The sequence below is a fragment of the Urocampus carinirostris genome, chromosome 20 (assembly GCF_059441175.1).
Source record: "Urocampus carinirostris isolate Australia breed hairy pipefish chromosome 20, RoL_Ucar_1.0, whole genome shotgun sequence".
NCBI lineage: Eukaryota > Metazoa > Chordata > Actinopteri > Syngnathiformes > Syngnathidae > Urocampus > Urocampus carinirostris.
In genome coordinates, this window is record NC_142368.1 from 20,878,942 (window position 1) to 21,135,622 (window position 256,681).

The following is a 256,681-nucleotide window of genomic DNA, read 5'->3' on the forward strand; positions in this document are numbered from 1 at the left end:
GTTTTATTTGAAAATCGCCATTATATTAAAATTACGCCAGCATTTCAAAAAAAAAATTAAGTCAAGTCATGTTTATTCGTATGGCGCACGGATAGGCAACCCAAAATGTTTAAAGAGCCATATTGGAACAAAAAAGAACATATTTGGAGCCGCAAAAAATTAAAAGGTTGACCCTTTGCACAAACGTGACCTAACCACGTGACGACACCATGACAGATGGCAGTAAACTGTACAGTAGTAAACTGGTTCAGGCCAGTAAAGAGTCGACAACAACCACAAAAACAGCTATATTGTTCAAAACCATTGACAATGACTCGTCAAACGAATATTGTTCAACTGTTGGATGAGGTATCTCTTCTTGTCGGAAAGCACAAAGAGCACTATTTAAAGAAATTGAGGATAGCATTAGCAGGGCTAACACACATCTAACCAAATTGTCCAGTCTGCCTTACTTCAGTCCATACGATCTGTACCACTATATTGTAAATGGAATATTCCCATTCACCAACGGTGATCTAAATGCTTATAAAAGTCTGGATGTTTACCAGTTCTTCATTGCTGGTATGCGTTGCTGTGCTCCGTTGTGCCGAAAATGCACCCCCGGCGTGAAATGTCCGCCTCGCGCATACGTTAGTAAAATAACTTTGTATCTAAATTTTGGGGGAATATAATAGAATAGTGAAGCACGGGGCATTTGCACATTTGTATAGAAATCACTTTTGAGCATGTTGAAAATATTTACTTTGGAAAAATTCCGTTTTATCTTATCTTTTATCTAACTTTCATCTCCCGTTTTATCCGTTGATAATTTGACAGTAAATTTGGTGTTGTGAGCTTTATGGTAGCGCACATAACAGTTTTCAATACTTGTGATATTCAGAAGATTACTGTTTTGAATAGTTGGTTAATCACAATAAAACTAGCCCTTTTACGTAGTAAGAAATGGCAATGGTAAGCAACTAACGTTAGCTAGGTAGCACTAGCTACCTCAACCATAACGGGCAACATGGCGGTGCCCACTGACACAGCGACTAGCAGCTCCTCAGCTAATTGTCTATTTATTGCAGCCCTTTGAGACTCTTTGTGATTATGGGCTATACAAATAAAAATGACTTGACTTGACTAGCTAAGTTAATATATTGAGTGTCTTTGACGTAAGTTGTACCTACCTAACATAAAATTGCTCAGAAATACATCAAATGTACCTTGGAAAAAAAGTTAGCTGCAAATCCTGGAATACTTCTGGGCTGCCAGTATTGTGCATTGGCACAACATTCATCCCGTCTTTTGATTGAAGATAAACATCGCGGTCTTTATCAAAACAGATGCTATAAAATTCCAACTCTTGCTTAGAACCTTTTTATTTGGCACACCAATAAATAACCATCGTACAAGTTTTGGTTTTGTTCTTCTGTCATAGTTGTTGATAATTGTTTTAACCCTAATTCTCATTTGGCAACAAGAAAAAGAGTAATAAAACCCAAATTGTCGCAAGATATATTTTTACAGTTTTGTGTGTTTGTTTAGGGTTGTGATAGCTCTGGGTAAGAATCTTTCTGTAATAATAGTCTGTAGTCTGTACAGCTCTTTGAGACTTCTTGTGATTAAGGGCTATACAAATAACATGACTTGACTTGTCTCTGAGTTTTTAGGAACCTGTAGCGCCTACCAGAGGGCAACAGGTCAAAGTGGTGGTGGCCGGGGTGCGAATTGTCTTTTATATTGTTAATGAATTTGCTACAGTATTGCAAGCCGACAATGTCTTTCAGACTGGGCAGAGAGAAGCCGATGATCTTTTGGGGTTTGATGATCCTCTCCCCTGTCATGCTCACAGCATACCAAATGTTGATACCATGTGCCACAATGCTGTTCACTGTGGCACTAGACTTCTCACTCCAGGAAAAACACGTAAGAAAGACTCAACAGAGAAAAATAGGATACAAATATTGTGATAAATAGAATAGAAAATATGTAATAAGTTAAATATTCTATAGACAGAGATTGGGGCAGTTCTGAGCCATCTACTACTAAAAACACATCTGTAAATGGAAATGGTCTGCATTTATATGTCACGGTTGCCATGGCGTCAGCTTCTGTCACGGTTGCCAGGGCGCACGATGAGATCCGGTATCCCTCGCCGCCACAATACAAGCAAGGCCGCTCGGAAATCCTTCGCCGGCGTTCCTCCGCAGATAACGACGCGCGATCCACCTCCATGGCTTCGTGGGGACTTGAACTCTTAGGCTGATTCGTCTGGAAACCACCTGGCTCTTTGGGCGAGCTGGTAGTGAGTCGTCCCGGCCGACCCCTCTCCTGTCGTCGTGCCTGGACTCGCTGGTCAATCCGAGCCGTCAGAGCGATAGCTTTGTCGAGGGTAGTTGGCGGAGCGTGGGACACCAACTCGTCCTTTAGATAATCTGCCAAACTATGGAGGTAAGCGTCGACTAGCGCCTCGGCGTTCCAGTGACTCTGACTGGCCAGGGTTCGGAAATCAATGGAGTAGTCAGCGATAGAGCGTTTTCCCTGGCGGATATTCAGGAGGGAGCGGGATGCATCGGCCGAGGAAGATCCGGTGTCAAACACCTTCACGATCTCCTGGGCCAAGAGATCGAACGAGGAAAACGCCTCTGAACCACGCTGGAACTCGGCGGTTCCCCAGAGTCAGGCTTTTCCGGTCAGGTGGTTAATTGTGTAAGCCACTTTTGCTGCTTTGGACATGAAGTTGCGAGGTTGCAAGTCGAAAAGGAGTCAACAATTCACCAGAAATGCATGAACCTGTGCCAGGTCTCCACAAAACTTTTCAGGCGCGCCCACTCACGGTTCTGCCGATCCGATAGCGTGAGAGGTAGGAAACAGCATTACCGACGTCGGCGATCGTGTGCTCGGGGACGGAACGTCGGAAGGCGGAGCCGATGACGTCAGTTGCCTCGACATCTGTTCTGACAGTCTCGCTACCTGTTGTTGTTGTTGAAGTAGGAGATGTTGTTGCTGATCTAAAAGTTGTTGTTGCTTCTGGACTTGCTGCAGAAGGGCGGCGACGTTACTCGTGGTTTGTTGGACGGCGCCCTCAGCCCATTGTAAACGCTGCAAGGCGGAAGGAGGCTCCGCATTACTTTGGTCTCCACTCGGAGAAGCGCGTGCTGAGTCCGTTTCGTGGTCAGATCGTTCTGTCACAGACCAGAACGGACACAGGACTCAATGGCGTACGTTTCTCAGTTTTTATTTGAAAAGAGATGGAGAATATAATAATAATAATAATAATAATTTCTTTGTATTGTCATTCTGTGTAACAATGTACACAGAACGAAATGTCGATTGCACCTGACCCGTTGTAGCGAGCCGATGCAGCCGCAGCCAACAGAGGGCGCCGCCGACCACTTTTTAAGTCTTAGGAATGACTCGGCCGGGGCGCGAACCACCGACCTCCCAGTCTCAAAGCGGGCGCCTTACCATCCAGGCTACTGAGATAAGGCTTACTTGCTTGATCTGAGGACTGAGGGAAAACAGGAGCAAGCGAGGCGGGAGTGACACTTCTGTGTCGGATGGAGACAGGCAGGAATAGTGAGTCATTGGCCGGGGCTAGAGATCAAAGGCGATGTCGTGTTTGTAAGCGAGGTCGTAGGCAGGAGGCAGGCAGGTAACGGGGCAAAACGGGTCAGGTAACAGGAGGCAGGCAGAACGGGCGTAATCAGGTCTAGAAACAGGTCAGTAACAAAGATCAGGCAGGAAAAAGGCTTAGCACAAACAGAGTCGGACGGGAATGCTCATCGAGCAGAATGCAACAGTTCGCAACGATCTGACAGTCATTGTGAGGAAGCTGGGGGTTTAAAAAGGGAGTGTCCACCAATCAGCTGTCCGGGCTGTTGGCGCCAAACCAGCCACCGCAGGTGCTCCAAATCAGCAATCACGACATAAGATTGCACTGTAAAAACTAAAAACATAAAGCACATCATTCTTTTTTATTTTAAGTATTATTTTCTTATTTCTTTATACTAATTATATGCTTATAAGGTAGTACAGTGAAATATTTGACATAACTGAGAGACGGGCACTGAAAAACCTGCGGTCAGTCATGGACAATTCATCACATCCACTACACAGCATCATATCCAAACGGAAGAGCAGCTTCAGCTACAGACTACTGTAACAGTCTTGTTCCACAGACAGACTGAGGAGATCATTTCTTCCTCATGCCATGAGGCTCCTTAACTCCACCCGGGGGAGTAAAAGCCCACATTAAATCACACCCCCACATTGCATATTTCCCTATTTTTATTACAGTATGTATTTTATGTAGCACTATTTAGATAGTCTATAACAACACGTTACATTGGGTATTTATGTATTATATTCCTTTTACTTTATTATTGTTTTGTTTTCAACACAAGGATACTGCTGGAAGTGTGAATTTCCCTACTAGGATGAATAAAGTATCTATCTATCTATCTATCTATCTATCTATCTATCTATCTATCTATCTATCTATCTATCTATCTATCTATCTATCTATCTATCTATCTATCTATCTATCTATCTATCTATCTATCTATCTATCTATCTATCTATCTATCTATCTATCTATCTATCTATCTATCTTTTTCCTGTGTTTTTGCTCTTGTTTTGCCAAGCCCTGCGAATCTCAGTTTTTTCCTGTGTTTTTGCTCCTGTTTTGCTTTCGCCGCGATCTGTTTGATTTTGACCACTTCCGCGTTCCGAGCGATCTACAACCGCGACCAATGATCTCCGGATTGATTGTGCGCTCCTTTCTCTTTTCCCCAATAAACTGTGAGTAACGTTAAGGGAGTGGGTTCTGCTTCCTGTTCCAGTCCTGACATTATATAGCGCTTTTCAAGGCAATAAAGACCTCCCAGAGCACTTTACAATGTGCTTCACACTTTTCCCTTTTACACACTACCTAACCGATAGCAGCGTCAGCCATACAAGGCAACTACCTGCTATCGATGGCATTGGAGATTTAGTGTCTTGCCCAAGGACACTCCGACATATAACACGGAGGAGCCGGGAATCGAACCTGCGACCTCTTGATCCCAAGACGAACGCTCTACCTCCTGAGCACAAAAAAATTGATTGAATGATTTAACACATATACTAACACCTGTTTGTCTAAATAAGTAGAGTTTTGATCGTGGCCTCTATGGGCTTTCTGCTATCAATAACAGAAAATAAATATAAACACTCTTATCTTAAATGGCGGTATGTTTACGCTTAATATGTACAAACTCTGCTTCAGTTCTTGCGGCGAAACGATAAGAAATAAAGCTCAGTGAACAAGCTATCTCCATGAAGAGTGAAAACAGATAAGAGGCTGGTTACGCTCTAAGGGAACGGAAAAAAATCATTGATAAGGACATCAAAATGTCACTGGAAGTTCGTCGGTGTAAAGAAAAAGATGAAAGCTGCAGATTGATGTGTTCATTATGCAGGAAAGAAACATAAATTGTGTTCTTTCACAGCACACACACAAGCTCAGTGAAGGGATGTGACATCAGACGGGAAGTGGTGGCGCTATCTGGTAGTGTTGGTTTCCTCTTGTGGTTTTAACTACTTCTGAAGTTTACGCTTTAAACTATTGCGGTGCATAGCAGTGGTCTTCACTCTGTTTTGCACTAGAGCAAATATTTATTCCAGATAATAAATATATTTGATTTTAAAAAATGGTTACCAGAGCATAACACTTAGTAGTGTTTGCATACTATGCTTTCAATGTACTCAGAGGGCTGTAATTAAAGCGACAGTGTGTAATGTTTGACAACTACATATCGCTGTATTGTATAGTGCAACTGAATAAGGAGCACCACATAGCACAAGGAAGATCACAAACTACAAGTGACCATTTTTATCCTCATTTTTTGTCCAGCCCTTTGTGAACAACAACGAGCAAAAAAGTGAAAAAAAGAAGAAAGTATGAAAAAGTAAAGAAAAGAGGGGAAACAAGAAAAGGAAAGAAAGAGGACAAAGGGGGGGGAAGAATTCAAGAAAAAAAACAAAAGTAAAAACATTCAAATCAAGTTAAGTCATGTTTATTTGTATAGCCCTTAATCACAAGATGTCTCAAAGGGCTGCACAGTCTACTGACTATTACAGACAACAGAATATAATCCCCTGATCTAAAACCTCCACTAGGGCTAGGAAAAACTCAAAACCTCACCATAAGGAAAATTAAGACACACTCCCCATGGTGTGCCTCATGTTATGTCAAACAAAGGCAATTTTCTCAAACTATGACTATTTAAAAATGCATATATTTATAATTGTTCATGTATTTTTACTAATTATTAATTTCAAAAGTTTTTTTAGTCAAGTCAAGTCAAGTCATTTTTATTTGTATAGCCCTAAATCACGAAGAGTCTCAAAGGGCTTCACAGATTATTACACTATATTACACAGACTATTTTTCAGCCGACGAGAAGAGTAGGTTATTCATATGCTATGGAGTAGAAGTGAGTTTTAAGTTTAGATTTAAATATTTCCACTGAGGTTGCAGATCGGATCTCAGGGGGAAGAGCATTCCACAGCACCGGTGCTCGGATGGAGAACGCTCTCGAACCAGCAGAACACTTCTTTGCTCTTGGGATCACCAGAAGACCGGCACTCTCAGATCGTAGGCTTCGGACCGGGACGTAGGGGCAAATCAGATCTGAAAGATAAGAGGGAGCAAGTCCATGTATGATTTTGTACAATACTAAGAGAACCTTGAAATCACATCTATGGCTAACTGGGAGCCAATGCAGGTTAGCCAAAATCGGTGTTATGTGATCGTACTTTTTTGTCCTAGTTAATGAAATAAGTTTTTCTTATCAATAGAAGGTACTGAATACACACTATCCCTATAAGTCAGGGGTAGGCAATTGTTTGAATTGCCTACCCCTGACGAACTGGGTTGAACGTTTGGCCAGGTAGCAGATCCTGGAGACCCATCCCATTTCTTCATTCATGAATGAATGAAATATCCATGCAGATGTCTACATGTTATATATTCTTAAATGTTTCAGATAAATTAGTTTAATCAGTGTCAGGACCAGAACGGAAACAGGACCCAATTGCGTTACGGTTCTCACAAGTTTTATTAAAGGAAAGAGGAAGGGCTGCGCCCACGATCTGTGTTCACTAGGCACAGGAGGCAAGTCGCTCTTGTACTCGGATTGTGATCCGAACACGGAAGTGGATCTTCCATGGCGAGCGATGGCAGTGTCAGGAACGGAAAACCGGGTCAGTAGCCGGGACAAGAGCGCAAAAACGTGGTCGGGGTCGTAAGCGAGTCGTAAGCCAGGAGAGGAGAGTAGATGTGGTCGGGGACAAAAAGAGGTCGAACGCCGGGACGGGAGAGTAGACGTGGTCAGGATAAAAAAATAACGGGTCGAAGCCGGGGGACAGACGGGAGCAGAAAACAGGTGGGAGTCAGGGTCGAAAAATGCCTGCCTCGTGTTAACTGAGGTTCGCAGACGGACTGACAAAAGAGGACAGATAGGAGTGGGTTTAAATAAGGAGAAGGAGCCAAGCAGAGTCTGAGGCAGTTGGCGCCAAAGGAGCGGGCACAGGTGATTCACATCAGTAATCATGAGAAACAGATTAATTACTAAATTAAAGCAAAATCATATTTTAGGTTACTGTTTGAGGCAATTCATTCAATATTTAGTTTGGTAGTATTACTGCAGTTGTATTTTTGTGATATAACTGTAGTATTCTTGAAGTATTCCTGTTGTATTTTTGTGATATTACTGTAGTATTTCTGTAGTCGTAGTTTTGTAGTATTTCCATGGTAGTAAATCTGCAGTATTTTTGTCAGATTTTTGCATTCTAGTATTACTGCATTGGTATTTTTGTAGTATTTTTGCTGTGGTATTTTTGTAGTAATTCTTCAGTAGTATTTCTGTCGTAGCATTTTTGTCTTCTAGTATTGTACTGTACTGGTATTTTGTAGTATTTCTGTAGTAGTATTTTGTAGTATTTCCATAGTAGTGTTTAGTATTTTTGTAATATAACTCTAGTTGTATTTTTGTAGTACATCTGTTGTAATATTTCTGTAGTAGTATTCTGGTATTATAGTATTACTGTAGTAATATTTTTGTTGTCTTTCCATATCAGTTTTTTTAATCATTTCCGTAGTTGTATATTTTTTTAGTATCTTTTTTGTAATCTTACTGTAGTTGTATTTTTGTAGGATTTCTGTTGTAATCTTTATTTTGTAGTATTTTTTTATTATATGGGGGCAATGTTGGTAACCAAAAACAGTATTTCGATTAGTAGTACTGTTATTTATATTGTCATTAGATTTCTTTTGGCTGGCTGAACGAAAAAGCCTGCCGGGCCGCATGTGATCTGCGGGCCGTTGTTTGCCCACCTATGCTATAAGTAATCTCACTATTGAGACACAGTATTTATGTTTATTTCTGTTTTAGTTGGTGACTCACAAGTGTTGTCAACAACACTCGAGTGATGCTTGAGTGTCTTTCAGGGAAGTAACTTCATGCGGTCTGTGTGAACAGGTGGGCGTCCACTTGACTCATGACACCAATTTTGGGAGAGTTGAGACACATGTTCATTATTCCGCCCAACCTTTTAATTTTTTTCCTCAATTCAGGCCGCGGGTCCAAATTTTTCAGAAAGCAGGCCAGATTTGGTAAGCTGGAAATGTGTGAGGGCCGACTATTCAGCCTGGCATTCTTTGACGGGTTTTAATAGTTTCACCCTCTGTGAAAGGTTGGCAGTGCTTGGTAATCAGTGTCGCGACCTCTTAGCTAGCCTTTGTAGCATAGATGGCCAACAAATAGTCACACTTTGTTAATCAAATGAATTGTCCAATGACTCTTCTGTTCTTTTGCCTATATTAATCTCTTCCTTCCAGTCTCCGATTTGGCTTTTCTTTGCCACTCTGCTTCGAATGCCAGCATCTCTGAGTCGCCTCTTCACTGTAGATGTTGACACAGGTGTTTTGCAGGTACTATTTATCCAAGCTGCTAGTTGAGGACCTGTAAGGTGTCTATTTCTCAAACAAGGGACTATTACTGTATGTACTTGTTGTCTTGCTACTTCTTCTGTTCATGGCCTGTTTGTGCTGTTCTCTGATAACAGTTTCTTCAGTTTCATGGCAATTTCTTGCATGGAAGAGCCTTCTTAGAACAAGAATGGACTGTCAAGTTTCATAAGAAAGTTTCCTTTTTCTGGCCGTTCTGAAAGTTTAATCACACCCAGAAATGTGATGCTTCAGATTCTCGACAAACTCAAAGGAAGGTCAGTTTGATATCTTCTCTAACCATCCAAACCGATGTAAGCTGTGGTTACGTAATTGCACAAGGGTTTTCTAACTACACATTAATGCAATTAGCATACTATTAGAACAGAGCTAGAAATTGGCCTGTATACACCCATGTACCATTTGCATTAAAAAACAGACATTTAGCACATTAACAACGTATGGGGTGTATTTCTGACTAGGTTTATGTTATCTACATTGTAAAAAAGTGATTTTCTTTAAAAACTAAGGACATTTCTAAGCATACCCATACTTTTGAACGGTAATATATATTTTTCAATTTTAAGTCTATGTAATTCGAAAGAAAATGGGGTAAAACACGAGAATACAGACGCTCCCCTATTTACGACCATTCGAATTACAAAAAATGGTGGATACGAAAAAAATTTTCGAGATGTTGAAAGATATCCGTACATTTCTGTAAGTTAGATGTTGTATTGGGCAACTTTTTCCGAGTACAGGACATCACTCTAGTGCTTCTTATCGCCGCTACCGGCGTGTGGTGGCGCTGTGAGAGGTCACCCAGCATCCAAGTCAAGTCAAGTCACATTCATTTATACAGCCCTTAATCACAAAAATGTCTCAAAGTACTGCACAGGATTATAATTACACAGTTACCTGATCTGAAACCAACATGCAGGCAAGGAACGACTCAAAACCTCAGCGTGAGGAAAAAGAGAAACCTTGAGAAGGGACCTCACAAGGATGACCAGGGTGAATTACATTTAGCATTACAGTACACAAACATAGTAAAAACGAGGTAAAATGTTGAAAATTTGTCCGGAAAGTGCATGACAGCAACGACGCCCCCAGCCTGTAAACTAGTCTAGAAAGTCTATGACGGCCACGATGCAGCTTCCCATCTCTGCCAGCTGGTAAATGCAGGGGTTGACATGCTTCAGGTCAGACGCTGGTCCGCTGACTCATCTCAAATCGTCCTTCTCCTTCGTATCAGCTGTGGAATAGAGGTGTGTCTTAAGCCTTGATTTAAAAACTTCCATTGAGGTTGCAGATCTTATCTTCGGAGGCAGGGCATTCCATAACACCGGGGCCCGGATGGAGAACGCTCTCAAGCCTGCAGAATTCTTAGCTCTCGGAGTCACAAGTAGACCGGCATTTTCCGAGCGCAGAGTGCGTACAGGAACATAGGGGGAAATCATATCAGAGAGATAAGAGGGTGCAAGTCCATGCAAACATTTATATGTTAAAAAGAGAACCTTAAAGTCACATCTTAAGTGGACTGGGAGCCAGTGCAAGTTGGCCAATACAGGAGTAATATGCTCAAACATTTTGGTCTTAGTCAAAAGTCTAGCTGCTGCATTCTGAACCAGCCGCAAACTTTTGATGCTAAACATCGGGAGACCAAACAGCAATACATTACAGTAATCAAGCCGAGAAGTAATAAACGCATGAATTAAAACCTCTGCAATCTTCGCAATATTACGGAGGTGGTAGAAAGCTATTCTAGTAATATTTTTCACGTGTGACTGAAACGATAGAAATATAACACCTAGATTTTTGACCGAGTCACTATGGGTGATATTACATTTGTCTAGGTTCAGGGCAGTGTTTGAAAACAACTCACGACAGTGAGCTGGACCAATAATCAACATTTTATTTTTTTCCGGGTTGAGGCGCAAACAATTAAGTGACATCCATCTTTGAATCTCAGTAAGGCAAGCCTCCAGATTTCTACAACTTAAATGTCCAGTTTTTTCCAGTGGCACATACAGTTGAGTGTCATCTGCATAGCAATGGAAACTAATATTATACTTGCGGATAATGTCACCAAGCGGAATCATATAAATCCTAAAAAGAAGGGGGCCAAGTACAGAGCCGTGTGGAACACTACAGGGGACATTCGAGTGTTTAGAGGTCAGATTGCCATAGTTAACACATTGCATCCTGTCTGACAGGTAGGACCTAAACCACGAGAGTACAGTTCCTGAGATACCAATGCATTCCAGAAGAACAAGGCAAGTAGTTTGTTTGGTCCTACTGACCATCTGTGTTTGACTATCAGGAGACAAATCATTGAAACTGGAGAATGTTTTTGAACAACCGCCGACACGGTCCTTACCTAACACCTCCACATCTTTGAGGTAGGACAAGGTTACAGAGCGTTCCACCCCGAAGAAGAAATCAGCTTCCTCTTCCTAGTTCGTGTGTAAACATTCTATACTGTATCTCCAGCGCGCTAAGAACTTTGACATTTTTATTGTTTAGTATCTCGTGCATCCGTTTGATACAGTTGGTGTAAAGTGTAAAGAAGAGGTGAGCTGTTTCATTTGAAATCAAAGTGTAATATGGAAGCTTGATGCTGTTGAGAAAATTGTCAGGTACCAGGACAGGAAACAGGAAGCAGAACCCACTCGCGTAACGTTACTCACAGTTTATTGGGGAGAAGAGAAAGGAGCGCACACTCGATCCGGAGATCGTTGTTCGCGGGGAGTAGATTGCTCGGAATGCAGAAATGGTCGAAATCAAACAGATCGTGACGAGAGCAAAACAGGAGCAAAAACACAGGAAAAAACGGAGATTCTCAGGACTTGACGTGTCAAAACAGAGTTTCGCAGGCGCTCGGACCAAGGGCGACTCACAGGACAGCGTTTAAGTAGTCACAGGGAGCAATCTGTCAACCAATTTCAGCTCGTGTTCATGGGCGGGGACAATTGGGCGCCATGGCAACCGTGACAAAAATGGTTGGATCGCTTTTCTCCGGCCAAATTCTACTACGGAGGAGTAAGTTGCCTAACTCTTGAAGCTCATCTTCCAAAAGTAGGTTAAACTTAACGTTATTTATCTTTATAGAGCATAATATTTTATGAAATTTTTATTTTTTTAGTACAAAACAATACAGGATACTTATAAAAGCATTAAACATATTTATGTAAACCTAAAACATACATTCCATACAAAATATAGCATTCAAGCAACTTACTAACAAATTCAACTTGTGAACGATCATCCGTAGGGCAGTAATTAGGGCAGCATCTGTATAGTCATTTTGGGTCGTTTTTTTGGGGTAGGGATTTTCTCCTCCACATGAAACAGATACCCCCGGTTCTACATGGTTACCAGTAGCAGGAGAAGCCTCCTGATCTGACTCAGATACAGCACCTTCATCATCTGAGTACCGCTGTTGTGAGTATAAATTGTGATCCCGCTCATCAGAGATGAGCCGGACCTCAGGCAGCTATGTGTGACAATTTCCTTCTATTTATCGTTTTTAAAACAATGAAATTCTTGAGATACTTGTGATACTGTTCTAAAAAGGGGTTAGGACATTGAAGAGGCTAAGGAGTCAGCACCTCATCTTTCGACGCACAAGCAAAGTCGTTGTTTCTATTTTTGGATTGTGGCAGATTTCGCTTTTAACCGCCGTACCGCCCGCGCAGTGCACCGTAATCCTCCTCCCACTTGAGTCACTTCGCTTACTGGAAGACTCCAGAAAAATATCCCACATTGTTTTTATCCTCTGGGAAGAGCGACAAATCTATGTAGTTAAGCATTCAATCGTTAGGATTTTGTGACTTCCCTCTGGTGGTCATAGTGAACGCAATAGAACAGTGGTCTGGTTGAGGGTGGGCCAAAACAGGTTTTACACAAAAAGCTCTGGTAAAAACATCCCACTGTTCTCAAATATATCTTTATCATTTGCTACACAGAGGATCTGAAAAAAAAAAAACCACAAGAATTAATATGAAAATAATCAATCTGTAAAAAAAAGGAATCCCAGTTTTGCGTAGACTTTACTTACACAAAAGGGACAGTATGTATTATTTAAACAATTCAAAACAAGTGCTAAAAGAAGAAAGGCTCAAAGTGACCACACTACAACCTTTTTATTATTATTCGTTTCCCAGGTTTTCACGAAGAAAAGAAGAAAGAATAAAAGAGCAAACGAAAGGAAAAGGATAAGAAAGGAAAAGAAGAAAATAAGGGAAAAATGAAAAGACGGGAAAAAAGAAAAAGAAAAAGGGGAAATTTTTGGAGGGAAAAGAGAAAAAGAAAGGAAAAAAGAAAAGGAAAGATAAAAGAAAAAATGGGAAAAGAAAAAAGGCAAAAAAATAAAAAATAGAACTAAAAGAAAGAAAAGAGAAAGGTTAAAATGAAAGGGAAAAAAGGAAGAAATGGGGAAAAATGGTTAAAAAAAGAAAAAAGTAGAACAATAAAAACAAAAAGGGGAAAGTAAAGAAACAAAAGAAAGCAAATAAAAGATAAAAAGGAAAAACATAAACAATAAAAGAAAAAAGAAAGACGATAATAAGAAAAAAAAGACAGATTTTTGTTTTTGGGGTGTAACCGCAGCAGCAAGATGGGGGACAATCATATCAGCTCCCCTAAGGTAAGGCTCACATTCTGCAAAATAATTGCAAATGTTTCAACCTGCAAGTATTTTATAAAATGCACATTGATGAGACAGTTCATGTATGTTTGCTGACTTTTGCCTTCTTCTTTTCAATCAATATTGTTTTTTTTAATGAATGAATGTATTTTCCCATTAGGGGGTACTGTATAATACACATTGTCCCTTAAAAGTTTCAAATTAAGGCGGGTGCCTCTAGCTATCATCCTGCAAGCCGCAATTGGCCTACTGTGAGTTTTCAGACCCCTGCAATAGTAGAAGCACAAATGCCATTGAACTGAAGCAAAAAAATAAACAAATTTAACGACACTGTATTATGATTTGATAAAGAACCATATATTTCTTGTCAGAAAATATAGAAAAAAATAAATGGGCAATCAAAACTGATACAAAAATCAAATAAATATCCCTCATGACATTGTATACATTTTCGATTGTTCTCGATTGTTCTCAGCTCAGGGATGCTGCTGGAAATGTGAATTTCCCTTCGGGGATGAACAAAGTATCTATCTATCTATCTATCTATCTATCTATCTATAAATATGAATCTTACATGTACTCACAGTACACACTACAGATTTAAGGTAATTATGGCCATTACATCATCAGAATGACTCGACTGAGCAATGTCTGACTTAAGCAGATATGAAGCCAATGAGTGTGTGTGATTCGTGTGTCTGCATGTGTGCGTGTATTGTGTGCATTGGTGTGTCTGTATCAGCCGCCACCACTTAGCACTAGTCCATTAAATCAGGCTTTGTCAAGCCACACTGCCACTGACGCACACTTAACGCACAACAGAACGCAGGACAAAACTCATCGAGTGTAATCTGAGGCAACACAACACACACACACAAACACCTGCACTAAATGTAGATCCTGACACTCACAACAGAATCCAATCTCATTCAATGAAAATAAATTATCAAATTTGACACATGTTCTCAGAGATGGCATTGTTGATAACTTTAATCTTAAGAACAGTGTTTCTTAACTGGTGGGCCTTTGCATATATAATATCGAGAACAAGAAAAAAAATTCCACTCCATCGGTGCTGTCCGTGTAGTGTTTGACAGGGACAACATCTCATTTTATTCTGATTTTGTTGGTTTTATTCCCTTTTTCTGAAATTAAATCGTATGGTTCATCTCGGAGTATGGTGAAGTGTCCATAATAAAGTCAGTTTATCGGGAAAAAAAGAAAAATAATTATTTTTATCAGCATTGCAGTAGAGTTATTCAAAATATGACTTTTCCATTTTTTATTTTTTTTTGTGTACTGTTGCCGTAGACAATTGTTGTCGTGCCGCATATTCAATTCAACTTCCGTGATTTTGACCGAGTATTTGGACAAAAAAACAACAGCCAAAGAGAGCAGTTCTTTTGAGTTTTATTACACAGAAACAAAATAAGAAATAAACAGAATATTCTGGGCTTGTGAACCTGACTCGGTAATCCCTAAAAAGCATAAACGAAATGGCTGACCCTTGTTTTTATAGAAAAGGAGCGTGGATTGACAAAAAATAAAATCAAATAAAATGAGATTCTCAAGTCGAGGGGAGTCCCATCTACACAAAAGACCTTTTTTAAGACTGGATCTCACGGGATTTTGCAGGTGGTATGTTAAGATTATGGCACACCTTTCAGAATACCACTTAAAACATTGTTGAGAAGGTTAACCACTGAACGGATGCATTAAACATCAAATGATTACAGAAAGTTAAAACTTAATTCAAATATCTGGATAAGCATAAGGTGCATTTATTACAACTAAATGAATAATGTGATCGTCAAAGTAATGATGTGCTGGTTAAATAATAAAAGTAATATAATTGGAAAACTTAAGCAATCGTGACTACATATTCAGTGACACGTTTAAATTATCCAATAGTAAATACTGCAAAAAAGTGTAACCTAAGCTTCAAGTTGGACTGCATCCTTTTCGTTTGTTAGCATCTTCAAGTGTTGCTAACAACTCAATGAGGCAAGACGAATCGCAGATGTTAACAAAAGAGGATGTCGATCTGCTTGTTTAACGGCGCTGAAACAGAATTGGTTGCCTTTGTCACGTCGCGGGCCATCAAGCAGTCGGGATAGTGGGATTTGGATGCTTGACACACTTTTATCGAGGTGTTGGCATATTACGTCTTTATTGTTCATGTCAAGAAAAAGGATAAAATAACAACGCCCATCCTAATAAGAAGATCTAAAGTCCAACTTTATTTCTTTCCTGCCTCCTCAAACAAATTGACCATTACAGTCGATTGTTAAAAAGGGAAATATGTTTTCAGGATGTAGCTTGCAAGACAGCCAGCTAGGTACAGTGTATTACAAAAGTATTCGTCCAACAACAACTCTTCTAGATATTGACATATTACAGGCTTTCAATTTATAAATACAAACTCCATTTTCTAAGAATCGATAACATGGAAGTCACAATTGTCAAAAGAAATCAAATTTATTCAACACTTTATATTGTGCTAACAAATTAAAAATTAATAAATAGGCTTTGCAAAAATATTGCCCCCCCCTTTAAGTTAATACTTTATACAAACTGCTTCCTGGACACAGGATTTAAAGATCTTTCCACAAATGCTGTATAGGATTGAAGTCTGAACTTTGGCTTGGCCACCCTAACACCTTTATATTGTTACCGGTAGTTTTAAACCATTCCATCATAGACTTTGTTTTATGTCTAGGGTCATCCTGTTGGTAGGTGAACTTGAGCCCCATTGTCTGGTCTCTTGCAGACTCAATTTTCTGCCAGAATCACCCCGTACTTGACTGCATCCATCTTCCCATCAACTCTAATAACCTTTCTAGTTTATCCTGAAGAAAAGAAAACCCAGACCATGAGGCTGTCACCATGTTTGACAGTGGGGATGGTGTTTTGAGGGTGATGTGCAGATATGTATATATGTATATGTATGTATGTATATATGTATGTATGTATGTATGTATGTATATATGTATATGTGCATTCAGCCCATACAGTTCAATTTTGGTCTCATCTGACCAGAGCACCTCGTTCCACATGCTTTATGTGTCTTCTATGTGGCTTTTTGCAAACGCCAAATGGGCGTTTTATGTTGTTCATTCAGAAAGGGTTTTCTTGCCACTCTTTCATTAAAAGGCAGATTTATGAAGAATATGACTAATAGTGTCTTATGCACAGATTGTCCCACCTAAGCTGTGTGTGCCTGCAGGTCATCCAATGTGATCATGGGTCTCTTGGTTGCTTTTCTGATTAGTTTTCTCCCTGTGTGTGCCGAAAGTTTACAGAGACAGCCAGGCCTTGGTAGGTTTGTAGTGGCTTTACGCTCTTTCCATTTTATATTGTTGCTCACACAGTGCTCCAAAATATGTGTAAATGTTGCGAAATGCTCTTGCTGCTTTGAACTTTTCCACACCTTTATCCCGGACCTGCCTGGTCTTCAAAATCCTGTCTGTTCTGTAGTGTCTTCATTTACAGACCTCTAAGCCCATCACAAAGCAGGTGCATTTAAACTGAGACTTAATGATACACAGGTGCACTCCATTTGCCATGATGAGTCATTTAGGTCGACATTGGATCATTCAGAAGTGTTCAAGGAACATCTGGAGTCGGTTGATTGAGCTGACAGAACAGGGGGCCGATATTCCTTCAACATTTACTTTTCAGTTTTTTTCGTTGTAAATATCTCATCTCATCTCATCAGCTGCACCGCTTATCCTCAGTAGGGTCGCGGGGGTGCTGGAGCCCATCCCAGCAATCATCGGGCAGTGGGCAGGGGACACCCTGAACTGGTTGCCGGCCAATCGCAGGGCACACGGGGACAGACAACCCATTCGCTCAGTCACACCTAGGGACAATTTGGACCGGCCAATCCACCAGAAATGCGTGTCTTTGAAATGTGGGAGGAAACCGGAGTGCCCGGAGGAAACCCACGCAAGCACGGGGAGAACATACAAACTCCGCACAGTAAGGCCGCGAGCTGGATTTGAACCCACGCAGGAGGTTCCCACGACCTCAGAACTGTGCCGCACACGCGCTGACCACTGCGCCGCCGTGCTGCCCTCGTTGTAAATATAAAATGTTGAAATAATTAAGTTCCTCTTCACGATTGTGTCTCAAATTTTGATTCTTACAAAATATTTTCAGATCTTTGGCTTTACGTTTGAAGCCTGAAATGTGGCAATCTGACAAAAAAGTTCTGGGGGGTGGGAACAATACTTTTACTAGGCACTTTAAGCTCCTGATTGTTGTGAAAAGCTCAACCTGGTAAAGGGAAAATATTGTGTTAATGCACGGATTTAACTTTTGCCCAAAAAGCTAAAGGAAAAAACGGAAAACCCTGCCAAGGTTAAAACTCGAGATCGTAGTAGAATAAAGAAAAGAACACACTCTGAGATTTCGGTTTTTGATAGACCCTTCCATTGGAAGTGCGTTTTTCCAGGATCGACTCAAGAAAGAACACGCTCCTCCTTTTTCAGGAAGCTAATTTATTGTAAAACGCAAGAAGGAAACTACACATCTTATTAGTTTATATGAACACAGGAAATGAATCTGATTGGTTTAGACAGGATCACATATTTAAATGCAGTGTGTAATGTTGGTCGCTAAATGGCGTGCGAATAATGGACCCATGTGGGGGGAGGCAGGAACAGGAATCAGGAATGCTCGAAAAGAAGGTTGTATTTAATAACTGAACTGGTACCAAAGTAGCAGACAAAGAAGTGGGCACAAAGCAAATGACAAAATGTCCAGACAAGCAACCAGAAACAAACCTGACAATGTTCAATCTAGAAACAGCGTCCAAAACTGCATATGGAAACTGCACTGAGCAAAGTAACAAAGAAAACCCAGAAACAAACAAAAACAAACACAAACAATCCCGCCTGGTGGTGCAAGTGAAAATGCCACAATGACTTGACACCAGGGAATGTTCAAAATGTCCTTTTAAAGCGTTATATAAGCGTTGGATAATTGTGCACAGGTGTGTGATAATTGGACAGCCTGTGCCCAGTTCAAACCCCAGTTGGGGCCCTCTGGTGGTAGGAGATATGTCACACCCTTGCAGGACACTGTCTTACCATTTAACTAGCGCAATAATAATAATTTTAGTGAATTAGAAGATGATACATATGTCTTGATAAATGTTCCAAAGAATTAAAATCACATATGGGGATCGCAGACGTATTTGTAGCTCTGCAAAATACATGATTCACGCCAGATTTTTTCTTTTAATGCTACTGGAAAAATTAGAAGATTAGCTTTGAAAGTCTTTAAAAATTACTTAAGTCCGGCCACGAAAAAGGTTTTCGAACCTTGTGTTTTGTTTGCACCACAAATCTGTGACAATAGAGTCTCTCTACGTGCATATCCGAACACGACAGATGTTTCCTGTAATAAATGACGACGACTTGCTGTAATCCCGTCGCGTCAAACATTTTTTTCCTTTTCCGCTGGTGCAAATGATTTGATGTACGCGACCCACCACAGTAGTTCGACTTTACAGATGCCAAGTACGGTTTGTTCTGTCGATACGGTTAATTATGCGTGCTGGATGATGCTGTTAAGCAATATTGTCGTCACTCTCCATTGATTTCATTGACATTTTACGGCTCCACGAGGCCTTTGTGGCGCTTTTAAATGTCAACAAGCGTTCTGAACCAGTGCTCACTGATGTCACCTTCCAAATTGGAACGATATCACAGTCGTAGTTCTCGTCACATTTAAAACATGAGATAGCACACTTAGCAGCACAGCGTAGAGTATTGTAGTCTCTAAAGGTCTTTGCAAAGCCGATTTACATTTAAAAGACTTTGTGTATTATTTAGCGCTTCCTAGAGGTGAAATAACTTCATTCCTTTAAAACAGTTCTTTTTTTAAATAGTTAAATTATTCACACAGTCTCTTCAGGAGATTTTTTTTCAAAAGGAAGCAACATTTTCTCCCCAAGAGGAAAAAAAACAACTCTGCATGACAATACACAGCGGTGAAGTTTAACAACTTGTAACAAACGTTTCTTTTCCAACAAGAGCACCTCACAGTCCAGTTCCTAAAATAGTTGGTTTCTGATTGGAATTTGGAGCACAGTTCTGAGGTCATGAGATCGAACCTCCTGTGTGGAGTTTGCATGTTCTCCCCGTGCTTGTTTGGGTTTCCCCCGGGAATCCGATTTACTCCCACATCCCAAAAACATGCATGTCAGGTTAATTGGCCGGGCCAAATTGTCCCTAGGTGTGAATGAGTGAGCGAATTGTCTGTTCCTGTGTCCCCTGCCCACTGACCGAAGACAGCTGAGATGGGCTTCAGCACCCCTGGGTCCCTACTAAGGATAAGCGGTGGAGATAATGGATGGATGGATGGATGATTGGAATTTATTTTAGGAAATTTGATAATGTAAACAATGAGGATGATTTATAGAAATAACATATTGAATTAATATTTTTGTTCATTTTTTATACTATCCTCTTATTTTTTACTTAATCAATTTCTTGGGTCATCGGGAGTTGATAATAACATAAATAAAATAGTAATAACCTGTCAATAACTTAACAATAACATATTGATAATACAATTGTTATTGTGATAACATAGTGATAAGTTTATTGTTTTTTTATTTTGGACACCTGCAAAGGAGATTGCATGGGATGGCAGTTTGTTATTTTGACTATTAAACCTCACTGCTATTTGCAGTTCTGACTGTCATGCGCCGTTTACATTATTGTCATTATCGGTCAATCATGTTGTTGATCTTTGAAAACCACACTCTTGGGCTGATCATTTTTTTAACCTATGATATTTAATAAAAATAAAGGGCTCAGGGGAGAACTTTTAGATCAGGTTGGAATTTCTTATCTGTGGTTTGGGCTCTCCCTTGTTCTCTTCGCAAGTTCAAAATCCATTAACGTCTTCTGTCCTTATTTTGAGTTTCTGGTTTACTTAACTATAAACTTAACAGATAGTTACCCATAGTCGCAACATTAAAAAAAATCCATGAAACAGTAATAACATGTCTATAACTTTGTTATAGCATAGTAATTACACAATGTAACATCATAAAACATAAATTTGGGCACATTAGTGAATGGCCTCTGGCCTAAAAATGAGCCAAGAAGTATCTCCTTGCTTTAAAAAGTTTGTTGATTCATGAAAATCAAACCCATATTTTTACCTTCAAAGGGACTACTGTGTAAGCGAAGGCTTCTTATTGCTACAAGTTTAGGTGACTAGCATTAGTCGAAATTGGCTTTGCACACTAGCTTTTAGGCTAGCAAGGCTGTCGGCTAAACCAGTGTAACCAGTTTGGGGATTCATTAGGGTCTGCCTAAAGGGAAGGATTGATTGTCAATAAACAAACATAAGTAGATGTGGTGGGTCCAATTGTGGTGCTTAATGCCTCCACTCTGGACTTTATGGCAGTAGTGTTACATTTTGCAGGTGGACCCAATTCAAGTGAAGGAGGAACTGAGGCAGGGGTGCTCAAATTAAAAATAGTATTTAGTAACAAAACCAGGAACGAAGTAAGAAACAAACAAGGGAGTCACAAAACAAAGTATCCAAACAATTTAAAACCTGACAATATCCAAACCTGAAACAAAGACCAAACCGGTAATAGAGATGCAATGACCCGACACAGTGTACTGTCCAAGCAGTTAATATGAACTCTTGGGATTATTAAGGAAAGGTGTTTGGAGATTGGGGTCATGTGTGTCTTGCTCTACACCCGGTTGACGCCCTCTGGGCAAAGGTGCAGTGCTAGATCCTAACATGTAGTTCAGAACATTAAATATTTAAAAATAATTGTAAGTGTCAACACAAATTAGAGTTATTATGAGCCATGACATTAGCTGGAGAGCCAAAATAAATAACATGCAATCCAAATTAGTAAAGAACATTGCTGTGATGAGTAGATGCAAACATGTATTTGACCCAAAAACTTGATATAATGTACTGTTCATTCATTTTGCCTTATTTAAGTTATTGTATAGAGATTTGGAGAAATAAATCTAAGAAACACTTGTTCCAATACAGAAAAAAGCAATTAGGATTGTGCATAATGCTGGGTTTAAAGAAAATACAAACAAACCGTTAATTAAAATTGAACACGTTAAAATGTGAATATATAATAAAACTTGAATCCCTATTATTACAAAGCAAGTAGGCACCAACTCTCAACAAATATTCAACAGGGCAGGCACTTAAAAGGAGTCTTTAAGGAGTCGAAGGCAAAAATGTACTTGTGGAGTCCCACAGGAGCCAATCTGGGGTCCTCTTCTCTTTACGCCGTTTTTTTTCTTTCTGTTTTTCTTAATTCAAGAGTTTTATATGGTATGTAGGAGTCACTAATGATACTATTTTAAGTTTGAATACAATTTCTTTGTTATCAAATGTTCCTTTGTGGGGTAAAGTTATTTTTTTCTCGTTTTGATTTGACACGGAATAGGAAGACATGGAATAGGGGTAGGCACTTACAGTAAAAGCTTCAGCTTCAACCAACTCCTTTTAGGCACATGTTTATGTATCATATTAGTATATTGTTGTAGTTTTTCTGTGCACGGTGTATGAGTGGTTAGCCTGTCTGCGGCACAGTTCTGAGGTTATGGGTTCAAATCCAGCTGCCAGCCTTGCTGTGTGGAGTTTGCATGTGCTCCACGTGCCAGCGTGGGTTTCCTCTGGGCACTCCAGTTTAGTCCCAAATTCCATTGTCAGGTAAATTAGTGACTCCCATGAGTGAGCGTACGAATGGTTATCTGTCCTGTGACTGGCTGGCAACCAGTTAAGGGTGTCCCCTGCCTAAGAATAACTGGGATGTGCTCCAGCACCCTCTCAACCCTAGTGAGAATAAGCGGTACAGATAATGGATGGATAGTTTTTTGTTTCCTTATCTTAATTAATGATTTGTTTTTTTGTGCTGTTCCGAAATAAAAAGCCGCAAACGAACAAACAAATAAGAGCCTAAAATTGTCAGCCGTTTTGGAGGGGGATTTTTTTTGTTGTGTGAAATTCCTCCCTTGAAGCAAGTATCTGTTATCAACGTGAAATCCAGTCGGCGTTTGGAACAAGGTTATACAGTTTCAAATAAGGTGCTGAAGTGGTGAGGGAAAAGACTCCTTTGCAACTCGTGAAAGAAAAGAAACACTTCAGCTCCCTACATTCTCACAGAGGATGTCATTTACCCTTTTGATTACCAGTTTACTGTGTGTGGTTTGTGTGTGTATTTCTGAGAAGCACGGCACTCAAACATAGACACAAGCAAAGAATGCAGCCTATGTGAAAAGCTGGAGATTCAAATGGGAAGCAAAAAAAATAAAAGTTGAATGATTCATCAGGTTTTTAGGGCAGTGTTTCTCAACCGGTGGGTCACAGATTGTTCTCCTTTGGGGATAAAAAATATGGAGTGGTCTTGAGCGCCCTCTACAGTTCAACATGTTAATTGTTTTGGCAGAAAAAGTGAAGCAGCAGAAACACTGAGACTGTGAAGCACTTCAGAAGCACAGTGTTACGCTTTGTGAAATTCCTCTAATTTGTTATTGCGTTGGTGTTAGCTAAAATCGGTGTTATGTGATCGTACTTTTTTGTCCTAGTTAAAAGCCTCGCTGCGGCATTTTGTACCAGCTGAAGTGACTTGATTCTAGACTTCGGGAGACCAGAGAGTAGTGCATTACAGTAATCGAGACGGGAGGTGACAAACGCATGAATTATAATTTCCGCATCAGACTGAGACAGTATTGAACGGATTTTAGCAATGTTACGAAGATGGAAGAAAGCGGTTCTAGTAGTTTTCTTTACATGCATTTCAAAGGATAGATCAGGGTCAAATATGACACCTAAATTTTTAACTGAGTCACTCTGTGTGATGTGACATTTGTCAATTGTAAGTATGAAACAGATTGTGATGACTTTCTGGATACACCGTTTTTGATTACTGTAAGATTTTGTACACATTTCCATACTTTTGTATGACTCGGTATTGGCCTGTTAGCTTAGCACAAAATATTTCTGTATAGTTAGCAAGCTAACAGCACTTTTTTCTACTTTTGTCCCAGTTTTACGGCGACCTTAAATGGGTAGTGGTTGAGGCCATTGCCTGGATAATAAGCAGTGAAAAGCTAAAAAGTTTGGTCATTCAGGATGTCTTTCGCTAGCTGTCAAGTTCGGCCAAATAGGTGAAACTTGAGAGCAATGGCAGCACACAGACTTGATTTCAGTGGTGGGTTGCCCCTTGTCTGCAAAATAATCCTGGGAAAACCAAATAAATAAATGTAATTTTTACTCATTTACTGTAGATGGCGATAATGCCAAGCAAATGCGAGTTGACACCCGCCATTTCACACCAAAGAAGAAGTTGGGTTACTAATGTTGAGCATGGCCAAACGCAGAAACAGCAGATAATACAAGAAATACGCATTTTATTATATCAAAGACAAAGCTACTGTGTCACAGACCAGAAACAGACACAGGACCCAATAGCACTCGTTTACTCAGTTCTATTAATAAAGAGGGAGAGTAGGGCTTGCTTCCACGATCCGATGGTTGACGGACAAGGGTAACAGGTGGCTGGAGACATGGAAGTGGCACTTCCGTGTCGAGCGAAGATTGTCGTAGATTTGCAGGAGTACTAGTCGTTAGCTGGGACGAGAGAGCAAGGGTGGTATCGAGTTTGGAAACAAGGTCGGCAACAGGTGTCAGGTAGGTGGTGGGGCAAAACCGGTCGGATGTCAGGAAGGCAGAACAGGGCAGAGTCAGGTCCGGAAACAGGTTGGCAATGGGTATCAAGCAGAGAAAAACAGGGCAGGAAAAGTGTCTGAAAGTGAGAGCTTGCCGAGCTGGGAACATCGGTTCGCAACGATCTGACAGGGTTCACTTGAAAGCCGGGGGTTTAAGAAGAGTCTATCAGCCAATCAGCTCCTGGGGCTGTTGGCGCCAATTGGGCAGTCTCAGGTTCTTTGAATCGGCAATCATGACATACTGAAGTGAAGCCTTTTGGATTTCATTGAAAATGCAGATAGGTTGAGCATAATGGACAAAAAAATAAACAATAATGAATAAATACTTCCAAGTGACACCCATAGGGATCTTTTCTAAACCAAATTGAAACTGGAAGTCGTCCATTTAGAGTTTAAAGGGACATTGTGTATGATTTCACCGCTGTTTTAAGTCGTGCAACCGAAAACAATGGAAGGACATGGAAGAATACAAACTAAGGAAACTCAAAGTGACCAAACCGCCACATTTTTCTTATCATTTTTGCAAAGCCTTTCGCCAGCCTTTTGTTTCTTTCAGGTTCCCATAGCAGCAAGATGGTCGACAATTACGGTGAGTCTTATGTTATGTCAACTAAATGCACATTTCTCAACCTAGGAGTTTCTTTCAATGGACGTTTGTATGTATTTGATTAGATTATTTAGTTGTTTTAAAGAAGATTGTTTAGGCTATTATTGCACACTGTTATTTGGTTGGTTGGTTGGTTGGTTGGTTGGTAATTATGCACTTTTACATCATTGGCATTATCAGCTTGTTACATTGCTGCTCTCTGAATCCATGACCTTTATGGTGAATCTGCTTTTTGTAACGTAGGATATTTAATAAGAAAAGATAGGACTCAGGGGGTGGCTTTAAGGACAGATTTGGAATTTGGCATTGAGAGGATTTCTTGTACAGTCCTCTCCTGTTTTTGTCACGGTTGCCATGGCGCCCAATAGGCCCTGCCCATGATGCACCAGCTGCAGCTCGTTTAAAGATTGGCTTCCCTTCTATTTAAGCTCAGTGCTCTCACTCACCCTTTGTCAGTCTGCCAACAAACCTGACTCTGTCTGGTTTCCTGTTGGTGTTTCCTGTCCGGTATTGTACCCGTCTATTTGGTCCTGTTTAATATCGGTCTCCAGTTTTGTTCCCGTCTAGTTTGTCCTGGTCAATTTTGATATCCAGTTTTGGTATCAATCCTGTCTGTCCCGTCTTGTCCGGTATCGACCCCGTGCGTCCGATATCTGCTCGTGCAATTGGTATCGATCTCGTCGGCCTCTGGCTTCCTGTCATGCCATGCCAGACTGCTGCCCTACGTCTTCCGCCCAACGATCGCCGAATCACTGGCGTTTCGGTTAACGTGCATGACTGCCCCACTTCCCGTAAAATAAAAGCTCGTGTGATAAACGTCACGCATTTGGGTTCTCTTTCTGTTCCGGTTCTTGACAGTTTTCCTTGCAAGTCAAGTCAAGTCACATTTATTTATATAGCCCTTAATCACAAAAATGTCTCAAAGGACTGCACAGGATTACAATGACAAAATTCCACAATTACCTGATCCTAAACCAGCACGCGGGCAAGGAACAACTCAGAAACCTCAGAGTGAGGAGAAAAGAGAAACCTTGAGAAAGGACCTCACATGTGGTAATCCCCCTTCCAGGATTGACCAGGGTGAATTACAATTAGCATTACTGTACACATAATAGTAAACATTAGGTAAGATGTTGAAAATGTCCGGAAAGTGCATGACATCAACGACGCCCCCAGCCTGCAAACCAGTCCAGAAAGTCTATGACGGCCACAACGCTGCCTCCCGTCTCTGCCAGCTGGTAAATGCAGGGGTTGACATGCTGCAGGTCAGACGCTGGTCCGCTGACCCATCCCAAATCATCCTTCTCCTTCGTATCAACCAGGCAGGCGTCGGAAAAAGACAGGACAAAACAGAATATGAGGTGGGTATCAATCATATGCTTTGGAATAGAAGTGTGTCTTAAGCCTCGATTTAAAAACTTCCGTTGAGGTTGCAGATCTTATCTCCAGAGGCAGGGCGTTCCATAACACCGGGGCCCGGATGGAGAACGCTCTCGAGCCTGCAGACTTCTTGGCTCTCGGAGTCACAAGTAGACCGGCATTTTCCGAGCGCAGACTCCGTGCAGGAACATAGGGGGAAATCAAATCGGAGAGATAAGAGGGTGCAAGCCTATGCAAACATTTATATGTTAATAAGAGAACCTTAAAGTCACATCTTAAGTGGACTGGGAGCCAGTGCAAGTTGGCCAATACAGGAGTAATATGCTCAAACATTTTGGTCTTGGCCTGCCTCATTGAGATAAAAGAGTGGATGTCACTCAATTTCTTGCGTCTTAACTCTGAAAAGACCGAAATGTTAGTCATTGGTCCATCTAAATGCCGTGATATATTCTCAAAAACTGCTGTGAACATTGACAAATGTCACATCACACAGAGTGACTCAGTTAAAAATTTAGGTGTCATATTTGACCCTGATCTATCCTTTGAAATGCATGTAAAGAAAACTACTAGAACCGCTTTCTTCCATCTTCGTAACATTGCTAAAATCCGTTCAATACTGTCTCAGTCTGATGCGGAAATTATAATTCATGCGTTTGTCACCTCCCGTCTCGATTACTGTAATGCACTACTCTCTGGTCTCCCGAAGTCTAGAATCAAGTCACTTCAGCTGGTACAAAATGCCGCAGCGAGGCTTTTAACTAGGACAAAAAAGTACGATCACATAACACCGATTTTAGCTAACCTGCATTGGCTCCCAGTTAGCCATAGATGTGATTTCAAGGTTCTCTTAGTATTGTACAAAATCATACATGGACTTGCTCCCTCTTATCTTTCAGTACGTCCCGGTCCGAAGCCTACGATCTGAGAGTGCCGGTCTTCTGGTGATCCCAAGAGCAAAGAAGTGTTCTGCTGGTTCGAGAGCGTTCTCCATCCGGGCACCGGTGCTGTGGAATGCTCTTCCCCCTGAGATCCGATCTGCAACCTCAGTGGAAATGTTTAAATCTAAACTTAAAACTCACTTCTACTCCATAGCATATGAATAACCTACTCTTCTCGTCGGCTGAAAAAATAGTCTGTGTAATATAGTGTAATAATCTGTGAATCCCTTTGAGACTCTTCGTGATTTAGGGCTATACAAATAAAAATGACTTGACTTGACTTGACTTGACTTAGTCAAAAGTCTAGCTGCTGCATTCTGAACCAGCCGCAAACTTTTAATGCTAGACATCGGGAGACCAAACAGCAATACATTACAGTAATCAAGCCGAGAAGTAATAAACGCATGAATTAAAATCTCTGCATCTGATTGGGACAGCATCGAACGAATCTTCGCAATATTACGGAGGTGGTAGAAAGCTATTCTAGTAATATTTTTCACGTGTAACTGAAACGACAGATTAGGATCAAATATAACACCTAGATTTTTGACCGAGTCACTATGGGTGATATTACATTTGTCTAGGTTCAGGGTAGTGTTTGAAAACAACTGACGACAGTGAGCTGGACCAATAATCAACATTTCAGTTTTTTCTGGGTTAAGGCGTAAAAAATTATTTGACATCCATCTTTGAATCTCAGTAAGGCAAGCCTCCAGATTTCTACAACTTAAATGTCCAGTTTTTTCCAGTGGCACATACAGTTGAGTGTCATCTGCATAGCAATAGAATCTAATATTATACTTGCGGATAATGTCACCAAGCGGGATCATATAAATACTAAAAAGAAGGGGGCCAAGTACAGAGCCTTGAGGAACACCACAGGGGACATTAGATTGTTTAGAGGTCAGATTGCCATAGTTAACACAATGCATCCTGTCTGACAGGTAGGACCTAAACTACGAGAGTACAGTTTCTGAAATACCAATGCGTTCTAGACAAACCAATAATTTGTTGTGGTCGACCGTATCAAAAGCAGCGCTGAGATCCAGCAGCAGTAACATTGATGAGGCACCGGAATCTATTGTTAAAAGGAGATCATTGGTTACTTTAGCCAGGGCTGTCTCAGTAGAGTGATTTGCCCTAAATGCTGACTGGACAGTTTCAAAAAGGTTGTTTTCTGACATGAAGTCATTTAGCTGCTGTGCAACGACCTTTTCAAGTAATTTCGCAAAAAAATGGCAGATTTGACACTGGCCTATAATTACCTAGGCTTTCTGGGTCAAGGTTAGGTCGCTTAAGCGCGGGTTTAATGACGGCAGACTTGAAGGCTACAGGAACAATACCCGAGGGTAGCGATATATTAATACTATTTAAAACTGGTGGTCCTAAGATCCCAAACAGATCCTTCCCCAGTGAAGCTGGAAACGGATCAAGCAGGCACGTAGTTTGCTTGCATGTTCAAATTTCAGTGATCTCTTCTCTTCTCATTTCGAGTGTCTCCTAAACTGTATACCTATTATACACCCTTTCTTATTTCTGGAATTTACCTGAGTAGTTTCTCCTACCTGGATGCTCTTAATCATAGGACATACTAACACCATCTTATTGTATTCATTCTTAGAAATGTCTGATTGGAATGGAGACTGAGGTGCTTGTAAGCGCCCAGGTTTATGCACTCATTGTTTGTGTCTGTAAAGTCAGAGTGTGTGTCTCAGCATCTTTGCCTGGTTTTGTCGATTGTGCTGCTGCTTTTGGTAGCACAACAGGACAGATGTACTGTGTCAGCAAACACATCACAATAGAGTCTTTCTCTTTCTAACGCACATACATACACGTTGTCCGTGCATGTGTAAAAAGTGTCAAATGTACACATTGTGAGGGATCACCTCCAGGTTTTAATGCCGAGTTTATGCATAGATGCCTGGATCTGCTGTTGTAGAGCATGTTATGATCTAACTCAGGGGTCAACAACCTGCACGTCTAGGGCCCCGTGTGTGTTTTGTGCTTTCCTAGTGGCTCCCAGGAGCTTTTTTTCAGATATATTTGGAAATGGAAATGAGGAGAGGGAAATGTACTGTATGTATGATTTTTTATAGTTTATAGTCTCACAAACATGATAAATATTAAAGTTTTCCCATGATTTAAACATGTTTAAAAATATGATTTATGAAATGACTAATGTTATGTATGAATCCCCTTATCTTTTAATTTGAAATAGTGCTTAAAGGCTTAATGCACCTCAACAGCAGTAATGACAAATTTAAATAAGAAAGGGGTAATCATTCAAAATTAAAATAAAAGATTTGTCGTTGTTGTACAATACTCTTCCCCTGCAAAGCATGGATAACCAATGTTTTATTTTGCAGCATTGAGGGCGATAATTGGTGATGGTAGAAACTATTTTTTAATTATTTTACTTTTTGACTTAACGGTCCTGTAACATCTACTTTACGTGAGTTCAATTATGGAATGTGTGCTTAAATTCTGAATCTCGCCACTTAGGGGGAAAAAGCCTTTACTACAATCTTGTTCATGTCTAAATTTCGTATGGTTAATTATCTTTTTTTCAATTAAGGGAAAGGCAACATGCAAGATTTTTTTGCAGTGTGCAAAAACAACAAAATGTATGTATTATTTTTTATAGTTTATAGTCTCACAAACATGATAAATATTAAAGTTTTCCCATGCCTTAAACATGTTTAAAAATATGATTTATGAAATCAATGACAAATGTTATGTATGAATCCCCTTTTTCTTTTAATTGGTTTTGTTAGATTATTAAAATGTGTTACTGATAAATTGTCATTTGTTTATATGATTGATTGAAGAATTGCCACAGTTGTTATGGGGACGGGTTTCCTATATGCCTTTAGCTTCAACCTGTCATCCCTTTTTTCTTTCCAGGTGATTTATTCGTTTTGTGGTGTGATGTTTGTTCCAACATGATTGAAAAGAAAAAAATAACTTTATACTTTCTCAACATTCTAAATGGTGTTCTGATGTACTTTAGATGGGGAGACCCTGATTATTCCCTAATCTTATCATGGCACCTACAAAATCCAGTTAGATCCAGTCTTGACAAAGGACTATCTGTAAAGCTTGTACTTAGTGACTTTGTTTGGAATATCACATTTTGGTAAAGTTTGTTATTGTCCTTTGCTATTAAAGCAATTGTCAGCCATTTTGTTGATGCTTGCCTGGAAAGGACTTTGTCCTGTTTGCAAGCCCAGAATATTCTGTTTATTTCGTATTTAGTTTCCTTGTAATAAAATTCTTGAACAAAAATGCTTTTTTCAGTTCTTGTTTCTTCATCCAAAAATCTTGCGGATGCTGGATGCTGATTTGAGGGTGCAGCGGGACATAAACAATCAGCTCCCGATGGTTTATTTAAGGCTTTTAATTTTTTTTTGGGGTTGCTGCTTACATTTTACATAATTTACTTATTATTTGCCTATTATGGTACTTTCACATTTCGGGCGACCCCTGTTTTAGCTATTAGATAACCACATTTAGGGAGGTAAACAATGAGGGTCCAAGGATTGACCATTGATGGATCCCATGGTCTCCAATACTTTTACTCTATACCAAGGGGCGTAGGTTTGGTCTGGGTATATTGGCAATTTTTTTTAAGTTATGACTGCTTGATATTGGTGGGGACACTGCCTCTCCTTCCATGCAAAAACTACGTCCTTGCTATTTTCAACCAAGTACATCTTCAAACCTTTACAATTTCATATAATTACTACAAACTATGAACTAATAAATAAACTGATTGAAAAGGATGAAAATCAAAACTGTTACAAAAATATAATTATGACTGACAATATAAATACTCTGGTTAAAAATAACTGGTCACTGTTTGCAATAGTCTACCGCATGAAATTCGATTCTGTTTTTTTGTTGTTGTTTTTTGGGGGGATTCAGGCCTAAAAGATTGTAATTATCTTTAGGTATGTTGATTCATTTTGTATATTTGCCATTTATATACTGTCACTAGGGCAGCATGGCGGCGCAGTGGTGTGGGTTCAAATCCAGCTACCGGACCATACTGTGCGGAGTTTGTATGTTCTCCCCGTGCTTGCGTGGGTTTCCTCCGGGCACTCTGGTTTCCTCCCACATTCCAAGACATGCATTTCAGGTGGATTGGCCGGTCCAAATTGTCCCTAGGTGTGAATGAGCGAGCGAGTTGTCTGTCCCTGTGTGCCATGCAATTGGCTGGCAACCAGTTCAGGGTGTCCCGATGATTGCTGGGATGGGCTCCAGCACCCCCGCGACCCTACTGAGGATAAGCAGTGCAGCTAATGAGATAAGATACTGTCATATTTGTTAATTGTATTTATTCAAGTCATTAATTTGATAATGAAATTTCCATATTAATTTGTATTTTTTTCAAAAAATTCTTATTTTTTCTGTGAAACTTGGTTACGCCCGGACAAGTTTTTAACACTAAATCACGCTTCTCCTCAAGACTACGTGAGTAGCCATGTAGCACGCACGTTGAAGAAGGGCGGCGGTGTCGCGCTAATTTCTAAAAAAACGCTCAAATTTACTCCTCGTACCTCTAATAATTACAAGGCTTTCGAGGCTCTTGTTATGCGGTCCTCTTTATTGTCAATTTATGTAGTAACTATTTATCATGCACCAGGGCCATACTCAGCTTTCTTGGAAGAATTTGCTGAACTTTTGTCTGAACTAGTAACCTATGCAGACAAAATTATAATTATGGGGGACTTTAACATTCATATGAACTCCCCACTCAATTCACTCACTGTTGCGTTTCGGTCTCTAATTGATACATTTGGTTTTAACCAACTCGTTGATTTGCCAACTCATAAAGATGGAAACACGCTAGATTTGGTTGTGACTCGAGGAGTTTCAACCTCAAACATGACGGTGTTACCGTGTACTACAGTTATCTCGGATCATTATTTAGTTACATTCGAGGTACTAGCTAAATGTAGTACTAAAAAGCTGAAGTGTTTAGTGGACGCAATATAAGCACTGGCACACTTTCTGAACTCTCCGATCGTCTTCCAGGAGCAGTTGCATCCTTTCCTTCATACAAAGGCTCTATCAACTCACTCATGAATGAGTTTAATGCTACCCTGGCTAGTGTCCTGGATTCAGTAGCGCCCATACGGCTTAAATCACGACCAAAAAGACGCACGCCTTGGTTTAATGATGAAACTTAAACAAGAATGCAGGAAATCTGAAAGAATTGGTGCGCTACCAAACTTGAGGTTTTCCACCAAACCTGGTGTGACAGTCTGTTGAAGTATAAAGCGGCCCTTGCCTCTGCAAAATCAGCCTACCTTTCGAAGGTGATTGCGTCACAAAAGAACAATCCCAAAGTCCTTTTCGACACTGTAGCATCGCTTACAAGGCAACAGACTATCCCGATAGTTCCACCTATTCAGCCCATGACTTAATGGTCTTCTTTACTAAGAAGATTTAATGCATAAAGGAAGAAATTGCTAAAGACAGTATTAATACAACACAAACTAAAGCGCTGAAATCTATAGATGCACGACATGGTGGCTGTCCAGGGAATTTGTCCCGTTTTAGTGAACTGTCACTCGATAATCTTAAACAGATGGTGAAGACGGCCAAACCGACGACTTGCCAGTTCGACCCACTTCCAGGTTCACTTATTAAAGGTCTTTTTGGCGTCCATGCACCTTCAGTTCTAAATATTATAAACATATCACTCTCCTCAGGTGTAGTTCCAGCGGCTTTTAAGTCCGCCGTTATTAAACCCACACTGAAACGACCCAACCTTGATCCAGAAAGCTGTAATTAAATATGTAATTATAGACCTGTGTCAAACCTACCGTTTCTTTCTAACGTATTTGAAAAGATATGGCACAGCACCTGAATGATTTCATATCCGAGAACAAACTTTTTGAATCAATGCAATCAGGATTCAGGGCTAACCACTCTACTGAGACAGCTCTGATTAAGGTAACCAATGATCTCCTACGGGCAATGGACTCTGGCGCTTCATCACTTTTGCTGCTGTTGGACCTTAGTGCTGCTTTTGACACAGTGGACCATAATATCCTACTAGAACGGTTGGAAAAATGGATTGGTCTCTTATGGTTCAGATCCTACCTCTCAGATAGGACGCACTGTGTTAAATATGGCAAAATCACATCTGAGCCCTTTAGTGTTGTGTGGTGTTCCGCAGGGTTCAGTGCTTGGCCCCCTTCTTTTCAGCATTTACATGCTTCCATTAGGTGATAATATTCGCAAGTATAATATCAGTTTCCATTGCTACGCAGATGACACTCAACTATATCTCCCGATGGAGGAATCTGCCACATTAAATTGTGCAAATTGGAGGCCTGCCTTACTGAGATAAAAGAGTGGATGTCACTCAATTTCTTGCGTCTTAACTCTGAAAAGACCGAAATGTTAGTCATTGGTCCATCTAAATGCCGTGACTTATTCTCTAAATCTGCTGTGAACATTGACAAATGTCACATCACAGAGTGACTCACTTAAAAATTTAGGTGTCACATTTGACCCCCATCTGTCCTTTCATAAACATGTGAAGAAAATTACTAGAACCGCTTTCTTCCATCTTCGTAACATTGCTAAAATTCGTCCTATACTGTCTCAGTCGGATGCGGAGATTATAATTCACGCGTTTGTTACCTCCTGTCTCGATTTCTGGTGATCCCAAGAGCCAAGAAGTGTTCCGCGGGTTCGAGAGCGTTCTCCATCAGGGCACCGTTGTTGTGGAATGCTCTTCCCCCTGAGATCCGATCTGCAACCTCAGTGGAAATGTTTAAATCTAAGCTTAAAACTCACTTCTACTCTATAGCATATGAATAACCTAAACTGCTTATGTGTAATAACCTGTGAAGCCCTTTGAGACTCTTTGTGATTAAGGGCTATACAAATAAAAATGACTTGACTTGACTTATTTTGATATTATTTCAATTAAAATTGTGTTTATTTCCACATGGGTTCATTATTTTAGTGTACTTGTAATGCTTGATTTCTGGCTTTATGTTAATTATAATAATTGTTACTTTTTATTTGGATTTTTTGTCAGTTACTTAGTTTTTGAGTCGGTTACTTATTTAGTTAGTTAGTTAGTTAGTTAGTTAGTTAGTTAGTTAGTTAGATTTTATTTTTTGAACTTTTCTCATCACTTTTTGTATATATATACACATAAACTTAAATCACGCTTTTAAAGTAAATATTGTTCCATTCATGCGCACGCAAAATAAATCAGTAACTCAGATTGGCCGCAGGAGGACGGTAGAGCTCTGCTAGTCTGTAATTCAAATTTTGAGCATGTCTGGTCTTTAAAAACCAACAGATGGCAGTAAAAGAACACAATAATAGCATATAGTTTTGATAATTCATAATGAAATAAGCAGGTTTAAGAATCCGTTCCTGCAAGGCCGCAGACCTGCATGTTTCTTTTGTGTTTTTAACATAGCTTAATCCAATCATTTTTAACCATTTTTCTGTATAATTGGTAATAAATGAGGTATACTAAAATATACAAACTACAGTAGTCATAATATAAAGGTAACATAATTTAAAAAACAATTAAAATCTGTTTGTTTATCAAAAGAAAACCTACATACAAGATTATATTGAGATAATTTTCAGGGTTACTTCATCTACCACTATAGAATAGAATAGAATAGAAAAGAATAGAATGTGTTGCCATTGAAACATTTCAAATGCACAATGGAAAAAAAGATGTACAGGATAATTACACTAAACTAAACAGTGCTTAAAGGCTTAATGCAGCTCAACAGCAGTAATGACAAATTAAAATAAGAAAGGGGCAATCATATAAAAATCAATCATTTAAAATTAAAATAAAAGATTTGTCGTTGTTGCACAATACTCTTCCTGTGCAAAGCATGGATAAGCAATGTTTTATTTTGCAGCATTGAGGGTGATAATTGGTGATGGGTAGAAACTATTTTTTAATCATTTTACTTTTTGACTTAACGGTCCTGTAACATCTACTTTACATTAGTTTAATTATGGAATGTGTGCTTAAATTCTGAATCTCATCACTTAGGGGGAAAAAGCCATTACTACAATCTTGTTCATGTCTAAATTTCGTATAGTTGATTATCTTTTTTTTAATTAAGGGAAAGGCAACGTGCAAGATTTTTTTGTAGTGTGCAAAAACAACAAAAAAATGCTATACAACTGTATAAAGATGAATAGAAACAAATAATCTAATTCAAACATATTTAGGGATGGCAATAAAGTTGAATAATTTGCTCTTTTTGGAGATTCAAAATATTACAAAATAAAATAAGAAAAATATAAATGTACCTGTATTCAAACATTCTTTGAGGTTCGTTTTCAGTTTAAAAAAAATCAAGTGGCCTGTATAAAATACATTTTACTTGTCATGTCCTGAAATTCATTCATGAAACTATAACTCAATTACTTTTCTTTTTCAATGAATTTGATTAATTTCAATCGTAAAAGTATATATTTATTGGTATCACTCTTTATCATTACAATTAACATAAATATTTTCTTATGGTTACCTAAGAACACAATGACATGCATTAAAGTAATTAACACCTTTGAATTATAATCACAATTACAGGATTGAATAAATGAAACTATATCGCAAACCTGAGGAAAAACAAAATAAAATATTGGATAATAATTTGAATATCTGATACAGTGTTGAACGGTCATGTATTTATTTAAAATAATCTATTTGAATGTGTTTTAATTGTATTTATTTATTGGAACTAAAATACTTGACCATTTTCTGATTCACAATAATTGAGTTTAGAAATGAAATTGTTCTTGAATAATTTATTTCACCATTATTATTCTCCAATTAGTCGATTTTGGATTGAATTGAACCGACAAACTGAAAAAATTTAAACCAATTTGAACTGAATTCTTGTGAATCTAAATTGGATACATTAGCAAAATAAGAAAGCCCATCATTAGCTCGATTTATTTTTATTCCATTATAACTTACCGTGTTTTAATAAAATACTCTGTTCTAAATTGTGTGCTTCAAACCCAACTTAGCCATCCTTTTATTCTGTTATTATAAAACAAAAATGTTCAACCATTTTTTACATGATTTTTTGAAAGATGGTTCACACTATACAGTAAGACCTCGGTTATCGCAGTTAATGTGGACCAAAACCACCCGCGATAAGTGAAAATCCGCGAAAAAGCGGCTCACCTTCAAAAAAAAAAAAAAAAAATATATATATATATATATATATTTTTTTTTTTTATTTTATTTTTTTTTTAATTATTATTATTTTTTTAGACCTGGTCAATGGGGAGCAAAACCACCTGCAAAAAGTGAAAATCTGCGAAGTAGCAACACCCCTTCAAAAAAATAACAAAAAAAAAAAATCATCTCATTATCTGCACTGCTTATCCTTATTAGGGTCGCGGGGGGGCTGTAGCCCATCCCAGCCATCTCCGGGCACCCTGAACTGGTTGCCGGGCGGTTTGAAGCGGAAGCCGCACCGAAACCGCGCGCTGGGAAACGAAAACGGCGCGCCGTGCAAGGGTCGTCGGCCGAGGGGGATTCCCGCAAAAAGGGAAAATCTGCAAAGTAGCGACGGCCCTTCAAAAAAAAAAAAAAAATCATAATAATTTAACCATTACAGACCGCGAAGCTCTGAAGCCGCAAACGTCGAACCGCGAAGTAGTGAGGTCCCACTGTATAACAATGCAAAATTTTATCAAATTTCAACAATCTGAGTATTATGTTTTACAGGCCCGGACACACAGCTAAGTGAGCAATTTATTGGGGGGCAAAGAGATTAACTAAAAGTGCTCTATACATGGGAGTAGGGAACTAAATGATCAACAAAAAACATGGTTTGGACTAAACACCCAGCTGGCAAGGTACATGATGTCTGAGTCGATCATGGACAGGAAACAAAAACACATGGAACATGTGCCGACAGGAACATCAACATGGAAAGCAACGATCATACAGCTTCTGCTGTCAGCACAGTCATTAAATAAGGGTCAGGTGTTGGGATCATCCAGTTCATCTGCTGGACCGTGGTATGCTAATTCATAGCACTTAGCTTTTCAATAAAAACCATAGGGCTCGTACTCAAATTCTTGGGAGCCGCCGAAATTGGGGTCTGTGTGAGGTTGGCTTTTCTACTAAGAAAAGCTCTGATAAACACATCCCACTGTTCTCAAATATTATTTTTTTCACAAAAAAAGATCCCAAAAAACATTATTAAGGCTTGTTTGAAAAATAATACATCAATCAATAATAAATTACCGGTAATCAATAATTTGGGCAGGCTTCACTTACATTAAACTTTCATATTAAGGCGGGGCCCTGAAACTATCGTCCCACTGACCTCAAAAGTTTGAGACCCCTTATATAAACCTTACAACTATGATGTGATTACACACTTTGCTTTTTATCTTTTTCCTCTGTTCATTCAAATTCAAGTTTACAATGAAACCGGCAACAGAGGTTAAACAGAGTAAGTCTCAAGATTGACTCTTGTGGAACTTGAAGAAGGATCCTGGATTATGATCGTGTTCGTTGAATTTCGGGTGAGGAGAATGTTGGTAAATTAAGAGGCTGGGGATTAACTGCTTCGTGAGAAGTCTTTATTGGCACAATATATCCTGGAGACCACCGCAATACAAGTCTTCAATTGGACAATCTTAGCAATAGTTTATGACATTTTGGAGTAAGATTTTTATACCTTTTTTTTGTGCCGCTGTACTGTATAGGTCAAGAGGAAATCAAACTTCAGATTTCTGCTTGCCATCGTTGGCACATTTCGCGTCGTATCGGTCAATAGGAAACCACAACTTCAGTTTTCTACTTGCCAGATTTTGTGTTATGAGACAATTCTCAAAGTTTCAGTTTGCACCTTATCCTGTTTTGAACAGCATTTTTCGAAAATTCCACCAACCCCTATTTGCGCCTTGGTCTCATGGTTTCTTGACATCAGACTGAACTTTGTTCTTTTGCTTCAAGTTCCTAACATTAGTTTGAACTTGTAGTTTGCATTGAAAATATCCATTGTTAATAAAAGCTGATATACTTCATGTATATACAAGCTCCAGAAGTAAATTATTTTCCTTAGTCTCCTTCCAGACTCCTTCACCGATCACTGTCTTCTCAACTCCTCACCTCCATCATATCCTCATCCCTCGCACCCTCCCCTGGCTTCTAATTTCGCTTTGTGCTTTTGTTGGTCTCGCCACCTGTGGCGTGGCAGCGGGGAGGCGCTGGCGGTCCGAGCCTCTGCGGGAAGCCGGGAAAGCAGAGCTTTTCTGTTGACAAATTGGGAGGCGGCGCCCCGATCCAAAGCGTTTGTCCTCATTAAATGCTGGCTGACATTAAGCCTGATGACTTTGGGCGTTTGGACAAACTGATCGCAAATTGAGTCATTTGTACTTAAGTTCTGTAATGAACTGGTTCCTAGACGGAACTTAACAAGAGGATGATTTGAAAGTAATATTGGTGTGTGTGTGTGTGTGTGTGTGTGTCATGAATATAGGCAACAATCAGCTTATTGAAGTAGAAAAACCATGACAACTCTTCATGTGTGTGTGCGCAGACGAGGCCATTAAAAAGTATTGAGGGGGAATAAATGGTTTAAATGCGAAGGCTGCCCAGCCTTTGTGGGCTGTGGGCTTATCGCCTGTTTGTTTGCACAGTTTGACCACCCAGCAAGATCACACACACGTAGACACGAATGCACGCTCACACAGCATACACAATTAGACGTGAGGTGTTTTACACCAAATCAAAATCAAGATGAAGGTAAGTGGTTCGGATTGCGACATAGAAAAAGAAGAATAAAAAGGATGTTTCCCTTGAAAAATGTTTGATTAGATCCTTAAATATATATGAAAAGAAAGTCAGATCCTTAAGTCACAAGTCCAGCTGCACATTACCCCAAAAGCTGTACATTTTTTGTAAACATTTCTATTTATCCAGACATGTATTTGAACATTATTTCTCTCTTTTTAGTCTTTAACTCAAGTTTATCCTGGACAGGCACATCTAAACTAGTTGGAAACCATGTTTACTACGTTGTTATGACAATAGAGCCGGTTCTAATTATAATTTTGCATTTGTTGTTTTGATTTAAAATTCTCGCAAAGAAAAACAAATGTGAGATAACTAGTCTGTAATAGTGTTAACCATTATAATGACAAAACTGATGAGTTTTGACAAGTAGGTCATGAAATGAAAATGAAATGAAATGATCTGCATTTATATAGCGCTTTTCAAGTCAATGACTTCCCAAAGCGCTTTACATTGTGCTTCACATTTCCCAATAGCGGCCGTGATCTGTGCAGCCATGTAAGGCGCTAACCTGCTTATTGGGGGTAATTGGGGGTTCAATGTCTTACCCAAGGACACTTCGACATGTAACACGGACAAGCCGGGATTCGAACTGGGATCCCTTAATCCTAAAACGATCGCTCTACCTCCTGAGCTACTGCCGCCCCAATAATAATATGCCCTGAAATCATACATATTGTGCAAGATCAATTTTAAATAAAGAATTCCTGTCAGAACCAGAACAGGAGGAGGACCCAGATGTCATGATTACCCAAGTGGAGTCACCTGGGGTAATCATGTGGCGCGCTGGAATGTGCTTCCTGATTGGTCAATGCTCCCCTTTTAAACGCGTTACGCGGAGAAGTCCTGGTCGGAGGATTCACATCTGTACCCCGTATGACGCTCCCGATTACCTGTGCCTTGTTTACCTGATTCTGCCTGCCTGCCTCCGATCCGACCTGCTTCCGTCCCAAGCTACGATCTTCTCTTCAGTCCCGGTAAACTCAACCTGCTTCCGTCCACGCTACGATTGGCTACGTCGTCCGAAGTTGTCTTCACGACGTTGCTGCTGAGTTCGACGGTCATCGTGTTTCCCGCTAACCCTACTCTTTCCCCAAATAAAAGACTTGTAACGAACGCTCTGGGGTCCCCTGCTCTGTTCTGGTAATCCTCGTGACAGAATCCTCCGACCAGAATGGACCCCGCGTTCGTACATTTGCCCCCTGACCACTATCAAAGCCTGAACCAGCAGCGCAATTCACCTTCAGAATGCGCAGTTCGGCAAGTCCTTTCCGACATGGCGAAATTGGCTGAGGCACCTCCGGCCGTATGACTGCGCAATGACTCCCATGCCTGCCTGTTCGACTCCCATGCCTGCCTGTTCGACTCCCATGCCTGCCTGTTCGACTCCCATGCCTGCCTGTTCGACTCCCATGCCTGCCTGTTCGACTCCCATGCCTGCCTGTTCGACTCCCATGCCTGCCTGTTCGACTCCCATGCCTGCCTGTTCGACTCCCAAGCCTGCCTGTTCGACTCCCAAGCCTGCCTGTTCGACTCCCAAGCCTGCCTGTTCGACTCCCAAGCCTGCCTGTTCGACTCCCATGCCTGCCTGTTCGACTCCCATGCCTGCCCTGAGTCTGCCTGTACTGATTTTGTCCCGTCTTTCCTCTCCTGTCTTGTCTGTTCCCTTTCCGCTCCCCGGAGTCCGACTCTTCTGAATCTGACCCCCCTGAGTCTGGACTCTTCTGAATCTGACCCCCCTGAGTCTGGACTCTTCTGATTCTGCCTGTCCTGATCTGCCTGTGTTTCCCTGTGACGTGTCTTGGGTTAAATTTATTTTTATTTTTTTTTCCTGGGGAACTTCTGGAGCCGTTCCTTGAGGGGGGGGTTCTGTCATGATTACCCAAGTGGAGTCACCTGGGGTAATCATGTGGCGCGCTGGAATGTGCTTCCTGATTGGTCAATGCTCCCCTTTTAAACGCGTTACGCGGAGAAGTCCTGGTCGGAGGATTCACATCTGTACCCCGTATGACGCTCCCGATTACCTGTGCCTTGTTTACCTGATTCTGCCTGCCTGCCTCCGATCCGACCTGCTTCCGTCCCAAGCTACGATCTTCTCTTCAGTCCCGGTAAACTCAACCTGCTTCCGTCCACGCTACGATTGGCTACGTCGTCCGAAGTTGTCTTCACGACGTTGCTGCTGAGTTCGACGGTCATCGTGTTTCCCGCTAACCCTACTCTTTCCCCAAATAAAAGACTTGTAACGAACGCTCTGGGGTCCCCTGCTCTGTTCTGGTAATCCTCGTGACACCAGATGCGTAACGTTTCTCACACAAGCTATATTTTACGGGAATGGGGCAGTCATGCACGTTAACACAAACGGCAGTGATTCGGCGATCGCTGGGCGGAAGGAGTAAGGCAGAAGTCTGGCGTGGAACAACAGGAAGATAGAGGACAACAAGATCTATACCAGTTACACAAGCAGATACCGGACAGATGGGGTCGATACCGGAAAGGACGGGACAGACAGGAATGATGTCAGATACAGGAGACTGGAGACAGATATCAGACTGGGCGTGACAGAACAGACGTTATTGATACCAGACACTGGAGACTGGAGTTCGTTATCAAACAGTACGAGATAGACAGGGACGATACCTGATATTGGAGATTGTAGCAAGGTATCAGACAGGGCGAGACAGACAGGATCGATACCAGACACTGGAGACTGGAGTTCAATACCAAACAGGACGAGATAGACGGGATCGATACCGGACAGGATACACAAGCAGGATACCGGACAGAGTCAAAACACACGTCTTGCGGGTGCAGAGGTTCGTTGACGGACTGACAAAGGGTTAGTGAGAGCACTGAACTTAAAAAGGAGGGAAGCCAATCAGTCAAGGAGCCGCAGCTGGCACAAAATGGGCGGGGCCAATTAGGGCAATGGGCAACTGTGACAATTTCGTCAGTTAATTGGACATTCTATTAATTAATAAACCTCCAGAGAACAAAAGAACTTCCACTAAGAGCTAATTGTTTCCTCTATTGAATAAATAACCTCACATTTTTCAAACAAATTATTTAAAAGTCATGAATAGCATCTAATTTTTCTTAAGACACTCATTGAATGCTGATTATGTATTTAACATAAGGTGGCCAAAGGCACATTCAACATGAATGATAGGATGGGGATCCTTTATCCTTTTACTTTTTCTGTTATAACCATTTTGTTTCCTATACAATATATATTCCAAGGTAAGCTGTTTCTTTCCAATCAGCTATTTTTTAAATTTATTTTCTTGATTGTGTTATAAACTTGTTGATCTTGAATACATTGTAACAATGCATTAGAATTAACAAAGGAGTGTGGTTCAATAGCTGAAAATCCTTACGCCAACTGCCGCCTCCCTAAGGTCCCTTTCCTCACATGGTTAGTCTTTGCCTTGCCGTTATCATATTTTATTATTTTATTATTTATCTTTTTTTTTATTTTAACCGCTATGTGTGTTTGTGTATTAGGTGTTTTGAGTGGTTGGATCAGGATAGAGAGAGGGATTTAATTGTTTTGTTGTTCACTGAAGAATTTTATAGCGCACTTTCGATCGTAATTTATTGCCTGAAAAGTGCTTTGAAAATAAATTTGATTTGATTTAATTGGATAGTTATTTTTCTTTTTACTTTATTTCGTTTTTATAGTTTTTTTTCTGTATTGCTGCAGCACTTTTTATTTCCTTGAAAATTGATGACTGTGTTGTCGTTTTGACCATGTAAATTGAAGTGAATCAATGTTTAACTAAAAAAAGTGTTAAAAAGGGTTTAGATTTCCGTATTTGACCTCCAACAAATGTGTTAACATTAAAGACATATTTGATTTAATATCATTGATTTGCTTTTCGAACAAGTCATGTATTTTAAAAAAAGCTCAACTAAATTTCAAATGACAGGAAAATCAGTTATATTTAAAACAACTAATCACGGTTCACGGATCCCTTCACCACCCGAGTCATTGGTGCACCACTTCCTTTGGTGTGTCTTGGGCAAATACAGCCTGGCTGCTGTTTTTTGGGCAGGGGTTTCTTCCCCCACATAAAATAGATAGTACTCGTTTCCAGAGATCACAGCTCAGATGCAGCACCTTCATCATCTGGTTGCTGTTTTTTTTTTAAATCAGTGTAAAGCATCATCCCGCTCTTCAGAGATGACCCGGAACTCGTCATTGACAGGCAGCAGCATGTTACAGTACAAATACTAGATCCTAAATCACTATAAAAAAAAATAATTTGTTCCAAAATTTGAGTTGGGGTTGTTATGTTTATATTCACATCGAACAATACACATTGCATCACTTGTGGCTTTCCTATGTTTGTCAAAAAAAAACACATGCTGGTGATAACTTTGCATCATTGCATCAAAAAGAAAGTCTTTATTTCACATGTATTTTAATGGGCCCATAGTATTGATTTATAGATGTAACTTATTTTATCTTATTTTTTTGAAGGAATTATTTCCTATCTATCCATCTAGTTTTTTATTCATTCAAATCAGGGGGTCACTAGACCACAACCTGTGGGCCATATTAGGCCCAACAATAGATTAAATCTGGCCTTCGAGATGATGCTGAGAGAAGCATTAGCCGCTTCTTGTCAAATAATGACCTGCAGTTTTTAATACATATACTGGATGTTGCCAAAACATGCAATAAAACACTTCTGAAGTATCCCTATTCCATTGAATTTTTAATGCAAATGATCAAACGGAGAGCTTAAAAAGGGGGAATATCACTATGCTATTAATCATAGAGTTATTATTTGTAAATGAAAAAGTGTATTCTGAACCGGAATAGGAGGAGAACCCAAATGCGTGACGTTTCTCACACAAGCTTTTATTTTACGGGAAGTGAGGCAGTCATGCACGTTAACCCAAACGCCAGTGATTTAGCTATCATTGGGCCGAAAACGTAAGGCAGCAGTCTGGCGTGGATTGACAGGAAGCCAGAGGCAGACGAGATCGATACCAACTGCCCGAGCAGATATTGGACAGATGGGGTCGATACCGGACAGGACGGGACAGACAGGATTGAAGTCAAAACTGCATATCGAAATTAAACATGACAAACTAAACGGGAACGAAACTGGAGATCGATATTAAACAGGACGAAACAGACGGGATCGACAGCACAGGATACACAAACAGGATACCGGAGAGAGTCAAAACACAGGTCTTGCGGGTGCAGAGGTTCGTTGACGGACTGACAAAAGGTGAGTGAGAACACTGAGCTTAACTAGAAGGAAAGCCAATCTGTCAAGGAGCCGCAGCTGGCGCCACACGGGCAGGGCCAATTGGGCGCCATGGCAACTGTGAAATATTCGAATATTTTGTGTGTTTCAAAACCAAAAGGTCCCTTTATAAACAAATAAGACAACAAAACACAGGAAATGGAGAATGAAGAAAAATTGATTTGCCTGTTATTTATTTTCCTCATGTATTGCCCAGGTATTGTATTTAAGAATTTTCATCGGCATTCACAAAAAATTAAATACATCAGATGCTCGCAACAAATTTTTTTTATTTCTATTTAAAAGGTACAGTGAATAATATTTAGTGCCTCCTAGTGGTACCCAATAACCCTTCATTTAGTTTAAAAAAAAACATTGGTTTGAATAATTGGTAAAAACTATCATACCTCATCTCATTAGCTGCACCGCTTATCCTCAGTAGGGTCGCGGGGGTTCTGGAGCCCATCCCAGCAATAATCGGGCAGTAGGCAGGGGACACCCTGAACTGGTTGCCAGCCAATTGCAGGGCACACAGGGACAGACAACTCGCTCGCTCATTCACACCTAGGGACAATTTGGACCGGCCAATCCACCTGAAATGCATGTCTTTGGAATGTGGGAGGAAACCCACGCAAGCACGGGGAGAACATACAAACTCCGTTCAGGTAGTCCGGTAGCCTTAGAACCTTAGAACTGTGCCGCACACGCGCTAACCACTGCGCCGCCGTTCTGCCCAAATATCATACCAATGTAAATTATTTCAATAAAAATGTATAGGATGAGAATTTTACTTTTTCTAATGCGCACCTGGTATCCGCCCCCCATGCTTGTCTGGCATCTTACTGCTACGCTGTGCTCACTTGGCACCAGTTTTCGTTAGAATTAGAATTAGAGAACACAATGCAATCTAGTGGTCAATGCACTAATTCCATAGTAGAATTTTGTAGTATAGTCAGTATTTTTGTGGAATTATTTTAGTTGTATTTGGGAGTATTTCGGTTGGTTACGGAGTGCAGTGGTTAGCACATCCGCCTAACATGCAAAAGGTCCCCGGTTAAAGACCAGGTGGATCATTTGCTGGCCTGGAGAGGGGTGGGTGCCCCCAGGCTGTACTTGCCCTAGACACACCACAGGAAATGGTGCTTCAAGTGCTTAAAGGATCCGCCCACCTTCAAATACATGATTTGAAGATAAAATATGAAACAAAAATACATTTTACTGGACAAAGAGCCTTTGATGTGTCACAAGAGAAAAACAAATATATTTTACTTTAAAAATAAGCTCGTTAGTTTATCATTTTGCACTCTTATGCTTTGAACTCATTACCATTGTCTGATTTGGTGAAAAAAAATAAGGGAGAGAAAAAAAGGGAAATTAAAAAAAAGTGACGACATTGACCCGCCTCCTTGTTTTCGCGCCTTTTAAAGGCCACGCGCGTGCGTGCTTGTGCCAAACGATGCAGCCTCACTTCTCAAGTAATAGTAAATTGGAAAAAATAGGGAATTAAAATTAGGAGGTTATTTGTGACTTCTTAAAACTGTTTATAAAGTTTTTTTCTTGTTTTGCGCGTTTTATTTACTGCGCACGCGCGGGGCATGTCTTTTGGGGTGAGCGGCGGTACCCGGATGGGGTTTTTGGTGCGGGACATTCTGGACCTGCCGGACTCTGCAGGGACCTATGGTTCCGGTGCTGAAGATCCAGAGGAAGATGAGACCGAGGCCGAAGCGAATAAGACAAAACCCCGCCTCAAGTTCTCACGTGAGTGGCAACACTTTCAAATCCGGGGTTCGAATCCCAGTTGAATTGACTCTTGTTTGCAGTGCACGCACGTCCAGACGCGCCAGCAGATTCTGCGCGCGTCGGCGTCGGAACCCGGAAGCGGCGTGTCCTCTTCTCCAAAGTCCAAACCTTAGAACTGGAGCGCAGGTTCCAACAACAAAGGTACCTGAGCGCACCAGAACGGGAACACCTGGCCACCTGCCTGCGCCTGACCCCGAACCAAGTCAAGATCTGGTTCCAGAACCACCGCTACAAGACCAAGCGCAAATGCGCCGAGAGCGTCCTGCAGTCGGAACGCCGGTTTGGGGTCATCCCGGCGGTTCTGGTTCCGGACGGGAAGCTTTTGGAGCGACCCCAATGTCACCGCAACTTTCAGTGGGCTTTCCCGCTTCATGTGTGCGCCTACGTGGCCCACTCGGAACAAGAACAGGCCCTCGCAAAGTTTACAGTCTGGAACAACAACTGGACCTGAAGCCAACTTCGTGCCTGTTGCATTTGGAGTTTTTTTTTTTTGTATTTCGAAAGGGGCAGTGTGTAATATTCAGTGCCTCCTAGTGGTAAGAAAAAAAATATTTAAAAGAGAAATACGTGTCCTATCATGTACATGCAATTTTTAAAGATACGTCAAGAAATTTCCATTTGTTTGATTCATGCTTGCAATACATCTTCATTTTTGGTGTTTATATTTGTATTTTATTTTCCTTATTGTGTCTTTTCATTTTCCTTAATTTCTTTACTAAACTATTTACTGTTTTCACCTTTCCTTTCTATCTTCCTTTTTTTTCCTTTTTTTCTGTATTCATTTCATTTGTTCCCCTTAAGTCTTTATTTATTTTTGTCCTGGGTTTTGTTTTGTTTTTACCTTTTTCCTCTTCCTCTTTCTCTTTTTTATTTTATTTTACGTTTTCCTTGGTTTGTTTTCTTCCTCTTTTCCCATTTTCCTATCTCATGTCCCTGTCTTAATTTTTGTTTTTATTATTATTTCCTTTGTCTTTGATTTCTTCATTTTCTTTTCCCTTACTTTTTAATAATTTCTTTGCAAAAGGCTAGGCAAAAAAATAACATTCGGTCACTTTGAGGCCCTGAAGTTTGTAGTATTCTTGTGCTTTTAGCACCTATTTTCAGTTGCACTACTTGATACAGACACCCAGTGGTTAAATATTACACACTGTCCCATCTCTCTCTCATCTCATTAGCTGCACCGCTTATCCTCAGTAGGGTCGCGGGGGTGCTGGAGCCCATCCCAGCAATCACCGGGCAGTGGGCAGGGGACACCCTGAACTGTAGGGCACACAGGGACAATTTGGACCGGCCAATCCACCTGAAATGCATGTCTTGGAATGTGGGAGGAAACTGGAGTGCCCGGATGAAACCCACGCAAGCACGGGAGAACATACAAACTCCGCACAGGTAGGCTGGTAGCTGGATTTGAACCCACACAGGAGGTCCCCAAGACCTTAGAACTGTGCCACACACGCGCTAACCACTGCGCCGCGGTGCTGCCCCACACACTGTCCCTTTCAATATAAATATCCAAACATTGTCAATTTATATTCTGATATTGTTGGTAGTTTCATACTCGTCACCCTCAACTTATAGCTCCCCTATTGCAGGGGTAGCCAACCTGGTCCTCGAGAGCCGCATGTTCTGCATGTTTTTGGAGGTTTCGCTTCTTCAACTTAAGAGATGCAAATTTTCAGCTGTGTGGGAGCTTAATAATGTAGACCTATTGTGCATGAAGTATATCAGCTTTTATTATAAATGGATATGTTCAAAGCAAACTACAAGTTCAAACTAATGTCAGGAACTTTAAGCGAAAGAACAAAGTTCAGTCTGACGTCAAGAAACTATGAGACTAGGATGCGAACAGGGGCTGGAGGAATTTTTTTAAAAGGAGGTGTTAAAAACAGGATAAAGTACAAACTGAAACTTTGAGAATTGGCTGATAACACAGAAATGTGCGAACAGTGGCTAACAGAAAACTGAAGTTGCCTTTTCCTGTTGACCAAAAACATATGAAAATCTTGCGTCAAAATGAAATAGACTACAGCTAATAATATTTTCCGATCAAAGACTTGTGTTGCGGTGGTCTCCAGAATATATTCTGCCAATAAAAACTTCCCGGGAAGCAGTTCATCTATAGCCTCTTAATTTACCAACATTCTACTTGCCTGAAATTCAACAAACATGCAAAGGACAAGATCCTTCTTCAATAATAATCCAGGTATTTAGAATACTCTGTATTTGACCAGAGAAACTCCAAAAACATGGACATTTGTCTCTCATGGACCGGGGTTGGCCACCTCTGCCTTATTTATTCCCATGTATGCAATTAACCTTACAATCATAACGTGGCCCCCATTTACTCACAAAAATACATACTATGTAGATTTTAAAAAAGGGTTGTGTAAACAAGTTTATTTACCAATCAAATATCACAGATATTTTTTTTAAATCTCTTAGTTCTTTTCCCACTTGCAGTACATTTAGTGTTGTTTATACGTAGCAGTATAATTATCATTATTTCCTGCATAAAATTATTATACGCCGTACACAATTTGAAAAAAAAGTGTAAAATACTGGTTAAACGTATAAGTTGTCAGGTATTTCTTGTCTGGTATTGGTGCTAAGTATTTCGAAAGTGAATAAGTGAATGAATTGCAGAAAAATTATCATTCGTGTTAAAATGAGGTTTGTTTAATGTAATTCACTGCTGAATTGTCAAGTTGGATTCTTGTTCTTTTGCTGTGAATGCCTTTCAATATAATTTATGATTTGGGGTTGAAGAAGAACAAATGTGTACATATTTCTTTAATCAATGCATGCTTCTTTTCACATGAAAATGATAAACATGAGTCAAATCATTGAGTATTACCCTTTTCGTTTATTTGTGACTCTTAATACACGTGTGCTGCGTTCAGTGACAGTAAGGAGACCACACGACCCCCCAGGAAGATATTTTTTATGTGAGAGGTGACAAACACACGAATAAAAAGCCATTTTTAGGACTCTCAAACGTTTGATCTTGGTGTCATTTCAACTTTTTTGCCTGACCTCTGCCTCATAATCACACAAGGGAAGATAATGGAGAATAAAAAATAAGTATTAAAAGCCTGTAGGCAAAGGTTGCCAGGATGAACTATTACCATCATTAAAATTATTGTTGCATGAGTATAGATATATAGTGAGTATTAAGTCAAAATGCAAGAATAAACATGGTCGACGTGTGATGTCATATGAAGACTTACGTCACCCCCGAAATATTTATTCTAAGGGAGCAGTGTCATGATTACCGATGTGAGTCACCTGTGCCTGCTCCTTTGGCGCCAACTGCCGCGGACTCTGATTGGCTCCTTGTCCCTATTTAAACACAGTCCTATCTGTCCCCTTTGGTCATTCCGTCTGCGAACCCCAGTTAACACTAGGCAAGCCCTTTTTGACCCTGACTCCCACCTGTTTTTTGCTCCCGTCTGTCCCCCTACTTCGACCTGTTTTTGATCCTGACTACGTCTACTCTCACATCCCGGCTTTTGACCTCTTTTTGTCCCCGACCACGTCTACTCTTCTTTCCTGGTTTATGACTCGCTTACGACAACGTTTTTGCTCTCCTGTCCCGGCTACTGACCCGTTTTTCAGTTCCCGACACCGCTATCGCTCGCCGCGGAAGATCCACTTCCGGGTTACGAGCGACCTGCTTCCCGCGCCTAGCAAACGCCGGATCTTGGGCGCAGCCCTTCCTCTTTCCTTTAATAAAACTTGTGAGAAACGTAACGCAATTGGGTCCTGTTTCCGTTCTGGTCCTGACAAGCGGGGGAGAAAGACCTAAAGAAAGATATATCATGTGTGAGTAAAATAGTGTGTACGAGACTATAGTAGTGTGATGTCATATGTAAGAGCAGGTAGGATTTACCTCTCATCGGTCGCATAATTTACCGCGCAACGGCTTGATAACGTGACAACACTGAGAGACCGTGACTGCAAACTCGGCAGTGAAAAACGACATGATTGGCCGAGCACGCCGTTTGAAAACAATAAATCGTTGGGCGATAAACGAGGCAAGATTGTACACAAATGCTGCCAGAAATCAACAACGGTGGATATAGAAAAGGACTCACAGACTTTTAATACAATGCAAGTTAGTAGCTTAAGTTCTAAGTGCATCACAAAATAGTGCAATGGAAAAAAGCGCAATGGTTTTAGTACAGGGGTGGGCAACCTTCGGACTGCGAGCAACGTATAGCCCAACAGGCTTTTTTAATCCGACATGCCAAATGTCAAACATATGGTAATATTTATCAAATGTTTGTTTTTTAAAAGTACTACTCATACATATATGTGGATTTGGTGCCACTCTTGTCCCCAGTGTGCCCAACATTTAAAAAGCTGTTTACATTTCTTGTGATTTTTAACATGTTTTTCTTTTGTTAATCAAGTTACCAAAATTTAATAGGGGAAAAAAAATCGCTGAGCTAGCTGTATTGCATTTTGACTTTTTCAGTGCATATTAAGTCAAGTCATGTTTAGTTGTATAGCTCTAATCAGATATATTAAAGATTGTACAAAAATTAATTATACAGTACAAAACAAGTTTATTTTTATATACACAACAGAATAAAATTCATAAACAATACAGAATGCATGAAAATCAATGCATATTGGCCAATCACAGCCGTCTTGGTGGGAGTCAGTTCATCAAATTTTGTGCTTTAAAAAGGCACATGATTTATTTGCTTTGATTCAGAGTCTTTTGAAAACAACATAATTAAATTGTTTATTGAATAAAAACAAAGAAAGAAATATAGCATGCTTGTTGATGGGTGCATGCGTGAGGTTTTTTGGGGGGGGTGATAAACCTAAGTGAGGGGAAGCAGGAATTGAGGCACGGCTGCTCTAAATAAGGATGGTGTTTAATTCCAAAACATGAACAAAGTAACAAACTACAAAAATGTAGCACAAAACAAATGACATGTCCAAACAAAATCCAAACCAGAAACACGCTTTTGTGTGCTTGTTCAGGTAGGCAATAGCTCCGAGAAAGAAGCTGTTTCTGAGTCTTTTCATCTTTCTTATTAATGCAATTATTCTAATTACAACTAAAAGGTCCTCAATAAATGTTTGGAATGTGGTGAATAAGGAGGCGCAGTTTATCAAACTGGCAGTAGATGGCAGCGCAAGCGCAACAAATTGTTCATTAAGTAGTCTTATTCAAATCGGAATTCGTCAGTATCACTTAAAATACTGATTTATTTATTGACTAAATTGTTATATTTCACTGTTCCAAGGTTAGTAATAATATCCATGACATATACACATACAATTTGAAGACGATTTGTGTGAGATTGAAGTAGCATATAAAAACGAAAAATGCTGAAAACCGGCACATTTGTTGCAACTGATACTATAATTATGATACTAATAAAAATAATAACAATATTAATTTATAGAACAAACGATACTTGTCAACAAAACAGGAAGTGTATACCAATAGTTTTAGGATCCAAGACGCTTTACATAAAATGTAAGCAGTATATTAAAAAGGCTAAAACCTGAAAAATTAGTTGTGATCCATACAGTAATTATGATATTGTGGAAAAAAAAGAATACAAACATTGATAATATTAAAAACAACAATAACTTGTCAACATCCAATACACAATAGGTGTATATGGCAATTGTTTTAGGATTCATTACCCGATGCTTTACGTAAAATATAAGCAGAGTTTAAAAAAATGCTAAAGGCTGGCGATATTATTGCAACTGATACAGAAAATATTATAATAATAAAAATAACAACAAAACAAATAACATAAAAAAAACGGTAACTAGTCAACTAAACTGGAAGTGTGAAGCAATAGTTTTCGGATCCACTCCAAGACGCTTTACGTAAATGTGATCAGCGTACAATTAAAAGAAAAAGAAGCTAAAAAAAAAAAAACAATTGTTGCAACTGGTAAATAAATTATAGTGTTTTTAAAAATAATAACAATAACAATATAAATAACATAAAAAAACATAAATTACCTTTCATAAAAACAGGAAGTGGCGTAGCAATTGTGCTCTATTTAACAGAGCGTTGCGGCCTTTGCCATAGTAAAACGGCCACGTCATACGGTCAATCGTGGTCTCCTTGCAAAATAGCTTTGAGGAAATGTTGTAAATAACAAATCTGACGTCACTTGTGGTAATATCACTTTCGATATTTGCCAGACATCTATGTTTTACTTTGTTTTATGTTACAGGGGGTGTGGCTAAAAAAAACGGAGCGCTAGGGGAGAAAGGACTGATTCTGCTTTTTGATTGACGGTTTATGTCAATGGACACGCCCACAAGCTAGTAAAGTTTTCAAGTTTGATTTTGGTGCTTTTTTAAAGGGGGATTGATTGTTAATTAGCCGAGATTTAAAAGTGAGTGGAGGAGTTTTAATATGGGTGGTGACTTGGCATTTACAAAGATGTGGTGGGTGTAAAAGTAACTTTTTAAGCTGGGTGTCCTCAGAAATAAATTGAGGGATGCAAGGAGCCAGGTGGTCTGGATGGAGGTCCTTAAACCACCATCCCCCATGCCCCTTAGAGTGGTCTATCTTCAAGTGCTCTCATCTGATTGGTGATGCATTTAAGTGACAACGGGAGCGAAGGGGTCTGGATGAGGGGCCCGTAAGAAGGAGGAGCTGAAAACGTAAGCATCATTAGCATATTTTCGCTGGATTTTATATTGCTGAGACTGATCTGTAAAGTTGCTGAGAAATTCCGCATCTGTCAATCACCTGGCCCCGCCCCCTTTTTGGAATAAGGACTCTGCTGGACCCCCGGCCCTCATGATGGCACAAGAAAGGGAGGGGGCCGCATCTTTGGGTCCCAGCTTGTGCAGGAGCCCCCTCGGACAATCCTCCTTTTCGGTCTCCGAAATCCTCTCGGAGAGTGCCATGGACGAACTGTACCGGATGATCGGTACCGGACCGCAAGATTCTGGACCGGGGAGCTTGCATTGGTACCATTCGGAGGCTGCCATGCAGCAGCATCAGCATCTTCATCAATATCCGGAGCAGCAGCAGCAGCAGATCGCAGCTTCTTACGCTGGGGTCCCTAACTTTCCGGGTCCGGTTGGAGGGTTCTGTGCAGGCGGCGTGGATGAGATTCCGGTCTACCAAGAGTCACTGATGGGGGTTGGACCTTATGCTCCAGTGGGGACCTGGTACACCAACCCTGAAACAATATACGCACCAAGTTAGTGCAAAGATTTATTTGAAAAAGTTTGGAATGACGCAAATCAAGGGTGTAGTTTTGTCAAGGGAGGAGGGGACGCTTACCCACGAATATTGAGAAATTCTTGTTTCGTCCCCTCTAATTTTATGAGATAAACTCAAAAGAAATGTGCCACTAATTTTCATCGTGTTATGTCCCCACCAAGACTAAACCTACGCCCTTGACGCAGATAGTAAAAACATAGTAATACATACATAAATAATATAGTAGATACTTTTAAGACTGATTTGAACTAAACACTTTTGGTACAAAAAAACTTCAATCCGGTAATTGGGTTTCATAAAGCGAATATGCAAAAAATGTGCAGGTTTATTTTAAGCTATGTATCTGGTTATTTTTTTTTAGCTTTTTTCCTGTTTAATATCGGTTTCCAGTTTCTTTCCCGTCTAGTTTGTACTGTTTCATTTCGATATCCTGTCTTGCCTAATCTGGTCTGTCCCGTCCTGTCCGGTATCGACCCCATCTGTCCGATATCTGCTCGGGCAATTCGTATCGATCTCGTCGGCCTCTTGCTCCCTGTCATTCAACGCCGGACTGCTGCTTAACGTGCATGCCTCCCCATTTCCCGTAAAATAAAGGCTTGTGTCAGACCGTCACGCGATTGGGTCCTAAACCTGTTCTGGTTCTTGACAAAAACGGGGTGAGCGATCGCACTAACAATTACTGCACACATACTTTTCCAAGTTGTCAACTCCATGTTAAAAATATTTAAGGGCAAAAATATGTTTATGATAAGAAAATGTGTTTTTCTTTAAAATGACCAAATAGAGGTGACGTGAAGCATCAATGACTAAAGTTACTGCACACATGTTTTAGTTTTACAAGTTCCCCTGGTAATTATAAAGGGAAGGATATTATAATACGGAAAGCCAATTAAGGACTTTTAAGCATTAAAAAATGGGGTGAAAAGTAGTAACTTTGGTCCCTTTTATTTAATGAGTTTATTTTATTCTCTACTTATTAAGCCATTGGTTTTATTTGAAAAGCTTATTTAACCATTTTTTTCTGGCCTATATACACAAGCTGTCCTCCATGTGGCCAATAAGTTTCTTATGTTAGACATTTTTCCCCGTTTTGATGTTTCGAAGCAATATATTCAGATAAAAAATATTTTAACTCTTATGTGTTATGAATTGGCACCACTAACTGTTGTTAAAGGGTTTATTTTAACCCGGGGTCTAACTTAGGCAGGACCACCAAAAAGAAAGGGGTTTTGCCCAATCTAGTTCATACAACATCCTAACAAACATCCATATCCATATATTCGCCTTTTAAATTGATTTTATGGACTCCATGACACATCAGTTATTGCATTATCTGACCTTGAAACAGAACACTGGAGAATGGAGACCCTAACACAGGGGAGGGCAAACTACGGCTCAGGCTCTTTTATCCAGCCCGACAAACGAAAATGGTCCAAGTTTATTGAAAATATATATAAAAGTCAAACAAAGTACTACTGATAAAAATGTTTTTTTTAGACCAAACTTTGTCCCCATTGTCATTTTTTGTGTCTACAACTACAGAAATACTTCAAAACTACAACACAATTGCTAGAAAACTAAATATCAAATTTAGTGCTTAAAAACAGGGACCGATCTTATTATTTTTCTTTTATTCTGAAAACAAAGAAATACTATAGAAATACTACAATACTATAATACAGTCCACTCATACAGAAATATTACGACAGGAATATTACAAAAATACATCTAAAGTAATACTATAAAATACTAAAGAATACCCTAAAATATTCTTATATATAAAATATACTTATAAATATAAATATGCTTAAAGTATACTTACCTAATATACTACAAATTATTATTATGGAAATATTACAAAATATTACAGAAACCCGACTAGAATGCTACTTTGGAATTACTTTAAAAATACTTTTACAGAAATACCGCTACAGTAATACTACAATGCAAATATACTACTACCGAAATTTTACAACAGACATACTACTAAAACACTAGAGAAATACTACAAAAAAACACTTCAGAGGTACTATTATACAACGACAGAAATACTGCATACAACTACAGTAACTTTACTATGAAAATACTACAGAAATCCTATACAAATACTATGACAAGAATACCACTGCTGAAACACTGTAAAAATAAAACAGCTTTAATACTACAAAATTAAATATCAAATTAAATGCTTAAAACATAGATCTAATAACTTCATTTGCTTTAAATGTAAGTGTTACAAAACCAATTTGATGAAAACAAATCTATTTTTTTTTATAAACAAGTACATGTCTGCATGTATATTTATGAATTGGTCAGGTTACCTGAATTGGCCCCTTGGCCACATTTTTTAACCCCACCACTCCAAATACTTTCCCACCCCTGCCCCAACACAATGTAAGGGTTAATTATCAAGTTTTATAGATTTCAGGATTGATTTTTTTTCCCACTGGACATCAAATACTAGGTTTTAATGCATATAAAGGGACAGTGTGTAGTATGTAAGTGAATACTAGCCAAATATACACAAAATATCACACCAATGTTAATCAGCTCCCGTGTTATTTTCGATTGTTCTCGATTGTTTGTTCTCAGCTCAGGGATGCTGCTGGAAATGTGAATTTCCCTTCGGGGATGAACAAAGTATCTATCTATCTATCTATTTGTATGAACAATCACTGGTCGAGAAATTAGTATTTCTTTAAAATGAAATGAAATGATCTGCATTTATATTGCGCTTTTCAAGTCAAGACTTCCCAAAGCGCTTTACATTGTGCTTCACATTTCCCAATAGCGGCCGTGCAGCCATGTAAGGTGCTAACCTGCTTATTGGGGGTATTAGGGGTTCAGTGTCTTACCCAAGGACACTTCGACATGTAACAAGGAGGAGCCGGGATTCGAAAATAGGTGTAAACCCAACTTAAGTCGTCGCCATTTTTGTCTGCCGTGTTTTTTTTGTGCTGCGGCACTGGTTTTCGTTCGCATTAGACAACAGTGCCATCTAATGGTCAAAAATTACACACTAGGCCTTTAAGATAAACAGCTTTTATAAACAATTTACGAAAAAAGAAATCAAAGAAAAGGGCTGAGAGGAAAAAGCCGGGGCTTATCTTGGTCCTGTCCTCTTAACAGTAGAAACACTTTTTACATTAATCATCTCATATGGCATAGGTGTAACCTGCCCATTTTCAGGGGGGCTCAGGCACCCCCTAAAAATTATTAGCTTTTTAAAACTCTCTTTTCTTTAATAAAGGACAGAATAGGGTTAAATAAGATGAAAAAACGCGAGATAGAATCAAATCAAAAGTAAAACAAAACGAACATGTGAACAGCACAGTGTCGGAAATACTGCCTTGAAATGGTTCAGTCCATTTGATTTCTGGCACCGCATTGTAGTATTTCTGCAGTAGATTTTTTGTAGTTAATCAGTAGTATTACTGGGGTTTATTTTCTTAGTATTTCTGTATTGATGATTTTGTAGTATTGCTGTGGTAATACTGTAGTTTTATTTTTGTAGTATTCTTTTGGTGTCACTTGAATTTTATTTTTGTGATATGTTTCCAGTATTTCTCTAGTCAGATTTTTGTAGTATTTTTGGAAGTATTTTTCTAGTATTACTGTACTTTTCATGTGGTACATATACAGTAGTATTTTTATATTATTTCAATAGTATATTTTTTGCAGTATATCCGTAGTATTTTTGTAGTATTACTGCAGTCGTATTTTGTAGCATCGAATATTTCTGTAAAGGTATTTTTGTCGTTATATTTATGTAGCAGCAATTTTCTTTAATAGTTTTATTGTAATTGTATTTTTACAGTATTTCTGTACTTGTATCTTTGTAGTATCTCTTAAGTATTTTTAATATTACTGTAATTGTAATTTTGTAGTATTTCTTATTTTTTTCCATTCAGAATGAAGATAAGATAATATGTTAGACTCTTCTTTAGGCATACAAATTTGATATTTAGTTTTGTAATAACTTTGAAGTATTTTATGTTGTTTTTGTTGCAGACAGATTTGGGTTTTATTTTAAGTAATATTTTTATAGCATTACTGTACTTTTATTTTGTAGTATTTTTGAGTACTTCCTCAGTAGTATTTTTCTAGTATTACCATAGTTTAATTTTCGTACTATATCTGTTGTATTTTTGTAGTATTACTGCAGTTGTATTTTGAAGTATTTCTGTTGGAGTATTTATTGATAAGTATTCTTGTAATATTTCTATAGAAGTATTTCCGTAGTATTTCTGTTGTAATATTCATGCGGCGGTAATTGTGTATTATAGTGTTACTGTAGTGGTATTTTTGTTGTATTTCTGTAGAATTATTTTAAGTATTTTAGTACTTGTATCTTTATGTATTTCTTGAATATTTTTAATATTACTGTAGTACTTCAAAATATTTTTTTCTTATCAGAATGAATACAAAATGATACAGTAGATCCCGTTTTAAAGCACTAAATTTGATATTCAGTTTGTTGTAATTTTTGGGTGTTTTTGTAATATTTTGGTTGCAGACGCACAAATGGAAAATGGGGACAGATTAGGCACATTTTTAGGACTATTACTATACTTACTATGATATATACTATGATATATACTGGATATCGACCAGTTTCGTTTGGCAGGCGCTGAACCTAAAATCGCCCTTGTCATATGCTAATCATTTCTATCGGATAGCGTTGGATAAAACTTCGATATTTTTCCTTGTTTAAAAAAAAGATATCGCTTTTTTTCGCGCGTGATGCTTTCAATGACCTCCAGTTGTTTTTCAGTTCCCCGGCGAATGGGCCCTTACGGCGGGATGCCGGGCGGCCTCACGCCCAGCGAAGGCGACGTCCAAGCGGCTTTGGCGTACGCGAGAAGGAAGCGTCGGGTTCTCTTCTCGCAGACGCAAGTCGTCGAGTTGGAGCGCCGATTTAAGCAACAAAAATATCTTTCGGCCCCCGAAAGAGAACACTTGGCCCAAGTCCTCCACCTGACCCCCAACCAAGTCAAGATCTGGTTCCAGAACCACCGTTACAAACTCAAACGGCAAGGGAAGGACAAATCGGGGCAAAATGACGACGAGGATTCGGATGAAAACTCGTCGGAACTCGGGAAAAAACAGACGGAGGAGGGGAAAAGGATGGAGCGGGATGCCCGGGAGCAGCCGGAGAGCCGGGAGAACCGCGAGAACCGCGACTCCCGCAACTCGCCCTCGGGGATCTGCGCCAATACGGACGCGGCCCTACTGGACCTGTTCGATGCGACTATGGGGTCCACTTTACTTTACGGCAGAACTTGGTAGGAACGAACCGAGACACAGACATTTTTGAATTTTGGTGGTGAGTAAGGACCCTCTCTTCAGCTTTCAAGCTTTGTAGCCTAATTGTTAATAAATATTTTCATTTCTAGAACTTCTCAATGAATATCACTCAAATACACATTTTCATACCTGTCAACAAAGAGTGGGTGCGATCGGGATTTTTGATATCAAACTGATCAAAGTATAAACAGGATAGTATCGATCTGATTTGTTACTTCTTGTCCTTTCTTTTATTTTTCCTTTATTCTTGTTACTTTATCCCCTTTTGGATTTTCTTTCTTTTTTCTTTCCTCATTTTCCTGCGCACCAATTTTAATACTATAATGATGATATGAATAAAATGGGGTCCCCAACATTCAAATAACTAGCTACATTTTTCTTTACTCGCCATTTCTTAGTCAGGTATTTATCTGATTAAATATTAATCTACTTTAATGAGCTAGCAGTATTCCATTTGGATTTTTCTATGTGTATTATAAAATTTAGTGCTTAAAAATGAGCTATAGTTTATTCATTTGCTTCGGTGTGTGAATGTACATGTGAAGCACGTTGCAGTGTGCTTTGGGAGCTCTTCAATGATTTGAAAAGCTAGAGAGAGTTCTAAAGATATACATGTAGAACATTTACCATTTCATTCTGGGTGTTTCAAAACCAATTTGAACAGTTTAAATGTATATACATATACACATGTATATACACAGACATATATATATATATATATATATATATATATATATATATATATATATATGTGCCCTGCAATTGGCTGGCAACCAGTTCAGAATGTCCCCTGCCCCCTGCCCGATGATTGCTGGGATGGGCTCCAGCACCCCCGCGACCCTACTGAGGATAAGCGGTGCAGCTAATGAGATGAGATATATTATATATACATTATATATATATATATATATATATATATATTATATATATAATATATACATTTAGATGGGTCCTACTTTACAGTTGAACTTGGTGGGAAGGAAAAGGACCGGGACACAGAAATGTTTGCATTTTTGAGAGGGAGTAAGAACTCTTCAGCTTTCAAGCTTTGTAGCTCAATTGTTAATATTTACATTTCTAGAGTTTTTCAAGCCTTCTCTAGTTGTAGCACTAAAAAAAAAATATTAGTGTTTAAATGGACTGTATTATTTGGCACTTCTTAGAGGTAAAAAATAATTTGGATTTAAATGAAAAAAAAAAACAACTATCATAAAACATTGTATGTTTTAATCTTTATTCGATTTATGTATAAGAAATTACTTGAACATATAGATACAAAATCCCTCAAAATTTGTAAGATTTTTCTAGTAAAATACAAAAAATAACATTTGCAATGTACAGGTAAAAAAATATTGGTTGAGATACTTATATATTACCTGTACACAATATTTTTTAAATTCCTAGAAAAAAGGTTTAAGAATATTTTAATTTTTACGACCTTTGTACGAATATACAATTTCAAGAAAATGTATCAGGCTAAAATTAGGGAAAAAATTGACAACAGAACAGTTTTTATTAGTTTGTGGGCCTCAAACTTAAAGGGACAGTGTGTATTATTTAGGACATTGTAGTGGTAAAAAACCCTTCAATAATTATAAACAATAATGATTTAGATAAGAAAAAAAATAAATCAACTATCATACAACCATCCTTTTTATTTTTTTGAAGAAAACTCATAGGTCAATAAATTGGTATTTATTTTACATAACATGGCTGCCGTCTTACTGCTACAGGTACCTAAGAAGCTTGAAAATGCTGGGCAAAAAAATAAGTATAATTGTGCGTTTTTTGAGGCTCAGTAAAATGAAAACATTGCTATAGTTAATCAAAATTAAAAAGCTCAAAACTTTAACACTGTACCAACTCATAACTTAAAGCAGGGGTTTCAAACTTGGTCCGTGGGCTGATTTCAGCCTGCAAGATCAGTATTATAGGTTCCTGCCTTATTGGGAAAGTTTAAAGGAACAGTGTGTATTTTTTTCTTCATCTACAAAAAAGAAACAGTAGAAAAAAGCAAAACACAGATATTAACTTGCATTTTTTTTTAAATACTTGTAGATCGAGAAATGTGCATTTATTTCACATAGCTAATCCTCTTGCTGCAACAGCTACCAAAAAACAAGACCTTTGCAATAAACTGGGAAAAAAAAGTAAAATGATGCCTTTTGATATCTTCAATGAGGCCCTTTAGTTTGTATTCTCCCTCGTGTTTTAGCACTCTTTTTCAGTTCCCCCACACAACACAGCAACATCTGGTGGTCAAATAGTACACGCTATCCCTTATATATTTCCACAAGATGAAATATTTTCTTAAAAAGTGCATAGGTTTTCACATAACTTGATTTTTAATTGTACAAGTTTGTAAAATACAACATTGGAGAAACTCTCAAAGTTACATGGACTGAATTAAAAATTAAAAAATTTCATTTTGGAACAGAATTACGTGAAAAAAAAAATTAAAAATATTTCATGTGACGATAAAAAGAGTTGTAGTTTATTTCCAGTTATATCTTCTGGACGGTGGCGGTGCCGGGTAACCGCCTCTGTTGGAGCTGTTTTGGCCCTAAAAACAAAAAGGATACATTTATTAAAGAGACGGTGTGTATTATTTAGTGCATCCTAGTAGTTAAAAAAGCCATTCATTTAAAAGAAAACATTGATTTAAATAAGCAAAAATACCTTATTATAAATGTGCATTTTTAATTAAAAAAAATTCGTATTCATTTGATTTATGCGGATAACCTACAAAAGAACCGACATATTTGTCAGCCATCTTGCTGCTGAGGGTACCCCCAACTTAAAAAGTAAATTTTTTTGTTCTTTTTTGCTTTTTTCCCTTATATTTTTTCACCTTTTTTTTCATTTTTTGTCCTTTACATTTACTTTTTCCCTCATTTATCATCTTTTTTTTATTTTTCAGCCTTTGCTTCCTGTTCCTTTTTATTTCTTTCATTTCCATTTTTGTTCCTTATTCTTAATCTTTCCGTTTTCTGTATTTCTCCCCTTTCCTCCTTTTTCCTTTTCCCTTTTCCGTTTTTCATTTTCTCTCCTTTTTAGAACCTTTTTAAATTATATTTCACTCCTTTAAGTCACAAAAGACTGGGCTAAAAAAAATAAAAACCATGTAGTTCGCACTTCTTCCTCGTGCTTTTTAGCACTCGTTTTGGGTTTCAGTACACAATACAGCCACATCCAGTGATCAAATATTACACACTCTTTCTTTAAAACAGAAAAATGCCGCAGTACACCAGTTGAAAATCAAGACTCAGTTTACAAAAAACGTAAGTACCAAATTGAAAAGCACTTGGAAAAAAATGAATACAAATCGTATTTCAAGTGGTACAAGACAAAACTGACATTTTTTAAAAATAAATTTTTCTTCACATTTGATGCAACACACTGCACGACCGTGATAGGCTGGTGTATGCTTTCAAACAGCTGACGCACAACTGGCCATCAATACAAACAATGGAGCAATGCGATAGATGCTTTAGCAGCGGCTCATTACTTAGAAAATAAATTTATCAATCAAATCGGAATCTGAAAAAATTCAGAGGAGCATAAAAAGACATGCTGATCACCAGCTGGTGCCCCGTGGACTGTTATCGGATCCAGTGAGAGACAGGCTGCATAGGGACAGAACCCAAGACAGAAGCTGCAGGTCCAGCCTACTGCAACAGCTAAGGTACATAACTATCACAAGCCGCCTCTGCGGAGCCTGTATCTCACCCATGAAACAGATGACCTGGAGCTACAACTTGTGGGAAACCACTACATTCGTGATTTATATTTTAATCTCTGGGACGTTGCTGAGGTCGCGGTTACCCGATGCTAGCGTGCAACTAGCCAACCCCTCTCTAAATCGCTTCTTACTCTGTAAAAGGAAGGCCTCCAATTTCGTTGTACTTTTCCATCATAACAATAAAGGCCATTTATTTAACTGCCATTCTGTTTTTATTCGTAGATATAGAGTTTTTATTTTGTTACGGTCTTATATTCTCAGTCAGTGATGACGTCATCTTGAAGTAAGTTTGACCCTTGTATCTACTAGGTACTCATCATTGAACGAGATTGAGAAATCAAAAAGTAAATAATGGTCAGCAGACAGCAACCCAAACAAAGTCCCCCAGAGGAGGGCGCTGTTTTTTGTTTAAGGTTAAAGAATTTCGGAGGGTTCCCCCAAGCATTTTCCATTCAAATCCAAGACTTTTGAAGACCTTTTCAAGTCCATAGCCAATGAAATTTAAGGCCGCGCCAATTCTGGCATACATTTATGAAATCATGAAAAAGAATCTGTCAGAATAACTAAGAAAACTTGCATAAAACAAGCGCAAGTAACTACTGTATATGAAACTCCTGCGTAATGCTGCATTTTTGAAAAGGCGGAAATCTTGATTTTCCAACGGCACTTTGCATTTAACGGTCAGACATTGACTAAATTCGGAGAAAATGAAAAATAATTTCACGACACAACATTCTATACTTTGTTTAGTTTACTTATTTTAAAGTTATTAGCTCTATGACACAGAAAAGACAGGGAAAAATGAAGACATTTAAGACTTGTAAATAAAATGTAAGACCTTCGCATTTGCCCTAATGTATAGTTATCAAATTCAAGACTTTTTCAATTTTTCAGACCCCGATGTCGCCGTGATTAAGCACTCACAAAAAAAGCACAGAAATTGCGATTCTGGAATTGTGTTTTTCTTCCAAAATTATGGAGGCTTAATATCCTGATGCAGTGATGGATTTGGTTTTTATATATTTGTTCTTTTGATCATTATTTAAATTGTGTTAAAATGGTATTTTAGTGTGAAAAAATGCAGGGGGAAATAAATAGAACTTTTAAGAATCCAACCAAAATACGAGAACCATGGCCATTTCTTATGATATTGGTTCCAAGTGACAAAATTGGATTTCCGATACCTGGTACTGCTGCCCTTGGTCATTCTGCCTATGGTGCCAGTCGCTCCTTTGCGACTGGAAGCGGTGCTGGTACCCACTGGGGTCGGCCCCTCCCCGGTACGTGTTCTGTTGGTATGCCCTGGGCTGAGACTGCGTGGCCCGGTCCCAACCTTGGGCGCCGCCGCCGCCTCTGCCGGCGTACCCTTGCTGCTGCCTGCAAACACAACAGAGTCCACTTTAAATAGCGTCTCCACTAATAACCAGCGAGTTTTACAACTATTTCAGCTCTGGGTAGGCAAACTACATCCCAGGCGCCACATACAGCCTTGCCAGTCGTTTTTGTGTAAACCACTCAGCCCCGATTTTTAAGTAAAAATCACTTCCTGCTCAGAACCCTCGCCTGGAAAATGCTGGTCTACTTGAGATCTCAAAAGCCAAGAAGAAATCCAAAGGTTAGAGAACATTCTCCATTCAGGCCACGGTACTGTGGAATGTACTGCCTGTTGATGTCCGATTTGCAACCTCAGTGGAAATGCTTAAATCTAGGCTTAATAAATCTAGCCTATGAATAATATCGACCTCAGGAGGCTGTCAATCTGACATTCTCTTGTAACTTATATGTCATGTTATTGATGTCATGTATTAGTCTTTGCAGCCCTTCGAGACTTCTTGTGATTACAGGCTATACAAATAAACATGACTCGACTATAAAATTCTGTTACACTTTTTCTCAGGTCAAACTAAGCATTCTTAGTGACAAACGATACTCAATATGTGGCGATGATTAAAACCATGAACAAAATACCACCATAACATTTTTGATTTATTTATTCAATGTCCATCCAAGTCCAATTCAGATAAACTAGTCAAGTCATGTTTATTTGTATAACCCTTTATCACAAGGAGACTCAAAGGGCTGCACAAACCACAGATTATTGCAAATCACAGACTATTATCACACCATCCCCTGATCTAAAACCTACAGGAGGGCAAGGAAATTGGGAGCCGAAACAGTCGGTTCCCTAATCTTGCTTTTGTGCGTTTATTTTTATCTTTCGAGACGACTTTCTGCGTTTACCATTCTGTTTCATTTGTCTCTGGTACAGTGAATAAAAATGGTTCAACAATGAGATAAGACCTAATGCCATTTAGTATGTCAACTATAGCAGTGTTGCTGCTGGAATTTGCCCAATTTCATCTTTCCAAAAAATCTGGCTATTATTCAGTATTTTTGCTATCTTCAGATGAGGAACTGTAATAGTCATCCATATCAGTAGGTGGCAGTAGATTTTTATATACTGACTATCTGATCATGTGTGCTACCTACACTACATTTAAAAACTTAATTTGTTTAACAAAGTGATTTAAGATTGTACTGTAAAAAATAAAAACAAAATAAAAAAGAATGATGTGCTTTATTTAAGTATTATTTTCTTCTTTTTATATGCTAATTATCTGCTTATGAGGTAGTAAAGTGAAATATTTGACATAACTTCAATTTCAAACATTTGATGGACGGTGTGCCTCGGAACCTTTTTATAAATAAGTGTACCTTGCTTCAAAAAGGGTTGAAAAACACTTTATAGCACTAAATATCTAGTGGTTGTCAATTTCCCTGTGGGGATGAATAAAGTATCTATTTATCTATCTTGTTAGGATTTAACACTTTCACTGCTGCGAGCTGGGTTCGAACCTTGTTCGATATATCATTGCACAAATTCAATAATACCTTGTGTATAATTCACATCCAAACTTGGAGTGTTTTGTTAAAAAAACAAAAAAAAAACAACTGCGTTATAGATTCATAAATATGGTTCTACTAATAAAAATGTGTTTTTGTTTTGTTACCTTATCCGATGTGTTATTTTGTGTGCCACCATTAAAAAACAATTTTTATTAGGCTTATGGCCAACATTCAGAACCTGGTTAAATTTTTCTGAATTGGCCATTTTTTATATAATTTGTTCATTTGAGTTATCAATATTTTTTCAATAGAATCTCATGCAGTAAAAACACTGCAAATGATCATATGTAGTGTTTAAAAAAGGTAGAAGTTATGTTACTTTGCTTCAATTACTTTTAGCTGAAGTTTTGATTTTAAATAAAATCCATTCATATTATGAAATTCCTTGTTTCAAAAACCAATTGGATGACATGGTCCCTCCAGAAAACAAATACACAATAAAATATAAATTGTGCATGTAAATACAAGCGTGAAAAATTTGATATGTTTTCTCACAAGTTGCCATGGTATCAGATTCAAGACTATGTAACGGCATATAGAGAAAATACATAAATCAACGATTTTTTTCCCTCTTGCCTCGGCCCCTATGCAAAAAAAAATTTCCCAACGCGGCCCGCGAATCTAATTTTTTGCCCACCACCGAGTTTATGTGCTGTTAGTCATGATTCGTATACCTTTTTCATGGCCAAGTTCAAAGACTTTTTGAGGGCTTTAGAAGCCAATTTACCAATTTCTTCAGTACCAGTAAAGTAAGAAATCTGGTGTGAATGAATTTTGTAGATCCACATATATATTTGCAATTTCCGTACGTGATTTTTAACCATGTGTGTGCATCAAGACATGTGATTCTATTAAATGCAATGGCAAAGCGAAGCCACCGGAGAGCCACGTCATCGTCATTTTTAAGCAAACAAAACAACAAAAATTCAAGCATTTTCAACGACTTCCAACACCCGTACAGACCCATAAATTTGTTTTTGTACTCATTGATAGCAGAATTTGGTTACTTTTTTACCAGAAATTGTTTGAAAGTAGCGAGGGACTCACATTCGATAGTTCGGCTGCTGCTGCTGGAAGGCCGGCGGCATCCCCAACAAGCTCCCTGATCTGGAATCTGCGTACAACAAAGAAACGGGTCAACACAGATTTCTAAGCCTGCCTCTGCCACAGTGAGTGATCCGAAAATCGGCATTTGCATGTTTTGCTGAGCAAAAAAATCCCCCCCCAAAAAACGCATTGAGACGGTGGAATTGTGGACTCTTCAAGTGGCTCGCTTTTATTGCGGCGCAGCCTTCACAAAGGCCCACTTGAGAGAGGGGTGGATTTAAAAGAAAAAGGCTGTTTTGCAGAGCCGCTGTTGCCGTGGTGACGAGCAGATGCACGTTTGTTTGGGGAGTCCACCTGCACGCCAGAAAATAAACACCTCCGTGCACGTTAGTTAACCTTGGGAATTGAACGCTTCCCCATCTTTTGTTTTTCCTCCATTTAGTCTGTTAATGGGTTTGGTTTATCGACATCCAAATTGGTCTTACTCAATAATAAGTTCATATTATATGAAGACTGTGGGGCAAAAAACTGAAAAAACAATTAAAAAAGGCAAACTATACACTAGAACAAAAAAAATACCGTATTCTCTGGAATATAAAGCGCACTGGATTATAAGGCACACCTTAAAATCGGAAAAATAATATATTCTGAAACTTGGAAAGCAAACTGAAAAATAAAGATTAGGTGAAAATAATTATATTTTAAATAGTATTTCTTTACTAGAATAAAGTTTTGGAAATATAACTATTTGTTTGCAATAGTCTTTGATCTGTGCAGCCCTTTGAGACTTTGTGATTGAGGGCAATACAAATTAACATGACTTGACTTTACTCGACTTTTGTTACATTTTATGAAAATCGGATATTAACACAAGGCAATAATACCTAGTATTAGGGGAAATTTTGACAACAACATGTTTTTGTTTGTTTGTGGGGCTTTAACTTGTAAAAAAAAAAGTCCTCAGGTAGACTAAAAATCTAAACAGACGACTTTTACTTTCAAGTTGGAGTTAGATAGAGATAGATTGATACTTTATTCATCCCCGAAGGGAATTTCACATTTCCAGCAGCATCCCTGAGCTGAGAACCATACAATAATAAAGCAAAAAGAATACAATATACAAGTACCCAGTGTGACGTGCAAATGCCCACTGTAGCGTGTTATATAGAATAACTAAATAGTGCTACACAGAATACATATTGCAATAAGATTCGGTAATATGCAATGTAGGTGGTGTGGTTTACTGTGGGCTTTTACTCTGCCAAGTAGAGTTAAAGAGCCTCATGGCATGGGGAAGAAATGATCTCCTCAGTCTGTCCGTAGTACAAGACAGTGACAGCAGTCTGTCGCTGAAACTGCTCTTCTGTCTGGAGATAATGCTGTGTAGTGGATGCGATGGATTGTCCATGATTGACCGCAGCTTTTCCAGTGCCCGTCTCTCAGCTACTGTTAGGCTGTCCAGCTCTTTGCCCACAACAGAGCTCGCTTTCCTAGCCAGTTTATTGAGACGAGAGGCATCCTTCTTCTTGACGCTGCCTCCCCAACACGCTGTCGCATAGAAGAGGGCGCTTGCCACTACTGTCTCATAGAATATTTTCAGGAGCTTTTTGCAGATTTTGAAGGAGGCCAGCCTTCTGAGGAAGTAAAGTCGGCTTTGCCCTTTCCTACATAGAGCTTCTGTGTTGGCAGTCCAGTCCAGTTTGTTGTCCAGCTGCACACCCAGGTATTTGTAGGTCTGGACAAATTCTACACATTCTCCTTTGATGGTTACAGGAACCGGGTGAGTTCTGGTTCTCCTGAAGTCCACCACCATCTCCCTGGTCTTGGTGGTGTTCAGGTGCAGGTGGTCATACTGGGGTCTGCCTGTCAGGTAGTCAGTAATCCATTCTATAAGGTGTGAGCTAACTCTCATCTCTGTCAGTTTCCTACTCAGTAGCAGAGGCAGTATGGTATTGAAGGCACTGGAGAAGTCCAAAAATGTAATCCTCACAGCCCCCTTAGCCCTATCCAGGTGAGAGAGGGATCGGTGTAACATGTATACTATAGCATCCTCCACTCCCACCTTCTCCTGGTAAGCAAATTGCAGTGGGTCGATGGCGTGACGGACCTGTAGCCTCAGGTGGTGCAGCAGCAGCCGCTCCATGGTATTCATCACATGTGATGTCAGGGCGACCGGCCTGAAGTCGTTGAGTTTCTCAGGTCTTGATTTCTTTGGGACTGGGATGATGCAGGATGTTTTCCACAGCTGAGGGACCCTCCCCTGTTCAAGGCTCAAGTTGAAGATGCGCTGTAGAGGGTCTCCCAGCTCAGACGCACAGGCTTTCAGCAGTCGGGGGGATACTCCATCTGGACCAGCTGCCTTGCTGGTTCGCAGCCTTCTCAGCTCTCCACACACCTGGGCTGCAGTTATTTTTAGTGGGGGGATGTCTTCAATGCTACTGTCCAGAGAGGGAGGGGGAAGGACGGCTGCAGTACTCAGGGGTGAGGATGAGGCGGAGTGGTCAAACCTGTTGAAAAAGTTGTTCAACTGGTTGACTCGCCCCACATCTATATCCACAGCCACGCCCTGCTTGGTGCTGCAGCCAGTAATTGTTTTCATCCCTTCCCACACCTCCTTCATGTTGTTGTTCTGCAGCTTTTTCTCCAACTTCCTCCTGTACTGCTCCTTCCCTTTCCGGAGCTGGACTTTGAGCTCCTTCTGTACTCGTTTTAGCTCCTGCTGATCACCATTTTTAAAGGCCCTCTTCTTTTGGTTCAGAAGGCACTTGATGTCACTCGTGATCCAGGGCTTGTTGTTGGCATAGCAGCATACAGTCTTTATAGGAACAACATTTGTCCATGCAGAAGTTAATGTAGTCAGTAGTGCAGTTTGCCATCTCCTCAATGTCCCCACTGCTGGACCCTAGCAGGACATCCCAGTCCGTACTTCCAAAGCAGTCTCTCAGAGCCTGCTCTGCCTCGGTGGGGGCGTTGTATGAGGGGGTGAGGGACAGACAGAGATGGCCGGATCCAACCAGATGTTTGATCTTACTGTACACACGGTCAAGTGTTTTTTCCCTAATTGCTCAGTCCACATATTGAGTGAATTTGGGAAGTACAGTCCGTTCGTGCCGGTGAAGCGTGCATCCTGCTAGTTGGACTGCGGCGTCAGGAAGCCAAGACTCCGTGATGACAAAAACACTCCAATTTCGGACGAAGCGGTTGGTGGCGATTCGCAGCTCAAATTCACTCATTTTGTGGACGATGGATCTGGGGTTAGTGAGGAACATGCTTGGAGGCGCTGGTCTGAGTGGTCGCCTTCTTAGCCTGGGCCCGACAGGCAGCCTTTTACTTTTGCTCAGTCGTTGTCAGCAGGCAGATCACACAGGGAGATCCGGTGGTCTCTGTATATCCCTCGGGATGTTATTGTAGTTGTGAAAAGAGTATAAGGGAAAATAGGAGGGATAAAAGAACACCAAAAAACAAGTGACGAACTAGAGCCCATGAACATCTTACCTTATGTTTACTATTATGTGTACAGTAATGCTAATTGTAATTCACCCTGGTGAATCCTGGAAGGGGGATTACCACATGTGAGGTCCTTTCTCAAGGTTTCTCTTTTCTCCTCACACTGAGGTTTTTGAGTTTTCCTTGCCCGCATGCTGGTTTAAGATCAGGTAATTGTGTAATTTTGTAACTGTAATCCTGTGCAGTCCTTTGAGACATTTTTGTGATTAAGGGCTATATAAATAAATTTGACTTGACTTGACTTGACATGAAGCCTCTCCAATCGCGCGCGCTGCCATCTTGGAATCTATGAATAGTGAATAGTGAGGCCAAGGATTCTAATTTAGCACAAACTTCAGCCCTAAACTATAAAATTAGAGATAGTCTTCGCAAGCTAACAACATGAATAGCCAACGAGTAATTGTTTTCTCGTTGAATAGACTTTTTTTAGTAGAGGATTACCCATCTCTTGATGACTTTATTCAAAAGGAGAAACGCATAAACCTCATTTATAAGTAAAAGAAGTTGCATGGAACTTTCTGCTGTTATCTTCTGGTCTAAAGTCATGATCGCAACCTCAGTCAGCTCATTCCTGATGCACCAGCAAGTATGCGCATTTTTAGACACATTAGAATAAACTCATATTTTAATCTTTCTTGGGGTATAGGTTGGTGTTTGGACTGTACTTGGGGTAGGCCTTTTCTTACTTTCACCATTTTCATGGTGCATTGACAAAAATTATTTTTTTAAAACCTGCAGGGAAGCCCATAACCTCATGTGCGGTCCCTTCATTTTACTGATGTTGAGGTTTTTTAGTTTTTCCTTGCCCTCATGTAGGTTTTATATCAGGGGATGGTGTAGTTTGCAAAAATCTGTGGTCTGTGCAGCCCTATAAGACTTCTTGTGATTTAGGGCTGTACAAATAAACATGACTTGACAAGCATAACCCATTCCTTGAACCTAATATGTTCCGCCCCAAACAGCTCTGTATAAAGCATAGGGACTTTAACACATACTTAATAGAGGAACTATTTAACTTACAACTTTTCAAGTACATCTCAAACCAAGTAACCTACCTTAGAGACAAAAAATTATTTTGTCTGTGGTCCAGTTTATATATTGCTTTCTTACTCTGCCAATCAAATGAAGATGTAGGTTCTTTTTTGTTTTAAATTGAAAATCTGATTGCCTTAACAGACAAAGCTCAGACCACATGTTACTGCATTTGTGGCATCTTCTGAGGAAAAAGACACAAAAAAAAAACCTGAACCAGAGGTCAAGTGGGGAATATCGCAAAGCGGGTCCGAAACTTTTTCCCCATTTGATAGTGTCTTGCACCGGGGCGGCTCGAGAGGACCACCCAACCGGTTTCCAATTAGAACGGTGCGAAAAAGACGAGAAGTGGACAGCTGTCAATCTTTTTAATTAGGTATGATCTTCGAGCGTCTGCGCCTCAACAAAGGCAAACAAAAGGATTACGCTTTCAAATCCCGACAGCGCGCACCGGCCACTGTATTGGGGCGGATTACGAGACGCTCGGCAACTAAACGCCTCTTTTCAATTCCCGCGCCGACTGTTTGACTCAGCTCAAACAAAAAAAAGAAGGCTTCTCTTTTTCTTGCAGCCTCTGTCCAATCTTAAATAAAAAACTCAAACACTGATTGGCAACAACTGTTTCGGGAAATGACTATTTTGACTTAGACAGTAATAAAGTCGCTTTGTTTGTCCAATGTCTATTCACTGCTCTAAACAATTACAGCTGTATTAGAAACAAATTAAACAGAAACTGAGAAAGGTATTCTTATCTTGTTCATCAACTTTATTTATTTATTTATTTTTTGCTGTTAAATGTTATTGCACTACTTTTTAAGTCCAGTCATTTTTATTAGTATAACCCTTAATCGCAAAAATTCTCAAAGGGCTGCACTTTTGTTATGATGCACTATTTCTAATTGTACCATAATTCAGTGTTCATACACCTTTTTTGATGGCCAAATTCAAGCGCTTTCAAAGGACTTTTTTTTTTTTTTACAATTTCTCCAGTACCAGTAAGAGAAGAAATCTGGTGTGAATCGTGTATTTTGCACAACTGAAATGAAATGATGTGCATTTATATAGCGCTTTTCAAGTCAATGACTTCCCAAAGCGCTTTACAATGTGCTCCACATTTCCCAATAGCGGCCTTGCAGCCATGTAAGGCACTAACCTGCTTATTGGGGGTATTAGGGGTTCAGTGTCTTACCCAAGGACACTTCGACATGTAACACGGACGAGCCGGGATTCGAACTGTGATCCCTTGATCCCAAGACGAGCGCTCCTGAGCTACTGCCGCCCCAAACAGGGTGCACAAAACACTGGACCGTGTGTACAGTAAGATCAAACATCTAGGCAACTTTTGTGTGCCACCAGCAACTTTCAGGCAATAAAATACCACTCAAAGTTCTGTATAAAAACATTCAGTGTACAATTAAGACAACAAAACAATACTATCCCCTCGTTGCAGGAGGTAAACAAAATAACAAATATTTAAGGACAAAATTTGGTCTATGTTAGTCACATTCTACAACATCTACTTCGGGACTATATGTCTAAAACGGACCATATTTAGCAAAAATCTAAAACAGAAAAGATGCCAAGTTTCTGTCCAAAACACACCTTTACTAGCTGAAAAAAAGTTGGAAAAACATGTTTTTCAAAATGTTGAAATGACCACTATTTATGGTTATTTTTGGACCGCTTTAGATAAAGCAAACAAAAACATTTTTAGAACTCTATTTGAACGCTGAGAAGACACTAATGTTCTGTTCCAAACTCTGATAAAAATGTTAAAATTGGGACGGGAAAATAATTTTATGGGGAGCATTTGGATTAAAATAGAAAAACAACAAAATTATTTTTGGGGAATTAAATTTGGACATTCAACAAATTCCGGCATCAAAACATTGTTATTTTTTTGAATTGCCAAAATATGTGATTATTTTTTGTTGTGTTTTCTACAAAAATTACTTTTAAAGAAAAAAAAACTCCAAAAGGATGTCACAGTTAAAATGAAGTGACTTGCCGTGGCGTTTGGGCGCCCTTGTTTTTTTCCACTTTGTAATAGAGAGCGGGTCAGAGGTTGGGCGGAGTTGTTAGTTTGTAGCTTTAGGTTCACAATGGCCACCAGCAGAGCCGGGGCCACAGCTGCTTAGCGCTCGCAACACGGTGAACAAAGACCCCCTGGGGCCTCTCTGCAGGGGGCCCGATTTAACCCTGCTTTTGAGTTTCAATTTACATTTAGGAAGAAATAATACAATTGCTTTTTTCTCTCTCGATAATTTAATGTAATTGAAAGCTTTTTTACTATCTTTTTTTAGTAACCCACAGCATAGACTAGGAACTATTGTATACATTTTCAAACTTTTCTCTAATCCTCTGCCACTTCAGTGAGAATAGATTGTAAACAGTAAATATTTATATATATATAAATATATTAAATATATGATCACACAAAATCTTTATTTAAAATTAACAATGTGAGCAAAAAAAAAAATATATATACATATATATATATATATATATATATATACATATATATATATATATATATATATATATATATATATATATATATATTAATAAAATCATGAAATTTATATTTCTTATCAGTCAATTCAAAACTAACCTTGTGGGAATAGTATTGAATGTTCAATGTCTTTTTTGTGTGCCCGGTAATTTATAGTAAAAAAGATCAAATAAACAAGTAAAAACCATTTTTACAAATAAATTAAAGTGGCCCTTGTATCCTAAAAGTTTTCTGTACGTGGCCCTCAGAGAAAAAAAGTTTGACAGTTTTTGGTTTTAAAGTATTTCTTTCAGGGGAATTTTATTAACTAGTGGGATCTACGACCAATATTGATGAGTATCTAAGATTATTCGTGTGGACGAAAACAAATCCCCAATGAATATGCTTCTACAAATGTTAAGTGCAACAAGCCTTTCATAAATAAGCAAATACTTTCTATTCAAATAGTTTTTCATTTCATACATTTATTTTAGTAATTCTTTTGTTGGGTAAAGTCGAAGCGCTTAAAAAGGTACAGTGGGCATTATTTGACCACCAGATGTTGCTGTGCAGACGCTCTTAAACTTGTGAACATTAGAAATACGATAAACGATAGAAACATACTCTTTTCTCGGGATGTCAAAAAATATCTGGACATTGGTGTAAGTTATATTTTGTATTGTGTGCACCTTTATCACAGTCGAGGACAGTGCTGTAATGCTTCTTTCTGTCGCATGACGCTGCGAGAGGTCACCCAGCATCCGCCCTACTTGCTAGTTTGTGTGTATACACACTGCACTGTATCTCTAGCGCGCTTTGACGGTTTTAGTGTTTAAAATCTCGTGCATCCATTTGATATGGTTGTGTATAGCTTAGAGAAGAAGCAAGCCTTTTCTTTTGAAAATAAAGTGGAATAATAAAGCTTGATGTGGTTAAAGAATGGTTGGATTGCTTTTTTTCATCCACTTTTTAGCACGGAGGAGGAAGTTGCCCAACTCTTCCAAGTTAAACTTAACATTATTCTTCTTTATAGCCAACTCATGTTTATTTGTATAGCCCTTTATCACAAGGAGTCTCAAAGGGCTGCACAGACAGATTATTTGCAAACCATTGACTATTTTTACACCACCCCCTGATCTAAGACCTACACGAGGGCAAGGGAATTGGGAGCTGAGAATTTTTTTTAATTCTTTGACATAGAACTTATTTTTTTAAGTAAAAGAAATAGTTACTTTATCTGGTAAATAATTACTTCTGCTATAGAGTAACTCAGTCACTAACTCAGTTATTTTTGGAAGGAGCAGTGAGTAACTATAACCATAACTTTTTATATGAGCGATGACTGTTTTAAAGAGTCAAGTTTATTTATATTGCCCTTAACCACAAGGATTCTCAAAGGGCTTCACAGACCACAGAATGTCCACTAATGTGTAACTTTTTTTTCAGTACTATGCTTTGTAATTCAGCCTGCTTTGTAACGTTATAGAGCATATTTTATTAAACATGTATTTTTCAAATTTAAAAATGTTAAATGGTCTGCATTTATATAGCGCTTTTCAAGTCAATGAAGACCTCCCAAAGCCTTTAACAATGTGCTTCACACTTACCAATTCAGACACACACTCACACACCAATAGCAGCCATGAAGCCATGCAAGCCGCCTACCTGCTAATTGGGGGCATTAAGGATTCAGTGTCTTGCCACAAAAATTCAAGCATTTTCAACGACTTCAAACACCCGTACATTTTTGTTTTTGTGCTCATTGATAGCAGAATTTGGTTACTTTTTACCAGAAATAGTTTGAAAGTAGCGAGGGACTCACATTCAATACAGGTTACTTATACAAGCCTTAAACATACTTATATAAACCTTAAATATACATTCCATACAACATATAGCACTGGAGCAACTTACGGACAAATTCCACTTATGAACGATCCCATTTGTAAGAAGGGCAGCGTCTGTATTGTCATGCAACCAAAAACGAGTGAGAGACTCAAAGTGGCCAAACTAGACCATCGTCTTACCGCTGATTAGCGTAATGGGTTACCAGTTTTAAATGCATTTAAAAAAATAACGTATTGTGTTATTACTATGTGATTACCATGTTGTAAGCAATAGGAGTTAAAATAGGCTGTGTGTAAGGGCACTGAATGATTAACATAAATAAAGGCCAACTTTGAAAATAATTTGGGAAGAAATCATCGTTTATCTGAAGACACTTAAATCTGTAAATTAGTTTGCATGGTAGGCTATGGTTAGCTGACTGAAAACCCTTCTTCCAGCTACCTGCTTTAGCATAAGCCTCCCTCAGGCCCGTTTTCTCTTATGGTCAGTGCCTTGGCATCATTTTATCCATTTAATACTTTTTAAATTTAATTTTAAACATTGGGTGTGCGCCTGAGTAGTTGGTGATCAGGTTGTTGGGTGTGGAAAAAGAGGTGATTTTCTTTTCTGATTTAAGGTTTTAGAACAGCACTTTGTGTTGCAAATCACTGCCTGGAAAGGCCCATACAAATACATTTGTAATGACTGATGGATTTTCATGGCATTTAGAAATCATATTTTTGAGTAAATCATAATGAACTATTCTCAGAACTGGCCCGCAGTATACTTCGGTATCATACTGGTGCCCACGGAAACCGATTTATGACCCAAGCTGTAGAAAGAGTATTGTTCAACGTACTTTGAAAGGACTGATTGTGTCCACCACGGGGCGAGCGGTAGTTTCTTTGTTGGTGGTACATGTTGGGAGGCGGTGCGTTGCTGTACTGCCCCCCTCCGCTGTTCTGCTGGTTTCGGAGGGAGTGACTGCCGAGAGCACAAGGGGGGAAAAGGTGCTCATCATGAATTCTGAACACGCCAATTTGAGGAGGGTGCCAGATGTTCAATTATTCCAGTTTCTTAATGATAATGTGGACGTGTAGCGGGGGAAGCTGAGATCATAATTAAGCATGGCTGTTTGATGTAAGGAAGAGAGGGCAAAACATCTGTAAACTCTGGAAATAGCTGCACACAATCCCATCTCACTGTCAGATTTCTACTGACTCACCCCAAAGCTCGGAAGCCGGACTGATCCAAGTGAGCCTGCTGCCTGTTGGGGTTGAAACCAAGTTGTGGACGCCAGGGCTGGTTATCACGCCGGTCCCAGTCTTCAGGTTTCAGCACGTTGTCAGGAAGCCTGAAGGAACCCCGACAATTAGAACTTGTTTCATCAGAGAAGACTAAAAGTCCAAATAGTACTAACCTGGCTCCAGGAAGGAGAACAGCCTTAAAAACAAAGCCCTCCGCAAACTGGGGATCCCTGTACTTTATTCTGGTAGAGACAAAACAAATTGGTTTCATTCTAGTGAGTGATTTTCTATTGCACATGGAGCAAAAAAGAAATGTGAAAATTCATATTAAAAGTGGTCATTGGCATTGAATTAAATCAGTTATTGACAGTGAATAACAAAAGCAATATTAATCCCTTTGACAATCCACAGTTGAAGATTGTTGGCTTGATGCTAACACATGATAAAAGCCATAAACAGGATGACGATACAAGCATCAATACACCTCAAACCCTTAAACAACAAACAGCAGCAGCACATGCAAACAGACATATTCTTTATCCTCTCCGTGACACTTCTATATATGCGTAGTAAGGCCCCTCCCCGGTGATCAGGAAAGCTCATCAGCTAATACCCATGCATTATATCCTTTAAACTGAAAATATTTTGCACTCTGTTTCAACAGTAAACAGTAAAACGGAACATATTTCCTTTTTTATTCAACAAGACAGACTATCATGGCATTAAAATAAAACATTGTATCAAAACGTTTTAGTTTTTTTTAAAGGTCTTAAGGATGCAGAGTAAATGTCAAATTGATATTCAACGGATATTTATGACATCAGTTATATAGAGAAAAGTAAGAATTAATATATACTTTTTAAAATGTTCTGCTTTTTGATACGAGGATTGAAATTATTTTTTTCGATTGACAAGCGTCAGATTAATTCAATATTTATTTACCATTTGTTGCAACTCAATTTTATTTGTGTTACCATGTGATAAAATGATTTCCTTGTTTGTTATTTTGACTATTTAGAATTGTTTTCACATATCATTATCACTCTTGGTCAATAATGTTGGTGTTCTTTGATATCCAAACCTTTTAGGGCAGATTTGTTTTTTTTAACCTAGGAGATTTCATAAAAAGACAGAGCTCAATGGAGGACCTTTAGAAGAGATTGGAATTTTCTTATCTGAGGGCTGATTGTGCAGTCCTTTGCTGTTTTTGAAAGTCCAAAATTCATTGAAGTTTCCTCTCCTTATTTTGAGTGCCTACTATAAAATTATCAAAATAGGCATATTTTTTCTCCTGATTACGTTTTAAAACCTCACCCAACAGCGCAGTTCTGTGTGATGTCACGCAGCATCGGGATAGGTGACATCACCGTCCTAAAGGGAGACAAAGGTCAAAAGGCAGGTGAGCTGGCAGGCAAGCAAGACGGGGGGACGACTCGCCTTTTGAGCAGAGAACGTGCAGGAGGGAGCATGAGCAAGTGGTCCTTACTTATTTGGTAGGATAGGGTCGTCGTCAAGAGATAATGTACCTTGGATTCCATGGCAGAGCTCTGCTGGCATCTCAGTGGGCTGAACGAAAACATTAGGGTGACCAGACCTGCTATGCACATCTTAGCCTGACACTCAGCATTACCTCTTTAGATTGTGTATTGTAAAGTTCCTGGACCAAGTCCGACAGCGGGTGCGACTTTCCAATGAACACCATGTCGCTTCCGAGACTGTTTCTTCTAACTGTAATGCAGACAAAAATTGAAGAAGGTTAAGATTTACATCTATCCATCCACCCATTATCTCCACCACTTATCCTCAGTAGGGTCGCGGGGGTGCCGGAGCCCAACCCAGCTATCTTTGGGAATTGGGCAGAGGACACCATGAACTGGTTGTCAGCCAGTCGCAGGGCACACAGAGACAGACAATTCGGTCGCTCATTTACACCTAGTGACAATTTAGACCGGCCAATCAACCGGACATGCATGTTTTTGGAACGTGGGAGGAAACCAGAGTGCCCAGAGGAAACCCACGCAAGCATGGGGAGAACATGCAAACTCCACACAGGAGGTTCGATCTCATGACCTCAGAACTGTGCCGCACACGCGCTAACCACTGCCCCGCCGTGCTGCCCTTAAGATTTACAATTTGATTTAAATTATTTAATTGAAAGATTATATCATAAATTTCCACCAAAGCTTTTCTCTAATTTTATTGTATGCAAAGGAACAAGAGGATTTGAATCATTCTGTTGAAATTTCTTTTAGGCAACCAAAAATGAGGTGGTAAATGGTTCGCATTTATATATCGCTTTTCAAGTCACTGAAGACCCAAAGCACTTGACAATGTGAGACATTGCATATGGTTGCTGGTGTTTCGCACACTTTATAAGGGAACATGTTTTTGATGCGAGGCCAGGGGTCATCGTCCTCTTCTGTGCTTCCACACTTTTGTGGACTTTGGACGAACTGTTTTCTCCATGTTCGTCATGATTTATGATTTGAATTGACCATAGCCTTTAAAAATAGCGTCTTAGTTCGCACTTCACCTAGCTCTGTTATGCTCGCTGACTCGCGCTACGTCTGACGTCATTGGCTCCGCAACATCCCGAGTGACGCATAAGTTGCGCAACACAACGAACTGATGAACTAATTTGTTATGAACGCTTTCATTCATCGATTTTATCAATTCCTTGTTGCAGCCCTAATATATATTTATAATGAATGACGCCTTTGTTCCAAAAGCACATGTCCTTTAAAACAACAAAGATGCCTTTTTTTGCACTTTATTAAAAAAAATATATATATTTTCAGGTGTATAACATACATTTATATGTATTTAGTTTTTTGTTTGACACAGATTTTTTGTTCATCAATGTGGAATATTCTGTTTTAAGCACTCTTATTTGTCCACAAAATTTAAATAAAAAAGGGCAACTTACCCAATTTTACCCAATTCATCAATTAATTGAAAAAAATAATCGCAAGATTATTTGATTACCCAGAGGGTATTCATTTTATTTTCACCCATTTCATTAAAGGAAAATATTCCAACAATTATCATGGGTAACAGGCCTGCACATAAAACAAAACTTATAAAAGTGACTTACCGTATTTTCACAGCCGTAAGGCGCACAAAAGTTTTAAATTTTCTATAAATTGTACAGCACGCACTATTTTGCAGTTTGGCCCGTGTGTAAAGCGGCGGATGTAGCATGAGGCTGCTAAAGGGTGAAGTGTGGGGGCGTGTATAAAGGGCTAGGTTTACACTGCAGAGCTTAGTGCACCTGTTCAAATATTTGGGTAAAATGCAATGTTTTGTGACTTGTATTCGATCTCCTGTAACTTCTAAAACACTAAGTTGAACAAAATGTATGTCCAAATGGAAACAAAGTAAAACTGACCTTCGTCAGTTGTGAGGTCCGGATAGACGTACTCCAGCGCAGCCCGCAGGCGCCGTTCGTCCACAAACGGCAACAAGGCCACACCTCCAGGAAGCAAACGCCAGAAATTTCTTGCCAGGGAACCCGGAAAGGGTCATGGAATCAATTCTTATAGAAGACTCACCTTGCCAGGCGTATTTCTTCCCGTTCAGGTCTATCGCAAAGTCATCAGGGTAGAAATCGATAATGGAGGAGTCCTGCGATACAGCAAAACCTTCATTTGCATGAGAATGGCACGAACCTCAGAAAATTAAAACATTAACATTTTTTTCTCCATTAATAGTGACTCAAAATTAAGCTCTGACTGACTGGACTCATCATAAGGTTGCGCCATGTCTCCGGCAGGAAGTTACCGCTGGCGGCAGGGAACACGCTCATCAGCTGCTCCAGTGGCTTAAACTGTGAACACAATTGTGAAAACTCAATTAAATTCATCCTTTCACATGGACATAGCACATTCAACAATGGCTTACCGGTTTGGTCCCTTTCTCGAAGTCTGAGAACATCCCTTCAATATCCTTGAAGTCTGAGGCGAAGGGGGCATAGTGGAAGGGGAAGTACCACTTCCAGGAAGCGCATCCCTGTCGGCAGGGAGAATTCAGGCAGTTGTCTCCATGGCAAAACCACATTTAGAAAACGACCATAGACACTAACACAAACATTTTGCCTTTTCCATTCCCTCCAGATTTCAAAACAAGCCTTGGCCACAGAGAAAAGTTATGTTCATCTCAGGAAAAACAGTGTTCAACCCTAAGCTACACCTCATAACTGACAAAGCTACATGGAACAAAACAACCCCCAGAATGACAAAATGTATTTTTAAAAAAATCTGAACACATCTGGCTGAAAAATGACCAGTGAAAATGCTGCAATTTCCAAATTGTTCGTTAGCTATCTGCAAACAGTTTAAGTTGTTGCAGGATTTTACTTCGCTCGCCCCTACTAGGTGGCGCTAGATGGTAGGCATCCAATGCTAGCAACATTAGCAGCACATCAGATGCTGTTCAATCGACACCGTAACTGTGTGACGCTAGCCCCGTTACCATAAGATGCGCTTGAGGAGTTAAAGTGCTTTATTTGCATTAGCAGAACGTGAGATACTGTGGAATGTTGCGAGCTGCTCGCCACGCACTGCTAGTAATGCAAGCCGCACTACAGATGCTGTTGAGCCATGGGGCTAGCCTTAGACACTAGCTGCACCTAGAATTCTATCAAATGCACACCCTAGCTTCTAGCCATAAGAAGCTAGCTCCGTTACCATCAGATGCGCTTGAGATATTAAAATGCTGGCAGTGAGCCATGCAAAACCAGCTGGATTAGCACAAATACAGCATGAAACACTGTTAGATGCTTTCGCTAACTTCCTAGACATGCAACATTAGCTGCATTAGCAGTGCTTGAGATGCTGTTAAATGCTGATGCCTTCCTTTAGCCATGTCATGCTAGTAGCAATGGCATCAGCAGTTCTCGAGATGCCATTAAATGCACTGTAGAAAACAATATAAGGGTATTTAGTCTTCTGGGCAAGTGAGTGTGTGTGTGACAGCTCATGCTAAACTTTGCTGTTTATATATTCTTTGTTTCAACTTTTCTCATTTGCATGCATCAACTAGTGAACCGGCAAGTAGTTAGTCAAGAAACAATTTCCAATGAAGTTAGGTAGTCTACAAATTATAGAAAATATTCATTCTTGGAGAAAAAAAATTCACAATTTATTGTGGTATCAAGATTTGTCACACCTTTATCGAGGAGGTGTGTCAATTTTTCTCTCTCAAATGGCAGTGGTCCCTTTAAGCTCCCTGGGATGAAAACCTAAAACTAACACAAGGCCCTCAGCATAGCGTGGATGGTAAAAAGTGATTTCGGGAGCAAAGTGTGAATCACGTCTCTGGTGTTTTGGGTAAAGCCCACTTCCCCTCCTTTTCCCCCTGGCGGGTCACTAAGCAATCCGTGCAAGATGCTAACGCCTTTAGCAGCGGCAGCGTGAATGTGCGGCAACACCGAACAGACACGTTCCGTTTGCCAAGGACCTTTTAATCAATTCCGAACGGCCTGCCGAGACAGAGTTGGGATTGCAGTGTGTGTGGATGCCCCCCCTTCGGGATCTTTCTTGCCAGCTCACTAAGATAGACCTAGTACAGCACTGGTAGAAAAAAGGCAAAAAAACTCCTTAAAACAATAAAATTCACAAAAGTGCTTTTTTGAAACAGGACAGAAAGGGATGAGAAGAGCCTCCTTTTCAGGCTTTCGGAACTTCCCAGAATTCTTAAAACGGTGAACGCAACTTTCTTGATTTTGGGCAATCAGATTCAGGTATAATCAGGAACAATAATGATCCCTTTTTTGTAAATATTTTTAGTTAGAATTTATTAAATACTAAAGTGGATTAGATTCCCCTCTAATTCTAGCATGTCTGCCCTCTCCAATGCATTAGCATTTAAGGGCAGGCAAGCTAACATTAGCATTTAGTTCCTTTCCTGCGGCTGCTAGCATTGGCAAATGAGTCGTCAAATGGGTTAATGTTGGCTTTAAAAATAAAATATCAACGTCAACCCATAGATTAAAGCGCTCATAACTCACATTCGTTTATTTAGGGCTGCATCAGTATAAAAGGGTAATCATATTAGAATGTGGTTTTAAAAGGGACATTATGTATTATTAAGATGTTCCTAGTATAAAGAAAACTGTTAATTAAAAAAAACACTTTTAATTTGAATAATAAACAAAAATACAAACTATCATATCAACATCCATTCTTTTAATACTTGTTAATGTAATTAACCACACCTATAGGGAACTGACATGACTATATACCATCTTGCTGCTACAGGTACCAAAAAAAAGTAAGGCTGGGCAAAAAAACAGTCAGAAAATAGTGTGGTTTGGTCACTTTAGGTCTCCATAGTTGGTATTCTTCCCTGTGCCTTGTAGGACTTGTTTTTGGTTGCACTACACAATAGAGCAACACCTAGTGTTCAAATATATAATTTTAGTTTTTTTGCGTCTTCTTTTCAATTTATTTGGATTGAACTGAAAACGACTACTACATTAAATATTTATATGTTAGGTTACCAGGTTTAAAAGAGAGACATTTGGAAATTCACATAGACTACTTACGACCATTCAATTTGCGATAAACGGTAGATACGAACATTTTTCCGGGATTTCGAAAAATATCCGGACATTGCTGCAAGTTAGATTTTGCATTGTGTACCTATTTCTGTGTACAGGGCAGTACTGTAGTGCTTTTTCCGACACTACCGGCGTGTGGCGCTGTGAAAGGTAACCCAGCATCCACCCCCGAAAAATAAATCTGCTTCCTCTTCCTACAATACAGTTCTTCCGTGTGTAAACATTGTATACTGTATCTCTAGCGCGCCAAGAACGTTGACATTTTTATTGTTTATTATCTTGTGCATCCATTTAATATGGTTGGTGTAAAGTTTAAAGAGGGGAGCAGTTTTTTTTGAAACGAAAGTGGAATAAGAAAGCTTGATGTGGTTGAGAAAATGGTCAGATCACTTTTTTCGGCCACTCTCTAACACGGAGGAGGGCCCTTGAAGCGCAAGTGAAAAATTAAGTAAAACGTCACTTTATTTAGTTTTATAGAGCATATCTTATGCACCTTTTTCATTGCCAAATTCAAGCACTCTATAAAGGACTTTCAGAGCCAATTTTTCCAGTAATATTAAAAGAAAAAAATCGATACGAATCATGTATTTTGCAGAACCAAAAATATCTACGATTCATTTATTAGGACATCTGATTTTTTGGATCTTGAATAAATCGCAAAACTATATGGGATCTGAACAATACACGAGTTAATATTTTCTAGACAAATCTCTCCCTAGACAGGTGTTGGGTTAAAAATTAAGTTATCTGTAGCTGACATTTTCAGTTGCAGGAAGTTCTCCCCTTTACAAATTATCACTGGAAAACGCTACCTTAATTTTTTGCATGCCTCATAACAAATGCCCATATTTGACACCTAATCCTTGCACTAATACACATTTCATAGTGCCCTGTTTAGGAGTAGCATGCACATGTCCTCTTGGGAGTGACCCGTGGGGGTTATGATGCTTCATAGGACAATGTCGTATAAACTAATAGCAACTAACGTTAATCACGAAGGAATAAGAAATGCAATGAAAAGCGAAGCCACCAGAGAGCAGTGTTGGTGTTATTTTTAGGCAGACTTGTTGACAAAGAGGGCAACAATTTCAAGCATTTACAAGCGCTTCACCCAAAATTCAAGCACTTCAATCCTTGAAAACAACATTAAAATGCAAGTATTTTCAACCCTGTTTGAAGCAGTCATTTGAGACATTTTGTGATTAAGAGCTATACAAATAAATGTGGCTTGACTTTTTTAAGGACTGGTGGGTACTCACCTGGTAGTAGTAGCGTAGCACCCAGCACAGGCCCTCCACGTACGACTGGACCACCTTCTTCCTGAAGTCGTCATCGGACACGTCCACATCAAACTTAGTCTTGTAGTAGCGCTGCTTCCAGCCTTCCTCCCATAACCTGCCAACAACTGACGTTTAGCGTAGAGGCCCTCCTAACTCACAACGCCAATCAAACACTTTTCATTCGGAGGTGCTTTCAATTCCTGCGTGATCGGAATTCTTTAACGGGCCTTGACATCTTGGGAAATTCAAATAATAGAGGCCGAGTGGCATCTGTGCCGCCACGGAGGCCTGGCGCGGCCTGCGGGGAGTGTCGGGCCTCCTAGAGGGGAAGTCTCCATGAATACCAAATCATTCCGGCGGATTTAGCTGATTTGTTAAGTGGCTCGCACAGGACTTGACTGCTTTCCATTTTAATGGAGTGTGTGAATGTGTGTTCGTAATTGTGTCTGCTCTTTGGTGTTTGAGAGGAACAGTCCACCTCAGGTTTAACATGGCATACCTGACGTTATCTTCGGGCTCAGGCTCGTCATCGCTGTCCGCTTTCCTTTTCACTCCTCTGTTGTTTGAGCCGTCGCTTGGTCCTGCAAATTGCTGATCACACAAAGTAACAATTGATAAAGGTCCCTTACCCCAAACACGCAATACAAGACATTATAAGATCTGTCGACAAGATTAAATCTCAAATTTTGTTTCCTTTCCTGAATTTAAAGTAGTTTATTCCCTTTGAAACAAAGTATGAGATTAAAAAAAAAACCTTCAGATTTGTTTCTATGGTTTATTTACTTACATCTGAACACTTGATGGATAACATCAAAATCTGTCGAATCAATTCCATGGATTAATTCAAATAAACTGTTTTTTTTGATAAAATGAAACAATTTTCTATCCTTTCCAGGATGACCCAATTGTTTTAGGTCGTTTTGAATAATGTAATTTTAGAGGGGGAGGATTGATTCTTATAACCCGTTTTAAGTGAAAACATTGACATTATTTTGCAGTTATTATACATTTTTGAGGGGCTTTTTTGTTAAAAAGACAAAAAGTTATTTTGGTCTTGTATAAAATACTGGATTAATAGGTTAATCCCCCAGTTGTCTTCAGGTCAAAATCATCCGCCACTGTGTTGTTAAAAAGCAAATTCATGTCCATTTTATTTCTATGCAAGATGTATGAAAAAGTACAAAAATTACCCATAAAACGAAAATAACATGAGGGTTAAATCAAGCAAATTAGTAGATCCACTTGTGACACAAAATTAGTCGTTTTTCTCCCATTTTAACTTGGGGAAGGGGGGGCGCTAAATAAGTAAATAAGAAAACAACAATGCCCTTTTGGATTTAAATTCCGATTGGCTAAGTAAAGTGCGTGTCGGTAAAAACAACAAAAACTCACATTGCCGCCACCCCCATTTCGCATCATTGATTTCAGTGATTGAGCGGCATCCTGAACAGACACACACACACACAATACTTAATTTTCTTCCCCATAACTTTATAAATGTTGAAGACGCACCCTATTGGACTGCATCCTCATGTCGTAGGCTTGGTTGCGAGCATTTTGCACGGCATCCGGCTGGTTCCCCCTGCCCAGAGCGTGTGGGGCTAACTGGCCTCCAGGGATGAAGGAGGGGCCTTGCTGGTCTCGCTGTTTACAGAAGGAAAATAGGAATCTTTTGAGGAGCTAATTCACCACAATCTCAGCATCACAAAATAATTCTTAGTAACTTACCCTCATCCTTTGTCGTTTTTCTTTCATTCGTCTCTTAAAGCTCTCCTAAAAGCGAATGGAAATAAATAACATCTAGCTTGAACTGACTTAAAATAAAAATAAAAAATAAAAAAACTTGCATCATCCTCTTTGCGTTTCTTGAAGATGTTGTCCTCAGCCACACCCACTGCCTCCATTATCATCTCCACACGGCCCAAGTTAACAAACCCGTTGTCTGTCAAGTATCCCTGTGCACACCACACAAACATTGTTGGAACCTGCAAGTCGACTCAAGTTCCCAGCATGCAAGGCAGGCCATATGTACCCATGAGCCTGGACTGTACTCACTCCGGTTCTGTGTACCACGTCCTTGTAGATTTTGACCAGTCGATCTATCGCCCCCTCTCTGCAAGAAAATGGAACGGCATCAATTATTAGATAAATATAACTTGAGGAGCTTTGTGTAGTTAAAGAAAGCTGCACAAGACCTGATCTCCAAGGACGGCAAATGAGGGAGGAAGTCATTTCCGACAAAGAAACACATGAATACCCAGTCATCCACGCTCCTCTCAAAGTCAAACTTGAAGGGGAGGCTGGCCATGGTCAACTCTCGGGCTAGGTACTAAAATGCGTAATCAATTAAATTTGTTGCAGCAAATAGTCAGAAACACATTCACACAAAAAACTAATTCAAACATAGAAAATGTACATACTCGTTACCACAAGTGCATAAGTACACAGAGGATACAAAGAAATGCATTTTATTGTAGAGCTGGGTCTTGATTAAGAGGTCTTAAATCAATACATTTTTGATTGGCAAGAGTAATTAACAGGAGTTTAAATAGATCCTTTAAAAAAATAATAATAATTAAAAAAAAAACTGTATTGTTCCTGTAAAATTCACCTAAAATCCCAATACAAGCCGTACCCCTAAGTAAAATAATGCTGTTCTCGAACCATTTGGAGAATGTGGACGGTTTTCGGTCTCTTTTGAAAAGGTAAGACATTTTTCTGCGACTAAAATAATCACTGCAAGCTATTAACATAGCGTAATCAGAGTTGGAACACACAGAAATTGAAGGTTTTTATTCTTGCCTGAATCTTTTGGAGCAATGCCTGCAATTGAATGTAGCATGGGCACCTTAGCCAAAAAACAGGTGAGACAATAGCTTGAAGCCTTACCTGGTACCTTGTCAAATGTGATCACAATCTGAAAAACTAAACATCATATTTTACACACATTTTTCTAAGGGTATGTTTTAGGTGTTTCCAAAAGTGCCCATTTGGAGACGGGCAGTTTACAACATTAAAACCTTTGCAATTGTGTATTAGACTTGGCCACTTTTTAGACATTGAGAAAGAGTTGTAGCTCAATAATCAATGTTTGTGCACACTTGCGCAGAATAGTGGTGTGTAAAAATGAATCGGATGGCCTTGCACATGTTATTTTCAATTTTGATTTGAGTACACTGCTGGAAAATGGCATAAAACTCTGTTTGGACATTCATTGGCTATACAAAGTGTCAATCATCATTCCATTTGGTTACTACTGGGTGAAGATATTCAGAAGTACAAGAGGCGAGCTCACTTTTATGAAACAAGCCAGTATAGGCCAATGCTGGCTGTGGACCGAGACAAAAAGCAGGCTATTGGCAGAGTGGCGTCAATTGAAAGGTCAAAACTAACGGAATTACCGGAAGTCATCTGACTAGTTTGTCTATTTTCAAAGGGGTATTTTGAAACCCAACAAACGATAATATAAGAAACATCGGACAAAGCAGCAAAAGCGGTTAGTTACTCTGAATAAAGCGGTTTTCCACTCCCTCGAGTTCGTCACGTCACATCGTTTGGGATCATGTCACAATTTTAAATAGCGACTACCATATAGTAAGATAGCATTTACAAAATATAGTATTGACTATTTCACCGAAAGAAAAGGCAATTGAAGGCTGGTGCAGCAAACGACATAAGTCGTTTGAGAATGAAACAGCTTTATGAGCCCTTGCTTGGAAGTGGGAGTCGGCTACCCACCAATAGAGAGCCTTTCACTCACCTTTGAGACAATATTTTTCTCTTGTGATTGGTCAAAATGCATTTTTTCAAGGATTCTCTGCTTTTGACTTTGAAGTTGTTGAGTATTAAAAAAGTAGAAATAGTTTTGTATATAGTCGTTTTCTTTGTAGATTTATAACTAATTTGTTTCCCATTTTTTGTTAGTGTTAACGATTAAGTGTTAATTAATTTCGCTTTATTTTCCCCTCTCTTAAGTCATACACAATAAATGGATTAAACAACAAAAACAACCTGAAGAAACATTTGGGACCTGGTCTCTTTTAAGTGAGCCAAGACGAAAAAAAAGCCAGTTCTTTAAAAAGGGTCAGAATTCCCATCTCTACAATGGAGCATTAGTTAGAATTGATTTATTAAACTCACTTTATATTTATTTGTGACGCCCTTTATCACAAGGAGTCTCAAAGGGCTGCACAGACCACAGATTATATAACTACCGTATTTTCCGCACTATAGGGCGCACCGGGTTATAGGGCGCACCCCCAAAAGATAGTTTTTGGTCCTATATCTTCCATAGATAAGGCGCACAGGATTATAAGGCGCTACAATGGGAACGTGGACAAAACAGTCAGATGATTCAGTCCAACTGATTAGCCCCTTAACATTCCCAAAGCTTGCAAAGAAGCAAATACGTGTCATAGACACGTGCGGATGCGGTGTCCGTACGATGTCACTTAAATGAGTCATTTCAAATATGATTTGGTCTTGGGATTCAAGAAATGCCAAACATTTCTTAGTTTTTATTTTCTTTTTCGCTCGCAACTTTACTGTGCTTATGACAATAAACACTTGGAATTGAGCTTAATTCACTGAACTCATCACAACAACTTTAAGATCGTTCTAAAACAAGATACCGGGAAAATATAAAGCCACATAACTTACCTAAGTTCTCACGTTCAATAATGATACGCAATCATGGTCTTCTTACAACCGTGAGTGAAGTAAATCCAGGAGAGTAAAATATGTACAAATACAGACTAATGAAACATGTTTCTTCGGTTGTTACTTTAGCAAGCTTGCTAAGCTTGCTACGCCATTGCTAAACTCGGCCAACTGAAGGGTTTGTTTTGGCCATCTAGCGAATCCGAGGCTCCGAATAACTTCAGCCAATAGCGATCGATTTAACTGATGATTGTCACATCTTTTTCGGCCAATTGCAGGGTTTGTTTCGGCCCTCTAGCCCAGGGGTGTCAAACTCTTTAACTCGGGGGCCACAGGATAGAACAAACATTCTGTCAGGGGCCGGACGAGTAGATTAAAGAGAAAGAAAAAAGAGATAAAGAAATAAGAGAAAGAGGGAGGGAAAAGGAGAGAGGGCGGGACAAAGAAAGAAAAAGAGAGGGAGAGAGCGTGAGAAACAAAAGATAAAAAGTCGTGAGAGAGGGGGAAAAGAAAGGGAGAGGAAGAAAGAAATCCAAAGAGAAATAGAAAGACAGAAGGAGAGAAAAGAGAAGAAAGTGCAACGGGTAGAGAGAGAAGAAGAAAAAAGAGAAAGCATAAAGGGAAGTTAGAGCAAAAGAAGTTAAAAAGACACAGAGAGAGAAAGAGACAAAGAGCAACAAAAGAAGAGAAAAAGAGAGACACAGAGAGTAAAGAGACAGAGAGTGGGAGAAAAGGGGTGGAAAAGAGGGAGAGAGAGAGAGAAAGAAATACAAGTACAGTGTCTTTGTTCAAGGCACATTTCTTTGGCAACATCAAATTGACATATTTCAACCTCCAGCTTGTTTTTCTCTTGCGCTTCTCTGAGTGTTGTCTCGCGGGCCGGATTCAATCCCTTAGCGGGCCTGATCTGGCCCGCGGGCCGCCTGTTTGACACCTGTGCTCTAGCCTATCCGAGGCTCCGAATAACTTTAGCCAATAGTGATCGATTCAAATGATGATTGACACATTGGTTAGCCAATGAAACGCCAGTAAATAAATCCCAGCATACACTGCGGACTACTTGGCGTTCGGGGGAAAATCTGGGCGGCGGCTGCAAGTTAGTTGCAAGACTGCGAAATAATTTTGTTCCATAAATAAGGCGCACTGTAAGCTTTTGAAAAAAATCAAGACTTTTAGGTGCGCCTTATAGTGCGGAAAATACGGTACTCACTATTATTATAACATCCCCTGATCTAAAACCTACAAGAGGGCAAGAAAAAACACAAAAAACAAATCATGATGAAAATGAAGAAACCTATGTACAAAATAAAATGTGTTGGGTATTGTTCTAAAGCAAGCCCTACTACAAATTGTCCACAACTTTTGGCAAAACAGAAAAAGGCATTACTTGCACGAGCAACAGACTTTCTTTTTCAATAGAAAAATATCTTCTTAGGTTTGTCAGGATGCTGAGCTAAGAAAGGTGGAGCCTATTATGATGAGCGAGTTAGCCGTATTCGTGTTGTTTTTATTCACAAAAAGACTATTGCAACCGTTGTAATTATATGAATAATCTCTACGACCCCAATCGAAAACAGACTTGATAACAGGATGCACAACTCTTACCTCTCTGAGCACACACAGCCTGATGAATATGAACTCTTGTTCGGACACTGGCATGGTGTCTGCAAATTCATCGTGCTGGAAAGCAAAATACATAGATATATTAATGTTTGTCCTTTTTTATGCTTGTGGGTCATGAGATTAAGATGAGCTCTGACCTGGCCTTGTTTTTCCCGGGCGACGCCCTGGCACTCCTTGATTTCGTGGCCAATTTGCCCGCACAGAGCGCACGGCCGGGGCTTGTTGGGTTTGAACTCCTCCCGGATGATGGTAAAGTTGGGCTCGTGCGTGGCCAAGCCAAGCATAATGAGATCCGCTGAATGAAGTATCCAATATTTTTAGCACAACCGTGCATATAATATTGATGAATGTTTTGCGCAGCGAGGACTCACCGTCAGCACCGCAGAGGCAGTGATGGGTATTGGGATCATGGTTGGGCTGACCTGCGAACAATAAACAAATTTGTTTACAAAGAGCGTTGAATACCAATTGATGAAGTTTTTAGGGCAGTATATTTTACATTCTGTGCCTTCTTGCTACAACTTTTTAACACCATCTTGTGAACTCTTTCTAAATGAAGAATCATCTTTATTGTCATTGATAACAATGTAGAGAACATAGTTGAGATAACATTCCGCAATTTCAAATAACACAATATTTGGATCCCATTGATCAAGAATAACTGAAAATTTTCAGGTAAGGGGATCATTTCAAGAACAAACACAGATTTTTGAAGAATAAAAAGTTATTTTAACCACTGCGCCAGCCAGAGCTTTAGCCATCAAAAGCAGTGAATAAGTAACAATAGCTGCATTATTTCCCTTATTATTGCTTAAACATTTCACATGTAGACAAAAAAAAATATTGATTTTATCTCTTATTCTGGACAGTAATCATTTTAATCAAACCCCACATGATACATGTTGTAAAATATATTTTTGATAAAAAGAAGCCCTTAAATGTAACAATTCGATTAAAAGAATGAAAAAACATTTCTATCCCCAAACGTATTTTGTTCATTTTACAAAATATTTTACTACTTATGCCCAATCATTAAATCAACTCAACTGTGTTAAAGTGCTAAATCAGACAATACCCCTCTGTCTCCTGATGTAGTCCATAATCTTGTGTTCACCTTCTCCCGGCACGCTAGCGTCAGACAGAAATACCTTTAAAAAAAAATTAAAAAAAAAAATGCCTGTTAGCAACATTGCCCTTTGTCAATCACCGATCTTCAGGACGGAGTGTATCGAGCTCACCGTAATGTTTTGCCATCCCGGGTCATTGCTGAGTCTGTCTGCAACGTAGAAACGGAGGCACTGTGCCAGGTTATCCATAAATTCCGTCCCCTTGAGACACAAAACAATCACAGATAATGGCAAGATCTTCATATAAATGTGCTAAAAATTCACAATAAAATAGTAATGTAAATACATTTACTCTCTTTACTCTGCACTTAAAATTCCAAATCAAACAACCTTACTGTATTTTTTTAATTAACTTACAGGTGTGATGCAATTGCTGTCAAACCTCTCCTTAATTTCCTCAGGTGGCAGGTAACCTCCTGTGTAGAAATACCGACATGTCAAATGGCACATTCGTATGATGGATTCGTCAGTGGTGCAGGGACACGACCTTTCTGGATGACTTCCTCTCGCATGCGATTTTTCTCCTCGGTGAGCTCCACACCTTCTTTGGACGCGCGGAAGCGGCGAGAGCGTTGCTGGTTCATTTTCGCTCGCGGAGCCTAGTCAGAGGATAATAAATCAGATGATTGTGAGGCATCAAGGGCAGCAGGAACAAAAGTTCAGTGGATGAAACACACTCACCACACCGTCGATGGCCATGTACAAAACTCTCCTTGGACGCACAATATTGAATAGACGGTCAATGTACTCAAAGATGGCCACCATCATCTCATCCTCGTTCTTCGGGGCTGGTCTGTGGGAACGGTCAAGTTGTTTCCATTTTAAACTTAATACAATACAAACCAACCAACAAAATCAAGACAGATATTGCTCCGTTGGACATTATTATTTTAAAGATAAAACCTCTATTGCTTATGATTGATGTTGACCATGTACTTTGGTTTTGTTGTATTTCCATGCTACCTGGGTGATGGCTGGGCAAAGGAGAAGGACCAATCTCAGATGTTGGACAATGCATGCATTCCGAATCAGCAGATAGGCACCTGGACCTAATACATGCCATATTCATCATACTGCATTGACTATTAAAATTGTTTGCAAATTGCACACATATTTATATTTATTGTTTATATTGCCTACGTTTTGTCTGTTGGTGCCCTTGCAACATCCATTGCAGCCTGGTCCTCCTGAAAGCTGGTACACAATGTGTGGCCCCTTCTCAAGGTTTCTTATTTTTCCTCATGCTGTTTTTCGGGAGGTTTTCCTTCCCTTAATATAAGTTACAGATAAGGGGATGTTTTAACAACCATAATTGTGGCATTCTGAGCCCTTTGACATTCTCTGATACACTACACAAATAAATGAGACTTGAATTGTTCTTGAGAAATTATTTTCAAATTTCTTCGTGACTCAGAAATTTTATCTGGACAAACATCGCCACACAACTTAATAAATAAACCAAGACAGTTCAACATACTTGTCCTCTGGATGTGTACAAGGGTGTATGATGCCGTTCATGTCCAAGTATAAATTGTCGAACTCCACCTCGTTGGGGTTTGGTTTTGTTGTGTCAACTGGAATACTAACTCCATTGCACTCTCTACCCTGGAAGACACAAAAATTAAACCTGTTTTAGACAACAAACATGAACATATTACAACAGATGATATACTCATTATCCTTGGGACACAATGTAATATTTGACAAAAAGATGTCGCTGTGTTGTGTCGTACAACCAAAAGGCAGTTTTTAAAAAGCACGAGGAAGAATACAAACTATGGAGACATCCTCTCATTTTATGCCTAGCCTTTTTCAAGGTTTTTTAGGGGTACCAGTAACAGTTAGATTGCTATGTAAGCTACCTCTAGTTGGGGCTCATATTATAACAAATTAAAAAAAAAAAACAAGTGCATGAAAAATTGTGATAGTTCATGAATTTTTGCTTATTGATCATATAAATCTATTTTTTTAATAAATGAAAGGGTTTATTTACCACTATGAGGTGCTAAATAATACACAACGTCCCATTAAACCCCCAAAAAAGTTACAAAACAATACAAGTCATGTTTATTAATACAACCCTTAATCACAGTCTCAAAGGGCTGCACAGATCAACGACAACTGTATTGCAAACTACAGACTATTATGATACACGTGTGCATTTATTTGTTGCACATTCCTGCTCTAAGTTAGCACAATAAAGGCAAAGTCTACGATATTTTACGTGGCATCACTTTATAATATCATATGCATACGAACATACAATTGATTTAACGTCAAGAGCTTAGTAGTCAGTGTTATTTATGGGGGCAGCAGAGTCCGTAACAAATAGACTCGAATCGGGTAGTCAAAACAACACGAATTATTATTTTTTTTAAAGCATTATTTTTAAAAAGAAAAAGTCGCCGTATAGACTTGAACTCTCGTGTGATATGCGCTGTAAAACTAAATGCTACTATGCTAACGATTTACCTTCTCCTCCACGCAGTGAACGATAATGGAGGGATATTTGCGACTCAACCAACGGAAGAATGCGGGGACTCCCATTTCGGCGACTGTTTCGCTTTCCCCGCTGTGCAATAAGAAAGAAAAAGTACAAACGCGAACGAAGTTACCTTAAAACGTCAATTACAGCACGCACAACTAAATAATAACCGAGTAAATAATTTCGCTAGCTAGTATCTGCATGCTGAAGAGGGAGCGTTCACTTTTTCCGGGTCGAACAACACGTCACTTCTGGGAAGTCTTCATCCGCGCTTTGTTACGTAGCTCTACGGTGCCACAGTGACACTACCGGTTATAAATGGTATTGCCCAGCAACGACGACTGAGAAAGGTATTCAGTGATACAGGTGTCGAGCCCACGGCCCGTGGGCCGGTTCAGGCTCGTCAAGGGTTTTAATCCGACCTGCGAGACAACAGTGAGCAAAGGGCAAGAGAAAAACAAGCTGCAGTTCTAAATATGGCCACTCAATGTTGCCAACCTCAAGTGGAGCTGCATTTCTTTCTCTGCCTTCTCTCTTTACTCCTCTCTCTCTCTTTCTTTCCCTCTTTTCTTTTTTCATTCTCTTTGTTCTGTACCTTTCAGTTTCTCTTTCTCACTCTCTCTCTCTCTCCTCTTCCTTTCTTTCACTATCCTTTCTCTTTTTCCCATTCTTTTACTTTTATCTCACACTCTCTCTCTTTCTATCGACCTTTCTATCTTATTCTCATTATTTTTTCTCTCTCTCTCTGTTTTGCTCTTTATTATTTCTCACTCTTCTCTCTTTTTCATTTTTTCCTTCTCTCTTTATCACATGCTCTTTTCTCTCTCTCTCACTCGCTCTCCCTCTTTTTTCTCGCTTTCTCTTTTTTCATTCTTTTTCTCTTTTTACCTCTCTCTTTGATTCTCTTTCTGTTCATGTCTTTATTTCTTTACTCTCTTCATCTCTCTATCTCTCTTTATTTAGTTTTCCATCTTTCTCTCATATTTTCTCCCTTTTTCTCTTTATGGAACTCTTTATTTCTCTATCTCTTTTCTTCTCTCTCCCTTAATTTGTCCTTACTCTCTCTCTCTCTCTCTCTCTCTCCCTCTCCCTCTCTCACCCTCTCTCTCCCGCTCTCTCTCTCTCTCTCTTTTCTTCTCTGTCCTATTCCCCTTGTCTGTCTTTCTTTCTCATTTTCTCTTAAATCTTCGAGTCTTGCCCCATGAGATATTATTTCTAGCATGTGACCCCCTGCTGAAAAGAGTTTGACGCCCCGGATTAGCAGATACAATTAAATTAAATTAAATTAAATTAAATTAAATCAAATTAAATTTAAAAAAAAAAAAAAAATATATATATATATATATATATATATATATATATATATATATATATATATATATATATATATATATATATATATATATATATATATATATATATATATATATATATATAATAAAATGAAAATGAATAAAATAACATAATATTTTTCAATATTTCCATCAAACATAGTTGAAGAGATTTTAAGTCAGCAAATTCTGGACACAAATGAATTACAGCACAAACCTGTTTAATTAACCAGTGCTCAGTCAAAATGGCTGACAATCTTTTATTTTTGTACCTTACTTATAAAACTCAAGGCCCTCTCCTCACCGCAAACTAAAAACACAACTTGAAACAATGTAGAGACTGAATAAAAAAACAACGGATGGATGTATGGGCAGCATGGTGGAGCAGTGGTTAGGGGGTGTTCGGTACAGTTCTGAGGTCATGAGATCGAACCTCCTGTGTGGAGTTTGCATGTTCTCCCCATGCTTGCGTGGGTTTCCTCCGGGCACTTCGGTTTCCTCCCACATTCCAAAAACATGCATGTCAGGTTGATTGGCCGGTCCAAATTGTCCCTATGTGTGAATGAGTGAGTAAGTTGTCTGTCTCTGTGTGACCTGCGACCGGCTGGCAACCAGTTCAGGGTGTCCCCTGCCCACTGCCTGAAGATAGCTGGGATGGGATCCAGCACCCCTGCGACCCTACTGAAGATAAGCGGTGCAGATAATGGATGGATGTATCAAGAAGGCAAATAATAACAGTCAGATAAATAAATAATCATTAAGAGAATTAATTGGGACTAAATAAATGAAAGGATATAAATTAAGAAATCATACAATAATGACCACATGGCAAGCCATGCATTTCTCACCTAAGCCTTCAATAAGTCAGATCATAAGGCTTTTCCTGCTACTGATAACCATGGAAACTAGTAATCTCTGTTCCATGTAGGCGAGCAAACCCCTATCTAAAAATCAGCCTGGAGAGGGATGGGCGCCACCAGGCTGTACTTGCCCAAGACACATTACAGGAAGTGATGCCCTGATGACCCTGGACCCTTGAACCTTGATACTATACATATTTGAGATAAATATAAGAGAGAAGATTACGATGTACGAGTCACTAGCTATACTGTTATAAGTCTGAAATGTCAATTATTTGATTTTTAAATGTAATTTCTGGGGTATGGTTGGTGTTTTTCCGTTTAGATTTTAAATATGTCTTCCCTGCAAGGAAGAATGTGACAGGGGGTAGGCACCCAAAAGCTTCCACTTCAGTCTACTCCTTTTGGCCACATGTTTATGTATTGCATAATTGCATTGTTCGAACCTCCTGTGTCGAGTTTGCATGTTCTCCCCGTGCTTGTGTGGGTTTCCCCCGGGCACCCAGGTTTCCTCCCACATTCCAAAAACATGTATGTTAGGTTAATTGGCCGGTCCAAATTGTCCCCAGGTGTGAATGAGCGAGTGAGTTGTCTGTCTCTGTGTGCCCTGTGACTGGCTGGCAACCGGTTCAGGGTGTCCCCTGCCAACTGCCCGAAGATAGCTGTGATGGGCTCCAGCACCCCCACGACCCTACTGAGGATAAGCGGTGCAGATAATGAATGGTGAAGGATTTTATACATTTGACAATAAGGGATTTTGTAAGATCAAATACATTTAAATAGAAAAGATTTTCATTGGGGGCAGCAGGGCGGCACAGTGGTTAGCGCGTGTGCAGGCACAGTTCTAAGGTCTTGGGAACCTCCTGTGTGGGTTCAAATCCAGCTACCGGACTTCCTGTGCGGAATTTGTATGTTCTCCCCGTGCTTGCATGGGTTTCCTCCGAGCACTCCGGTTTCCTCCCACATTCCAAAGACATGCATTTCAGGTGGATTGACCGGTCCAAATTGTCCCTAGGTGTGAATGAACGAGCGAGTTGTCTGTCCCTGTGTGCCCTGCGATTGGCTGGCAACCAATTCAGGGTGTCCCCTGCCCACTGCCCGATGATTTCTGGGATGGGCTCCAGCACCCCCGCGACCCTACTGAGGATAAGCGGTGCAGCTAATGAGATGAGATGAGATGAGATATTCACTGGCTGAGCTGTGGGGCAGGTCATTGCAATCTAGTGAAGGATGATGTTTACAGAAAACAGCAGGAACTGGGACGAAGGGCTGATATGATAATCAGCGCTTCCCGACGCAAGAGGGGCCTGCGTGACGCAGGAACACTCGGGGTCCAGACATCAAGACGCTCTTCTCCGAGATGGTGGGGCCACGTGGGGGCTTTTCCTGGCCCGTCCATGGGAGGAGCCGCCACACCAGCTTGTGGAAAAAACCGTGGGCCTGGAGAAGAACTTCAGAAGATTGAGGAGTGAAGGCTCACAGAGACTCGAGCGACACTAATTTGATGGAGTTCACTTAGTTAAATACGTTAAGAAATTAAATCTGCCCCCGTGTGAACATGTCGGCTATTCTTGACCATCTTTTCCCAAAAAGAAACAAGCCTGCATTGTTAGGTGGTGTTTGGTTAATGGAGTCAGATAACTAATTCGAACAATTTGGTAAACGGTACATTTTGATACAATGGATGGATGGACAATTGCATTGTACGGCAGTTTTTTGCAAATAATTTATTGTTTCCTTTTGTTAATTACACTAAAAGTCCCAGGAATTTTCTTACCCCTCCAGAATGACCAGCGGACAGCCAAAAGGCTGTGTTATTTAAAACTAGCAACTCAACAGCTCATCTTATCACCATTGTCCTGGAAATGTGGCTAGGTGGGGTTGTTCAAATGGAATATGGTGGGCGTGGTGTTGATAAAATGAAGGATTTTTTATACTTTATTTATTTGACTATAAGGGATTTAATATAATACAAATTACATTTGTTGAATGCAGTAGGGATTTTTCACAGAGGCTTAAGGTCGGGTCGCGCCGTTCCTAATGCGAATGTTTTGTTTAGTTCTGTTCATAACAGAGTTTTTGACACAGGTGGTAGGCGATATTTGGAGAACGGAGTCCTGATGACGTAGAAGCACGCGGGAATATTTTGACCGGTCCAGACGAGGTGGCGACTAGGTGTAGGCCTCGTGGGAAGTCTCCCCCTAGGTGGGGAGTTCCTGGCCCGCCCATGGGGGAGAAGCCGAGGCCCCGACGTGTCAAAAAGACGGAAGAGACAAGCGGGAGCAGAGACGAGAGATGGGAGGATCAACGAGACTAATTAGACTAATTCGACAATAATTCGGCTAAATTCGATGGAATTCACTCAATAAATACTTTAAGAAAATAAATCTGCCCCTGTGTGGAAAAGCCTGTCTCTTATCAATATTTTTCCCTAAAATTAAGATAAGAGCATGCATTATTAGGAGAATAAAGTTTGTGTTTGGTTGATGGAGTCAGATAACTAATTCGAACGATTTGGTAAAAGCAAAATTTGTAATATAGTTTAATTCCTAACAAAATGCACAAGGATCTTGTGTCATAATACTTTAAAATACTTCAAAAGAAATACATCAAAAATACCACTGCAGTAATTCTATAATACAACAATACTGCTACATAAATATTACGACAGAAATACTCCAAAAGTACGACTGCAGAAATACAATAAAAATAAAAGTAGGATAATACTATAAAATACTACAGAACTAGTGAAAAAATCACATCGCAGAAATACTTCAAAAATACTACGAAAAAATACAACTAGAGTCATGCTACAAAAATAGTATCACTAAATATTATTTTCTTCACATCAGCATGCGAAGGGGTCATTACTGAGTTGTTCACACCAGAGTTTGCCTCATTTGCAGATCAATGGTGGAACTAATCCAGTCAGTTGGGTGTCCTTTGGGAATACTATATAGGAAAGCCAAATGGCTCTGCTGTGGCATTTTTAGGGTTAATGATTGACGTTGATATTTTTGCGCTCTGCCTAAATGAAAAGCCACAAATTCTTTCCAAATGCGTTTTGTTACGATAACTTATTCATATCTTCTCGTGTAATAGAGGAAAGTCCGACCGGTAAAATTCCTTGAATGCGGCATAAAACCTGCGCTGACGTCATCGTCATCTGCACTCCTGAGCCTTAAGGTGCCCACCTCCGCTCTCTGTGATAACAAAGTTTACAAAGCACTATAACTGGATTCTCGTGGACGGCAAAAGGAACGTGTGACAACTGCAAGCAAATGTTTTGATGTGCGACGGATCGCCATTAGCTTCCGAATCAAAGCGTGGCACCGTCGTCTGTGCAGCCGTCTTGGTTCCCTTCTTATGTGCGCTTAGCGCTGCTGGAGCCTTTTAAGCGGCTCATTTACAAACAAGCTGGGTTGGTCTCGTTAGTGGAAAGGCGGAGAGGGGGCGGATGGACACCTCGCATGCTCATTATGTGGAAACGACGCGGCAGGGGACGGACAAGGGCATGCAAAAAATGGGGTTCCTTTTGAAGAGAAGACGCAGGAACCTACGCGCACTAACTCGACAACAGCAGAAAAGGAGAAACAAGAAGGCTAAAGGGTTGGAAACGAGCTCCCGAGTTAGCTGAGTCTCACATCTCCTCACACACTGAGGAATTCCACAAGAAATTGGTCAAAATAGAAAATTACAAATACAATGATAGTGTATACAAACAACACAGCAATGAGAAACTAATTTGTGTGCCGTGAGGGCTAGCAATGCCTTCTCTTCTGGCCTAACATGTCAGGGCATCTTCTAAAAATATTTTTGTTGCCAAAGTGGATACAATGGTTTCAATTATTCTCCATATCTTATACTTCTTACACATAATTTACCCATTTGGTTCCAGTGGTTTTAGGTCAGAGTAATTTTCCAATCAAAATTCAGCTAGCCTGCATGAAATTCACCCAAGGCCTTCAGAATCAACAGTAGTGGCGTCTGAGCACTTTTTAAAACTGGTTGTGACGTGCGTGTGTTTTTGTAATCTTATGTCTTTCTTTAAGAAAAACACTTTCACAATAAAGTCTGTATTGCTAGAGCTAACTACCGCTATGCTAGATTCATTCAATTCACATAGTTTTTGTAGTTTAGAGCGTTCCATTGCCTGAACCACACACCCTGATCTGTACTCTTCTCTAGCATCTTCTACTGTGCTTTTCACCTCTGATTCTCCCTTTTTAAGAGTGGAGAGGAAATAACATTTTTTTCTACCACTAGTCATAGGGGCGGCAGTACCTCAGGAGGTAGAGCGCTCGTCTTGGGATCAAGAGATCGCAGTTCGAATCCCGGCTCCTCCGTGTACATGTCGAAGTGTCCTTGGGTAAGACACTGGACCCCTAATGACCCAATAAGCAGGTTAGGGCCTTACATGGCTTCAGGGCTGCTATTGGGAAAATGTGAAGCACATTGTAAAGCGCTTTGGGAAGTCATTGACTTGAAAAGCGCTATATAAATGCAGATCATTTCATTTAATTTCATCCTGCTACTCCACCTGTCAACAATATTCCTGTGGTATGGAATTCGGGCCCCATCTGCAAGGCACAAGACCCGGGACTGGCAGTATAATCCTGTGGAGGTTACCACTAAGGTTGCCATAAAGGTTCAAAACTCGGGAAAGGGTTCAGCTCAGTCCACAGTGCTGAAGGTTGGCCTTCTGAACGTTAGATCGCTCGCCTCCAAAGCTTTACTTGTCAATGACCTTATTAATGAACACAATCTTAACCTTATTGGCCTATGTGAGACCTGGTTAAAACCAAATGAGTTTGTAGTGTTAAATGAGGCTTCTCCCCCTAACTTTGTGAGTTCGCACTTGGCACGACCATGCAAAAAAGGTGGAGGTGTTGCTCTTCTATCGGAAGGTAAGTTGAGAGTAAGTTACTCCAAATACCCCTACTGGTTTTAAAACGTTTGAAGCACTTGTTATGAGGTCCTTAATGTCAACACCAATTTATGTAGTTGTTGTATATCGCCCACCTAGACCATACTCAAATCTTTTGGATGAATTTTCGGAACTGTTAACAGACTTAGTAACTTATGCGGACAATGTTGTAATTATTGGTGATTTTAATGTTCACATAAACTCCCCATCAAATTTACTTGAAATTGCTTTTAAGTCACTGATTGATACATTTGGTTTCAATCAAATAGTTGATGTGCCCACTCATGAAGATTGGAACACTCTAGATCTCGTTCTGACCCGTGGCGTAGTAGCCTCAAATGTTACAGTGTTACCGTATCCTAATGCCATCTCTGATCACTATCTTGTTAAGTGTGAGGTGCTGTTTAATGTTTACTGTGATAAGGAAAATTTAGGCTTTAGCAGTCGCAATATCCGCCCTACAACGGCATTAGCTTTAAAAGAACTATTACCTACGGAAACTGCAGCCTTCGCTTCGTACACTGGGTCTGTTGACTCACTTACAAACAACTTTAATACTGCTTTGGTTAATGTTCTTGATTCTGTGGCGCCCCTAAGGCATAAATTTCAACCTAAAAAGCATAAACCTTGGTTTACTGAAGAAACCAGAGGCGTGTTCAGGAGAGTGATCAGACATGTAGTCTCTTGATAATCGCTTGCCGCGCACTGCTGAACGTTTTGTAATCGCTCACTGTGATTGCCTTACTGATCCAAAATGGCCGACGACAGTACAATGGATTTCGTTCTACAGCTTGCTTTGAGCGAGTTGGCTGATATGAGCGACAGTTCGCATATTGACACAGTTAAGGTTATCCTAAACGCAGTGGAAGGGTCATACCTGTCTTGCATTGTTCACAAACATTACCAGGCAATGTAAGACAATATATTACATCGCCAACAGCACTCGTCAGGGTGAGATCCTCCATCTTCTGCACTGTCGACGCCATGTTGGAAATCAAAGTAAGCGGTCTTTCTCCCGTGATTACTCGGGCACGCGAGCGCTCAATAATCACTGGCCGTTCAGAAGCTAGCGATAGCTCGCGATAGCAATCACTCACTCTCCTGAACACGCCTCTGGTCACTCAAACAAGGTTGCAGGAAACTTGAACGAAAATGGCGCACTACAAAGCTGGAGGTCTTCCGACTGGCCTGGTGTGACAGCTTGCTGAAATATAAAGTAGCTCTTGCCTCTGCTAAAGCATCGTTTTACTCTAAGATCATTGTCAAACATAATAATAATCCGAAATTTTTGTTTGACACAATGGCGAAACTTACCAGACAACAACCTAACCCAAATAGTTCTACTTATTCTGGTAATGACTTTATGGAATTTTTAAATAAAAAAATTCAACTAATCAGGAATGAAATTTTAAACAAGCGCTCTGTAACCTCCTCCTACCTCAAAGACGTGGGGGTGTTAATTAAGGACCGTGTTGGTGGTTGTTCAGAAATATTCTCCAGTTTCAATGATTTGTCCCTTGGTAGTCAAACACAGATGGTCAGTAGGGCCAAACAAACTACCGGTACTTGCCTGCTTGATCCGTTTCCAGCTTCACTGGTGAAGGATCTGTTTGGGATCTTAGGACCATCAGTTTTATTATTAATATATCGCTATCCTCGGGTATTGTTCCTGTAGCCTTCAAGTCTGCAGTCATTAAACCCACGCTTAAGCGACCTAACCTTGACCCAGAAAGCCTAGGTAATTATAGGCCAGTGTCAAATCTGCCATTTTTTGCAAAATTACTTGAAAAGGTCTTTGCACAGCAGCTAAATGACGTCAGAAAATAACCTCTTTGAAACTGTCCTGTCAGCATTTAGGGCAAATCACTCTACTGAGACAGCCCTGGCTAAAGTAACCAATGATCTCCTTTTAGCAATAGAGTCCGGTGCCTCATCAATGTTACTGCTGCTGGATCTCAGTGCTGCTTTTGATACTGTCGACCACAACATATTACCGTAAAATTCGGACTATAGAGCGCACCTGATTATAAGCCGCACCCACCACTTTTTTTACAGGCTGGGGGCGTCGTTGGTGTCATGCTCTTTCCGGACATCTTCAACATCTTACCTAATGTTTACTATTATGTGTACAGTAATGCTAATTGTACTTCACCCTGGTCAATTCTGGAAGGGGGATTACCACATGTGAGGTCCTTTCTCAAGGTTTCTCTTTTTTCCTCACACTGAGGTTTTTGAGTTGTTCCTTACCCGCATGCTGGTTTAAGATCAGGTAATTTTGTAATTGTAATCCTGTGCAGTCCTTTGAGACATTTTTGTGATTAAGGGCTATATAAATAAATGTGACTTGACTTTTGAAGTGATTTGCCACTTTTGTACTTACACAAGCCGCACCTCTGTACAAGCCGCGTGCGCACGCATTAAAGCTTATTGATACAATCACAAGTTTAACCCAAACCAGGCTGTAAGTGTTCAACTTTTTTTTTTGGTTTGAACAAATTTATTGACACTATTAACAGCAAACAAACAATGTGAGGTTTGAACAACCCTTCTCGACAATCTTAACAGCAATCAAGCATATTCACAATTTCGTTATGTAACATCTTTGTTAATTATTGAACAAATACACCAACAGCAGCAAAAAAACAATGTGAGGTTCGGACAACCCCTCTCGACAATCTCAACAGCAATCAAGCATATTCACAATTTTGTTATATCTGACAATATAACGTGACGGTATGACGTTTGAACATTTTTTTTCTGACGTTTTCAACATCAATTAAACAATTTCAGAGTTATTATCGACACTTTTAACATTCACAATTTCCTTATATCATGTTCTAACAATATGAGGTTTGAACAATTTTTATCTACACTTTTAACAGTTAACCAATGTGTAAAGGGCAATACTATTGTGCAAGGGCATAGTTCTGTCTTCTCAAATGGGATTCCATCCCACCCTCCCAAGCAGCATCCTCCAGTCCTCTGCCTGGGATGGGTCCTCTCCCTTCTTGCTTCTACCTTCCACAACCAGGCCGTTGCTGCTGGGACCCCCACAGTGGAGCTCCGGTTTCCCCCTCCGGGTGGGTGCAGACGATTCTTCTTTATGGCTGCGTCCTAGGCTTGCCGCTCGCAGATTGTATGGTATCTGCAGCCATTTGGAGCACAGCCACGGGGGGATCTGCCTGCACCTCCATACCAGCAGGTTTCTGGAGGTCCAGATGGCGTCTTTGATGGCGGCGAGAGTGAGCCAGTCCTTGGCAAAGTCGTTCTGTGACCTTTTCGACCGACTCACCCCGTAAAGCACGTACTGTGAGTCAGGGACCTCCCCTGCTGGTAAGTCCAGGAATTTTCCTAGGTGGTCAGCCATTGTCCACAGGTCCTCGGCAGCGCTGCACTCACAAAAAAGGTGCCTCACCAACTCCTGGGCGCCACAGCCAGGTCGAGGGCATGTCGAAATCGCTGACATTCCTCGGTGGTGCATTACGGCTCTGACTGGGAGAACCTCATGAGCCACCATCCACGACAAGTCCCGTAGTCTGTTTGGGAGGGCAGGATGATTCACGTTGCTCCAAACCGTTGTAGGTTCGCCAAACGCAAGCCCCCGCACAGGACTTACTGTTGCTCGCCTTTGCACAATAGCAATAAGGGCCCTGTGGTTTTGTAAAGTGTGACATTCTTGTGTTTCCAAATCAAACTTCTTTAAAAAATCCCGAATAAAGAGATGTGTTGGTGGCAAGTTAAAAGAAACTGGAATCAAATGATTGTTTGGTACAAGCTTTAGCTTCCGGAAGTACGAGCCCATCCAGAACCGGGTCATCGCTTGACCCCTCGGGTTGTTGGGTGGGCCCATAGCGTTTTGGAAGTGGCACTCCTTTCCCCCCTTTTTCCTTTTTCTTTTTCATTGTATCTCTTTTTATCCTTTCCCACTTTGAGCCCCAGATAAAGTGAAATATGGCTCGGTCCAGTAGTAAAAGCACGTTTCTTTTGGGCATTAAAACTAAACTGACTGATAAAAGCAGTGGGAGGATGATCGCTTTGATGATTAGGACCTTCCCCTCTATTTTCAGTTTTCTTAGTGTCCAAAAAACAAGTCTTTGCTTAACTTTCCTTGTCACATCGTCCTAGTTGGTCTCGCCTTTCTGGTCTGTCTTTAACACCGTCAGTGGGAGTCCTGCCTTTTCTGTCTCTGTCCATGGTCCATAAAACTTCACTTGTGATTTTTCTCTATTTAGCCTTGACCCAGACGCCCTCCCAAACAGGGCTCTTCTAACGGATACGAGGTCAGTACATAAAATATTAAAATTATCCATGTACAAAACACATTTGGTAATTTGTCCCCCACTTCCTGGGATATTGATCCCTTCGACAAATCTATCTTTTCTTAACATTTGTGCCAAATGTTCAATGCAAAAAACATAGGGAAGGGGAGACATAGAGCAACCTTGACGTACACCACAGTTGATCTCGATTTCTTTCGATAAATTCCCGTTAATCATGAATTTGCTGTAGACAGCAGCGACGCCCCCAGCCTGTAAACTAGCCCAGAAAGTCTATGGCGGCCACAACGCAGCTTCCCATCTCTGCCAGCTGGTCAATGCAGGCGTTCACATGCTTTAGGTCAAACGCTGGTCCGCTGACTCATCTCAAATCGTCCCTCTCCTTCGTATCACCACCAGGCAGGCAGTCGGAAAAAGACAGGACAATACAGAATATGAGGTGGGCATCAATCATAAGCTTTGGAATAGAAGTGTGTCTTAAGCCTTGATTTAAAAACTTCCATTGAGTTGCAGATCTTATCTCCGGAGGCAGGGCATTCCATTGCTATGCAGATGACACTCAACTGTATGTGCCACTGGAGACAACTGGACAGTTAAGTTGTAGAAATCTGGAGGCTTGCCTTACTGAGCTTCAAAGATGGATGTCACTTAATTTTTTGCGCCTAAACTCGGAAAAAAATGAAATGTTGATTATTGGTCCAGCTCACTGTCGTGAGTTGTTTTCAAACACTACCCTGAACCTAGACAAATGTAATATCACCCATAGTGACTCAGTCAAAAATCTAGGTGTTATATTTGATCCTAATCCGTTGTTTCAGTGACACGTGAAAAATATTACTATAATAGCTTTCTACCACCTGCGTAATATGTGAAGATTCGTTCGATGCTGTCCCAATCAGATGCAGAGGTTTTAATTCTGGTTTATTACTTTTCGGCTTGATTACGGTAATGTATTGCTTTCTGGTCTCCCAATGTCTAGCATCAAAAGTTGGCATCTGGTTTAGCATGCGGCAGCTAGACTTTTGACTAAGACCAAAAAGTTTGAGCATATTACTCCTGTATTGGCCAACTTGCACTGGCTCCCAGTCCACTTAAGATGTGACTTTAAGGTTCTTTTATGTTTGCATGGACTTGCACCCTCTTATCTCTCTGATTAGATTTCCCCCTATGTTCCTGCACGGAGTCTGCGCTCAGAAAATGCCGGTCTACTTGTGACTCCGAGAGCCAAGAAGTCTGTAGGCTTGAGAGCGTTCACCATCCGGGCCCTGGTGCTATGGAATACCCTGCCTCCGGAGATGAGATCTGCAACCTCAATGGAAGTTTTTAAGTCAAGGCTTAAGACACACTTCTATTCCAAAGCTTATGATTGATGCCCACCTCATATTCTGTATTGTCCTGTCTTTTTCCGCCTGCCTGCCTGGTGGTGATACGAAGGAGAAGGACGATTTGAGATGAGTCAGCGGACCAGCGTTTGACCTGAAGCATGTCAACGCCTGCATGGACCAGCTGGCAGAGATGGGAAGCTGCGTCGTGGCCGTCATAGACTTTCTGGACTACTTTACAGGCTGGGGGCGTTGTTGTTGTCATACACTTTCTGGACAAATATTTAACATGTTACCTAGTGTTTATTATCTTTGTGTATTGTGTTGCTAAATGTAATTCACCCAGGTCATCCTGAAAGGGGGATTACCACTTGTGAGGTCCCTACTCAAGGTTTCTCTTTTTCCTCACGCTGAGGTTTTGGGTTGTTCCTTGCCAGCATGTTGGTATAAGATCAGGTAATTGTGTAATACTGTGCAGTCCTTTGAGACATTTTTGTGATTAAGGGCTATATGAATAAATGTGACTTGACTATAAATATACAAAACTTTTAAATAAAAACACACCTACTATCCTCCACGATTGACAACAAAACTGCAGTCGTTGAGTCCATGCCGCCATGTTTGCCAGTCTGTGGCCATATTCTATCTATTCATATTTTATACTTTCAGTTCTTGTGGTTTGAACCATTACAGCTGTTATGGTCGTTGATAGCTCTGTAGTCACTTATTTGTTCTTTTGAGTTTTTCCTGACTCTGCTGAACGGTCCTCCGGAAACCATGTGCTGCTAACTGGTCGGTGATTTGTTGGTAAACTTTCAGGTTTCCGCTGGCTCTGTTCTTTGCCAATCAAACTTAGGAACAATTGCACCTCATCAATTGACCACAGGTCTGAATTGCGAGCAGTAGCCATAACTCCAAAAACACCAAAATAGTTTTTCATCGTGGTTAAATTCCGACATGTGATGCTATTTCAAAAATAATAATAATAATAATAATTTCCTTTGTATTGTCATTCTTTGTAACAATGTACACAGAACGAAATGTCGATACACCTGACCCGTTGTAGCGAGTCGATGCAGCCGCAGCCAACAGAGGGCGCCGCCATTATACCAATTAGGTATGTCTCGGCCGAGGCGCGAACCAGCGACCTCCCAGTCTCAAAGCGGGCACACTACCATCTAGGCTACTGAGCTGGTAATAATTTCCTTTGTATTGTCATTCTTTGTAACAATGTACACAGAACGAAATGTCGATACACCTGACCCGTTGTAGCGAGTCGATGCAGCCGCAGCCAGAGGGCGCCGCCATTATACCAATTAGGTATGTCTCGGTCGAGGCGCGAACCAGCGACCTCCCAGTCTCAAAGCGGGCACACTACCATCTAGGCTAAAATGGCAGGGTGGTTGAGCTGAACCCTCTTTTCTGCACCCTTTCTGACCAATATGTGGTAGGCAATGACTGACATCACATTTTAGTCCCTAGTTTTTGTGTTTTGGAGCCTCGACAGAGGTCGCGCCAAAAATAGTGGTGCCAGGTACAAAAAAAAAAAAAAAGGTACTTTTTCATAAAGACAAACCAAAAAGGCAAGGGGAGGCAGCCAGGAACATTGTAGTTGAATAGTGCCGTAAGTGAATGGCACATGTAGCTTATAGTTACATAGCCTATCAGATCCTGAGATGGAGCGATAAAGCCAGCTAGAAGGCCTCATTTTAAATGTGAAATGTACGCGCCTTGTGATATGTTAAAAATGTTAACCCACTATGGCTGAAAGAGATGACAAAAAAGTTTTGGTCACAGATATACATGTGAAGCCATTTTCAAGACCGACCTTTCAACATAAGCAAGATCTTGCGAAAAGATAAAACTTTAAGGAGAATTAAATTTGAATTCTTTTATTTTTAAATGTTTGCATTAATATGTATAGAGTTAAAATTTAATTGCTGACTCAGGTTTATTGATACTTAAATGCTATGGAAAATTGTCACGACCAGCACACAGGGTAGACCCAATAGCGTAACGTTTTCTCACAATTTTATTGAAAGAAAGTGGCAGGGCTGCGCCCACGATCCGGTGTTCGCTGGACGCGGGACGCGAGTCACTCTTGTACTCGGATTGTGATCCGAACACGGAAGTTGATCTTTTGTAGCGAGCGATGGCGGTGTCAGGGACGGAATAATTGGTCGGTAGCCAGAACTGGAGAGCAAAAATGTGGTCAGGGTCAGAAACGGGTTGTAAACCGGGACGGGAGAGCAGACGTGGTCGGGATCAAAAATGGGTCGTAAGTCGGGACAGGAGAGCAGACGTGGTCGGGATCAAAACAGGTTGTAGCTGGAGACAAACGGGAGTAAAAACGGGACAGGCGGGAGTCAGCAACAAAAAAGGATTGCCTTGTAAAAACAGAGCTTCACAGACGGACTGACAACAGGGGATTGACAGGACTGGGTTCAAATAGTGATAGGGAGCCAATCAGAACCCGCGGCGCCAAATGAGCGGGCACAGGTGAGTCACATCAGTAATCATGACAAAAATTAGCCTGTCTTGTACATGATTAAGGCAATGTAACTCCCACTTGTGTACACGCGTGCTTCTGAGTAGGATTTCTTGAACCATGATGCCATAAATGATGGTATTTGGATGGATATTTGTTTAAACCGGACTAAGTAGGATACCACTGAAGGCCTTGGTGAGAAATGCATGACCTGCCACTGAAGTAACGCAATCTGATCACAGTCTTCCATTTTGGCAGCCCCATTTAATTGTTTTGATATTCACGAAAAGCATGGGTCGCAAACTCAACTTATGTGGGGGATGCGGAAGCTAGGGTCTGGGTGACATTGGATTAAATCAGGTTTTCCACAAAAATATTTATATACATGTAACGGGTGTAATAATAACTTTTGTTTTATTGAAATTCCTGCTGAAATATGTGTATAGTTTTTGGTAAATGTCCTGCAATGATGAGTCCAACAGTGCCATCTGCTGGTATGGGGTGGGGTTTGGTTTTGGCTTCTGACATGTGACCAGGAGGCGGGGTTTGTTGGCAGTCTTACCAGAGAGAACTGCAATGGTAAGACACATTTTTTGGTGCTCCACAAAAGAAGTTAATTTTAAACATTATAACCCCAGCTGACAAATCTCTCAACATGCACAGTAATGTGATTGATATTGTCAAGCTGTTTAGGTTTATTTTCGTTTTGTTTCAGTTTTACTAAATATGAATTCCCCTTGTAGAGATCAAAGAGATCAAAGCCAGCAGAAAAGCTAATGTTGTGACTCATCCATTTGCAGAAACTGTAATAATAAAAACCTCATCATCCAGTCCAGCGTGAATGTGGATCTTTGGTGGGACACGTACACCGCGGTTACATACATATGGAAATAAATCAATAAGTAATAAATTGATCCATAATTTGCTAGGGTTGCACTTAAAGAAACAATGTGTATTTTTCAGTGTCACCAAGTGTTTAAAAATGTAATACATTAAAAATATATTTAAATAAATAGCAGATATGTATGAATTATTATAAAAAGGTACATCCTAAATACTTGGAGGGTGAGAAATTTCTATTTGTATTGAAATACAAAACAATTTAACCTTCTTTTCATACTCAACAAATTTAATGTCAACAACATTGATTCGCATAACAAAAGGCTTTCACTGAAGGCCTAGGTGCGAAATGCGAGCCCCACCATTGGTAAAAACTAAATTGTATTTAATTATTTGGCCTAAAATTAAGTAACACATCATGATTCTGAAAGAGAAGGAGGAGCGATTCTTTCTTCCTCCTAAATTTAAATCAACATCCGTGTTGCAGGACAAGACGGGTTAAAACGAGTGCTGGAGTGAGCAGTTTGAGGTTTTTATTGCAGTAAAACAAATATGATAAATAAAACAGAACATTCTGAGCTTGTGCGTACAGAACAAAGTTGTAATGGTTTAACAAGTGCTCTTTCAAAATAGCTGACAATATACCAAACAGGCGGAAATTAGTGGAACATTTCCAGGGCACCAGCTTCACACCCATCCTTCTTGCCTTGATAAGACCCAAGGCCTCCCTTCCAGTGGTAAATCAGAACACCACTTAGAACAAAGTAGAGACTGCATAATAATAACTCATTACTCATGTTGTACCAGCTCAGTAGCCTAGATGGTAAGGCGCCCGCTTTGAGACTGGGAGGTTCGGGTTCGCGCCCCGGCCGAGTCATTCCTAAGACTTAAAAAGTGGTCGGCGGCGCCCTCTCTTGGCTGCGGCTGCATCGGGTCAGATGCAATCGACATTTCGTTCTGTGTACATTGTTACACAGAATGACAATACAAGGAAATTATTATTATTATTATTGTAGTGACAAAGGAATAAAACAAACAAGAAGTAAATTCGAATATATTAATAAGTATGAGGTGTATTAATTACCACTAACAATTTACTTAATTCCCTGCGACCCTACTGAGGATAAGTGGTGCAGATAATGGATGGAAGGTACTTAATTAAAATATTTATGTGATTTTTTTTTTTTAAAGAATATTACCGGAAAACGTATACATTATATGAAGTGACACACTTTAATATTACAACAACAGCACAATAATATATTCAATATATATACACATTTTTAAACACCAATCTTTGTTAACACATGCCTCAAATGCTTTGAAGATTGAACTGCGACAATCAGAACAGTCCCAATTCTCCCCGTCATTTGAGTGCAGCATTACGAGCCTTGAACTAACGCTGCTCTCTGCTGGCGTACACCTAACATGCAGCACACAGCTTTAATAGATTTGTATTTTTTGTTTCGCCGACTTTATTTAGTTCATAGTAAGTGTGTGATTATCAAATATAATTGTGTAATATCGAAGAGAGAGAGAATGACTATTTGAAACAAAATACAGTAATTGTTTTTTTTGTCTGTCCACCATGTGTCCCCGAGCTTCCGTTGTAGTTAGCACGTAGCTTGTTAGCTTCACCGTTTGACCCCACGAAGGGTTGTCGCTCCTCCTTTACAAAACACAAGACTTACTAATACGCACATTTCCAATGTCAATTTTGGTCTCTCGTCTATAGGTGAGTTTAATTCAATTGGTACTGTAACACGGGGCGAGCTTTACAGTGAAAGTCAAACGCAGCCCAATCAATTTGACTTTAAGTCGAGTGGCGTAATTTTGTTGTAGTCGTGTATAAAACGTGGGTTCCATAATATCGTTTAGAAACCTTGTACTAAAATGTTATTTCACAAATAGAATTCATACATTTACATTATCACTTGCAAGAATATTTTAAATCCTAATGTTATTTTAATTCTTTTAGGATGTCTCCCAAATGGTTTAAACCTCTGGCCAAAAAGTTGATGAAAGGCGTCCTCATCGTTGAACTTCTTGGCGTCTTTGGCGCATATGGTCTCTTCCACAGCATGAATACTAGCCAAGGTGTGTGTATGTACAATGCATAAAATGTTCTTCCGTGATAATGAAGAACTACTTCACCAACAAACTGCTTGTTTTATTTCACATCTTTTACCAAAATTGTGTTTTAAAAGAAATTAAAATTGTTTCAGATTTCAGGAACACCATGAAGAAAAGGTTTCCATCCATTCTTGAAGGTGAGCAAAAAACATAAAAAAACAATAAACATGATACCTTTCAGAACAAAAACTAGTAAATGAAATCGTTTTTGCTGTCAACAGTTTACTACAAGTCCAACGAGCTGGCGGGAGTGCACGGCATCCGGCAAAAGGACAAACTGGATTGGGCGACGGACACCGGCAGCCCCTGACCCATTACGTCCTCTTCCTCTTGTTTCCAACAGTCTTTGACATCTTGCTGCCGCGTCCGAGTCGCTTTTTGTTGAACGCAGACTTCTTCTTGCGCATAGTTTTGGCGTCGCGGTTGTGGATCCAGTCATCCCGTTGGCTTTCCCACTTAAGCTGCTTCACGCCTGAATGGGAAGTCGGCAGAATTTTGTCAAAAACTTTCCAACAGTTTGTGCTCAGAACTACTTGGGGAAAGGACAAGGACGTTTACAAGAATAATTATTTTAAACTAAGTACTATATTTTCCGCACTACAAGGCGCACCTTAAAGTCTTTATTTTTTTTCAAAAGCTGACCATGCGCCTTATAATACAGTGCGCCTTATATATGCATCAATATTAAGTCGCAAAGTCTTGCAACTAAAGCAAGCGGCCGGCGACTAGATTTTCCCCCGGAGGCGAAGTCGTCCGCGGTGTATGCTGGGATTTATATACCGGCGTTTCATTTCCTAACCAATGTGTCAATCATCATTTGAATCGGTCACTATTGGCTAAAGTTATTCTGAGGTAAAGGGGGCGGATCCTTTTTTATCATTTACAGGCTCGCATAGGCTAAAGGGGCGAAACAAAGCCTGCAATTGGCCGAAAAAGATGAATGTGAATCACATGTTGGGTTGCAACATAGAGAAAACATGTTTTACTATTCTGTATTTGTAAATATTTTACTCGCCTGGATTTACTACACTCACGGTTGTAAGAAGACCATGGTTACGTATCATTAATGAATGTGAAGGCTGCAAGAGAACTTAGGTGAGCTATGCGGATTTATATTTTCGCGGTATCTTGTTTTAGAACGATCTTGATGTTTCTGTGATGAGTCTATTTTTAAACTACCGTAATTTCCGCACTATAAGGCGCACCGGGTTATAGGGCGCACCCCGAAAAAATAGTTTTTGGTCCTATTTTTGACATACATAAGACGCACCGGATTATAAGGCGCTACAATGGGAACGTGGACAAAACAGTCAGATAGTTCAGTCCAACTTATTACCCCCTTAACATTCCCAAAGCTTGCAAAGACGCAAATACGTGTCGAAAACACGTGCGGATGCGGTGTCCGTAAGATGTCACTCAAATGCATCGTTCCATCATTCGGAAGGTTAAAGTCTTGGGATTCAATAAATGATAACAATTCCTTCGTATCTATTTTCTTTTTCGCTCGCAACTTTACTGTGCATATGACAATAAACACTTGGAATTGAGTTGAATTTAAAAATAGACACTCCATTATCTGCACCGCTTATCACAGAAACATCGAGTTCAGTCTGAAACAAGATACAGGGATAATATAGAAAGCCGGAGTAGCTCACCGAAGTCGTTGTGTTCATAATAATGTGCAGGCAATGTCCTCTTATATCCGTGAGGGTAGTAAATCCAGGAGAATACAATATTTACAAATACAGAATAGAAAAAAATGCTTTCTCTATGCCGTCAGCCACATGCTATACGCATACGTATTTTCGGCCAATTGCAGGCTTTGTTTCGCTGTTTAGATAGATAGATAGATAGATACTTTAAATATCCCCTAAGGGAAATTCACATTTCCAGCAGCATCCCTGAGCTAAGAACAATACAATGATAAAGCCAAAAGAAAACAATATACAAATACCCAGTGTGACGTGCAAATGCCCACTTTAGCATGTTATATAGATTAACTAAATAGTGCTACACAGAACACATAATGCAGTAAGATCCAATGTAGGTGGTGTGGTTTAATGTGGGCCTTTACTCTGCCGGGTGGAGTTAAAGAGCCTCATGGCATGAGGAAGAAAAGATCTCTTCAGTCTGTCCGTAGTACAAGACAGTGACAGCAGTCTGTCACTGAAACTGCTCTTCTGTCCGGAGATAATGCTGTGAAGCGGATGCGATGGATTGTCCATGATTGACCTCAGCTTTTTCAGTGCCTGTCTCTCAGCTGCTGTTGTTAGGCTGTCCAGCTCTTTGCCCACAACAGAGCTCGCTTTCCTAGCCAGTTTATTGAGACGAGAGGCATCCTTCTTCTTGACGCTGCCTCCCCAACACGCTGCCGCATAGAAGAGGGCGCTTGCCACTACTGTCTCATAGAATATTTTCAGGAGCTTTTTGCAGATGTTGAAGGAGGCCAGCCTTCTGAGGAAGTAAAGTCGGCTTTGCCCTTTCCTACATAGAGCTTCTGTGTTGGCAGTCCAGTCCAGTTTGTTGTCCAGCTGCACACCCAGGTATTTGTAGGTCTGGACAAATTCTACACATTCTCCCTTGATGGTTACAGGAACCGGGTGAGTTCTGGTTCTCCTCATTGGTTCTTTAAGCCAATGGCAGCCTGTAAATTATAAAAAGGATCCGCCTCTTGACCTCCGAATAACTTTAGCCAATAGTGATCGTTTCAACTGATGATTGACACGTCTTTTTCGGCCAATTGCAGGCTTTGATTGCCGTTTGAGCCAATGGCAGACTGTAAATGATAAAAAGGATCCGCCTCTTGACCTCCCAATAACTTTAGCCAATAGTGATCGTTTCAACTGATGATTGACACGTCTTTTTCGGCCAATTGCAGGCTTTGATTGCCGTTTGAGCCAATGGCAGTCTGTAAATGATAAAAAGGATCCGCCTCTTGACCTCCGAATAACTTTAGCCAATAGTGATTATTTCAACTGATGATTGACACGTCTTTTTCGGCCAATTGCAGGCTTTGATTGCCGTTTGAGCCAATGGCAGTCTGTAAATGATAAAAAGGATCCGCCTCTTGACCTCCGAATAACTTTAGCCAATAGTGATCGATTCAAATGATGATTGACACGTCTTTTTCGGCCAATTGCAGGCTTTGTTTGCCGTTTGAGCCAATGGCAGTCTGTAAATGATAAAAAGGATCCGCCTCTTGACCTCCGAATAACTTTAGCCAATAAAGATCAATTCAAATGATGATTGACACATTGGTTAGCCAATGAAACGCCGGTAAATAAATCCCAGCATCCACCGCGTACTACTTGGCGTTCGGGGGAAAATCTAGTCGGCGGCTTCAAGTTAGTTGGAAAACTTAACGTTGATCCATAAATAAGGCGCACTGTATTATAAGGCGCATGGTCAGCTTTTGAAAAAAATAAAGGCTTTTAGGTGCGCCTTATAGTGCGGAAAATACGGTAAATTCAATTCAAAGTGTTTATTGTCATATGCACAGTAAAGAACCCAGTTTCCCTGCACAATAAAATTCTTACTCTGCTGTCCACACAGTTGCCAGCAAAAAAATAAAATGGAAACTAAGAAATGTTTGTTTGGTGACATCGTACGGACACCGCATCCGCACGTGTCTATGACACATATTTGCTTCTTTGCAAGCTTTGGGAATGTTAAGGGGGTAATAAGTTTGAACTATCTGACTGTTTTGTCGAAGTTCCCATTGTAGCGCCTTATAATCCGGTGCGCCTTATGTATGGAAGATAAAAGACCAAAAACTATTTTTTGGGGGTGCGCCCTATTACCCGGGGCGCTTTATAGTGCGGAAAATACGGTATATGTAATGCAAAGACACTTTACTACTTCGTACTTGGGTTATCGCTGGTTCACTGCTATGCAGATTTTGAAATAAATTGCGTTTATTGATATCAATGCATGGTGCATTGTGTTCTGCAGCACACGGCACACACCTATTGCAATCACGAGGAGCCTGTGTGTGTGTGTGTGACTGTGATAGGTTGGGGTATGATGTCAAACAGCAGAACCGGCACACAAGTCAATGGGTCCACCAAAAACAAACTGCAAAGCACAGCCAGTATTTTAGCAGCTCGTTACATTGAAAATAAATCAATCAATTAAATCAAACTGTGAGAAAAGTCAGAAGAGTGCAGCGGGTGCTCCGTGGATTCTTATCTGTTTGGGAAGAGACTGGGACGCGTCGGGAGAGAAGGCAGTACCGGCGCCGCTGGTGTGGCCTACTGCGGCTAGGCTACATAACTCTCCAAACCACCCTTGGCAAGCCTGAATCTCACCAACTGAAATGTATGATCTGGAGCCACAAACTGTGGGAAACCGCTACATCTAAGACTGTTGTATTTTAATCATTGCAGAGACCTGGCTCAACCAAAGGATCCTCAATGCTTGTGTGCAGCTAGCTAGCCGCTTTATAAATCGTTTTCCTACACTGAAATGGGGGAGCCCTGCGATTCTGTTGTACTTTTATACAATGCCAAAAAAGACCATTCTTTCTCTATAATTGTTATTTTGTTACAGTCGTACACGCTCAGCTGGTAATAACGTCATATAGAGGTAAGTCTGGGGGCTTTCATGAAGGTGCGATGCGACTTTGAAGACTTTCACTTTTAGCGAGGAGGCGGGGGGTTTCTGGTCCCCACCAACCGCGATAAACAAGGGCATACTGTACTTGAGATAGTAATTTTGAGAAGGTCCTTACCTGCTTTGTCGGTGTTGGCCATTGCATTCATTCCGACGGTGTCGAACTTGACACCCGCATTTTCATCCAGCAAGCAGCCAAACTTGATTAAAAAGTGAATAGAATATTATTGCCAAAGAATGGGAAGATTTTTATCATAATTATTTTAGGCACTTCACCTCTTCAGCTGCTGCAAACAAGGCTGTTCCTTTTTGTCCTTTCTTTTTCTTTGCTGCTTTAGAGCCTGATTGGGGGACAAAAATGAAACGGGGGAATTGGGTTGATGTTCAACTCCCAATAGATTTTAAAGTCGACAAACGACAACAAACCAAAGGTTTGAGCGAAGTCAGGCGCATCTGTTGACTTCCTTTTGGAACGCGGCTTCACGACTGAAACCTCATCTTCATCATCTTAATGCGAGGAAAGAGATAAGCGTCAACTTTTTGGGAGATATAAAGCCTTTTTAAAAATTTCATTATCCCCCCCAAAAAAACTCACCAAAGTCAACATCTTGGCCTGCATCCTCGTCGTCTTCCAGTTCGGGAACTGAAAGAACAAGTCAGGCATGAAAATGGGTCAGGACTTAAGTAAGAAGGGTTCGGAGGAAATACGATATTTGTGTATAATTCGCGCCCCTAATTTTTGATTAAATATTAGTATAAAAGTTTGTCTCTTCTCAGCTCAAACTAAGCATTGAAAGTGACAAAGGTTGGTAAATACATGTGCCCATGATTCAACTCATTTGACAATGAACCCAATATCAGTGTTTGAAACTCATGACAAAAAGTTAGCAGACACCAGGGCAGAAAACTCTGAAAAGTTGCCTGCCCCATTTTTCACAACTTGATACACAATAAGACGACTAATAGCAAAAAAAAAAACATTGTTGAAAAGTATTATGGCTTGATAATCAGAATATATAACAGAACAACACTTCAAACTTAAATTAATTATAAATTTACTTATGACATTCATTGCATGTATATGACATTGCTGTTTTCCATCTGCCATCAATATGTACCTGTATTTATTCATCTTCATTCATGAAATGTTTGCGTTGCCTCATCTGCTACAAGCCACGTGAACTCCTCTTTCCACGATGCTTTTAATGAACGTTTACGTTTTGTAGCGTCATAAATTTTGTTAGCTTCTTTCGAATATTTCTTCTGGGGCTGAGGTTTTGGCTTGATTCCTAACCACTTATCCATTTTTCTTGTGTTCTCTGTGCTTCTACTTTGAAAAATGATATGCAAATGCATGACCTTGCTAGCCGCTTTATAAATCGTTTTTCAGTGGGGATGTTTTCGACTTCTGATTGGCTGCTGAGTATGCAAATTGCCAAACGAACCGAAATTTCCAAACTGAACTAAGATTTCGAAATAGAAATAAAGCAAACGTTTGATTTGAAAAAAAAAGAAGAAATGAAAGATCTTTTTTGTTTTTCTTGAAAAAGTTGTTAGCCACTCGGGCGGAGACGTTTTGTAAATTGTACGCGTCCGGGCAGACGTTATTTCAGACACTGCAAATATCAATAGAAATTTTACAATGTATTTGTCTTATATCCTTCAAAGTCCAATTCATCATCAGATACACCATAGAGTTGTTTCCCTCGTTGTGTTTTTTTTAAGTTTATATCTTTCAGGATGGATTTCTGTTTTCTCCATTCGTTAACATACATTTCTAATAACATGAATTAAAAATAGTGTGATCGTGAGATAAAATCAAACGCCGTTACATACAAGTTATTCAAGTTCTACTATACAGCACACTGGTTCAATTTGAATCTTTTATGGCAGAAAATCAAACTCACCATCCTCATCATCTCCATCAGGATCCACGAAGGCTCCTCCTCCTTCATCCAGGTCATCCCCAAAATCTTCTTCCATGCTGCCCAGCGACACCTCTTCGTCGTCCAGGTCGTCCATATCTGAGTCGTCTGAATCGTCTTCTTCGTCCTTTTTACCACCTTTTTTTTGTTTGGCTACTGACATATTCCTGAAACATTCAAAAGTGTGCCAGATTAGCTTAGCGGCTGAACTAGTTTCGGCAAGATGTGACAACTTAACGTACTACATTTAGTATTAACCGCGAATCAACGTGAATGTAAAAAGTATATCCCAACATGTTTTGAAAAAAGGTGCTGAAAAAATTCATACCGCAATCAACAAAAGCACCTAATAAATTTATTCAGTTTTTAATATTGGAAACAATATTCGAAAAGGAGTTTGCATAAGATGCCAGTTTGCTATTTTGACTACTGTACATCAGTGATTATGATTTGGACGATTATGTTCTGTTTGCATCACAAATGTCAAACCCCTGGCCCACCACATTGCTTTATTTGGCCCACTAGACCACACAGAGAGAAGCGCAAGAGGAAAATGAGCCAAACAATAACCTGCAGTTTTAAATATGTCAAGTAGATGTCACCAAAGCCAGGTGCCAAAGCACCCACTGTAGCTGTACTTTCTGAATACAGGGGACACAGAGTTTAAGGCAACGCAAAAAAATCTAAATAAAAAAATCTAAATAGCAACTTGGCGTCATTCCAAAGTTTTAAGGGACAGTGTATAATATTTAATGCCTGTACTGGTACAAAAAAATGTCCATTCAGTAAAAAATAAAACAACAGATTGATTTGAATAATAGGCAAAAATACATGAACTATTATACTAATGTTATTTTTTTTTTTAGAAAATCATAGGTTGAGAAAGTTGTATTTCTTTTACATAGTGGAATCCCAAACTAGAAGTCGTAGCCATGTTTGTCTGGCATCTTATTGCTATGCAAATTAGATATTCCAGTGCCATCTAGTGGTCAAATATTACACACTGGGGGATTAAATAAATTGTAGCTCCTTTCTATAATAGATAGGAAATGTAACTGCGAAGTTCCTATATTTGGATAATCAGTGTTCAAAAATAAATAAATAAATAAAAAGCACAAAGACTTTTAAACCATTATATCAACAATTTAAGTTTGTTTGTGTATGCTATTTTTGTCTCATTCCAGTCAGCATGTAGTACTTCAAATTAAATGAACTGTAGTGGGAATAAATCCAATCATTGTTTTTTTATTTACAAATACACAATTGATTAAAACTACTATAGATTGAATCTTAGTGAAGGAAAAGGTATTAAAGAAAATTACCTCTCAATAATCATTTTAAAATTCAATCCTACACCCCCCAACTCATAATTTAATAGTAGGCCTCCCAAAAGACCCCCAGCCCTCCAGTTAACGCACACTTCTTATGCCATTAACACCCTGGAGAACCCACGGGGTCATCATTTTCCAAAGAAGAAAAGGGGTTCTTGGGTTCTCCTGGGGTTACAAGTCTGGCCCCAGAACAATGTTTTTCTACCATGTGGCCCTTAAGCTAAAATTTGTTTATCACCTGTGGTTTACATTTTTGTCACTATTGGCCAATCATGTTGCTGATTTTTGACGAATCTGCTTTTTGTAACCAAGGAGATTCATTAAGAAGAAAGGGCTCAAGGGAGGGCTTTTGGAACAGATTTAAAATTTGGCATTGTGAGGGTTTTATGTACAGTCCTCTCCTGTTCTCCTCGCCGGTTTATAATTTATTGATATCTTCCCTCCTTATTTTTAGTGTCTACAAACCCATAAACTGATCAACATACAAATATTGAGCTCACCCGGCAAAGTCCAAGTCTTTGTCTTTAAACTCTGTGAAATACGAGTCTCCCTCGCAGGAGTCTGACACACACACAAACCAAGTTTAGAAATGAGCACTAAAAAAACACAAGTGTCTGATGAAAGGACGTGACAGACCGAGGATATTCTCAAACTCGTCGTCGCTCACGTCATCCACGCTCTCGTTGTCGTGGTCCTTTTTGGGCCGGCGGAATTTGTTCTCCTGCTGACACTTCTTGAAGAAGCTGCGAGGTGACAAAATGTTAAGGGTACGAGATTCAGTGGAGATTGTTTGTGATTTTCGGCAGAGGTAGCGAAAAAGCGTACATGTCAAGGTTTAGTTAACAGTTACTCAAGTACAGGCTCTGCTAGAACAAAACAGAAATGTTTGTAACCCTGACAAACACAAAACAGGGTTTCACCCAACAAACTTGCTAAGCATGGTGGCCAGGGATTGTCAAAATTAGAATGTAGTTAAAACCAAACAAAATGTATGTATATATATATATATATATATATATATATATATACTGGACTGTCTCAGAAAATTAGAATATTGTGATAAAGTTCTTTATTTTCTGTAATGCAATTAAAAAAACAAAAATGTCATACATTCTGGATTCATTACACATCAACTAAACTATTTCAAGCCTTTTATTATTTTAATATTGCTGAATTTGGCCTACAGCTTAAGAAAACTCAAAAATCCTATCTCAAAATATTAGAATATCATGAAAAAGTATACAAGTAGGCTATTCAACTAATCACCTGAATCATCTAATTAACTCTAAACACCTTGCGAGGGTTTCCTGAGCCTTAAAAACACTCAGCTTGGTTCAGTAAACTAAATCACAAGTATGGGGAAGACTGCTGATCTGACTGCTGTCCAGAGGACCATCATTGATACCCTCCATCAGGAGGGTAAGACACAAAAAGAAATTCCTCAAAGAGCAGGCTGTTCACTCACAGAGTGCAGTTTCAAAGCATATCCACAAAAAGTCTGTTGGAAGGGAAAAATGTGGCCGGAAACGCTGCACAACCAAGAGAGATGACCGCAGCCTTAACAAAATTGTGAAGAAGAGCCGCTTCCAGAATTTGGGGGAGCTTCAAAGACAGTGGGCTGAAGCTGGAGTCCAGGTATCAAAAGCCACAGTTCACAGACGTGTCCGGGAAATGGGCTACAATAGCCGTATTCCCATGGTCAAGCCACTTCTGAACTCAAGACAACGGAAGAAGCGTCTGACTTGGGCTATGGAGAAGAAGCACTGGACATTTGCAGAGTGGTCCAAAGTCCTTTTTTCAGACGAAAGCAAGTTTTGCATTTCATTTGGAAGTCAAGGCGCCAGAGTCTGAAGAAAGGCTGGAGAGGAGCAAAATCCAAGTTGCTTGAAATCCAGTGTGAAGTTCCCACAGTCAGCAATGGTTTGGGGAGCCATGTCAGCTGCTGGTGTTGGTCCACTGTGTTTCATCAAGTCCAGAGTAAATGCAACTGTGTACCAAGAGATTTTAGAGCACTACATGCTTCCATCTGCTGAAAAGCTCTATGGAGATGAGGATTTCATTTTCCAGCATGATCTGGCACCTGCCCACAGTGCCAAAACCACCAGTAACTGGTGCACTGACCATGGCATCACTGTCCTTGATTGGCCTGCTAATTCCCCTGACCTGAACCCCATCGAGAATTTGTGGGGTATAGTTAAGAAGAAGATGAAAGACACCAGACCTACAAATGCAAATGAGCTGAAGGCCGCTATTGAAGCAACCTGGGCATCAATAACACCTCAGCAATGCCACAGGCTGATTGCCTCCATGCCACGCCGGATTGATGCAGTAATCCGTGCAAAAGGATTCCCAACCAAGTACTGAGTGCATCAATGGACATTTTCAAATGTTTGATTTAGTTTTGCTGTTATAAAATTATTTTTTTACTTGGTCTGAGGAAGTATTCTAATATTTTGAGATAGGATTTTTGAGTTTTTTTCAGCTGTAAGCCAAAATCAGCAATATTCAAATAATAAAAGCCTTGAAATAGTTCAGTTGATGTGTAATGAATCCAGAATGTATGACATTTTTGTTTTTTTAATTGCATTACAGAAAATAAAGAACTTTATCACAATATTCTAATTTTCTGAGACAGTCCAGTATATATATATATATATATCAGTGTCTGAAATAACGTCTGCCCGGGGTGTGCGTCTTTTACGTCGGGCGTACAACTTACAAAATGTCTCCGCCAACTTTTTCAAGAAAAAAAAAAAACAAACAAAAAAAAAAAACAAAGATTTCTTTTTTCAAATCAAATGTTTGCTTTATTCCGATTTTGAAATCTTCGTTCGGTATGGAAATTTCGGAATTTCGATTCGTTTGGCAATTTGCACACTCGGCAGCCGATCAGAAGCCCGCATCGAGTAACGTGCTTCCGGAATTTCCCGACCATTATAAGGTCACGCATTTGCGTCCCATTTTCTAAAGTAAATGCACAGAAAACACAAGAAAATGGATAAGTGGTTAGGAATCAAGCCAAAACCTCAGCCCCCCAAAAAAATTCAAAAGAAGCTTAAAAAACTTATGACACTACAAAACGTAAACGTACATTAAATCATCGTGGAAAGAGGAGTTCACTTGGCTTGTAGCAGATGAGGCAACGCAAACATTTCATGAATGAAGATGAATAAATACAGGTACATACTGATGGCAGATGGATAACAGCGATGTCATATACATGCGATGAATGCTATAGGTAGATTTATAATAAACTTAATTTTAAAGTGTTGTTCTGTTATATATTCTGATGATCCATTCCATGGAGCCCATCCCAGCTATCTTCGGGCAGTGGGCAGGGGACACCCTGAACTGGTTGCCAGCCAGTCACAGGGCACACAGGGACAGACAATTTGCAGACAAATTCGATCGGCCAATTAACCTAACATGCATGTTTTTGGAATGCAAGAGGACTAGACTAGAGTGCCTGGAGGAAACCCATACAGGCACGAGGAGAACATGCAAACTCCACACAGAAGGTTCGATCTCATGACCTCAGAACTGTGCCGTAAACGCACTGTCCACTGCGCAGCCGTCCTGCCAAAACATTCTGATTATCAATCCGTAATACTTTGCAACAATGGGTTTTTTTTTGCGTCTGATTGTGTTTCAAGTTAGGAAAAATGGGGCAGGCACCTTTTTGGCTGGGCAGGCAACTTTTCAGAGTTGCCTGTCCTGGTGTCTGCTTTTTGTCATGAGTTTCAGACATTGTGTGTGTGTGTGTGTGTGTATACATATTTTAATCTTTTCCCTTTTATTCTCTTCTATTTAATGAATGATATTTTTAACCACTGTGAGGGGCTAAATAATAAAAAATGTCCCTCTAAAATAAGGTTAACCAAGTAGTATTTTAAACTAGCCGCAATTCTTAACAAAAGTCAAGGGTAGTGTGAACCCTACCACTGTAAGAATGTGTGCCCACTTTAACTTGATGGTTCACTCCAATTGATGTCATTAAAAACAATTTCATAATAAAAAGTGTCAAACTCACCGATAGAAAAAGATTTGGTCCACTGGAATCTGACTTTCTAGTTTCGACAGAAACTCGCCACTGTTAACTGGAGGAAAGAAAACACCTTCATGTAAAGTGACATTAAGTTTGACTGATACTATGTGGTCAAGTTATTGAAGGAAGAATAGTATATCTTTCTTTAGACTTCCGAGATAACTACCTGGTAAAGATTTGCCTTGGAATCTCTGTTTGGGTTTCATCGCTGACGTATCTGAGTTTGCTATAAGAAAAAAACAAAGTGTTTTCCCACCTCATTTTGTTTTTGGGCAGGGCGAAAGAGAATATTTACCTTTATACGAGGTCTGTTTGGGATTTCTGAAAACATATCTGTCCAGGAAACGCATGAGAGTGAAGTCCTGCAGGGGGTCTCCAGAGTACTGGATAAATTCGCCCTGTTCACAATTTGCACGTCACATATTTCCATTCACTTAAGCCAGGGAGGGTATGTAGTATGAGTTCATTTCCTTACTTTCAGGAGAGTTTTGGCAAAGAGTGACACCGAAGGGTGGAAGTGCAGTGCCAGCTACAGAGGAAAACAGAAATGTTTAAAAGACTAAAAAAAAAAATTACAGTTTATTAAAAAAAACACAAACTAATATTGATTTAAATTATAAGCAAAAATGCACAAACTCTCATATAAACATGCATGTTTTTTTTAAACTCGTAGGCTGACAAAATAATAGGCATTTTACATAAAATGAGCCTCAACTAGAGGGAGCTGAAATAATTGTCCTCTATCTTGCTGCTCGCATACCCGAAAAACCCAAAACCTTGCAAAAGGTTTGAAAAAATAAATAAAAATGTGCAGTTTGGTCACTTTGATTCTCCGTAGTTTGTATTCTTCCAACTGATTTTTAGCACCCCTTTTCTGTTGCACGACACAATACAGCGACAACTATCTGTCAAATTATACTCACTGTCCCTTTAGATAAATACATTTGATAACAAAAATATATATTTAAGAAAAAGGAGGATATCAAACAAAATTATGGATTAAATAATTGAATTACCTCACTGAAATACAATTTTTGTTGGTGCAAATTAACAACATAAAAAACGATTAATGCATACGTACATTGAAAAAAAACAACAACATTTTGACCATAGTGAGATTAAAAGGACACTGTATATTATTTAGCACCTCCTTGTGGCAAACTAACAGTATTTATTAAGAAAATGTATTGATTTCATCAGGTTATAAGAAAACATTCATGAACTACATAAAAACAAGCTTTAAAAAATGCTTGTAGGTTGAGAAATTAGCATTTATTTTACGTGATATGTTTGTCATCTAAAGGGAACTGACATAACAGTAATTGTTTGCCATCTTGCTGCTGTAGATACCCAAAAAACTCAAAAAGGCCAAACAAAAATATTGATTAAAATTGTGCGTTTTGGTCACTTTGAGTCTCCGTAGTTTGTATGCTTCCCTGTGCTTTTTATTAATACTTTTTGATTTCACTATGCCGTACAGCGACATTTAGTGGTCAAATAATACTCAGTCATCTCAAACATGGAGTCTTTGCCTAACAAAAAAAAAGAACCTAGAAGTAAGTATTTCTGTTTCTCACTCTGTGAAGTTCCCACAATGTGGTGTGGCCTGCGCCGCAGAACAACGGATTCCTGTGCATCGGGTCGTACTTCCCTCTTTTCATTTCAGCTGTTGAAAAAAAGACAAACGATCAAGCGATATATTGAACGATTATTGATCAATGATTATTTGTGTGGAACGGACCTTGCAGGTTCTGATGGTGGACCCACGAAGGCGACGGATTTGAGTTCTGCGTGCTTGTCGTCCCTTCCTCCGTTTTGTCGGCGTCAGTGAAGTGCTCCTCTTCGCCGTTATCATCATCATCGTCATCATCAGGGAGGTCTTTGAATGCCTCTTCTCCATCCTAAACAAAATAAACAGGTGAAGCGTCACAAAGCGTCGTATTAAAATGTGAATTTGATTTTTGCCGGAGTTCATACATGGTCCTCCTCCATCAGCATGGTCTTGAGTTCCGGCTTGACCCGCATAACCTCGGATACGAGGAAGAGGGCCCCGCAGGCGAAGTTGGGGCCCACTTCGGCGCTGACCTGCAGAAGGCGTTTGACGAAGGCTTTCACGCGACGCGGCACCGTGTCCGCCTTCAGGGATTTGTAAAGCAAGTTGAGGAACATGTGTTGACGGGTCGATGTCGGCAAGCTTGCCTCCAGAAGCTTCCTGTGTCGGCAGAATAGAAAAACACAATTTACATGTGCGACATGTTAAGTCAAGTTCATTGTATAGCCCTTAATCACAAAGAGTCTCAACGGCTGCACAAACCAGACTATTGCAAACTACAGACTATTATTGCACGGACCCTGATCTAAAACCTACATGAGGGCAAGGGAGAACTCCTCAGCGTGAGGAAAGTACAACCATGTTTATAAAACTTTCCATCAATATAGATAGATAAATACTTTATTCATCCCTGCAGGGAAATTCACATTTCCAGCAGCATCCCTGAGCTGAAAACAATACAATAATAAAGCAAAAATAATGCAATATACAAATACCCAATGTGACGTGCAAATGCCCACTGTAGTGTGTTATATAGAGTGTCTAGATAGTGCTAAACAGAATACATATTGGAATAAAAAATACGGTAATATGCAATGTAGGGGGGTGTGGTTTAATGTGGGCCTTTACTCTGCCGGGTAGAGTTAAAGAGCCTCATGGCATGAGGAAGGAAAGATCTCTTCACTCTGTCCATAGTACAAGACAGTGACAGCAGTCTGTCGCTGAAACTGCTCTTCTGTCTGGAGATAATGCTGTGTAGTGGATGCGATGGATTGTCCATGATTGATCGCAGCTTTTCCAGTGCCCGTCTCTCTGCTACTGTTGTTAGGCTGTCCAGCTCTGTGCCCACAACAGAGCTCGCTTTCCTCGCCAGTTTATTGAAACGAGAAGCATCCTTCTTCATTACGCTGCCTCCCCAACACACTGCCGCATGGAAGAGGGCGCTTGCCACAACTGTCTTATAGAATATTTTCAGGAGCTTTTGGCAGATGTTGAAGGAGGCCAGCCTTCTGAGGAAGTAAAGTCGGCTTTGGCCTTTCCTACATAGAGCTTCTGTGTTGGCAGTCCAGGATATGACCATACAAAACTCAGAACCAATTACCACATTAATATTTTCTATGAAACGGATACAATTAACCACATTTATTTGTGTACTGTACTTTTTTTAAACCTAAAAAAAAGACCTTAGGGGCACGTTTTCACAATATCCTATGGTATATTACCCTATTTGCGCAATGACTGATCAGAAAAATATATTGCTGACCACAAATGCAAAACTTTGAAAGTAACCACATGTCTCAACCCACAAGACATCTACTGTCTATTTCCAGTAAAACTATCCCAATCACTTGAGCGGACATTCTATAATAAATACAGTAATTCTCGATGGCTCGTGTGCAGAAGCGAGGCCTTTTCAATTCTTTCACCGCCTTGTCCATTCTGAAAACATGCAGTAGGCAGTCTAGTTTTGCACATTAACCAATATATATAGTATTACTTTTATGGTATATTGCAGTGTCTTTCAACCCTTTTTGAAACAAGCTACACTGTTATTTATACAAAAGTTCTGAGGGACACAGTCCGTCGAAAATGTTTGAAAATGAAGTTATTTCAAATATTTCATTGTACTACCTCATAAGCAGATAATTCGTATATAAAAAGAAGAATATAACACTTAGTATAAAAAAGAATGATGTACTTTATGTTTTTATTTTTTACAGCACATTCTTAAACCGCTTTGTTAAACAAATGAAGTTATTAAATGTACTGTGCTACCTCATGAGGAGATAATTAGTATATAAAAATCTACTGCCACCTACTGATATGGATGACTATTACAGTTCCTCGTCTGAAGATAGCAAAAATACTAAATAATGGCCTGATTTTTTTGGAAAATTGGGCAAGTTCCAGCGGCACACTAGACAAGGTCTCACGGCACACTAGTGTGCCTCGGCACACTGGTTGAAAAACACTGGTATATTGCAACTCAGGAGACTGCAACTCAAGCTGCAAAGAGGAAATGTTCTGAATATGAAATTCATGGAAATTGAACAGCCAGCTGTATTTCTCTGCACATGAGAGGAATGTTAGAGAATAGAGAAGACTAAAAGTTGACCTGAAAGATATGAATAAAACCAGAAAAGCAGGATAAGGGAAACAATTTTAGGGTGTATATGATGAAAAATCGGACATTGAATGACATAAAATTTGATTTGAGTTTAGAATTTACATCGTAAATCATTTTTATCATGGCCACTGTGTATACACCAATGAATGTCAATTTCAATGATAAGTTTGGGCTGAGTAAAAGTGAAACAAAATCTTATACAGATTTTAATCCATATTAGGGGTAAGCTTTATAAACAGTAAATTCCGTGTTCATTTAAAGAGTGGCACGTTACCTGTACAAAGCGCTGTAGTAGCGGTCGGAGACTGACTGCTCGGCGCTCATGACTTGGAAGAGGAGCATGAGCGCCTGCACGGCTATGTTGAATTTGACCAAATGGACGACCTTGAAGATCATGTCCATCTGCTCTCTGACCTTCTCGTCCCCCTCGGTGGTGTACGGGTAAGCCCGGTTGACGCCACACAACAATCCACTTAGCATCTTGGACTCTACTTTCTTCTTATTGACGCAGGAGTGGAAGAAAGAAAAGTAGACAGATATAAGCTTGGTGGCCAGCGCGTCTTCTTCACGACTGAGGTGCACTTGGCTGAGGAAGCAGATGGCGTAGTACTGAGCTTTGGTGCTTATATTAGCACGGAACATGAGGCGCTCCACCTCACAGCAGACCACCGCCTTCATGTTGGGGTGTTTGTGCAGCAGCGTCTCCAGCAGGTGCGAGGCTTTGGCTGCCATTTTGTACTCCGGGTCGCCCAACTTGTTGACCAGCTGGATGAGCAGCGCCCGTTCCTGTTCCGGTCGCTGGCAAAGCAGCTCGTACGCGGTTGTCATCGCCTTGGTTTTGGTGGCCGCCACTGTGTCGCGAGCCACCACGTCCAGCTCTGCAACGAACTGCCCCACGTGGTGCTTTAGGCAATGCTCGAAGTACCAGAGAATGAGACGGCGGTCACGGGCATCGCGGTTGCCGCTCGCAAGCTCCTCCAGTTTATCAAACGGGTGCTGGTCGAAGGGCCGCAGCTTACGGTTCTCCGGGAGTAAATTTGAGAGAAGCAGCTCCCGCAGAGTGTCCAGCGCCATCAAGCCCATTCGCCGGTTGCCCTTCATCTTCACCATGGAGACTAAGCTCTCCACATGTTCCAGCATATGCACCGGAGCATCCTGAATCAGGACTGTCATAGCTGCCATTCTATCAGCCAGAACGCCCTCTGTGACCACAGATTTCATCCAGGTTGAGTTGGCGCCTTTCTGCAGGGTTTTCTTATTTTTATACATCTGCACATCAGCCATGTAGAGTTGCTGAGCTAGCGACCTATAGGAAGACACAGAGCCAGGATCCTGTGGGATTGTGGAGCCTTCGGCGCTGTATTCCAATTCATACCATTTGCCTCCAGGTTTGACTAGCAGGACTTTTCTCTCGTGGAACTCAAACAAGTTCTGCTTGGCTTTTTTCTCAGTCTTTGTCGCTGCTGTCCCCTTCGTCTTGTTGTTCTTCTTTTCCTCTGAAGACTTCTGCTGTGGTTTGGTAGTTTTTTCCGGGGCAGATTTCTTTGAGACGTCCTTTTTTGGAGTTTCTTTTTCCTCTGTCTTTTCTGGAATGATCTGAAATTTGTTAAAATCCCGAATGCCCAATTTAACGATGAACTTCTCCAGTTCTCCTTCCTCCAGGTCATCTATGGTGTTTTTCTTTCCTCCATCCACCAGCTCATTGGTTTCGTCCAACGCTGACAAAAGAATGTAGTCAGCCTGCATACATTTCAGAAAAGATAGGAAATCGTAAATGATTTATTTAGTGTTGTCATTATTTAGACTATTTATCCCCAAACGAGTTTGTCAGGGGTGTGAGTATTGGAACCAAAGCTGTTTACGTTTTAAATATACCGTTATTACCACGTATTCAAGGATAATATTTTTTTACATCACCTTAGTCCCACCGAGCCACAAAACGTCTTTCAAATTGAACCCCTCAACCTCCGCAGGGTCCATATTGTCAACATCTTCAGCCTCATTGTCCTCTTCAGCGTTATCGTTTTCCTCATCTTCCATTTTGTGCTTTGGTTGCTTACTGGTCAAATTTGTATCCGCGTTGGACTTTTTTCGGTGCTTGTTTTTGGCCGCCATGCTGCCAACATGAGGATGCGTAACCCGGAAGGGAAATGCCTGACGTCACAGGTTCGTGAGGGCAGCCGGTGTTATTTCCCACATCAATGCACTGAAATTATCCTATAAAATGAATTATAATCCTGAAATGTTCAATTGATGAATGTATTTTATTGCATTTACTCCAACGGAGTACGTAAATAGGGTCTCCACATCAAATTTCGGTGCTGCTATTTTTACCTGCATTCCAGACAAACGAGGGTTACATTTTATTTGAAAAAAACAAACAAAAAAAAAACACATTAATTTAGCTACGGTGAGCCAAACAATCGACTCACTGCGTGATCCACAGCTTGTCCAATAACTGCCACTGTGACGATGCACATATTTATTATGTATTCATGTTTTGACGTATTTATCCTTTTGCTATTAAAGAAAACATACATTATTATACTTAAGAAAAAAACATCACACTTCTTTATATCATATTATAATGACAGTAAAGGTCATTCATTCAGAAAAACCCGTGCTACTTTGCTTTTTTTTGTCAAGTTTTTAAATTTCAAAATAAAATTTTAAAACAGACCTTGCCAATTTTAACAAAGAACCGTATAAAGATGAGATGTTATGCGTTTTTGAAAACTAAAAAAAAGATTGAAGTTTGAAAAAACGACACTTAATCCAAACTATTTAAATAATGGCAACGTTACATTTTCTTATTGTGAAAGAACAGCGGATATTTCTGTTTGTTCAAAATCACCTGGATGGTGTTACTTGTTCTGCTGACATTGAATCTCCAAAACAAGCACAAATAATTTGAACTCTGACTTTTGTTTTAAAATCCAAATTTTCACGTCTTTTTCACCGTCATTTTTTGCACTTTTTGCACAAGCGCGCTAACGCTAACTCTCCTCGTGAATTATAATTTAAACGTGAAAATTGAAACTCACGTTTAGCACATTATGCTATACTGTAGATTGAAAATCGGACTGTAGTGCATCTGATTATTTTGCTCTGCTTTTGGGAGAAATGAGAGGACTTGTTGCCAAAGCCCAACAACTGCTCAAATCGATCAGTCCAAATCCACTTGGTAAGAATTGTTATAATGTACATAACATACACTTTGGGAATAACACCAGTGCAAATATGGAAATGAAGTGCACGCGTTTGTTTGTTTTCCAGTGCGATGGCAATATGCAACCATCAGACTTTGCAGCTCATCTTCCTCTCCGGGCGAGGATGCGAACAAATCCTCCATGCTGCGACATATGACGTCTAAAATTAAAGCCACCGGGCCAATTTCTGTGGCCGAATACATGAGAGAGGCGCTTACCAACCCCTTGATGGTTTGTCTTGGTTCCTTAACTTCTCACCACAAGACAAGCTGTACATCATACCTAATCTTATAACTTCAGGGATATTATGTCAAGAAGAACATGCTGGGAGAGGAAGGAGATTTTATCACATCGCCAGAGATTAGTCAGATCTTTGGAGAGGTTTTTATTGTTATGATAGTTTTTATGGTAAGCAGACGTGATCTTACTTTTTCACTGTTTGTGCAGCTGCTTGGAATTTGGGTGGTCAGCGAATGGATGGCAGCTGGTCAGCCCAAACATCTCCAACTGGTGGAGCTGGGACCTGGAAAAGGATCTTTGGCTAGCGACATTCTCAGAGTGCGACAAAATCACCCCACTTCATCAATTACAGAATTCACCGGGTTTCTCTTGCAGGTTTTTGTTCAGTTCCAGCCAGTCCTTAGCTCAGCTTCGGTGTCGTTGCACTTGGTGGAGGTGAGTCCGGCTCTGAGTCGTCTTCAGGCGGAGAATCTTGTCAGGAAAGGTAGTGAGGTCGAACGGGAGGAGAATGTTGTTTACCGGCACGGCAAAACCTCCACCGGTCTGCCCGTGTCCTGGTACCGGCACTTGGAGGATGTCCCCACCGGTAAGCTCAACAATATACTGTATGTATGTTGTTGAAAGAAACATATACCTTATGACTTTGTTGTTGCTAAATGTTATTGCACTTTCTATTGCACTATGCTTTTTAATTCACTAATATTATTCTAGTAATAAAACGTAGGCGTGTCTCTGAACATCACGTAAATATTTGTTGTTTTTGCCTCCTATTCTGATAGAATTTACCCCCCTCAGTCTTTATTACACGTTTATCCTGGAGTTCCATGTCTATTCTCGTTTCACAACATTGACATCAATGACAATAAATAAGATTTATGCGTATATTCATCAATTTAAAAAAAAGTGTTTTCATACCTGCGTCCTTGGTTCAAACAATGGTCCCGGGGCCATTTATGGGACCCCAATCATTAAAATTCATGCCTATTGAAATCTGCTTCAAACAGAACATTAATTTTTGTCTTAATTGGTCTCAAAAGTTTGTGTTTTGTACATTGATTTCACTGCTGCAAACGGGGGAAAAAAAATAGAAATTCTGGTAATTTTGTCACCTAGGTTTCAGCATCTTTTTGGCTCACGAGTTCTTCGACGCTCTTCCCATACACAAATTCCAGGTACAAATTGTTTTCTTTCTCTTTGTGAATGGTATTATGTGTATTTGTTGTTGGACTGTCAGTAAAATAAATTATTTTATGCTTAGAAAATATGCATGTACATTTCTTTGAGTGCACTGATTTTTGTGTTCAAACTCATGCTCCAGCGGACCAAACGAGGTTGGCGCGAAGTTCTAGTGGATGTGGATCCAGATCGGCCGGGTCAGCTGAGGTTTGTAGTGGCGCCTTCCCCCACTTTGGCCTCCACAACGCTGGTACAGGTAATTGGTAAAATTATATATATGACTAGCAGGTCGATTATTGGCACCGATATTTGGGATTTTTATGGATATCGTTATTGGCATTTCAAAGGGCTGATTATTTAGGTTCTGATGTAGCTTAGCCTCTATCATCCATTTCCCTTCCCTGACGCTACCCACCCTGCACCTCTGATTGGATAAGCGACCGGTCGGGGATCCACTGAAGCAGGAGGAATAACGTTAGCGTGGAGTAAACACTAGCAGCTCTGCTGACTTCTGAGTCCCGACCTGCCTGTGAATCAAGACCGCTGACAATATTGAGATTTAATCAAGTATATTGAGTCCATGGTAGAAAAGTGTGTAAGATATAGCGTAAAAAAGTGTAGTTAATCTGTTTAAGCGAAGCACTTTTATGACATTAGTTAGTCAATCAAGAGTGTGTGTTTATTATTGGGCATAAAAAGCACACTAAAGTGGAAGGCTGAGTGACTAGCTGTTACCATAACAGTTCATCAAGCTGGCTCTAAAACAGGAGTGCCCACACTTTAATTCCCAAGCTCCATTAAAATTTTACTGCACTTTTTATTTTATGCTGGTTGTATTGCCTTTTTTTGATTTATGGTAAAAAAAATAAAAATAAAGGAGCCATTTTTGTTTTTAATGCACCTATATACGAGTTCCTGCTAAGCCGAATTTTATTTCCTGCAAGTTTTTGGTTTAAGTGAAAGATTAGTCATGTTAGTTGTGTTGAAATTCAATTTATATACGTAAAAGGTTTCAGAGAGCTATTAAGTTTTGCGAGTTTATAAAAAATATTATTTCTTTTTGCATTATTACAAATTTCTTACACCAATTTTTAAGCTTTTACACTGCAAATTTCTATCTGCTCCAAAATTGGTTATCAGCCTCCTCTTAATACTAATAGTTGGTATCAGCCCTGAAAAACCCATATCAGTCGAGCCTTGTAAAAAAAAAAAAAAATATATATATATATATATATATATATCTTTGTTTTATAAAATATTTAGAATGTGTTTTTTATATTGTGATTCAGTCCCATTGTTTGCATGTGCATGTATACCATCAGTCTGATGAAAGTCGGGACCAAGTGGAGGTATGCGCCGAAGGGGGCGCAATCATCCAAACACTGGCGCGACGCGTGGCTGAGTTTGGAGGGGCGGCGTTGATTGCCGACTACGGTCATGACGGCACTAAGACAGATACCTTTCGGGTAGGACCACATTTTCACACTCATCTCTGATTGGCCACAACATCCCGCTTTTTCCCGCCAGGGTTTCAAAGATCACCGTCTCCATCACGTCCTGGAGTCGCCCGGTTGCGCCGACCTGACTGCCGACGTAGATTTTAGCTACATCAGACGTGTGGCGGGGACTGGCGTGACTTGCTTGGGGCCAATTACTCAGAGGTCATTCCTGAAGAACATGGGCATCGATGTACGCATGCAGGTATGAGCACTAGGAGAATCAGAATAGTGGTTCTGAACTTTTTTTTAAATTATGTAACCCTTTTAAAAGGTCTTCCAAAAATATCACCCTAAACAACAAATATTTTTGGGTTTCTGATGTTCCATAAAATGATAAGTATATATTGAATCTGATATCTTAAATGCTGGGAGTGTCAATTGGTGGCATTTTAAATTATTTGAGGACAAAAAACGTATGCCCTAAAAATGTTTTATTTTCAGTGCTACCAAATACTCCACATCTTCCGCAGTTTACTAAATCGGATTATAGCAAATTACAAAATATGCATTTTCATAAAAATTCCCAAACTAAAAAAAAAAGAAATGCTTATTCTTGTATTGACTAGGTTGATCGTTATTTTGATGATGCATCAGTGCCATCTTCTGGACACTTACAACAACGGTTTCGGTCAAAGAACCACATTCAATATAAAAATGGCACTCTCAGAGAGAGTTTAAAAATCCGAAAATTCTCTTTATCCATCCTGAAAAATGTTGTATTTGTCAGCTGTTCTTAGATATTTTGTATTCTATTATACATCTGTATTTTTAAAATAAGCAACATTTTCTGACAAAGTAGAATATTTTTCGCAATAATATTAAATCATTCTCTTTCAAATTTAAGTAAATTTAATAAGAACATTTTAAGAATCAATAATACGTCAATCATTTTGCTCTTTTTAGAATAATAATTTTGCAGTGACAATGTCAATCGTTAACAATGTAAACATGTGATTGAAAAATAAATTATTCGAAGGAAAATTGACTTCTGGATGCAGCGATTATTTTATGTATATATATATATATATATATATATATATATATATATATTATATACAGGTAGAACTATTTTAAGGTAACACTAGTACATGTGTTTTGGCTAATATAAACACATGCTATAGATCTAAAACGCTATAGATCTACTTGTAAAAAGAAATGACAAAAACAGAGGTAATAAAAAAATATTTACTAGTTCGACAAAGCTTTTGTACAATTTCTATGGCCTGCACAATTAAGCGCACAAGAGAACATTTGAGCAAATCACTTAAAGTAGTAGGCCCGTTTCTGTACTAATGGACATGCTTGGTACAAGTGCAACAAGTGAAGTGGGAGGGGGAAAACAAGTGGACTGCAATAATGTTACAAGTGCCAACACCCAGAATGTGACTAGATCGTAATGGTAGCATGCAAATTTCAACTAGAGACCTCACTAGTACCTTGTCCATGGTATATGCCATATTTGTTCTATTCAGTGCAAACAAGATGTTCTGCGAGTAAAAATGTTGATGTGGAATATCATCAACTTCTTAAAAAGTTTGTACTTTTACAGTTCAGTGCACTAGTAGCAATTTTAAAGATAAGTAAAATGACATCTCAAGTCCCACATGTCCTTGCCCAGGTCCTTTTAAAAAACAGCGATCAGTCGACAAGGGAGCAACTGATCAACAGCTACGAGTTTTTGACGGACAGCACAAAGATGGGCGACCGCTTCTTGTTTTTCAGCTTGCTGCCCCACGGTCGCCTCGCCAAGCCTAAAACGCCCACCGGCCTCAAGTTGGAGAAGAAGCCGCCGGCCAAGCCACCAGTGGCCGGATTCACTGAGCTCCAGTTTGCGTGAGAACCTCAAGGAACTGGAACAATGTTCAAAACTCAAGCAAAAAAATTTAAATAAAGAGCAAATTTCTACCTGAGGTTAAAGTCTGCAGATTCTGAGTGGCTTCTTGCAAAAATAGAAACTACATTGCACTAAATTCCAAACTTGTGAGAATCCCTTTCCTGACTAGGAGTCCTCCAGATGCAGGCGGGGTGAGGTCGTATGTTCCGTGCAGCGTCGATCTCCATCGTTACCAAATTTTTCCCAGCGCGAGTCGTCGCTCTGGTGCGTGATGTAGCGCTCGCCGTGTCGCGTCTCCAACTCCCGAAGATCCTTCCAGGTGTCAAAGTCCTAGAGGACCAAACCCTGGTTAGACCTGAGGTTGGATTTTGGAGAGTATTCTGCATCTTACCTGCAGCCACGGGTGACTGAGGGACTTGTCCACGCTATAGCGCTTCCTCATCTTCAGCTGCAAAAGGTTGTTGATCAGATCCGTCGCTATGAAGATGAAAGGTGTCAATGGACAAGTTAGAAACATAAATATCAAAAAGTGAGGGGAAAAGTTAAAGCGTAATCAACTAGAGTTTGACCGATTATTGGGCACAGATATTTGGGAAATTGACAGATATCAGTATCAGCATTTTCATGTATTCAACGGGACGATTTTTTTAGGCTCAGATACAGCCAAGCCTTTCTCGTCCCCTCTTCTGCCCTTTGTCTCACACGCTACCCACCCCGCCTCTTCTAATTGGATAAGCGACCGAGTGGTAGAGTTACCGAAGTAAGAAGAATAATTGATGAAGCGGAGTAAACAGCGGCAGTTCTTCTAACTCCCGACATTTGTGTGAATGGAGAATCCAAAAGTCTGTGGTATAAGGCGTGTGTGTGAGATTAGTAAAAAGTGTAGTTCACTTGTTTTAGGAAAGCAGGTTCAAGTAGAGACTGATATATAAGTTCCTATTATAACATTAGTCAATCAAGCGTGTGTGTGTTTGCGATTGAGAGACCATAAAAAGCATGTTAAAGTACAAGGCTGAGTGATTAGCTGTTACTATAACATTAGTTCATGAATCTGGCTCTAAAATATGAGTGCCCACACCTTTTCTTTCGCCATCTCAGTTGAAATTTCGATGTGCGTTTTGTTTCAAGTAATTTAAGTCATGTTAGTTCTACTGAAATTTTTATTTATTGTAAAAAATATACATACTTTTAATTATTTGACAGGCTGATTATTTAGGCTCAGATGCAGCCAAGCCTCGCTCTCCTTCCCTCCGGTCCCTCTTTTTTGGATATACCCACCTACTGACAGGATAAGTGACCAGAGGCAGAGCCACTGAAGCAGAAAGCATAACAAAGCTGAGTAAAAAATGGTAGCTCTGCTAACTCCTGAGTCCTGACATGCCTGTAAATCAAGACTGCTACTGAGATCTGATCGAGTATATAGAGTGTGGTAGAAAAGTGTGTGTGTGTGTGATTAACTACACTTTTTACGCTATCTTCTAATCTATTTAAGGGAAGCACGTTCAGGTGCAGACTGATATATATAAGCTTTTATCAAACATTAACTCGTCAATCAAGCGTGTGTGTGTTTGTGGTTGAGCATAAAAGCACCAAAGTGGAAGGCTGATTGCTGTTACCATAAAATTAGTTCATCAATCTGGCTCTAAAACAAGGGTGCACACACTTTTTAATTTGCAACCTCTGTTTAAATGTTACTGCACCTTGTTTTAATTTAAGTCATGTTGGTTGTATTGACATTTCTATTTATTCATGGTAAAAAATAAGGGAGTTATTAACGTTTTTTGTACTTTTGAACGTGTTGCTGCTAAGGGGCCGGTCATACAGACATTTGCGGCTGAATCACGGCCAGAAATTTCTGACTTTGAGGCGGACGCTATAGGACGAAAACATTTTGCGCTGTTCAATTCTTGAGAGCGCGTGGACACAGCCTTTCACGAGTTTATCGAGGCTGGACCGCGGCCGTAAACTTCTCGCCGTGAAGCAGATGTCGTTGGGCGCTGTTGGACGTTTTGAGACCGCCATATAGACGAGATAGAGCAGTGCTTTACTCGCGTTCGGAAATTTTCACGTGGTTGGCCGCGTTCAAAACTTTTGAGCTGCTCAAAAGTTTGAGCACGTGTTAAACCGCGTGCCGCACACGTGGTCAACACGAGGTAATGACGCGGAACGACGTGCTCTGGCCGCGGCCAGGGCGTAGTTTCACATGGGTAGGACGGGAAATTTCAGCGGGTAATCGTGGGCGGAGCATGGTAATAGCATGTTCTGCGCCTGTATCGCGGTGTTATTACGTGAAATTAGCGTGTTACGCATGTGACAGTCAAACGCCTTTCTCCGCGTATATACAGCGCGATTTGCCGAGCACACCATTGTGCTCGTGACGTCAAGGGGGTGAACATGGATCACAGTCAGCGTAGTTTCTCTTCATTTCGAATAAATCTTTCGGTGCATTATCAATGGTCGTAGCAAGGCTTAGATGCTAGGTCCTTAGCTTGGCCTTTTGGCCGAGAGTAAGAGTCCCGGCTCCTAAGCTTTGTAACGTGTTATGAACTGATCGATAATGGATAATTAGCAATATGGATAAAACAATTACCCTCAATAAACCCCTCCCCGTCAGCGTAGTGATCTCGTCTTAACCCATATTTAATTCTCGACATTTCTTCTCAAGATAATAAAATAAATATGATGCCATAGCTTGAAATCTTGATATTCACGGGAATGTGTCTAGAGCGTTTATGAATTCTACAGCCCGAGAAATACATCCCTGCCGAGATTTGCATTTCCTCGCTTCTCCAACCATTTTTACCTCGTTTTATCTCACTTATAGGGAATGTAATGGCGAACATATAACCAAATCCACTTCGTCTTGTATTTGTTGGGAATGTAATACAACATAATCCATTCCGTCTTTATTTTTGTTGTGAACGTAATCGAACGGTAAATCCCTCCCCCCTCGCGTGAACGCGCATTCTGCTGCGCTTTCATCAGAAGCGATCGTATTCTGTATTAAACGCTTATTAAAACAATAAAGCGAGCTAATTATAATAATTGGGAGATCCTAGTCTATATAACGCGTTTATTTAAACAATAAAGTGCGATCGTATTCTACAAAATGCGTTTGTTAACGCGGATGAAAAGGTCAAAAGCGATCGCAGCAGAATGCGCGTCCACGCGAGGGTGTGGGGGGGTGGGGGTGTTGCGTAAGAGTCGGATTTGGGCACAACACCGGCTCGGGAGCTTTTATACCCGTGGTCCACACGAGAAAATGACGCAGAAATGACGCGATGAGGAAGCGGAACAGTCGCCGGCGTCTTTTTTCCGGCCATACCACAGACGAACGGCGGGTTGTCAAATTTTGCGCATTTTCCATCCCGGGCAACCACGGGCAAAAAAAACCGCAAAATTTTAGCCGTGATTCAGCCGCAAATGTCTGTGTGACCGGCCCCTAAGCCTAATTTCATTTCTGAATGGGCCCATTCATTTCGGGCGGGAAAATCTTGGACAATTCGGATGGGACAAGTCTCAACACTAAAGAACAGCAGGGTAGTGGTAAACCACTGCACAAATCGACTTGTAAAAAAAAAAAATGAATGTCCATTTTGAAAACTTTCAAAAATCTCCTACCATCCTTGGAGATCTCCTTCCACAGATTGGGTGGGTACATAAAGGCGGCGTTCTGGATCTGGTCATTGATTTCCTCTTCATCATTGAAGGGGAAGGTCCCGCTCAGGCTGACGTAGATGATGACGCCCACCGACCACATGTCTAAGGAGCGGTTGTAGCCTCTGTTGCGGAGGACCTCCGGCGCCAGGTAAGCCGGCGTGCCCACCACAGAGCGCCGGAAAGACTTCTCGCCGATGATCCGAGCGAAGCCAAAGTCGCACAGCTTCACCTGAAGAGTGTTGGGACGGGCGCGTTACAAAGGAAAGCAACCGTGGAACGCAAATTTTATCAATAATGGAGACCGTAATGGGTTACTAATACAATTTAATTACTCAACTGCCGTTACTTCATGGAGCGTGACTCCATTACTCGTTTAATGCAGATTGTGAAATGAAAAGTTCTTTAACTACTGAATAATTCAGCTCATTGTCGGATAGGACCCTCCAACCGCCAGTGACAATAGGTGGGCATATTTACAGTATATTTACTCAAAAAGTACAACTTAATACAGTTATGATAGCTTCGTTTCAAGTAAAGAGTAGGAAAAAACGGAATTTCACCTTGTGTAGATATTCTCCCTACAATATATACAAACGCTCGCCGAATAACGAACATTCGAGTTACGGATTCCGGCAGATACGATCATTTTTTACGGGATGTTGAAAAATAACCGGACATTGCTGTAAGTTAGATTTTGTACTGTCTGCACCTTTTTCCGAGTCAAGGACAGTACTGTAGTGCTTCTTTCCGCCGTGTGGCGCTGTGAGAGGTCACCCAGAATCCATACCGAAGAAGAAATCCAGTTTCTACTTCCTGGTTCGTGTGTAATCATAACAACGTGTAATGCATCGCTAACGCGCTAAGAACTTTGACGTTCTCATGCATCCATTCAATATGTTTGGTGTAAAGCACAGGTGTCAAACAGGCGGCCCGCGGGCCAGATCAGGCCCGCTAAGGGATTTACACCGGCCCGCGAGACAACACTCAGAGAAGCGCAAGAGAAAAACAAGCTGCATGTTGAAATATGTCCACTTGATGTTGCCAAAGCCTGGTGCCTCGAACAAAGACACTGTACTTGTATTTATTTCTCTCTCTCTCTCTTTTCCACTCCCTTTCTCCCACTCTGTCTCTCTATTTCACTCCCTGCGTCTCTTTATCTCTTCCTTTGTTGCTCATTGTCTCTTTCTCTCTCTGTGTCTTTTAACCTCTTTTGCTCTAATTTCCTTTTTTCCTTTTCTCTCTTTTTTCTTTCTCTCTTCCGACCCTTTGCGCTTTCTTTTCCCTTTTCTCTCCTTCTGTCTTTCTATTTCTCTTTGGATTTCTTTCTTCCTCTCCCTTTCTTTTCCCCCTCTCTCACGACTTTTTATCTTTTGTTTCTCCCTCTCTCTTTCTTTGTCCCGCCTTTCTCCTTTTTCCCTCCATCTTTCTCTTATTTCTTTATCCCTCTTTTTCTTTTTAATCTACTAGTCTGGCCCCCGACAGAATGTTTGTTCTATCGTGTGGCCCCCGAGTTCAAATGAGTTAGACACCCCTGGTGTAAAGTGTAAGGAAGAGTTGAGTTGTTTATTTTGAAACGAAAGTGGAATAGGAAAGCTTGATGCGTTTGGGGAAAATGGTCGGAACGCTTTTTTTTTGGCCACTTTTTACCACGGAGGGGGACCTCTTGAAGCGCATCACCCAAAAGTAAGTTAAACTCAACTTTATTAATCTTAATAGAGCATATTATTTTATGAAATGTTTATTTTTCAGTCCAAAACAATACAGGTTACTTATACAAGCCTTAAACATAATTTTATAAACCTTAAACATACAAAATATAGCAATGAGGTAATTTATGAACAAATTCAACTTACGAACAATCGTCCGGAACCTAACTCATTCGTAGGTCGCACAGCGTCCATACACTCACATGTTAGCCACATTTACAACTGTAAAATGTAATTCTTAAATCAGGTAGGTAGCCTATATGCGCATATTTGGTTGTGTGGCAAATTATTGGCAGTGCGTGGGGAGGGCGCGTGGCTTATACAGGAACAATAAACAAACTCAATCAATGGGGCAAACGTAAGCACAGAATTTACTGTAAAAGTGTGCTAAATTTTGTTTTTTTAAATCTGTAAAATCATTTATGCAATAAACCATGCCTGGAAAAAAAGGAAACGTCTTGGACAGTACCCTGAAATGGAGAAGGAGATCTTGGAGCGGTTTTGATTGCCTTGTGTACTGTCCCTTCTCAAGGTTTCTTGATCCCCTTATGCTGGGGTTTTGAGGTTTTCCTTGCCCTCATGTAAGTTTTAGATCAGATGAGCCAATTCAGACACGTAACAAGTTCAGCCCCCTAGCTAGTCCCACTCCACCCCGGTCTAGTTATAGGTGACTCCATCACCCGTAACATAAAGCATAGCACCCCAGCCACGGTTATGTGTATTTCTGGGGCCAGAGCACCCAACATTGAGGCTAATTTGAGGGAGCTGACATGGAAATTTAGACACCAGGACAGGGCTAGCTACACCGATATAGTCATTCACGTCGGCTCTATTGATACTAAAATGAGGCAATCTGAGATTACAAAGAAAAATATTGCTAGGACCTGTAATCTCGCCAGAAAGATGAGTCGGCATCGAGTACCGTATTTTCCGCACTATAAGGCGCACCTAAAAGCCTTTATTTTTTCAAAAGCTGACCATGCGCCTTATAATACAGTGCGCCTTTTATATGGATCAATATTCAGTCGCAAAGTCTTGCAACTAAAGCAAGCAGCCACCGACTAGATTTTCCACCGAAGGTGAAGTCGTCCGCGGTGTATGCTGGGATTTATATACCGGCGTTTCATTTCCTAACCAATGTGTCAATCATTATTTGAATCAGTCACTATTGACTAAAGTTATTCTGAGGTAAAGGGGGCGGATCCTTTTTATCATTTACAGGCTCGCATAGGCTAAAGGGGCGAAACAAAGCCTGCAATTGGCCGAAAAAGATGAATGTGAATCACATGTTGGGTTGCAACATAGAGAAAACATGTTTTACTATTCTGTATTTGTAAATATTTTACTCTCCTGGGTTTACTACACTCACGGTTGTAAGAAGACCATGGTTACGTATCATTAATGAACGTGAAGGCTGCAAGAGAACTTAGGTGAGCTATGCGGATTTATATTTTCCCGGTATCTTGTTTTAGAACGATCTTGATGTTTCTGTGATGAGTCTATTTTTAAACTAAATTCAATTCAAAGTGTTTATTGTCATATGCACAGTAAAGAACCCCGTTTCCCTGCACAATAAAATTCTTACTTTGCTGTCCACACAGTTGCCAGCAAAAAATAAAATGGAAACTAAGAAATGTTTGTTTGTTGACATCGTACGGACACCGCATCCGCACGTGTCTACGACACGTATTTGCTTCTTTGCAAGCTTTCGGAATGTTAAGGGGGTAATAAGTTTGACTGAACTATCTGACTGTTTTGTCGACGTTCCCATTTTAGCGCCTTATAATCCGGTGCGCCTTATGTATGGTAAATATAGGACCAAAAACTGTTTTTTGGGGGTGCGCCCTATAACCCGGTGCGCCTTATAGTAAGGAAAATACGGTAATTGTCTCTGGCCCCTTGCCTGCGAGAGGCAATGATGAGAAGTTTAGCAGACTAGTCTCGCTAAACCGGTGGCTGGCAAGTTTTTGCAGTCAGCAGGGATTTAGGTTTGTGGATAACTGGTCTGCTTTATGGGGCCGACCTGACCTGCTGAGGAGAGACGGCCTTCACCCTAACTGGGAAGGTGCTCTCACTCTTTCTAAAAATACAGATTACTGTTTAAGCCTTCCATGACAGGGTACACTAGTGCAGGCCAGGTCACAGGTGATTAGTGAACCTGTAACCATGGGTGTGGAGTCTGTAACGCTAGAGCTAACTAGCGCTATGCTAGATTCATGCAATTCACATAGTTTTTGTGGTTTAGAGCGTTCTACTGACTGCACCATACACCCTGATTTATACTCTTCTATAGCATCTTCTTCTGTGCTTCTTACCTCTGTTTCTCCCTTGTTAGGTGAGGAGGGAGAAGAAATAACATTATTTTCTACCAATAGTCATCCTGCTACTCCACCTGTCAACAATATTGCTGTGGTATGGAATTCGGGCCGCATCTGCCGTCATGCAAGGCACAAGACCCGGGACTGGCAGTATAATCCTGTGGAGGTTACCACTAAGGTTGCCATTAAGGTCCAAAACTCGCGAAAGGTTTCAGCTCAGTCCACAGTGCTGAAGGTTGGCCTTCTGAATAGTAGATCGCTCGCCTCCAAAGATTTACTTGTCAATGACCTTATTAATGAACACAATCTTAACCTTATTGGCCTATGTGAGACCTGGTTAAAACCAAATGAGTTTGTAGTGTTAAATGAGGCTTCTCCCCCTAACTTTGTGAGTTCGCACTTGGCACGACCATGCAAAAAAGGTGGAGGTGTTGCTCTTATATCGGAAGGTAAGTTGAGAGTAAGTTACTCCTAATACCCCTACTGGTTATAAAACGTTTGAAGCACTTGTTATGAGGTCCTTAATGTTAACACCAATTCATGTAGTTGTTGTGTATCGCCCACCTGGACCATACTCAAATGTTTTGGATGAATTTTCGGAACTGTTAACAGACTTAGTAACTTATGCGGACAATGTTGTAACTATTGGTGATTTTAATGTTCACATAAACTCCCCATCAAATTCACTTGCAATTGCTTTTAAGTCCCTGATTGATACATTTGGTTTCAATCAAATAGTTGATGTGCCCACTCATGAAGATGGGAACACTCTAGATCTCGTTCTGACCCGTGGCATAGTAGCCTCAAATGTTACAGTGTTACCGTATCCTAATGCCATCTCTGATCACTATCTTGTTAAGTGTGAGGTGCTGTTTAATGTTTACTGTGATATGGAAAATTTAGGCTTTAGCAGTAGCAATATCCGGTATTAGCTTTAAAAGAACTATTACCTACGGAAACTGCAGCCTTCCCTTCGTACACTGGGTCTGTTGACTCACTTACAAACAACTTCAATACTGCTTTGGTTAATGTTCTTGATTCTGTGGCGCCCCTAAGGCATAAATTTCGACCTAAGAAGAATACACCATGGTCTACTGAAGAAACCAGGTTACTCAAACAAGGTTGCAGAAAACTTGAAAGAAAATGGCGCACTACTAAGCTGGAGGTCTTCCGACTGGCCTGGTAGAATAGACAGCTTGCTGAAATATAAAGTAGCTCTTGCCTCAGCTAAAGCATCGTTTTTCTCTAAGATTATTGTCAAACATAAGAATAATCCGAAATTTTTGTTTGACACAGTGGCGAAACTTACCAGACAACAACTTAACCCAAATAGTTGTACTTATTCTGCTAACGACATTATGGATTTTTTAAATAAAAAGATTCAACTAATCAGGAATGAAATTTTAAAAGAACGCTCTGTATCCTCCTCCTATCTCAAAGATGTGGAGGTGTTAGGTAAGGACCGTGTCGGCGGTTGTTCAGAAACATTCTACAGTTTCAATGATTTGTCCCTTGATAGTCAAACACAGATGGTCAGTAGGGCCAAACAAACTACTTGCCTGCTTGATCTGTTTCCAGCTTCACTGGTGAAGGATCTGATTGGGATCTTAGGACCATCAGTTTTATTATTAATATATCGCTATCCTCGGGTATTGTTCCTGTAGCCTTCAAGTCTGCCGTCATTAAACCCTTGCTTAAGCGACCTAAACTTGACCCAGAAAGTCTAGGTAATTATAGGCCAGTGTCAAATCTGTCATTTTTTGCAAAATTACTTGAAAAGGTCGTTGCACAGCAGCTAAATGACTTCATGTCAGAAAATAACCTCTTTGAAACTGTCCAGTCAGCATTTAGGGCAACTCACTCTACTGAGACCGCCCTGGCTAAAGTAACCAATGATCTCCTTTTAGCAATAGATTCAGGTGCCTCATCAATGTTACTGCTGCTGGATCTCAGCGCTGCTTTTGATACTGTTGACCACAACATATTACTGGTTCGTCTAGAATCCATTGGTATCTCAGAAACTGTACTCTCGTGGTTTAGGTCCTACCTGTCAGACAGGATGCAATGTGTTAACTATGGCAATCTGACCTCTAAACAATCTAATGTCCCCTGTGGTGTTTCTCAAGGCTCTGTACTTGGCCCCCTTTTCTTATTATTTATATGATCCCGCTTGGTGACATTATCCGCAAGTATAATATTAGTTTCCATTGCTATGCAGATGAAACTCAACTGTATATGCCACTGGAAAAAACTGGACATTCAAGTTGTAGAAAAGTGGAGGCTTGCCTTACTGAGATTCAAAGATGGATGTCACTTATTTTTTTACGCCTTAACCCAGAAAAAACTGAAATGTTGATTATTGGTCCAGCTCGCTGTCGTCAGTTGTTTTCAAATACTACCCTGAACCTAGACAAATGTAATATCACCCATAGTGACTCGATCAAAAATCTAGGTGTTATATTTGATCCTAATGTGTCGTTTCAGTCACACGTGAAAAATATTACTAGAATAGCTTTCTACCACCTCCGTAATATTGCGAAGATTCGTTCGATGCTGTCCCAATCAGATGCAGAGGTTTTAATTCATGCGTCTATTACTTCTCGGCTTGTATACTGTAATGTATTGCTTTCTGGTCTCCCGATGTCTAGCATTAAAAGTTTGCAGCTGGTTCAGAATGAGGCAGCTAGACCTTTGACTAAGACCAAAAAAATCGAGCATATTACTCCTGTATTGGCCAACTTGCACTGGCTCCCAGTCCACTTAAGATGTGACTTTAAGGTTCTCTTATTAACATATAAATGTTTGCATGGGCTTGCATTATCTCTCTGATTTGATTTCCCCCTATGTTCCTTCACGGTGTCTGCGCTCGGAAAATGCCGGTCTACTTGTGACTCCGAGAGCCAAGAAGTCTGCAGGATCGAGAGCGTTCTCCATCCGGGCCCCGGTGTTATGGAATGCCCTGCCTCCGGAGATAAGAGCTGCGCCCTCAACGGAAGTTTTTAAATCGAGGCTTAAGACACACTTCTATTCCAAAGCTTATGATTGATGCCCACCTCATATTCTGTATTGTCCTGTCTTTTTACGACTGCCTGCCTGGTGGTGATACGAAGGAGAAGGACGATTTGAGATGAGTCAGCGGACCAGCGTCTGACCTGAAGCATGTCAACCCCTGCATTTACCAGCCGGCAGAGATAGGAAGCTGCGTCGTGCCCGTCATAGACTTTCTGGACTAGTTTACAGGCTGGGGGCGTCGTTGGTGTCATGCTCTTTCCGGACATTTTCAACATCTTACCTAGTGTTTACCATTCTGTGTACAGTAATGCTAATTGTGATTCACCCTAGTCAATCCTGGAAGGGGGATTACCACATGTGAGGTCCTTTCTCAAGGTTTCTCTTTTTTCCTCACACTGAGGTTTTTGAGTTGTTCCTTGCCCGCATGCTGGTTTAAGATCAGGTAATTGTACAATTGTGTAATTGTAATCCTGTGCAGTCCTTTGAGACATTTTTGTGATTAAGGGCTATATAAATAAATGTGACTTGACTTGATGGTGTAATAATAGTCTGGAGTCTGTAACAGTCTGGTCTGTATAGCCTTGAGACTTTTTGTGATTAAGGGCTATACAAATAAACATTATTTGACTTTAAAGCCCATAGATAAATTAGATACAGAGCGCCTCAGCCAAGTGTTAATTTGCAAAATCTTAAACGAAGAAATACGAATGTTTTAATGCTTTAACAGCTTGGTGTAAACAATTTGTTCCATTTCTTTTATTATGTGGCTATTTTAAAGCATTGTTAAGGGGTTGGCTTCTATGCGAGTATATATGGTAATATGTAACTCAATAGCGACTTTTGGAGTACTCTTTTGTGTTAGTAATCTGGCAGGCAACAGTTACATTTTAAACTAATAACTGTAACGAATTATTGTTCTCTGGAATGTGTCCGACACACCCTGAGGAGGATGAAGGAAGAGACATTATGGATTGTGTTGTACCTGTGGTAAAGGTCCTGCTGAGGCCAGAAGGACGTTCTCAGGCTTCAAGTCACAGTGGACAATGTTTTTCAAATGCAGATGTCTGAGGGCCACTAGGATCTGCAAATAACCAAATAAAAAGTCATTTTTCTTCAAATTGAAGAAATGAATATTGGTGGTTCTCACCTGGGTCACTAAGAATTTGGTGAGACGTTCCGGCAGGCGGCTCTTCTCGCTGGACAAAATCGTCTCCAGCATGTCACCGTGGAGCTTCTCCATGACCACAAATACTTGCTCGGGCGTCTCAAACATGCAGTCAAGGGTGACAATACCAGGGTGCTGGAGCTTCTGGAGTGAAAGAGGATAAAAGAGGGGAGGGAAGAGATGAAGAGGAAGTAAGAGAGAATAACAAAGGAGGCAAAGAAAGAAAGATTGAGAAAGACTCTTGAAAGAGCTTGGCGGGCCGTGAGACTGTTGATAAACAAGGTCGTGTCGTCACAATGTCACCAGTCACTTGAATACGTCATGCCAGAAATCGTTGGAGAGCTTAAACTCTTAGGATTCAGGATACATTTCAATATACCAGAAAACTATCAAGCCAGTATAGCTCACCAATAGCGTCCCCTGGGAGTCAGCTTATGGTACGATACTCCTCATGAATAGTCTGGTTACATTCACGAAAGTCCAGTGAATCCAACCGTGTGAAATATTTACTCCAACTCACACAATAATGTTGACAAATAAAAAGATCCACCTAAGAGCATTCCTGCATTGTTTGACAATTCTTGTTGTTCTCAGTTCGGTGTGGTCCATTATTCACTTTATAAAAATAATCAGACTCAGCCATGGCTCTGCTTTTCCCTATCCCTCGGCTGAGGGATGCAGTCAAAGGGATGGAGAGTCGTTTCTGAGGAAAGGTGTGTTTCCGCCATGTGACCAGCCAGGCGAGAATAAAAACCTATTTCTGTGTGTTCCAACGTAGATTACTCAATGTGAATAACACTTGCAGTGATTATTTCAAATTAGGAAGAAAAATCAGAGAGTTACCTTTCAAAAGAGACCAAACCCGTCCATATTCTCCAAACGGTTCATGAACAGTATTCAATTTACTTTGGGTAAGTCTTGTGTTGGGATTTTAGGTGAATTTTACGGGCAATGGACTCTGGCGCTTCATCACTTTTGCTGCTGCTGGACCTTAGTGCTGCTTTTGACACAGTGGACCATAATATCTTACTAGAACGGTTGGAAAAATGGATTGGTCTCCAGGAAACGTCCTCTTATGGTTCAGATCCTACCTCTCAGATAGGGCGCACTGTGTTGAATATGGCGAAATGACATCCGAGACCTTTAGTGTTACCTGTGGTGTTCCGCAGGGTTCAGTGCTTGGCCCCCTTCTTTTCAGCATTTACATGCTTCCATTAGGTGATATTATTCGCAAGTATAATATCAGTTTCCATTGCTACGCAGATGACACTCAACTATATCTCCCGATGGAGGAATCTGACACACTAAACTGTGCAAATTTGGAGGCCTGCCTCACTGAGATAAAAGAGTGGATGTCACTCAATTTCTTGCGTCTTAACTCTGAAAAGACCGAAATGTTAGTTATTGGTCCATCTAAATGCCGCGACTTATTCTCTAAAACTGCTGTGAACATTGACAAATGTCGCATCACACAGAGTGACTCACTTAAAAATTTAGGTGTCACATTTGACCCCGATCTGTCCTTTCACACACATGTGAAGAAAATTACTAGAACCGCTTTCTTCCATCTTCGTAACATTGCTAAAATTCGTCCTATACTGTCTCAGTCGGATGCGGAGATTATAATTCACGCGTTTGTTACCTCCCGTCTCGATTACTGTAATGCACTACTCTCCAGTCTTCCGATGACCAGACTCAAGAGTCTTCAGCTGGTACAAAATGCCGCAGCGAGGCTTTTAACTTGGACAAAAAAGTCCGATCACATCACCCCAATTTTGGCTAACCTGCATTGGCTCCCTGTTAGCCTAAGATGTGATTTCAAGGTTCTCTTATTATTATACAAAATCATACATGGACTTGCTCCCTCTTATCTTTCAGATCTGATTTGCCCCTATGTCCCGGTCCGAAGCCTACGATCTGAGAGTGCCGGTCTTCTGGTGATGCCAAGAGCAAAGAAGTGTTCTGCTGGTTCGAGAGCGTTCTCCATCCGGGCACCGGTGCTGTGGAATGCTCTTCCCCCTGAGATCCGATCTGCAACCTCAGTGGAAATGTTTAAATCTAAGCTTAAAACTCACTTCTACTCTATATCATATGAATAACCTAAACTGCTCAAGTGTAATAACCTGTGAAGCCCTTTGAGACTCTTTGTGATTACGGGCTATACAGATAAAAATGACTTTACTTGACTTGACTATAAACGTCTGTCAAGTACATTCACTTAAGTTAAAGAGGCTAGATTGTAAAGCCAAAACAAATAAGCGACATAATACATACAATAACAAAACATCTGTAAACCGTGCCTTGAGATGACCTGTTCAATTGATTTTGATTGATTATTGCTCCAGCGAAGGTCGGGGGGTCCCGTCCCTGTGCGTTGAGCCGACCAGATGAACCAGGTTTTTCCAATGCTGGCGGTCTTGTGCCAGCTGTTCTGCATCCTCTACAGCAACTCCGTGTTGTTGGAGGTCGCCCGCAATGACGTCGAGCCATCGAGTGCGGGGTTTCCCTCGTGGTCGTCTCCAGCCTGCTGCCTTTGGGTCAAACTGGAGAATGGCTCGTGTCGGATGGTCTGGTGGTAGACGAAGGACATGGCCAAACCAGCGGGTGCGGCGTTGTGCGACCAAGGAAGATGCTCGGGGCTGGCACGTGCGGGCTCTGAGCTCTTTATTGGAGACTCGCTGGGGCCACCTGATGTTCTCGATGGTTCTGAGAGCCCTGCTATCAAAACCGTCGATTCTTGTGGCCAGGGTGTCGTTCAGGGGCCATGTTTCTGAGCCATAAAGCAGGATAGAGAGTACGGCGAGGTTGTAAATGCGGAGCTTCGTCTTGCGTGCGATGGTCTGGTGCCGCCAGAGTGGTTTCCAGAGAGACTGCAGAGCAGATGCTGCCAGGGCTCTTCTGCGGAGAATCTCTGGTTTTAGGTCCCCATTGTGTGTCACCATGGACCCCAGATACACAAAGCTCTTGACAGGCTCTACGATGTCGCTACCAATTTGGATGGGAGGTGGATCTGGTCCATCACCAACATACATGAACTTGGTTTTCGTCCAACTCACTTGGAGGCCAAGCCGCGCTGCCTCTTCGCTGTAAATGCCCAGAGCGTCTCTCAGCTGGCTGTAGGAAGTGCTGAGCATGATGGTGTCGTCAGCATACTCCAGGTCAGTCAGGTGGTAGTTGCCGAAAGACACTCCGGGGATGCGCTCACTAACCCTGAACATCAGATGGTCGATGATGCAATTAAAAAGGTCGGGAGCAGCCACGCAGCCTTGACGAACGCCGCTGGAGATAGTAAACCAGTCGGAGTCAATGCCGTTGATACGGACACAGCTCTCTGCGTTGCTGTAGAGTAGCTTGAACAGGGCTATGATCTTGGGTGGTGCTCCGAGAGCTTGGAGGATGTTCCACAGTGAAGAGTGGCAGACGGTGTCAAAGGCGGCCTTCAGATCAATGAATCCGATATATAGATGGCGATCTTTACGGAATTCACGGGTCTTCTCTATCAGCAAACGGACGGCAGAGATGTGGTCCGTTGTGGAGCGGTTGGGCATAAAGCCAGCCTGCTGGGGACGGCGGCAGCTTCTGATTGCTGGAAGGGCACGGCTAAGCAAGATCCTGGTAAAGACCTTGCCCGGGATGGAGAGTAAGGTTATACCTCTGTGATTTCCACAGACAAGCCTGTCACCCTTGCATTTCCAGAAGGGCATGATGACTCCTCTGGTTCAGTCGGTGGGCAGCTGCTCCGATTCCCACACCTGGTTGAATAGGCAGGTTAGCCACTCCACCATGCCATCACCGCCGGCCTTGAGCATCTCGCCGGTAATGGCACAGATGCCGGGGGCTTTCTTGGTGTTCAGCTTCTTCAGAGCAGCTCTCACTTCCTCGGGTGTTACAGGGTCTGTGCAGCAGGCGTCGCTAGGAGGTGCTGTGTTTGCAGCCACTAGGGGGGTGGGATCAGCCGGGATGGTGCTGTGCTGCAAGAGGAGGCTAAAGTGCTCCTTCCAGCGCGCGAGACAGTTGGCTTCTGTCATGATGAGGTTGCCGTCTGAGTCTTTTACCAGGGCTGTCTTTATGTGTGGGCCGCTACGGGCTTGGCGTAGTAGACTGAATACGCGGCTCATGTTGTTGTTGTTGGCCGCGGACTCAAGCTGTTGGGCTTCTGCCTGCCAAAACCTCTCCCTATCTTCATCAATGGCCACATTGCGCAGGCGGTTCAGTCTCCGATACTCCGTGAGGTCGCCTCGGAGCCGGGCCTCACGCCGCTGGTCTATGATGTTTAGTGTCCTCTCTGATATCCAGGGCTTTCTCGGGGAGGATCGCGGGCGTCCGAGGACATTGTGAGCAGACTGGAGGACACTTTCCTTGAAGGCCGCCCAGTCTGTCAGCTTGTCAGGAGCCAGGGCATCGAGAGTGCGACGGATGGAGCAACTGAAGTCTCTGGCGATGTTGGGGTCGCTGAGTCGGGAGGAGTCGGGGCGAGGCAGAGTCTTGTGCTGGTTGGCTCGGAGCTTTAGCTTGAGCTGGGCCACCAGCAGACGATGGTCTGTGTTGCAAAGCTGTGCTCCTCTGAACACCCGGCAGTTGGTTACAAACGACTTCCAGCGTCGTGATATCAGGATGTGGTCCAATGCCTTCCTGGTTCTGCCATCTGGGCTGTACCACGTCCAGTGATGGATGCATTTCCGGGGAAACCAGGTGTCAGCAACACAAAGGTTGTTTTGGTGGCAGAGGAGGAGGAGGCGGTTGCCATTGTCGTTTGTTGTGCTGTCAATGAAGGTGGTGCCGACAGGTGAGCCGGGGGACCGATCATTGCTGGATAGAGTGGCGTTGGCATCGGTGAGGATGATGGTGACGTCGTGTGGTGGGGCTTGGTCGACAGCCTGATGGAGTTGGTCAAAGAACGCGTCCTTCGCATCCTCATCAGCGACATCGGTGGGGGCGTAGGCGACGATCACTGTCATCTTGCCGTGATGGTGGAGGAAGCGAGCAGACAGTAGTCTGTCGCTTATTGGTGTCCAGCTGATGAGGGACCTCCGGAGGGCTTTTGGAATGGCGAGAGCCACACCGTAAAGGCCGGTCCGACTCTCGGGGCCACTCCAGATGTAGCAATGGTTGCCAGCTGTTGTTTCACCATTGCCTTGCCATCGTACTTCACAGAGCCCTGCCAGGGTGATGTTATAGCGACAGAGCTCTCGGGACAGCAGGGTGGCAGCTCCGGGGCGAAGGAGTGTCTGGACATTCCAGGTGGCGACACGGGTCTTACGACGAAGGTCGATCCGTACTCGTTGGTAGGGGGCAGGCTGGGGTCCGTTACCGTGTTGGTCAGTCCGGCTTCTTTCTCTGGTCAGTTTCGTAACAAAGGGGGTTTCTCCTGGGTGAGTTGTTAGCCCTCCGCAGGATAGTCGGTTGGTGGGGCTGCCACCTCACAGCGTACCGACACGCTGGGGTCTTTGTTTGTCTGGAACCTACCCCGGAGACCGGCCCGCCATGGGTGACCCTACCAGGAGCAAGCTCCCGACGGTATCGCTCTCCAGGGTCACTGGAACACGCAAGCCCCCTCGCCGCATCAAGGACCTGTTCAATGCTGCAGTATATTAACACGTCCGCCACGATGGATGAGGCAGATGAAGCAAAGTCAGAGGCTGCAAAAGTTCCAAGTTAGATTAAAGGGACACTGTGTAATATTTGACCGCTAGATGTTGCTGTATTGTGGCATGCAACTGAAAATGAGTGCTGCAAAGCACAAGTAGAATACAAACTATCCAGACTCATGGTAACCAAACGGCACCATTTTACTCATGTTTTTGCCCAGTATTTTGTGAGTTTTTTTTTTCCGGTTACCCAAAGCAGCAAGATAGGGGACAGTTATGTCAACTCCCTCTAACTCAGGCTCATTCTATGTGAAAAGCAAATATTGTGACCCACGAGTGCCGGTATGTTTTTCTGATGGTTCATGTATCTTTGCCTACTTTTTAAATCAATTTTGCTTTTTTCACAAGTTAAGTTTATTGCAAATAAGTGGAGCTAACCAGTACACAAAGTATTTGTTGATAATCTTGGTTAAGAAAAAGCGTTTTTTTAAACCAGGCAAAAAAATTGTTTCTAGTTTTAAGAATAGTTTTTTTTAGAGAAAAAAGGCCAACACACAAAAAAAAAAAAAAATCACTTAAAATGAGCAAAAATTTCTCGGTAAATAATAATTAAAAAATCTGTTTCAGCAAACATGCCATAACAACCATACACAGCAAAAGAAAATCTCCGATCCAATAGGAGAAGGAATTGCTTATTTCATGTATATGTATAGTTTGGTTAAGTTTAATTTGGTTTGGAAGCCTATTCCCATCAGTAAAATAATAAAAATGATAGATTTTTATTATCCTGCATATTTTTCAGAAGATCAATTTCAGCCAGGAGGGGAATAAGGGTTGGGTACCTGCAAGATGGCCACTTCATTCCGCAACTGATTCTCCTGTTTGGTAGGAAATCTTATCTTATCAATGATCTTGATGGCAACATCTCGACCGGTCTTTCTGTGCTGGCCTGGGAGGGACCACAAAATCATAATGATAACCACATTGGACCACCCCCAAAATAATAAAAATGCATTGCTTTTATTTCAAGTGTACCACAGGAGGGAGCAGGCGTATCAAAAGTACAGTATCTCACCTCCATACACAATGCCAAACTGTCCTGAACCGAGGACATCGTCAGAGAAGATCTGATAGACAGAGCTGATGCCCTGGATGATGAAAAGGAATATAATCAAGCTTAAGATGATGATGATGATGATGAAAATTAATCTAGTTTGAGGACTCACCACATTCTCTTGGATCTCAGAGTTACAAACGGATATGCTGATTGTCAGTTCTTCTGTAGACAAACCACAACATCACTCTGTTGATTGTTTTATAAAATTAAACCAATCCTGACTTCCCGTTTACCAAAATAAAGGAGTAACAGTTTCAGCCTGCCAGGGAATTTCCATTACAGAATCAACTATCGATTCAGGATGGGTGTTCGAGTTTACAATCCGGTCAAATATTTTAATCCACCGCTCTTATTGTGGCTCATTGCGAGGAGAACTTCCTGTTCCTGAAAAAAACGTGTTGTATAATGTGCATTAATGTGATTGCAAAGAGGAGGGGGGTAACAAGGTAAAAGGCACTAAAAGGAGTTAAAGCTTCCTGTTAATTCCGAATAAAAAGCAAGTGAGATGAAGCGTAAAATCCTCTTTAATCCTTTCAATCACTTGAGTGTGACGAGCGAGCAAGGGTCACAGACGACATTAGGATTCAGCTTCCTGTTGCATCATCGCTAATGAGGACTTGAATCTCAATGATATCAAATACACTCCTGACCAATAGTTTGTCACTCATGTCTATTAAAGTAGCACGTTACAAAGGAAAGCATTCCTGGAACACAATTTTCTGTACTGTAAATGCATAATAAAATTCTGTAATGCAACTCATTACAACATGGTGAGTAACACTGCTACCTCTTTAAAGCAGACGAATTGCAACATCCTCTGACCATAAACGTGCTGTCCGGAATTTGAAACTTTGTTACTCTCTGCCTCCATCTCCTGCTTAAGTACATGCATTTCTTAGACACGCTTGAATAAACTTCCGATCTGGATGCCTTCTGGAGGCCTCCCTCGGGAGGTGTTCCGGGCATGTCCCACTGGCAGGAGGCCCCGGGGACGACCTAGGACACGCTGGAGAGACAATGTCTCTAGGCTGGCCTGGGAATGCTAAGGGATCCTGTCGAATGAGCTGGAAGAGTTCTTGGCTTCCCTTTTGAAGCTGTTGGTCCCGCGACCAGGCCCAGATGAGCCGCAGATAGTGGATGGATGGGTGGATGGATCCAAATGATATAAAATAAGCCTCTGAAATAACCATTAGTCACTCATTTCTCACCGTGGTCATTCTGCCTTTCCCCGCCCTGGCTGGGTTCGGGCGTAAGCGGCATCATCGCCCGGCGGATGGCTTTTTCCCAGCCACGTCCCGTCTCCCGAGCTGTGCCACCATCATCCTCGCCGATGTAGTAGATGGCACCGGATGCCAGGACCAAGCAGAAGCATGGTGGGCTGCTGGTCGAGGTCGGCGCCACAGAATCTCGAGACAATTCCACGCGCAGGATTTCTGACAAGGAGAGCTCCTAAGAATACAAAAACTGAACTTGAATTGCAAAATTACGTCGTCCATGACTAAAGTTTTACTTCAGAGCACATCTAATGTATTCAAATTTATCTTATCAAACATAGTCTTAACTTGATGTAGTTTCATCAGGTTCTATGCAAGAACTATATATAATGCATTTTAAAATTAATTTCAAGTAGGTTAAATATTAGTCTGTAATTAAATTTTGATTGATGGAGATATTAAACATCTTCCAGTCAAAATCTAGTCATATTCTAACTGTAATAAAATAAAATATAGTCTGTGACTAAGTTTTTATTAATGTAGTCTCACCTGGTCCTAGTCTAGGACTAATATTTATCTAAATTGGATTTCGATCTGGTCTTAATCTAGTCGAAATACATTCTAGTGCAAATAAATTTAAATGTAGTCTGTGACTATGTTTTATTTAAAGAGAAATCACAATAAACCTCTTCTGGTCTAAAGCTAGTCCCCAGTCTAATTTAAATCAATTAAAATGTAGTCTGTCACTTTTAGATAATGTATCACCTGGTCCTAGTCGATGCGTGACGTTTCTCACACTAGCTTTTATTTTACAGGAAATGGGGACTAATGCACGTTAGGCAATGGTCTGGCGTGGAATGACAGGAAGCCAGAGACCGAAGAGATCGATACCAATTGACAGGATTAAAATTGAAACAGGATATTGAAATTAAACAGGACAAACTAGACGGGGACGGGAACGGAAACTGGAGAGAATAATAAACAGGACAAAAATAAACGGGAACAATACCAGACACAAAATACCAACAGTAATGAGGACTGAGTCAAAACCCATGTCTTGCGGGGCAGAAGTTCGTTGACGGACTGACAAAGGGAGATTAAGAGCACTGAGCTTAAATAGAAGGAAAGCCAGTCAACGAGCTGCAACTGGCGCCACACGGCAGGGGCCAATTGGGCGCCATGGCAACCGTGACATTCCGGGGTTTTAATTTCACATCTAAAAATCACATAGTCTTCATTTAAAACAAAATGCAATCTTTTTTAAATCACATTCAAATACAGTTTTAATTAAATCTGAAAAAAAAATCGTATTTAAAACATGCCGAGTTTAGGTCTAGTCTAGTACTCACCTCTTATTAATGTCTGTTAGCTTAACATTAGCAAAGTGTGTCCACAACCATTAAGGTTAATTTTAATCTAATACCAGCCACCTAGCTTCATACAAACCTTGTAGAACTTGGCTCCGCTCTGGTTCTGGAAGAAGGTGAGACTTTTACTGTCGAGACACCAATAATGTCGCTTCCTCTGCAAAGATACATCAAGGTCAAGAAGTGTAGTTACAAAAGTGTTTTTTTTTGTGTTTACACTAACCATGTTATCATAACTACTGTAGTGGACCATCCAACCTTCCTTGACCACAGTTGAGCTTCTCCTCTTGGCATGTTTGATGGACTGGACCACTCGCATCAGAGGGATGTTGCTACTGGTTGATGGGCTGCATGTGCAAACACACACACAAGCGACTTTTTTTATATCCATTGTTTTTATTTTACCCTTCTTGATTGCATTATAGTTTGTTAAAAAATACCTATAATTTGGTAAAAAAGAAAAAGAAAAAAAAAGCACCGATTCAACTTCCGTAAAATTTCAGACTATATCCTGCAACTTTTTTCCCAAGCATTCAACCCTGTGGCTAATGCAACGATGCGGTTAATATGTGCATTTTCTTTCTACCGGGTGCCTGAGTGGTAAAGGTAAAAGACGAGACAGGTGGAATATATGTGTCGAGGAAGACGCATGTTTAACGTAACTTTGCGCTTTGTGCATAAATAAAAAGTAGCATGAACAGACCCTCGTTGGCGGGGGTGGAGGGGGGTCTTGATCAAAGCCCAGCCGACTGAAAAAAAGAGCCATGTTTTTTGGGAGGATGTGCCTTTATCAAAGCCCAGCCGACTGGACAGCTAGGTGTGTGAGCGTGTGGGCCCACGAAAGAGAGCGAGGAGCGGAGCGAGAAAGACAACAAAGGCTTCGGTCTGACAAACGCTTAGCGAGATGCAGAAAGAACGCAAAAGAGCAGGTGTCCGGTCACAATATGAAAGACGCCATATGAACTGAAGAGTCTCAAATCAAGAGGTGCTGATTTTAGGAGGAAGGCCGTGTGAAATTCACATTTCTGGTTGTTGTTTTTTTTTAGTACAATATAACCTATTATCTATCAAAAAAACGATTATATGCAGTTTTCTAAACACCAATTGGGAGGAGGGATTAAACCAAACTGGCCCAAGTTCTTTTTGAATAAAGTCACACAATTTTTGGTTCTGTTTTATATCCTCCAGATGACTGTGTTTCGGGTTGTCTTTCAACAAAACAAGGCAATATTAGTTTTTTTGTAGACGAAAAAACTAGCAAGCAGTGATATGGGATCAGGGCAGGAATGGAAATATAAAATAATAAATGTTAATACTTATTCAGTGTTGAAGTTCTTTCACATTTAACTTTAAGTTTTGAATTTCTTTCTAAAAATCGCAGATTTATTTTACATTTTATATCATATATTATGAATATTATCAAAATAATTAGTATGTAACTATTGAGTGTGCTGAGCGCCTGCAGATGCAGAGCTAGGCACCCGATTCTCTTGGCTCATGGTGGAGGGCGAAAGAATTGTTATTTCGAGCACACATTGGCCCCATACAATAAAAATAGTGATCGTATTCGCAAACACCAAGTCAAGCCATCCAGTATTTTGTTTCTTGTTACATGGACTTTTCATAATGAAGGATTACCTATCCATTGATGCTTTTATTCAGAAAGAGCAGCGTTTCAACTTCATTTTATGTTTAGATGAGACAATAACACTTTTCTATGCTACCGTTTATATGAAATGATGAATAAGTTGTAGGTTCATCTATTTGTAGATTTGACTCTGCCTCACAAGACACTAACCTCAACGCACGTCACTGCTGGCAGGATAGGTCAAATAAAGCCAAGAAGTGTCCACTTGACACACATTGGGTTATGCTTCTTTTTAAATCGACCTATTTCTGACCCAACAGTTGCAAGAGTGCATTGAAAGGCCAAAAATCACCTGATAGCTGGGCTTGTCTCCTCATCCTTCTCGCCATCATCATGGTCTTGGGAAGAAACCCTTCGGTTCTGCTCGTCATCGCAATGTCCTGCGTCGCCATTCTCCCCCTCCGATGTGGGACTGGAATTCCCTTGTTGAAAACAGGGAAGTATGAACACGAGACAAACGAGGGTGCTGGTCTCGTGGTCTCACCTCCATTGATGCTGAGTTCCCCCATGCAGTCACGAGGGACTTTGTCCACGCACCTCTTGTGGCAGTTGAACTTACAATCTGGACCAAAGGCAGCACAATTCAGAAACGTCCAAATATTTTGATGGCGTGGTGGTACGAGCGAGCTGACCTTTGCACTGCAGGCCTTGTCTGAAAAGACCCTTAAGCGGACGCTTGCAATGTTGACAAACAGTGGGTCTGGCGTACGTGTGCACAGAAAACGTGTGCGGTAGATTAACACCTCCCTGAACCGGTTTGTCTGACCAAGGCGTGCGGCCGGTCAGCGTGGGGATCCCGACACCCGGCAGGGGGCGCTGCTGTACAAACATGCACAAAAACAATTGTGCACATACATTAGAGTTAAATTGTTAAGCCTGAGCCAAAATTCGGGTCAGGTCAGGCTAATCTCTTGCAGCCTTTTTTTTAATTATTCACTCATCATTGTTATTCATTTTTCTTTGTGGAGGATTCGCGCGATGGATTCCCTCCCCCTCGCACACAGCCCGCGTTCGACCACTCATTGTCGGCGAGTGCGCGGATGCAGGCTGCGTTGTGCAAGAAGGGAACCGAGTCCATGCGTGAATTGTCCAAATAAAAGAGAAACTAAGAATAACGATGGGTGGATAATTAAAGAAAAAGGCAGCAAGAGAGAAGCACTCATCCTCTCAAGTACCCACAAATGAATAATTAAATTTTGGGTTTATTTCCGGCTCAATTCCTTAAATCAAATGAATTTGTTGGGTTCGGGCTATGTCAGACTTGATTATATGTGGACCTGTATGGATTTCTTTAAGGCCTGATCCAACCTTTAACACACATACATACCAGGAAGTGCTAGAGCCCTTGCCACTGTGCTGTTTAGCGAATTTTAAAAACATTTAAAAAAAAGAGTTCATACAAGTCATATTGACAATTAAACCTTGTCAAGAATGTAAAAAACTTTTTGTTAAGATAAAAACATTGAAAACAAAACATTAGGGAGCTGAGGATATAAAAAAAAAATATTTAAAGTAAAATGTCACCGTGCTGTCTTTCCAAAATGATTGCAGCTGAGAGCAATAATACATTTATGGTCACATGGACTCCCATTGTTATTCTTCATTTTTAATACCCTGAAAACCTTGCGTAAAAATGTTGAAAAAAAATAAATTTTATAAACAAAAGTAAAAGTGCATTTAACGTGTACAAATTATTACTGCAATTCTCATTTAGTGTTTAATAGGGACCAGAAATCCCTGCAATATGTGAAAAAATCCGCGAGGTAGCCGTGCACTTTTTTAAAGATGCTCACAGAAACAGTTAACCTGGGATAATGGATTGCGGCCGCACACGTGCTGTTCATTTAGGATGGGAAAACAGATTCAAAGAGCCGCGATGCAGGACAAATTTGCTCTCTTGGCTCTCATTCTCAGCAATTGTCAACTAGGGGATAATGGATCTTGGCCAAAATAGTCCACTTTATTCTAGGTGGGTCACAATAGCATGTTTCAGTGGCCTGAACCCAAAAAATGCACACTACTTTGATCTCAGAAATTGTTGACCTAAGATAATGACTGCAAATGTGTATTTCATTTTAAGTGGGCCAAAACGGCCCGCCCCCGAATAAAAGTGTCTTATGCCAGAAAGTAGGAAGCGTAGAGTAGCGAGTGATTACAGTATATTCGTGAAATCACAATTATTAAATTGGCTTGACATGTACTAATGGGATAGGGGAGTACTGATATTGGTACTCATGACGGTGGTCAACCCCTGTGGCCGTTAAAATTATTGTCGATTTAATGCAATCTAGTTGAACTGAAGGGTACAACTATTAATTGAGACGTATTTGACAACTGATTTATCTTCAGGAACTTTTTTTTACATCATATGTGTTGAAACGTTCTACATTTCATCCACCTAATAAGAAGTCTCAGATTTCTATAAGCTGTGTTAAGTGGATTGATTGATCTTTTTTTTAAAGCCAAAATAAAAAATATTCAAACTGGTAAATATTCACATTTCAATCCTAATATCCTCACATAACAGACCAAACTAGTCAGTGAAAGATTAGTATTAGTTTATGTTTGTGAACTATCATTGTAAACTCGCTCATCATAATAGGCTCCACCTTTCTAAGCTCTGCATCCTGAAAAACCAAAGTAGATGAGCTTCTATTGAAAAAGAAAAAAGTGTTGATTGTGCAAGTAATGCCGTCTTTTCTAATATGCCAAAAGTTGTGGACAATTTGTAGTAGGGCTTGCTTTAGAACAATACCCAACGGATTTGGTTTTGTACATAGGTTTCTTCATTTTCCTCATGTTGAGGTTTTTGAGTTTTTCCTTGCCCTCATGTAAGTTTTAGATCAGGGGATTGTGTAATAATAGTCTGTGGTTTGCAAGAATCTGTGGTCTGTGCAGCCCTTTGAGACTCCTTATGATAAACGGCTATACAAATAAATATAAAGAATGATCGGTTCACCCCTAAAAAGTAATGTACCTTTCAAAACACAATCTAGATAAGAGATTATTTGTAAAAGACATTTTGGACAAAATAATACATTTGGATGTAGATGTAGATTAAATACCGTATTTTCCGCACATAAAATCTGATTTTTTTTTAAAAAAGCTGACTATGCGCCTTATAATCCGGTGCGCCTTATATATGGATCAATATTGAATTACAAGGTCTCGCAACTTACGGTAAGCAGCCACCGACTCCATTTTTTGCGTAGAAGAAGTGCGCTGTGCATAGTGGAAAATATTAAACAACGATTCTCTTTTATTTGTGCGTTTGTATAAAGACCCTGAAATGGCTCCTATTAAGAGACACGCTTACAACGCAGAGTTTAAACTCAAGGCGATCAGTCACGCAGTAGAACATGGGAATAGAGCAGCAGCGAGAGAGTTCAACATTAATGAATCGTTGGCATATAAGGAAGACTAAACAAAGTTTCCGTGGCAATAAAGCAAGATGTCCACAGTTAGAGGACACACTTGAACAGTGGGTTGTTGAACAAAGAGCAGCAAGTACATGTGTCAGTACAATAACTATTCGAATGAAGGCAACAGCGCTGGCACGGGAACTTAACATTAAAGAATTCAGAGGTGGTCCTACTTGGTGTGTGTTTACGTTTTACATTTTACAGTTATTATGGTATTGCTTTATTGTTTTGCACTTGTTGTTTTTGCACATTACGAGTGTCACTATATTGCGATTGCACTAACGTTTCATTTACCATAACAGTATCAGACGTTTTTTTGCGTGTTGACTAAATGGAGGAAAAGTAAAATGTTATGCCTGCTGTTGTTCAAAGATGTTAAAGATGTGTCACGAAAATGCTTTATCTCAGAGAAAATAATAAAACGGCTGTTTATTCATTTTGGGAGTGAATGGAGTTGTGGAAAGCTTGTTTGTTATCTATTGATACAGTTTGACTGACCTATCTGACTGTTTTGTTGACATTCCCTTTAGCGCGGCACCATCTAACGGTTGCATAACGTAACTACATCCTCTACTGCAGCCAAGTCAAGTTAAGTCACATTTATTTATGACGCCCTTAATCACAAAAATGTCTCGAAGGACTGCACAGGATTACAATTACAAAATTGCACAATTACCTGATCTTAAACCAGCATGCACTTATAGCGCCTTATAATGGGGTGCGCCTTATGTATGGTAAAAGTTTAAAAACATATTATTCATTGAAGGTGCGCCTTATAACACGGTGCGCCTTATAGTGCGGAAAATACGGTACTAGGATTTGGGAAGCATCTTTTAATTATCTTAGATTAAAGTTAAAGGGGTGTTACCGTGGTACTAATATCAGTCTGGATAAAAAGTAGTAACAAACATCTCCAAAACTAATTCAATGATAAGAATAAATAGGTGCATATTTTTGGGCGGCGTAAGCACAACAAAACATTTGGACCAATCTGACCACCAGCTGGTCTCAACCTGAAAGGACTCATGTGAGCTCCATTTTGATAATCCACCTTCTTATGTCACGCGCACACAAACATGCACGAACACAAATAAATGAGTAGTGATGTAATGAGCTGTGTGTGAACCAGGATGGAAAATCCGCTGCTTTGCCTCGGGGCACCAGTGTGTGCGCGTGTGTGTGTCTGTGATGCTTGCACAATCCAGGCCAGCTTGTGTCTGATCATGTGGTTAATTACACATTACAATGTGAAAAAGCACAATGCCTGTTTGGTACCTCTTCCTGCGGTGTGCCGGTTATTTTAAGAACGTCCATTGAAGGCTGGGGAAGAACTGAAAAAGCAGCGCCGCTCAGGGAGAGGTTGGAGGCTTGTCTCCTTTTGATGCTGCTGCACTTGTTTGGGATTTTCATCGCGCAACGCTTGTGGAAGTTCTGTCCACATCCTGCATAGTTGACAAGTTTTAAGTTCAGTACACACTCAAAATACGTAAATTGGTTTTGAATTTGCAAGAACAGGAGACAGACCGGACCTCAGATAAGAAATTCTAACCAGTTATAAATCCCTCCCTGAGCACTTTCCTTTTAATAAATATACTAGATTACGATAGCAGATATGCCCTAAATGGTGTGAATACCACAGAAAAGCAACATGATTGGCCAATAGTTACAATGACATAAACCAGTGTTATTCAACCAGTGTGCCGGGGCACACTAGTGTGCCGTGAGACCTTGTCTAGTGTGCCGCTGGAATTTGCCCAATTTTATCTTTCAAAAAAAATCAGGCCATTATTCAGTATTTTTGCTATCTTCAGATGAAGAACTGTAATAGTCATCCATATCATTAGGTGGCAATAGTTTTTATATACTTTTTATATACTAATTATCTGCTCATGAGGTAGCACAGTACATTTAATAACTTAATTTGTTTAACAAAGCGGTTTAAGATTGCACTGTAAAAAAATAAAAACATAGATAAAGCATATCATAAATTATTTTAAGTATTATTTTCTTCTTTTTATATACTAATTACATATAGTACAGTGAAATATGTGACATAACTTTATTTTCAAACATTTTCGACGGACAGTGTGCCTCGGAACCTTTTTATAAATAAAAGTGTACCTTGCTTCAAAAAGGGTTGAAAAACACTGATTTAAACCAAGGCTTGGGAACCTATGGCTCGCGAGCCATATATGGCTCTTTTCATGAGTCCATATTGATGCCGTGCAAATTTTCTCCATTTTGTTCCAACTTGGCATGAACAAAGCCATTGTGGTGCATACAAAGCAGAGTCAGCACTGAAATTTTAAATGGTACTGTCCAGTATATATGGCTTAAATTTCTAACTACAGTTTACAGTCATATTGTCACATCAACCAACCCCGTTCTGACTGTATATTTTGAAGGAATCCTTTATACGGAAGATCATTAATAAAATCCATGTTCACTATTGAGACATTATGATGAAAGCCCACATAAAAAAATGTAAACAGGCCAAAACGCCAGTAGAGCACCCAGAACAATTTGATTGGGTGAGCGGTAGGGATTGGCAGAGCTATACACAGAATGTAAGCGCTCCATTCTCTCACCCTACTCTTCCGCACCGAAGGTAATACGTGGGTATCCCCATTTACAGAAAGTTCTGAAGGGTTTACAAAAGAACTTTGCTTGAACTTTGTCTTGAAAAAATTATATAGGACAAAAATGAGCCTTGACACTCTTAAGTAACTGCAGGAGGGAGACAAATTTTAAGTGGTACAGTATATTTATATAAGACACAGGCTCTCGCATTATTATTTCATGGATTCTATCAAAAAAATCAAACGTCACACAGTGAACTAAAGTACACTGAAGAATAAGTTTTGTCTGTAGAGTGGGTTTAGTGGTTTTGTTGAATTTTGTCTTAAAATATGTGAACTGGATCTCCCACCCCGGATTTTACATTATTTCAAAAATTGTATAGATTTCTATGTTTAACTTCCTTTATTTAGAATAAGATTACAAAAAATAAAATAAACATAAAATGTACTACACTGTAAAAAGTCCAATTTGAAAAAATAAGGAAAACCTGCAGTAAAATTAATTAAATACGGTAATCATTATTCCATATCAAATATTCTTGTTCTGTTGCTAGATCATTAACTGATTTAAATATGACTTTTTTATGTAAATGTATTTTTAAAAAGAGACAGTGTGTATTACTTGACCAATAGATGTTGCTGTATTGTGTAGTTTAGTGCAGAACCAGATTTGTTGCTTCGCCTGGAAGAGACTTCACACGTCTCCCCCATAATAATTTTACCTACACGTTGCTTCAAAGTTAGGGAATAATAATTTATTGTGGAAGAGCTTAAAAACACTGGCTATTTCTCCTTTAGGGTTAACTTAATTTTAACTATCCCCATTTATAAACTACTGTTTTAAGCTATTCAATGTTACCAAAGATGGAATTGACTGTATAACAGTGATGTGCAGTCAGAGGAGGCAGTCATCATGGAAATATAATATTAAAAAATTGAATGGTTAAATATATTCAGTGATAAACTTCTTTTTAAATTAATGTTACAATTTTTGGATTTTCTTTATCAAATTCGCAGAATTTATACGTTATGAATATTATTAATACAATTACTATGTAACATATTAACATTCAGGGTGAGGCACTCAATTCTCTTGCCTCATGTCATAGGGCGATAGTGAGACAAAATATTTGATTCAGTGCACACCTCATCCCCAAACAATAGACTCTGTGATAGTATTAGCAAGCTAACAGCAAGTTAATCCATCTAATTTTCTTTTTGTTGCATAAACTTTTTTTTTTTAAATGGAGAATTAGCAATATATTGATGCTTGTATTAAAAAAGAGTAGCGCATAGACTTAATCTACAAGTTTAGATCAAATGATGAATAAATAGTAAGCTTGTTTATTTGTAATTCTGAATGTGCCTCTCAAGACACAAACCTCACTGCACGCCACTGCTGTAAAACTATACACATGACAATTACAGCCACAGTTTGAAAAATTAACACTAAAAAATATGAATACTAGAAAATGTGTTTTCAGTCTTTCTTACGTTTATTTTGTTTAACCTTGAGTGCCATGTCTAATCTCGTTGCGAACAATGTTCACTACGTTGTTATCAGTGACTATTTATTGCAACATCCATTGCAGCCTGGTCATTGTGGAAGGGGGATTACCTCATGTGCGGTCCCTTCTCAAGGTTTCTTCATTTTCCTCATGTTGAGGTTTTTCCTTGCCCTCATGTAGGTTTTAGATCAGGAAATGGTGTCATAATAGTCTGTGGCTTGCAATGATCTATGGTCTGTGCAGCCCTTTGAGACTCTTTGGGATTAAGGGCTATACAAATATACATGACTTGACTTTACTTAAAAATGTATAAACCATTTGAAGCCACCCTTTGCAATCTTACATTCAAGTCTCTTTGGAATGAGGCTATTGTCTTACCGTCGCATTTGAGGCCCTGGCGAACGAGGCCCCAGAGCATTTGACCACAGTAATCGCAGAAGGCTGGTGCCCTGTACGAGTGCACGTAAAGCGCGTGTGAGCCGGTCAGGAATTTATCGGGCGAGGCCAGAGCTGCAGACAAAGAAATTAACAAAACGTCACAGAGAGATGGGATTTTTGGACGAGTGTCAGTGGCCCCGCTGACCCGACAGGACTGCCTCCACTAGGTCACCCTCCCGTACATCCTCCACGGCGTTTACGCGTTCGAGGATGTTGTCTGAATTCAGGTCGTGACGAAAGAGAAGGAGCTTGTCGTGCAATCGTTGGAAGCCACATTCTGGGAACTGCAATTGAAAATTTGATGCAGTTGATTCAGCTTCATTTAAATAAGACAGTGTGTATTACGGGACAAGGTATCGCTGTATTGGAAAACACTGCTTTATTAACTCATTCAGTGCCATAACATATGAATACGTTTTCAGAAGCATTGTGTGCCAAAACGTAAAAATATGTTTTTCTTCTTTTTTTTTTTTAATTAAAAAAATATTATAAAGGGTTTGGTGCAGCTCAAGAGTAACTATAAAGCCCCTGGAAAGGATTTCAGTATGATAAATCACCATTCAATGGTAGGAGTGGCTTTGATCAGATCTTTGTCCACACATCGAGGAAGCCACCACTTTCTAGTCTTGCTTCCCGTATACAGTGATTAAAGTGTGTAGGCACCCCAAATGACTAATATAGGGGTACTGAAGCAGTATGGTGAGAAAAGATAAGTACGGTTCAGGCTTGAACACATTTTTTAGCTTAGGAGGTAGACCGCTCGTCTTGGTATGAAGAGGTCGCAGGTTCGATTCCCAGCTCCTCCGTGTTGTATATCGAAGTGTCCTTGGGCAAGACACTGAATCCCTATTGCACCCAATAAGCAGGTAGGCGCCTTGCATGGCTGACTCCCTATTGGTGTGTGAGTGTAAATGGGTAAGTGTGAAGCACATTATAAAGTGCTTCGAGAGGTCTTCATTGACTTGAAAAAGCGCTATATAAATGCAGACCATTTAACATTTACTTTCTAAAAAAGATGACGAAATCACTTAGTTATCGCGGTGGCAGAGAGGGATGCCGTTTCTTGCATACCCGCAGGAATTTGATTACGTCACCGGAAACATTGAGCGCCGAAATTATTTCAAAAGTTCATGCATCATTGATTCATGAGATCAGTGTTAAGGCAATAAAATGTTATTTTGCAAGCAAAGTGCCCTTGTGTTTATGAAAGCATTGATTAGATATTGCAGGTATCGCAAATGAAAAAAAAGTGTTAAATTGAAAGCTCTAATTGAAAAGTTTCCTTTCACAAATACCCCATTTTCTCAGTTTTCTTGCAACAAATATTTAAAAAACAAATGTAGCAACTGTTGGTTAATAAACAATCTAAAAACCTAGAAACATACTCATTTGTCTAATGAAAGATGAGGGTGGAAGTTATCTTTTGATATGTCCTATGCCGATATAGCTGCAGGCCTTTAAAATTAGTCGAATTGGAAAAATTTGGCTGGCCATTTGAGAGAAACGTCTGGCGTTGAATGAGTTAAACACTGTTAAACGCTCATATTGGATAATACACTACATTAATTGTAGACTAAAACCACTATGACAGGATTGTTATTAATCCCACAAAAGCGTGCAGCAATTATGCCAATCAAACAGCCATATCTTCAGTTATTTTCTACACATACTTGTGTTTTTTCCCTCAACAAAAAAAAAAACCCAAAACATTATGAAACCATGAATAAATTCTGGGTAGTAGTGGATTAGCACCTCAAGCTCATTTGCGCTCTTCTTCCATCCATAAATGTCTGGGTCAAATGTCGTCCGTCCTCCCTTAAACTCAAGCATTTTGTGTGTGTGTGTGTGCGTGTCTGGCCCAGTTAATGGCAGATTAAAGAAACACATTAAACACTCTCTTACCCATTAAAAGACTTCCACAGTTAAATGGACGCCGTGTTTTTTTAGAGGTCAAACCCGGGGTGAGATAATAACGTTGGCTTAATGTTTCACAATTTGGAAGTGTTTCTTCAACTCAGAAAGTGTTTGTATCTTTCTAAAAAAAATGCTAGCATTTAAGCATTTAGCTGGTCAAAACACTGAAAAACCAAGCTTTCGTTTCTGCTTGTGCGGTGTTAAAATGTCGTCGTGTATGTTTGCTTGCCAGAATTGGAGAAAAAAACTTTAGTGATCATAAATTGTACTTTTACAGGATCCTAGCGGACACTCGTGATCAAAAAACTACATTTTAAAAAAAAAAAAAAGTTGTGGTAAAAGTATTTAAGCAAAAAAATTGGACCAAGGAACTCAGCAAAAATACTAAGGTTTGCAGCGCACACTTCATATCAGAGGAGAAAAATTTAATGTTTATGATTGTTGCTATCCAGTCCATATCGGCAAGGTATGTTGTTATTTTCTTAGCTTCAGATAACTTTTAGCGTGTATCCCTAATCAAGAGATTCTTCTCCTGGGCAAAAGTATTACATGAAAAATAAATGTATCTAATAAATTACTTGGATTGTGTGCCCAACAATTGTTGGCAATGCCTGCCTGTTTTCACTTTCCACCCACGCATTGAAATTTAGGCTACAGGCTTACAGTTAGCTGATGCTAAGGAATAAGATACTTTGCAGATATAAAAAGTAGTATGGACTCGATAGCAACAATCTTAAACATTCAATTTCTCTTACCTGATATGAAGTGCACTGCAAACCTGAGCATTTTTGATGGGTGCCTCGGTCCAATCTTTAAGCTTAAAAGCATAACTCTTATATTTTTCTTAGATCAGGAGTTTTCGCCAGGATCCTGTAAAGCTTCGATTTACGTTCACTAATGTTTTTGATCTGATTCTGGCACACAAACACAACAGGACGACAACAAGCAGCTACGACAGCTTTGTTTTCATCGGTCGCCTCCGGGCTAAGCCCCGCCCACCAGGTACGTCACCATGTTTACAAACAAATGAAAGGTAATATAGCACAGTAATAGCATAGAATTTGAAGTGTAGATACAAAGTAAAGCAGACCCACAAGTAACCCCATGAAAAAAATAATTAAACCGGATGAGGAGAGACTCCATGGGGAGGCGCGAGAGGATTTCTTCTTCAAAGGGGGGGCATGACACAAAATAATTGAGAGGCACTAGCGTAATTGGTGCTGTATCAACTAGGACACGGGTGTCACTCTTATTTTCACCCAAAAGGTTTTTTGTGACAGTAAATGTAACTGAAGGTCATTGAAAGGCATATACTGTATATTATATATACTGTATCTCCACCTTCATGTAATACAATTCTGAATTTATTATATAAGTTATTACAGTTTCTTTTAAAAATGTAGCTACACACATATATGTTACAAGCTAAATACAACAAAATTACAATATATTTTCGTGATAATTTATTTCTCATTTCTACCCATTGATACCGAAAATACTACCGTTTTTTTGTGGTAAGTCGTCACTTGACTGTTATAGTAGTCGGCATGCATTGTGGGAAAAGTAGTTTTTGGTCAAAGCACTTGTCTTTCCCATTTATTCTTAGGTGCGCAGACATGTTTAGCTCCGGCGATCCACATAAAACGGTGTGGGAGGCCACATTACGCCCGTGCGCCATGAATTCAACGCATGTGAACTGGTGGATTAGCTTAAATCACTCGTGTCAAACTCATGGCCCACAAGACAATGCTGAGAGTAGCTAAAAATGAGCTGCATGCATCACACATGGACTCGCAATTTGAAATATGTCTAATGGATATCGTCAAAGTCAGGCGCCACTAACAAAGCTCCCATTGTAGCTGCATTTGTTGACCATCATTAATCAATCAAAGAACATTAGGAAAACCCAATCAGTCGTATTTTAGTTAAAATAAAAGTCACATACACACGGTTTAGCGCAATATAAAATAAAAAAAAATAGCACCTGGGTGCAGAGGTTTAAAAAGGCTTTAGCCCTTTTCTATGATAGATATGAAATCTAAAAACAAAGTTCCCATATTAAATATTTTCATGAAAAATAAAAGGTAGAAATACTTAAATGATTAAATCACTCATTTAAATTGGTGTTTGAAGGCTATTTATTGTCACATTAGAGTATTAATGAGTTTCCCAGAGCTTAATAAACTGTAGCAGAAAATATTTTTTTGTTTTGTCTTCTACAAATGCACAAATGATAAACTTTACAAGAGGTTCAATCTTGTTGAAGGAAAAACACTGGGGAAAAAAACCCTCAATAATCGTTTTATAAGCAAATATTTTATCCCTAAATGATAATTTAATTGTGAGCCTTAAAAAGTCTTCCAGTCCTCCAGCTAGTCCGGCCTCCACGAAATTAGCTGAAATGAGTTGAAATGAGCTCGACACCCCTGGCTTCAAGGGACCGTATGCATTATTTATGGGCTTCCTAGTGGCAAAAGAAAATCTTTCATAAAAGAAAAAACAAATATTGATTTACATAACAAGCAAAAAACATAAACTATCTTCTAAAATACTTTAATGTCGAGAAATTTGTATTTTACATGACGAGATCCTTACCTAAAGCAAGCTGACATAATTGACGCCATTTTGCTGTTAGGGGTACCCCAAAAATCCCAAAAGGATGGGTAAAGAAACAATAAGTAAAATGGTGTGTTTTGTTAATTTTGAGTCAAGGTAGTTAGTATTTTTCCTTGTGCTTTTTAGCACTCGTTTTTGGTTGCACTACACAATACAGCGACATCTGTGGTCAAGGATTACAGAGCGTGTTGTCTCCCGGTTTTCATACCTTGCGATCGACAGCGGCGCAGACGAGTTCAACAAGGGCTGGCAGAGAATGGTCATTGGGTTCCAGGGTCAAGGGCTCCCGGGTTAGACCCACCTGGAGCAGGAAGGAGATACCGGGCCCCCCAACGGGCGAAGAGGCCTGGGGGGAACCTGGCGGAGAGCTGCTTTCAGACGACATGGACGGGTGCTGAAGGCGGTGTGGCAAACGCGCCCCGCTGCTCCTCTTGTGGCTTCACATTTACCAACATTACTTCCTCGCGCTGTGTGTGGTAGTTGAGGTCGGCTTGTTCAGGGTTAAAAACTGACAGGACAAAAATAAAGCCAAACTAGAAAGATGTGCACCATTAGAGCATTGCCCGTGTTGAGACATGAAAGCATTTTTGAGTGGCATTTCCTATTTTGGCAGTTTTTCAACTCTACAGGGGACCTACCTGATTGCTTGTAAAATATTGTGATCCTGACTAAACGTGATCTAGCCTGAGGGAGTAGAATATGAAAGCTGCCAAGTCAGCAAAACCAAAAAACCCAACCAAGTTTATTTTGCAGTTTTAACATCTAGTGTAACCTATCTGACTGCCTGTAAAATAGGGTGTTGATTTTCAATGTTGTTCTGTCCTGGGAGAGTGGAATGTCTTTAAGGAATGAATGCTGAGTAAGCAAAACCAAAAGTGCTGTATTGACATTCCTAGGGCATTCGTACACATATAGGTCAACCCTTTTAACCGTTTGCAAGACATTGTGTTGAAATTGAATGTTGTTCTATTCTGAGAGTATGTCTTTCTGGGAAAGTTACTGTGTCAGCGAAACAAAAAATGCCAAGTCAGCTTTTTTGGCAGTTTTCACATCTAAGGAAACCTACCTGCCTTTAAAATATGGTGTTGATATTACAGGGAGTGCAGAATTATTAGGCAAGTTGTATTTTTGAGGATTAATTTTATTATTGAACAACAACCATGTTCTTAATGAACCCAAAAGTCTCATTAATATCAAAGCTGAATATTTTGGAAGTTGGAGTGGGGCTTTTTTAGTTTTAGCTATTTTAGGAGGATATCTGTGCGTGCAGGTGACTATTACTGTGCATAATTATTAGGCAACTTAACAAAAAACGAATGTATACCCATTTCAATTATTTATTTTCATCAGGAAAACCAATATAACAGCTCAACATTCACAAATATACATTTCTGACATTCAAAAACAAAACAAAAACAAATCAGTGACCAATATAGCCACCTTTCTTTGCAAGGACACTCAAAAGCCTGCCATTCATGGATTCTGTCAGTGCTTTGATCTGTTCACGATCAACATTGCGTGCAGCAGCAACCACAGCCTCCCAGACACTGTTCAGAGAGGTGTACTGTTTTCCCTCCTTGTAAATCTCACATTTGATGAGGGACCACAGGTTCTCTATGGGGTTCAGATCAGGTGAACAAGGAGGCCATGTCATTAGTTTTTCTTCTTTTAGACCCTTTCTTGCCAGCCACGCTGTGGAGTACTTGGATGCGTGTGATGGAGCGTTGTCCTGCATGAAAATCATGTTTTTCTTGAAGGATGCGGACTTCTTCCTGTACCACTGCTTGAAGAAGGTGTCTTCCAGAAACTGGCAGTAGGACTGGGAGTTGAGCTTGAGTCCATCCTCAACCCGAAAAGGCCCCACAAGCTCATCTTTGATGATACCAGCCCATACCAGTACCCCACCTCCACCTTGCTGGCGTCTGAGGCGGACTGGAGCTCTCTGCCCTTTACCGATCCAGCCACGGGCCCATCCATCTGGCCCATCAAGACTCACTCTCATTTCATCAGTCCATAAAACCTTAGAAAAATCCGTCTTGAGATTTTTCTTGGCCCAGTCTTGACGTTTCAGCTTGTGTGTCTTGTTCAGTGGTGGTCGATTTCAGCCTTTCTTACATTGGCCATGTCTCTGAGTATTGCACACTTTGTGCTTTTGGGCACTCCAGTGATGTTGCAGCTCTGAAATATGGCAAAACTGGTGGCAAGTGGCATCTTGGCAGCTGTACGCTTGACTTTTCTCAGTTCACGGGCAGTTATTTTGCGCCTTGGTTTTTCTACACGCTTCTTGCGACCCTGTTGACTATTTTGAATGTAACGCTTGATTGTTCGATGATCACGCTTCAGAAGCTTGGCAATTTTAAGAGTGCTGCATCCCTCTGCAAGATATCTCACTATTTTTGACTTTTCAGAGCCTGTCAAGTCCCTCTTCTGACCCATTTTGCCAAAGGAAAGGAAGTTGCCTAATAATTATGCACACCTGATATAGGGTGTTGATGTCATTAGACCACACCCCTTCTCATTACAGAGATGCACATCACCTGATATGCTTAATTGGTAGTAGGCTTTCGAGCCTATACAGCTTGGAGTAAGACAACATGCATAAAGAGGATGATGTGGTCAAAATACTCATTTGCCTAATAATTCTGCACTCCCTGTATATGTTGTTATGACTTTGGAGAGTGGAATGTCTTTCAGGGACAAATGCTGAGTCAACAAAATCAAAAGTGCCTTGTCGTCTTTTTTGGGATATTTCTCACATTTATGGTAAACTACCCGACTGCCTGTGAAAGATGGTGATATCTAAACTCCTTCTCCCTTTTCATGGGTAGACAGACACACAAACTGACTTCTCAAACGCAAACATCACAAACCTTGCTGTGGTCGTGGGTGATAAGAGATAAATGCAGGCAATAATCTGATTGGAAAGGAAATACAGCAATCGCTAGATGCATCGCAGTGAACTTTTCACGGTTTTGCTCCTTAACAAATTTTCATTGTGCATTGTGTTCTGCATTCAGATAGTCTTGGAAGTTGACCCGCCCCTTTTCTGCCTTTGTGTGCCCGTGCGTCAATAATGTTGCAGTCTAAGTTTTACACACACATACAACAGCTTAATGAACCAACATTATGTACACGCAATTCTTTTTCAATTTCAAGTTTCTCTAAAAGCTATCATGTCAACAAAACGATCTGGACCGATAAAAGCACCAAGGCAGAGGAAGACGCTTTCTATTGCCAACAAAGTTACACTTCCCGATACAGTTTTCCATTATGCCCAAATGATGACGACAAAATATCATTTGAGGTAAAAAAAAAAGTCGTGTCCAGAAATAATTTCCAAGCTTTGGTATACTACAGTATATAAGACATTCAACATTGGGACAGCATTCTGTTTCAAAAAAATGATCAAACATTTTCAGAATATTTGCATTGGATACTATGCTTGAAATCGCCTATTTAATGTGATTGCATGTATAAGGATAGTGGGATGTTTGGACATGTTCTAAGGGATGCGCAGGGCACCCCTATGATGCGGAAGGGGTAAAACAGTAAAAGCTGTCGGGCCCTGCTGTTGAACAGAAGCGTGTGTTGTGTCACCCTGGGGGGCGGCAGTAGCTCAGGAGGTAGAGCGATCGTTTAAGGATTAAGGGATCCCAGTTCGAATCCCGGCTTGTCCGTGTTACATGCCAAAGTGTCCTTGGGTAAGACACTGAACCCCCAATACCCCCAGTAAGCAGGTTAGCGCCTTACATGGCTGCTATTGGGAAATGTGAAACACAATGTAAAGCGCTTTGGGAAGTCATTGACTTGAAAAGCGCTATATAAATGCAGATCATTTCATTTAATTTCACCCTGACACGGGTAACATGGCCGCTTTTTTGTGTTCCGTTTCATCTGGAGGGACGAATGCATGACCAACTTGGGTGGAAGTGCTAAACTTGTTTGAGTGTTTGGCCATTTGGGTTGGCCATGGTCAATTTTTTTGTGTGTTTTTGCTACTTTTTTTTTTTGTTTACCTTTTCTTTGTTTTAGTTTATGTGTTTGCATTGCTGTCAGTCACCCGTCTTGAGGGATATGACTAGGGTAGATAGAGAGATATAATTGTATTGTGAGGATTTTGTGGGTTAGGTCTGGTCTTATCCTGTATACTGCTTGTAGGGACAAAGGACATTGCTGATCCCTTAGAAGGCCGGCAGGAGCCAGATGGGAGCGGAATGCCCGACACCCCGCAATTCAGGTTTTTTGAAGCCAGCGAGCAGGCAACAAGGTCACAGTTAACAAGAAACCAAAGAGTTCTGAAGTGGCAAGAGACAAGCCAGGAGCAAGAAAGGCTTACTTACAAGAAAGTCTCACATAACTACGTCCAAGTCCTGATTGAGCCAGCAGCCATGTCGGTGCGACTCAGCCAGCGACCTAAAAGCACCCTTGGGACAAAGAAAGGACGGGCCAGCCAAGGACCACAGCAAAGCCTAGATTCTAGTGATTCTGTACTCGACCGGGACTCAAGGACTGCAGCTCTCGCGTCTAGAAAATAAAAACGGGCTTCCACCATCATCGAAATGAAACCAAAGTTCATCTAATGACACCAGGTATCAATTGGTGTGCCTTAGGGGAATTATAACAAATTACAATAACGCGTAGTTGCCTTAAGTTCTATCTACAGTACAAAATAAGGACAACCACGTCGGTTTTCTATTCAAATGGTGCTGGGCAAGACCCCAACTTCTGTTTTTCTTGGTTTTATTCTCTTGTCCTTGTTTTGTGTTCTGTTCAAGATTCTTCTGTAGGTGATTAGTAAAGAAAATTCCTTGAAGCAGAGAGTGTGGGTCTTGATTAAAGTATGTTGAACGATCAAAAGCAATGAAAAGAATTCACTTCAAATTGTCTTGTAGCCAATCCTTCAGATAAACCAATAGGTTTTTCATCCGTTTCCCCGATTACCTAAAAAATATGTGGTGCTCCAAAGAGGTGAGATAAGTTTAAAAAAAATATTTAACTCGCCTCTACAATTTACTTGATACATTATTTGTTATAATAATTTATTGACCACCGAATTTTGCTACAATATAAGAGCAAGATTATTTTTAATATTATCTATTGACAGTAAATAAGTTATTTGAAAAAACAGTATTTTTAATATCCAAACAAATGAGCCAGGAAATAGACTTTGTTCTTTGGTTTCAGTGTATAGTAGAGTATTTAATGAATACGGTTCATACGTATTTTGACTAACGCAAGTCCTTTTTGGAAAGAAACCCCCATGAATAACTCATTTTAGTACAGTATTGTATGTATGTACAGTGTGTATTGGATTTCTCGAGCATTCCACATTCCAGCATGTACATACCCAGATGTTGCAAAGTACTCTGTTTAAAAATTTACATTAAGTAAGATTATTTCATTCATGTCAACCCCAAAATCAACCAAGTACTGTGCTTGATTTGTTACATTGCTGCTTTTTTTATGACTATCTGGAATTTTGTTTCAGAACAGTTATCGTAGAAGTATTCTAATTTTTATACAGTTAAAAGGTGTTTACATTGTATTTTATGTATTTTGCAGTTTGACTTAATTTTCAAATTATTCTGAAATTAAAAGGTATTATAGTTGTTACATTGACTTTGTCCGCTTCATATTTTCCTTACATTTCTGAATTATTTGGTGTGACTCTCAGGACTTCTGTTCTAAAACAGTTATAAGTATATTTATTAAGAGTTAAAGTTTGCAGTTTAGTTACTTAATACAAAATGGACAATTTTAGGCTGATTTTATCGTAATTATTAACAAACCCAAAGGTCGAGGGGTTCAATTATCATGATATTTCCAAGCAAAAAGTGTCAGTGTTGGTATTGATTGATACTACCCTGCATTTTTGAACCGGATTGATTAAAAAAAAACAGGATTGCCCACCTGTAATCTACGTAATTGCTGAATTTCTTGGGGAAAAAAAATTAAAAAAAATACAGGTCTGGCCAAATTTGTCAATAATCTCCAAAATGGTTAGCACTTGATCACTCAAACTGAGATAATAAAGCAAGAGTTGTTGCATAAATAAACAATATTTGACCACAACAACTAGCACATTTTAGCAAGAGGGTGAGGTAAACAAGAAATACTGGAAACAATTTTTTTCTGACTAAGAAATATTTATTATCGCATTGATCTCTTTACTGATTAGAGCAGTTAAGTGATCCGAACTAATTATTGCCAATAAAAGGCTGACAAATAAACCACGTCTGCACATTTCAATTAAGTCATCATCAATTATTTAATTTTTGTGACCCGTAGTTAATTCGACCTATTGATTGAATTAATAAAACCTCCTGAGAACTCCCCACCATCAATTAAAATAATCCCAATAATAGAGCAATGCAAAGGACCCGATCACCTCATTCTATTTCACAGCAAAAAATGAAAACGTTAGCAGCAAAAGCAGACAGCTAGGAGACATAAATTCTCACCTCACATTTGGATAACCAAAAAGAAGAGTGCTGGACTTGTTGCAGGCCAACAAATCAATTGGTTCCGCTCGGTTAAAATTCAAAATTTGTATAGAAATGCACATCTTAGTGCTTCCCCAGAACTTTCCATCTTGCTCCGTGCGTGGGCAGAAAGACGACGTCCACTCGAGTTGATGCCCTCTACGAGCACATGTGACGTCATAATAAGATTTCACGGTTTGTTTGTTTTTACATTAAATTTAACGCTGTTGGTTCTAAAGAATATTTGGTTCAAAATATAAAGCAAAGAGTAACAAATAATCGGGTTTTGGTACATATATTAAAAATATATATTTTCTTTTTACTCGTCAAGGGTTGTTCAATGTTTTATCAAATGACGAAATGGCGCCACCTGATGTACATTAATACAAGTGTGATTTCACGTTTTTTTTTTCAACTGAACGCTCTAGTAAAATGTATCAAAAATTGGGTGTCAATACATATAAAAAGAAAATATTTTCTTTTTACGAGTCAAACATTATTAAATGTTTTATTAAATGACTAAACGGTGCTACCTGCTGTACGTTAATTTGAACAATAGATGTCCGATTTCTCTTTTTTTAAATTTATATTCAACACTTTTAGTTATAAAATATATTTGTTTGAACACTTCAGCAAAACGTAAGAAAATCGGATTTCAGTACATATATCAATTATACGTTTTCTTTTTACGAGTCAGGCGTTGTTAAAAATGTTTAATGGAATGACAAAATTGCGTCATTTCCTGCACGTCAATTTAAACAGTAAAAGTACAATTCTGCTTTTAAAAACAGAAAACCTCACCATTGGTTGATTTCGCTTTAACTTATCTTTCAAGACCCCCTTTACAACATAAAGATGGAAAAAATGAATTATCTAGCCTTTAGCGCTATTTACTTACAGAGGTACTTGTGAAGTGTGTTTACACGCCACAAATAAAGCTAAAAATTGGATCGCAAGTATTGAAGGAAGACTTTTATTTTTTTAAATAAATTTGATTCCACATAGGCTAATTATCCTCCAAGTGATATTGCAAATAAGTACGTTTTCATTTTCTGTGTACAAATTTTATTTCGTCCAAGACGGGCTTATGTCCTTTTCCGTACGCCTTTAAAATATTTCATTTTCGAGAAGAGAATTCAAACGGAAAGTTAAATATATCATTAAAGGGACAATGTGTAATATTTGACCACTAAATGTCACTGCATTGTAACCAAAAACAAATGCTACAAAGCGCAAGTAATGAGACAAACTATGGAGAATCAAAGCGACCGAACCCAAGCATTTAGCTTGGGTTTTTTCAGTCTTCAGCAGATAAACAAAAAAGTCCACTGAGGGAAAAAGAAGCAAAAAAGCTAAAAAAAAAAAAAAAGAACAAAATTGAAAGAAAGGAAAGAGTGAAAAAAAGAAAACAAAGGTAAACAAAAAGCTAAAAAAAGAAAAAGTCAGAAAAAAGACCAATATTTTGGGAAAAAGGAAAAGACAAAAAGAAACAATACAAAAAAACAAAATAAATAGGAAAAAGGTGAATGTCATGATTACCGATTGGAATTATCTGGCGCCAACTGCTGCGGGTTCTGATTGGCTCCATGTCAATAATTAAACCCAGTCCTGTCAGTCCCCTGTTGTCAGTCCATCTGCGAACCTCTGTGTATACAAGGCAAGCCTTTTTCAACTCTCACCTTTCCCGTTTTTGCTCTCGTTTGTCTCCGGGTATGACCTCTTTTGATCCACGTCTGCTCTCCCGTCCTGGCTTACAACGCATTTTTGTTCCCAACTATGTTAACCCCCCCCTTCCTGGCCTACAACTCGTTTCCAACCCCGACCACGCCTTGCTCTCCCAGTCCCGGCTATTGACGAGTTTTTCTGTCCCTGACACCGCCATTGCTCGCTACGGAAGATCCACTTCCGTATTCGGATCACAATCCGAGTGTGAGAGCGACCTGCGTCTAGGGAGCACCGGATCGCGGGCGCTGCCCTTCCTCTATCTCAATAGATTTGTGAAAAACATTACGCGATTGGGTCTACCCTTTGTTCTGGATGTGACAGTGAATTTAATCAAATGAAAAAGAAAAGGGGGGAAAAGGAAAGAGGAAAAATCTTGGAAAGAAGAGAGAAAAACAAAGATACAAGCGAGAAAAAAGAAGAAAAGTATGAAGTAGAAGAAAAAAGGTCTGAAAATGTAACGTAAAAGAAATACAAATGTCTCAACCTACAATTATCTAGAAAACAATAAAATTTATATGATAATCGATCTACTTTTGTTAATTATTCAAGTGGATGTTTTTTTAACCACTAAGAAGCGCTGAATAAAACACACTGTCCTTTTAACTTCACGTAGGCATCGTTAGTTATTTTACACAATTAAAACAAAGTCTCATTTACTAAATAAACAAAGAATTACGGAGAATCCATCCATCCATCCATCCATCCATTGTCTTCCGCTTATCCGAGGTCGGGTTGCAGGGGCAGCAGCGTTAAAAGGGAAGCCCAGACGTCCCTATCCCCAGCCACCTCCTCCAGCTCATCCGACGGGACCCCGAGGCGTTCCCAAGCCAGCCGAGAGTCATAGTCTCTCCAACGTGTCCTGGGTCGCCCCCGGGGCCTCCTGCCGGTGGGTCATGCCCGGAACACCTCCCGAGGGAGGCGTCCAGGAGGCATCCTTATTAGATGCCCGAGCCACCTCAACTGGCTCCTCTCAACGCGGAGGAGCAGTGGCTCTACACCGAGTCCCTGCGGATGACTGAGCTTCTCACCTTATCTTTAAGGGAGAACCCAGCCACCCCGCAGAGGAAACTCATTTCGGCCACTTGTATCCGGGATCGCAATGTTCTTTCGGTCATGACCCAAAGTTCATGACCATAGGTGAGGGTAGGAACGTAGATCGACCGGTAGATCGAGAGCTTTGCCTTTCGGCTCAGCTCCCTCTTCACCACGACGGACCGGTACAGGGTCCGAATGACGGCAGACGCTGCACCGACCCGTCTGTCGATCTTCCGTTCCATCCTACCCTCACTCGTGAACAAGACCCCAAGATACTTGAACTCCTCCACTTGGGGCAAGACCTCCTCCCCGACCCGAAGGGAGAATACCACCCTTTTCCGACTGAGTACCATGGCCTCGGACTTGGAGGTGCTGTTCCTCATCCCGGCCGCTTCACACTCGGCTGCGAATCGCTCCAGTGAGAGCTGAAGATCACGGCCTGAGAAAGCCAGCAGCACCACGTTATCTGCAAAAAGCAGTGACGCAATGCTGAGGCCCCCAAACCGGACTCCGTCCCCGCCAAGGCTGCGCCTAGAAATTCTGTCCATAAAAGTTATGAACAGAATCTGTGAGAAAGGGCAGCCCTGGCGGAGCCCAACCCTCACCGGGAACGAATCCGACTTACTGCCGGCAATGCGGACCAGACTCTGGCACAGGACATACAGGGACCGCACAGCCCGGATAAGACTGTGCGTTACCCCATACTCCCGAAGCACCCCCCACAGGGCCTCCCTAGGAACACGGTCGAATGCCTTCTCCAAGTCCACAAAACACATGTAGACCGGATAGGCAAACTCCTATGCACCCTCAAAGACCCTGAAGAGTGTATAGAGCTGGTCCAGTGTTCCACGGCCAGGACGAAAACCACACTGTTTCTCCTGAATCCGAGATTCGACTTCCTGGCGGACCCTCCTCTCCAGTACCCCTGAATAGACCTTAACAAGGAGGCTGAGAAGTGTGATTCCCCTGTAGTTGGAACACACTCTCCGGTCCCCCTTCTTAAAGACCGGAACCACCATCCCAGTCTGCCAGTCCAGAGGCACTGTCCCCAATGTCCACGCGATGTTGCAGAGGCAGACATGGGACCAAGTCACACATGTGCAAGTCTCAAGTAAGTCCCAAGTATTTTTTTCTTGGGCAAGTCAAGTCAAGTCAAGTCACAGGCTGTGTCAAGTCAAGTCAAGTCAAGTCCTGTAATAGGTCAAGTCAAGTCCAAGTCAAGTCACCTTTGGCGTACTGTTGTAATTTTAGCTTCAGAATCTGATCTTAATAAAGTGAAAGGCAATATATAAGAAATCAAGTAATCATCCTTGGCTAATGTGCCTAACCTGTAATAAAATATTTGTATCCTAAATACTCATGTTCAGTAAAATACATCATAGACTCAAACAAACAGTGATATCGTCAGTATTTGGTATTTATTGACAGAAAAAGTGATCTGTAGATCGAAACCCAAACTTTTACTTTTTTTTTACTTTTACAAAGTAACAATAACAGCTAAAACAAATACTAACTTACAGAGGATTAAACTGTCACATTTCTCTTGCTCTTTTCTTTGCAGATTTCTCTCTCACACGCTTTCTGTCACTCACTCAAACAGTATATCCATAAGTCAATCCCTTTTTATGAGGAAACAAATAACAGCTAAAACAAATAGCTTATTATTATTAAACTTTGTTACATTTCTCCTCTCTCTCTCACTCACACACAAAATCCACTGACCTTTTACCATGTCAACAATGTTATTCTTGACATCATCGGTGACAAGCACATCATGCTGAAGCCACATCATGGAGAAAGCCGGGTCCAGGACAGCTGACCTGATGTAGACTGGGTCTGCAAATGGCAGCTCTTCCCCTGATGCAGCTGACAACATCTTCACATTAACGAAGATTCCCCGGAACCGTTTCTTCAAAGAGAATTGCAGGCTATGGATCATGCTTCCCAGGAAGCGCACTTGCGGCTTGAGTCTTTCCAAGTGGTGGTTAAGAGACAATACACAGGGGAGGACAGAGCTAATCGTCACAATCTTCTCTCCCTGAGTAAGATCAGTGGCCTCTGCAAATGGCTGTAGCACATCACAAAGTTCCTTCATCAAGTTCCACTCCCTAATTGAGAAGACCAGCTCACTGTGTCCCGTGTTCTGAACAACACTGCACAAGTCCTGGTGACTGAATGAGAGCACTGCCTTGACTTGTCGGAAAGTTGAATTCCACCGTGTGTTTACAGCAGCGGGTATCCCTCGCTGATCAAACTTCTCCTCAAACGCATCTTTAAAGGTGCTGGATGTATGCAAGAGAGAGCTAAGCTTGGAGCATTTTGCAAAGGAACTGTTCATGATCCGTGCATCCTTGAGACCATCACCAACAGCTAACTGCAGAGTATGCGCAAAGCATTGCTGACGTTTAGGGCTTCCTCTGTTGATTGTGCGGTCCACAGTCTCCCAGTCACCTCTGGAGAGGTCTTCCCACAATTCTTCATCATCCAGATTGTCATCATCGGTTACTTCGTCATCTTGATCCTTCGGAAAACAGACTGAAAATGCTCGCTTCATATTCGCAGCATTATCACAGATTATGAAGTCGAGTTTTTTCCGAATGCCATAATCCTCACACAGGGAATCAAAGGCTTCAGCAATGCGCTCTCCTGTGTGAGATCCCTTGAATCTGCTGCATGCCAGCAGGTATGACTTCAGCATGACTCCTTCTGAGGTTGTTAAGACATGGCCAGTGACTCCCAAAAAGCCGCGCATCCTCCTATCTGACCAAATGTCTATGGTAACCGACACATGGTCTACACCAGCAAGAATCACTTTGATCTTTTCTTGCATGTCTGCAACAAGTGATTCTATTGTTGAAGTTATTGTTCTGCGGCAGATAGGCTGGTATTTGGAGTCGACCACAGACATGAAGTGCCTGAAATGTTTATTTTCCGTCATTGAAAGGGGCATGCTACATCCAATCACAAGATCTGTAACAATAGCATTGGTTATGGACTTCTGTTTGGGATGATTTGCTGAATATGCTTCCAGAGGACGAGACTGGATGAACTGTGATATTGCAGGCTGTGTAGTATCAGTGCAGGCGTTTCTTGTCCTTTCATACTCTGCATATCTGTGAAGCAGATGCAAAAACAAGAATGAGATGTCCTGTATGGTTGGGCAGACATGAAATCATGACATATGGTTAAAAAAACAGTTGTTTGAAACTTTCTGTATTTTTTTTTATCTATCTTCTGGATGATATTACTTAATATCAAATCAACTGTAACTGAAGCTTTTACCACATTTTTTTACTTTTTTATGCTCATAAAGCTGGTATATCTTAACCATGTGATAGTTAATAAATAAAACAATTTATTTAACATTTCCAACCATGAAATCAAAATTTTTAAAGAAAATAATGAGCTAATATTTATTTTTATACTAAAAAGTTACTAAAAAAAACTACAAAAAAAACTTCCATAATTGTCGACTTAGTGGTTTTAATTATAAGATTGGATTAACATTATTGTCACTATTTGATTTGGAGACTACTGGCATAACTTTTGATCTAGCCTGCACGATTGAGGCGGTTTTAGCGTGATGACGTTGTAGTCTGATTGGTTGTAGCATAGTCCAGTAGTACACAGAGGCATTTGATCAACGCAGCCTCTCGGATGGTTGGCCAGACTAAACTCGTGTGATGAGTTTATCACACGTTTATCACAGTTTATTAATAGTCGCGATAGCCAGGCTTTATTGTTGCACTTTTATTGCACTTTATTGTTGTCAATGTCTACGCATAGGACAGTGTGGAACGTAATTTCGATTCCGTTTTATGTCAAGTACATTTGAAGGAACTGGCAAATAAAACTGACTTTGACTTGACTATGTACGATCAGCATGCCTGTGAAAAAGAGCGGATCCCCCTGCAGCTGCCGCCAACCCCACACTCTCCCCAATCGTGGAAGGTGCCCTTTTGCCAACACTTCCAAATTATATGCAGATTGAGACTATAACATTAAGGCAAAGACACATTTTTCAGGGATGTGATTTTTCCGCTAATTCGCGGAATTCCGCTTTCGCTCCAAAAATAAAATTTTAAAATTTCCGATTCTTTTAAATGGTAAAAAAAAACGATTTCGTCTCGACAGCGTTCCATTTTAGTGTTTCCGTAACTGAAATGAAACGTACTTGCGATTGGTTGAAGTCTCCGTGTTGACCAATAAACGCGCTCCTTATAAAGGCGTAGGAGTATGCCATTGTTCATTTCTCACACGTTTTTGCCGAGTGTTTAAAGAAAGATGTCCGAGATCGAACGCAAAGATGCTCCGCGAGTTAAAGAAATTGCTAAGATCGTAAAAAAACAAGTTTCGATCGGACTGGTTAGAGAAGGAATTATCTACAAATGTTGGTGACCCCGACGTGATCCAATGTAGCGAGCAGAGACGGGAGTCGTAAGCGGAGTGTCAAACAAAGGTGCCAACGAAAGCTGCTTTAATGACATTTAAACTGGCGATAACAAAACAAACACGAGAGTGGCTAGAACCGGCCGAATTAAGAGTCCCCCTAGGAACTCGCTAACTAAACAATGGTTCCGTGGGTGAATTATGTACAACCCACTACAGTACTTTCATTTATAGATAACATCTTCTTCTATAACAAAGACATTTATGGTATGTTCTAATATGAGTTACTTTTCATTTGGTCATGATACAATTATTTGTTCATGAAATTTGAACTCTTCAACATGATTTATGTGTTAACTTAGTAATCACATGAGTTAGATATGATGATATTCTCAGTGATAGTTTTTAATAGCAAAGGCAGTCCAATGTTTTTTAATGTGACTGATTTTGAGTTGACTTAAACTGTAATTTTATATGGGATAGTTCAAAATACATTGAAAATGTATGCTGTTGTTTTGTCTATTTCTTTGTCATCTGAGTGCATTGAAAGTACTTAAAAACACGGAAAACCCATGACCTCCGGGGGGCTTCGCCCCACTTCTCCCCCCACCAGGGCACTGCCCTGGACCTAGCTGGGTGCCCGCGGCCCCCAGACCCCCGCCTAATTTTCAGATAATTTCACTTTGGTCAAATCACATCCCTGATTTTTGATCATGTACAGTGCACGTGTCCTTCTCAACTTCACCGCTTAGCCTACCCTATTTTCTCAATTAGACAGCCCGTTTATCCGTAGCTCCTAGCTCAATATGCCTGGCTTGTCTTTTGCGTTACCCGTTGTAGGATAGACGAGGCACTATGAGCACAAATGCATTCGTTTTACTCAAACATACTGCAATGTTTATAAAAGTAAATGAATGAAGCATCATTGACGCAGGTTACGATAACCTCTCGTCTCTGCATAAGAATGTCACAATGATAAACTGAAACCCCCCTGTGCAGCGGCTAAATCGCCCTGCCGCTCACTCTTAGCTAACAACCAAAGAGTAAGCAACTGGACTTTTTAGAGATTGAGCTGTAGATGTTCCTCATGGAAGTTCCTCAAGCTCAAATTAGAAGTCCAGTTGCCTACAACTAAACTGTATGGATAAAATGACCTGGGTGAATGACAATATTCACAGACATTAGCCAACATCCAACTCACCAGATATTAACACATTGACAAACAGATATTAACACTGACAAACACTTACTGGGCAGAATGGCTCTTCAAATGTCGGATGAAATTTGAGGTGGTGGTCTGGCTGTCCGAAATTTTCCCGTTGCAAAATTTGCACTGCGCTGTTCGCCGTTTACCTTCTTCACAGAAGTTTTTGAAGCCAAAAGTTACTACCCTCGGAGCAGACATGCTGACTTCAGGTGGTTGCCGTGGAGGTGTGTGGCGCATGGGCAGAGTGGGCGTGACATGAGAGCGTTTCTCAGCCCGCATCCCGTACTGTAATTGTCAACATTATTTAAATAATGAAATATATATATATATATGAACACGCAAGTCATTCAAGTCATCGTGGCTCAAGTCAAGTCAAGTCCCGAGTCTTAGATTGCCAAGTCAAGTCACAAGTCATAAAAACAGCGACTCGAGTCGACTCGAGTCCAAGTCACTAAGTCTCAAGTCCCCATGTCTGTGCAGAGGCGTGTCAACCATGACACGCCCACAACATCCAGAGCCCTAATAAACTCTGGGTGGATTTCATCGACCCCCGGGGCCCTGCCACCGAGGAGTTTTTTGACCACCTCGGTGTCTTCAACCCCAGTGATACGAGAGCCCAACCCAGAGTCCTCAGGCTCTGCTTCCCTAGAGGAAGACGTGTCGGTGGGATTGAGGAGGTCTTCGAAGTACTCCGCCCACCGATTCACAACGTCCCGGGTCGAGGTCAGCAGCGACCCATCGGCACTATACACAGTATCGATGGCACACCGCCCCCCCCCCCCCCTCTTAGACGCCGGATGGTGGACAAGAATTTCCTCGAAGTCGGCTTCCATGGCCTCGCCAAACTCCTCCCATGCCCGAGTTTTTGCCTCGGCAACTGCCGAAGCCGCATTCCGCTTGGCTAGCCGATACCTGCCAGCTGTTTCCAGAGTCCCAAAGGCCAGGAAGGCCCGATAAGACTCCATCTTCAGCTTGACGGCATCTCTCACCGCCGGTGACCACCAACGGGTCTGAGGGTTGCCGCCACGGCAGGCACCGACTACCTTACGGCCACAACTCCGATCAGCCGCTTCGACAACTGAACTGCTATTTGGTGCATAAGCACAAACAACAGTCAGGACCCGTCCCCCCACCCGAAGGCGGAGGGAGGCTACGCTCTCGTCTACCGGGGTGAACCCCAACGTACAGGCGCCGAGCCGTGGAGCAACTAATATGCCCACACCGGCTCTGCGCCTCTCACCACGGGCAACTCCAGAGTGGAGGAGAGTCCAACCCCTCTCGAGAGGACTGGTACCAGAGCCCAAGCCGTGCGTGGAGGTGAGTCCGACTATATCTAGTCGGAATTTCTCAACCTCATGCACCAACTCGGGTTCCTTCCCTGCCAAAGAGGTAACGTTCCATGTCCCAAAAGCCAGTTTCTGTAGCTGGGGATCGTCGCGCCAAGGACCCCTCCCTTGGCCGTTACCCAGCTCTCTGCGCACCCGACCCCTTTGGCCACTCCTACAGGTGGTGAGCCCATGGGAAGAGGGTTCCACGTCGTCCCTCCGGGCTGTGCCCGGCCGGCCCCCGTGGGCAAGGGTCCGGCCACCACGCGCTCGCCAGCAGACTCCACCTCCAGGCCTGGCTCCAGAAAAGGGCCCCGGTAACACGCGTCCAGGTCGAGGGAAATTGAGGACCAACGTTTTGTCTCATCATATGGGGTCTTCTGATCTGCGTTTTGTCTGGCCACTCACCTAGGACCTGTTTGCCATGGGTGACCCTACCAGGGGCTTAAAGCCCCTGACAACATAGCTCCTAGGATCATTGGGACACACAAACTCCTTCACAGAGATAAGGTAGTAGATCAAGGAGAAGAATTACGGAGAATGAAAACATTTAAAGCTGACTTTATTTTCAATGTTTAAAAGTTACAGAACAGGTACACAATGTACAAATATGCCGCTATGACATTAACATAACGAAAAAAAACGATAAATGTATTGCACATTTTCAAACACATGAACAAGTTATGATAGAAAACACTTTTAAAGAATTGAATACCCAGAAAGGACGTTAACTACACAAAAATCGTCTTTTGTGAGCCACTTTCAACAAACAAATACAATGGGCTAAATCAGTGTTTCTCAACTGGTGTGTCAGGACCCAAAATTGGGTCACAGGCCTTGTCAAAATAATGTTAAGAGAAGAAAAATATAACTAATGGTCCTTAAAATTAGACAGCGATAATTCGGTGATTTTTGTAGCTTCTCTGTAGTATTTCTGTAGTACTTCTGTAGTATTAGGGTAGTTGTGTCTGTGCAGTACTATTTTTTTGTTTTAAAGTAGTACTTTTGTAATATTACCATAGTATTTTTGTAGTATTTCTATAGTTGTATATTAGTATTAATGTAGTATTTTTATAGTATTCCGCCAGTATTTTTGTAGTATTAATAGTTTTGTAGTATTTCCATAGTTTTATTTGCGTGTTATAGTGTTGTAGTGTTTTGTAGTATTACTGTAGTATTTTTGTAGCATTTCTGTAGTCGTATTTTTAAATGATTGCAATATTAGAATAGTATTTTTTGCATAACAGTAGTATTTTTGTAGTTACGATAGTGTTTTCATAGTATGACTGTAGTTTCTTGTAGCATTTCTGTAGTATTTTTTGTAGTTGATTTTTTTGTAAATTTTCTGTAGTATCTTGGTAAACTACTGAGAGTGCATTTTTGTAATATTTCTGTATATTTTTGTATTTAGTAGTTATAGTATTATCATGGTATTTTTGTAGTATTTCTGTTGTTAATTTTTTGTATTATAGTATTAATGTCTTGTTTTTAACATTGTAATATTTTTGTAGCATTTCTGTAGTAGTGTTTCTGTAGCATTTTTGTATTCCTATAACCAGATTTCCTAATATGTTCTATGAGTTTTAGTTATGTTTGTTCTTTAAGCCAACCCTTGCTCTTATAGTAGTTTTAATTTAATGTGCCGTATAGTCCAGTACGCCTTACATAGGAAACAGATACTGTAGGTCACAGAGCAATATTCTGAGTGTGTGCCTTATAGTCTGCAAAATAGGCTACTTGAATTTGATTTTGTTTTTTTAATGTAAATATTTTTACTATCTCTGGTTTAAACTGCCCAGCATGGCGGATGCGTGGATACCACGCAGCCTCACAGTGCGGTGATGCAGGGTTTGATTCCGTGTGGAGTTTACTTGTTCTTCACATGCCTGCATGGGTTTTTCCCCGGGCACTCCGGTTTCCTCCCACACTCATGTTAGGTTGATTGGCCGGTCCAAATTGTCCCTAGGTGTGACTGAAGACTGTCATTGTGTGCCCTGCAACTGGCTGGCAACCAGTTTGGCATGTCCCCCGTCCACTGCCCGAAGATGACTGGGATGGTCTCCAGCACCTTCCACAACCCTTCTGAGGTTGGATGGTTTAAACTGCTCAATTCTTGCATTCATGATTTTGAGTAGTCAATTCTTTTTTCTTAATTTGGGGCGTGTCTTGTAAAGGTGGTTGCAGAAATCAAATCAGTTGAGAAACCCTGGTTTAAATTGTCCTTAAAAATAGCAGAAGTAGTAACTCCAGCCCCAATTTACAACTTGAAATACAATTACAAAAAGTGTCACTGAAATTATCAACAACTCGTCCAGGGGTCGGGAACTTAAGGCTCGTTAGCCATATACGGCTCTTCAATGAGTACATATGGCTTGCTGATAAAAGACAAAAAACAAAAACATGCGCATATACTTAATGTATAGTTTACTCATTGAGCCAATAGTTAAAAAACAATCCTTTATATCAAAGCTCATTTAACAATCTATCTTCATTATGAAAAAAAGCCACGCAAAAAGCTTTGACCACCCAGAGTCCCTAGCAAAGCTGCTAAAGCAATTTAAATGGGTATATATGTACATATATATATTCGCTTTTATGGGCTTTTTGGGTCAAAAAGGTTCCCAACCTCTGGACTCGTCAATCAACACTCAACTTTCATTGAAATTTAAAGGCTAAAATTTGGTATCCCATGGTGTTTACCAAACAATGTGACATGTTCCTCTGAGTATAAAAAATTGTCCTGAGTACAAACGTTACATAAATTGTAACTTAAAACACAAGTATGAAAAAATAGAATTGGCCTTTTCGGTTGGCACGATAGCTGGAAACATTTTTGGCGTGTCAGTAGATAACGAAGTAAAAAAAAATGGAGCAAGAGAGCTGTATTTGGCAACTTGATTTAAAAGAAAAATACCACGCACCCAGACAGCTGGCAATATTTAAATGAAGCGCTCAACATCATTCCCCGGAACCAAGAAGAAAACTACAGTACAGGTAAAACTACAGTAGTCCAGCACTTGTTTCAGTGGCTGAGCAGTCTTAGTCGCGCCAGCCAGCCTCCAATCACTGACGTGGACTGTTTGCTGGCGGGCGAAGAAGCAGCTGCTTTAGCACCGGCCTCCTTCTCCTTCCTGGGCGGGACTTCTGGGTAAGATACGGCGGCCCCATTGTGCAAATCGGCGCTGATGAAGCATCGGCTTCCCCGGATATGGTCCACGCCGCGTACAGACGGCTGCCGGCGGTACGGCAACGGAAAGCACTGCTCCTCCTCCCTTTTAAGTTCTGCCTCTTCCTCTTCTGTGAGACTGCAGATTCCCTCGTTGCTCAAGTAGCGGTGAAGGCGCCTGGCTCCTGTAGTGCCAAATGAAAACACAACTTTTGTTGTTGTTTTGTTTTAGTCATGCAAGCACGACGGAGGACTGACTTCTACAATGTTGTCGGTGGCTGGAAAAGGCGCTCGCTTACCTTTCCATCCTGATGCAACATGTTGGGAGGAGACGGCTGAGAGAACCTCGGCCGGCATGGACACTGGGCGAGGTTTAGCTGCTAAAACAAACACATATTTCCTATGGTCATTTGGGAGTTAGAGCGGGTTACAGCGTTTGTGTTCTTCGCCGCGTGTGTCACGGTTGATTTAATTTTGTCGGGTTATATCACTGTTAGCATTGGGGCTGCCGAGAGCTTTCCTGTTTTGTTTGCTCTTGGTTGGAGCTCGATGGCTGCCCACAGTGTGTTGTTTGGATGGCTAGCCTGGCAATAGCGCCAGTTTTTCATTTTTGGCTGCTCACCACGTGTTTTCTGATCTTCTGGCCTGGTGCATTTCGCAGAGGCTGCAGCTACCATTTGTTGAAGGGTCCCATCTATCCCCCCATTTGCGGCTCTCTGTGTGCTATTTTTCCCAGTTAGCTCCTTTTTGTCTGCTTGCCCTTTTCTTGTACCATACCTGAATCCACCTATGACACAACGCCTAGGGATTCTCCACAAAAACTAGCAACACCTAACTTAAAGCACTTGTAACCTCTTTGATTAACACAAAAAACAATATTCTGACTGGGTGGCTAGGATGCTGGTGTTCCTCTGATGACACAGCTCAGGATGACAAAGACAAGACATATAGTCTTCAAAATGTATTATCTCAGAAAGTAGATGGAATGTACTGGTAAAATTTACAGAGACCCTTTGCTTTTTCGCGCTTCAGTTATCACTGGTTCACTGCTTTGCAGATTGTGAATTGAATTGTCTCTATTGTCATCAATATCAAAGTATCATGCATTGTGTTCAGACAGCACACAAAAAATGCTATCATGGGGGCAGGTTAGGGAGAGCTTTGTGTGTTCAATGGCCTTGATTTACTGGTGTATGGAAACAGCGGAGTAAGACGGCAGATAGCTTTTAGCAGCACATTACAATTAAATCGGATTCTGAGAAGTCAGAAGAGCGCAAAGAAATAGTGATCGCCAGCAAGTTCTCTGTGGACAATATTAGGTTCAGGAAGCCAATGAAGCGGCGTTGGGAGAGAATCCCAATAGCGAGGTTAACAACTCTCAAAGGCCAGCGCTGTGGAGCCTGTATCTCATAAACGCCAGATCCATTAGCCATGAAACAGATGACCTAGAGCAGGGGTGTCAAACTCATTTTAACTCGGGGGCCACACGATAGAACAAACATTCTGTCGGGGGCCGGACTAGTAAATTAAAGAGAAAGAAAAAGAGAGATAAAGAAATAAGAGAAAGAGGGAGAGAAAAGGAGAGAGGGCGGGACAAAGAAAAAGAGAGAGAGGGAGAGAGCGTGACAAACAAAAGAGATAAAAAGTCGTGAGAGAGGGGGGAAAAGAAAGGGAGAGGAAGAAAGAAATCCAAAGACAAATAGAAAGACAGAAGGAGAGAAAAGAGAAAAGAAAGCGAGAAGGGTAGGGAGAAAGAGAAAAAAGGAAAAAAGGAAGAGAGAGCAAAACAGTAAAAAGGTAAAAAGACACATAGAGACGAAGAGGAAGAAATAAAGAGAAAAAGAGAGACACAGAGAGTGAAAGAGACAGAGACAGAGTGGGAGAAAAGGGGTGGAAGAGAGAGAGAGAAAGAAATACAAGTACAGTGTCTTTGTTCGAGGCACCTAGCTTTGGCAACGTCAAGTTGACATATTTCAACCTTGCGCTTCTCTGAGTGTTGTCTCGCGGGCCGGATTCAATCCCTTAGCAGGCCTAGTCCGGCCCGCGGGCCGCCTGTTTGACGCCTGTGACCTAGAGCTCTAACTTGTGGAAAACTGCTCCAGTCGGAGCGGTTATATTTTAATCATTTCAGACACCTGGGACAACTCAATACCCTATGCTAGCCTTTAGCTAGCCAGCCGCTCTCTAAATCGCTTTCATGCAATGAAAGGAGAGTTTTCTCATATATATAATATATATTATATATATATATATACCACAGCCATATCCCCCCAGTGGGAGGTGGCTAGAGTCATTTCTGACTCTTTTTGGGAGATTGATTTGGAGGAGGGGATTCCCAGCCCCCTCGCTCAACCTAACTGAGATGTTGGGAGTCATTAGGTGACCAAACCCCCCCAATTCCAACCCCTAATGCTGAACGCTGAGCAGGGAGGCAACGGGTACCAATGTTTAAGTCTTAGGTATGACTCGGCCGAGGCTTGAACCACAACCTCCCAGTCTCGGGGCGGGCGCCATACCCCCAAGGCTACCGAGCTAAAGTTTTCTTGTACTTTTGTATAATGACAATAAAGACCATTCATTCGACTGCAATTCTGTATTCTTGTTTTTGTAGATCTGTAGTTGTTTTTTTTGTTACATTCCTATACTTTGAGTAGGTAATGATGTCATCTCGAGGTAAGTTTGACCCTTGGGGACTTCAATGAAAGTGTGACGCTACTTCGCCGGGTTTTTACTTTCCGCGGGGCTTCTGGCCTCTGTTAACCGTTATAACCGAGGATTACTGTATTAAGATTTTATGCAAAACCACATATTCTGACATTTTGTATGTTTAAGAATTAGGGAATACCCAGTGTTTAAAATGTAGAAAAAAAGAACGGCCTGTAGTCTGGAATTTATGGTAATTCGATTTTGGCTATTTCTCATGGGGAATTTCCATTTGAGGTACAACAAATTCTAGATACGTCGTATGTAGAAGGCCAACGTATTCACATTTTCAATCAAACTAATTCATTTTGTGTGCTCACCTCGTGCACTTGGACGCTGCCGGAGTCGGACTGGGATCGGCACTGGGATTGGCACCGGGACCGAAGCCGGAATGGGCAGCTGGACTTGCTGCCCTTTGCTGACAGTGGTTCCAGTAGCGACATGCGTGTCTGCTTCCATGCATGAAGTGAGGGACCTTGTTCGTGCTTTTGGCTGAAGGTGAGTGGAGGAGTAAGCGATGGTGGTAAAGGGCACTTTCTGATCCACTATGGTTATATCGCCGCCGCTTGCCGCCATATCCGAAGGCCGACGCCATCTTGGTAATCCCGTCGATCCAACCTGGACGAGGGGGGGCCTCCAGCGCATGTTCTTGAGGGGTGCCTGGGCAAATGTGCCGACGATTCCTGAAGGCCTTTTCCTCACCACCAGGAGCACGGCACCAGTCTCCGCCCTCAACTTGGCCACCAGGTGCTTCAGCTGCCAGCCCACCTAGACCAATCACAGAGCAGTGTGGAGTAGGGGTGGGGCAGGTAGGCGTGATTAACAGTAGGGCTGCAACAACTATCTTAATAGTCGACTAGTCACCGACTATTAGAGGTAAGCTCTTAGGCTCGAGCCTGGCCGGAAGCTTAAATTGGGTCGGGCCTAAAATGTCAATCATTACGTCAGGGTTCGGGCCGGGTTTCTCTCTTGCAGATGGGGCTGCAACAACGAAATGATAAAATAAATTAAAATAGATTATTAAAAGCATTGCATTTCGGGGGCGGCAGTAGCTCAGGAGGTAGAGCGCTCGTCTTGGGATCAAAAGATCGCAGTTCGAATCCCGGCTCCTCCGTGTTACATGTCGAAGTATCCTTGGGTAAGACACTGAACCCCTAAAACCCCCAATAAGCAGGTTAGCGCCTTACATGGCTGCACGGCCGCTATTGGGAAATGTGAAGCACATTGTAAAGCGCTTTGGGAAGTCATTGACTTGAAAAGCGCTATATAAATACAGATCATTTAATTTCATTTCATCGATTTGTTGTGTCGCGCGATTTATGAGCCACTAAGCACTTTGAATCAATGCAAATAGCATCGGATTTTGTTGCTAAATTTTAGGGTTGTTATACCACTTTTGCTTGGCAAAGGGTGCCTTGAGACTGTTTTATAACAGCATCTTTGGCCAACATCACGCTTAATTGGTCAGGCGCAGGCTGATTCAGGCTTTTATACCCACGGCCCTGGGTCGGGCTGGATTTGTTTAGGCATGATCTTACCTCTACCAACTATCGAAACGATAACTGTTGATTTTTTTTTCTTAAATTTAGCATGAAGTTGATATATGTGGAAACAAATAATAAATGTTACAATGGGAAATCCATATTTTATTGAACAAGTTGTAAATCAGAAAAAAAAATAAGTAGAATATGTCCTTTCTAAAACCAATTGGGCAATCAGTAGAGACATACATCTATAAATAAATCTAATTTTTTTTCAATTTTTAGGGACCAAGTAATAAATTAAAATCAAGTGAACATGTTTTTATCCCTATAAACCAAGAACAGGCTAATTAACCATAGTAGAACAAATATTAAGTGTTTTTGGTGTAGTACAAGCAGTGGTCAACTGAAAAGTCTGTAACATAAGGACTTACCAACTCTCAACAATTTAAAACGGTTTCAACATTTGATATTTATTCTTTTATAGCGAAATATATGCATATAAAAATGTACAATGCATGTTATCAAAACCGTAATGGCTTGACCTAGGAATAGAACTAACAACTATTTTAATAATCAATTGTTATACCTAATTGGTATAATGGCGGCGCCCTCTGGCTGCGGCTGCACCGACTCGCTACAACGGGTCAGGTGTATCGACATTTCGTTCTGTGTACATTGTTACAAAGAATGACAATACAAAGGAAATTATTATTATTATTATTATTATTTATTTTTTCGAATACTGTAATCGATGTAAATACATGTTTTTAATTTCCACCTCTATTCAAAAGTTGAAGTGACGAATAGAAACAATCATTGTGCACAAGAGAACAGAATATACTATAATGTAAAACAATAAAAAAATCCAAGTGTTTGTCAAAAAACAATACCAATAAACCAATATCTTTTTTTTACAAATGCAATAAAGAAGCAACCTGGTAGGAGAATGCAACTACTTTGTTGGATGTTATCTCATTGTACATCGAATGTTTTAATACATCACTTTGAGTTGCATTTAGGTGTCTGAAATGTGGTATGTAAACAAATTTGGATTTGGGTCAGATGTCCTTGTGCATCAAAATACAGTCTCGAGCGGCCTCTGCTGGACCAAGGAGCTACTACAAGTTTGTCGCCGGATCAAGGGAAAATTCAACGTACTCAATTGACATCCTGAGTGCAGCGTAAATCGCGCAACACAACGAATCGATGATGAAATTCATTGTCGACCCTTTTAATCATTGATTTTAATCGATGTTATCGAATTTTTGTCGGAGCCCTAGCTTAAACGTTACCGTATTTTCCGCACTATAAGGCGCACCTAAAAGCCTTTATTTTTTTCAAAAGCTGACCATGCGCCTTATAATACAGTGCGCCTTATATATGGACCAATGTTAAGTCGCAACTAAGTTGCTACTAATTCAAGCAGCCGCCGACTATGCTGAGATTTATATACCGGTGTTTCATTGGCTAACCAATGTGTCAATCATCATTTGAATCGATCACTATTGGCTAAAGTTATTCGGAGGTAAAGGGGGCGGATCCTTTTTATCATTTACAGGCTATATATTTTCCCAGTATCTTGTTTCAGACTGAACTCGATGTTTCTGTGATAAGCGGTGCAGATAATGGATGGAATGGAGTGTCTATTTTGAAATTAAACTCAATTCCAAGTGTTTGTTGTCATATGCACAGTAAAGTTGCGAGTGAAAAAGAAAATAGAAACTAAGGAATGGTTGGCATTTCTTGAATCCCAAGAGTTTAACCTTCCGAATGATATTTGGAACGATGCATTTGAGTGACATCGTACGGACACCGCATCTGCACGTGTCTATGACACGTATTTGCTTCTTTGCAAGCTTTCGGAACGTTAAGGGGGTCATAAGTTTGACTGAACTATCTGACTGTTTTGTCGACGTTCCCATTGTAGCGCCTTATAATCTGGTGCACCTTATGTATGTCAAATATAGGACCAAAAACTATTTTTTCGGAGTGCGCCCTATAACCCGGTGCGCCTTATAGTACAGAAAATACGGTACTTGAATCTAACTGAGGCAAGTCAGACTCCATTTAGTTCAACTGTCCGAAATTCTCTTTAAATGTTATTGCATCACCAGAGGTACTGCCATGAGGTGCAAGGTTTACTTTGCAAACTTTGCACGTAGTATGCAGGCTAAAAGGCTCCTAAATTTTTTACGTTTTGGTACGCGTGCTTGATGTTAACGCTGTAATTTCTGTATGTTAGCGTTAGAGACAAAGATGCTGATCCGCATGAGCATTTCTAAGCAGAGATTACCTTTAAGTAGAGCTGTTTCACTCTGTTGGAAAAAGGTGTCTGATGACAATAGTCGACAATAGAATTCATTGTCGCCTATTTGTATCATCGATTTTCATTGAAAAAGTTAACCAGTCATTGCAACCCTAATTGACAGATGAGAAAACCGCCTTGTCAGCATAACTTACCACCGTTTGCTCATTAACCCGGATCACTTCGTCGCCGGCGTGGATCCGTTTGGTCTTGTCTGCTGGGGACTTGTTGCAAAACCATACAATGTCAAAGTTAAAATATTGTAATGGAAATTGAAAGAAGAATCATTTGAATTTTTTGGAGGGAAATACATTATAGCATTAACGAAACAGATTTCAAATCAAAAGCCCACAAGAAAATTGCTTCCTGTGAGACAATCAATGCTATGCCCCCTCCACTCCACTGCACTCCACTGCATTCTTCACTTTAATGCTCAGATCGTTTCTACAATTGAGTCTTAGCAAAAACATCTGTTAGGAAATCTATAAAGATTTTGATCTTAGTTTTTACTGTATTTTCTGGACTATGGGGGGCACCTAAAAAAACATTTTTCAAGACTTTTGAAGTGCACCTTATAAACACAGGTGTGCCTTGAATACCATAAAGTGTGGTAAATCAAATTGGAATTGCATCATTACTACAATACTATGCAATACTACTACTCTACCAGAGCCATAAATAAATCTCCAATTTACTTATGTGATTTTGAATCTTGCGTGTGTATTTATCAAGACGTACGACTGTTAGATCTTGAGTATACTGCAAATATATTTGTGGATGTGAACAATACTTGTGGAAATATTTTGGAGACAAATCTCTCCCCATTAAGGGGTTGGGTAAAAATGATTAATGAGTAATATATGGTTTGGATTTTCAGTTTCAGTAAGTCCTCCCCTTTACAATGTACCCCTAGGAAACTCTACTTAGTATTGCATGGCCATAATCCTTGCACTGATACACATTTCAGATTACCCTGTTTAGGTGTAGCATACACCTGTCGTCTTGTGCGCGACCCTTAAGGGGCGATGACGCTTTAGAGGACAATGCCATACAAACTAATGCTAGCTGCAGTTACTCACGAGGGAAAATGGAATTAAATGTCAAAGCAAAGCCAACAGGGAGCAGTGTCGGCCTCATTTTAAGCTGACTTGTTGAGAATTGGGGCAACAATTTCAAGTGTTTACAAACACTTCACCTAAAATTGAAGCACTTGTCAACCCTTGAAAAAACAACACTGAATTTCAAGGATATTCGAAGATTGAAAGCACCAGTAGAAATCCTGTTTTGTAACAAAAGTGCAATTACATTTAGCAGCAAACACTGTTAGTATATATATATATATATATATATATATATATATATATATATATATATATATATATATATATATATATATATTTATTTTTATTTATTTATTTATTTTTTCAGTCTTATGCGATTGTAGTTTATTTTCATACTTTCTGAATATGTGTGCATGGAAAATAAAAAAACATTTTATTTTAACTTTGTGGACCAAAACTGTGGAACGTTTCAAATCAGGATCCAGATGTCATTAAAAAAAAAAAAATAATGGGGAAGCCACAAATCACATGAGCCAAACATTTCATTATTTGTTGACGTTTAAAGAAATAAACAATCCTTACTTACATTCTCAATTGTTCCTGTGACGACGTGAAGACCGTCATAGGTGGACTTTATGTAGATGCCCTGTAAGGCAACAAGGCATGTTGTACAATCTGGCTTCTAGTGGTCACTAAAATATAACGCAGTTTACCAGGCCTTCACCGGGCTTGATGTTAGTGATGTAAACCTCTTCCACACACGACTGGTCAGTCTTGGACGGCTCAAAAGTCACATGTGCAGTTTTTTCGCACAGGCTGTTGAGAGCTTGTGACTGAAATACATAGCAAACAAAAACACAGCTATTCATGAAAACAGCTAGACAGGAAATACTGTATATTCTGGACTATAAGGCGCACCTAAAAACCCTTAATTTGCCAGAAATGTGTAAGTGCTCCTGGTATACCATGGATAAAATCGGAAATGATTGTTTGTAATTTGATGGTGATAATTAAAATCACACACTGTCATTTATTTAGGTTTCTACTAATACAAAATAATCTAAAAACGGTAAAAATATTAATATTTGTAAATGTCTTTTTTGAATGTTTGAACAGGAAAAGATACGCAGCACAGGGGACACTAGGAACAAAAGGCTGGCCAACAGGAAGTGTGATCTAAGACAGGAAGTTGACGTTCCCGGAGCTGAATAAACAGCAGCAAAGAATACGGGATAGGAAAAAGGATGTGCCTGTATGTGTGCGTCCGTGTGCGTGTTAAACAACTGACCACTTCGAGGCTCTTCTCCTCCATTTGATAAACAGTCAGGTCCTGTGCGGGCAAAACAAAAACTAAAGTGAGTTTTGGTTAACTTTGATCATGCAGCAAGATTACAATGGGTAATGTGGATACCGCCAAGATTACGCAACAACAATCTTGTAAATGACTTTGACTTGGAAAAAGAAATGGGAAAAAACGTGGCACTCGGAAAACACCTGGGTCAAAAATAGGCCTTATTTGGAACAAGAGTGTAGTTATCCACATACTAGGGTTAATTTGATCCAGCTTTCGTTTTTTTTTTTGGGGGGGGGGGACATCCTCCCAAAAGTTTTTGTGTTTAGAACAACTCCCAAAATATATTGAAATTACCTGATTATTTTTTTAAATATACACTTCCGTTCAAAAGCTTGGAGTTGCTTAGAAATTTCCTAATTTTTGAAGGAAATGTTTTTTATACGAAAATAACTTTAAACTGATCAGAAATACACCCCATACATTGGTAATGTTTTAAATGACTATTTTAGCTTCAAATGTGTTTTTAATGCATATCTTCATAGGTGTATTAGAGGTCCAGTTCCAGCAACAAGCACTCCAGTCTTCTAATACTACAACATACTGTTAATTGCATGAAAAGACTAATGGATTATCAGAAAACCCTTGTGCTATTATTCCACACAAGAAATTGGCAAGAAACAAAGTATTCACGACCAAAAACGATTTATATGTTTGGCATTAAATGCTTTAACTGGTGTATTTTAACAGTTGAGTGAATTCAGTTTTACACCTGAACCAACTCAGCACGCTTGATATACTCAACACTTTGCTCAAGTGGCCAGAGGGAGCATTTAGTAAATGGTAAATGGTCTACATTTATATGATGCTTTTTCAAGTCAATGAAGACTAGGGAGTTAGAGCGCTCATCTTGGGATCAAGAGGTCGCAGGTTCGATTCCCGGCTCCTCCGTGTTATATGTTGAAGTGTCCTTGGACAAGACACTGAATCCCCAATGCCCCCAATAAGCAGGTAGGCGCCTTGCATGGCTGACTCCCTACTGGTGTGTGAGTGTGTGTGTGAATGGGTCTGCATTCATTAAAATAAATCGTAACTTTTGACATAAATTACCTAGAGACTTGCTTCTTTTTTTGACATACAGTACTCAGAAGTGTATTAATTAAATAATCCAAAGGGTACTATTTGGTGCACCAGCCATATGTTTGACAAGACTGCACTACACCAAAATCTCAAAGTCAAATGATACACAGGTTCCCTCAAAGCAGTAGTTCCCAACTGGTCTGACTTCAGGACCCCCCATTCCCCTCCTAATTACAAGCTGCAACCCTAACAAGAAAAGTCCACTTCTCAAATATATCAAATGAAAAGATTGTACATTTAAAGCAGAGATAATATAGTACATTCACCTTTTAAAAAAAAAACCCAAATGACCAGCAAAACCAAAACGACTTCAAGTACCGTCCGTCTATACTCACATATAAACCTGCATCACATATAAGCTTACATCACATAAGCAACCCCCTACAACTGCTTTAATATAGCCAAATACTAAAATAAATTAAAAATATGAATAAAGTGTGTAATAAACCACGATCATTATTTAACCATATAGTTATTGAAGATAAATATACTGGTAAAAGTAAATAATATAACATTTTTAAACCATTTACTGTACCTACCAGCAGCTTTCGCACACCATTTTCATATTTCCCAATTGTTTCCTTCCTTGACACGACCATTGTTACTGTTTTCCACTTCTCCTTCCCTTATTATGCAGAAAAAAGGAAATAAAACCAACCGAAACACAATAAAATGAGACGTGGTCCCTCGTAAATGTGCAAACAGGCGGAAGGCATTGAGCAGGAAATCATATTTACTGTTTAAGAGTGTGGTTGACCCTCTCTTTTTTCTCCTTAACATTTTATTTGCCAAGTCAAAAGCCCACGAACCATTAAAATTGGGTCCGGGATCCACTTTTGAGTCTTGACTCACCAGTTGAGAAGCACTGCCATAAGAACAAATCCTGTGTTTTCATAGTGAAATATGATTACGATTTGCAATCATTCCTCTATCTGGACAACAAACAAACCGGGTCACAAAGCGAAGAGGAATGCCGGAAGAGATTTGTCGAAGGCAGGAAGTAAACAACAGGATATGGAGGGTGGGGTTAGCTGACCTTCTGGACGGTGGAGGTGAGCTCCAGACAAAGCTGAACGATGGTACTTTTCGTGGACATCGAGTCGTCCGTGGTCGTCAGCGGCGCCCTGCACACAACAGCAAATATTGAAAAGACATTCTAAATCAGAAATCTTTTTTTTTTGTTAACCGTTCTCTTGTGTTAGGGTCGCCATGGTTTTTGATTTTAAATGCATACAAAAAACACATACAGTTGTCATAATTACAGATGTGACTCACCTGTGCCCGCTTATTTGGCGCCAACCGCAGCGGGTTCTTATGGGCTCCCTGTCATTATTTGAACCCAGTCCTGTCAGTCCCCTGTTGTCAGTCTGTCTGCGAACCTCAGTGTATACTAGGCAAGCCTTTTTCGATCCCCACTCCCACCTGTCTGTTTTTCCTCCCGTCTGTATCCGGCTACGATCTGTTTTGATCCTGACCACGTCTGCTCTCCCGTCCCTGCTTACGACCTCTTTTTGTCCCCGGCTATGTCTACTCTCCCGTTCTGGCTTAAGACTAGTTTCAGACCCCGACCACGCCTTGCTCTCCCAGTCCCGGCTACTGACCAGTTTTTCCATCCCTGACACCGCCATCGCTCGCTACGGAGGATCCACTTCCGTGTTCTGATCACAATCAAAATACGAGAGCGACTTGCTTCCCGCGTCCAGCGAACACCGAATCGTGGGAGCAGCCCTTCCTCTTTCCTTCAATATTACTTGTGGTACGCTACGCAATTGGGTCCTGTTTCTGTTCTGGTCTTGACACTTGTCTATTGCATCAAGACTTTTTGACTTTGTTAGGAATAGCTATTGTAAGAAAATAACACCAAAATAATGATCTGCATTTATATAGCGCTTTTTAAGTCAATGAAGACTTCCCAAAGAGTTTTGCAATGTGCTTCATTTCATTTACCCATTCACACACACTCACACACCAAGGTGCCAACCTGCTTGGGGGCATTAGGGGTTCAGTGTCTAACCCAAGGACACTTCGACATGTAACACGGAGGAGCCGGGATTCAAACCTGCGATCTCTTGGTCCCCAGACGAGCGCTCCACCTCCTGAGCTAATGCCGCCCACAACAATAAATTGACAATACTAAAAAATGCTTAAACTGACATTTTGAATAGTTTTAACCAGGCTATTAAAACAAGATTATAAAAGACTAACTACAGCCAAAACTGAAATGATCAGTTAACATTGAGACAACCAGCTATTCTCTTACTCAAGTGAGCTTTATCATTTTTCCAGTTTATCTGCACAAAAATAAAACAGACTTGTCGAAACATGCAAGGCAAATTCTGTATAGGGCTGGTAAGAGTATTTTTGGGCAACAGACCTTTCAGGTGAAAGTAAGCCAGGGAGGTATAGCATCAAAATCTGAGCAGCCCGTGCAGCAAAAGCCAACCATATTTGGAATTTACAGATTTACACAGATAAAACTGTAAGTTGCATCACTCAGAATAAAACAGGGAAGACTACTACTATTAATAATGTATGTTAACATATACTTTATATTATTTGAAAAAAATAATTAAAATATCTAGCAAATGTGTTGTCCTACCCCTCAATAATATTCACGTAACAGGTTATTTATATAATTATCTTGATGTTCATTTTACAATTAAAAAAAAACAAAAAAACATCAAAATTATGGGGTAGCCCAGAAACCCACACCAAAAATGGATAAAGTAATATTTTCATGGCTAGGAAAGCCCAACCAGGTAACCTGTGCCCGGTCCTTTGGCGCCAGCTGCCTCGGACTCTGATTGGCTCCCTGTCTCTATTTAAACCCACTCTTATCCATCCCCGTTTGCAGTCCGTCTGCGAACCTCAGTTAACACTGGGCAAGGCTTTTTCGACCCTGACTCCCACCTATTTTTTTTGCTCCCGTCTGTCCCCCGGCTTTGACCCGTTTTTGATCCTGACAGCGTCTACTCTCCCGTCCCGGCTAATGACCAGTTTTTCCAACACCGCCATCGCTCGCCACGGAAGACCCACTTCCGCGTTCAGAGCGACCTGCTTCCCGCGTCCCGCAATCACCGGATTGTGGGCGCAGCCCTTCCTCTTTCCTTAAATAAAACTTGTGAGAAACGTAATCAAATTGGGTCCTGTTTCCATTCTGGTCTTGTCATAACCAAGAGATTTGCAAAAGAAATCTGTTGATGTATGACTGTTGTTAGCATAATTTTGCTACAGTTACTCCAAACTTTTTAGAAAACAGGCCAGATTTGGTAAACTGAAAATATGTTAGGGCTATTCAGCATAGCATTCTTTGAACAGTCTTTAACAAATTCACCTTCCGTGAATGGTTTGCAGTGCTTAGTGATCAGCGTTGCAACATCATAGCTCGCCTTTGTAGAACTTTTATTTGACTCGCAGGGTCTCGTGAAAAAGCGCTCTTTAAACAGCTTCGAGTTGCTTCACCTTTTCACAGCGTTCCTTTCCAGTTAGCTTTTAGCATGTTTAGTCTGGGAGTGCCTCGTTATATTTTCATTATTATATTCTTCGAAAACAGCCACAATCTCTTGGCAAATTAGGCAGATGCAGTTTTTTCGGATTTTGATGAAAATGTACCTTAATTTCCACTTGTCCTTGGAGGCAGCAGACCTCACATTCAACTTTCCTTTTTTAGTTTACAGTTGCCATGTCAGAAATGGGGTGGGCAACAATTCTCACAAAAAGCCCAGGACAAGGTGGCCAAAGGGCTACTGCCATCATCTGGTGAAATGGTTTGTTTATTTTGTACACATTTATTTTATACTACAGTCAACATTACTGGTGGGCAACATATTATTAATTTTATGACAGAGGCCACGGGTCAGTATAAATTTGATCATGGGCCGTAACTGTCCCACAGGACGAACTTTTGAAATGCCTATGCTAACGTTAAAAATCAACAATATTGCACAAAACTGAATTTTTTTTTGCCCAATGTTATTGCACTTCCCTTCTTTGCATTATTGTTACGATGCACCCGTATTTGTCATCGCATTATAATTCTAATTTAGGACAGTATTCTAAGCACTATATTAAAAATATTTTTTTATCTATTTTTCCTGTTAGTTTCAGCTTTTATTCTCTCTTATGTCTTTACTACATGTTTACCCCCGGAGTGCCATGTCTAATCTTGTCGCATACAATGTTTCACCATGTTAATATGAATGACAATAAAGTCAATTCAATGCATTTCCATTCAACATGGGGCGTGTTACCATAAGGCTGAGACAAGTAGAGGGTTAATAACAAGGGAAAATAACCCCGACGGACTACAATACTGAGAGTTATGAAAACAAATCCAGAATTCTTGACACCAAGAACAAAGGCAAGGTTGTTGTGAAATATAAATCCTGTTATTACCGTATTTCCAAACACTTTCTCTTGCATGTGAAGCATTAACCTAATAGGATGAACGCTGATGATGTCATCACCCGACAAGTCGGTCCTGGTGACTGACAGTTTTATGAAACGAAAGATGACTCGAAATGAAAATGAGGCGAGGCGGTGTTGGTTGCTACATGTGTCAAAACGTGGGGAATGTTCTTCAGGTTTGTACAAGTCTGTTTTGAGGACGCGTGCAGGCGTGCGTACGAGCGTGTAATTAGCTCGTACGTGCCCCACTGTGAAACTTGAGCGCAATTGTGAGGTTGGTTGAGGTTTTCTCTGGTAGAAGTCAAGTCCCAATAAAAAGTCTGTAATCTTGGTGTGTTTTTGTTTTGTTTTATTGGCTAATATTCTTACCTAGCGGTTCAAGAACCAGGAACATAGTACCAGAAAGTACAGAGATCCCTCAGTTTTAGCGGATAATGGGGACCAGAATCACACCTTCATAAAAGCCCCCAAACACGACACATAATTGCAGTTGAATGGTTTATTATCTGTCATTCAATCCATGATCGGCACTGCTTATCCTCAGTAGGGTCGCAGGAGCGCTGGATCCCACCCCAGCTATCTTCAGGCAGTGGGCATGGGATACCCAGAACTGGTTGCCAGTCAATCGCAGGGCACACGGAGACAGACAACTCACTCGCTCATTCACACCTAGGGACAATTTGAACCGACCAATTCACCTGACATGCATGTTTTTGGGAATGTGGGAGGAAACCGGAGTGCCCGGAGGAAACCCACGCAAGCACGGTGAGAACATGCAAACTCCACACAGGAAAGTTCGTGGTTTATTGTCATTATACAAAATGAAAAAAAAATTGGAGGGCTTCTCCTTTCCGAGTAACAAAAGTATTTACGGAGTGCCTGGCTAGCTGCACGCTAGTATCGGGTGTCCTCAATTTGAGCAAAGACTCTGTTATAATTAAAATAAAAGAGTCAAAAGTGTAGCGGTTTCCCATGAGTTGTAATAATAATAATAATAATAATAATTTCCTTGTATTGTCATTCTGTGTAACAATGTACACAGAACGAAATGTCGATTGCATCTGACCCGATGCAGCCGCAGCCAAGAGAGGGCGCCGCCGACCACTTTTAGCTCCAGATCATTCATTTACGGGGTGTAGCTTGTGAAGGTTGCTAGCTTAGCCGTAGCAGGAGGCAGGACCTGTAGCCATTGCTATTTCTCTCACTCCCGATGCCGTCTCAGCCAATTTCCAGACCCAATAATCTACGGAGCAACCGGTGGATATCAGTAATTTCTTAGCGCTCTTCCGATTTTCCTCAGAGTCTTATTAAATTAATTATTTTCTTTTCAATGTAGCGCGCAGCAAAAAGTTAGCTGCCACTATCCTTTGTTTTGACCACGCATGCCCACCGAGACTGTTTGATTAACAGCATTCACGAGCCTATCACACTCACGCACACAAACAGTCACGCCCACCCAACACACGCCGACCCAATCTGCCCTGTGCAACAGTTACTCTGTTGCTCTCTCAGACCACAATGAATGATACATCAATATCAATGACAATTAAGAGAATTCAACTAAAAATATCCAAAGAAGTGATGGGTCTCTGTACTATTAATAAAAAATAGCACTTACTCATAAACGGCAAACTTTTGAGATTAAAAAGCGGTAGATATTATCACTCACTCTATTTTTACACGCAAAACACATCTCCATCTCCAGAGTAGTAAAAAGTACAAACACCCGCATGCTAGTTTAAAACTGAAGGTGGCAAACATTTACTGAAACGGAACTCTAATGCGATCATTAGAGTTGTTTATTCACACACACTTATTCTCGCTTCAAAATAGAACAGCAAAAGACTAAAATATAGACATAAAAATTGGTCTGTGTCAGAAACCCGAACATACCCATACGCGTAACGTTTTCACACAAGCTTTATTTTACAGGAATGGGGTAGTCATGCGTGGGAACACAAACGCCAGAGATCAAAACCGGACAGGACAGACGGGATTGATATATGAGAAAATACCGAACAGGACGGGACAGAAAAGATCGATGACGGATACTGGATACATGAGCAGGATACCTGACAGGACAGGACAGAAAGGATTGATACAGAATACTGGACACTGGAGAGCAAGATACCGGACAGGACGAGACAGACGGGATCGATACTGGATACTGGGTACACTGGCAAAATATCGGACATGACGAGACAGGCGGCATCAATACCGGATACTGGAGCAAGATACCGGACAGGAGGACACAGACGGGGCGATACTGGAGCAAGATACCGGACAGGACGAGAGAGGCAGAATCGATACTGGATACTGGACAGAGTCAAAATACAAGTCTTGCAAGTGCAGAGGTTTGTTGACAGACTGACAAGGAGTGAATGAGAGCACCGAGTTTAAATAGGAGGGAAGCCAATCAGGCAACGAGCAGCAGCTGGCGCCAAACAGGCGGGCCCAAATGAGGGCAATGGGCAACCGTGACAGTCAGTGGTTGAAAAGGTGAGAAGGGTTCGATGGATATATTCCGGTACACTTTACAACAAAAAAAAAATATTGATATGTTTATTTTCTTGGCTGGGTTTAGCCTCATGTCACTTGCATGAAAGCAGGTTAAATTTTGCTTGGCTCGGATACTGTGGTGATTAATTCCCTCCAGCTAGCTTGCTCCTGAACAGGCTAACAACTAGGCTAAGATTATCCCCAAAGATACCTCTGTCACTTCTACTGTCTCACAGGTGGAAAATAATGGGTTTTATAAAAGCCCACCTTCCTCAAAAGATTTCTTTCTTTGGATATACACAATTCACATAGGTAACCCTTTTTTCACTTTGAAATGGTGAATTTCTCCAAGAGGTGAGAGATTTTCATGTCTGAAAATACAAGATTTTGTTTTTATTTAAAAAAGCTGTATTTTTTTTATTGGTCGGAGTTTTTTAAGGGGAGAAAGGTAGTATTCCGTACAGAGGTAGTGTTGGTGAGTAAGCTTGCTTCCCTTTTAACTTCATCATGCAAGAAAAAAATCACATTCCAATGACGAATACCATTGATTGTATACAATTGTATTTTGTTATTATCTTCTTAGAAAATTTTGAAAAACACTTAAATTAACACTTATCAGAAAATTTTCCTTATTTTTTAAAACAATTTTTCTTCCTATATTTCTAACATATTTTTAAATATATTCTTATTTCACGATAGAAAAGTAAGTTTAATTTTAATAAAAAATATATTTTGCTAAAAACCATTTGAAATGTAATAAAATAAGTCAAATGCTAAATTAAAAGATTTTGAGTAAAATTATCTGGAAATAGACTTTGATGTACTTTATGTATGTGGAGTGATATTTTGGACAAAAATGTAACATATTTTTAGAAAAACTGAAACAAAATTAATGTTGAGAACAAAAATAGCGGTTTGATTTTCATGATTATAAGGCACACATAAAAGGTTTCAATTTTCTTCAAAATATCTGGTGCGCCCTGTCAGTGTGTCTGGGATTTTCGAAGGCGGACGTAGTAGAGGACACCATGAGAAAGATAAAGGAGATAGTGTGGGCGTTAATTGTATGCTTTATGCAGAACATCCTCACCAATATTAGCCTTTTAGTACTAACTAAACCACCTATAGTCTAGACCAGGGTTCAGCAACCAATGGCATGCGTGCCAGCAGTGTCACGCGAGGGGTTAACCAGTGGCAAGCGAGCGCACGGCAAAATAATAATGACTTTTTAATGGGCATTTTTAGGTGAAATTTAGACATTTTCAGTTGCGCTTTACGGTACCGCCCTTCCTCCTCTGCTCCGTGTGTGAGCGTGTCTGCGCCGGGCCTCGCAGAGGAGGAATAATCTGTGTTTTAGCCCAGCCACAGAAACTCCGGCGCGCGATAAATGAACGAATCACAACAGCTCTTCCAGCAAAAAAATCTCGTTCTTTTCAGCCAGCGTGGACAGATGACTGAGGCTTTGTGCAAAAAATGACCCTGCTATTTGTGCATGATGCCTCGAGAGCGTTGTACCTTGCACGTCAAGTGTTAAGCGTCATTATGAGACGAAACATGAACATAAATTCAAGGCAGAGACATTAAAACGCGCTGTGTCCAGGTATGGCAAACAAACAAAGACCCTGAAAACATTTGTCACTGCTACAAACACCACCACTGAAGCAAACTATCACATTGCTCACCACATGGCAAAGCACGGAAAACCATTTACTGATGGCAAAAATATTAAAGGTGTGTGTGTGTTTCGAGTTTTGATAGTTTCTAAAATAAGATTTTATTGAATGGTATGGTAGCAGTCCATATCACTTGATTTTGATTGTAGTTCATTGTTGATGAAGAATAGTTGAAGTCATGGATGTCTACAGGCCTTTCCACATGTTGGTCACAGTCATTTTTTAGTTTGTTGATGAACAAGAATAGTGGAAGATAAATTGGCCAGTTATACAGTTTCAATGTATATCCATGTTGTATATTCGGACTGGTGTAAAATGAAAGCTCTGTTGGATATGAAAAAAATTGTTGTGCGAGTCATTAATCTTGGTGTGGCACACTGATTTACAAAGACATTTAAAAATGTTGCTGACCCCTGGTCAAGACCCACTAAATCGATAAACATCTGCTTTCACTTTGCAAGGTATCTAAGCTCCTCTGGCGACATAATTGGGTACTGTAGCTCCCGACCACTCCAAGCAGCCAAATCCAACCTTCTATTTCCTGGCCATCTTCCTTGTGTACTGTATGTACATACAGTATATATATTCAGTGGAAAATGTTAAGAATGTTTGTTTCATGCTTTTCTTCCTGCATATCACTTCCCACTATCAAACATTTTTGAAAAAGAGCAACTGGGTAAAGACAAAGAGCCGTATGCGGCTCCATAGCTGCCTGTTCCCAAACCCTGCCCTACGACCCAATGTGTCAATCTTGGTCATTTTCTGAGGTCTTAAAACAAAGGGAAGGCAACTAAAACTAAACTAAAAGATTGTTTATAGAAATGTACATGTTGGTAGAAAATACATTATTGGGACTTTGACTCATATAATGAATCGTACTGTATATTTTGATTCTTGTGATATTTGGTGAAATCGCTCCTTTGACAATACAAGACATGAAAGGTTGAAATTGTTTTGAGACCTCCGTGCCACTAAGTGGCACCGGATTGGTATTGATGTAAGACTAAGATAAACTTCTTAACCATGTGTATCACTTTGACACATCCAGTATGGAGGACATTTGGTAGTAATCTCAACAAACCTGTCCATCCAGGCCAGCAGACTCTTGGCGACGGCAATGAGCTCCACCACGGCAGTCAGGAAGTCATTAGAGGGCCTGTGTGCAACACCACTTGGGTAGGCCGGGTCCTTCCGGCGCCGGGAGACGGCCCCGCTCAGGTCTCGGTAGGCAAGCCTCATCTTTCCCACCAAGGTCTTCAGGTTGTCTGACTCCACACCGTTGTTCTGAAGTGAGAATGACAATAAGCTCACTTGGGACACCAAAAATACTGTAAAGTAATCCGGAGGGCGTACCAGCGCACACAAAAGGTCAATGGCCTCCAGTAGGAGCTCCTGATGTCCGACTCTGAACACGCCCAGCGTGGTCAGTTCCTGATGCGTTATTGTCAGAAGCTTTGCGCCATCCACCTGCTGCAGCCTAAAGGATGGGAGGTACTGTTGCAGGCTGTCGTCCAGACCTAGACAACAAAAACAAGGCGCTTACTTAACTCATTCAATGATAGATGTTTCTCTCAGATAGGAAAGGCAGGTGCAAGCCAATTTACGCCATTGTGACATATTTTTGAAGACCCACAAAAAATTTAGTTCTGTATCTATATAGCAGGGGTTGGGAACCTTTTTGAACCAAACAACCATAATAGCAGAATATTTGGATAGATTTTTTTCAACAGACACATACAATATATTTTAAGACAAATTTTGGCAAAACCACCAATCCCGCTATCCAGACAAAGTCTAATTTTACAGCGCATTTTATTTCACTGTGTGATGTTGGATGATTTGATATTTTTTGGGGAATAAGAAAAATCCCAGAACCTGTGTGCCATATCAATAAATATACTACTTTAAACTAATCTCCCCACTGCAATTACTTAAGATCGTTTTCATAAATAATGGTTTCAAAACAAGGTGCAGAGTTAATTTGTAAAGATTTCACAAAATATTGCAAATAAGGATAATGTCCTATTTACCTTCGGTGCAGAGAGAAGTGTGCCGTGTGCATAGCTCAGCCCACCTCTACTGCTCACCCAATCAAATTGTTCTGTGTGCTTGGCTGCCGTTTCTGGCTGTCCACAGTTTTTTGTGGTTCTCATCATAAAGTGTCTCAATAGTAAACCTAAGTTGTTTAATGAGCTTCCAAATAAAGGATTCCTTAGCGACGTACAGCCACAACGGGGTCTGTTGGTGTGACACCCTGACTGTAAACTGTAGTGGGAAGTATACTTGTTACGTACTTGACCAATGCATTCTTACTGTAAGCTTTACGTCAGCTATGCACGCACTAGACTTGACTCCACGCTTGTCAGAATGTAGTGAAATGTATTTATTCAGCCAGTATAAACCATAAACATGATATATACAAGAAATCATTTGACACGCAAACTCTCAATAATGGTTATATAATAGATGTAAAAGAATAGAGTAAAAAAGATATTGTAGTGTATAATACAAGGTAATTACCGTATTTTCCGCACTATAAGGCGCACCGGGTTATAGGGCGCACCCCGAAAAAATAGTTTTTGGTCCTATTTTTGACATAGATAAGACGCACCGGATTATAAGGCGTTACAATGGGAACGTCGACAAAACAGTCAGATAGTTCAGTCCAACTTATTACCCCCTTAACATTCCGAAAGCTTGCAAAGACGCATATACGTGTCGAGAACACGTGCGGATGCGGTGTCCGTACGATGTCACTCAAATGCATCGTTCCATCATTCAGAAGGTTAAAGTCTTGGGATTCAAGAAATGCCAACCATTCCTTATTATCTATTTTCTTTTTCGCTCGCAACTTTACTGTGCATATGACAATAAACACTTGGAATTGAGTTTAATTTAAAAATAGACACTCCATTCCATCCATTATCTGCACCGCTTATCACAGAAACATCGAGTTCAGTCTGAAACAAGATACAGGGACAATATAAAATCCGGAGTAGCTCACCGAAGTTGTTGTGTTCATAATAATGTGCAGCCAATGTCCTCTTATATCCGTGAGGGTAGTAAATCCAGGAGAATACAATATTTACAAATACAGAATAGAAAAAAAATGCTTTCTCTATGCCGTCAGCCACATGCTATTCACATTCATCTTTTTCGGCCAATTGCGGCTTTGTTTCGCCGTTTAAGCCAATGCCAGCCTGTAAATGATAAAAAGGATCCGCCCCTTGGCCTCCGAATAACTTTAGCCAATAGTGATCGATTCAACTGATGATTGACACATCTTTTTCGGCCAATTGCAGGCTTTGTTTGCCGTTTAAGCCAATGCCAGCCTGTAAATGAAATAAAGGATCCGCCTCTTGAACTCCGAATAACTTTAGCCAATAGTGATCGATTCAAATGATGATTGACACATTGGTTAGCCAATGAAACGCCGGTAAATAAATCCCAGCATACACCGTGTACTACTTGGCGTTCGGGGGAAAATCTAGTCGGCGGCTGCAAGTTAGTTGGAAAACTTTACAATTTTAAAATTGATCCATAAATAAGGCGCACTGTATTATAAGGCGCATGGTCAGCTTTTGAAAAAAATAAAGGCTTTTAGGTGCGCCTTATAGTGCGGAAAATACGGTATATAGAATAGTTTAAAAAGAAAGAATATGTAAATAACAAGACTAGAGTAGAATAGGTCGGAGGAACGGCGTTGGCATAATAATACTATACACAATAACCTAATCATTTCTCGTTGAACATGCGAATAGCGGAAGGGTAAAAACTCTCTTTAAGACGTGAAGTCTTGCTCCTAATGGAGCGAAGACAGCGACCGGATGGCAGGTAATCAAAGTACCTGTGAGCAGGGTGACTGCGATCGTCCATAATTTTTAGTGTCCGTTTTCTCATTCGTTCGATGTAGACACTGTGCAGGGACGGAAGGCCAGTACCTATTTTTTCATCTGCCGTCCTCACTACTAATTCCATCTTTGACAATTCTTTCTGATCGACGCGACCAAACCAAACTGTGATTGACCTAGTTAAAACGGATTTAATGATAGCACGATAAAAATTGACTAGAATGAATTGACGGACTCCGAATGATTTGAGTTGACAAAGGAAGTAGAGCCTTTGTCTGGCTGACTTTAGAATATCAATAGCATTGACAGTCCATGTGAGGTTAGCTGACAAGTAAGTACCTAGAAACTTGAATGAATGGACCAGTTCGACCTCACTACCATTAATTAACAGTGGCACATGCAGAGGAGGCTTAGTACGGAAATCTATTATCATCTCCTTAGTTTTACCTACATTCAATAACAGATTACTCTGCTTTGGATTAGATTTGCATGAGTATCCTTTAATCTCTGAGCCATATGTACTCATGGAAAGAGTCATATGTGGCTCGCAAGCCATCGGTTACCGAGCCCTGTTATATAGGCCTACAACATATGAAAAGAAGCTTGAACCCTCAACTTACATTAGAAAAAAAAAGTATGTTTCTAGCGTTTACCATTAGTTTAACATTACAAGTTTCTTGAAAATACTTGTTTCCAAGAAATTGCTAAAAAGATAATAGTTGCCGGCATTTTGGGATGAAAATTTGCTTTCTTAATAACATTTTTCGGTAGGCCCAATCAACATCTATCAATCCATCATGTAGGTTTCCTTCATCCTCCCTAAATAAGTCCTGCTCATGCAATTTTTATTCCTTGGCGGGAAAAGTAGCAAAATTTCCCTACGGGGATGAATAAAGTATCTATCTATCTATCTAAACAAAAGTATTCCTTTGAATTCAAGTGACTTGACGTGACCTTGAGGGCAGCATTGCCTGGTGTGGTGGCGCCTGTCCACAGCAGACCCTCAACTTTGACCCCCAACACACAAGCGGCAGATAATAAGTGGTCAGCTTATGCCTGACCTCACAATGGCTAACTGTTGTGCTTCATTTTGGAGTAATACTATTGTTTTTTTAAGATACCGTATTTTCCGCACTATAGGGCGCACCCCCAAAAAATAGTTTTTGGTCCTATATCTTCCATAGATAAGGGGCCGGTCACACAGCCGTTTGCGGCTGAATCACGGCTAAAATTTTGCGGTTTATTTTTGCCCGTGGTTGCCCGGGATGGAAAATGCGCAAAATTGGCTAACCCGCTGTTCATCGGTGGTATGCCTGCAAAACAGACGCAGGCGACTGTTCCGCTTCCTCATCGCGTCATTTTCTCGTGTGGACCACGGGTATAAAAGCTCCCGAGCCGGTGTTGTGCCCAAATCCGACTCCTACGCAACACCCACAAAGCCCCACCCCCTCGCGTGACTTTTTCATCCACGTCAACAGACGCATTTTGTAGAATACGATCGCACTTTATTGTTTATATAAACGCGTTATATAGACTAGGATCTCCCAATTGTTATAATTAGCTCGCTTTATAGTTTTAATAAGCGTTTTATATAGAATACGATCGCTTTCGTTGGAAGCGCAGCAGAATGCGCGTTCACGCGAGGGGGGGGGGAGGATTTTATATACGGTGTGCATTACTGTTCGATTACGTTCACAACAAACACAAAGACGGAGTGGATTAAGTTGTATTACATTTCCAACAAATGCAAGACGATGTGGTTTTAGTTATATGTTCGCCATTACATTCCCCAAAAGTGAGATAAAACGAGGTAAAGGTGGTTGCATTAGCGAGGGGAAGCAAATCTCGGCACCGGGCTGTAAGCAATCATAACCGCACAAGACACAATCCCGTGAAGATCAAGATTTCAAGCTATGGCATCATTTTTATTTTATTATCTTGAAAAGAAATGCCTATGAATAAAAATGTATTAAGACGAGATCACTACGCTGACGGGGGGGGGGGGGGGGGGGGGGGTTAAGGGTGATTGTTCTATCTTCTTTATTCATTGTCCATTATCGATCAGTTCATAATACGCTACAAAGATTAGGAGATTAGGACTCCTACTCTCAACCAAAAGGCCAAGCTAAGGTCCCAGAATTAAAGCCTTGCTGCGAATGCACCGAAAGATTTATTCGAAATGAAGAGAAACTACGCTGACGGGGATCCATGTTCACCCCCTTGACGTCACAAGCACAAATGACGTGTCCTCGGCAAATCGCGCTGTATATACGCGGAGAAAGGCGTTTGACTGTCACACGCGTAACACGCTAATTTTACGTAATAACACCGCGATACAGGCGCAGAACATGCTATTACCATGCTCCACCCACGATTACCCGCTGAAATTTCCCGTCCTACCCATGTGTAACCACGCCCTGGCCGCGGCCAGAGCACGTCGTTCCGCGTCATTTCCGCGTCATTACTTCGTGTTGACCACGTGTGCAGCACGCGGTTTAACACGTGCTCAAACTTTTGAGCAGCTCAAAAGTTTTGAACGCGGCCAACCACGTGAAAATTTCCGACCGCGAGTAAAGCACTGCTCTATCTCGTCTATATGGCGGTGTCAAAACGTCCGACAGCGCCCAACAGCATCTGCTTCACGGCCAGAAATTTCGAGCCGTGGTTCAGCCTCAATACGCTCGTGAAAGGCTGTGTACCCGCGCTCTGAGGAATTGAGCAGCGCAAAACTTTATCGCGCTGCCACCCGCGCGCAAATTTCCGACCTCGCGTTAAGCACTGCTGTATCTCGTCTGAATGGCGAACTCAATGCGTCCAATAGCGTCCGCCTCAAAGGCAGAAATTTCTGGCCGTGATTCAGCCGTAAATGTCTGTGTGACCGGCCCCTAAGGCGCACCGGATTATAAGGCGCTACAATGGGAACGTCGACAAAACAGTCAGATAGTTCAGTCAAACTTATTACCCCCTTAACATTCCCAAAGCTTGCAAAGACGCAAATAAGTGTCGTAGACACGTGCGGATGCGGTTTCCGTACGATGTCACTTAAATGCGTCATTTCAAATATCATTCGGAAGGTTGAAGTCTTGGGATTCAAGAAATGCCAAACATTTCTATGTTTCTATTTTCTTTTTCGCTTACAACTTTACTGTGCATATGACAATAAACACTTGGAATGAGTTTAATTCACTCAACTCATCACAGCAACATCAAGATCGTTCTAAAACAAAATACCGGGAAAATATAAAGCCGCATAGCTCACCTAAGTTCTCACGTATAATAATGATACGCAATCATGGTCTTCTTACAACCGTGAGTGAAGTAAATCCAGGAGAGTAGAATATTTACAAATACAGACTAATGAAACATGTTTCTTTATGGCGTACTGTAGCAAGCTTGCTACACCATTGCTAAACTCGGCCGATTGCAGGGTTTGTTTTGGCCATCTAGCCAATCCGAGGCTCCGAATAACTTCAGCCAATAGTGATCGATTCAAATGATGATTGACACATTGGTTAGCCAATGAAACGCCGGTATATAAATCCCAGCATACACCGCGGACTTGCTACGCCATTGCTAAACTCGGCCGATTGCAGGGTTTGTTTTGGCCATCTAGCCAATCCGAGGCTCCGAATAACTTCAGCCAAAAGTGATCGATTCAAATGATGATTGACACATTGGTTAGCCAATGAAACGCCGGTATATAAATCCCAGCATACACCACTCCACGTTCGGGGTAAAATCGAGTCGGCGGCTGATGAGTAAGTTGCGAGACCTTGCGAATTTAATATTGAGCCATAGATAAGGCGCACTGTGTTATAAGGCGCATGGTCAGCTTTTGAAAAAAAATTAAGACTTAGGTGCGCCTTATAGTGCGGAAAATACGGTACTAATTAAAGTTGAAAGTTAAAAAACACTCATTGGGTAGCACTGGTAACATTGGGGTGGCATTAGTTTGGGAGGTACAGCGCTCGTCTTGGGATCAAGAGGTCGCAGGTTTGGTTCCCGGCTCCTCCGTGTTTTAAGTCAAAGTGTCCTTGGGCATGACACGGAATCCCTAATGCCCTCGATAGCAGGTAGTTTCCTTGCATGGCTGACGCTGCCATCGGTTATCAGTGTGTAAAAGGGAAAAGTGTGAAGCACATTGTCATTGACTTGAAAAGCACTTTTACATTGACATTTTACACCAATGGTGTCAGAGTAAAACGGATGCAAGAGCCAAATAGAAAAATTGAAGGTACAACCCAGGGGTGATCGAATGTTGAAAACATTTTCAAGCTACGCAATATAATCTAGATCCTTAACTGGTCTGATATGAGCCCACACCATCCCAACCTGTAACCCAAATCTAGAAAAAAATCCTTTATTGTACTGAATAAAAAAAATTGTGCAGTTTACTTCAGAGATAGAACAAAATGACTAGCAAAACCAAATGATATTCCCTTTAATCCTCTATTAGTGGTATATTTTTAATGAAATCTAAAACCCTTCACTCAGTTGCTACAGCCATTTTCAATTTAACCAAATTCAATGAAAAAGTGCAACTACTGAGATGTATACATTTCAAATCATCTCAAAGTATCTAGTTTTAGTTGAGAAACCTCAGTCACTGAACCAAAATCTTAGTGGGGGTGGGTGTCTTTTCCATACGTAGCATTTGTTGTCCATACACTCAAAATAAATATTTAAACAAAAAAGTTTATTCAAAATGATTTAAATGCAGTTTCTTTCCCCTGATTAACTGATCAATAGGTAAATACCACAGATATATACAGAAAACTAGATAACATGCGTCTTTGAGCGGCTCCTAACTTATGACGAACGTTCAGAAAATAAAACGTCATGTTTAAATGAAAGCTTAAAACACACTTCTACTTTATACCATATGAATAACCTATATTTTATGTTGATAATATGTGTATTATTTGCCCTCGTGTAGGTTTTAGATGAGGCGATGGTGTCAAAATAGTCTGTAGTTTGCAATAGTCTTTGATCTGTGCAGCCCTCTGAGACTCTTTGTGATAAGGGCTATACAAATAAACTTTATTTGACATTTCGCCATGGTAAATATTTTCAAGTTACTCAAAAGTGATTTTCATACAACATGCAATTTTATGTGTTAAACGGTTTTTATACATTCCCCCAAAATGAGATACAAAGTCGTCTTAGTAACGTTTGCGTGAGTGACCAATGTTTGAGGGGGGCATATAGTTTGGTATTGGATATTATTGAATAGATCTCCCCCAAAAGTATGACTTATACTGGGGCTGTGACTTAAAACGCTTTTTCTTTCTTAATTATATATTTTTTGGCTGGTGCGACGTATACTCCGTAGCGACTTATAGTCTGGCAATTACGGTATAGTAGTACCTCTACTTACGAATTAAATTTGTCCCGGGAGTAGCTTCGTAACCACAAACAAAACTTTGTAAGTGTCACGGTTGCCCATTGCCCTCACTTGGCACCGCCTGTTTGGCGCCAGCTACAGCTCGTTGCCTGACTGGCTTCCCTCCTATTTAAGCTCAGTGCTGACTCACGCCTTGTCAGTCCGCCAGCGAAGCTCTGCACGCGCAATACGTGCGTTTTGTCCGGTATTCTGCTTGTGTATCCTGTCCGGTATCCATCCCGTCTATCACGTCCTGTTTGATATCTGACTCCAAGTCCCCAGTGCCTGGCATCGATCGGGTCTGTCTCGTCCTTTTCTGACTCCAGTCTCCCGTATCGGGTATCAATCCCGTCTATCTCGTCCTGTTTGATATCTGAATCCAGTCCCCAGTGTCTGGTATCTATCCCGTCTGTCTCGTCCTGTCTGATATCTTGCTACAGTCTGCAGAATCAGGTATCGATTCCGCCTGTGTCATCCTGTCAGATATCTTGCGCCAGTCTCCAGTATCGATCCAATCTGTCTCATTATGTCTGATATCTCACCCCAGTCTCTAGTATCCGGTATCGATCCAGTCTGTCCGGTATCTGCTCGTGTATCTGGTATCGACCCAGTCTGTCCCTTCCTGTCCGGTATCGACCCAGTCTGTCCGGTATCTGCTCGTGTATCTGGAATCGATCTTGTCGGCCTCTGGCTTCCTGTTTTTCTACACCGGACTTCTGTCTTACTTCTTCCGCCCAGCGATCGCCGAATCACGGGCGTTTGTGTTAACGTGCATGACTGCCCCATTCCAGTAAAATAAAGCTCGTGTGAAAACGTTACGCATCTGGGTTCTCCTCCTATCCTGGTTCTGACAGTAAGTACAGACGTATTTTGTATGTACAGTAAAATGCGCTAAAGTACAGTCAATTTTTTGATAAAAGATTTTTGATCATAAAAGAGCATAAAAATAAAACAAATACATGTTAAAATTAGATTACCGCACAATAAACGAGAGGCATGTAATGTAAAAAGTATAACAGGGGATATTGTAATGGTGGTCTGTGCAACCTTCTGAGACTATTTGTGATTAAGGCCTACTTAAATAAATATGACTTGACTTTAAAAAGCATGGAAAGATTCATCGTGCTGTGTTTTTTGGTTCCTTTTGAGTTCATGTAAATGTTTGTATTTTGTTTTGTAAAGTGCTGCACTATATGCTTTTATATGAGTGGTTAATACTTTTGTAAACATATTGAGTATTTGTCCTAAAACAAACAAATTCAGTGTGGGCACCAAATGGCAGATGTGAAAGGGTCACAGGTGTTAAAATTTCAGCGGCGATGAGCAGCGTGTGTTCGTCGACAGACAACAGATGGCTGACACTTGCTCTGCAGGAGCGCGTCCAACATTCCCACAAACTAAAGTGCCGATGGAGCACTTTTTCATTGGACTTGTTGAAAATCCGACAACAATGGTACAAAACAGCAACCTTCTACTGTAAAGGGTTTGCTCGTACACCATTACCGTGGCCAAATGTAAGCACTTTTCAAGCACTTTCAAGGCCAATTTTTCAAAAGAATGTTTTTATTGTTGCCTGATGACTAAAATAAAGTTGCTATCTTGCTGCTAGCGCATACTTAGTGCTAGTTTGAGTGTTTGCTATCGATGATTTACAATCTTTTTGTGTCAATGGGCTGCTATAAACTGTCATGAATTCTGCCATTTTGCTTCAACAATGCATGTGCAGCTAGGCTTTGTCACACTTGTTTACAAACACGGAAAGGGCTCGATGGGTTTTGGGTAATAATTGAGTTCAATACAAAAAAAAACTTATACAGACATAAAAAGGAGCTTGTTTGCATGTTTTTCAGAGGATCTGTGTCTAAAATTGTGAAAACAGAATTGTAAATCGTTAAAAAAAAAAAGATTTTATAATTTACTTATAGCAGTGAAGAGTTAATATTTGTATTTTATATTTCATTGTTCTGCATTTTCAGTTACTTTGTGTTGTTGTTTGACTTTAATTATGTTCAGTGAGTAAAACGTTTAAATAGTTATGTATTTTACATTTTTTGTAAATATGTGAATATCTTAATTTATATTTTCCATGTTTGCAGGGATCCCCTGCAAAACATGAATTTATTAATTACTAAATGATTTGGTGCATAAAGTTTATTACTATTGATAATAGATCATTTAAAAATGTATGTATATATATATATATATATATATATATATATATATATATATATATATATATATATATATATATATATATATATATATATATATATATATATATATATATATATATATATATATATATATATATATATATATATATATATATATATATATATATACACGAACACACACAAGGAGTCGCTTGGGAGCCGAAAAAGACGGCCCTTCTCTGTGAGCCGAGCTGGTTTTCTAAATAGAGCAGTCCTCTTGGGTGCGACCTGTAGGAGGCAGTGACGCTTCACATGACAACGCCATAATGACAAGCTACCAGAGCAGGCGTGTCGGCGACAATTTCACGCACTTAAAAAAAAAAGGTTTCTTCATTACTGGTGTTCAATAGAGAGCAATGCTAACAATTCACAGCATTTTTAGCACTTCACCCAAAATTCAAGCATTTTCCTGACCGAAAAAACTTAAAATTAAAATTCAAGCATTTTTAAGGATTTCCAGCACCCGTACGAACCCTGCGACGTTTCAGCGGCAAAATAAAACCATCAAATTAATTGCCGTTGGTTTGGCTGCTCGACACGCTAGTTAATAATTACTGAAGATCAACATGTAGCTCAAATCGACTACGCACGCCCGAGTGGAAACACGGTTGTGCTATTCATAGTCGCATGCTAGCCCTGACCTGCTCTATGGACCAAAAACATTCAACAGGAAGTCTTTCCTTGAGGCCGGCGTGCACCTTTTCTAGCAGGAAATGAGATTGTGTGGGCGACAGACACAAACACACGCCATTAGAAACAACAATAATGTCCTGTCTTTATCTAATGAATCTTCAAAATAGTTGGCAATGTAATTGTTTGTTACAGTAACAATTATATATATATATATATATATATATATATATATATATATATATATATATATACTGGACTGTCTCAGAAAATTAGAATATTGTGATAAAGTTCTTTATTTTCTGTAATGCAATTAAAAAAACAAAAATGTCATACATTCTGGATTCATTACACATCAACTGAACTATTTCAAGCCTTTTATTATTTGAATATTGCTGATTTTGGCTTACAGCTGAAAAAAACTCAAAAATCCTATCTCAAAATATTAGAATACTTCCTCAGACCAAGTAAAAAAAAAAATTTATAACAGCAAAACTAAATCAAACATTTGAAAATGTCCATTGATGCACTCAGTACTTGGTTGGGAATCCTTTTGCACGGATTACTGCATCAATCCGGCGTGGCATGGAGGCAATCAGCCTGTGGCATTGCTGAGGTGTTATTGATGCCCAGGATGCTTCGATAGCGGCCTTCAGCTCATTTGCATTTGTAGGTCTGGTGTCTTTTATCTTCTTCTTAACTATACCCCACAAATTCTCGATGGGGTTCAGGTCAGGGGAATTAGCAGGCCAATCAAGGACAGTGATGCCATGGTCAGTGCACCAGTTACTGGTGGTTTTGGCACTGTGGGCAGGTGCCAGATCATGCTGGAAAATGAAATCCTCATCTCCATAGAGCTTTTCAGCAGATGGAAGCATGTAGTGCTCTAAAATCTCTTGGTACACAGTTGCATTTACTCTGGACTTGATGAAACACAGTGGACCAACACCAGCAGCTGACATGGCTCCCCAAACCATTGCTGACTGTGGGAACTTCACACTGGATTTCAAGCAACTTGGATTTTGCTCCTCTCCAGCCTTTCTCCAGACTCTGGCGCCTTGACTTCCAAATGAAATGCAAAACTTGCTTTCGTCTGAAAAGAGGACTTTGGACCACTCTGCAACTGTCCAGTGCTTCTTCTCCATAGCCCAAGTCAGACGCTTCTTCCGTTGTCTTGAGTTCAGAAGTGACTTGACCATGGGAATACGGCTATTGTAGCCCATTTCCCGGACACGTCTGTGAACTGTGGCTTTTGATACCTGGACTCCAGCTTCAGCCCACTGTCTTTGAAGCTCCCCCAAATTCTGGAAGCGGCTCTTCTTCACAATTTTGTTAAGGCTGCGGTCATCTCTCTTGGTTGTGCAGCGTTTCCGGCCACATTTTTCCCTTCCAACAGACTTTTTGTGGATATGCTTTGAAACTGCACTCTGTGAACAGCCTGCTCTTTGAGAAATTTCTTTTTGTGTCTTACCCTCCTGATGGAGGTTATCAATGATGGTCCTCTGGACAGCAGTCAGATCAGCAGTCTTCCCCATACTTGTGATTTAGTTTACTGAACCAAGCTGAGTGTTTTTAAGGCTCAGGAAACCCTCGCAAGGTGTTTCGAGTTAATTAGATGATTTAGGTGATTAGTTGAATAGCCTACTTGTATACTTTTTCATGATATTCTAATATTTTGAGATAGGATTTTTGAGTTTTCTTAAGATGTAAGCCAAATTCAGCAATATTCAAATAATAAAAGGCTTGAAATAGTTCAGTTGATGTGTAATGAATCCAGAATGTATGACATTTTTGTTTTTTTAATTGCATTACAGAAAATAAAGAACTTTATCACAATATTCTAATTTTCTGAGACAGTCCAGTATATATGTTTGTCAAGTTCTGTACTTTCTGTACTGTTGTGTGCTGTGTTTTGGTTTTTCCAATAGATTTCACTCATGCTAATCTCATCTAGAGCGTTCTAATTTTGACAAGCACAGCATAGAGCATAGTGCATGCTAACAGTAAAAATGGTTCAGTTTATGAAGAACATAATCCCCATTGAAGTTGAACGTCAGGGTGTCACACCAACAGACCCCGTTTTGGCAGTACGTCGCTAAGGAATCTTTTATATGGGAGCCCATTAAATAATGTAAGTTCACTGTTTAGACACTTTATGACGAAAACCCACAGAAAATCTAAACAGCTAGAAACGCCAGTCAAACACATGGAGCAATTTGATTGGGTGAGCAGTAGGGGTGGGGTAAACTAAACACACAGCGCAAGTATTCACTTCTCTGTCCAGCACCATCCGCATCAAAGATAAATACTTCTGTATCCTTGTATGCAGTATCTTCTGACATTTTTACAAAAGAACTCTGCTTGCACCTTGTTTTAAAACAATTATTTATGAAGAAAATGAAGGTCAAAATGAGCTTCAACTAAGTAATTACGGGAGGGAGACAGGTTTAAAGTGGAATGTTTGATGAAATGGGACACAGGCTCTGGCAATTTTGTTCTATCCATCAATTTTCCTTTATCTTTAGTAGGGTCACGGGGGTGCTGGAGACCATCCCAGACATCTTTTTGGGCAGTGGGCAGGGGATACCCTGAACTGGTTGCCAGCGAGTTGTAGGGCACACAGACACAACTCACTCACTTGTTCACACCTAGGGACAATTTGCACCGGCAATTTAACCTGACATGCATTATGAAATGTGGAAGGAAACTGGAGTACTCGGAGAAAACCCATACAGGCACGACGAGAACATGCCGTAGCTGGATTTGAACCCTTGACCTCAGCATCGTTGGGCAACACGCTAGCCACCCAACCAATGTGGCACCCAGCATAATTCCGATTTCATAAATTTGACCAATTCATCTTCCCCATCCCTGCTGTACACTATTTGCTAAAAATTAATTTTCTTTAATTAAATCTGTATTCTAAAATCGTAATTTGAGAGTACATTCATGGGATCTGCCTCTTTTGGCCACACCGGAACCAGACAATAATCCTAATACAAGTAACGTGTGTGTGCACACGAACTTCTTTTGTTTGGGTTTCCCGCTCTTAAGAGTTCAGTTTCTCCACCCAATGAACAAACAAGATGCCACTAATGCTCATCCTTCCCATCTGAGTCCAAACCGCAGTTTCTTTGCGTTCTGAACTCCTTCCAAGTGGAAGTTACGATGCCCGATAATGCCACCCCCGTTAAACGACGCCACGACGTTGCTTGAAGGTTCGCCGGGCGAGTCGCCAACCAGTCCTAACACGCCAAACTTGCCTGGAGTCACGTGATCACATAAAGAAGTGTTAGTACAAAGCCCAAAGCCCAAAAATGACAAGTTTTTGGGGAGGCTGTTAGACAATAAACCCCATAACATGACCCACATTAAATAACTGATTATATTGAGCCAAGAAATGAAAACTTTGTGAACGGGTGATAATGAACTTGTAATACTACATTGACGTCACAGTTGGAATATTTAGCATACTGACAATACCTTCGGCCCATTTGTAAGCTAGCTACTTGCCCACTGTGACATTGGGAAAAGAACTGATGCAAAATATAGCTGGCGTTCTCAAAAGCACAAAAAAGAATCGCACTACGGATAGCCAAAGTGATCAAATGGCACAATTTTATGTTTTATTTACTACTCCAGGCCTCAAGCGTAGGGTTTTGCTGTCTCGGAGTAGCTGTTAGAGCAAGATTCTGGACAAATATATTATCTCCCTCTAGGTGAGGCTTATGTTGAAAAATTTAATATCTTGACCTACGAGTATTTAAATTGCAAATATAAGATGATGTGTTTTTGCTTATTTATAGACCAATATTCCCTTTTTTATCGCTAGGAGGCGCTAAATGTAAACACTGCCCCTTTAAGTTGGTTACTTGACCATTGAGTTTGGGAAAAGAACCTCCGCGAAATATACTTAACGTTCTTAAACACCGAGAATTACATATTAGATGTGGCGTAGTTAATAAGCATCTCAATAAACAATCCGTCGCTTAATTTGGAGCACTTGAACATTTTTAAGTCCCCCGAGTGTCCCTCACAAAATTAACGTTTTCGTGTTGAAAATAGCAACAAAAGATGTCGTTACAAGTAAACGACTAGGACCGAACGAATACAACAACGTTACAAAGCTTTTGTTTGAAGGGTATTTTTAGGTAACTTTAATTTTCTCACCTTTCATCCAGTCCAGAACTTGCTGGAAGGTCCACGAGCTCACGGACTCCATGTCGGACTCCTAAAAAGTCGAAACCCTCCTCGTCGAATGCAAACGATTTGGTTTGCACATGTTGCTGGGAACTGAGTGCTCGCCTCTCTCGCCCACTTTTAGGTGAGAGGAGAGTTCATGAGCGCAAGTGTTCAACTGTCCCAGGTTATGGAAGCTCCGCCCACTCAGGTCGCCGCTAATCACGTGACAGATCAAAATGGCACTTATCAGACTGCGACTACATTAAATGAAATGTTTATTGAATGTATTGTTGGATACATTAATCAAAACATGGCACAAAGAAAAAAACTAATGCTGAGAGTGAGCATGGCCAAATATGGTCACCTTACGCCCCCTCCCCTAAGGAAATTTGACAGATCTGTTTCTGCCAACCTTTGCTTAAAGGTTTGCACCGTAGTTGCACTAATAACCCGGTCAGGCAAAAAAAATCCAAATTTTTGGTATCCTGAAAGAAATAAAGTTTCCATGCAAGTTGCTGGTAGGTCTAGGCACCCGTAACTTATATCTGTGACCACGTAAACCATCAACACGACAGAACTCAAAAAATTGATCAAAAGGCACATCGATCATTCCATGCAGTACTTTGAACACAAAAATTAAATCAAATCGAATTCTACGGAGCTCCAAAAAGTCCAAGTTCAGTCTTTGTAGTCTTTCCGGATATGACAAGCTGTGCATCCCAGGTATCCGCTTCGTATACCGTCGTTGAACTCCTTCCAGTAGGTTAATGTCCTTGAGTAAGTAAGGGTTCCACACAACGCTGTTATATTCTAACCCGGGTCTAACATAAACGCAAAACATTCGAACTAAGAATGCTGGGTTCTTGTTGTAAAAGTGTCTGTAAATGTTTGATGCTATGTTATTGGCTTTGTTGGTAATTTTGGCGATATGCGTGATAAACTTTAGGTTTGAAGTAAGAGTGACACCCAGATCCTTATGTTCAGTAACAACATGCAAATCATCATCATTAATGTTATACAGCGAAACAGAACCATGAAAAAACGACTGTGCTAAGCATTTATGAGATGACAGTTGCAGTTGCCACTTTTCAGACCAAAGAAAAACTGATTTAATGTCATTTTGGAGAAAATCAATTGTTCCTGTAACCTGGGTTTTTGGTAGGAAAGCCGACAGTTTAGCATCATCGGCAAAAATTGAGATGTCACTACTTTGAATGGCCTCAGGTAGGTCGTTCACAAAACCAGAAATAATAATGGTCCTAGTACTGAGCCCTGCGGTACCCCACTACAAACTTCCGACCACGCTGAAAGAACATCCATTTTTATGCATTGTTTACGATTTGACAAATATGCAGTTATCCATTCAAGCAGTTTTCTATTAAAACCATAGCATTTCAGTTTTTGTAAAAGCTTGTTATGAGACACTTTATCAAAAGCCTTGCAAAAGTCTAAGTAAACAACATGACCAGCCATATTGTGAACAAAAAACATACTGGTAATATTATTCAAATGAGCTATTAAGTTAGTCATGGTAGAATGTCCGGACCTAAACCCATGTTGTTTAAACGTAAAAAGATTGTGCTCCTGTATAAATTTCCATATGGCATCTGAGATAATTTTCTCAAACACTTTACAGACGCAGCTAGTCAAGCTAACTGGTCTACAGTTGGCTGCACTTGTTGTGCTCCCCCCTTTAAAAATGGGTATGACAATAGCACTAAGCCAGTCCTCAGGCAGCTGTGAATCCTCAAAAGATCTAGAGAACAGGTAAAATAATGGTTCACTTAAAAAGTCAGCTAGCTTTTTAAGCAAGAAATTTGGAATTTTGTCAGGGCCGGCTGAAAATTTGCTGGGAAGTTTTATCAAGTATTTATGAATTAACTCCTTTGAAAGTTCCACAGAATTCAGAACAGCTGAAGTTCTGCTGGGAATGTCGGGTGAAACACCATTGTCACGACCAAAAACACTGGCATACTGATCATTTAATATACGGACATTGTCAGCATTATCTGTAGCAACGGTACCGTCAGATGCCTTCAGGTTGGAAATAGATGCCCTAGAAATTATTTTACGGTTGATGTATGAAAAGAATTTACGAGTATTATTAGCCTCTAAAACTTTATTTTCCTCAGCCACCCTTTCCCGCCTGATGGCCCTCCGCAGTTCCCTTGAAGCATCTTGATAACTTTCCAAGTATGCCAACTGATCCCGTTAATAAAGCTTGTGAATAAACTGCTTTCGCCTATGCAATTCAGCTATATTCCGGTTGACGTGAGGTGTAACAGCAACTGAGGGTACGTATACAGATATCAAAGTGTAAACAACAGATTTAAATATTGCCCACATTTCTTCAATATTCCCACAATTATCAAATAAGAGATACCAGTTGACACTAGACACAAAGTATCTCATTAGCAAAACTTTCTCCAACGTATAATCGTATATAACAGAACATTCCTTTAAATGCAGATTTTTGATAAATGTGTGAAAAAGACGTGTAACTGAAGCCTATTACAGTTCTGTATTCAGTTTAAACATAGTAAAATCGACGTTAAATTACATTTACTAGTCTTCAATAACAAAAGATAATGGCAAGAACGTATTATTGGAATTACGTTCTACGTATTTAACAAACACAACAATTGTGAGACTTGATGTAAAATCCTGCATTACAGTAAAATAGCAGCGCCACCAGGTGGCAGATCAATTTTGAGTTTGGAAACGGGCAGGCAGTGCACCCCATGTGCAACAATTGACAATACATTACTCCTACCCGTCAACCTCTACGTTTTCGCCGTACAAAGTACGTTTATAATGCATTTTAAGACGTGTACAACGTACAAGAAAATCTGTGCGGAAAAACGCTAATTTGTCAACTATGGGTACCATCCGGTATACACCGACCATCACATAACGGCAAATCAATCAAATTAAAGGAGTTTGCCGTGGAAGCCCCTATATCGTTTTTTTGTGTTGTAAACTAAGCGAGCGCGCCTGGGAATTTCCCATCATGCATCATTCTAAAAAAAAAAAAAATATATATATATATATGGTGTTAGATTTTGTATTTTGTAATGGAAAATACGACAGTGTACGGACATGGAGCCGTGGAGGTTGACAGGTAATGAGTACTAAGGGTACAAATATTTGGAGTCAGTCTCAGGTTATCGCATAACAAAATGCAGAGTATTGAATGTTCCGAAAAAGTAGTTCAGTCCACAGAAACGTCTCCCCGACTCCAACTTGCAAATATTTAGATACCAGTCAAGACTCAACATGAGCAATAACTACACATCGTTTTTTAACAGAACACAAATTTATTTTGTCGTGTGCATTAGAGCTGATATTCGGGAAATTCAAAAACTACTTCTTTGCCGGTGAGCTTCTTATAGACGCCAGAGAACGTTTCCAACTGAAACACACAAAGCATTGAGTTAATTGAACTCACATTTTAATGAAAATTCAAGATTAGCACAAAAGTGTTTTTCAATGTGCACTGCATGGTTTAGCTCCCCAGTAACAGCCCCATAGAACTCTGGGAAGGTGTAGGAATATGCAGGACGTCCGTCCACACCAACCAATCAGGTCGGGGACAGAACTTATTGTATGACGTTGTGGAACGGGAATATACGTCTTAGCACGAGGCTACGCTCCCATTCGCCACCAGGACAGAGCCAGGAGAGAACTCTCTGGATGTCCACGTCATATTGCAGCTGGGCAATAGTTATGCTTAAACTGCAAATACTGTACATACTTTGTGTTCCACGTTGTTCTGCTGCGCCTTGTCCAGTTGGACCTTGATGAGCCGGCTTGCGTCCAGTTTAATGCGGATCCTTTTGCCCACGATCTCGCTGGGGAACACCAAGTCCTCCAGCATGGCATCATGGACTGCTGTCAGCGTGCGGCTGGACAAGACAATTTTAATGAGAAATTGCACAGAAATTACTTTAATCCCAATTCATAGGAATTTATTTTAGCAACGGAATAAAAAGTTTCCTGTTGAGAACTCAAAATGGCCCACCCAAAATATGACCCCTCGCTACCGCAGGTTTCTCTGCTTTGCAGATTGTGAATGGAATGGTCTTTGTTTTCATTGATAAACAGAGCATTGTGGTCGAGGAGAGCACATAGCAAATGCGATTACAGGGCAGACTCAGTGTGTTTACTGGGTGGGCGTGACCAAGAGACTGGCGTATGCCGTCAGTCAAAATGCCAGAATGGGCGGGCGCACAATTCAATGTCTCTGAATTAGGACTGCACAGTTTGAGAAAAGACTAATTGGATTTTCCAAACCAGTGTTGCAATTTTAAATAGGTGGATTTTCTGTGCTAGTTTTGTAATTTTCCTCAAAGTATTTAACACTGGGATGCATGACCTACCCGTAAATACGGTCTTCCACAAGTGTAGTCAGTAATTAGTGTAAAAAAAAAAAAATGGTACTAGAGGCATCATGTTATACACACATTTTATGAGGAAAACCCGGAAAGTCAACTGTATTTAATATTTGACGATTTTGAAGGACAACCTATGCGGTCCTTTATTACTTATCCACTTATGCAGTCACGCGTTAATACTAGTGACAGAGCCATCAGACTGTTGATAAGCAAAGACGTGTTTTATCTAGAGGATGTTTCCGTTTAAAAGAGACTAATCGTCCAGATTCTCCGAATGGTTCAACAGCATTCAATTTACTTTGGGTACGTAATGGATTGAGATTTTACAGCGCCCGCTTTTGGGGAGTTTTGTTAGGGTTGCTGTCTATAACTCTTTGAAAAACCTGAGTTGTCACACAATCACATTGCATTGATTTCGGTTAATCGTGCAGCACTACTCTGAATCAAAACAGATATTGTGGTGACCGCTAGCCTAAAGCACATTAAAAATGAATCTATCAAATCAGCCTCTGAGAAAAGTCAGAAAAAATGCAAATAAATGGCCATCACCAGTGGGTGCTCCATGCATTATTATCTGGTTGGTGAAGCAACAGTGAGGCCTCCAATTTTGTATAACAAGACTATTCGATGTGCTGTGTTATTTGTAGATCAGTAGTTATTTTGTTATAGTCGTGTATGCACATACTGCAATTACATCTCGTTAAGTTTGACCATTGAGGCTTGTATGAAGGTGCGACGCTACTTTGTTATAATCCAAGGATCGCTGTACCTGCAACCATGTATCTGATTTAAGGCCAACATTAATCATTTAAACATTGGACTATAAAAAACAAGATACAATTTGTTAACAGGAATTATCATAGACATCGAGGCAAATTTAAAACAAACCATAAATCACATTTATAATTTTTTTTCTCTTGAATCAATGTCCTCTGCATGGTTTATCTCTCCAGTCTTGGCCCCTAAGGACTATAGGAAGGTGTAGGAATATGCAGGACGTCTGTCCGCACAGACCATTAGGTCTGGGACAGAACTTAATGTTTGACGTTGTGGAACGGGAATATACGTCTTGGCACGAGGCTACGCTCCCATCCGCCACCAGGACAGAGCCAGGAGCAAGCTCACTGGATACCCACGTCGGCAATGTTTTAAGCCGCACAAAAATATATCCACATACCTCCTGGGTCGCTTCTGCTTATTCTTGATGCGGCTTTTCCTGGTGGGTTTTGCCAGGATTCGCCTCTGAAAATCCCAATGCAATCAATTGTCAGTCGCAAGGATCACTGATATCTTTGAAATTTTCACAAATATGTTTTATAATAACCCTCTTTTAATTTGCACCCATTCAAATAAATGACTCATGTGAGTTTGTGCACTGCATGGTTTAGCTCCTTGGTCACAGTCTCAAGGACTCCAAGAAGTTGTAGGAATATACAGGACGTTCGTCCGCACCAACCATCAGGTTGGGGACAGAACTTTTTTTTTTCGACGTTGTGGAACGGGAATGTACGTCATAGCACAAGACTACGCTCCCATACGCCACCAGGACGGAGCCAGGAGAGAACTCTCTGGATGCCCACGTCGGATACACAAAATGAAAACTTTAGATTAAGCAATGTTTGCAAACCTGAGCAATGAAGACAACGTGCTTCCCGCTGAACTTCTTTTCCAACTCCCTAACAAGGCGCACCTGAATTTTTTGGAAGGACTTCAACTGAGGAACAGGTACAAAAATAATGATGGCTTTCTTGCCGCCAGAAACCTCAATCTCCTGTTGAATCAGTAACAAAGATGTTTAGAAACACAAATTCAAAAGTTGCATTAGCATATTATCTTAATGGGAATGTGCACAGCATGGTTTAGCTCCCCGGTAATGGTCCAAAATGGACTGGGAAGGTGTGGGAATATGCAGAATGGTCGACCGCACAGATTATCAGATCGGGGACCTAACACTTTGTACAACGACGTGGAACGAGAATACACGTTTTAGCACACGGTAGATTACATGCATGGAAAACATTAATCACGGACTATATAATTAATTGTAATATTCGCCCTACATCTAAAAGCGATCTGCAGTTAACAAGATCATCAAATCTGGTGGAGGATGTATTCCTAAATCAAACAAATCTGTAGTTAAACCTTTAAAACGCTTGCCCCCTTCACCTTTGCTGCACCGATGTTGAGTTCCCTCAGTTGAGCTTTGAGATCGGAGTTCATCTCCAGCTCGAGCAGGGCCTACAGGGACAAAAGATATTCCTAAATGCAAGTCAGTTGTGAGCACTAAACAAAGAACGTGGCATCTTAACCGCTCTGAACAATAAAGAATTGAGTTACAAAATACAAGAATGGCAAAGGAAAAGTCCATATTACATATTGGAGAGGGAAGCAAGGTAGTGGGCTTCTGGTAGATTGACCCATCTGGCTCGCTCAATAATAAAGCCACGTTGGGTACTACAATACAACACTCAAGCATAAAAATATGCCAGGACTTATAGGTGAGAAGGCTGTGGAAATAATACTGTGTGTATTATGCACAACCTCAATAATAAAAATGCAATCTTTATTTTCTCCGGTACCATAAACTTGTGATAAAGATAATCTAATGCGCACAATATACACTCAAATACAGTACTCCTGCCTGTGCGTCCTTTCACTGAGCAGAGTTCAAATTAACTACTCCAAACACCTAATTCCCTCTGGAAAATCTCACAATTTAATTTTAGTTTGATCACATTAGCCCGATTTTGCTAACCTGCATTGGCTCCCTGTTATCTTAAGATGTGATTTTTATGTTGGTATTATATAAATGAAGCATGGACTTGCCTCCCTCATATCTTTCAGATATACAGGGATCAGAATGGAGATTTTCATTTTCAGCTGAAATAGCCAGGGTCCAGGAATAAAGCATGGCGGAGAAACCCCCATTTTCCTCATCTTGTGGTTTTAGAGTTTTTCCCTTGCCCTCATCCAAGTTTAAAAATAAGGGAATGGTGTAATAATAGTCTGTGATTTGCAATATTCTGTTGTCTTTGCAGCCCTTTGAGACGCAGTGATAAAGGGCTATACAAATAAACATGACTTGACAATACCTTCATTCCCACATCAAAACATTTTTAATGGGTATGCGTGTGTAAAAATGTAACTCAGATTAAAGAGTGATAATTACTCAAGGGTTGCTTGAAATTATTATTTTAGTCCAGTCTCATTTAAATATACATCTTTTATTACAGAGCATAAGACTTACCTGGGATATCCCCGACTCAAACTCATCTGGTTTTTCGCCATTTGGCTTCACTATCTTTGCACTTGTGCTGAACATGGCCGCTGTCTCTGCAAAATTACAATTTGACCACGTTTTGGATTAGACATGAAACGACATCAAATGTTAGTTGCATACATTCAGTTCATAATGACGGCTACAAATATGAACGTGTGGATTCGGTTAAATGTTTTATGTGTAGCCCTTTTTTATAAGTCTTTGATCAGTGTAGCCCTTTGTGATCAAGGGCTATACAGATAATCACGACTTGACCTTTTGCCAATTAAAACATTAAAGGAAAAAATATAGGATCAACAAAAATTGGTCAGTGGGCAAGATGCTATGCTAAAAGGTTAGCAGAAACCTAAAACTAGAGGCAAATTAGCAAAAATAATAAAAACAAAAAGGCGGATAGTGCGAAATGATAGAAGCACAATTGCGAAATTTTCGGCAAAGTCTGAAACAGTGCCATACGAACACATGTACGGCCTGATTGTAGACTCCCATCGCAACTAGCATTCACCCAAGCTTCTTCACCACGAGTTGTTTGGCCGTTTAAAACGGCCATCCGACACCAGGAAACACAAAATCTAAGCCATCAAACACCTCTAACTATATACAGTACCAAAATGGTTACCTTAAAGCGTGTATGCATCTATTTTAGAGCAAAAACTTCAACCGAGTCATTGAGTCACGACTTACCTCAGTCAACGACGGCCAAGGAAGAGGCCGGAGCATCGCGAGAGTTCAATAAGAGGAAAGGAATGAAGGTAGGTTATAACGAGAGATATGTTTGTCTCTCGCGAGACTTTTGCGTGACGCGATTCCACAAACGGAAATGAGACTTTTTTTTTTTGCGCTTCTACAATAATCTAATTCGACTTTTTTGTTCGCAGGTATATGGTAGTGACAATAGAATGCCTTTTGGGCACTCATTAAAGAAAAATAAAATATGTGAAGTAAAATTAAATTGAAGAATCACAAATGGCTGTCTAGAAGTCCATAGTAAACCGCAATTGCATGCTTCTGAGCAGAAATACAAATACTTGATTTAATTGTTTTGTTTTTGTTCATTATTTTATCATTGACTTCTTTATAAAAAATACATGAAAATAAATAACCAAATACTGTACATGTATAGAAAAAAACACTTTGAGAATTGCAAGATTGTCCTTCATTGAAAATAAATGCAGGTTGTGTACAACGCATCCGGAAAATATTTACATCGCTTCACTTTTTTGTTTGTAAATTTTTCATTTTTAGTTACAGCCTTGTTCCAAGGTGAATGGATATTTCTGCAAGATTATGCATTCAACATCCCATAATGGCAACGTCAATTTTGGGGTGGGATTTTAAAAAAATGTATTAGAGGAATTAACAGAAAAAATAAAATCAAAAAACCACATGTAAATAAGTATTCAAAGCCTTTGCTCAATATTGGATTTTGTTGATGCACCTTTGGTGGCAACTAGTCTTTTTTTTAATATGATGCCACGGGCACCAATATCCTTGGGCAGTTTTGCCCATTCCCATTTGCAACACCTCTCAAGCCCAATCGAATTGCATGGGAAGCATAATTTGGATGGGAAGCACAGACATTTACAGATCTCTCTGAAGCTGATGTTCAATCTGATTTCAGCCAAATCCCTGACTGGGTCATTCAAGATCTGTCTGAGCCCAGAAAATCATCCCTTGCTTTCTGCCCAGTCCAGAGGACATTGGTTGCAGCATTATAAAGGACTCCTCTCACACAGCCCACCACTTCTGTCAGCCGTTATAAGTCCCTTTAAACAAGGACAAACAAGTTCGCAGGCAGTTTTTCTCTTAACAAGGACGCAAACTGTGAAAATATATATTTGACAACTTATCTGGAAATTTTCGTTACTAATAAATGTTATTGCAGTTCTTTTTATTGCACTATTGTTAGGGTGGACTGTTCTTCCATTGCAATCATTATAACTTAGGCCAGTCTTTACGCACTATATTGTAAATATTTTTGCCTATTTCTCCTGAAAGCCTTTTACACAATAAATAATTTCTACCCTAAAAAAAATAAAATAAAAACAATGTAATGTGATGCTCATTATTTCAGAAGAAGATAGTTTCTCCCCAGTATCAGTATTGTCACATGCCATGGCCTGTCAATCCTGAAGTCTGGCTCATCTTTGAAGACAGGATGGCAACATCGACCAGATGATGAAGGTGCTGTATCTGAGTCAGATCAGGGGCCTTATTCTGCCACTGGAAACGATGGTAAGCTGTACTATCTGTTTCGTTTGAGGGAGCAAAGTACATGTACAGTATTTGGTTATTTATTTTCATGTATTTTCTATAAAGAAGTCAATGAGAAAATAATTAACAAAAACAAAACAAAAAAACAGCCTGGATATACTTGCCCAAGACACACAACAGGAGGTGGTGCTCTGATGACCCTGACGGTTAATGGGTCTGTGAACCGTGTGAATATCTCTTTTATCTCATTTCTATTAGGTTTTTTACAGATTTATCCTTGAGTGCCACGCCTAATCCCCCTGTAAACAATGTTCACATTGTTGTTATAAATAAATGACAATTAAGACACTATATCAGGGGTCAGGAACCTTTTTGACCCAAAGAGCTATAAAAGCAAAAAATGTTTTAAAAAGAAATTGAGAGAGCCACATCATATATTTTCAAACAAAATTGAAAAAACTGCCAAACACGCTCTCTAGACAAAAGCTAACTCTTCAGCACATTTTATTTTACTGTGTGTAATTTGATGACTTAATCAAATGTATGAAATGATAATAATGCCAAATTCTGTGTCCCAAATCAATGTAAATATGCCATTTACAATTTGTCTTCCACCTTCAGTTAAGAGCGTTGAGGCATTTTTCCATGAAATTTGTCCTTAATAACGGTTTCAAAACAATGTGCATGCAAAGTTCTTTTGTAAAAATGTCACAAATTACTGCAAACGATAAGCGTATCTTCATATTCACTTTCGGTGTAGACTGCACTGAGCGAGAGAGAGAGAAGGAAGTGCCTTGCGCTGTGTGCAGGGATCCGCCCACCTGTACTGCTCACCCAATCAAAGTCGTTTGCCAGCGTTTTTATTTATTAGTTTAATGGTTTCTTATCGAACTTCTGCATTAAGTTGCTCCGGCTTTATATGGACCAAAATCGGGATGAAATCACTTGACTATGGAACGCCACAGAGAGATATGCAATAGTTACATTCTATTTCAAGCCACATGTACTCATGAAAAGAGCCATATATGGCTCCCGAGCCATAGGTTTCCTACCCCTGCACTACAGTATATGCTAAATTGGGACCGTCAAAGCAGCTGAGGTTGTTTTGGGTACCATTCTTAAGCAATGTACACACACTCCTGTAGAGGGAGCCATATTAAAAACAAACTAAGGAAAAAAAGCATGCCTCTCTATTGTTATACTTCCGCGTTGACGAAACGCTTTTTCCGGTTAGCAAAAAAGAAGAGCGTTGAGACGAAAACGTAGAAAACTAAGCGTTGCCTTTATCTACCACTTCAGCTGACCTTGGGCGAGTTCGGACGCTCAAATATGGTCAAGTGTGTTGTTTCTGGGTGTCCGAACCGCCTTCTTAGCAACAACCGGGGCGTCTTGACCGAACCTTCCAAGAGGTTCTTCCCGTTCCCCAAGGACCCGGCGCGAGTAAAGGTATATACACATGTGACTGCAACCCATAACAAAAGCAGGGAGAATATTTTGGAAACCGTTTGAATAATTTTAAACGTTCCCTCTTTTTATCTCCTGCTAACTTTAGCTTGTAGCCAATTCGTATTGTGTTGTTAGCATCTTCGCTAACATTGACTAGACTTCTCAGGCCAGAATATCTACTTCATATTTTTGTCTACATTTATATACACATTACAACAAGACTGCACAGTGAACCGTTGTTGGGGTTATTTCCAAAAGAGAGTCAGTGATAGTCGAAATCCATGAGATAGAAACCTTTATTTTGCAGGTACAACACATTCCAGGGAACGACATCAATCCGTTCCGAGGTTAGGATTACGAAGTGAACTAAATGTATAATGTGGGGTAGACACCTATACTAATTATCTTATGCCTTCCAAACCAGGGGCGATTTTAGGTTCAGAGCTTTTGGGGTGCTGATCACCCAGGCCGTCTGACTGGTAATTTTTTTTTTTTGCATTTCACTTAAACTGATATATGATCAACCAGGAGTGTCACTTCCCATTTTCTGAACATAACATGCAGAGACAATATCACTACGCCATGCCCAGTATTTACTCATTTATTTTTAATAGAGCATGCATTGTTGACTGGTGTGAGACAGGTGTGTGTGATGTCACCATGGCTGTTTAATGTGTACATGGATGGCGTGGTGAGAGGTGAATGCAAGAGTATTTGGCAGAGGTGTAGAGATAATGGATAACAGTGGAACGGTGTGGCAGGTAAGTCAGTTGTTGTTTGCTAGTGGCTGATTCTGAGGAAACATTGAGAAGGTTGGTAATGGAGTTTGGAAGAGTGTGTGATAGGTGTAAGTTACAGTATGTATGAATGTCGGGAAGAGTAAGGTGATGGAGTGGGCATGGCGTTAGAAATAAGGTTGCATGGACAGGTGCTGGAGTGCGAGGTATTGCACAGAGTGAATCAAGGAAGCGAGGTTTTGGGTGCTCTGAGGAGAGTGATGAGCAACAAGAGTATGAGTATGGAGGTTAATAGGGGACTGTATGAGAGTGTGATTTTGCCGACTGTGTTGTATGGTGCAGAGACTTGGAGCCTGAACGCAGATTTGAGAAGAAAATTAAATGTTTTTGAGATGATGTGTTTGAAGAGTATGTTGGGAGTGACAAGATTGGATAGATTGAGAAATGAAATTGTGAGAGACAGAACTGGATTAGTAGTTTAGGGGCGGCTGTGGCCCAAGAGGTAGAGCGCTCGTCTTTTGATCAAGAGATCTCAGTTCGAATCCCGGCTCCTCCGTCTTACATGTCGAAGTGTCCTTGGATAAGACACTGAACCCCTAATACCCCCAATAAGCAGGCACGGTCGCTATTGGGAAATGTGAAGCACAATGTAAAGCGCTTTGGGAAGTCTTGACTTGAAAAGCGCTATAGAAATGCAGATCATTTCATAGTGGAACTGAGCAAGCGTGTGGATAAGAGAGTACTCTGTTGGTTTGGACACATGGAGAGGACGGATGAGGAGCGAATGTTGAAGAGGATCTACAGAGCAGAAGTAAATGGAAGTAGACCAAGAGGAAGGCCCCAATTGACGTGGATGGATGGTGTTATGAGTGCAATGCAGGAAAGAGGTCTAAATCTAGTGCAAGCTAGAGCTCTTGTTGGTGATAGGAATGAGTTGAGAGGTGTTGTAAAAGGATAGTGGGATGTCTAAACGCGTTCTAAGGACGGGCAGGGCACCTGTATGATGCGGCAGAGGTAAAACAGTGAAAGCTGTCGGGCCCTGCTGTTGAACCAAAGAGTGTCGTGTCACCCTGACACGAGTGACATGGCCGCTTTCTTGTGTCCTGTTTCATCTGGAGGGTGCTTAACTTGTTTGGGTGGTTGAGCATTTGGGTGGGCCATGGTCAATGTTCCCTCTAATTTTCCACGGGTCTGAGCGTTCACACAAAGTCGGTGAACAACGCTTGAAACAACAGTGAGCCACCATAATCCCAAGTGTGGCAAGATAATTAATTATCAAACATGTCCAAATCTTGACATCAAGTTACATTTTGCTGAGTTTCCGGCAATGCAAAATTATTTTTCCCTTTTGAATGAATTGACTCATGTACTATTGCAAAGGTTGTACGGCCTACAAACGTCGTTTGTTCTTGCAATTCTTTCACAAGATATCCATTTCTTTTTACTTCCTGACATATTTTGTCGCATAATATTAACATTTTTGGGGGTTTATTTAGTCGGTTGTAAGATACAGAACTGTACTTAATCACATTTTTTAGTGGAAGTACAATGTTGGCAACAAGATTCACTTGATATAATTGGAAATTATTTGAATGCAACACAAACGTTTTCTTCTTTTTTCTGTGTTTTTTTTTTCTACTTTTTTTTTAAAAATTCCTTTAAAAAATGTGTTTATTTTTTCCGAGCTGTTACTTTTTTTCTTTTTGTTCTCTATTTACTTTTTTCCTATAGTTCTTTCTTTTCTTTTTCTCTGTTTTTTTTTTTCAAAAATTTTCCTTCTTTTTTTTCTCTTCCTTTTGTTTCTTCTCAGCTTTTCACTACTTTTTCATTTTGGTATTTTTTTCTTTTTTGTTCTATTCCCCCTTCCTTTAAGTCAATTTGTGCATAATTTTACTTAATATTTGGTCATGTTGGGATTAAAGAAGCAAAAACAACCTGAAGAGCCGTTTAGGACCCGAAAGAGCCGGTTCCTTTTTAGTGAGCCGAGCCGAAGAAGCCGGTTCCCGTCATACTCTACTAACTTTACTCAACTTCGTTCGACTTCAAAATACCGCATTTAGGACACAACGTCAGGGGAACACGTGTATTTTTACCTTCATGCGCTGTAACTTTGACTTAAGTCGCTTCTTAATAAGTAATTTTGAGCCCTCATTTTTGTGCGCTGGCTAGATTTTCTTGTGCGCTGAGAAAGTGCGAGCAGTGCGCAATTGCGCACGCGCGCAGCTTAGAGAGAACACTGGCCATGGTCCGAACATTTTTGTATGTGTTTTTTGCTACTTTTCCCCTTTTTTCTTTTTTTCTTTTTTATATGTGTTTGTTTTTCTGTCGGTCACCCCTCTCGAGGGATATGACCAGGGTAGGTAGGTATATAGATGGATAGATGGATAGATTGATAGTTAGATAGATAGAGTATTCATGCACATACACGAAAGAGGACTAAAGCGTTGCTAAGAAACAAATGCACCGAACCATTTCAAGGCAGTAGAACATTTTCTATGCTGTGTTGTTTACATCTTTTGTAAAAAAAATTTTAGTTTGTATCTCGTGTTGCAGCATGACCGGCTAAATGATGGTCATGCTTTTAAACTGATGCTCCATTGTTTATTTTAAAACCATTTTCATGACATGCACCATTAATATAGGTAAAAGATGTGAGAAAGAAAATTAAAATACATAGTGATACTTCTTTTTTGTTTGTTAATTCATCTTTTACAATGTTTTAGGTTTTACACAATAAAACAAAATTTCTGTTGAAGGACTTCTCTTACAGCCGATATAGAATCGGAAACACATGCCTTCCGCAAGACGCATTCAAAATAAAAGCACATTTTTTAATTCTAAATGAATAAAATAACGGCCTGGCTTCAAGGAGTATAATTAAATAAACAAGTTTACAGCAAAAAAATTTCAGTAACGTAAAGGTAAGTTATAAATGATTTTTATCATATTTAAGCCTATCCTGCCCTTTATTAAAGAAAAGCGAGTTTTAAAAATGGCAATTTTGGGGGTGCATGGGTTTAGTTGGTTTGCTTGAGCACCCCCAAAAACAGGCTGGTTACGCGCATGTCACTAACCCCCAGTACTGAGATAAAAAGAATGGTATGAAGTAAGGATCGAACAATATGAGTTTTACAGAGCCGATGCCGATTATTAGTATTAAGAGGAGGTAGATAACTGACATTTGGAGCCGAAATCCAATAAAACCAGGGTCTCAGTCACAATTGTGCCCTGGTAACAGCAATCAGTGAACAACTGTGTACAATAAATATGCATTGTAATAAAGCTATTATAGCACATGGCTTATATAGTATGCTATACAGTGCCTACTTTTGTACTACTAGTCGTGGTCGTGTACATGGGCATAACCAGCCTGTTTTTGGGCGGCTCAAGCACCCCCAAATTCAACCTAAGCACCCCCAAACTTATATATATTTAAAAAAACACTTTTCCCTAATATGGGACAGGATACGCTTAAATGTGATTAAAAAGCTTGATAAATAATAAAAAAAGGAGATCACTGCAAGCCTTAGACTGATAGCAGGCATATACAGACGCTGCCCTACTTACGAAAGAGATTGAATTCGTTCGTAAGTTGCTTCAGTGTTATATTTTGTATGGTTAACGCTTGTATAAGTAACCTTTGTTGTTTTGTACTAAAAAAAAGTCATAAAATGATATGCTCTATAAATATAAATAAATTAAGTTTAATTTACCTTTGAGAGATTAGCTTCAACGGTTAGGGGACTTCCTCCTCCGTGTTAAAAAGTGGCCGAAAAAAGGTGATCCAACCATTTTCTCAACTGCATCAAGCTTCCATTTTTCACTTTCATTTCAAATGAAACTGCTCGCCTCTTCTTTACACTCGACACCATCCATATAGATTGAATGCACAAGATATTAAACAATAAAAATGTCAAAGTTCTTCGCGCTGGAGATACAGCATAGAATGTTTACCAACAAAATAGGAAGAGGAAGCGGATTTGTTCTTCGAGGTGGATGCTGGGTGACCTCTTATAGTGCCACCACACGCCGGTAGCGGCGTAAAGAAGCACTACAGTAATATCCTGTTCTCGGAAAAAGGTGCACACAATACAGAATCTAACTTACAGCAATGTCCGGATATTTTTTCGACATCTCAAATTTTTTTCCGTATCTACCGTTTTACGAAAGTCGAATGGTTGTGAGTAGTGCAGCGTCTGTACAGTAGAACACAATTCAAATCAGTGAAATTACAAAACCATGAAAAGTGAACCACATTATAGCACGGGTTCACTGTGCATAAAATAAGTTTTGTATTTCAAGGCAACACTCAAAAGTGGACCCTTCCACTTGTTAATCTTATTCGCCAAAAAAAAGAAACACCCCCAAAATTGGTCATTTTTATTAACAATAACCTAAAAAAATTCATTTTGTTTTAAACCCCAAATTCTGGGGCCATTTAAAAGGGAGCGAGAAAAAAATAAAATGTCAACAGCAACCCTCTACTTGGCGACGTTTAGGTATGGCAGGCTGCACTGCGGGAAACGGAAAAGCAGGATTCGCTGGAGACGCAGTACATCTGCGAGGATCACTTCCTGCCGGAAGACATCGCCACAGGCAGTGTCAGCAGTGACGCAATCCCTATCATGTCCCCCTATTTGGACGGACCATTAGGGGCCAGCGGCACCTGGGGTGCCGAGTCGTCTGAGGACGACGACCAGTGGGACACTGCCGGAGGTGGCGACGATGAGGAAGAGATGGAGGAAGATGGGAGCGGAGCTCTTGTGCAACCCCCTTCACCACCACCTCCACAGCAGGTCATTTGCTAAAAGGGGACTGTATTTCCCAAACTTGGTTGATCTTTGCTTTGGAAAAATGTGACAGTGGGCATCGTTAGAAATGAAATGCACAAAAATGCCTTACAATCAAATAACATTTAATTGAATTGGATTTTCTTTATTGTTATTGATAACAGCATAGTGAAACATTGTATGCAACAAGATTAGACATGGCATTCCAAAGTTAACATGTAATAAGAACTTCCAAGAGAATAGGCAATAATAATAATAATATTTACAACGTAGTGCTTAAGAGACTGGCCTAAGTTAATATAATGGTTCAATTTTAAAAAGGTGCATCAAAACAATAGCATTTTGAAGGAATTTATTTTATTTCACTACCAATATCTCATATCAGTATTGCAGCATTTTCTGAGATAAATATCAGTACAGTATTAGACTAAAAGTGGTAGTTCTGTATTGCAATTTTCTGATAACAAAATTATTTTCATACAATCGTAGTTATTTTTAGTTATCTATAAATATTGTATTTCTCAGATTAGCGCACCTAAAAAACCCAAATTTCCGAGGCGGCAACCCCTGCACGTCCTTTGTTTCCACACACAGTAGATAGGAATCAGACAAGGGGGGGCAGGAAGCTGTCCATGAGTATTTGAAACTTTCCCCAATGCAAATCAGAATTCTGTCCCAAACCTAATACCTAACAATTTAATTGAGAATGTGCTCAAATTAGTGGGATGGATTTTCAATGTTTTTTGTACACAAAATAGTCTTGGTTACACCAAAATTCACATTTGAACTCCTCTGTCTTTCAGACTGTATTTGAAACTGTGACAGTTCTTCCTGCAATGAAAACATTAAGGTGAGTGTTTTCAAAATTAGGTGTTAGAAGCAGTTAAAAAAATAATTGTTTTAATTTTATATATATCTCATTTTCTCATTAGCTACACCGCTTATCCTCAGTAGGGTCGCGGGGGTCCTGGAGCCCATCCCAGTAATCATCGGGCAGTGGGCAGGTTGCCAACCAATCGCAGGGCACACAGGGACAGACAAATCACTCGTTCATTCACACCTAGGGAAAATTTGGACCGGCCAATTCACCTGAAAATGTATGTTTTTGGAATGTGGGAGGAAACTGGAGTGCCCGGAGGAAACCCACGCAAGCACGGGGAGAACATACAAACTCCGCACAGGAAGTCTGGAGCTGGATTTGAACCCAAGTCAATGACTTCCCAAAGCGCTTTACAATGTGCTCTACATTTCCCAATAGCGGCCTTGCAGCCATGTAAGACGCTAACCTGCTTATTGGGGGTATTAGGGGTTCAGTGTCTTACCCAAGGACACTTCGACATGTAACACGGACAAGCCGGGATTCTAACTTGGATCCCTTGATCCCAAGACCAGCGCTCTACCTCCTGAGCTACTGCCGCCCCTATATATATATATATATATATATATATATATATATATATATATATATATATACAGTGGAACCTTGTTTCCCGACCATAATCCGTTCCAGAACCCTGTTCGAAAACCGATTTGGTCGATCACCGAAAATCGTTATTCCCATTAAAAGTAATGTAAAATCGTTTTAATCCGTTCCAACACCCTCAATGTTTAACATGAACGTAAACATGAAGCTAACCCAGGCTAGTCGTACGTTAGCATTAGCGTAATTTTCCGTACGAAAGATTACGCTAACATGAAAGTGTAAAAATAAAAAAAGGATTATGAATAGGATTTCTTACCTTTGTGGTGGACGGTGGGGAGAGAAAAATCCTCTAAAGTTTTTCAACCTCTTCCAAAACTTGCGGCAGTTGCTTGCTTATAGCGCTAACTTCCTTAGCCGCATCACTCGATTTCACAGCCTCCTTATTCTTTACTATCGTACTGATAGTAGATTTAGCCATGCTGTATTCACTAGCAAGATCGGAAATTCGTACACCTCTTTCATATTTAACTATTATGTCTTTCTTAAAGGCAATAGTTGGACGAACAACTTGTTTTTTTTCACCTGTCCTGCTTGCACCGACCTTCTTCGGAGGCATAATTAGGGGCTAAAACACCCGTACGCCGCTCAGCTTCGCACCCTAGCGTACCGGCGTTCGAACTCCGATTTTTTGACCGAACAGCAAAGCAAGAATTTCTCGAAATTTTTGGTCCAACACCGATTTGTCCGAATTGAGAGGCGTTCGAAAACCGAGGTTCCACTGTATATATATATATATATATATATATATATATATATATATATATACAGTGTGTATATACTGGACTGTCTCAGAAAATTAGAATATTGTGATAAAGTTCTTTATTTTCTGTAATGCAATTAAAAAAACAAAAATGTCATACATTCTGGATTCATTACACATCAACTGAACTATTTCAAGCCTTTTATTATTTGAATATTGCTGATTTTGGCTTACAGCTGAAAAAAACTCAAAAATCCTATCTCAAAATATTAGAATACTTCCTCAGACCAAGTAAAAAAATAATTTTATAACAGCAAAACTAAATCAAACATTTGAAAATGTCCATTGATGCACTCAGTACTCGGTTGGGAATCCTTTTGCACGGATTACTGCATCAATCCGGCGTGGCATGGAGGCAATCAGCCTGTGGCATTGCTGAGGTGTTATTGATGCCCAGGATGCTTCGATAGCGGCCTTCAGCTCATTTGCATTTGTAGGTCTGGTGTCTTTCATCTTCTTCTTAACTATACCCCACAAATTCTCAATGGGGTTCAGGTCAGGGGAATTAGCAGGCCAATCAAGGACAGTGATGCCATGGTCAGTGCACCAGTTACTGGTGGTTTTGGCACTGTGGGCAGGTGCCAGATCATGCTGGAAAATGAAATCCTCATCTCCATAGAGCTTTTCAGCAGATGGAAGCATGTAGTGCTCTAAAATCTCTTGGTACACAGTTGCATTTACTCTGGACTTGATGAAACACAGTGGACCAACACCAGCAGCTGACATGGCTCCCCAAACCATTGCTGACTGTGGGAACTTCACACTGGATTTCAAGCAACTTGGATTTTGCTCCTCTCCAGCCTTTCTCCAGACTCTGGCGCCTTGACTTCCAAATGAAATGCAAAACTTGCTTTCGTCTGAAAAGAGGACTTTGGACCACTCTGCAACTGTCCAGTGCTTCTTCTCCATAGCCCAAGTCAGACGCTTCTTCCGTTGTCTTGAGTTCAGAAGTGGCTTGACCATGGGAATACGGCTATTGTAGCCCATTTCCCGGACACGTCTGTGAACTGTGGCTTTTGATACCTGGACTCCAGCTTCAGCCCACTGTCTTTGAAGCTCCCCCAAATTCTGGAAGCGGCTCTTCTTCACAATTTTGTTAAGGCTGCGGTCATCTTTCTTGGTTGTGCAGCGTTTCCGGCCACATTTTTCCCTTCCAACAGACTTTTTGTGGATATGCTTTGAAACTGCACTCTGTGAACAGCCTGCTCTTTGAGAAATTTCTTTTTGTGTCTTACCCTCCTGGTGGAGGGTATCAATGATGGTCCTCTGGACAGCAGACAGATCAGCAGTCTTCCCCATACTTGTGATTTAGTTTACTGAACCAAGCTGAGTGTTTTTAAGGCTCAGGAAACCCTCGCAAGGTGTTTCGAGTTAATTAGATGATTCAGGTGATTAGTTGAATAGCCTACTTGTATACTTTTTCATGATATTCTAATATTTTGAGATAGGATTTTTGAGTTTTCTTAAGCTGTAAGCCAAATTCAGCAATATTCAAATAATAAAAGGCTTGAAATAGTTCAGTTGATATGTAATGAATCCAGAATGTATGACATTTTTGTTTTTTTAATTGCATTACAGAAAATAAAGAACTTTATCACAATATTCTAATTTTCTGAGACAGTCCAGTATAATTTTGCTAGTATCCGTAGCCTTAATTTTTCCTTACTTTGTTGCAGTAATTCAGCGAAAATTGTTTTGTTTTGTTTTTCAGTGTGGACCTTCAACCCAAAGAGGAACCTCAGATAGAAGAACCATGCACGACAACCGGTGTTTGTGTGTTGTCTTTTTGCTATCATACTAAAGAAGTCTTTATTTTATCAAGGTATTCATCTTTACCTAACCATACCTGCCTCACCGGTCCTCTTTGCAGATGTTTCCTTGGCTCAACTGACACGGCGCCTTTTGGACCTCCTGCTGGTGTCTCCGGACCGGTGGCTGGACCTCCACCAGGCAGCCAACTGGCTTCAGACAAGCAAGTGCCACCTCTATGAGATAAGCAGTGTGCTAGAGAGCATGAGCGTCATCCAGAGGAAGTCCAAGAGGGTCAAGTGGATGTGAGTCCAAGCTTTGGGAATATAGTAATCCCTCGCTGTATCGTGGTATCCTTTTTGCGTATTTTCTATTTTGCAGATTTTCATTGTGCATTGTGTTCTGCATTCGGATTTTCTAAACAGACGCCCATCCCCTTTTCTGCCGGTGTGTCAATAACGTTGCGGTCCAAGTTGTAAACGTACATAAAAAAATTGGCGAACCTCCATAAAGTACACGCAAATCTTCTTGAATTCCGAGTTTCTCTAAAAATCCTCAAGTTAAAAAAAACACTTATCATCTGAAGTAAAAAAGTGATCGTGTCCTAAAGTCAATAGTGTAGCAAGTAGCAAGATTATCTCTAAATTTGTAATCCGACAGTACAATAGTTATTTGTTTCAAAAATGTTTACAAAGAAAATTACTTATATATTTTATTTGTTCCAAGAAATGTTCTTTTTATTTTTATGCCCTACTATTGTGTTCCAATAAAATCCAGGTGCTGGCGACAAAAGATCATCTAAAGTGCAAAAGTAATGGTGTCCTGAATCAACACAATATAGCGGCAAGGTTATTTTTAAAATTGTTATTTGACAGTACAGAACTTAATGGTGGAAAAGTATGTTTATAAAGTAAAGTGCTTTTATTTTTTGAACAAACGCTTGAGCCTATAAATAGAGATGGTTCTTTGATTTCAATGTATAATAGATGCATGACAAAATAAGTACCGGAATTAAAAAAAAAAAAGACAAATTACCCGACCCAATACTCTTCAAAATAAATATCGGAATTAAAAAGTTAAATTAAGAAAAAATGCACTGGAAAAAAATACTGGAATAAAAAAAGACAAAATACTCGACAAATTCCATGACAAAAGGCAGGCTAAAATAAATCACAGCATAAAAAAAAGTCGATTTACTCAACAAAGTACTCGACAAAATACTGGACAAAAAATAAACAAAATGAATGACAAAATCAATGCCGGAATAAACAAAATACTTATTTTTCTCAACAAAATAAATACTGGAATAAAAAGAAAAACAACAGATCAAAACTCGTTTAAGTACTTGACAAAATACACAACAACAAAAATACAGAAATAAAAAGTGACAAAGTACACGACAAAATAGACAACAACATACATGACAAAATGAATAGCAGAATAAAAAGAAGACGAAATGCAGAACACGACACTGTAAATACTGTAATTAAAAAAGAAAATACAAAATGCACAAGAATATGCACACCGAAATAAATACAGGAATAAAAAGGTAAGGCAAAATACACACAAAAAATACATGACGAAATTGATCCTGAAATAAATGACAACTAAATGAGTTAATTGCATTTACGTCTTATATTTAGGTATTATGTCATTTATGTGTTCATTTATTTAATGGCATATATTTGCTGTCATTAATTTACTCATACGTTTATTCTTACAGATCGCAGGATCTGTCCTCCATATCCTTCTATTGTACAAAGAAAACTTGCTCTCAATTTGTTATTAATGAATATTTTTTAACTCGCCATGCACTGAGGCCGCAAAATAGGAAGTGCAAACTTGCGAGGGATTACAGTAATAATCAATTTATTTTCACAAATTTGATGAAACCTTATATTAAAAATAATTGTGTCCCATTCAGAGGACAGTGTTCAATCGCCTATTACCTTTGGAGGACTGAGGAGAATTTCAAGAAGGAGCTGGAGAATCTGAAACAAGAGGAGAGCACGCTGGACAACCTCATCAAAACCTGCGCACACCAACTCTTCGACATGACAGACAATGAAGAAAACACCAGATATCCTTTGCTCCCAGGAATTAAATTCTCAGTGGAATGGTGGAGTTTCTCTTAACTGATCTTGTACGGTGGCCTACATCACGCATGAGGACGTCAGCCAGGTCGACGCTTTCAAGGAAAAGACGGTTATCGTCATCAAAGCGCCGGAGGAAACCAAGTTGGAAGTGCCGGTGCCCACGCAGGTACAAATGAACGATAAGAATATGAAAAAATAGCTAGTGAAAAAAAATATTTGTTACAATTACTAGTCACCTACCTATCTATCTACTTTGGTAATATCCCTCAAGAGGGGTGACCGACAGCAAGACAAACACATACAATAACAAAGAAAATAAAAAGGGAAAAAAATAGCAAAATACGCACACAAACATTTTTGGACCATGGGCAACCCAAATGCCCAAACACCCAAACAAGTTAGGCACCTAAGTTGGTCATGCTTTCGTCCCTCCAGATGAAACGGGACACAAGAAAGCGGCCATGTCACCCGGGTCAGGGTGACACAACACACTCTTCTGTTCAACAACAGGGCCCGACAGCTTTCACTGGTTTACCCCTGCCGCATCATACAGATGCCTTGCCCATCCCTTAGAACGCGTCCAAACATCCCACTATCCTTTTACAACACCTCTCCACTCATTCCTATCACCAACAAGAGCTCTAGCTTCCACAGTTACTAGTTACTTCATTTAAAAAATAATCTAGGTACCCCCCAGATTTCTGACACCAAAATTAGCACTTTACTCTGTAAGTAACTATCTGGTTAAAAATGACTGAATATATTCGCCTAGAAGCCGACCCCCTTAAACTGCTTTGAAATAGCCACATAAAATAAAAAGGAAAAATGTGTACACCAATCTGTGGAAGCCATGAAGCCTTCATGTTTCTTGAGAGCTTGTAAATGAATACCTAACCCAGACACTCCATATCCATTTTGTCTCTGGGCTTCAAACCACTCAAGGATTTCCTGCTTCGTTTCTTGTTACTGTTAAAGACTTCCTTTTGTTTTTCCTGCAGCCATGGTGTATTGTAGAAATAATTTTACAAAAAAAACACCTAAATTCAGCGCACTTTTACCATAATTTCTGGTTTCACGTTTCCCCCATTGATTTACCTTTTGTTGTTCCTGTATAAGCTGCACATACCTCTCTAACGCTGCTTACCATTTGCTACTGGTGACATACAACCAAATACAGTCATACCTCTTTATACCATCACCTAAAGGTAAATTGGGCTTAGAAAATCCAACCCACTGGTATTAAAACTTAACCTAGCCCGATTCCCTTGTTTGTAAGACCAAAGCAAACCCAAAATTCTATATTTTATTTGTGAGGACTGGGGAGGAAGAGGGCCCGGACTTAAGAAATGACGTCTGACGTGAGGAAGGAGGAAGCCGCAGGGCTTTTAGCCCAACACCAAGGATGAACATTTATTTGGATTTTGTGATTTTGAGTTAAACTTATAGTTTGGTAAGCATTTTCTTTGTCTAAATAATTACTTGAGTGAAAGTATGTGCATGCTGTGTAAATCCTTCATGAGGGGGAAAAAAAGAGTGAAGTGCCAGACCGGCACGACTTAATGATTGACATTTTAAGCCCGAAATTCGGGCCGGGTTCAGGTCGGGCCCAAGCCTAGGATCTTACCTTTAAGATTGCAAATAAATTGCCATTATTGCCCACACCAACTTCAATTACAAAGTAGGGGAGTAACAAGGTAACCCACCTAGTAGTAACGACAGTAGAGTTACAAAGTGTTTTAAATAACGCGTTACAGTTGTTAGGAATTAAATATATTAAAATGTACCATTCACCAAATTGTCCGAATTGGTTATCTGACTCCATTAACCAAACACCACCTAACAATGCGCTCTCGTTTCTTTTGGGGAAAAGATGGACAAGAATAGCCGACATTTTCACACGGGGGCAGATTTATTTTCTTAATAAATGAACTAAGTGAACTCCATCTAATTAGCCGAATTGGTGTCGCTCGAGTCTTCGTCGAGCCTCCTTTTTTCGTTCTCTCCTCTCGATCTTCTCTCTTTTATCCTCTGCCCACACCTTTCTCCCAAGCTGGTGTGTCGGCACATCCCATGGGCGGGCCAGAGAATCCCCACGTGGGCTCCACCTCGTTGCCTTGATGTCTGGACCCCGAGCGTTCCTGCGTCACAGAGGCTCATCTTGCGTCAGGAAGCGCTGATTATCATATCAGCTCTTGTCCCAGTTCCTGCTGTTTACTGTGAACATCATTCTCCACTAGGTTGCAATGACCTGCCCCACAGCCCAGCCAGTGAATATCTTTTGCATTAAATGTAATTTGTATTCGTTGGTACAAAATCCCTTATAATCAAATGTATAAAATCCTTCACAGTACTCATTACTGAGAAAAGTAACTGCGTTCCAGGAACTTGTCGCTTGTACCTCGTTAGTCCCTACGCTGTTGATGAAAACACTCAGGATTCTTATATGTGTTTGATTTGTGGCACAGGACAACATTAAGATGCACCTGAAAGGCGGCAAGGGTCCCATCATGGTAATGACCTGCGACCTCGGGACGGGGGGCGTGGCGGTCAAGGAGGAGATGAGCGGATGCTTCATGACACTGGAGGAAAGCCGCATACAGACACAAACGTTGCACACGCAGAAAACAATCTATTAAAAGATTTTTTTTATTTCTTTGGACGGACTGTTCAGGTATGCTCGACGAGATGCCCCAACTTTTGATGTATTTGTTAATAAAATGTTCACTATTGTTAAAAAAAGGCTTTAAGGAGAGACATTATCGGAGGTTTGTGTTTGTGGCTTAATAAGCACTGACAGAAATGGGATTTTTGAGTGCGAAATGTTGTTTACTGCCAGCCACAAAAGGAATGCTGAAAACGTAACCAAAGCCTTCAACATATATCACGGATCGCTTCACCGCCTGCGGTGTGTAAAGTACAGCCTGGCTATGCCCATCCCTTTTCAGGCCATTTTTTGGGGGGTGGGGTTTGCTCCTCCTCAAGAAAGAGTTGGTACTGGTTTCCATGTTTACCAGTAGCAGGAAAGCCTCCTGATCGGACTCGGATACAGCATCTTCATCTGGTGGCCTTGTTTTTTTTGGTGTATAGCGGCTCTCCCGAGATGACGAGTAGCGGCATGTGACAATACTGATACTAGATCCTAAATCACTGGGGGAAAACTCTTTCTTAGGGAGTGCTGTCCGGAAGTTGAAACTTTGTTACTCTCTGCTACCATCTGATGGTTTAAAGCCATGATCGCAGCCTCAGTAAGCTCATTCTTCCAATGCTAATAAACTCCTCTTTTTTCATCTTTTTTTATGGGTTTGTTTTGTTGATCGGACTGTATTTGAAACGGGCCTTTTCTTTTACCATTTTCAAGCTACACTTAAAAAAACCCAGGGCCAAACCTGAAATCACTTCACCCCTCAGCTCCCCCGTTCCTTCTTCCCAATGTGTTGCGTATCCCTGAACAGCGTTGCTAAAACTAAGATAAAAGACATATATTGAAACATATTTACAAAGAGTCTTTGTTAACACATAATAAAGTATTTTGCTTTCAACATATTAAGGACATCCCAAACGACACATCCCACAATTAAATATAATTTAAGTTTTAAATAAATTTTAAAGATTTTCAAAATGACTTTGTAAAAATAATAAAAAAAAAAACATTTGTTGAATATTTCAGCAAACATTTGGTAAACGATACAACCACTGGTATTTGACGGTTGATGGATCCCTTAATCGCCAGGGTTGTCCGGGCACTACTTCCTGTGGTGTGTCTTGTACAGCCTGGCTGCGCACATCTTCGTTGAAAAATAAGGGCATCTTTACATGTTGTCCGGATTTATATGTACAATACAGTCTGAGAGTATTGTCAGTCGTTCACGAATCCCTTAACCGCCTGGTTTGCCGCTCCGCTTCCTGATGTGTATCTCAGGCAAATTTTGACTGGCATTGCCCACCTCACTCCAGTTGTCTTTTTTTTTAGTAGGGGTTTGTTGCCCCACATGAAATGGATAGTAATGGTTTCCATGGTTACCAGTTGCAGGGGAAGCCTCCTGATCTTACTCAGACACAGCACCTTCATCCTCTGGTTGCTGTTGTTGTCAAGTGTCCGTCCCCACTTCAGTAAAAAGTTTTTTCTCCCACAATGATTATAAAAAGGGGGCAGCGCGGTGGTAAGCGCGTGTGTGGCACAGTTCTGAGGTCATGGGATCAAATCTTCCTGTGTGGAGTTTGCATTTTCTCCCCGTGCTTGCGTGGGTTTACTCCGGGCACAACAGTATTCTCCCACATTCCAAAAACATGCATGTTAGGTTTATTGGCCGGTCCAAATTGTCCCTCGGTGTGAATGAGCGAGTGTTGTCGTCTTTCTCTGTGTGCCCTGTGACTGGCTGGCAACCAGTTCAGGGTGTCCCCCGTCCACTACCCGAAAATAGCTGGGATGGGCTCCAGCACCCCGACGACCCGACTGAGGATAAGCAATGCAGATAATGGATGATTATAAAGGGGGTCAAAAGCTTGATTCTGTTCCACCCACATAGAACAAAAAAATATATATTTAATTTTTTTTTGCATACAAAAATTGTTATATGGACGTACACATTTGAAATGATCAAAAAATGTATATAATATGGGGAAAACGTATAAGTTGACAGGTATGTTATTGTAAAGCGCAACCTTTTGGTGATGGGAATTCTGTTTCATTTTAGAGAACCATCCCCTTCAGCTCAGCTCCCAAACAGCACCTCAGATTTTATTTTGGGTGCTTTAATTGATATACAGTAATCCCTCGGTTATCGCGGTCAATGGGGACCAAAACCACCCGCCAAAAGTGAAAATCCGTGAAGTAGTGACGCCCCTTCAAAAATGCTTAAATTTTTAAAAACATTTTTTTTTTTAAATTTTATTATTTTTTTTAGACCTGCGAAGCTCTGAACCCGCAAACATGGAACCGCGAAGTAGCGAGGTCCCACTGTACTACCAAAAATAAGGATCGTTTTGCATGAATGAATAGAAAATGTATTATACTACTATATTATACTACCCTTTTTTCACTCTACTGTGAGCTTTTAATTAATTTAAACTTCTTTATACTAAGCAAGTTTAAAGTCAACACAGAGACCCTGAAAAACAAACTACACAACTGATCTAAAAAAGAGACATATCAAGTCAAGTCATTTTTATTTGTATAGCCCTAAATCACGAAGAGTCTCAAAGGGCTTCGCAGATTATTACACTATATTACACAGACTATTTTTCAGCCGACGAGAAAAGTAGGTTATTCATATGCTATGGAGTAGAAGTGAGTTTTAAGCTTAGATTTAAACATTTCCACTGAGGTTGCAGATCGGATCTCAGGGGGAAGAGCATTCCACAGCACCCGTGCCCGGATGGAGAACGCTCTCGAACCAGCAGAACACTTCTTTGCTCTTGGGATCACCAGAAGACCGGCACTCTCAGATCGTAGGCTTCGGACCGGGACATAGGGGGAAATCAGATCTGAAAGATAAGAGGAAGCAAGTCCATGTATGATTTTGTATAATACTAAGAGAACCTTGAAATCAGATCTAAGGCTAACTGGGAGCCAATGCAGGTTAGCCAAAATCGGTGTTATGTGATCGGACTTTTTTGTCCTAGTTAAAAGCCTCGCTGCGGCAGTTTGTACCAGCTGAAGAGACTTGATTCTAGACTTCGGGAGACCGGAGAGTAGTGCATTACAGTAATCGAGACGGGAGGTAACAAACGGATGAATTATAATTTCCGCATCCGACTGAGACAGTATTGAACGGATTTTAGCAATGTTACGAAGATGGAAGAAAGCGGTTCTAGTAATTTTCTTTACATGCGTTTCAAAGGATAGATCAGGGTCAAAAATGACATCCAAATTTTTAACTGAGTCACTCTGTGTGATGTGACATTTGTCAATGTTCACAGCAGTTTTTGAGAATAAGTCACGGCATTTAGATGGATCAATGACTAACATTTCGGTCTTTTCAGAGTTAAGACGCAAGAAATTGAGGGACATCCACTCTTTTATCTCAATGAGGCAGGCCTCCAAATTTCCACAGTTTAGTGTGGGAGATTCCTCCAACGGAAGATATAGTTGAGTGTCGTCTGCGTAGCAGTGGAAGCTTAAATTGTGCTTGCGAATAATATCACCTAATGGAAGCATGTAAATGCTGAAAAGAAGGGGGCCAAGCACTGAACCCTGCGGAACACCACAGGTAACAAAAAAGGGCTCAGATGTCATTTCACCATATTTAACACAGTGTGTCCTATCTGAGAGGTAGGATCTGAACCACGAGAGGACGGTTCCTAAGAGACCAATCCATTTTTCCAACTGTTCTAGTAGGAAATTGTGGTGCACTGTGTCAAAAGCAGCACTAAGATCCAGCAGCAGCAAAAGTGATGAAGCGCCAGAATCCATTGCCAGTAGGAGATCATTTGTTACCTTGATCAGAGCTGTCTCAGTAGAGTGGTTAGCCCTGAATCCTGACTGCATGGATTCAAAAAGGTTATTCTCGGATATGAAATCATTCAGCGGCTGTGCCACTCCTTTTTCAAGTACTTTAGAAAGGAAAGGTAGGTTTGACACAGGTCTATAATTACATAAGATTTCTGGATCAAGGTTGGGTCGTTTCAGTGTGGGTTTAATAACGGCAGACTTAAAAGCTGCTGGAACTACACCTGAAGAGAGTGATATGTTTATAATATTTAGAACTGAAGGTCCAAGGACGCCAAAAAGACTTTTAATAAGTGAACCTGGGAGCGGGTCGAACTGGCAAGTTGTCGGTTTGGCCGCATTCACCACCTGTTTGAGATCATCAAGTGACAGTTCACTAAAACTGGACAATTTCCCTGGACAGCCACCCTGTTGTGCATCTGTAGATTTCAGCCCTTTAATATGTGTGGTATTAATAATGTCTTTAGCAATTTCTTCCTGTATGCATTGAATCTTCTTAGTAAAGAAGACCATTAAGTCATGAGCAGAGTGCGTCGAACTATCTGCGATAGTCTGTTGCCTTGTAAGCGATGCTACAGTGTCAAAAAGCAAAAAGGACTTTGGGATTGTTCTTTTGAGACACAATCACCTTCGAAAGGTAGGCCGATTTTGCAGAGGCAAGGGCCGCTTCATACTTTAACAAGCTGTCACACCAGGTTTGATGGAAAACCTCAAGCTTGGTAGCGCGCCATTTTCTTTCCAATTTCCTGCATTCTTGTTTAAGGGTTCTAGTTTCATCAGTAAACCAAGGCGTGCGTCTTTTAGGACGTGATTTAAGCTTTATGGGCGCTATTGAATCCAGGACACTAGCCAGGGTAGTATTGAACTCATTCATGAGTGAGTCAATCGAGCCATTGTATAAAGGAAAGGACGCAACTGCTCCAGGAAGGAGTTCAAAGAGCTCAGAAACTGTACCAGTGCTTATATTGCGTCCGCTAAATCCTTCAGCTTTTTTAGCACTACATTTAGCTAGCACCTTAAATGTAACTAAATAATGATCCGAGATAACGGTACTACACGGTAACACCATAATGTTTGAGGTTAAAACTCCTCGAGTCAGAATCAAGTATATCGTGCTTCCATTTTTATGTGTTGGCAAATCAACCAGTTGATTAAAACCAAATGCATCAATTAGAGACCTAAACGCAATAGTAAGTGAACTGAGTGGGGAGTTCATATGAATGTTAAAGTCCCCCATAATTATAATTTTGTCTGCATAGGTTACTAGTTCAGACAAAAGTTCAGCAAATTCATCTAAGAAAGTTGTGTATGGCCCAGGTGCGCGATAGATAGTTATTACATAAATTGATAATAGAGAGGACCGCATCACAAGAGCCTCAAACGCCTTGTAATTATT

At 40.4% G+C, this 256,681-nt stretch overlaps 10 protein-coding genes and 3 non-coding genes across 20 annotated transcripts; 5 read left to right on the forward strand and 8 right to left on the reverse strand.

Moving 5' to 3' along the window:
* Positions 1-45,842: 45,842 nt before the first annotated feature.
* LOC148346547 (homeobox protein Nkx-2.2-like) lies at positions 45,843-46,785 on the forward strand. The gene is made up of 2 exons (XM_088325127.1): positions 45,843-46,132; positions 46,195-46,785. Exons 1-2 carry the CDS (start codon positions 45,970-45,972, stop codon positions 46,623-46,625), a joined length of 594 nt encoding a protein of 197 aa, XP_088181253.1. The 5' UTR covers positions 45,843-45,969; the 3' UTR covers positions 46,626-46,785.
* A 6,110-nt stretch (positions 46,786-52,895) lies between these two features.
* On the forward strand, positions 52,896-59,197 carry LOC148346548 (thyroid transcription factor 1-like). The gene is made up of 2 exons (XM_088325455.1): positions 52,896-53,376; positions 58,174-59,197. The coding sequence occupies exons 1-2, from the start codon at positions 52,968-52,970 to the stop codon at positions 58,686-58,688; spliced, it is 924 nt and encodes a 307-aa protein (XP_088181581.1). The 5' UTR covers positions 52,896-52,967; the 3' UTR covers positions 58,689-59,197.
* Positions 59,198-61,028: 1,831 nt separating this feature from the next.
* On the reverse strand, positions 61,029-94,492 carry xrn2 (5'-3' exoribonuclease 2). Of its 2 annotated transcripts, XM_088324880.1 has the most exons (31): positions 94,227-94,492; positions 93,232-93,359; positions 92,436-92,547; positions 92,242-92,353; positions 92,112-92,170; positions 91,866-91,955; positions 91,703-91,775; positions 90,999-91,049; positions 90,765-90,922; positions 90,610-90,684; positions 86,541-86,674; positions 86,401-86,458; positions 86,193-86,300; positions 86,074-86,118; positions 85,858-85,989; positions 85,738-85,788; positions 84,845-84,936; positions 84,325-84,460; positions 80,407-80,514; positions 80,243-80,332; positions 80,058-80,130; positions 79,895-79,978; positions 78,137-78,234; positions 77,993-78,072; positions 77,821-77,877; positions 76,680-76,748; positions 76,485-76,613; positions 76,119-76,243; positions 66,403-66,469; positions 63,633-63,825; positions 61,029-61,269 (listed from the first exon to the last, which is right to left on the reverse strand). In XM_088324880.1, exons 1-31 carry the CDS (start codon positions 94,299-94,301, stop codon positions 61,201-61,203), a joined length of 2,931 nt encoding a protein of 976 aa, XP_088181006.1. In that variant the 5' UTR covers positions 94,302-94,492; the 3' UTR covers positions 61,029-61,200. The 2 variants fall into 2 exon arrangements, with proteins under 2 accessions (XP_088181006.1, XP_088181007.1); XM_088324881.1 differs by lacking the exon at positions 85,738-85,788.
* A 17,193-nt stretch (positions 94,493-111,685) lies between these two features.
* LOC148346550 (protein CEBPZOS-like) lies at positions 111,686-112,803 on the forward strand. The gene is made up of 4 exons (XM_088325137.1): positions 111,686-112,019; positions 112,263-112,381; positions 112,510-112,554; positions 112,639-112,803. The coding sequence occupies exons 2-4, from the start codon at positions 112,264-112,266 to the stop codon at positions 112,725-112,727; spliced, it is 252 nt and encodes an 83-aa protein (XP_088181263.1). The 5' UTR covers positions 111,686-112,019; position 112,263; the 3' UTR covers positions 112,728-112,803.
* Positions 112,434-130,646, reverse strand: cebpz (CCAAT enhancer binding protein zeta). The gene is made up of 17 exons (XM_088325136.1): positions 130,425-130,646; positions 128,782-130,247; positions 126,307-126,541; positions 126,071-126,230; positions 125,907-125,995; positions 124,805-124,858; positions 124,625-124,727; positions 124,496-124,555; positions 124,315-124,381; positions 120,921-121,027; positions 120,785-120,845; positions 118,936-119,120; positions 117,624-117,671; positions 117,455-117,535; positions 117,305-117,369; positions 117,147-117,228; positions 112,434-112,889 (listed from the first exon to the last, which is right to left on the reverse strand). Exons 1-17 carry the CDS (start codon positions 130,620-130,622, stop codon positions 112,732-112,734), a joined length of 3,219 nt encoding a protein of 1,072 aa, XP_088181262.1. The 5' UTR covers positions 130,623-130,646; the 3' UTR covers positions 112,434-112,731.
* Positions 130,647-131,351: 705 nt separating this feature from the next.
* ndufaf7 (NADH:ubiquinone oxidoreductase complex assembly factor 7) lies at positions 131,352-136,541 on the forward strand. 2 transcript variants are annotated; one of them, XM_088324486.1, is made up of 10 exons: positions 131,352-131,691; positions 131,784-131,947; positions 132,017-132,097; positions 132,164-132,274; positions 132,332-132,542; positions 133,070-133,128; positions 133,275-133,388; positions 134,455-134,598; positions 134,660-134,833; positions 136,250-136,541. In XM_088324486.1, exons 1-10 carry the CDS (start codon positions 131,631-131,633, stop codon positions 136,466-136,468), a joined length of 1,338 nt encoding a protein of 445 aa, XP_088180612.1. In that variant the 5' UTR covers positions 131,352-131,630; the 3' UTR covers positions 136,469-136,541. The 2 variants fall into 2 exon arrangements, with proteins under 2 accessions (XP_088180612.1, XP_088180611.1); XM_088324485.1 differs by having other exon boundaries at positions 132,164-132,542.
* Positions 135,803-178,382, reverse strand: LOC148346553 (serine/threonine-protein kinase D3-like). Of its 3 annotated transcripts, XR_015848214.1 has the most exons (20): positions 178,199-178,381; positions 171,946-172,245; positions 167,353-167,491; positions 167,148-167,279; positions 163,958-164,124; positions 159,893-160,079; positions 159,745-159,822; positions 159,553-159,682; positions 157,836-157,959; positions 157,692-157,769; positions 156,240-156,480; positions 155,141-155,193; positions 154,990-155,062; positions 154,757-154,863; positions 148,309-148,470; positions 148,144-148,242; positions 140,087-140,354; positions 136,857-136,942; positions 136,538-136,795; positions 135,803-136,481 (listed from the first exon to the last, which is right to left on the reverse strand). XR_015848214.1 is itself a non-coding variant. In XM_088324484.1 (19 exons), exons 2-19 carry the CDS (start codon positions 172,120-172,122, stop codon positions 136,631-136,633), a joined length of 2,463 nt encoding a protein of 820 aa, XP_088180610.1. In that variant the 5' UTR covers positions 172,123-172,245; positions 178,199-178,382; the 3' UTR covers positions 135,803-136,630. The 3 variants fall into 3 exon arrangements, 2 of the variants coding, with proteins under 2 accessions (XP_088180610.1, XP_088180609.1); XM_088324484.1 differs by having other exon boundaries at positions 135,803-136,795; positions 159,893-160,076; positions 178,199-178,382; XM_088324483.1 differs by having other exon boundaries at positions 135,803-136,795.
* Positions 178,383-190,397: 12,015 nt separating this feature from the next.
* Positions 190,398-226,061, reverse strand: LOC148346554 (connector enhancer of kinase suppressor of ras 3-like). Of its 2 annotated transcripts, none has more exons than XM_088325489.1 (11): positions 225,877-226,061; positions 210,983-211,146; positions 210,711-210,913; positions 202,087-202,174; positions 199,908-199,949; positions 199,333-199,452; positions 199,206-199,265; positions 197,714-197,782; positions 194,090-194,537; positions 191,366-191,443; positions 190,398-191,251 (listed from the first exon to the last, which is right to left on the reverse strand). In XM_088325489.1, exons 1-11 carry the CDS (start codon positions 225,926-225,928, stop codon positions 190,923-190,925), a joined length of 1,653 nt encoding a protein of 550 aa, XP_088181615.1. In that variant the 5' UTR covers positions 225,929-226,061; the 3' UTR covers positions 190,398-190,922. The 2 variants fall into 2 exon arrangements, with proteins under 2 accessions (XP_088181615.1, XP_088181614.1); XM_088325488.1 differs by having other exon boundaries at positions 191,366-191,446.
* A 3,124-nt stretch (positions 226,062-229,185) lies between these two features.
* Positions 229,186-234,324, reverse strand: rps7 (ribosomal protein S7). Of its 2 annotated transcripts, none has more exons than XM_088324966.1 (7): positions 234,247-234,324; positions 233,530-233,615; positions 232,449-232,520; positions 231,910-232,053; positions 231,460-231,524; positions 229,643-229,793; positions 229,186-229,300 (listed from the first exon to the last, which is right to left on the reverse strand). In XM_088324966.1, the coding sequence occupies exons 2-7, from the start codon at positions 233,602-233,604 to the stop codon at positions 229,223-229,225; spliced, it is 585 nt and encodes a 194-aa protein (XP_088181092.1). In that variant the 5' UTR covers positions 233,605-233,615; positions 234,247-234,324; the 3' UTR covers positions 229,186-229,222. The 2 variants fall into 2 exon arrangements, with proteins under 2 accessions (XP_088181092.1, XP_088181093.1); XM_088324967.1 differs by lacking the exon at positions 234,247-234,324 and adding an exon at positions 234,182-234,206.
* LOC148346556 (small nucleolar RNA SNORA73 family) lies at positions 229,376-229,594 on the reverse strand. The gene has a single exon (XR_015848372.1). It is a non-coding gene; the product is annotated as a small nucleolar RNA SNORA73 family (small nucleolar RNA).
* On the reverse strand, positions 231,206-231,423 carry LOC148346557 (small nucleolar RNA SNORA73 family). The gene has a single exon (XR_015848373.1). It is a non-coding gene; the product is annotated as a small nucleolar RNA SNORA73 family (small nucleolar RNA).
* Positions 231,649-231,867, reverse strand: LOC148346558 (small nucleolar RNA SNORA73 family). The gene has a single exon (XR_015848371.1). It is a non-coding gene; the product is annotated as a small nucleolar RNA SNORA73 family (small nucleolar RNA).
* Positions 234,325-236,946: 2,622 nt separating the features above from the next.
* e2f6 (E2F transcription factor 6) lies at positions 236,947-252,130 on the forward strand. Of its 2 annotated transcripts, none has more exons than XM_088324873.1 (8): positions 236,947-237,222; positions 242,459-242,755; positions 243,553-243,599; positions 246,704-246,759; positions 246,863-247,046; positions 248,666-248,821; positions 248,889-249,003; positions 251,303-252,130. In XM_088324873.1, the coding sequence occupies exons 1-8, from the start codon at positions 237,106-237,108 to the stop codon at positions 251,471-251,473; spliced, it is 1,143 nt and encodes a 380-aa protein (XP_088180999.1). In that variant the 5' UTR covers positions 236,947-237,105; the 3' UTR covers positions 251,474-252,130. The 2 variants fall into 2 exon arrangements, with proteins under 2 accessions (XP_088180999.1, XP_088180998.1); XM_088324872.1 differs by having other exon boundaries at positions 236,949-237,222; positions 246,704-246,765.
* The last annotated feature ends 4,551 nt before the right edge of the window (positions 252,131-256,681 follow it).

Excerpts from the sequence above, each read along its gene's own strand:
- LOC148346547 (XM_088325127.1), top strand. The coding sequence starts at position 45,970 with ATGTCTTTTGGGGTGAGCGGCGGTACCCGGATGGGGTTTTTGGTGCGG. Across the intron at positions 46,133-46,194 it reads ACCCCGCCTCAAGTTCTCAC|TGCACGCACGTCCAGACGCG; the intron begins GTGAGTGGCAAC and ends TCTTGTTTGCAG.
- LOC148346548 (XM_088325455.1), top strand. The coding sequence starts at position 52,968 with ATGATGGCACAAGAAAGGGAGGGGGCCGCATCTTTGGGTCCCAGCTTG. Across the intron at positions 53,377-58,173 it reads TGAAACAATATACGCACCAA|TTCCCCGGCGAATGGGCCCT; the intron begins GTTAGTGCAAAG and ends GTTGTTTTTCAG.
- xrn2 (XM_088324880.1), bottom strand. The coding sequence starts at position 94,301 with ATGGGAGTCCCCGCATTCTTCCGTTGGTTGAGTCGCAAATATCCCTCC. Across the intron at positions 92,354-92,435 it reads ACATGGCCATCGACGGTGTG|GCTCCGCGAGCGAAAATGAA; the intron begins GTGAGTGTGTTT and ends TCCTCTGACTAG. Across the intron at positions 90,685-90,764 it reads CCCGGGAAAAACAAGGCCAG|CACGATGAATTTGCAGACAC; the intron begins GTCAGAGCTCAT and ends TTTGCTTTCCAG.
- LOC148346550 (XM_088325137.1), top strand. The coding sequence starts at position 112,264 with ATGTCTCCCAAATGGTTTAAACCTCTGGCCAAAAAGTTGATGAAAGGC. Across the intron at positions 112,382-112,509 it reads CAGCATGAATACTAGCCAAG|ATTTCAGGAACACCATGAAG; the intron begins GTGTGTGTATGT and ends AAATTGTTTCAG. Across the intron at positions 112,555-112,638 it reads GTTTCCATCCATTCTTGAAG|TTTACTACAAGTCCAACGAG; the intron begins GTGAGCAAAAAA and ends TGCTGTCAACAG.
- cebpz (XM_088325136.1), bottom strand. The coding sequence starts at position 130,622 with ATGGCGGCCAAAAACAAGCACCGAAAAAAGTCCAACGCGGATACAAAT. Across the intron at positions 124,382-124,495 it reads CCAAGGCAAATCTTTACCAG|TTAACAGTGGCGAGTTTCTG; the intron begins GTAGTTATCTCG and ends TCTTTCCTCCAG. Across the intron at positions 117,536-117,623 it reads AGGCCAAGATGTTGACTTTG|ATGATGAAGATGAGGTTTCA; the intron begins GTGAGTTTTTTT and ends CCTCGCATTAAG.
- ndufaf7 (XM_088324485.1), top strand. The coding sequence starts at position 131,631 with ATGAGAGGACTTGTTGCCAAAGCCCAACAACTGCTCAAATCGATCAGT. Across the intron at positions 132,543-133,069 it reads CTTGGAGGATGTCCCCACCG|GTTTCAGCATCTTTTTGGCT; the intron begins GTAAGCTCAACA and ends TTTGTCACCTAG. Across the intron at positions 133,129-133,274 it reads TTCCCATACACAAATTCCAG|CGGACCAAACGAGGTTGGCG; the intron begins GTACAAATTGTT and ends CTCATGCTCCAG.
- LOC148346553 (XM_088324483.1), bottom strand. The coding sequence starts at position 172,122 with ATGTCGTCTGAAAGCAGCTCTCCGCCAGGTTCCCCCCAGGCCTCTTCG. Across the intron at positions 167,492-171,945 it reads GCGCCGCTGTCGATCGCAAG|TTCCCAGAATGTGGCTTCCA; the intron begins GTATGAAAACCG and ends TTTCAATTGCAG. Across the intron at positions 136,796-136,856 it reads TCAGTCACCCGTGGCTGCAG|GACTTTGACACCTGGAAGGA; the intron begins GTAAGATGCAGA and ends TTGGTCCTCTAG.
- LOC148346554 (XM_088325488.1), bottom strand. The coding sequence starts at position 225,928 with ATGGAGTCCGTGAGCTCGTGGACCTTCCAGCAAGTTCTGGACTGGATG. Across the intron at positions 210,914-210,982 it reads TTGACCTTTTGTGTGCGCTG|AACAACGGTGTGGAGTCAGA; the intron begins GTACGCCCTCCG and ends TTCTCACTTCAG. Across the intron at positions 202,175-210,710 it reads CTGCTGGCCTGGATGGACAG|GGCGCCGCTGACGACCACGG; the intron begins GTTTGTTGAGAT and ends TGTTGTGTGCAG.
- rps7 (XM_088324966.1), bottom strand. The coding sequence starts at position 233,604 with ATGTTCAGCACAAGTGCAAAGATAGTGAAGCCAAATGGCGAAAAACCA. Across the intron at positions 232,054-232,448 it reads TCAACATCGGTGCAGCAAAG|GAGATTGAGGTTTCTGGCGG; the intron begins GTGAAGGGGGCA and ends CTGATTCAACAG. Across the intron at positions 229,301-229,642 it reads AGAACAACGTGGAACACAAA|TTGGAAACGTTCTCTGGCGT; the intron begins GTATGTACAGTA and ends TGTGTGTTTCAG.
- e2f6 (XM_088324872.1), top strand. The coding sequence starts at position 237,106 with ATGGTCAAGTGTGTTGTTTCTGGGTGTCCGAACCGCCTTCTTAGCAAC. Across the intron at positions 237,223-242,458 it reads AGGACCCGGCGCGAGTAAAG|GTATGGCAGGCTGCACTGCG; the intron begins GTATATACACAT and ends GGCGACGTTTAG. Across the intron at positions 248,822-248,888 it reads GACAATGAAGAAAACACCAG|GGTGGCCTACATCACGCATG; the intron begins ATATCCTTTGCT and ends CTGATCTTGTAC.